This window comes from Equus quagga, chromosome 15, assembly GCF_021613505.1.
Source record: "Equus quagga isolate Etosha38 chromosome 15, UCLA_HA_Equagga_1.0, whole genome shotgun sequence".
NCBI lineage: Eukaryota > Metazoa > Chordata > Mammalia > Perissodactyla > Equidae > Equus > Equus quagga.
The window spans coordinates 92,087,026-92,374,755 of NC_060281.1; the positions used below are offsets into that span (position 1 = coordinate 92,087,026).

Genomic DNA, 287,730 nt, shown 5'->3' on the forward strand with positions numbered 1-287,730 from the left:
ACCAAACATGAACTAAAAGCCCCTTTCTGATACAAAATTCAGTCTCACAGAACGTCTTTCTCTCCTTTGCCAAATACTTGCTCTGAGCAGGGACACACAAGAAACTTAAGCAGCTACTGACCTTGGGTTACTTGGAAAGGACCAGAAACACAGAGGATAGAAGGTAAGTAATGTTACAAAAGTGCCAAATGACCAGTGAGAGGAACAGGTCTACATCAAGTTCAAAGGAGGCAGAGGTTACTCTGGATGAGGCGAGGTCAAAGAAAATCCCGGGGAGCAGCTTGAACCACGTCTTGTGTATTAGTTATCTACTGCTGCGTGACAAACCACCCCACTTTGCGTATTGATTGTCTATTGCTGCATAACAAATTACCTCAAAACTTAGTGGCTTAAAACAGTAAACATTTAAGATCCCACCGCTTCTATAGGTCAAGAATCTGGGTGCAGTTTAGCTGGATGCCTCTGGCTCAAAGTCTCTCATGAGGTTGCAGTCAAGCTCCCAACCTAAAGGCCCAGTGGGGAGAAGAGGGGACTCCAATTTAATAAGCTCACTGAAGTGGTCCTTGTCAGGCCTCAGTCCCTCATGACACACACCTCTCCACAGGGCTGCTTCAAGACTTGGTGCTGGCTTCCCCCAGAGTGAGAGATTCAAGAGAGAGGAGAGTGACTAAAATGGAAGCCACAGTCCTTTTGTAACCTAATCTCAGAAGTGATATCCCATCACTTCTGCTGATTCTTTTCATGAGAAGCACGTCACTAGGTTCTGCCCACATACAAGGGTGTGAGTACCAAGAGGCAGAGGTCACTGGGGACCATCTTAGGGGCCACCTACCATACCTTGCTGGAGTGATGGGATTTAAATAAGGTATAGAAAGCCTTCCAGGTAAGGAATAAGAGTGAAGGCACAGAGGGCAGAAAAGTTGACTGGGATGATTTGGGTGGGGCGGGGCATTTGAGTCGGAGTGTAGAAGGAAACTGGAGAGGTTGACTGGGCTCAGGTTGAACAGGACTTTCAAACGCCAAGCCAAAGGGTTTTATTTTTATCCTCAGGCTCTTGCCTATATTCCCCCACTCAACTGTAAGCTCTCTAAGTACAGGAACTATGTCTATTTTATTCTTCTTATATCTCTATGACTTATAGTAGAAGTTGGCATATAGTAGGTGATCAAGAAAATTTGTTGAATGAATAACCTATGAAGTTAATGTGTAAGGAGTAGTGCAGAGTTGCCAGAGTTGTCTTTTTAATTTTGACAGAATTCAACCCCAAAAGAAGCCCACATAGTTACTTTTGGAGCTCCCAACCAAGATTTCGATATTGTCCTCTATTTCTAAGGTATCATTATTCAAATCACCCAGCACCTAACAAAGAGGAAAGCTGAGCTTTAATCATGAGCCCACATCCTTCCCTTGGGCTAAAAGCTCTTTAAACACCTTATCTTTCTATCGAGCCTCAGAATCTTGGTAGACAGGCAAATAAAAGACCAACTTGGTATCCAAGAGCAGACAAAACTGGTTTCCACTCACTCGGCAATTCAGGAGCGTAGCCCACAATAGACCAGGCACGCTCCTAACACCTGGTCCTGACCATTGGCCACCGCCTCTTCCCTTTGCCGGCTGGCCAGAATGCCTCCCAAACCATCCATGTGCATTACCCTTCCGGATGGAGGGAGAATCTGTGCCGGGGAAAGGAGCAAAGGAGGCAAAACTGTCAGGTGGGTATATCAGTGTGATTGAGCTGCCGTGATAAAAGACCACACGCTGGGGGCCTTAAACAACAGAAATGTATTTCTCACAGTTCTGGAGGCCAACAGCAAAGAGCCAGCAGGTGTGGTTTCTCCTGAGGCCTCTCTCCTTGACTTGCAGGTGGCCCTCATTTTGCTGTGTCCTCCCATGGCCTTTTCTCTGTGTGTCACATCCCCGGGGTCTCTTCCTCATAAGGACACCAGTCCTGTTGGATTAGGGCTCCACCCTTAGGACCTCATTTAACCTTAGTCACCTCTTTAAAGGCCCTATCTCCAAATACAGTCACATTGAGGGTTAGGGCCCCATCATAAGAATTTGGGGGCGGGGGGACAATTCAGTCCATAACAGTGGGCAAGGTTTATCATACATGTGCTTCTTGTCCCCTCAGCCATGCTCTTCTAAAGGAATGATAATCTCCCATTTGTAGAGATGGCGATTGATAATTCTTAAAAATTCCTCACATCCACCATCTCACATGACATCACAGTAGCCTCTAAATTAGCAGAGGTGGTGTTGCTATCTCTCGTCTACGGATGAGGAAGCCAACCAGGAGGGTTCACAGGCTCTCCCAGCCACAAAGTCTGGTTTCTGGCTCCTGGGCCAGCCCTCTCTGTGCTCTGCTTTGGCGTTATCTGCTCTTGACCATTCAGGACCAGCCCCTGCGGCGCCCCCACCTAGATTCTAACTGCCCACTTCTTCCTCCTGCCCTCCTCCATCAAAACTTAGCTACCCTTTAAGGTCCTTCCTTTTGATTTTCAAAGTGACGACAATCTGGCTGAAAAAACTGTCAATAATCCACGTTGATTTGTTAGTGAGTCGGAGATTACTCAGGAGGGATCCCGGCCAGATTAACAATCTATGATATTTTATAGCTTGCAAAATATTTTCTTCACCTTCCACATCTAACTGACTTTCATGCAAACAAAAAAATCTGTGAAGTGGATGCTATTATTATCCCTGCTTTTTAGAAAAAGAAAGAGACTCAGAGATGAGATGGTCCCGAATCACCTAGGTAAGTGGCAGAGGTGGGACTCGAACCCAATACTGTGTGCTCTTTTTACTGTACCTTGCTCCACCGCCAAACTTTACCAGTTAGTTCAGAATAGCATTTTGTTACACTGACGTTTGCCTCTAAATGTTCAAAGACGTGGCCCCTCCGCGTCCCAGTCCAGTCTGTCCTGACCCGCCCTCTGTTGAGCTCCCACAGGGATGGAACTTGAATCCCAGCTCCTTTCCTGCTCACCTGGGGGGACCACAAACACAGTTCTTCCTCCTTGCTAGGCTTTTGTTTCTTCATCTGTGATTAATTACATTGACTGGGGTCATTTTCCCGCTTTAAGAGTCTGGTAAACTGATTGTCTTTATCTTCCATTTCATTCATTCAACAAACAGTTATTGAACACCTGCTATGGGCCAGGCACTGTGCTAGCTACTTCTTTTTTCATTTCTTTTTAATACAAACTTGGATGTTTGGGTGTGTCCTGCTAACATAAAACAACAAAACAGAAGAGAAAACCCAAAAGAATGAAAAATAAGAGAGAAAGAAGGAAAAAAACTCCTGCAATAGCTTCTCCCTCCCCCTCACCATGTGAATTTGCACACCAGGGGACCACTGCAGCATTACAGAATGCAATATACAATCCACAAGGGACAAGACAGACGTGGTTCCTGCCCTTGGGGAGTTTGCTTTCTCACAGGCCAGGAATGGCCCCGTGAAAGCAAGTCTTTTACAGAAGAGAAAAGTGAGCCATGAGGGTGAGTGACTTACCCAGGGTCACAAAGCAAGAAGTGTCAGAAAGGGGATTTGGGAAGCTGGGTCTTTTCATTCCTAATTCGGGGTGTTTTTCTTGCGCATTCTACCTTATATTGTGAATTCTCCTGAAACATGGTTTGCCTCAGCTTGCTGATTAAACTGTGGCCTCTCCATGAGTGTCTACGCCCGAGATCTGGCTCCGTGCTGTGCTGCTGCTGCTGATGGTAGCTGACGCTAGGACTCACGCTCAGAAACCATCCTCTTGGAGTCTCCATTTCAACATCTTGAAGCAGAAACTCTCTAGTTTCCACTGAAATTTAAGATGCAAGAGTACAAGGATAAAAATCTTACACTCGGTGTGAGCCAACCCATAAGCAGCTGTGCTCTGCTAAGCAGGACCTCCTTGTTTTTTTCATGCTGCCAGGGCCAGAGTCGGCTGCTATCAGATCGCATGTTTTTCTGTTCCACTCACTACGTTTCTACTCCTTGCTCTTCTCCAAATTAGGACCTGAAGCAGCTAGCTATGGACATAGGCCCTCCCCACTCGGTATTCTATAGACATTTGCTCACAAAACTGTCACCACTTCTTTTTTTTTTCTGCTTTATCTCCCCAAACCCCCCCGTACACAGCTGTGTATCTTAGTTGCTGGTCCTTCTAGTTGTGGGATGTCACCACTTTTTGAGTCTGGTTTCTCAAGGTGAGACGCTAAGACTTAGGCTAAGTAACTTACAGAGGTGGCAGTAAGCGCAGGTGTGGTTACTTCCCAAATGGAAGCGCCTTCATACGTGTGTTTTGCATGACCCGCAGCAGTTCAGAAAACCCGGCCCCACCAGGTTAGCGCCTGTATGTGCAACTGCACCGTAGGCCCTCAATAAATGTTAATTTCATCACCCCTTTACCACACATTTTTTTTTATCATTATTTTACATTTTATCAAAGTTACACAGGCACATAATTTAAAAGTCAGCTAGTTTGGGGCTGGCCCCGCAGCCGAGTGGTTAAGTTTGCGTGCTGTGCTTTGGCAGCCCAGGGTTTCACTGGTTGGAATCCTGGGCGTGGACCTAGCACCACTCATCAAGCCTTGCTGAGGCGGCGTGCCACGTGCCACAACTAGAAGGACCCACAACTAAAAATATACAACTGTACTGAGCAACTTTAGGGAGAAGAAGGAAAAATAAATAAAATGAATAAAATCTTAAAAAAAAAGTCAGCTAGTTCTACAAGGTTTATTAAGACAAAGAGCAGGCCTCAGCCTCCTTCCACCCACTCCCCCCACTTCCCCTTCTCTAGAGGGACCATTTTCAACGTGTTCAACCAATTCTTTTACCTGTCTATAAATAACATGTTTGTATTCCTACTTCCTGATTTTTCAATCCAGGCATTATCTGTTGCTTCTGACCATGGGAGATGAGGATTCAGCTCCCTTTCCTCCACTCGTCCCTCAGCACACATACACACTTCCCATGCCCCCTCTTCCCAACAGAGTCATAGTGTAATTTTTGGCAGATCTAAAATTAGTGTGCTTGTTATTGTGACAATTTAAACGCCACTCACAGCTAACCCGTATAGTCAACTATGATTGCTTTTCCTTTCCAACATATCTTTTTGTTTTGATTATCTTGTTTTCTCATACACTTAAGTTTCTAAGATCTTATCCCTAATTAACCATAAACTCTATCAATTATCTAGATCTCCTCCCAATATGTTGGCACCTTCTCGCCTGCTCTGGGGGCACCGCCACACAGCTGCCACCCTGGAACCTCCCTTTACCATGATCCGGGGAATTCCCTTGCCTCTTTCCTGTGTCTTCTCATTTCTTGCTTTCTTCCCTGTTTTTGATGACATACATTCTCCAGGAGCTTCCCGAGAGTTCATGAGAGGGAAATATTTTGAAAGCTTGCATGTCTGAAAATGTCCAACCCTTGATTGATGAAGTGTGGAATTCTAGATAAGAAGTCACTTTGTCTCAGAACTTTGATAGCGTGGCTCCATTGTCTTCAAGCTTCCAGGGCTGCTGTTAAGGCCAAAGCCTTCTTTGTGTGTGACCTTGTAGGATTCCTTTGTCCCCAGTGTTAAGAAGTTTCACAGTGATATACCTATTGTGTTGGTCCCTTGGTGCCCCTTTCAATCTGAAACTCATGCCCTTTGATTCTGGAGTGTTTTCTTGAATATTTTATATTCTTTGTGTGTTTCTAAAACCCCTGAGATTCAGCGATTGGGGTGAATTTCTCATCTGTTCTTTCCTAGTCTCTATCTTTGTCTTTCTACTTTCTGGGAAATTTCCTCAATCTATCTTCCAATACTTCCATTAAGTTTTTCATATCTAATGTCATATTTTTTTCTTTCCAAGAGCTCCCATTGTAGACTTTGCCTTTGGAAAAAAAATCCCTTTGAGTGGAGTTTTAGATATAGTGAAGTTTGATGCACGTGTTTAATCTACTATTTTTATCCAGTATCTCTGTATACACTGGTTATTTAATAATTCCTACCTTATGTTTGTGTCAAATCCTTTAAGTTTTCATAACGGTTTCCTATCAGTTAACATATTTGACCCCTACAACCTAGACTGTGATATCTGGCTAGGACCTCGGGATCATCTAGCTCATCCCTATCAATGTACAGAGAGAAAACCCAATTCTCAGAGAGGTGACGTGTCATCTCAGAAAACAAAGACGTGTGAGATGCATTATTTGGCAAGCACACAGTACCCATGTAGTATTTTTTTTAAACTCTCTTCCAAAAGTGTTAGTGAGGTGTAACTGACATACAATAAATAAACTGCACGTATTTAAAGTGTATGATTTGATAAGTTTTGACGTATACATATGTTTCTGAAACTATCATCATAATCAAGACATTGACCACCCCCTAAATTTCCCCATGCCCCTTTTTTACTCCTCCCTCTGCCAACCCTGCCTAGGCAGCCACTGATCTCTTTTTGTCTCGAGAGATTAGTTGGCACTTGCTATATATGAATGGAATCATGGAGTGTGATCCTTGTTTTCGTCTGGCTTGTTTTACCTGCGGTTTTTCTGGTACTTTGGAGGCCATACCTAACTGGCCAGGTGGAAAGGCTTCACCAGCTCTACCTCCCTCTACATCCTTCCTCTTCTCCATGCTTCCCATCTTCCCTCCTCCTGCCCCCGGGGCTGCCGCCTGCACTGTTCTACTCTTGCCTCTCCAGCTGAGCCTGCCCTCAGGAAAGGACTGCAGTGACTGACATGATTTTACATGTGTGATTTGTGCGATTGTACCGAAGCGAAGGCATAACTCACGTTCGGCTAGTGCCAAAGAAATAAAGCCTAATGATGGATTTCCAAGCATGAGCAAATAAGTTTGGAGACCTGGACAAGGGCTTCCCCTAAACCTCTGAAAGTACACCCTGAGGAACAGAGTCCTCATGTCAGGATGACCGTGCCTGCAGACAGGCAGCGTGGACTGAGTCCCCTCCCGTCCCATTCAGAATTTTGATTTCCGGAAATGTCAGCCATTTAGGGGCTAAGAAAAGAACTTATGTCTTGCTGGCCTTCCTTTCTTTTGATCTGTTTGACAGAGAAAACAACCCGGTGTGGATACAACGTCACTCAGGAGGGCAGGGCCTCCCATGTTTAGTCTTTACGTCGCTGGTCCGGGTGAGAGGAGGACCACCAGAGGTGGCCTTGGGCAGTCTTACCCACGTCCAAGCTGGCAGTGGCTCGAGGATCGCAGGCAGGAGCACCCAGACTACCAGCCTGGCTCCAGAGATGTCACGCCTGTCTCACTTTTCTTACTCATTCTCACATTTAATCTTTAATTCTTCATTAATTAGTTCATATTTCATTCTTAACAGCACTGTGAAGCAAGAGAACAGGAAATAGTTCTCCTGCTCAACTTCAACGCCTTTCTCAGCGAGAGCCCTATCCGTCGGCCACCTGGCCGCCCAGACCAGGGTGCACCGCGGTAGGAAAGCTCCGGGCTGCAGCAGAGGAGTCAGGGCAGGGAGCAGAGTCCCCTGTGCAAACACTACACCCTTGCAGCCGCCGTTGTTCCTCCCTTCACAGTCTTATGTGACCATCCCTGGGTTTACCATCACTCCCCAGGGGCCCGTTTGAAAATGTGCAGAGGCTGGGAGGGGAGGGCAAAGGCAATGTTCCCCAACAGTCTGTGGGAAGGGACCCAGCAGACATTTTCCTTGTGAGCAGGGGGCTGAGCTCAGCTCAAAGCTCTGGTTAAGGAGGAAGACATGCAGGCAGTCCCTTTGGCTCGGTTCAGCATTTGTGGAGTACGGAGTCTCTGCCAAGATGGGCCCAGGCACAGTTTCCAACCTCGGGGTCCTCGTAGGTCTCAAATAGCAGGAAACCTAACAGTGGTTGGTAGAGGGGGAGGAGGTTGTATAGAACCCCCCCTCAGTAACCCAGGAAAGACGTAGTGAAAGCTAAACCAGGAGAAGGGACACGGAAGAGATTTTGAAGACCAAGTTGACGAGCTTCAATATTTTGTCAGGGCTGGCGAGCCCTGCCTCCAGGGCCCGCAGACTGCCTGCTAGTCCTCGGCGCGAGAGAACTCAGTGGCACAGAGGCTACCAGCAGGAGGAGGCAGCAGAAGGGAGCAGAGCTTCCAGAGTCCTGCTTCTGGTGTTCGCCAGCAGCCCCCACTCCACCACTGTGCTTCATTCATCTTCAATAACAAAACTCTCCACATCAAATTTCTTTACGGGGGCCGGCCCCGTGGCCAAGTGGTTAAGTTTGCCCGCTCTTCTGTGGCAGCCCAGGTTTCGCTGGTTCAGATCCTGGACGTGGACCTACACACCGCTCATCAAGCCATGCCGTGACAGCATCCCATGCAGAAGAACTAGAATGACTAGAATGACCTACAACTAGGATATGCAACTATGCACTGGGGCTTTGGGGAGAAAAAAAAGAGAGAGGAAGATGAGCAACAGATGTTAGCTCAGGGCCAATCTTCCTCACCAAAAAGCATACCGTTAAAAAACAAATTTTCTTTACAAATTGGACATCTATGATCCTTTTAGCAAGAGGGCAGGCACTTCTGCATCCTAAGAATAATAAAAAGTTAATAGTTTCTCATTTATTTCACATATTTATAGTTTTTTTATCCTTTATTTCACTTGATTTTATTAAGGAGCTCATGCGATAGCCAGGCAGAGATTGTTGGCATCTAACAGATGAGAAAACTGAAGTGCAGAGAGTCTGGCTTACTGGGTCACCCAGAGATTTCATGGCAAAGCCAGATCTAAACACTTCCCCAGCTAGAAGGGGTTGTAGCAGCTGAGAGCAGAGCTATCCAGCAATGTCTGAGGGACAAAGTGCCCCAGGCTGGGAGGTGGGGTAAATTCTGTATTTAGCATTCTCTGAGATGATCTGCAGCCTTGCCTGGTACAAGGAGTCAGAAGCCAGGGTTCCAGTTCCAGTTCTGTCACTCCTCTGCCACGTGAACTTAGCACACCTCAACCTTTTGGGTGTTGGTTTTCACATCTATAATGTCAGAATTAAAAGGACCCTGGGATGTTTTAAAAGGAAGCTGCGTTTAAATTCTATCATTAAGATTTGTTGGGCTAAAAGTGAGGGGAAGGTATCAGCCATGAGCACTGACAGACAAGGTAGAAGAAATTTAAGGCTTAGTCTGGAAATACTAGAGAAATTTAACTTGGAGTACCGAATAAGTGTTGGTATATCAAGTTCATTCATTTTGCCTTCTGTATGATAGCTCCTGAGGAAGCAAACCACAGTTTAGACATCCATTCCACCTCTGAGAGTTACTTCAGCTTTTTAGTATTATAGTGACACAATGAACATCCACGTGCACGGTTGGTATATACAGTCATGCCCCACATAACGTTTCGATCAGTGATGGACTGCACGTACAATGATGGTCCCATAAGATTAGTGCCATGTAGCCGGGTGTGTAGTAGGCTATACCATGTAGGATGGTGTGAGTGCACTCTATGATGTTCGCACAATGACAAAGTCTCCTAATGATGCATTCTCAGAATGTATCCCTGTCGTTCAGTGACGCATGACTGTATGTGTCTTTATTGAAGATTGATGCCTAGAAATGGAAAATGCCAGGTCATAGGATATTCACATCTTCAACTGTACTAGGTATTGCATATTTCTGTCTCTCCACATCCCCACCAACACTTTTTTTTTAACTTACAATTACAGTTTTATTATAACAAAAAAGAACACAAATCAGGACCAGCCAAAAGAAGAGATACATAGAGCGAGGTCTGGGAGGGTCCCAGACTCAAAGCCTCTGTGTCATCTCCCCATGGGGTCAGGATGCATCACCCTTCCAGCACAGAGTATTGTTAGCCAGGAAAGCTCACCCGAGCTTTGGTGTCCGGAGTTTTGTTTTTCTTGGGCTTTCATTACGTAGGCATAATCAATTGACTCGCTGACTGTGATGCTGAATTCAATCTCCAGACCCCTTCCCCTCCCTTAAGGTCGAGCGTGAAGCCCCAATCCTCTAATCAAATCATTATTGGTCCCCACCAACACTTTTAAGTTGTTGCCAATTGGCTGACTGTGAATAGCTGTGAAATATATTTTAATTTGTATTTCCCTCATTACCAGGGAGATTGAACTTATTTGCACATGTTTATCAATCAACTAGCTTTCTTCTTCTAAATTGTCTGATCATAACCTCACCCATTTATCTAATAGGTTGTTTATTTTCATAAGACTTGTATATTATGGACATTAATCCTTTATTGATTGTTGATTATATGCCTTGCTGATACCTTCTTCCAGTCTGGCTTTCCTTTCACCTTTCTTTATGTTGTTCTTTGTTGAAAAAGTTTTAAAAAATTTGCGTTAGTCATTTCAGCAGCATTTTCTTTTATGGTTTTTGCTTTTCTGCTTTGAGAAATCCATCTCTGCCCAGACATCATAAAGATACTTTCCTGTATTTGCTTTCAAAAGTGTTAAATTTTTTTTCCACTTCTATTTTGTTCATTTCATAACACTCTGTCCTTTTTCAGTGATTTCTAAGTGTGACCTTTACCCTATAACACGTTCCCATACACAGACAAATTTGCGTCTAACCTTTATATCCCACTCACTTTCTCTATTTGCTCTTCCTGCCTCACACTACTGTAGTGACTTTAGCTTTATACTTTAGGTATCTATCTAAATTTACGTTTGCATACAACTATAAGGAAAGTGTGAGAAAGGGAAATTGGGGGGGCAAATCACGACCTCCTTCAAAAGGAAGAAAATTATTGTGGCTCTCCCTGACCCTTTTTCTTTTCACATGATTTTTAGCATCCAGATTGTCAAATTCAACGAAAAACCCTATTGGGGATTTTAAGAGAATAACACTTGATTTTAAGTTGATTTGGGGATGACTGCCAGTTCTACAATATGGACTCTTCCCATCCATGAACATGGCACATCTCTTCATTGATTTGAGTCTTCTTTTTTGTACATATATGTGAGATTTATTCCTAGGTACCTTCTAGTTTCTTTTGCTATTGTAAACTATATATTTTTAAATTACTTCTTATAATAATTCTTGCTGGCACATAGGAATGCTATTGATTTTTTAAATTGATCTTACATCCAGCAACCTTGGGGAACTCTCATTCATTCCAATAATACTCCCAAAGAAATTTTTTGGATTTTTCTATATAGACAATTCAACTGCAAATAATGTCACTTTATTTCCTTTCCCAGTCTTGTATCTTTTCTTTTTCATGTCTTACTGTGATCTCTAGGACCTTTAGTATGATATTGAATAGAACAGTGGGGGTTGATCTTTACTAGAAGGAGAAGGCTTCTAATATTTCACCATTGAGTATGATGTTTGCTGTAGGTTTTTGAAAAATATCCTTTATTGGATTAAGAAAATACCTTTATATTTCTAGTTTGCTAAGAGTTTTTACTATGAATCGGTGTTGAATTTTTTAATCAAATTCATTTTCTGCATCTAATGAGATACTCCTATAATGTTCTTTAATTTATTAATATGAATAACACTGATTAGCTAATGTTAAACCATCCTTGCATTCCTGGGATGAACCCCAATGGGTCATAGTTTATATTAGTTTTTATACATTGCTGGATATGGTTTGCTAACACTGAGTATTTTATATCTATATTCATGAATAATATTGGCCTCCAATTTCCCTTTCTCACATTTTCCTTATGGTTGTATGCAAATATAAATATACTATTTTTATAAGGATTAGAGTCATTAGAATTAGAGGGGAATTTAAAGAGTATCTGGTTTGACCTCACCACCTTACAGTGGAAAAAACTGGAATTCAGAAAAAGGAAACAGCCTTTCTAAAATCATACAGAGTTAGAAACGGAGTTGAGACAAAAGTGCTTTGCAGAGCACTTGTAAATTTCAAATTACTTTCCCATTCGTGATCTCATTTTACCTCCACCACAGCCCTGGAGAGAGGGTGTTGCTTATTGCCCCGCATTTTCTGGATCGGCTAACTGAGGTCCAGAGAGATCAAATCATGAATTATGTGACCCAGCAGAGATGGGACCAGAGGCCAGGCTTCCAACTCCTAGACCAGAGCTCCCTCCCAAATGTCTTCTGTTGTATGCCCAACCCCACTGACAGATCCACCTATTAGACTGAAACGTAGGGAACCCTGAGACCTGCATCCAAAATTATTATTTTACAGGAGTCCAGCAGTTTTCACAGGCATGTCAAACAGATGGCCCATCTGCAGATAACCATCAAGGGCAGGGATGAGGGCATCGTGGTCCCTAAGGGCCATCTCGGTGGAGGGACACCCTCGAGGCCAGAATAAGTCAATGGTCTCTAAGAATGTTCCCTAATGCAGAAATGGGCCCAAGGCCCCTACATGGAATCTTTGTTGCAGGGTCGGGGTGCAAGGTCCCTAAAGGACTGCTCAACATCCCCACAGAATGGGGGCTCCAGTTTCCCTTCGGTCCCCTCCTCCACTCTCTCGCCACCACCACCCCTCCCCCATATCTCTCAGCAAGCTGCTTCCTGCACTAGCGCCCTTGTTTTGCTTGTGCTATTTGTGTCTGCTTCTAACAGCTGGCCGCAGTCTGGCAGCCCCTAGCTCTGAGGATTATCCAATTATCCCATTAGCCAGCATGTCCTTCCTCCAGAGCTATTAGCTCCCCATCTCCCTCTCTCTCTCCCTCCAAGGGCTGGTCCATAGTCTCCCTTGCTCCTTCCTAGCACAGCCTAGTCGTAGAGACTCAGAGGATGGGAGAGCTAGAAAGCACATTTTTTGTTCGTCCATCTGCTTCATCATTTGCAGGGAAGGAAACTTGGCCGCCATACCCAAGTCACGGGACTCATTCATGACAGCAGAGAACTAACACCCAGCCCTCTCGACTTCATGGCCACACTCTTTCTCACCACATCTGGTCAGCACGCCTTAGCAAGTGCTCACTACGCTTAGCCCTGGGATGGAGGAGATACCGTTCCCACTCCACTCTCTGGGAATCTATGGTTGAGATTAGAACTTAGGGTCTGGGTAGGGAGATAGAGCACACACTCGTGAAAACCTGCATGCTACCCAGGAGCTAAGTCAAACCTTAGCAGAAGAGGCGGTGTTACCAGAAGTAGGTGACAAACTTCCGGTGCAGAGGACAGGCACTGAGAGCCACAGGAACTCAGAAGAGGGGGAAGAAGCTTTCAGCAGAGGACATGGCTCTTCGGGTGGTCTCTGAAGCATGAGAAATGTTTCAAGTAGGGGAGATTCGGAGGAACAGCATTCCAGGCAGAGTCCTCTCTGAAAGGGAAAGGCAGGGAATGGGTTAAGGGGATGGTAGCTGCTCAGTTTGGCTCAGTCAGGGCAGGCGGGCAAGGGGAGTGGGTGGGCGGGGGCAGGCTGGAGAGCAAAGCTGTGGCCCTGAATGACACACCAAAGGTGAGGCTTCATCTGGTACACATGTAGAGCCCACTAAATGTTCTAGAGCAAGGGAGGAACAGGATGGAGGCATGCTGTGGGCAGTGTGGGAAGATGGCAGCGCTGAATGGATTGTGGTCGAAAGAAACGAAGGCAGAGAGGTCGGCTTGGCGCTTATCCAGGTGGGTGAGCGATGATGAGGCCTCAGCTAACACCATGACTTTTGGGGGTCACTGGGAAGAAGAACAGCAGGGACAGATTCAGAAGATGTTTGGCAAGAAGAATTAACAGGATGCTGTAGACTGGATTTTGGAAGACAAGGAAAGGAGCTCCCATGGAAAGGTTTGGAGAAGTTAGGAGTGGCAGTGGGAAGGATGGGGTAGAAAGAAGGTGGGTGAGGACCCTCCCCTCTTCTGCCCTCTGTCCCTCATTGGGTGAGAGCATTTTGTAAAGATGGCAAAGTTTGCTTAACCCTGTGCTGCATGAAACCTTATTTCTGCTATGTCCGAGCCTCTCAGGCTTGTCCACCAGAGGTCCACATGCTGACCCAGTAAATCACATGCCACCCCCGACAGATGGCCATGCACTTCAGCAGGTGGTTCTGTGGGCGGAGTTTCAGGCCTTGGGTGTATTCCATTGATACACAGAGGCACTGGGCCTCTTTGATTCCTTTCAGTCCGCACCAGGCATTGGCCTCTCACCTACAGGCATACACTCAATTCAGGTGGTTTCCTTCTTTTTTATACTTTGTCATCCCCTCCTCCCAATCACCTGTCTTATCCCCCGTACCTGCTCTGGACTTCCAGGATCCTAAGACTGACAATTGTGGCCAAGAAACACGAGCCATTCTTATCTGGCCTTGTGCCTGGTGGTTCAGGGGAGGCTGCTCAAGGGCCTACGAGGGTGCCCAGACCCCTTCTAGGCCACTGAGCGTCTGAGTGCCCTTGGAGGGCACCGAAGACCCAGCTGGGAAATTTTTTCAGCCTGGTGGCCTCAGACATGAACTAGTTATTCCACCAGAGCCCTGCGAGCCCCGGAACTCCTACAGGCTGTCCTTCCAAGGCTAGTGTGTCCTCCGGAACAGCACACGGCAAGCGGGTTCCCTCTCCGGTCTGCTCACCTGCTGCCACAGTGCTCCCTGAGGCGTCTCCGACCTCACTTTCTCCGATCATTTTCAGTTTCCGTGTCCAGACCCTCCCTGTCTTGATCGCCTTTCTTCGGCCACTTGTTAGTTCTGCTGGGTGTAATTGAGGCCACCATCTCACGGCTGGCACTTTCACATGTGGTGCTTGAGTTTGTCAATGATCGTCTGTGGTGCTGCGAACCAAGCACGAGTCTCCTGCCTTGAGCCAGACCGTGAGCTCCTCCAGCCTGGGGCTCCTATTAACTGTGATGGGGTGCAGCTTGAGGCTGCAGTTGCTTCTTTTTCTGGCATTTCCTACGGAGTTAGCCAAGGCTGAAGTTAGCCACTGAAATGTCATGTCGTTTTGACATGGACTGATGTCTTCTCCCTGCACGTTTGTTTTTTCAAACTCAGCACAGGACTCCACCCTGGTCTTTGCTTAGTTTGTCTGTCTGGCCCCCTGAGGTCATTTTGAATCCTGATTCTCTCAGCCCCCTTCTCTGTTCACCTCTTTGATAATCCCCAACTGCTCTGGATTTGAGACTTTAATAAATATATAGGACAGGATGGGGCTGAAGACAACAAATGATCCATAGTCAATGCCCCTTGCCTAAGTCTGCCGGTTTCCACACTCGCCTCCCGGCCCCACAGCCCCCAGAGCCTTCCAGGTGCCTGGTTTAAATTCATACTCACCATGCTTCTCTCCCTGGCGATGGCCGGCGGGGCCATGTCAGAGCACAGAATATAGGAACCAGGGGAGCAGCCCTCTTTTCCCCTCCATCTTTCTTCCCTTCCAGCCTCCTTTCCACTCTCTGATGGCAGGAAGCCCAGAGCTCTGATCGCTTGCCCTCTTGTGTGCTCTGAAGGGAGAATGGCTTTGTCATTGCACTAATGATGATCCTGGGCATTTATGTTACAAAAGCTTCCAAAGCACCTTCACATTTACTACCCCGTTTTATGTAAAAGCACGATGGCAGCTCAGAGGGTGACTTGCCCATAGTCAGAGAAGAAGTCCGTGGCAAGGCCAGGGCTGGAACGTGGTGCCAACTCGCCGTTCAGAGCTCAGGGGAGCAGGGCGGTGGCTGGAAGGGGCGAGCGGTGGCATTCTTTGGCATCTCTGGACCAGGCAGAAAAGAGAATCAAGCTGAAACCCAACAGACAGTCTGGAGATGACTACAGAGCGCCTGGCCAGTCTCTGAAAGTTCTGCAGACCATTGTGACATTGGCCTTTGGGCCTGAATTTTCCTAGGAGAAAACTAGAAAATTTTTTAAAATCCCATCTAACTTTAACAATTTCAAAAATCTCTGAATCTAAACCAGGCTCTATCCCCCTCACTCTCCTTTCCAACTTAACTAGAAAATGTGGGTGGATTGAGAAGGAAAAGAAAAGAAAGATCAAAACTGTGACAACCCTCTGACAACATTTTAAGTTGAAAATTGCCTGCAAGAGGATGGCATAATTCTGTGTAGGCAGATGCAAATCGGGTGCACATTTACTCAGCTCCTGCTCGCTCGTGTCTCCTCACAAACACCCTGAAGGGACGGCCCCGCGGCTGACCGCTGGCCTGTGAAAGGCTGATGCGACTTCACCCCCCAGTTGTCTGAGAGCTGCTCCTCCTCTGCCCTCCCAGAGCCTGCATCCCGCTCACGGCCCTCACCTCCCATTGCCCCCAAGACAGGCTGCATCCGGCTGAATTTCCTTGGTTGGTTGTTGGCGCCCTGTGGCCCCTGCCCCCTGAGGCTCAGTGTTCATGAGCAGGTGCTCAGTGAGTGGCTAAGAGAAGACGGAGAGTCAGGAGAAGGGGCTCAAGTTCCAGCCTGCTCCGTCCAGACCGAGTCCTCTCTGAGAGCTTACAGGTTGTGAGGGGCCAGTCCAGATGGCTGAGCCTGCAAAATGACACACACACACACACAAATGCTTTCCCGGGCAAGGTGAAGAGATGTGAATGGTTCCATGCAAAGCCTTTCCCACTGGTAAGGGAAAATCCCTCCCTTAGAGGACACTGGGTCAGCCACACCTGTCACCTGCCCAGCTTTGTGCTGCAGATGCTCCGGCCTGGCCTCTCCCCATGCCAAACCCCTCTCCAAGCCTGACTCGGGGGAGAACCGGGGTCTGGTCAGAAGCTCTGCTGAGCTGCTCTTTTCTCCTCTGGCAAAAGAGACGGTCAGGGCCGAGCACGAGAAAGCTGCCTTCCACACCCAGGCTCTGTGATCTATGTCCATCCCTCTCTTTCGAGGCTGTGGAGTTATCTGACATTCTCCTGCCCCCCACCGGCTCTGCAGCCTGACGGGCTGTCCCCACAGTGAGAGTTACCCCTAATGATGAGTGCGGGGCGCCTCAGGACAGAGGAGGCGTAGGTGTGGGGAGGACGGAGAGGTGGTGATCTGACACTCTTAGAGAGCATTCTCCACTTTTCAGAGACGATAAGGGCCTGGGAGGGAGTGACTTGCCTCACAGCAGACCCCAGGTCTCCCTGAGTTCTTTCCCCTGTGAGGTAACCTCCCCCATCAGCCAAGGGGTGTCACCCGCCACACTCAGGCAGCACTTGGGCCCAGCACAGGAGCTCAGGGGGAGAGTGTGCACCATGGCGAGAATCCACAGGAGTGGTCATGCCAGGGGACTGCATGGCATGGCAGGATAGGAGAGTTCCAGGCACAGGGTGCCATCCTGACACGCCTTTCCAGCCCCAGAAGTGGTGGCAGGCTGCACACAGCCATTCCCATTCCCCGAGCAGTCGGCTTCCGTGAGCCCCCAGGTTCCTGTTTCCCCAGCACAGCTGAAAAGCAGGCCAGCGTTCCAGCTCTGGGATGCTGAGTCCCAGCCCCCAGATCCGGAGGCGTCAGCCTCTTGTTTCCTGTGACTCCCCAGGCTGCCCCTCATTCCTGCCCTGCCATGTTCGTCTCCAGAGTTTATCCCCTGGTCAGCGGGCATAGAACTGAGGCTGTACCTGCTCCCTGGGCAGGCTCCTGGGAGCCAGGGCATTTTGCGTGAGGCCTCGCAGAGGAAAGGGCTGTAATACAAATGGGTTTGTATTTACACCCATGTTTGTACAAGTAGGGTTTCAAGAGAGCCGGTGAGTGGAGGAGGAGGAAGGGAGCCTTCCAGAAGGCCTGTCTCTCCTGGCGGCTAGTGATGAGCCAGGACCCAGCCTGAGCCAGGCCTCTGCTCACAGGCCTCCCTGGGGCCTGGCTACCTGCCATGGAGAGGGGCTGGGGCCACTACCAGGATAGGTTCTGTGATGGGACCTTCATGCTCAGGACAGGCCTGAATGAGGCATGCCATCCACCCCCAGGCTTTGGGGACGAGCAAGGAGAGGGCAGAGGGGCCCTTGGACAGAGCTGTAGGTCTCGGGGCGGCCCTGGTGGTGTCCCCCGCAGCTTGGCCCAGGGCAGACACGTGTCTGCACCTCACAGGGCTGGGCCAGTCTTCACATCTCCCTGATGCTGCTTCTGTGGGCACCTCCTCCTACTGAGGTGGGCTTTGCCCCTTAAAGTTGGGGAGCGACACTGCGCCGTCCCTGTCTGTGCAGGTGGCTCACACTCGAGGCCTGGCTCACAGTGGGAGCCCTCAGGTGGTGGAGTGGAGATGGGACACCACAGTCACGTCGGCCTGTGCTCCAGAGCCGGCCCAGGGGCTGGCCTTGAGAGGGGTCAGGGCTCTGTTGTACCTGAAGCCTTTCCTGAGCCCCCGGCCCTGTCCCTCCCCCGTCCCAAAGCCTGGCCCCACGCAGCCCAGCACCCAAAGCTGGGCTCCCAAGAGGCCTCAGAAAAGGCTGGAGGACGATGCTTCTTCCTTCTCTACCTTTGAGGTTCTCTTTCTGGCCTCTCCCCACCCACTGGTCGTGAGCCCCGACAGCATTTGTGCTCCTGGCCTCCTCAGCACAACCCAGGCCATCATTCTGCCCTCGGCCCACAGCCAGCACTGCCCAGAGCGAGCAGGAGGGAGGAGGAAGCTGGTGCAGACACGGGGGCCGTGCATTTATTTCAGTGGTTCTCCGCCCTGGCCGTCCGGTACCCTGGGGGACTACTGCTGCCTGGGCCCACCCAGGGTCCCTGGAGCACAGGCACAGGCTTTGGGGCTTCCCAAAGCATCCTGGGTGTCTCTTCCATACAGCAGTCTGCAGGCCCGTGGCTGATGTAACAGGAAAATACAGCTGAAACAGCCCTGTGTCGGTCTGGGGACACTCACGTATGCATCTATGCAGTAAAAGTATAAAGACTTGTTGTGGAGCAAAATGAAGTCCAGGAAAGCACTCGTTTCCAGGTGCCGGGAGCAGGATGACAACATGGGGAGGGGTCAGAGACGTCCGCTGTGGTTGTAATGTTTCATTTCTTGGGCAGAGTAGTGGGAACATGGTATCGTTCTATACTTTTCGGTTTAGTTGAATTAGTTCATCATAAGGTAATGGGAAAAAAAGATCATGGATTTTGCAGTCAGACAGACCTGGGTTTTAAGTTCACCTCCGCCACTTACTAGCTGTGTGACCTGGGCCAAGTATTTAACCTCTCTGTTCAAGAGAGGTTATTTAGTCTCTCTGTTGTTCAGTCATCTGTACAATGGAGCTCATGAAGCTCTAACACCCCTGCCCCAGCCCCGCCTGAGTGTGCCTGTGAGACTCGAGACCAGATTGGCCCTCAGACTGGGGCAGGGTGCTGACTTCCCCCTGGGCCTCAAACTCCTCCATCACAGAAAGATGGCAGCACCTGTCAGGCAGGGGCCCAGGGGCAGGCATCAGAGGAGGAAACTCCCTTCCTCGCAGGTTTCTTGTTGGGAGTAGGAGGTGAGTGACTCCGGGGAAAGGCAGTTTAGCCACCCCCCCCCATCTGTTTCTAGATCCTTCTGTGGTTTCTCCACCCTAGGGGTGGAGCAGGCTGGTGGGAGGGTGGGGCGCAGCTCTGAGAAAGTAACAGACAAAGAGATCTTCCTCAGAGGACATTGGAAGGTCATGAGGGAGGGAGGAGCCTGGTCCCCAGGCCGAGGGAATGTCCGAGCTGCAGGGGTCAGGGCCTCTGGAGGGAGGCTGGCTGGGAGAGGGCCCACTCCTCCCATAGCCCCTTCGCACAGGGACGCAGGTCTGGGGCTCTGCCTGGGTATCTGGATTCTGGTGCAAGCAGGCGGCCTGTGCCCTTGGAGGATGGGAAGCGGGGGAGGCCCCGCTCCCTGGGCAGGCAGGGTGTCTGTCTGCCTGCACATGTGCACACGCTTTCTCACACATGCCACACACACTTATATATGTGTGCCAGGCCTGGCTACGGCGTAGGGAAAGGAATTCAGACACCACTCTCGCTGGACAAGCTTAAAACACAATGTGGCTCATTTTTATTGTATCTCAGAAAAAAACATTCCCCTCAGAAGGAAAGGCAGTCAGCTAGAGCCTCCACTTGGGCAGCTCTGAGCCGCCCAGGCACACCCCATGCCAGCCAGCCCCAACCTGCTCCCTGAGCCCGCACTCTGGCACCGCTCCATTACAACTTCCTGTCACCAAGCCCAGCTTTGTCACCCCAAGAGGTGGCCTCAGGACTGACGGATGAGAAGCACATGGCAGCTCACGGCAGCCGGAGAGGGCTGCCTGGGACTCCCTGGCCACTCCTGGTGCCAGGTTAGCAGCAGGACTGACAACAGACCCAGCAGCCAGGGAGGGAAGATAATACAATAAAAAGGATTTCCTCGCGCTTACATTTTCTCCTGGTCAAAAATAGTCAAATGCCACCTCTGGACACAGCAGCTCCCGAACCTGGGAAAGTCTGGGGAGGGTGGTGCGTGTGTGGCGGGGGGCCTTCGGGGCCGCTCCCCAGCCTCAGGGCCAGCCAGCCTGCTCCGCCACGGCTGCTCTGCAGAGACCAGGGGGCACTTCTACGTGCTGCTGGAGTCGGGGACTGGGCCTACCCAGCCAAGATGCCCTGGTGCCGCGGCCCTGGCCTCGTGCAGGCCCTCCCAGCATGATGCGTCCACCTCCTTGGATGCCAGACCTTCCTGCTGGACCTCATGCTGCTCCAGCCGGGGCTCCCTTCTCTCAGTCCGTGGCAGGAACTGGCCTCGAGAAGAGTCTCCCAGCACATGCACTCATCTCCCAACGTGAGCGGTTCCTCCAACCAGAAAGAGAAAGGCCCCCTTCCCTTAGGAAGGGGCAAACACGGGGAGTCATCAGGACACTCCCGCTCTGTCTTGGGCCAGGGGCCCCTCGAGGCCAGGGGACTCTGGGCTCGCCCCATGGAGCTCGTGGCTGAGGAGTTCCACATCTGGGAGGCCTGTGTCTCCAGGGGACTCGCGGGCACTCGCCCGACTCACCAGCCCCAGGGCATAGCCATTGGGCCGCCGCTCAGGATGGGGGGCGCTGCCATTGGGGCACACCCCAGAAGGGTGGCCGTTGAGGCGGAGGCTGACCTGCTCTGCATCGCTGCCATGAGCTGCCAAGGCCCGGGCACTGGTGCCCCCTGCCTTGAAGGGCTCCTGCCGCCTCAGGATGTGACTGCGAATGATCTTGTGGAAGGTGTGGCGGAACTCGCGGATGCGGTAGGCGTAGATGAAGGGGTTCACGACGGAATTGAAGTGGGAGAGGATGATGGCCGGGTACATGAGCCAGAGCGGGGCGTGCGGGCACTCGGGGCAGAAGAAGGTGAAGCAGTTGATGATGTGCAGGGGCAGCCAGCAGAGGGCGAAGAGCCCCACAATGATGGCCAGCGACTTGGCGGCGTGGACCTCCTTCTGCAGCGTGGACCGAGCCCGCTCCCCCGGCAGAGGCTGGGTCTCCATCTGCTTCAGCTGTCGCCGGGCCGCCAGGAAGATCCGCAAGTAGACGCCCAGCATGAGCAGCAGGGGCACCAGAACGCAAGCAAAGAAGTTGTAATACACCATGTAGTTCATGGGGACCACGTCCTCAAAGAGGCAGGCCACCTGGCCCTCGCCGCAGCCCTGCGACTGGTTCTTGCCCTCCCCCCCGTGATGGCAGTTGTTCCAGCCCAGCATGGGCGTCAGGCCGATGGCAAACGACAGCACCCAGCAGACTGCAATGACGCCCTTGGCCCTCGTGCCGGTCACCAAGCCATTGTATCTGGGGAGAGGAGACCAGCGTCAGAGGCCTGAGAAACCAGGGCCAGGCAGGGCCCAGAGTAAGAAACCCAGCGTGGCACTCCGGCCCCGGGTGACTGGGGCTAAGGGCCTGGACCAGTCACTCCCTACCTCCCAGCCTCAGCATCCTCTCTGTTCAGTGCACATCCCAGCCTCGCCTTTTCTCACAGGAGGTGACAGGAGAGCAGGCACCCTGGAGAAGGCAACCACTGCACAGACATTCAGACGATTAATGCTAGTATTACCAATAGTCCTGGAACTTAATTAGTTTGGTTTGAGGGAATTAATGAGTGATTTTCTTTCGGGGTAAGTTATCACCTCCGTGTTGCTCTTAGCTGATGCTGGAACAGGCTCCCCTTCAGAGGGGGACTGGGTCGGGGGACGGAACCAGCCAGATCAGACCTGTCGGTGGTTCTCGTGTCTTGTGCTCCACGCTCTTCCTTCCCCACTGGACCTGGGTCCCGGGGCAGGGCTTTCCTGCATCCCTCTCTGCCCTGAGGCATGGACACACAGTGGATGCCAAGAAAAAACATGCTTTACTTAATTCCAGAATTGGAAGCACCCATAGAAACGATCTAGTCCGTGGGTGACAAACCCAGGGGCCTACAGCTGGCAAACGTGCAAGGCAGGCTGGCAGAGCGCCTCCTCTGTGCGGGGCCCGCTGGCGCCCTCAGCCCCTGGCCTCCGGGCAAGACGTGCGCCTGGCGCTGCTGGGCTCCAGCAGGGGCTGGGGAGCGGATCTTCTCCATAAAATCTCCCCTGGTTTCAGTGTTGCCGACTAATTCAAATAAAGAAAACAACAACAAACTTGTGGCCTCTGACCCCTTATCTAGTCTAACCCCCTCATTTTATAGGTGGGGAAACTGAGGCCCAAAGACAGGAAGAGACTTGCTGTAGATGTTCCAGGAGCCCAGAGGCAACTCGGGCCAAGTAGGTCTGTCAGTTCCGAATCTCCATCGACCCTGAATCCCAACAGCGACGGGCAGGCCCTTCCCAGGAGCTCCGTGTGCGCTCCGTGGTGCGGGCGCCTGCAGCAGCGCTGGCAGGAAGCGGGTCCTGCACTCACCCGTCTCTGCCAGGCCGCAGGCACGCCCGTCTGCCTATCCTGGAGCCCCAAACGCCAAGGCACAGGCTTTGGGTTTTTTCCCCATTTACTACTTACATGGCGCTGGCTCTGCACAGGCACTGTTTCTAGTGCTTTACGTGTAGTGATTTATGTAATCTCATTGAACGGGAGGCTATTTCAATGTTGATATTTTTCCTGAGAAAAGTATATCCCTGCCTGGGTTCTAGGGCTGGTCTATTCCTGTTTAGCCATATTCTGTCACTCTGCCTCTCTGAGCCCCAGTTTCCTCATTTGCAAAATGGGACTAAGACTCCAGGACCTGTGAGCACTGCTCCACGAGGGCAGAACGTAGAATCCGTGGGTGGGAACAACAGGGAGGCAGACTGTGGCTCAGGGTAAGAAAGAGTTTCTCAGCTGAGCTGTTCACAGCACAAATGGGCTGCCACAGGTAGTGGTGAGCTTCCCGTCATTTGAGGCAATCAAGCAGAAGCAAGCAGTTATAGGCAGTGTATATATCCAGTGTGTAGAGGACACTGGAGGCCACCTGCTTTGGGGCTTTTCAAATTGTTCTCCAGCAGCAGCCCCTCCCACCTGCATTCCCAGGCAATCAGGGGAGTGGCAGTGTGGGGAAGAGACGGGCTCAGTGATATGCACTGAATGAACAAGGTGGTGGGGACGTCAGGGCTTGGCCTGAGGGCTTCTGGGGACACGGTCTGAAAATCCCTGGCCTGTCCAATTGTCTGCTTTTACAGACACGGAAACCCAGGAGGGAGAGGCTGCCACTGCATTCTGAAAAGACAGCCCCTTGTGGAGACAGAAACAAACACACATTAAGAGCTCTGGCCTGTGTGTGCAAAGAACCTCTCTGGAAGGATTCCCAACACCGCCCTTCAGCAAGGGAGCTGGAGGTGGGGCAGGCGGGAACGGGGACAATTCTTCACCGTATACCCTTTTGTTCTTTTTTGATGTTTTAGTATGTACAGGCATTACTTATTAAAAAAAAAAAAAAAAAAGATTACTTTTGTTATTCAGGAGAAAACCCTGTGGGCTGAGGGCCCTGGACCCAGGCCCCTGGGGGGCTGGAACAGCATTAGGGCCCAAATGGAACCACAGCCGAGCCGCAGCCTGGCCCAGCAGCATCCCCGAGGCTGCCTCGGCGACTCAGCCAGCCATATCTTGGCCTCCTGGGCCCCAGACGCAGGCTGTCCGGTGGAAGGGTGCTGAGGCTGCCCAGCACGGCTCCGCCATTCCAGGGAGCCCAGAGGCGTCAGAGGAAGCGACTGCCACATCTGGAAGTGCCTCTGCACACCTGTGTCCTCCGCTCACAGACTCGGGCTGCCCCTTCCTGGGGGCTCCCCTGTACCCATGTTGGGGGCTCGTCCTATGATCCAAGAATACCCCCCACGATTCCAGGTGGGGCTTCCTGTGCATCTCCTCCTACACCGACGAGAAGGCGGAGCTTTCTGAGCTGTCCAAAGGAGCCATGACCCAAGAATTAGAGAGCCACTGACCCGCGACTGAAACCCAAACTCCCAGGCACGGGCAGGCCTGAGCCAGCCTCACACCCTGCCTCCTACCTGTCCGTCCCTCTCTGTCCCCTCTCCCTGGCCCAGAGCCCACATGCTTTTCCATGAGGCCTTTGCCCAGGCTTGGTCCTTTCCTCTTACACCCGCCTCCAAGCACACACATCCTGTAAGACCCACCCGGCGTCACCTCCTCCAGGGAGCCCTCTCTCCGCATCCTGCCCTCCTTAGAAGCCTGGGCACTCAGGTTTCGTCCCCACGGAGCGATTCACCATGTATGACTTTAGGCCTTTGCACCAACTGCTGCCTGCTACTCGGCCTGTTTCCCAGGGAGAGAGAGCACCCACCAGGGGCTAACGTGAGAGACAGGAGACCATGGTACACAAGTCCCCCCGGAAAAGAAAGCCTTATTTCTCGCCCTGGGTTTGCCCTCCTCTGGGGACACCAAGAGCTCCCATCTCTGCCTCTGGCCAGGCTTCTTTCTCACCAACTTCCTGACTAGGCCCTGCCCTAACTACCAAGGTCCCTGCACTTGTGAAGGAGAACATAGATTTTTCTGAAACTGAATTCATTCATTCTTTTTTTGTGTGTGAGGAAGATTGGCCCTGAGCTAATGTCTGTTGCCAATCTTCCTCTTTTTGTTTGAGGAAGTCTGTTGCTGAGCGAACATCTGTGCCAGTCTTCCTCCATTTTATGTGGGACGCCGCCACAACATGGCTTGATGAGCGGTGCTAGCTCCACAATGGGGAGAACCCTGGACTGCCGAAGCGGAGCGCATGAACTTAACCACTACGCCACTGGGCCAGCTCTGAAACGGAATTCTTCAAAAAAAAAAGAAATGAATGGTGAGCGGTGCAGGCTTGGGGCTAGGTGGCCAGGGCATTGGTCAGAGCCTAGACCTTGGAGTAGCCAGATAGAGCTCCTGAGTGGAGCGGACAGGGCAGTAGAGGAGGCGGGACCCCCACTGGCAGGGCAGGGGGCCTGGAGGAGGGGCAGGGGCCAAGAGCCGCCAGTTCTGGCTTCTCATCAGCCTCCTCCAGTGCCCCTCGCGCGCAGCTTGCTGTCAGGAGCTCCCACATGGACACCTTCATGCACCTTGCCCTCCCCGGCCCTCGCTGGTCCAGGGCCCTTAAGGAATAGGACACCGGGGGTACGAAGGGGGTCTGGAGCAGCGTGCAGGGTCCCCGAGTCCATCACATCAGATGGCACTTCTCCTTCCTGCTCTGGCCTCCCCAGGAGTAACGTGAAGGCCAGCCCAGCCACCCAGGCCACAGGGCCGGGCAGGCCGTTAGGATCAAAGGAGATGCTGCCCCCACGTCCTCTGGCAACTGGGATGCCCTCTGCCCGAGTGAGACGAGGAGCATTGTCACCGTGCTCCCTGTCAGCCCCCAGATCCAAGAGCTCCAGCTGAGCCTCCCACAGTCTCAGCAAGCAGAGCACCAACGGCTACACTCTGGGGGGACCTAGGCCCCTCTGGGAGATCGTGGGGGTTTGGGCTACAGGTGAGGGGGCGGGAGCCATCAAGGGGCCTGGCTCTGAACCTCCAGCCACTCAAGAAAGAGCTGAATCCCCACCGGTCCCGTGCTGTCAGCCCTCCTGAGGGCCCTGTCTCTCCCCTTCACTCGCCAGACCCTCCCACCACCTCTGTGAGCTCAGAGGGTCTATCCTCTTTTATAGAAAAGGAAATGGGCCCAGAGAGGGGGAGCTGACTTTCTGTGGTCACACAGCATGTCCCATCCACCTATATGAGGGAGTCATTCTTTTGACTCTCAGAAAACAGAGACAAGAAAAAGAAGCCAAGGCCCTTTCTTCTGAGACCAGCTGCCTGCTCTCTCCTTAGGATGCTGTCGCCCTTTGAATCATGGAAGAAAGTGAAAGCAAGGCCTCTGTCTCCCTCTGTGTGATCCCGCCAGGGCCAGCCTGGCTCAGCCCATGCTCAGCTGGGCCCCGGAGGTGGATGCCAATCCTTTGCTCTCCAGCCCACTGGGGAGCCCACAGACAGGCTTCTGTGTGCTGAGCTGGTCCTCAGCGAGCCTGGACTCTAGACTCTGCTCTGCCCACTTCAGCTGATCCTCTGTTAGGGCCAGCCAGGGTCCCCTTCTCTTTTGACAAGAGTCCTAGGCCCTCCGAAGATGCAGAGCCTCCTGTAGGGCTCCTCTCCTCCATTTGAGCAGAATGATGAGGGTGCCCACCTCCCCCTAGAGCCTAGGAACAGGTCTGGGAGACAGGGGCCACCCTGCAACCCAGCTCTGCAAAGTCACAGTGGGTGGCAGGCCACGTTTCTTCCCAGGCCCAGGCCCACTCGTCGTGTAGCCCTGAAGGCTGGCTCCCTTCTCTGAGCCTCATTTTTCCATCCGGAAGATGAGAGGAAATGACCTTGAAGGGCCCCCTCGGGTCTGACACTCAGTTTCCATCGGCTCATGGAGCCTGCTCCTCCCCTGCTGGGGCGCCTCAGCCTGCGTGCGGCGCTGGGGCCTGCTCTGCAGGTAGGCACCCCACCTGTCTGGGAGACTCGCCATGGGATGCGGCTGCCCAGTCCTCTGAGACTCCCCTCAGGGCCTGCAGCCGCCCAGGATGTGGGACCCAGCTCTGAGACGGTGGGGAAAGGAGGCCCCCAGGGCCCCCAGCAGACAAAGGCACCTCCTAGGGTGGGTGGAGGGCAAGCTAAGTAAACTCAGCCTCAGGGAAAGTTCTCATTTACACAATACACGGCTTCATGAAGTCACTTCACAAAGGATTCACCGTGAAAACCCCCTCCACCAGCCATCCCGGAGTGCACAGGCTGTCTCCAAGACTATGAGGCCTTGGTGACCTTAGGAGCACAGAATTTGCATGTAAGTCCAAGTGACTCACTGTGGCATTTGGCCAAGTCACTTCCCCTCTCTGGGTCATTTTCCTAATGTGCAAACTGTGAGGCCAGCCCGGAGGAGCTGGAGGAAGGCGGCAGGCGGGCTTCTCGCTCTGAGGTCCTGTGGTTTCCCGTGATGCTCTGCCCCACCCCAGCATCGTGCTGTGTAAAGAACAGCCCAGATGCAACTGCCCAGGCCCAGGCCACACATATCTGTCAACAGCCAAAGCACAGCAGGCTCAGTCTCCCGGGGGGTGGGGCCCGGGAGGGCCACAGTACCCTGTGCCCATGGGGATCAGCTAGATTGGCATGCTTGCTGGCCACGTGCCAAGCCCTGGGCAGCCCCAGACTGAGCCCGGTGGCCCTGTCCTCAGCTGCACATGCTGACACCACAGACCCACCACAGACACCACCCTGGCCCCAGGCTCACCCTGACCCCGGGTTTACCCTGACCCCGGGCACAGATCAGACCGTGGCACAGCAGCCGTTTCAGAGATGTAAGCGCAGCACGAGGCGTGCCGGGGGAGAGGATGTGGGGCAGCCCCGCCCTGCCCACCGGCTCACCGGAGTGGGATGCGGATGGCGATGTAGCGGTCAATGGCGATGGCCAGGAGGCTGAAGATGGAGCTCTGCGTGAGGACCAGCACGAAGCAGGCGATGAAGAGGCAGCCGTGGCAGGCGGCACAGAACCCTGTGCTGATGGTGATGGCGAAGGGGATGGCAAGGACCCCCACAGCGATGTCGGCCGCTGCCAGTGACACCACAAAGTAGTTGGTGACGTTCTGCAGGTTGCTGTTCAGCCACACGGCCCAGCACACCAGCATGTTGCCCAGGATGGCCAGCAGAGCGATGGCCAGCTCCACCATGATGTACACCAAGGAGTCCACGGTGGGCATGGCTGCAGACGGGCAGGGTCAGCAAGGACGCGGGCCAGGCCAGCTCACGGTCCATAGCTGCAGCGCAGCCGGCCCTGCCCAGGCCCCGGAGCCCCCTTCTCACAGGAGCCAAGAGCGTCCGTGCCAGGGGGTGGGGGGCTCCCCAAGGGTTTTTTCACAGCCAACTCCGAGTCTCCAGAAACCAGGCCCTCTCTAGCAGCTCCCGCGGCATCTTGGCTCAGCTCAGCGTCAGCACCCGGGGCACCTGCCAAGGGAGAAGCCTCGTGAGGAGCTGGACCACTGGCAGAGGGGCCCAGCGGAGGCTCCCAGCCCTCCGCCAGCTCCCTTCGCCCTCCCCACAGGCCAGGCGCCAGCCTGAGGACAACCCGCCGGACCGCCTCCCCGCCCTGGACTCAGAGGACCAGGGACCAGGCCCAGTCTCTGTTTTTTTTCTGGGGAGCTTCCAAAGTTCAGTCACTCTCGTCAGTCCCCCATGCTCAGCTTCTCAAGCCTTCTGTGACAGCCCTGCCAGTCTCCTGGGTCCCTGAGCTCACGGCCGCCCCCACGACCCTCCTAGAAAGGCCTGCTCACCTCTCAAGCTCGCCCAGGCCCACCTACCCTCTCTCAGCCTCAGTCTGCTGCATCCCCGAGAGCTCTCCTCGAGAACTACCAGCACCTACCTACGCTGCCCAGTTAAGGCACAGGCCAAGACCCCCAGAGCTCCGATCTGGAAGAACCTGGGGGCTGCCTGGTCCTGTCGCCCAGTGCTGGCAGGTAAGCCCCTTGCCCTTTCTGGTGGGGCTGCACTGGGTGGCGGAGCAGGCACAAAGGGAGCCCGGCCCCTGGCAGCCCCGCCAGCTGACTGTGCTTCTGGGCGGGGCGGCCCCCCTCCCCTCCTCCTCCCACAGCTCCCCAGCCTGCTCTTCTGCCTGCCTGATGCCGGGACAGACTGAATTCAGTTGCTGCTGGGCATAAAGCAGGGGGCTCCGCCAGGACTTGCTGAGGGACTGCAGGCACTGGGCCTCAGTTTCCCCATTGATACAGTGAGGAGGCTGGAACCCAGAGAGCCTCTGGGGGTCATTTCAGCTCTCACCCATGATTCTACAAGAAGGAAATAAACAGATTTGAAAGGGCTTCCCCAGAGTCAAAATGCCATAGAAATGTAAGGAATTATTGACCCCTGCAGAAGCAGAAGCAGGAGCAGAGGTCTTGGTCTCCCCCAAACCCCCAGTGTTCCCCCTTGAGCTTGTGAAATGGTCTCCATGCCCCCTGCCAGCCAGGGCCTTTCCCCATCACCTCGGCCCCTACCTTGTCATGCTCACGTGCGCTGCCCAGGCTGGCCCCACGCCAAGTCCACCCCCCTCCAGGCCCAGGTGCTCGTGGGGCCCCAGGCGTGCGTGGCAGCGGCTGCCGCCCGCCCAGGGACCAGAGGCCCCACACTGCCTTTCAGCCACCGCATGTGGGCTCAGGGCCTGCGTCCCCCCTCTCTCCTCCAGGACACGAGAGATCCAGCGGGACTGGCATCGCTGGGAGGAGGTTGCTCGGGGTCCCTGGCCGTGTTCAAAGGGTTGGGTTCCCTCACCCTGTCCAGACGGTGATGGAGGGCTGCAAAGTGAACCCCAAGTTTCCTTCTAACTCCAATGTGCCTCAGTGGCTGGAGCTAGGCGGGCGTGGGCTGCAGCCACACCCAAGGGGCGTGTTCTGTGCCCACCAGGAGGCTCAGAGTCTAGCGCCAACACCAGGGAGCAGGGGGAGAGAGAAGAGGAGGCCAAGCCCCTGAGAAGCAAAGGGGTTTCCGCGGCCAGTGGCAGGGGCGGCGGGCTTCTGCCAGTTCCGGCAGGGGCCCAGCACCAAGAGCCGTGAACAGGTCCCACCCAGCCCCTGTCACACATGGGGCACCTGCCAGCTGCTCACAAAGCATGTCACTGGCAGAGGCAGGCCAGACCAAGTCTCCGAGTGCCATCCCTGGCCACACAGAGTGTCCCTCTGTGCTCCCAGCCTGCAGCCCAGAGCACAGCTCACCAGGGGCCCCCCAACTGCAGAGGCTGTGTGTCCAGGGTCCTGTCCCCATTCTACAGAAGGGAAATGACAGGCCCAGGCCTGCCTCCACCCTGGGGGCCTCCTAGGCCCAGCAGCAGCAGCAGACCACTGTCCAGTCAGGCCTGGCCAGGCCCAGCGAGCCCCAGGGACCCGCCCTGCCTCCCACCACCAGAGAGCAGCCCACCTTCCTCCTCATGCCTGCTGTCCTTCATGCCCCGGCGACGGCCTCAACAGGGGAATCTGCACCAAGAAGCACCGCAGCCTCTGCCAGGCTGACCAGCCCAGGCGAGAAGCCTGACTCCACCCCAGAGCATCGTCTGGGGTCAGAGGGCCCTGCCCGGGAGTGGACATGTGGAACCACCAAAGATCCTCCTGACCCGCTGCCCAGAGCCCTGCTGATGGGTCACACTCCAGCACCCGCCTGGGAAGCGGGCTGAGTCCACGAGAGCCGGATGCCAGCGTGGAAGGGCCTTCGAGGGCCTAACCCAGCCCTGCGTTCAGTGCGGCTCTCCCGGCATCCCCAGCGCCTGCCTGTGCACCCCGGTCCGCAGGGTCCCCCCGCCTCCTTCTGTGCTGTGGGCTCCCCTGTCACCCGGTACCAGCGCCCCTCCTGACTAAACCGAAGTCGCCTTTGCTGTCCACCAGGCCTGGGCCCTCCCCGTGTCGCTGGATGCAGTGGAGCCCCTGCCCAGGTCGGCCCTGCAAGGAGCTCAGCGCCTAAAAGCTGCCTCCCTACCTGTCGGCTCCCCGCTGCCCTTCCAGCAGTGCTCCTGCAGGCTCCCCCAGTCGCCAGCGTGCCCCGGGGCGAGGCTCCCTGGCCCCACAGGCAACCTGGGCACCTGGCAAACCAGACTCTCCCAGCCTGGAGCAGAGCAGGCAGTGGAGTGGGCGGCACCTTGGGGCCGGCCCGGCAGGGACGACAGGGCGCTGCCTCCCACCCGGCTCCTCTGCCAGAAGGTTGGGGGCTTCCCAGCCGCAGGCCAGCAAATCGGCCCAGGGGTGGGGCGCCACGACTCATGGCCTTTGCCGGAGTGTAAAAGCTCCCGTTATGGCTGATTTCAAGCTACTAATGTGTCACTGACAGGAACTGGGAGTCAAAGCACACAGTCAGCTCACAAGAGCCCGTGCCACTGGGCTCCAGCCACCACGGAGCCACCAGACACTTCGCTCTCCAGGAGCTCTCTGCCCGGATGCCAGCACCCTACTCCAGGCCCTCAAATAGCTGTGCGGCCTGCTTGGGAGCTCGAGAAATGAGGGCGCTGGGGCGCCGGGGGTCAGCTGTAGCCCCAAGAACCCCATTTTACAGCTGAGGAAGCCAAGGCCCAAAGAGGTTAATGACCTCTGTCAGCCTTACCGTGAGCATCAAGGGCGGACCAGAGCAGGGGGAGATGCCCATGCAACCACAGCCACAGGAAGATTTCCTGGGGCCTCCCAGCCCCTCTCCGCTTCTCTCCCTTCAGAGGCCTCCAAGAGCCACAGGAAGGTAGAGGCCCAGGGGGAGGGGGCCAGGGGCGGGGCTGGGATCTGGCAATTTCCTATCCCTCTCCGTCGGCTGTGTCTATCTAATTAATCCTTTAGTCATCTGTTGCTAGCCAGGGAGGGAAATTAAATATTAATAATGTAATACTTCCCTGTGATTGTCCCTTGTTGGGGACAGGGCAGAGGGCAGAAGCTGGCCCATACAAACTAGGGACACAGCTGGGGAACAAGCATGGTGAGTCTTGAAAGGACAACCCCATAGGATTTCCCGCACTCAGACCCAAAACTGCCACTTCTTCTTGCCTTCCTCCTCACCTGCACCAGCCAGACCACTTTAATTAAAACTCTACTTAATCAAAACCCGTGTATTTCCTGGCCCACCTCTGGCTCCTTGTACGTCAGACTAGCGAGGCTTTCTATGCACACGCCCAGATGGCGGCCGTACCGCCCGGAGCCTGCTGGACAGAGGGGCCCGCCAGCTCCCAGACAGGACCCGGCACACCTGCTCCTGGGTGTGGCCGAGGGCCAGGCTCCGAGCCCGTGTAGGGACTTAGACCTGCCGCAGCCGGGGCTTCCAGAACGCTGGCCTGAGAATCCTCCACTACGTTCTCGTAGCACTTGTTTCCCGAACACCTACTCTGTGCCAGGCAGCATCCCAACTGCTGGACCACGGGGAGCTCTGTAAGCAATCGCATCCAAAATATGGAGATTAACTCACTCCAGAACAGGTGAAGGTAATAATCTAAAGATGATTTTCAAAGACATTTAGGATCTTGAAAGAGATAAAGAAAGGAACTGCATCCATAAACAAGAATGAGAACTTAGGGATCAGCTGGCAGAAACAAAATAAGAACAGGCAAATATGGACAAGAAATAATATAGAATCCTGGAAATGGAAAAGAGAGGGGTTGAGAGAGAGAACACAGTCGATGTGGTGCGCTTGAGGTGTGCACACAGTCGAAGCGACAGTCGGGGACCTGAAGACAGCAGGAGGAATTCTCACAGAAACCTCACAGAGACAAGTCTCTGAGGAGATGGTTGAGAGCCACGGAGGGGAGATGGAGACATCAGGCTCGTGGGAGCTCAGTCAGAGAGGAGAGGGCAACAAGCAAAGATGAAACAGCTGGCCAGGCAGCTCGGCTCCTGCGCCCACCACAAGCCCTCCACCGGCTCTGCACGACCGGCTTGTGGAGGGGCCCAGGCCTGGGCACGAGCCTCCCTGACCCCGGGTCCCACCAAGCCCCTCTCCAAACCCATCCCTCGGAGCAGGGCAGGTGTCTGCTAGTGCTGCCCCGCAGCGAGCCACCACCGAGCACTGGCGCCTCTTCCCTCCCTCCCTGCAGGGTGCCAGCGGCTCCCACTTCAGGAACTTGCTGCAGGTTGGGCCCTCCGTACCCAGTGGTGTCCCCTCCCCCACTGCCCCCTCAGGTGTGCAGCTGCCGCTCTCAGCTCCTTGGGGCAGGATGTGGGCAGGGCGGCGCAGAGAGCCAGCTCCTACACTGAGCCTGGCCCCGGAGGGGCCGCCACATCACCAGACCCCCAGGCTCCCAGGGCCTGCCTCCGTTCCCTTCTCCCACAGGGCCCAGAATCCCCCTCCCATCCCCACGTGTCCGGGCCAGATGCCAGAGAGGCTGCAGGCCAACCCCCCCAGCCTGAGGTGGCCACTCACCCCCTCACTGGCCACCACAGCCGACACCCCCTCCAAGGGGCCACTCCTCACACAAAGGTGCTGGCTGCCCACTCTGTGGTGGAAGGAGCCCAGACGGGGTCCCACTCCTGCTCCATCCCACTGTCCCTGAGACCCGGAGCAAGAGGCTTCCCGTCCACACCGCGGTTCCGCAAGTGCACTGCTGGCAGTGGTGAGATGCGTGCTGGGCACCCGCGCCTCCCTCAAGAGAGCCCTCCAATAAGGGGATGACAGGCACTGTGGTGCCTGAAGACGGGAATGCGGGAGCTTCTAGATGGCCCTGAGAACACAGACCTTAGCGGGGCTGGGCTGAGACCCTGGCAGAAGGCTGGCCTGTTGAAGGGGCAGTGCCAGGTCCATGGCCCCAGGGGCGCCCCAGAGGGTGACTATACTGAGGACAGGAAGGAGGTGGGCCTGCTTCTGCGGTCTCTGGGATGAAGGTGTGATGATGCATCCCTGAAGGCTGAAGAGACGGGGCAGGAGGGTGACCAGACTGACTCGGGCACAGCCTATGGGCTGGGCCAGGGGCCACACGGCCATGCCACTGCTCCTCGGCCCCTCAGTGGCCCCTTGCGCACGGCTCATGATTTGCAGAGGCCACTGAGGGGCCGGAGGTGAATGCCTGTACGATGGATGGGCAGACAGACACCAGCCCTGGGGGCCTCTGGGCAGGGACCACAGCCCAGCCACCAGGGGAGGCACCAGAGTGGCGCTGCCCGCCTCTCCATGGCGCACTGAGACAGCCTTTCCTCTAGGTGACAGCTGGCCTGGTGGGAGCAGCAGCAGCAGCAGAAGTGGGAGCCACAGAGAGAGTGCGCCAGCCCCTGCCCAGCAACTTCTAAAACAGGCCTGTCCTGCACAAGGGGGTGTGGGCCCAGAGGAATCTGGAAGGCTTCTCAGAGAAGGGGCCATTGGGCCGGACTTGGAGGATGAGGAGGTGAGGGGAGAGATGGGAAGAGATGCCAGGCAAAGACAACAGCCTGTGCAAGGCTCAGAGGCACGTCAGAGAAGGTCTGAGGGGGCCCTGGAAAGCTGGAGCATCTTGCCTTCCCTGGGCATCCCCCTCGCTGGGCTGGAGCGAGGGGCAGCTGCTCTTCCCCTCCATCCAGACCCTTCTGGCCCTGGCAGGATCCCATGGCTTCCACAGCGCAGGGCCCCTCTGCCACTAAGCTGCCCCTTGCCACCACCCAGAGCCCCCAGGCTCTGTTCAGCCGAGCAGTCTCCTGGGGCGTCTCTCTGCATCCCAGCTCTGAGCTCCTGCCCATTCCCCAATTCCCCTCCTCCATCTGGCCCCGTGCAGACCTTCAGGGTCCCACCCTCAGGCACCGCAACCCCACTGCTCCCTCCAACCTCCAGAACACCGGGCAACCCTCCCTTCCGTGGCTGCCAATGCTTTCCTGGGCCCAGACCCCTTCCCTGGGGGCTGGGACTCGCCGTCCCTTTTGTCAACTCAGCACCTGAGTCTGGCAGTCTTCTCAGCATCCCTTGACACACACCCCAAAAGCCCTTCTCAGCCCAGCCTGCACGCCTTTGCCATCCGTCTGGTCATCCTTCCCTCGGTTCTCCCGTGTGCACATCTTCCAGGGCCCATCTGAGTTGTGGCAGACAAGACAGACCCCACAAGATGGTGCGATGGCAGGTGCAGCTCCTCCAGGGTAAGGTGGCTTGGAAATGAGGCAGGTGACACGGTAGCAGGAGCTACTGCGGGATCTCAGGTCAGCGCTGAGAGCCAGCAGGGGCTGTGGCCCGACGCCGCAGGCACCGCCCAGGGGCACCCAGAGGCCCTGACTTTTGCAGGGTGTGATGCCCTGAAGCCAAGTGCGTGCTCCCAGCCCGACTCTAGTCCACGTGTCCCTCTGCGACAGTGATCCCTTGTGGTGTCCTCCGACCCCACAAATCTAACAGCCTCCCTCCAAGGTTCCCCAGCTCAAGCACTGACCCTGACTTGTCCTCTGGTCTGCCTCCCCCGCAGCCCCCCAACCAAGGCCTGCCTTTCATTTACTCTCCACCACAACCCCGGATGTGAAGCATTGCTTTTCTCATCATGCTGGTTTCACAGATGAGAAGGCAGATTCGCCGGGGCAGTGACTCGCCCAAGGCCGACTAGGGAGTGAGTCAAGACCAGAACCCAGGTTTGGGCATTGAAATATCTAGTCCATTAGGTTGCCCTTGAAGCCAACCATTGCCCTCTTAGGCTGTGGGCTCCCAGGGGGCAGGATCAGGGTGTGGTCGGGACCTGAACTTCACAGCCCAACATGAGGGAGGCAACATGCAAGCCCCGAAAGGCCAGCCAGAACCAGCCTGGCCCAAAGCCTGGCCCTTGCCAGCCATGTCTGGCCACCCTCAGCCTCCCTGAGGCTGTGAACAGGGAAGTTGGCTTAGCCCAGAAACTGATCTGCACTGAGGGGATGGGGATGGAGGGGCAGTGACCCAAGGGACACGAGGACCTGGGAGAGCCAGGAAGACCCCACAGGGCAAGGGCAGAGCAAGGAGGTGTTGACACCACTGCCAGCGGACAAGCCGCAGTGAGGAGCTCCTGCCATGGACCTGCTGAGACCCCGAGATGGGAGTCTGGTGCACAGGGCAGGGGCTCTCCAGCCCACCCAAGGCCTCCAGAACCAGCCACAGCAGGAGGAACGAGCCTCAGCAGCCCCTGAGCCCACAAGGTCCTCCCTGGCCCACTGCGCTCCAAGAGCTCTCCCTCAAGGGCCCCAGGGCCAGGACATCCAGGGGCAGCCCCGCTGGACATGGAAGTGACATGGTGAGTCTCCGGGAGGGTGCAGAGGCTGGGAACCCATCGGAGCTGGACAGCAGAGGCCCAGGGGAGGGCGGGCTGAGCTCCAAACCAGAGGGGCGCACAGGCCTGTGGGTGGAAACGGGCCTGGGTGCTGCCAGCGATGGGGAGGGAGAACCGGCTAAAGGGGGCGGCCTAATGGTCCCTAGATGCCAGCCGCAAGCCCGTCCTGGGGAAGGCCGGGAGGGACACCCACCCTCCCGCTTCTCGCTTCTCCCGCCGCAGAGCCCTCGGCCACCCCCTCCTCCCATTGTACAGTCGGGGGCATTAAAGTCTAAAGCGGGATGGCAGTGCCCGGAACGCAGAGCTCTCTGCTCCTCTGGCCGGTGGCCCCCTCCTTCATCCCTCTGGGCCGTCCTGCGCCAAATCCCTCGAGGGCCGCCACCATTCCCGCCATTCCTACCTCAGTCTCGGGGAGCCCGGCAGGCGGCCAGGGCCGGTCCGAATCGCGCACCCACCCGCCCGGCCTCGGGCCCCTCCTGCGGTGCTTGGTCCGGCTCCCGCCACCACCGTCCGCAGCACGCGCCGGCGGGCAGACTCCCCTTTCTGGCCGCGCCCGGCGCTGGGGCTGCCGCGGTCCGCGCGCCCCCGGAATGCCGGTTCCGCGGCGGCTCCACCTGTGGGGCCCCGTCCCCGGCTCCCACCCGCCGGGCTGCGCCTCTGCGCCCCCAGCCCAGCCCCGCCGGGCGCGCCCGGAAGGTCGCCGAGTACCCCGGGGCCAGCCGTGCGCCCAGACGCACCGACCGACGGTGCCCGCCCGTTACCTGCGGGTCCGGGCGCCGGCTCCGCGCCCCGCCGCTGGGCCGCCGCTCCCGCGCCCCTTCCCCTCCCGCAAGCCCCGCGCGCCTTCCAGCCGGGCCCGGGGCGGCCAGAGCGTCCGCACGCGGCCCCCGACCGGCTTAGGACGTGCGCCCGCGCCCGGGCCCGCCCTGGCAGCCCCGCCGCCCGCAGGGCTCGGACCCCGGCCCGTGAACTCCTCCCGGGAGGCGGGAAGACGATCTCAGCGGCGGGGCGCCCCGAAGGGAGGGGACCGAGCCGCCCCTCCCGCCCGGCCCGCAGCCTCCGACGGCCCCCCGGCGCCCGGCCGCCCGCCCGGGACCCTCGGGACCCGCGAGCGGGACCCCGGCTGACCTGCCGCTCGCGCGCCGGCTCCCGCTGTCTCGGCGGCCGCTCGCGCTCCGCTCCGGCCGCTCCGCTCACGGGCGCCCCCTGCAGGCGGCTTCGAGACCCGCGCTGTCCCCGCCCCGCCCCGCCGCGCGGGGAAACCGAGGCCCCGAGGTCGCCAGGGAGGCCGGCGGGGACGCGAGCAGCTGGCCTGCGAGCCTGCCGATACCCACGACGGGGCGAGGCCGCGACAGGCCCGGGCCGCGCCGCCTTCCCCGCCCGCGGCCCCCCAGCGTGCTCTCCGCGAGGCTCGCTCAGTCGAGCCACCTCCGCCAGCGCCACACCCCCCTCCCTTCGAGGAGCGCCCGTCCCGCCTGGTGAAGCCTTCCGGCCACGGGCCCGCGCTCTCTCCCCTCCAAGAAGCCCCCAGGGCTGCCCCTGCTGCTCTGTCCTCTGAAGCTCTGCTGTCCCTCATCACCGCAGCTGGGCTGGGTCCGTACCCCTGTGCCATCTCCTCCCCAATGTCCAGTTGTGACGTAGGAAGTCCCCAGTGCCCGTTCCTCCTCTAATCTCTCCATGGCTCCCCAGTTCTTGAAGGATGAAGTCCAGCCTCCTTACCATGGCATTCAAAGCCCTCAGGGACTCCGCTGCCTGTCCCCAGCCTTGCCCTCCCTTCCTGAGTCTTGCCCCAGGCTGGTGGAGGGAGACGTGGAACCTCAGCTCAACCGGCACCTCTAAGAAGTGGGCCCAATTTCCAGTGACCCCTCTGCCTTCCCCGCCCTGACTCTGGGCCAAGGCCCCTCTTATTCTTACCACCTCTAGTGCCATCAGGCCCTGTCCCCCTCCCCTACTTCTCTGAGCATAGGGAGGGGGAGTCGCCTTCTGTACCACAGACTAACCTGGAGTCTCAGCCCCTTGGGCTGGGAGCCTGTCCGGCTCCTGCCTCCCCAGGCCCATGTTCTGGAGACTTCAAATTGGGAACAACCTAACATCCGGCCCCAGCCCAGCCATACAATTGAATCTGGACGGACTAGGAGTAACGGCAATTCCACACACAGCAGGATGAGCGCGTCAGCCAGCCATGGTGGCCAAGGTCTTGCGGGAACCGCCGCATGCTTGAACTTCCCAGGGCCGGCGGGGTCGCGGTGAGAGGCCCAAGGCAGAGGGGCTCGCCCAGGGCCAGGCTGGCCCTGAGGGCTGAAGCCAGGGTGGGAGCATGTCTCCCACAGCAGCTCTGCATGCCGGGTGGGCAGGAGGTGAGGGCAGGGCCAAGGGGAGCACAGGCGCTTGGCCAGCACGGATGGCCGTCCTGCTGAGAGCAAGAGCCCACCACCTGCCCGGACTCAGCCTCGGTCGCCTGGCAGCCTCCCGGGCTCCTTCCTGAGCCAAAGCCTGGGAGCCCATCCCCATTTGGCCAGCTCAGCTCCCCAGCCCCTTCCTCCTAATGTCCAGTGGGGCCCCCGAGGCCAAAGGAGGCAGAGGAGGGCCAGCTGGGAGGGGTTAGGACCCCAACTCAAGAAAAACCTGCAACATCATGGAGAAAGGTATGCATGAGACTATTCAAATTGGGACCATCCCTCTGTCCCCGGATGCCTTTCCCATCTTCAATCTGGCCCTGTCTCCCCCTTAACCCCCCATCCCCAGGCCAGGCCTTTGTTGCGCCTCAGCTGGCTTGCTGTCCTCCCCCTTACTCACCTCCATTGAGGGGGGATGGGGGACCAAAGGAGCCCGCCTCATCCTCCCACGGCCCCTGCTCTCTTAGTGAAGGAGCTCCCTGGCCAGGTGGGGACATTGCCCCCGGGACTGCCGGCTGAGGTCACCCTGGTGCTGTGGCTTCCTGCAGGCTTTGAGGGACCCATTGCCTACCTGTAAAATGGTACCATCTTGTTTCTGCCCTGCCACCTCCTGAATCAGACAAGAGGTATGGGGTGGGGGCGCTGCCTGGCCAGGGAACCCTCCCCCCAGGCCCTTGGCTTCCCACCCGTGCTTCTGGGCCATCTCGGAGCAAACTCCTCCTACAGCAGGGACAAACGCTCCTGCCCACACCTGTTGGGCCCATATTCATTCAAGTCCTCACCCAACAAACATGCAAGGAACAGCTTGTCTTGAGAGTCACCTGGGGCCCGAAGTGATTATGGGGTTCATGGGGCAGAGATCAACACTCAGCCAATCCCGGGGGTCACTATTGTCCCCTAACCCCTAGCCCCCCCTAATTCTCTCCCCTGCCAATTCCATTCTGGGGCCCAGCACCCTTCCCACTCAGACCTCCCCTCATGTGGCCTGGCTGGCACACACCTGTCCCCACATAGGCTGGGCCCCACAGCTGGGACTGAAGGCTTCATTTCTGCAGCTGGTCCTCAGGGCCAGAGTGCCAGCGCCCTCAGAGTTCACCCCTGGGGCTCAGTGTGGGGGCCCCAGGCCTGGGGTAGCTGTGTCCTCAAGCCAGCGGTGGTCAGGCAGGGCCCTGGAACCCACCCGCCCTCGAGGCAGTGCCAGGTCCCGAGTCCTCCCCTCCTGCCTGTGAGAGCTGCTGCATTGGTCCCGTGTCATCCTGTTCCTTTGTCCAGGTCTCCAGGGAAGCCATTGCCCAGAGACAGTACACGCTGGGGACCCTCTAGTTCAGCAATGACAGGAAGCAGGCACAGGGGAGAGCTGTTCACAAACTCTGCCTCTGCCACGGAGCGGACGTGCTCACGGGTGACCCACACTGCTCCTCCAGGCCCCCCTGGGGGACCCTCTGCTGCTGCGCCCCACATGAGGGGCCTGTGCTCCCCCTGCACCCCACCTCACTCCTCAAGCGTCAGGCCACGGGCGGGGGAGGCCCCTGTCCAGGTCCCTGCACCTGGGAGCCCTGCAGGCCCAAGGCTGGGCACAGGCCCACTGCTCCTCAGCAGGCACAGGGACGGCCCTGGCACCCCCCCCTTCTACCTCTGGGCCTCGGTTTCCCTGCAGCCCCAGGCAGGCTTTGAAGGCTATGGCACCCACCCTTCCTTCCGTCCAGGCCCAGGCTCCTCAGGCCAGGCAGCGAGGCCAGCTGGGCTCGCTCCTGCTCCAGACTCTGCTCTCAGACTCCCCACCCCGCCCCGCCCCGCCGGCTTTGTTCCTGTCCAGGATGCACCTGGGTGGCCTCTGGCCCCTGACTGTTTGCTCTGGGGCCAGCTGGGCCACATCAGGGAGAAAGAAATGTCAGACCTAGGACAAAGCACGTGGAACCAAGCAGGGCACCCCGAGGTACTCGCCGGCTTCTCCTCCAAAGGGGAGGGGCACCGTACACTTTGGGGCTCTGAACTGAGGAAGTGGGGGGGCCCTCACAGGGCTCCAGTTTATGCTCAGAATAAGGCAGGCCCTGAGCAGCAGAATCACGCCAGAGGAAGTCCCCCGAGCCGCCCACAGCCACGGCAGCTGCAGGAGCAGACCCCACCCCTCTGCCAGCCCAGTCCCCAGAAGATGCTTCAGCCCACGCCAGCTCCTGGGTGTCAAACAGCAACCCTCCTAGGAACCCCGTGCCTCTGAGCTGATCTGGGCATATCGGGTAGATGTGGAAACTGACGCCTAGACAGGGTGGGGACTTGTCCTGGGCTCCACAGTGGGCAGAGACAGCCCTTTGCATGCCAGGGCCTGTCACTCATCACCCTAAGAATGGCCAGATGCCCAGCCACCAGCATGTAGCATCTGCCAGAATATCAAACTGGCCACCCCCTCCCCACTGTCCCTGTGCCCCCAGCCTCATGCCCCCCTCCCCCAGGCACCCCTCTACCCGACCTGACAGAGAGCAGAACGCCTGGTAACCAGCTCCAGGAGGGGCCCTTCTTGGTGTCACCATTTTGCAAAAGTGGAACAGCCCCAGCCCATCACAAGTGCTGGCAGACCTGAGGGGGCCCTGGGTGTCTCGACTGCCCGCCCACAACCTGCTGGCAGGTGCTGGTGACGTGCCGTCCTGTGCTCTTCCCGGGCCCTCTGGCTCTGCCTCTTCCTAGGCCTGCAGGCCCCCTCTCGGAACCCGAAATCACACACACTCGGTAATGGAGACGTCCTCCAGGGGCGGCTGGGCCTTCCCTTGCTCAGGCTGTGCCTGCTCACTCTCCACCCGACCCCCCAAGCCCCCAGCTCCTGGCCCTTCCCCACACAGCTTGCTCCCCCGCATGCTCACAGCCCGAGGGGGGCCAGCTGGGCCCAGGGGGCCTGGAGCCTTGTCCTCCTGGCCCCAGCCTGCTTCCTGCACAGATGACCAGCTGTGGCCCAGCAGAGTCCTGACCTGCCAGGGTCAGAGCTCCGGCCAGCACTTTCTCAGCAACTCGGGGCCCTGACTAGAATCCACTCCCTCACCCACCTGGCACAGACCACGGTGCCTGCAAGCCCTAGACCCCATATGTCTGCCCTGTCCTCCACGTAAGAGACAACCTCAAACAGAACCCAGGCCAACCTAAGGCTGCAGGAAGTGCAGCCCTGTGAGGCAGGGGCCAGAGAGCTGGCCACTGTGCCACCAGGACACAGCCACCTGGGCCCAGGACCCCAGTCCCAGAAGGCTGTGGATGGAGGGGTGTGGCATCCATTCTGGATCTCTCCTCTCTCCTAGGAAACTCTGTTTTCTTGCTTCCACCCATCAAAGCCACCCCCCAAAGAGGTTCTAGAACCTTCCCTAAGTCAAGGTGGAAGTGATTCCCTTCTCAGAGGTGCTGCCCTGGGACAGGCAGAGCAAGTGCCAAGTTGAGAGAAGCAGCGCCCTTGGGCTGGCCAGGTGTCCCCAGTCGCCGAAGGCCCAGCGGGGCAGAAGAGCCTCGTGGGCCCCACAGGCGCTGAGCAGGTTAGGAAGTGGGGCTGCCATGACCGGCAGGAGAGATTGCTTTGGGGAGGGCACCCCCACACCTGAGAGGCAGAGGTAGAGAGGGCTAGTGTCGCCCCCACTGCTCCTGTGGCTCCAGAGTCCCAGGTGGAGTCACCCCCCGTCACTGTGATCAGTGTCCACTAAGCACAGGGCCCCATGTGCCTGTTATAGCGGCCTTGCGCTGCCCACAGCAGAGCAACTCCAGATCCTACAGCGGAGGATACGAGCTGTGTCCAGTGACAGACCAGGCCCCACTGCTGCTGAATGGGGAGTGAGAGCCATGCCTGGTCCTGGCACAGCCCTGCCCATGCCCAGGCAGGAGACCCAAGGGTGCGGGTGCTGTGCCCTGGAAGCCAGGCCACAGCCGATGGCCTTGGCTGTCGGCACTATTTAGGGGGCCTGCGAGCACTCACAGGACACACACCTCACCTCAGGCCAGTGGGCTTCCGGGCCACCCCGGGAACGAGTCAGTTACTGGATGGACCCCTGACCCTGGGGATGGGGTCTGGGGCTGGGGAGCGTGCCCAGGGTCACCCAATATGAAGTAGCAGGCAGCCCCACGGACCCTTCTGCATGTGACACGTGCAACGTGACAAGCTGCAGTGTTGTTCTGGGCTGTGCTCCATGGATTCATAATCATTCCACACGAGATGCACAGGAAAAAAGGCTTGACTGGTTGGTTGCCTTTGAGTGGTATAATTATCGATTTTTTTTCTTTCTCTATAGTTTTATATATTCTGAAAATTATCTCCAAGAAGATACATTTCTAAAAAAACCAAAAAACCTCAAAGCGCGCCCCCTCCCCCAGAACAGCACGTGTCTGGGCTACGGCTGGGGAACGCCCGGGCTTCCATCCTTGCAGGGCAACTCACACAGTGCTTCTGGGGTCTCGGCACCTGTCACAGAACCTCTGGGCTCCCTTGGGCTGTCCCCCATCTCAGGCCCAGGCAGCTGGCCGAGGCCGGAGCTCTGTGCTGCAGGCTAGGGCGGGACCCCTTCTGACCCCCAGTCAGGTCCTTCCCCTACACAGTTCCTGGCCGGTGAGCTACAGGGAGGGGCAGCCAGGGGGACGGAGGCTGGGCCAGGTGTCGCCAGTCCGAGGAGGCGGCGAGGATCCCATTACGGGATGTCAGAGGGGCAGCGGGGAGTGCCGAGCTACAAAAGCCAAGCCTGATGTGTTTCAGCAATTTTAATACATTCAAGAATATTTCATAGAACAAAATGAAAAGTATCATCAGTCCGCAGAAGCCTGTGGTCGAGAAACAGAAGCGTAACTGGCCCTTTTGCAGTGAGGCTTGTGCTTGAAGGGAGAAGAGGCAAATGGCTTCCTGGAGGCTCCACGTCAAGTGTCACTGGACTACAGCACCTGAGAGCATCACTTTTGGGTAGCTATGACCGTCTGTGACCATCCCATAAAGCCAGCAGTGTTATAAGAATTCTGTTAGAAAAAGCAGAAAGTCATGCTTCTGGAATCTTCTCATCTGTGGTCCCACGTGCAAATGTGGGCAGCCTGGCCGGGTACCCCTGCATGGATTGTTGTCAGCGAGGCAAAGGTGGGTCCCTAGACAGGCTGGGCCCGAGCCAGGCCCTCCCCGTGGCCACTCTCTGCCCAGCCACCGACTCCACGACACAATGCTGGGCAATGCCAGCCCTGTGGGCACAGCCCATCATCAGTGGCCGCCTTCCAAAACCGTCCTCCAAAAGACACTGGTGACCCCGCGAAAGCACAAGCTGCCAGGGCTGGCTCACTTGGATAGGAAGGGATGAACGTGTGACCTGCAGACCCAGGAAAGTCTTCTCCTTCAAAAGACAACACAGCTTCCCCCGCAACATAATAAATAAACACACACATGGCCGCAGATCTGACACACTGGGCCCCCGCCAGGGCGAACGAGAGCACAAGCGGGACTCAGGAAAACCAAGCGGAGAGACATTCAAAACCACTGATTCTCCCCCCAACAGTCCCTCAGCTGACAGCACAGCACAACTGTGCACAGAGCAGCAGAGACAAGACAGACTGGGTCAGGGAGGACGGGCAGAGGCGTCGCCAGGGTCTTCTGCTGTGCTCCGGAGCTGGGCTCTGCTCCCCGGGCCTCTCCTTCCTTAGCACGAGATGGGCAGTCCACGAAGAACCTCCAGTCGGGCAGCAGCCGGAGCTGCCAGGCTAGGACATCCGGGCAGGGTGGACGGCGTTTATCAGCCACCTGGTACCTGCAGGCCGCATGCACACGCGGCCCATTTCGTAATAACCTCATTCTTTTCTAGGCTACAGACATGTCAAACTCCTAGTCAAGAACATCAAGCAGACCCTCAGCCCACGTGCTGCAAGGCCTTCAGCAAGTCCCCTGCCTGCATCCTGGGTTGGGCAGTGACCTTGCTTCCACTGGTGGCAGCTCTTCTCATGTGACTTTGCAGGTGCAAACACCGTTGTATTAGGAAGCAACAGGTCTTGACATTGTTCAAACTGGTAGTGTAGCTACCGTGTTAGGCACACACGAGACCGGGTTCCCTGTCCCCAAGAAGGGCCGAGTCGCCGCCTGGGAGTCTTCTCAAGAGAACGCCTTGCGTAAGGCTTCTGTTCAAACTGTGCTGAAGGGGCTGTGGTGCCTGTCATTCACGACCTGGAGCAGGCGGCACGGCAGGGGACCACTCCATCCCTGGGCTGCAGTGCCGCGAGCCCACTGACATCCTACCGTGGCCGTGGAGGCAGTGGCCTCGGAGACCCTCTGTATGGTGGCTACCCTCATGAGGAGAATTAAGGCACTTTCTTCGATTCTTGCCCAGGAAGATAACGCCCAAGCGACCCAGAAGTGCCTTCACGTCACACTGCCTGGGCTCCCTCAAGTTGTTCAGCTTTTTCTCCTGCTACTTCCGACTTCACGCCAAGCCGCGCCCACACTCATGTGCAGATTTTGTGTTTTGTCTCTATGCTTACTAAAACAATTTAAGTTTGGCACTAACAGAACAAGAGCTATTTTCCTCCAACATTGCTCATAAGAAAACAATATTCTTTGAACTAGAGAGTTCCTTATGACCAATCTTTTGTCCGGAAAGCTAAAGTCAGAGCTAGGCTTCCAAGCCCCTCCAGGCTGCAGGACGCGGGCAGAGCATCGCGCAGGCCCCAGCCTGTCTCCTCTCGATGGAGGCCCAGCCGCCTGACCGTCAAGAGGAGCAGACCCTGAGCTGGGAGCGCGAGTGTCGCACACACCTAAACTGCACTGGCTAGGACAGCCCTGTCACAGGGAAGGGGTGGCTGTCCTACTGCTGACGCACTCCAAGGAACTCCTGGAGGCCGATGTAGAGGGCCGAGGCCCACCTGCCCGGCACCAGGAAGCAGGAGCCCCTGACAGGCCCCACTGTCCCTTGGCTCTCAGGGTGACGGAACCTGCACGGCAAGCAGTTGGGAAGTGCTGTGCTAAAGCTGTCGGTCACCCCGTGTGAGCTGTCCGCATCATTAATCCCCTTCCCCGAGTTTAGCTGGGCCACGAGCCCTTTTTGTACACCCCGCAGCACTCATGTAGTTCAATATTCTCCTCAGAAGGAAAACTCTGGCCGCCGATCAGTGTCATGTGTGTGCAGTCCACGCTGACCCGACTGGCAGGTCATGTGGGAGGAGCCGGGTCTGAGCCGTGGGCCACACAGGCCCAAGTTCTCCCAACTTGGAGGCCCCAGGCTGAAGGCTCACACACTGTGGGGCAACCCAGAGTCACTGAAAGCTTTACAGGGCGCGTAGCTAATGACGTTGGTGTCGCTTGATAACTGTGCAGGGTGTTCTGGTGTGCTCAGGTTTCAAAGTACTTGTAGATCGCCGTCACGTACAGCATCACGTTTTGCCAATCGGGCCGTTCAGTCCGCACCATTTCATTAATGTCCTGATAGAGAAAGAAGAGGCCTGGTGAGAATTCTAGGTCACCTCCTGGCCTGTCCCAACAGGCTCCTGGCCACAGCAATACAGGCTCTTGGGGTTGGGGGGGCCTTGAAGGACCTTGATCACACACATCAAAGGCCTGGCCAAGATGCCTGCTCCACCTCCCCCAGGTGCCCCTGGGAAGCGCCTCTGCCCTGGGTGTCAGCACTGTGCCCCAGCCACCCACCCTGCTCGAGCCCTGCCCCAGAGCCCCACACCAGGGTCAGCCCTGCTCCCCGCTGCAGTCCTCCAAGGCCGGAAGGCTTTCATCTCTGGGGATGCTCTCCATCGCTGGCCTTTCTTCTTAAACCTCTCCTGTGCTCATTTCTGACAGCCCTTCTCACCCAGGCATCATCCTGGGAGCACCTGTGTGGGCAGGGGCTCCTAGAACTCAACCTTTGAATGCCCTTAACCATGAAATCCTGGAAGATCCTGTTCTCTAGGTCCAGTGACCTGCGAGACATTCACTGATGGAGGGAAAGGAAGGTGGGAAACCCTGGACTTTGACATGTGGCCAGGAGGCCTCCCAGAGGGACCCACTGTTGCTGAGTAACATCTATGACTTTCTGAGCGAGCCAGTCTGAAGGGCACGGCTCTGAGTGGTCCCAGAGGTGAGGGACACAGAACGTGCTGCCAGAGCCAGCAGGACAGAGCGGGCCACCTGTTGGTGAGTTGGTATGGAAAAAGCAAAGATGTTTATTCAATCTAAGAATCTCAACTAAGGTCAAGGACTTAGGGTGGGGAAACTGCCCACTTTTTATATATTAGAACTTCACATGTGATGTAAAATATCCAGATAATGGAAAATATTTCAATAACTGTAACTTCTCTCTCTCTATGCAATTGAACAGACGCCACCTTAAAAAAGAATATTTCTATGAATTCATGAACGCTCATATAGTGTAAATATGAGTGCAAATCCTTCTTCAAAGCTATCCAGCTGTTACAAGTCAGGGTGATGGTACCCTTGGGGTGGGAAGGTGGCACTGGGGGGCCCCAAGGGAGATCCCGGGGTCCGTGAGTTGGCCCCATGGGGTTCTTCCTCTGGGAGGTCCCCGAGCTGTGCACTGACGCGCCGCGAGTGTCCCTGTGCCACAACCCTCAGTACAGTTTATTTGACCCAAGTGTCTCTGGGCGTGGAAGGACTGGCTTGGCATTTGGGTGCAGTATTTTCTCCCAGAAAGTGAGGCTTGGTAACGAGGCAAGAGCCCTGGCAGGATCACGTCTGTCGTGAGCTACTGCAGGTGCTGAGCAGAGGCCCAAAGGGGACCCTGAAACCTGCGGGTTTCCTAGGACTCATTTCTTGCACCATGAGCACCAGCTTCCTGTGGCCCTTTGAAGTGTGGGGACCGCCTGTCCAGCCTCTGAAGCCACCTTCCTCGACTCAGCACTCATCCTACCCTCTCCCTCTAGTTTGAAAAAAGGCAGACAGACCTTCTAGAATGTGCCGTTGACACTGACACTTACAAACTTGAAGCCAAGGATTCAGTTAAGGAAGAAGGCGACTCTAAGGAAGAACCTGGCTCGAGGTTGCAGGAACTGCGGTCAAGACCACCCGCCGACTGGGGGTACTTCCTTGGGACGCTTCATGTAAGGCCTAAGACGCCCCCCAGGCAGGGGTGAAGTCCCCATCTGCACCCACACAACAGGAGGCTGGCTCACTGGCGCAGGGCCACATGGAGCCGTGCCCACCCAGTAGCCTCCTTACTATCAGGCCCCACCCCACCCAGGGATGTCCCTGAACAAGCAGGAGCCCCTTCCTAACAAAAGGAGGGGCGCTGCCAGTGATGCAGGGGAGACAGGCTCACCAGAGTGGATTTGATGCCGACGCTCTCCGCTGCCTGGAAGGCCAGGGTGAAGTTCCTTCGCTGTAAAAGAAACCATGTGACTGGAGTGCACGACCAGGCCAGGAGGAGGGCGACCTGGACTACACACGCTGCTGGGAAACATGGACACCTGGCCTCACGTGGTCAAAACAGTCCCACACAGGGGCCCTCACACTTCCCAGCCAACACCACGTGTCCTGGTTCCATGCTTTCTGCCCCTCACAGGCCCTGCCTGCTCCTCACCAAACACTTGTTCTCTCCTTACTACAAAATGGCCACCTCTGACACACCGGCCCTGAGCTGCCTGGGCATGCACCCCAAAAGCTAGCAAGAAACACCTGTCAAATGAGTTTCTGCCTCATGGGGACCTTCAAGGTTGTCTGAAGGATGGGAGGGGCCGATGTGGGGGTACAGCAGAGGAGGGCTTGGGCCTGGGTCCTCTCTCAGTGCCCATCTGGGCCGGGGCTGTCCCTTGACCCTGTCCCTGAGGAACACCCTGAACGGGACGCCTCAGATCACAGCCTGGACTGCAGAGTTGGGCTGTTAGCCAGTCCTGGGCCCGGGGGTGGCAGGAGGCTGACCTGCTGTCATTGGCGCTGCCCAGACCACCCACGGCTGGAGGAGCTCTCCTTGGCCAGTTCTTGGTGAAGCCCTTGATCCTAAATGTCACCACCCAGGAAGGACTGATGGCTCCCACTGGGAATGTCATCACTTGGGAACCTGCCAACTGTCCCACACGAAGTTGTCAGGGACCGGCTGGCTCAGCACAAATAACCCAATCCCAGAGTAAGACCCAAGCAGGAGGGGGCCGTCAGGAGCCAGCGACGTGGTCTGTGAACACACACAGATGGACGGCTCAGCCTGTTTCTCACCCCCCACCTTGTGAAGAGACGCCTGGAGCCAGTCCTTCCGCAGCCTGCCTTACCTTGTCTTGGCTGTTCAGTTCTTGATATGGAATGTGGGCTGGAAGGTATGTATGCAGGAGAGCACAGAAGGCCAGCCCATCGTTCCAGCTGCTGCTGAAGTTCGTAATGTCAATATTCTGAAGGAAAAAGAAAATCACGTAAGCAACAGACACTGTGACCTTCTCAGGACACCCAAGGAGGATGCAGGAGGCCTCAAATGCCACAAGGCCTCCAAACCCCGGGCAGGGTGAGCCTGGAGAAAGCATGGTGTGCTGGGGCTGTGTCCTGGCGGGTGTCTGTGACTGGCTCTTCCATCGGTTCTCCACCCCATCCCACCCACCAGCTGCAGATCACCGCCCAGCAGCGGCAAAAGCGTGAGCCTGCAGCCCTGCCTGGAGAACCGGCGGCCCGGGGAGCTGGCCCTGCAGTGCCGCAGCCTCCAGGACCCTGGGGAATAGCAGCTCTGCGTTAAGAAGAGATGATTCAGCCCAACCTCCCTTATCAGAGACTCTGGGCAAGATGTACAGACATCAGAAACCTCTGTATTCAGAAGACAGCAGCAGCCGCCCTGGTGCATTAGGAGGATCAGGAGCCGACAGGGCCGGGGCAGCGCCCAGAACACTGCCCTCCAGGGGCCTCTCCTCAAACACGAGCCTTCTGAAGGGAGCAGCTCTGTGGCCACTGGTCCAGAGGTCATTCCCCCTCAGTAACCTTGTCATCTGCGGCTGCCAGTCTCTGATCTGGCCCGGAGGCACGACTCATAAACTGCTGTGAGGAAAGTGACCAGGCGAAGGCACACAGAGAGGCAAACCTGCCGAGAGTCACAGGGAAAGGCTGCAGCAAGCTTGTAGTGGCCAGCGTGCTGCCATCAGAGTGCCCCCACCACTGTCCAGTGACACCAGCCCTCCCCCAAACGACTGGGCCGGGCAGACCCTCCCCGCCCCGGTGCTGCGGGCCTTACTCTTCCTGGCCATGAGGACACAGTCCAAACAGGCACCTGCTACACCCCCGCGGGCCCGGGTTGCCCTCCGAGGGGCCTGTGCTCTGGTGGACGGTAACAGTCATCACCTCCCATGAAGGCGTCGCGCCACGAGTGGGGTTTGGCAGTGCCGGCCCCTTAGTGCTGGAGCTGGCAGCCCCCGTTCATCTCTCATCTCTGGAAGCGGCCCCAGGGGCGTGAGCTCCATCTGCGAGGAAACCAGAACCAGGGAGGCGAGTGACCTGTCCAAGGTGCTGGCTGGCAGCAGGGAGGACAGGGACAGGTATCCTTGTCCCAGGCATCCTCTGGGCCGTCCGTCATTTTATTTCTTACAATCACCCAGGAGCGTTTTTAAGTAAGGAGGTTGGGGTTCAGGGAGGCCCAGGTCACGCAGCTGGTCCCTGCACGTAGCTGGTCCGTGCAGTTGTTCAGCCTCAGGGCTCAGTCCCAAGCCTGTCTGTGCTCCTCCTAGGAGCCCGACTACTCCTTGCGACCAAGTGCCTGACGAAAGAGCCAAGGACACTGGCCATCATGGCATGGACAACAGGGCAAGAAATGTTTTAGTGACGTGTCCAAGCTCCTGTGTGAGGCCAGTGGCAGCATATGACTGCTGAGAACTCTGACCCTTGCCCCCAGAGGTCACATTCACTTCTGGAGGAAAACAAATCTCCACTTCCTGCCGCACAGCCCCTTCTCCAGCTCCCTGAAAGGCAGGCGGCTCTGGCAGTCGCCTACGTGCCTGGCCTCACTGTGCCTCGCAGCAAAGGCTCCTGCACCAGAGGAAATGGCTGCGCCCCAGCTCCCCAGCTGTGGGAACCCCAGCCTTTCCCAGCTTCCTCACGACAAACCCAGCCCCAAACCTGGAACCTCCAGTCACAGCAGCAACTTCGTTTACAAAACATGCCAAAGCGATTTAAACAACCAAGAAACAATGGCTCCTTGAGTTCCTGGGTAGGGGGAGTTAACTTTTAAGTACCTGACAATCAAACTCTCAAACAACTTCCAAAGAGCTAAAGCCCAAACCAAGGCAGGCTGGCCGGGGTCACCGCCTCCCTTACCCAGGCTGGCCGGGGTCACCGCCTCCCTTACCCCTCAGGAGCTGGAGGGGATCCAGCCCGGCACCCCATCCGGCAGAGGACAGCACGGCCGACAGCCACCAAACCCAAGTGAGGCCTCTGAGTTGCCCCCTTGCCCCTCTAACCCCTAACCCTGCCCAGAGAGACCTCGGGCGCAAATGAGCCAGGCTCTGAAATAGGGGAACTTCAAAGGAGCGGGCAGAGAGCAGGCCCCAGGCAAGGCTCCCTCTGGGTGGTGCGGCCTCACCTCTGCTCCCCACCTCACCGTTTACTGAATTGCTTTTAATGTTCAGGGCTGAAAAATCAAACTAGGAAATAACGCAGACTGAATATAGAAAAGTCTGTAAACAACAAAGCTGGCTCTCTGAGGCTGACACACACGATGCTACAAAATCTTGGGAAGACGGGAAAGTTCCCCCAGCTTCCTCTCTGCAGCTCTCAATTTCATGGTTACCATAGCCCATTACTACAATGACAGGATTAACAGGAATAAGTGCACAGAGAGGTACAAAACTGTATTAAACCGCCAGAGAGATGGCTGTTCCCACAGGAGCCAGCTCCCTTCCCACTCAGTGAAGAGCACACGTCCAAAGCCACGACCAGTGCGCAGCGGGGCCCCTGCTGGCACCCTGCCCTCAAGCACTGCCGCGCTCACATAGAGCCGCAGGAGGCCAGCTGGGCCCAGCCAGGACCACAAGTGGGCTCCAGGCTTCCAGGAAAGAGCAGCGATGGGAGGAAGACCCTGGGGCCCTAACTGGGTTTACTTGGTGATGGAAATCAGAAGGCAGCTGCGTCTGCAGGCTGCCACCAGCCTCCACCTCTCGCCTCCTGCCCCCTTCGCTCCTCGGCTGCCCGCCCGGAGCCTGCAGAAAGGCCTGCGCGAATCTGGGGTTAGCCTCTCCATTGCTGCTTTTTGAGGAAGGTGGCAAGAGGTGCAGCTCAGTCTGTCTGTTGCTTCGTGGTCCATACAATGCATCATCTCTTTACCTGCCCGCAAGGGCCAGGTGAACAGTGCAGACACTGGATTTTCTTGGCAATTGAGCGAAAAAGCTCAAGTTTTTGTGCCTTGGATAGAAACAACAAAACACCACCAGTATAAAGCTTTCGGGCCGGGGTCTGAGCCAGGCCCGACACTGGCCGCCAGCCCCCAGCAAGCAGCTCCTCTCCTGTAAAGTGGATATATAAACCCCAGCCTGCGCAAAATGACGGAAAAGCTGTTAACACACTCCGAAACCATGAGGTGTCCTACACGTAAAGGATTTTTATGGTCTTGTTTACTTACTATAGAGGAGACAGAAAGGTAGTCTGTCGGAGATGGCAGCAATCCCATCCAGGACACCAAGAGGCAATAGCGTCACCAAGAATGTCCCCAGGCCGCTCTTCCCTCTCTGAAGCTCCTGCTCCTGGCCACATGGGCACAGTTCCGCTGACCCTTCCAGCACTTACATAACTTGCAAACTTCCACCTGCCACTCAATGGGGCCTTCACACAAAAACGTGAAGCAAGCCCCCCGTGGTGTGTGGTGTGTGGCCCCTTCTCTCTCTCTGAGTGAGGTGTGAACGAGGAACTCAGATAACGAGCTACCTCAAAATCCAGACTCCTAAGTACCTATTCAAAACAGACCAGAGGGAACTTGCTCTATAACCTCTTGTTTCAATTCAGGTGTCATGAGGCTGGGGTGTCCCAGTGCGAGCCATCTTCCACAGGCCTGTAATGAAAGCAGAGCCAAGTGCCGAGGCTGTGTTCTCCCACTAGTGGCAGAGGAGCCCTTCACCTTGGACAGCAGGAGCCAGGGCGCTGAAGCCGCCAGTGCACTGAAGCCCCCAGGGCGACACCCTCGGGTCTGCAGCTGAGCCTGCGAGGGGAGGCCCTGGGAATGGACTGCTCGTCTGAGGGTTCATGCACCTGTTCAGTGAGTCCTCACTGGAGACCAGGCCCCAGATTGGGCCTTCCCTGGAGTGGGCTGTCTTGTAGGACAGAGCCCGACAGGTGGACCTGCTGTGGACCCGGGCCCAGGGCAGGCTTCAAGGGGAAGTGTGGTTGAATTGGGAGCAGGGCCATTAGGGGCCACAGTGTAGGAACTGGAGAGGCCCATGTGAGAGGTGGCAGGCATGGAAAGTGAGGGCTACAGAGATATTCTGAGCAAAAGCAACCTGGATGCAGTGACAGACAATGTCAAGACGGGGGGAATGTGCAGTGCCAAGGATGACTGTGCTTTCTGCTGGCAGAACTGGATGCCAGTGGGGACCCTCACGGAGGCAGAGCTCAAGGAGGGTGGAGACGCACTTCTGATGGGTTACGTTTGCAGTGCTCACAGGGAGGTGCCTGGTGGCACCGATTCGAGGGTCTGGAGCTCAGGAGAGGCGGTGTAGGGGGATACAAACGTGCAAGGAAGGTGACTGGAGCAGCGTCCCAGGTGGGATCACCTAGGCATGGCTGGAGGGGACAGTGAAAAGGAAGGAGGCCTCAGACCAAGCCCCCGGAACTCCCACGTGTATGGGCCATGCAGAGGAGAACTGCTTCAATGGGACACAGGGGAAGGCCAGAGGGCGGGAGAAAGGCCAGAAGCCAAAGGAAGGGAGTGTCGGAACAGGAGAGCGAGGTCAACAGCATTAGTGCTGCTGAGAGGACGAGAAGAGTTGAAAAATCTCCTAAATTTAGTTAACATTTGGATTGCCACAAATATTAAGGGAACAGCACTCACAAATTACGTTGTAAGAAGCCACATCACAAAGTTCAGTTATTTGTAATAGGCTTATAACTCACACATGTACTTTTTTACAACACGTTTATTTCACACAGGCTGTCTAGAAACTGAATTTCTGTTTTTAAAAGGTGGCATTTTCAGTGCGGAAGGCAAGTCCTTGACTGTAAAACCCATTTCCCTCCGGGCAGGAGGGCCGTCTGCGCTCTACAGGGGAAGAGAGGGCTGCAGGGCTGACGGCCTCCCACATCGACAGCTTCTGCAGCGGGCCAGCCACCCCTTTAAAGCCAAAACTGCGTGTTTCGAGGGGAAGCCGTACACTGATGGAAAAACTCTCTACCAGTCACTACTCACAGGCAAAAGTGGCAAGCTCTCTAAGAAGGAAACAACTTTCTTTCAAAGAGAGACACAGAAAACATACTAGCAATTATAATGCAAGTTCCTAAATAACAAATTCAGATCCTGCACTTAGTTTTCAGGTTACCTCAGGGCTTCTTTACTCTACAAGAGAAGCCTATGTTTGCATGAGGGTGGACAGAAACTAGAGGGTTATGATACGTGTCAGAACAAAGTTCAAAAAAGCCTTGAGCACAGACTCAAAGATGCGCTTTGCCCGTTTCCTCCTGAAGGCGCACATCCCTCCTTCCAGGAAATGCCGACTGAGCTATGTGACAGGGCAGACAGACGTGTTTCAAAGGGCCATCTGCTGTCCTTCTCACTCTAACAGGAACTCACACTTAGACGTCTAAGATTGCCCAACACCCTTCACCCCTGCGAGGGTGCAGCAGGGCCTTTCCCAGCTCCCCACTTCTGCAGCTGAGAGAGAAGCCGTCTCCTGATCCTAGGACTCAGACACGATGCTCTCTCTGTCTGTGGGCTTCATATGCACTGAGAGTTGAGGGGTAGGGTATGAGAGCCCAGAAATTACACAAATCTCCACACAAAAAGATTAAAAAATACGTCACAAAACATCTTAAAATGTTTTAATTTGTCTGAAGCTTAATTAAGGCCACAAAATATACCCCCAAATACCGCGTGTTCTTTAAATAGTTACTAAAGTTCTGATCTATTTAAGGAAATGCCACTTTCACGGGCACGGGGCAAGAAGCCAAAGCCATGATTCATCTCTCAGCTAACAGACGCGAGCACCAATTTCCTTATGCCTGTCTCAACTGTCAAGAGCGGTGTCCACAGGTCCAAACACCGGCAGAGGCAGGGTCCTTCCCGTGACTGATGCACTGGGAATGACACCTGCTGGGGGTCACAGCCCAGCCTTCAGGAGGTAGGGTTTATTACAAACAAAACCCCTGCCTCAGCCGCCTCAGCCCCAGGCCGTGCGGCAAGGTCTGGAGGGTGTCTGGGATCTGAGTGAGGCAGGTGGGGATGTCTTTTTCGGTGTGGTATGGTGTGTGTGGGGGGGTGTAACGTCTGAAAGAGAGGGAAAAACCATCAAGAGATGGTTATTACTGTTCCTGGCAGTGACTGTTCAACACGGAAGGCCCCAGACGGCCCTGGGAGTAACAAGCAGAAGCCTGCTTGGTGCCCAGGGTTGCTGCGGTGTAAACCGGCAGGCCCACTGGCCCGCTCTGGCTGCAGATCTAAGGGTGCTATGTCCTTTTTAAACTTTAGCCAAACTCTGCTCTAGGTCAAAGGAGGGGGAAGGAAGGAGAAGGAGGGGAAGAGAGAGGAGGCGGAAGTGTCAGGGAGAGTCTGAGGCTTGCTCATCATAAAGTCTAGGTGTTGGGACTTATGTGGTAAAGAGGGAGGAAGGAAGGAAGCCAGGGCAGGCAGCCCAGAGTAAGCTAGGGACCCTGAAGACAAGGCCCTGCATCTTGTGCCCCTTGTGGGGGGAGGGGGTTCCAATAAGGACCCTCAATCCTCATCAGGCATCAGAATCACCTGTAAAACCTTTCAAAGTGACATATGCTTAGTTCTACCCCCAGAGAGGTTGATCCAGCTGTCTGGGCATCATTTCTTTCAAGGATCCCAGTTCACCTGAGTCTGCAGCCAAGAGATGGGACCGCCAATTTAAAAACTAAAGGTGGGCACCAGCCCTGATGGTCTAACAGTTAAAGCTCCGCACACTCTGCTTCAGTGGCCCAGGTTTGGTTCCCAGGCAGGGAATCACACCTTTCATCTGTTGGTAGCCATGCTATGGCAGCAGCTCACAGAGAAGAACTGGAAGAACTTACAATCATACCCAACTATGTACTGGGGCTTGGGGCGAGGGGTGGGGGGTGCAGAGAGGAGAATAAAAAGGACGAGGGAGATTGGCAACAGATGTTAGCTTATGGCAACTCTTCCCCTGCAGAAACAAAAATCAAAAAACTGAAGGTGGGTGGAAGTACAGTGGACGGGAACATCTCAAAGGCTAAATCTGTGAGCTCATGATGGTGTTCACAGAAGCACACCCAGGCCAGCCTGGGAACCACTCATGATGCTGAGTGCTGGGACATCAAGGGAGAGGACCAAGCACTGGATGGAACTTTCCTGATCGAACAGCCGACGAAGGAGTTTCTCTGCAAAGAGGAATTCTAACGAAGGAAGGAGGAGTGACGGCCAGAATCAGAAGGGCGCCATCTGGCAGTAATGATTATCAGTGGCCACTGACATTACAGAACGAGAGCCAGTCCTACTCTACACGACAGACGACAGACACAACTCCACAGCTGAGGGATTTCTGCCAAAAATGTGGACTGGAGTCAGAGCTAACCTGTAGCTCTATCTTCCAGTGTACACCAGGGACAACACTCCAGGGATGGAGTCGGCAAAACCCGAAGGCAGAAGCTCTACTTCTGCTTCCTTCAAAAAGACAAAGTGAGAGGGGAAAAAAAAGGAGGAGGGAAATTTTAAGATTAAAATAGACTTAAAGAGGAATATTATCCAAATATATGTGTGAGCCTTATTAAGATCTTAATTCAAGTAAAATTAACCATGAAACTATGATCCAATCGGGAAGTTGGAACTCTAAGTATAATGACATTACATGGCCGGGATTTGCTTCAGAATCATCCAGGTGGGAGTGGGAGAGTGAGCAGACCTCGTGCTGACGGCCTGTGGCTGTGGGATCTGTATATGAGGGTCGTTTCACTAGTCTAATTACTTTAGCGCTATCTTAAAATTTCCATTAAAGACAAGCCAACCTACAACTCAACAGAAAGACAAACAACCCAACTGACCACATGTGAAAATGGGCAAAGGACCTGAACAGACATTTCTCCAAAGACAGACAAACGGCCTACAGCACATGAAAAGATGCTCACCTCCATTAGTCTTTAGGGAAATGCAAATCAAAACTATAATGAGTTACCACTTCAGACCCACTAGGGTATTATTTTAAAAAATAGAAATAACAAGTGTTGGTGAGGATGTAGAGAAATCAGAACCCTGGTACACTGCTGGTAGGAATGTAAAATGATCTGCCGCTGCAGAAAAGTTCAGAGGTTTCTCAATAAGTTAAACACAGAATGACCATAGGATCTAGCAATTCCACTCCTGGGTATACACCTAAAAGAACTGAAAACAGGTGTTGAGACAAATACCTGCACAGGAATGCTCACAGCAGCACTATCCACAATAGCCAAAAGGTGGAAACAACTCAAATGTCCACCAACGGAAAATGGATCAACTAAAGGTGGACCATTCACATAAAGGAGTATTTCTGAGCCACAAAAAGGAATGAAGTACCCACACATGCTACAATGTGGATGAATCTGGAAACATTATGCTAAGTGAAAGCTAGTCACAAAAGGCCACACACTGTACGATTACACTTATATGAAATACTCAGAATAGTGAAATCCAGAGACAGACAGCAGATTAGTGGCTATCAGGGGCTGGGGGACTAGGGAGTGACTGCTAATGGGTCTGGGGGTTTCCATTTGGAATGATAAAAAGTTCTGGAATTAGACAGTGGTGATGGATGTACAATACTGGGAATGCACTTACATGCCACTGAATTGTAGACTTAAAAATGGCTTAAACGGTCAATTTCAGAAAGTTCTGTCTATTTTACCACAATAATAAAAATTGGCAGACGTCTTGAAGTAACTTACACTCAGTAACTCCATGCACCAGGGACATCTCATAAGCAGCAAGCTTGCCCTAGAGTGTCTCCCAAGAAGTTCCACTGCTGAAATCAATGATTCATGAGTCAGTTTCATGGGACTTACTATGGTCCCGCTTTACATTTTTGTTAAATTTCTTACAACAAACAAGCACGGAGCTAAGGGTAGGAGGCAGGATATCAATTAGCTTCCTCCACCACTAGGAGACCCGAGAAGCCCCATTAACTCAAAAGGAAACTCACCCCAAGTCAAGAAAGGGAGGCTGCCCGAGATTCGAGAGAGAAGCTGCCCCATCTGAGCACAGCGATGCCGGCCAGTATGCTCCAAGCAGCCAGCGCACTTCTAGGACACAGATCCAACTACACTGAAGCTTCAAAAACCAAAGTCTAAGGTGGAATAATACGTTTGGGGTTTAACATGCTATGACTTTTTTAGTCAAATGAACTTATTTTGAGGGCACAGTTCAGAGTTAACTCAGCAAATGTCTTCCTAAAAGATGGGATCAACATCCCCAAGTTTCTCATAAACCCCTCCAAAGGGAGACTTTTTGTGGAGGAATACACAGGAACCATGATGTCCGCTCTGAAAATTCAGGAAACTGCCACCAGGAAGAGATGGTAGGCAAGAAGCGCTGGCTAGGTCACAGCTGGTTCATGAACCCTGAGCGTGTTGTGAGCAGTTTTATTAGCAGCTTAAGAATTGGTTCTGCCTTTTCTACATTTAGTTTAGCTTTCGCAAGAGTTATTACTCACTAAAATGCAATTTCAACTAAAGGAGACACTCACAGTATTCCTCAAGCAACACTCCCCCCGGGGTGCGCTTTGGGGAAGGGCTCGGGAAACGGAGGAAGAGGGGGCAGCTGTGTCTCCTCATCCGAAGCCCCAGTGCCTTCGAGGGGAAGAAAATGAGGCATTTCAGAACGTCCACGGGACGGCCTCCTTTAGTTTATCCTTACAACAAAGGTCACCAATTTTGTACTCAGGCTCTGAAACAGACGGAGGCAGTACAGTCTGGGGCCTTGCCGTCAGGCAGGCCTTGAAGGTCGCCCAATGTAAGCAGCCACAACTCACACAGAAACCCTGTTCAAATGCCTTCTCTGAGAAAAGGCTCTCCAGACTACACTAGAACTTTCTGGAGACAGGAAGGAAGTCTTTATCTCACAAGGCTGACCGGTCCTCCATTTTAAGCCTTAGGAAATTCTTTATTCTGATTTGAAAGCCACCTCTCTGCAGGTCATCATTTGAAAAGCAGAGGGTGTGGCAGAGGTACCACGGGTTTTAGAGTCTCATGGACCTGGAATTTAATGTTGGGGCCACTTGTTACTAGCTACAGGACTGTGGGCATACAGTTTAACTTAGAAGAGTCTCATCTTTCTCATATGCAAAATGAGGGAAATGCCCAATTATAAGGATTTAATGAGACAGCGTCTGTGAGGTACATGGAACAGATCCTTTGGCTGGAGCTCAGCATATCCTGTCCCCTTCTCCCACTTCCCTCGAGACTGTTGATTCCACCTTCTAAACCACAAACAAGCATGAGACAGGAGACTGCTCCTCTTGCCCCAGGAAGCCAGCCACGCTGGTTCCCAGTCCCTCACCTCGAGTAATACCCCAGAATTCAGGATACCTGCCATTCGGCCAGAGATGAAGACCTGATGGATCTGTGAACCGCCAGAGAGACTACCACGGCTCTCCACTGCGCCACCTGCAATGAACAGCACTTATCTGACTTGTTCCTTTCTCTCAGGCTACAGCTCCTCAAGGACAGGCTTGCCCTTCACCAAGCACCGAACCACAACCCGGCACACTCTTCAGGCACTCGATAATGGTATGCTGAGTAACATGCTGGTTTAAGAAAACTCGGAGAGGAAAGTAGAGAAAATCCAGGAAAAAAGTTCAGAGGATCTGAAAGCCTCAGTATAGAGAGAGGCTTTGAACAAATAAAACAAAAAAAAGAATGCCTCAGCTTCTAAACTGAGGGCTGCTAGCAGATAAGACAACACTTTATAAAGAATAAAGGATAGACACAGAGTATATCTGGACTTGTTTAAATATCTTACACTTGAAAAATATGATTCATGCAAAAAAAGATATTACCACACAGAGACTACAGTATACCGTTCATTCAATACAAAGACAGAGCCGCCGCCCTGGAAGATGCCTGTGTGATGCAGCCTTATTTGTTCAGTACTCACACTTCAGGGGAAAACCACCCGCCCCTCAGAACACCTTCCAATGCATACTGAGACAGAATGTGAGCCTGGAAGGACTGGTCCTCCCGCATGGCACTTCCCATTTCTGAAATCGCAGACAGTGTATCTGGTCTGACCCAGGACACGCAAGTACAGCCTGAACGTGAAAACGTGAAGTGGCCCTCGGTCTTGCAGCAGCTCGGGAAGGAAATGATCTTAGGAAAGAGATGCTCAATATAGCGTGCTCACCTTAAGATGAACTGTCTTCATTGCTTACAGCAGGAACTGAAGTGTTCTTTCAAATCTGTCAGTGTATTAGTCTCTACACCTACAAGGTACCATTTTGGCAGAGGGAAAATGGCAAAACACCTAAAAAAGGTAACACACCTGTGGTACCACCCTCTTGTACTTCTCTCCAGAGCCCCACACTCAATGGTTTACTTACCTTTCCTTTAGTGCAATAAATGATTGAGGGAAGTGGTACAACACTACTGTAGGATATAACCAGATACCACCAGTGGAAGAATATGACAGCATTGTCACTGGGCCCCAGTGGGAAGCCCGCACTACATGGGGCTCTGCAAGTGGCACTTTACTCCTGACCCCATACTTACTTTGCTGGTTTATTTTACATACGAGTTGGTTACAAGTTCTTTTTCTTGGTTTCCTGGTAGAAAACACATTAGGATGTGGCCAGAGAGAGGGGGTTGAGGGCCATAAGGAGGGCTAACCGGCAGAAGAAGTATAAAGGCCACTCAAAACTGGACTCTACGAAGCACCGTAATGACTGCTTGTGATTACAAATCCGAGTCATGAAAAGGTTCAATATGCCCAGGAAAAGACATCATTTTAAAAGGCCCGGAAATATTATGTTGCAGAAGTAATTCTGAAAGTTCCTAGATTGCAAAGGTCGCGCTCCAAACTGCATTATACCTTTCCTTATATTTAATGACCTCTCTGGTTGTGCACAGACACTTCACTAAAGAAAAAAATACAGATGGCAAATAAGCACGTGGAAAGATGCTCAACAGCACAGTTCATTGGCAATTGCAAATTCAAACCATGATGAGGCATCACTACATGCCTATTAGAATGGCCAGAGGCCGACGGGACCAAGTCTTGGTGAGGATGTGAAGGAACTAGCACTCTTACACGCTGCTAGTGAGAACGTAAAATGGTTCCAGCCACTCTGAAGACGGTTTGGAAACTTCTCAAAAAGTGACACCTGTACCTACCACCACATGACCCAGCCAATCCACTTTTCAGATGTCTATACAAACACCTGCACACGAATGTTCACAGGAGCTTCACTTACAATAAGCAACAACTGGAAACAACCCAATTGTCCATCACCAGCTGAACGAGTAAACAAATGGTGATGTATCCACAAAATGGACTACTCCTCAGGAAAAAAAGGGAATGCATTACTGACACACACAGCAATAGGAATGAATCTCAAAACAATTATGCCAAGTGAAAGAAGCCAGACTCCTCCCCAAATTGTACATGCTATGAATTCCATTTATACAAAATTATAAAAAAGGCAACACCACACAGTGACAGCACATCAGTAGCTGCCTGGGGAAGGTGGTGGCGGCTGGGACAGGCAGGACAAAGGGAGCACAAAGGTGCACAAGGAAACTTTGGTGGAGAGCAGTATGTTCATCATATGGGAGCAGTTTCCAGGCAGATATATGTCAAAAGTCATCGAATTCTAAACTTTAAATGTGTGTAGTTTATTGTATGTCAATTCTATCTCAATACAGCTGTTTAAAAAAAGAAAAAAGGAATCCCAGGGCCACAAACACATTTAGGTAACACATAGGTGCTCTCAGTTTTTAAGCATTTTTCTTAGTCCCAGTATTTCAGAGTTTGTAACTGAACGCAGTACAGCATTAAACCACGGTGGGACCAGATGCAGGCAGATCCAGACCAAGTGACTCTGACGGAACGGTGCTGTCTGATGGAAGATACCCCTGGGTGGGCTCCAAAAGGCAGACGTTCAGGTTCGGAGTGCTCCAGGACACACGCTATACCTAGGCGATTCGCTACCTGGACCTGCAAACACAGCTAGCTTACTTAATTCTTCACCAGATGGTCACTGCTCTACCCAGGTTCCCTCTCATCTATGAGGCAATGTTTTTTTAAAAATCATTCTAAGGTTCTGCTAGCTTAGTGTCATGTTATTAGCTTCTCTATTTACTTAAATAAGAGACAACAGTCTCTGTGGCAGACTGCATTTTTCAAAGATGGCCATAGCAATATTTCTGGCCCTACCTCCTCTTCAGAACCTTGTGCCCCATCAAGAAGTGGCATCCATTTCCCTTCCCCTTGTAACTGGGCATGCCTTTGTGACTGCCTTGACAAACAGAATGTGGCAGAAGAGATACTCATGACTTCCAAGACTAGGTCAAAAAGGGGGAGGGGACTTTCGCCTGTCTCTCCTTCTTGGGACATTTGCCCTGGAACACAGCCATTCCGTGAGGAAGCTGAGGCCACATGGAGAAGCGACATATAGACTTCCAGTCATGGCCCAGTGAAAATCTCAGCCAAGAGCCACCACCAACTACCAGGCAGTTGAGGACAGGAGCTTCAGATGGTTCCAGCCCCTCAGGGCCTTGGATGAGATGCATGGAATAGAGAGGAGCTGTCCCCACTAAGCCCCACTGAAACCGTACATTTATGAGCTAAATAAATGTCATCATTATTTTAAGCCATTAACTTTTGGGGTGGTGTTTGTCATGTAGCAGTAGATAACCAGACCAGCCTCCTTTCTCCTGGATCTAAAGAGCCCATTCGGGAAGGAAACCAGTTTCTCTTTCCTCCTCCCCTACAGTATCTAATGGTTAATTACCCTTTCCATAATTATATGTCATGAAACAGCAATAGAGCATCTTTACAAATAACCTGCTTCCACAAACGGAGAGGTCATCCTAAATTTCCTGAATGACCTCAGGCTAAACTCATTTGCGAGAAGCCAGAGCATCATGTATATAATGAAATTAACCTGTCAAATTTCAACTCCTCTGTAGACTTCACATTGTTATGTTAGCATCCCATCCAAAGTGCATGAAGCAGAAGGAAAAAAAGATTTCCCATGATGTAAGGAAATAAAGGACTATGAACGCTATTTGAGATGATATATAAAGATTATTTGACCCAGACAATTTCATGACTCTGCTTTTAGCAAGAAAATTACGCAGCTCTTGAAAATGTTACTTATCTGATTTCACTTCCATTTCTCAGTATTACTCATAATGAAAATACCTATTTACTGGAAACTTCCTGAAGAGTCTGGAGCACTGCTGGGGAGGCAGGATGGCTCAGTAGAAAGAGCCTGGGGCTGGGCACATGGAGACCCTCTTGTAGGACCTCAGGCAGCACGTCATCTTTCTGATCTGTAGTTTCCTACCTGCACCTGCATGATTTCTAGGGGTTGTCTCAAGTCTGACTTTCTCCAACTTCTGAGAATGGAGTTTGGGGTGCTGATTCAGATGAAGCACTTCAAATTTTATCGAAGCAAATGAGCTTCTGAGACAAGTGTCTCAAAGCTAACTGAGAGCACTGGCAATCACACCACTCTACTACATTCACCAGGTTTTCTCTACATATCAGTGGGAGTCAAATGGGGAAAGAAGGGAGGCAAGAGGAACAGAACCCTAAGTTCAGGAGAACAACAAGCCTCCAGGGCCTGTCAAAACTCCTCAGGTCCCTCCCACCCCCAGCACTTTCACGGGCTCATTCTGTTGATGAAATGGAGAGACTGCTATTGCTGTGTGCAGCCCATGCCTCCACCAGGGAGCTGCGTCACCATTACTGAATATCTTTCCAAATTTATGGGCCCTGAGTGCAGCTCTGAAAGATGCTCACAGTGAGAAAAGTGAGGCATCAGCATTTAAGAAGTGGTGCTGTATGTAATTCCTCCACTCTTTCACCCGTATAGAAATATCTAATTGGTGTGAGCCAGTGGAAAAAAAAACTTGACTGAGCAGTGTTAACTCTCGCACACTAAAACACTGATCAAACTAACTTATAGTAATGGCACTAAACAATTAATTTAAAAAATTACAGCCCTGACATTTCTGGAAATAAATGTTAATAGTTGCTGTCAAATCATGTTTAAACAGAACACAAGAAATACATTGTGATTCTGGGAAAACTTTGTTTCCCAGCTGCTATGTTTGGCACTAAAAGGATCCCCCGAAAATAGGAAACAGTTCTTTCCCTCCACTGTGACCATGAGGCAATCGTCTGACCTCCGCTGTGTGGAACAGAGGACACAGGCCCAGGAAGAAGAGCCCAGCAATGTGAGTTCTATTCCCTGGTGGCTCCTTGTAGATATGTGAACTTCTTGCCCAGCCGCTGAGAGCTTTCTGGATGAAGACATCGTGTCATCAGGACAAAGAATGATTAGACTGTGGCGGTTCTGACCCTTTGCTGTAGAGAACTTCTGACTATATGCAAGCCCATAAAGAATGGGTGTGACTACAAATCTGGCCATTCTTTTCCCCTTTGTTCAAGTATTTTTAACCCCTGGAACACAGTGATATTTATGAACAATAAGATCTTTCTGTATGGAAACAGCTTCCACACAAAGTGACAATGCAAAATAAAAAAATTCAGACTTTCAACCTACATCAGATTCAGGTCAAAACCCTTATCTACTGCCTGCACCTTTTTTATTTTTTAACTCTGGCAAGCCAATCCTATGAACTAAGATTCCAGTTATAGAAGAGGAAATTAAGCCAACTCAACTTTGCTGTGACTATCAGGAATTTCGAATGCGTTATTTTAGCTGCACTGTCTCCTGGCAGGACTCCCAGCTTTCCTAACTTTTCCCATTTCACCCTCCCTTATCCTAGTCCTAACTTGAATCACAAGAGGATGCTAGGAAGGTGGAAAGGGAAGAAAGAAAAGAAAGGATCGGAGGAAAGTGGCACTCTGTAATGTTTTCCTGAGAGAGAGTGAAGACCTCCTTAGTGGGGAGGAGTATTAATAGAAATAACATTCCACCCTCAACGTTGGACAGATGAGAAGAGGAGTCACGTGTGCAGAGGATGCTCCTCTATCCCGCAGCTCCTCCCAGCATGCGGTGACCAAGAAAATCACAGGACTCCTGAGCTTTGGGGGTCAATCTCTTCAGGTGAAGAAATCTATCTTCATGCAGGAAATTCACTCACTCTACAAGCTTCAAAATGCTCGGAAGGAGTAATGGCCCAGGGGGGTGTGGTAACACCAAGAGCCTGCGTTACCAAGGTAGACATTAGCAAGTATCATGTGAACACTTCAAACAACTTATTAAGAGAACTTCCTTTTCTCCTATTTGTCTACAGATAGCCTAACATTTCAAAGGAAGCTGTGAAGAACTGAGCTATTTTTATCTGTCCATCAGTTCTTACTCTACTGACTCTCTTCAATCCATGGGGACACGCGATTCTGGGAGAATAAAGGATAAGTGCTCCTTTGTTCTTGCTTAGTGAAAGAGGGTTGGGAAAACAAAAAAGAACCCCAAAAGGAAGCATGCTAGGAAACTACTGGCTGTACTGGAGCAGAGGTCGACAAATCCTCTCCCTAAAGAGCAAATATAAAACTGGACAAAATTGTCAAAAATAATCATTTCAGGGCTCGGGAAATCATTCAAAGGCAAATACATTGAGAAGCATTATTCATGAAAACGATCTAAAACTTCAGGCAAGAAGAGTGGGAGGCTGTGGTCCTCTTGCCTGAAGCTGTTCTCATCACTTTTCTTCTTTTAATTTTTGAAAAAACACAATACTGTATAAAGCAATAATTATAACACTGTACTATTGGGTTTATAACACAAATAAATCTAATATATTTGACAATAATAACACAAAGGAAGAGGGAGGAAATGGACCTACACTGGAGCAAAGTTGCTATATGTTACCGAGTTAAGTCAGAAAAACCTTAAACTGTGATAAGATGTATATTGTAACCCCAAGTGTAATCATTAGGAAAATAACCTTAAAAAAATAGCAATATGGTGATACGCAACTACACGCTACCTACAAGAAATGCACTAGAAAAAGATATAGCATGCTAAGTGTAATCATAAGAAAGCCAGAGTGGGTATATTAATATCAGACAAAGGAGACTTCAGAGCAAAGAATATTACTGGGGTTAAAGAAGGTCACTTCATAATGACAGAGGTAAATTTCTCGAGAGGACATAATCCTTAACATTTGTGTATCTAATAACAGTTTCAAAATATGCAAAGCAAAAACTATTAGAACAGCAAGGAGAAATAGAGAAATTCACAACTATAGTCAAGAGATTCCAATATCCCTTGCTAAACAATTGACAGAGTAAGTAGACAGAAAATAGTTAACAATACAGAAATGCACTCTCAACCAATGAACTATTCTCCGACAAGAGCAGAAGAGCATTTTTTACAACTATATACCATATTCTGGGTCAAAAAAGAGTCTCAATAAATTTAAAAGGGACTCAAGTCATAGAGAGTATGTTTTCTTGCCACAATTAGAAATCAAAACAGAAAGATCTCTGCAAAATCCTCAAGCATTTGGAAACTAAATAATATACTTCTAAATAATCCATAGATCAAAGAAGAAATCTAAAGGGAAATTAAATTAGTAAGTATTTTAAATTGAATAAAAATTAACACACTATATCAAGATTTGTGGGTACTAAAGTGGTACTTAAGGCACATTTCTAGCAATAAATCTCTATGGTGGAAAAAAGAAAAGCTTCAAATTAAGACAATTTCTACCTTAAGAAACTAAAGATGAGCAAATAAAACCCAAAGTAAGCAGAAGAAAGGAAATAATAAAGACCAGAGTATAAGGGAAGAGAGCAAGAGAGGAGGGAACAGAGAAGAACTACAAAAACATCCAGAAAACAAGTAACAAAATGGCGATAAGTACATACCTATCAATAATTACTGTAGATGTAAAGGGACCTAATGCTCCCATTGAAAGACACAGGGTGGCTGAATGGATAAAGAAACAAGACCCATATATATGCTGCTTATATGAGACACACTTCAGATAAAAAGATGCTCACAGCCTGAAAGTAAAAGATGGAAAAACATATTCCATGCAAATAGAAATGAAAAGAAAGCTCGGGAGGAAATAATTATGTCAGACAAAATAGGCTCTAAAACAAAAACTCTAACAAGAAACAAAAAAGGGTATTACATAATGATAAAGGGAACAATCCAACAAGAGGATGTAACACTTGCAAATATCGATGTGCCCAACACAGGAGTACATAAATACATAAAGCAAATATTAGTAAACATAAAAGGAGAAACTGACAGTAACATAATAGTAGAAGACTTTTAACACTCCACTTACATCAATGGATAAACCATCCAGATTGAAGATCAATAAGGAAACACTGGCCTTAAAGACACATTAGACCAGACAGACTTAAGACATTCCATCTAAAACAGCAGAATACACATTCTTTTTGGTAACATATGGAACATTCTCCAGGATAGATAACATGTTAGGCCACAAAACAAGTCTCAATAAATTTAAGAAAACTGAAATCGTATCAGGCATCTTTTCTGATCACAACAGTATGATACTAGAAATCAATTACAAGAAGAAAACTGGAAAAAACACAGACACTCAGAGACGCTAAACAACATGCTACTAAACAACCAATGGGTCAACGAAGAAATCAAAGAAAAATAAAAAAAATACCTTGAGACAAATGAAAACAAAAACACAACAGTGCAAAATCTATGAAATGCAGCAAAAGTAGTTATAAGAGGGAAGTTTATAACGACACAGGCCTATCTCAAGAAATAAGAGAAATCTCAAATAACAATCTAACTTTATATCTAAAGGAATTAGAAAAAGAAAATAAACAAAGCCCAAAGTTAGTAGAAGAAAGGAAATAATAAAGATCAAAAGGGGAATAAATGAATGAAAAGACTAAAAAAAACCAGGAAAATAATCAATGAAACTAGAAGCTGGTTCTTTGAAAAGATAAACAAAATGGACAAATCATTAGCCAGAATCATCAAGAAAAAAAGAGAGAGGGCTCAAACAAATAAAACCAGAAATGAAAGACGAGAAGAAGTTACAACCAACACCAGAGAAATACAAAAGATCATGAGAGATCATTACGAACAATTATATGTCAACAAATTGGACAACCTAGAAGAAATGTATAAATTCCTAGAATCATACAATTTTCCAAGACTGAATGAGAAAGAAATAGAAAATCTGAACACTAGTAATTACTAGTTTCATTACTAGTAATGAAATTGAATCAGTAATCAACAAACTCCCAACAAACAAAAGTTCAGGACCAGATGGCTTCACAGGTGAATTCTACCAAGCATTGAAAGAACAGTTAATACCTATCCTGCTCAAACTACTCCAAAAAAAATGAAGAGGAAGGATCACTCCCAAACTCATTCTACAAGGCCAGCATTATCCTGATACCAAAACCAGACAAAGACGTCACAAAAAAGGACCACTACAGGCCAATAGCCCTGATGAACTAGACGAAAAAATCCTCAGCAAAATATTAGCAAACCAAATTCAAAAACACATCAAAAGGATCATACACCATGATCAAGTGCAATTTATTCCAGGGATGCAAGGATGGTTCAATATCTGCAAATAAATCAATGTGATACATCAGATTAAAGAATCATATGATCATCTCAATAGATGCAGAAAAAGCAGATGACAAAATTCAAGATCCATTTATGATAAAAACCCTCAAGAAAGTGGGTAGAGAGGGAACACACCTCAAAATAATAAAGGCCATATAGGATAAACCAAAGCTAACATCATAGTCAATGGTGAAAAGCTTTGAAAGCTTTTCTTCTAAGATCACGAACAAGACAAGGATGCCCACTCTTGCCACTCTTATTCAACAGTGTTGGAAGTCCTAGACAGAGCAATAAGACAAGAAAATAAATAAATAAAAGACATCCAGATTGGAAAGGAAGAAGTAAAATTGTCACTATTTGCAGATGACATGATATTATATAGAAAACCCTAAAGACCCCACCAAAAAACTAATAGAATAAATGAATTCAGTAAAACTGCATGAGACAAAACAAACATACAGAAATCAGTTGCATTTCTATATACTAACAATGAACTATCAGAAAGAGAAATTAAGAAAATCCCATTTACAGTTATGTTGAAAAGAATAAAATACTCGGAAATAAATTCAACCAAAAAGGTGAAAGACCTGTACACTGAAAACTTTACAACACTGACGAAAGAAATTAAAGATGACACAAATAAATGAAAATATATAACATGCCTGTGGATTGGAAGAATTAACATTGTTTAAATGTCCATACTACCCAAAGCAATCTACAGATTCAATGCAATCTCTATTAAAACACCAATGGCATTTTTCACAGAACTAGAAAAAATAATCCTAAACTTTGTATGGAACCACAAAAGATTCTGAATAGCCAAAGCAATCTTAAGACAGAAGGACAAAGCTGGAGGTATCACGCTCCTTGATTTCGAACTGTACTATAAAACTATAGTAAACAAAATAGTACAGTAGTGGCAGAAAAACAGGCACACAGATCAACAGAACAGAATAAGAAGCCCAGAAATAAACCCACACCTATATGTGCGATTAATTTATAACAAAGGAGGCAAGAATATAAAATGGGGAAAAGGCAGTCTCTTCAATAAATGGTGTTGGGAAAATCGGACAGATATATGCAAAGGAATTAAACTGGACCACTTTCTTATACCATATACAAAAACAAACTCCAAATGGATTAAAGACTTCAATGTAAGACCTGAAACCATAAAACTCCTAGAAGAAAACATACGTAGTAAACTCTGTGACATCAGTCTTAGCAATATATTTTTTACTCTATCTCCTCAGGCAATGGCAACAAAACCAAAAATAAACAAATGGGACTACATCAAACTAAAAAGCTTCTGCACAGCGAAGTTAATCATCAACAAAACAAAAAGACAACTACTGAATAGGAGAATATATTTGCAAATGATATATCTGTTAAGGGATTAATATCCCCAAAATATGGAAAACTCAATATCAAAAAACCAAACAATCCAATTAAAAAAAGGAGCAAGGGCCAGCCCGGTGGCACAGCAGTTAAGTGCACATGTTCCGCTTCGGCAGCCTGGGGTTCGCCGGTTCAGATCCTGGGTGCGGACATGGCACCGGGTGGTAAGCCATGCTGTGGTAGGCATTCCACATATAAAGTAGAGGAAGATGGGCACAGCTGTTAGCTCAGGGCCAGTCTTCCTCACTGAAAAAAGGAGGATTGGCAGCAGTTAGCTCAGGGCTAACCTTCCTCAAAAAAAAAAGGAGCAGAGGACCTGAATAGACACTTTTCCAAAGACATACAGATGGCCAATATGTATTAAAAGATGGCTCAACATCACTAATCATCAGGGAAATGCAAATCAAAACCATAATGAGATATCATTTCACACCTTTCAGAATGGCTATTATCAAAAAGACAACAAATGACAAGTGTTGGCAAGCATGTGGAAAAAAGGGAACCCTAGTGCACTGTTGATGGGAATATAAATTGGTACAACCACTACAGAAAACAGTATGGAAGTTCCTCAAAAAATTAAAAATAGAACTACCATACAATCCAGGAACACCACTTCTGGGTATTTATCTGAAGAAAACAAAAACACTAGTTAGAAAAGATATATGCATCCCCACGTTCACTGCAGCATTATTTACAACAGCCAAGAAACGGAAGCAACCTAAGTGTCTATCAATAGATGAACAGATAAAGAAGATGTGATATGCATGGGAACATTACTCAGCCATAAAAAAAGAATGTAATCTTCCCATTTGTGATAACATGGATGGATCTAGAGGGTATTATCCTAAGTGAAATAAGCCAGACAGAGAAATAAGAATACCATATGATTTCACTTATATTTGGAATCTAAAAAGAACCAAAACAAATGAACAAACCAAACAGAAACAGAAACAGACTCACAGATACAGAGAACAAACTGGTGGTTGCCAGAGAGGAGGGGGTGGGCGGAAGGGCAAAAGAGGTGGAGATAAGAGGTACAAAATTCCAGTCAGAAAATAAATAAGTCACAAAGATGTAATGTCTAGCACAGGGAATATAGTCAACAATATTGTAATAACTTTGTATGACAACAAATGGTTACCAGTCTTATCAGGGTGATTATTTTGTAATGTAAATAAATGGTGAGTCACTGTGTTGTACACCTGAAACTAATACAATATTGTATGTCAACTATACTTCAATAAAAACAAAATCAGTCTCTTAAAAATAAATAAAATAAAGACCAGAATACAGATCTGAAAATAGAATGAAATGGAGAAATGAAAACAATAAATAAAGAAACTAAAAAAACTGGTTCACTGAGAAGATAAATTTAATAAACTTTTAGCCAGATTAATCAGGCAAAAAGAGACACTACAAATTGCAATATCAGGAATGAGAGCAAAGGCAACACTTCAGATTCTACAAATATCTAAAGGAAAATAAAGGAGTATTATGAACAACTTTATGCCAATAAATTCAACTTGGGTGAAATGGAGAGATTCCTTGAAAGACACAAACAACCAAATCTCACTCAAGAAGCATCTATTAAAAAAATTGAATTTGTAGTTAAAAACTTTTTCACAAACAAAACTCCAGGCCCAGATGACATCACTGGGGAATTCTACCAAATGTTTAAGGAAAGAAATAATATCAATTGTCTGTAAAGTTTTCCAGAAGACTAAAGAAGAGAATTCTTACCAACTCATTCTATGAGGTCAACATTACTCCGATAACAAATCCTGGTAAAGACATTATAAACAAAGAAAATTTTAGACCAATATTCCTCATAAACACAGAGGCAAAAAGTCTAAACAAAATTTTAACACACTGAATCCAGCAATATAGAAAAAGGATAATACATCATAACCAAGTGGAGTTTGTCCCAGGAATGCAAAGTTGGTTTCACATTCAAAAATAAATCATCTTAAACAACCAACAGAATCAAAGAAGAAATCACAAGGAAAATTAGAAAATAATTAGAGACAAAATGAAAATTAAAACACAACATAAAACTTATGTGGCACAGCAAAAGCAACATTAAAGGAGAAATTTATAGCTATAAACTCTTACACATTAAGAAATAAGAAAGATCTCAAATCAACAAACTAACTTTATATCTTAAGGAGCTAGAAAAAGAACAAATTAAACTTAAAGCTAGCAAAAAGAATGAAATAATAAAGATTAGAACAGAGATAAAATAGAGAACAGAAAAACAAAGAAAAATCAATGAAACCAAAAGTTGGTTCTTTGAAAAGATCAACAAACTTGACAAATTTATAGCTAGAGACTAAGAAAGAGAGAGAGAACACTCAAATTACTAAAAATCAGAAATGAAAGTGAGGACATTACTACCGATTCTACAAAAATGAAAAGGGTTATGAGAGAGAACTATAAACAATTGTTTACCAACAAATTGGATAACCTAAATGAAATGGACAAATTCCTAGAAACACAAAACCTACCAAGACTGAATTATAAAGAAATAGAAAATCTGAACAGACCTTCACCTAGTAAAGACATTAAATCTGTAATCAAAAGCCTCCTGACAAAGAAAAGCTCAGGACCTGAACGGCTTCACTGGTGAATTCTACTAAACATTTAAAGAAGAAATAACACCAATCCTTCTCAAACTTTTTCCAAAAACCCATGAGAAGCGAATACATCCTAACTCATTCTACGAAGCCAACAGTACCCTCATACAAAAAAGTCAGACAAAGACAACAAGAAAACAAAACATTCCTTATGAATACTGATGCAAAAATCCTCAACAGAATACTAGCAAACCAAATTCAGCAGCGTATTAAAAGGATCATTCACCATGACCAAGTGGGATTTATTCTTGGAATGTAAGGATGGTTCAAGATATGAAAATCAATTAATGTATAATATACCACATTAATAGAATGAAGGGGAAAAAAACACATGAGCACTCAACTGATGCAGAAAAAGCAGTGGACAAAATTCAACACCCTTTCATGATAAAAACACTCAACAAACTAGGAATAGAAGGAAACTATCTCAATGTAATAAAAGCCATATCTGAAAACCACCCCCAGCAAACAACATACTCAGTGGTAAAAGACTGAAAGCTTTTACTCTAAGATTAGGAACAAATCAAGGACGTCCACTTTCATCACTTCTATTCAAAACAGTACTGGAAGTTCTAGCCAGAGCAATTAGGCAAGAAAGAGAAATAAAAGGCATTCAAAAATGGAAAGGAAGAAGTAAAATGATCTCTGCAGATCATATGATCTTATATGCAAAAAACTCTAAAAATTCCACAAAAAAACTGTTAAAGCTAATAAATGAATTCAGCAAAGCAGGAGGACACAAAATCAACACAGAAAATCAGTTGCATTTCTATACACTAACAATAAACAATCTGAAAAGGAAATTACAAAACAATTCCATTTACAACAGCATCAAAAAAACCCCTAAAAACTTAGGAATCAATTTAACCCAGGAGGTGAAAGATTTCTACAATAAGAAATACAAAACACTGCAGAAAGAAATTAAAGAAAATACAAATAAATGGAAAGACATCCCATGTTCATGGATTGGAAGACTCAATATTGTTAATGTAATATTACCTACAGCAATCTACATATTCAACTCAACCTAACTATCAAAATTCCAATGAAATTTTTTGTAGAAATAGAAAAACTCATCCTAAAATTCATATGGAATCTCAAGGGACCCCAAATAGCCAAAACAATCTCAAAAAAGAACAAAGCTGGAGGACTCACACTTCCTGATTTCAGAACTTACTACATAGCTACTGTAATCAAAACAGTGTGGTAATGGTATAAGGACAGACATACATACCAATGGAATAGAATAGAGAGACTGGAAATAAATGATGAGGTTATTTATTTATTTAAAAATAAATAAATGTAGGGGCCGGCTCTGTGGCCGAGTGGTTAAGTTCGCGTGCTCTGCTGCAGTGGCCCAGGGTTCAGATCCTGGGTGCGGACATGGCACTACTCATCAGGCCACGTTGAGGTGGCGTCCCACATCCCACAACTAGAAGGACCTGCAACTAAGATATACAACTATGTACAGGGGGGGTTTGGGGAGATAAAGCAGAAAAAAAAAAAGAATAAAATAAAAATAAATAAATGTAAATGGTTTTTGACAAGGGTGGCAAGACTATTCAATGGGGAAAGGACAGTCTTTTCAACAAAATGGTGCTGGGAAAACTGGATATGCATTGGCAGAAAATTAAGTTGGACCCTTACCTTACATCATATACAAAAATTAACTCAAAATAGATCAAGGATAGGGGCTGGCCCTGGAGCCAAGTGGTTAAGTTCTCACGCTCCACTTCAGTGGCCCAGGGTTTTGCTGGTTTGGATCCTGGGCACAGACATCGCACCGCTCGTCAGGTCATGCTGAGGTGGCGTCCCACATGCCACAACTAGAAAGACCCATAATTAAAATATACAGCTATATACTGGGGGGGTTTGGGGAGAAAAAGCAGAAAAAAACAAAGAAACAAAAAAGAAGATTGGTAACAGTTGTTAGCTCAGGTGCCAACCTTAAAAAAAAAAAAAAAAAAAGGATCAAGACCTAAACATAAAACCTAAAATTATAACACTCTTAGAAAAAAAACATAGGGCAAAAGTTGTAGAACATTAGATTTGGCAATGATTTCTTGGATATGACACCAAAAGCACAAGCAATAAATGAAAAAATAGACAAACTGGACTTTGCAAGAGTAACTCACAGAATGGAAGAAAATAATTGCAAATCATATATCTGATAAGGGATTAATATCGAGAATATATAGAGAACTTCCACAACTTAACAACAAAAAATCATACAACTCTAATCAAAAACTTCAGGCAAAGGACTTGAATTGACGTTTCTCCAAAGAAGATATACCAACGGCCACTAGCACATGAAAAGATGCTCAACATCACTAATCACTAGGAAAATGCAAATCGAAACTACAATGAGATACCACTGAAGTGCACACTTAGAAATGGTTAAGATGGTAAATTTTATGTTATGTGTATTTTACCACAATAAAAATATTTTTAAAAGTAAATAAATGAATGTAATTCTCCATATTAACAAGCCAAAAAAGAAAAACCATATGAACATCTCAACAGATGCAGAAAAAGCATTTGAAACAATCTGGCATCTATTCCTGATAAAAGCTCTCAGCAATCTAGGAATAGAAGGGAAATTTCTCAGCCTGATTAAAGCCATTGACAAAACCTACAGCTAACAGTATGCTTACGACTGAATGCTTCCCCTCTAAGAAAGGGGTCAGAAAATGACGGCCCGCCTGCCAATTTTGATTGAAACGCAGCCACGCTGATTCATTTGCATATTACCTATGGCTAATTTCGAGGTACAACAGCAGAGTTGAACAGTTGCAATAGAGACTTGTGACCCACAAAGTCTAAAATATTTACTGTTTGGTCACTTAAGAAAAAAATTTGCTGACCCCTGCCCTAAGATCAGAAATAAGACAAGGATATCTGCTCCCATGACTTCTATTCAACATTGTACTGCAGTTGCCAGCCAGTACAATAAGTCAAGAAAAAGGAATAAAAAGTATCTAGATTGTAAAGGAAGAATTAAAACTGTCTTCGTTATAGATGGCCAAATTGTCAATGTAGAAAATGTGATGAAACATATTTTTTCCATTTTTCGTATTCAGGAGTACTAGCTACCTAGTACTTACAACCCAAGAAGCCTCCCTTGGCCCTTCTAAAACTAACCACTATTCTGAGTAACCTCTGCTGTAACCACCACCAGATTAATAGACCAATCCTGCCACTTTAGGGGCTTCAATTAAGTTGCATCGCACAGCTTGTACTCTCAATCTGGCTGCTTCTGCTCAGTATTCTGTTTGTGAGATTCATCCATGCTGCAGTAGTTTGCTCTTTTGTGTTTCAATACAGTACGCTAGACATCACAGGCTATCTATCCATTCACCCCTTGATGAATATTTGGGTTGCCTTCAGTTTTTGACTCTTACCAAGACCGTAAATGATCTCATACGTGTCATTTGGTGAACACATGTATGTACTTCTGCTGCGTTTACACCTGGGAGTGAAACTGCTTGCTCCTCTGATACGTGAATATCCCGCTTCAACAGCTACCTCTAAACAATGTTCCAAAGTGCTCGAACGCTCCACAATCCATCAGTAACGTCTACTGTTCCTATTGTTCTACTTCCTTCTCAACGCTAGGTATTATCAGCTTTAAAATGACGCATTTTCTGTGCATCTAATCTGCTGTAGTATTATCTCATTGTGGTTTTAATATGTATTTCCTTGATGATTAACGATTTGAGCACTTTTTCAGCTGTTTATTGGCCACTGGATATCCTTTTTCAATGAAGTGCCTGTGAAGTCTTCTTAGCAGACAGTGTAAGTCCTCCAACTTTGTTTTCCAAGACTGCCTGGGCCATCTGGCCATGTGGATTTCCATAAAAACGTTTTAATCAGCTTGTCAGTTTCCATTAAAAAAAAAGAAAGAAAACCGTGCTGGCATTCTGACTGGGATTACATTTACTTTATAGATTATCTGCTCCTCCAATCAATGAATTTGGCATATCATGCCATTTACTTAGGTCTTCTTTAATTTCTGACAATTATATTTTATGTTTTTCTCTCTTCTATACTTCTCTCAGATTTATTTTATGTTCTTGATTTTTAAATGTTAATAAAAATTAGATGTTTAATTTTTTTCAATTATTTGTCATTAATTCTAGTATTTTATTTGCAGCTTTGTTAGGATTTTCGACATCATAATTACATTTATGAATAAAGAGTTTTATTTTTTTCTTTCCAGTCATTACACCTTTTATTTCTCTTTCTGTCTTACTGCCTTGGCTAGGACTTTCAATACAATGCTGAAGAGAAGCGGGGGGGGACCAGACAGTCTTGTTGCTTTCCTCCTCTCCTGAAGAAAGCTTTCAATGTTACCATTAAGCTTGATGTCTACTATAGATTTTTTTCTTGATACCCTTTATTAGACTAAGGAAAGTTCCCTCTATCCCTGGTTTGTTAGAAATTTCTTCCTTTGTTTTTTTTAAATAATGAACAGTTGCTGAATTTTATCAAATGCTTTTACTACACCTATTGAGATCAGATCATATTTATCCTTTCATTTTGAGAACTTACTCTGAAAGATTTTAATTCTTTGAAATTATCTGAGACTTGTTATAAGGCTCAGCATACGGCCAATTTTGATAAACATCCTGTGGCCAGTTGAAAGAAATGTGCGGTCTGCAGTTGTCTGGTGCAGCATTTTACAGCTGTCAGGACAAACTAGTTAAGAGTGTCACTCAAATCTTCTACAGCTCTACTGAAATTTCCTGTTTGCTTTTTATTAGTTACTGAAAGAGGTGTGTTCAAATCTCTAAGTCTGACTGAGGGCCTGTCTCTGTCTCCTCTTAGGTCTGTCGGTTTTCGCTTTATGTTCTTTGGGGCTATGTTAGACGCACACAACCTCAGGATGCCCTGCGTGCCCGTGAAGTCTCTTAGTGGGCAGTGTAAGTCTGCCAACTTTGTTTCCTGAGACTGACTTGACTGTTGTAGTTGTTCCGATTCTTCCATCATAATGAAATGCCCCCTGCATCTTCAGTAACATATCTTGCTGCGACGTGCACTTTGTCTGAAGTTAGTATAGCTCTCCCAGCTTTGCATTAGTGTTTGCATATTATGTATCTTTTTCGATTCTTTTATCTTCAGTCTTTCCATTTAAAGTGTGTCTTTTGTATGCAAAACATGGTTGGGTTTGCTGCTTATAACCCAAAACTCTTTATCCTTTAATGGAATATTCAGTCTATTTACATATAGTGCAATTGTAATATATTTGGGTTTAAATTTACTACTGTATTTTTAGTGCTTTGTTCCTTTTCTCTCCTTTCTTGCCTTCTTTTGGATTAATCGAGTATTTGTCATTATCTCATTTCCCCCTTCTATTAGCATCTTAATTTTCTATTTTTTTACTGTTTTAGTTGTCATCATATATAATTTTAAAATTTCCAGCAGCCACATAAAAAGACACATAATATTAATATCTTATTTAACCTAATATATTAAAACATGATCATTTCAATATGCATCCATTTTTTTAAAATGGGATATTTTACATCATTTTTTCATACTATCTTCAAAATCTGGTGTATATTTTACAATTAGAGCACATCTCAATTCAGACTAGCCATATTTTTTCTGTTGTTTTGTTTTTGCTGAGGAAGATCTGTTCTGAGCTAACATCTGCTGCCAATCTTCCTCTTTTTCTATGTGAGAGCCACCACAGCATGGCCACCGACAGATGAGTGGTGTAGGTCTGTGCCTAGGAAATGAACCCAGGCCACCAAAGTGGAGCGCGCCAAATTTAACCATGAGGCCACTGGGGCTGGCCCCAGACTCGCCACATTTTAAGTTCTCAACAATCACATGCAGTCAATGGCCACTGTATCATGACAGTGCAGCCCTAGAGATTTATAGCATGTGACCCTTATTAACACACACCATAAATTAAGAATTTTATAACTTTCTGGACAATACAAGGACCTTACAACATGTTAATTACATTTACTGACCCACCAACCTCTTGAGACATTTTGTCTTATATTTTTAACCTAAATATATCCTTAAACAGGACATTTTTATTATACCACGCAGTCAATATTCATTTATACTTATTCATATACTTATTCTTTCCATTGCTTTTTATTCCTTCCCGCAATTTTGTTTCCCTGTGGGATTATTTTCTTTCTGCTCAAAAAATTTCCCTTTTTTTGTTCAGAGTGGGCCTGCTGGTGACAAATTCTGATTTTGCTGATCTATGGAGAAGTCAGCTGCCAATCTTATCACTACTTCACTGAAGCTAATCTCTTTTTTTCTCTGTTTTATGATTTTTCTCACTGACTTTGCTTTCAGCAGTTTTACTATGACACTTCCATCCTTCCCTCTCCTGGGATTCCAATTACACATATGTTAAACCTTCTATTGTGCTACATGTGTCTGTATGGTCTTACGTATTTTTATCCTTTCATCTTTTAGTGCTTCATTATGGACATTTTTAGCTAATCAATCCTCCAATTCACAAATCTTTATTGTGTCTAGTGTGCTGTTAAATACATGTATTGGAGTTCCTAATTTCAGCTATTATTTTTTTTTGTTTTAAAATTTCCATTTGATTCTATTTTATAGATTCCAGTTCTCTGGTAAAATTCTCTCCATCCATTTTGGTTTTTGGGTTTTTTCTTCATCTATTTTCTTGAACACATTAATCAGTTATTCTAAAGGCCTGAGAGTTCCAGTATCTGGATCACCTGAAGTTCTTGCTATTGTTATTTCCCTTGATTTTCAGTCATTTGATCATATTTATTGGCATGCCGGTATTTCCGATGGAATGCAAGACTGTGTATCAGAGTGTAAGGGGCTGAATGATGTCATCTCCTTCCAGAGGTTTTAAGTTTCTTCTGGCAGCCACCTAAAGTTAGGGCTGATCACCTTGAGCCAATCAGTGAAAGCTCTGAAGCTGAATTTCAAGCTGATCCCTTCCAGCCAACCCTTACTTGTAAGGCATACTTCTTTAGAGGTCTCTACTCAAATCCTGGCTGTTTGCCAGGATCACTCCTCTGTGGCTGGCCTTGATCTCTAATTTTGTCTCCCTAGTACTGTGAGAACAAAACCTGTGCTTAAGTTTTTATCCTCCTGGCAGCAGCTTTCTAATAAATCTCTAAATTTCTCTAAATCTACCTCCACACGGCTCAGAATGTGACAAATACCCTGAGAGCAAAAGCTCAGTCAATTGTAGACTTCCCAACTCTGAGACTGTCTTTTCCCCGGGATTTGGGATGCTCAAATTCTGGCTGCCTTAGTAGCTCTGAGTTCAGATTTCAGCCTCCCAACTCGGTGATTCTGAAACAAACTCTGAACCACTGCTTTCTGTGTGGTCTCTGCCCCATGCCAGGAGTTGGCAAAGGCTCCAGGGGTTTAAGAGAGCAGGAGTAGATATGGGGCTCAACGCAACGCGTTTTCTTTCTCCCTGCGCTGCTGGGTCCTGCCAGATTTGTCCTGGCTGCCTTGGTGAGTCCCCAGAGCCTTCAAAGATTCTTTTTTTTTTGTATTTTAAACAACTTTTATAGTAGTTCTCAGCAGAGTTTGGTTTGATATTCTATCATAACCATAAACAGAAGCCCAGATTGAGTTTTAATTGCTGATGTGTATTTTACTGACTAGTCCACAAACTTCCTCAGAACAGGAGCTACCTTTTTATATCCTGATTTCTGCTTAACACCCAGCACACTATCTGGCACAGCTTAGGATGTATTTGGTAACTTAATTTTTCTATTAGGAAAAATTGCTAGAATGCAAATAAAGCATAGTAGGTAAAAATACCACTTCTAAATCATTCAAGTCCATCAATTCTTCTGATTCCACTAATTTCTACTAAGAAAGGTACAACCTTTTCTTCTTCGGCCCAAGCACTAATGAGCAAATCCGCCAATAAAACTGCATTCTTAATGCTTATTTGAGATTAAATTACCGCAGGCAGTACTAAAAGGTTTTGTTCATTTATTAAACTATTCTGTACTAGATTAAGTGATTTCATTATCCTTTGGACTAACTAATCCATTTCTAGGTCTGGCATTTTATCAGAAAACAATGAGATTTTTCATCCAAAGAAAAGCTCTCTTAAATTAACCTCAGAGCCTCCTTGATTACATTCAGTTGGGTTTTTCCAGAACAAGAAAACAATGGAACAACGGAAGCTATTAAATGTAAAATTTAGAACCAAAGAAAAATTTACTGAAAGTATAAACTCTTTTCCCTTTCACCTGGTTACTCCTGTATTATCAATCTGGTACTGTCAATCTCTAAAGTAACAGATGAAAGAATTGAAAGTAGCTGCCTCCGGGAAGAAGAAATCACAGAGGTGATGGAACAGGGCAGCAGATCATCAGTTCTCTCTATAAGCACTTAAGAATTATTAGAGTTAACTGTATACTTAAATTTAAATTTAAAAATGTAATTGTGTAGAAACTGAGGCACCGATTTAAAAAAAAAAAAAGCAGAGTTAATCCTTAAGGCAATAGTTCCAAAGGTTGTTTATGTAATGCCATGGACTCACGATGTAGCTGTGAGGTAGTCACTTATCTTTGTGGGGGGTTTCAGTCCCACATTTGTTTTTTCATTTTTTTTGTTTTTGTTTTTTTGAGGAAGATTAGCCCTGAGCTAACATTCGCCGCCAATCCTCCTCTTTTTGCTGAGGAAGACTGGCCCTGAGCTAACGTCTGTGCACACCTTCCTCTATTTTTTTTATATGTAGGACGCCTGCCACAGCCTGGCTTCATGAGCTGTGAGTAGGCCCGCACCAGGAATCCCAACTGGCAAACCCTAGGCCACCGAAGCAGAGCATGTGAACTTAGGTGCTATGCCACCAGGCCACATTTGTAAACCTGAACGTCAGGAAATCAGAACGTCAAGGTCCTTTCAACTGTAATACTCTAGTATTCTAAAACTTCAATGAACAGTGAGTGACAGGGCACAATTTAAAAGAGAAAAATCTATTTGTTAGATAAAAGCAAACTCACAGGGCTTGTTTTGTAATGGAGGGTTAATCAAATTACAACGATTAGCACAATTATCTTAGGATGACTCTTAAGAGAGCCAGAGGAAGATGATACGGTATTAGGGAATCCATCTCTGTTGATGAGACAGCTCCAACGACATAAAGCACGCGCGGTCGGGGCAGTGATGATGCATGTGGGGCCTGAGAGAGCAGTATGTGCTAAGTGTCACGTAACAGCTCCTGCTCTAGTGAGCTAGTCAAATGTCACAAACTGCCTCACCCTGCAGACTGTGAGTAGTCAGAGACCAAATGATTGGTCCCAAACTGCTGGCTCCAAAGGATGGGTATGCTCATTTACAGCTAGATAAGGAAAAGGCTCTGGCACTTCTTATATGGCTCTTGACAAATTGAGAGCTCTATCAGATACATCTTTCAGTTTAAAAAGATGATGCATTTCAGACTGTCCAATTTTAACTCCCAGACCTTGAAATAAAAGAACCAGCATCCTATCTACTTTTAAATAGCAAAAACAGACATCTGTCTCACAGGAAACAGAAACCAGACAAACAAAAAAGCCATACATACACATCATTATAGAAGCATCCGTAGGAAGTAAGGGGGAAACTGGGTTTGTAGCACAAGTCTGTCGAGTGTACAAAAACTTTTCTTTATGGATGTTAAATTTACTGTTTTGCATTATATTTCCTCCTGCATTCTAAGCACCCAGTAAATGAAAAAAAATTTAAATTAAGTTCTTAAGTAATTGATTTGTGTATTTTTTTTTTTTTGAGGAAGATTAGCCCTGAGCTAACTAGTGCCAATCCTCCTCTTTTTGCTGAGGAACACTGGCCCTGAGCTAACATCCACACCCATCTTCCTCTACTTTATATGTGGGACGCCTACCACACCATGGCTTTTGCCAAGCAGTGCCATGTCTGCACTCGGGATCTGAACCGGCGAACCCCGGGCCACCAAGAAGCGGAACGTGCGCACTTAACCACTGTGCCACTGGGCCGGCCCCTGTGTATATTTTTTTTAACCTAACACAATTTACCTTAAAATCACAGAATCAGACAATTTAAGTGGGAAGGAACGAAGAGACATTTAGTTAAATCACTGATATAATGCCTAAACTACCCCAATAACTTGATTATTTAATTATTCAATCCACTTGATGCTTGGCAAAGTTCCATAATTAAGGGGGAGGTACTATACAATTATCTAAAATTACTCAATTTAAGTAGTAGTCAAGGAACATTTAAAGCTTATGTTACAAGAGGACATCCAATAACATAGAAGAAAATAATAATTTAAAAATCTATTAGGGGCCAGCCTGGTGGCATAGTGGTTAAGTGTGTGCACTCCGCTTCGGCGGCCTGGGGTTCACGGGTTTGATCCCGGGTGCAGACCTACACACTGCTCATCAAGCCATGCTGTGGTGGCATCCCACATACAGAATAGAGGAAGACTGGCACAGATGTTAGCTCAGGGCCCATCTTCCTCATCAAAAAAAAAAATCTATTAGACATGTAGTATAAGCGAGGAAATGTGCATGACTGCCTCAGTTACTTTTCCATTTTACAGAAGAGGAAACTGAGGCTCAAAGAGGCTAAGTAATTTGCATAAGGCCACAAAATTAAGGGGCAGAGCTGACATTCAAACCTTACCTGACACTCAAGTCCAAGGTCTTAATCACTACTCTATGTATGATTCTCAGTGTGGTCTATGGATTACTTGCAGTGCTGTAAAAATGGAGATTCCAGGGTCTCACTTTATACCTCTTGAACCACAAATCTTTAGGAGTGGTTCTCAGAACAGGCACTTTTCCCATGATCTTCACAAGTTTTTACATACAAATTTGAGAACCACTGTTCTAAAGATGACCCTCCAACGTATTCCATTATGTTCAATATACAGGTTCATACAGTTACTCAGCTCTGCCATGTGCTGAGCCTTATTCTAGTTGCTGAGGAGGCAAAGACAGGCCCTTCTAAGGGGCTACACTCTAGAAAGCAAGACAGACAAGCCAACTGACAACTCTGATACCCTTATGATATATCCTTTGTGATTTGGGAAAAGAGGGAAAATGAATTACAGATGCAAAGACCCCCAAAGAAAATGCTCTGAAATACAGAAAACATTCTGTTCTGGACTGAGTTCCAGTCAAGGAAGAACTGTGCTCCATGGGCTCTGTGAGGAGGGAGTCGGGAGGAGCGGCGCGTGCACGGGATGAACCCTTGCAGAGATGGAGCAGGGCAGAAACAATCTTGCATAGACGCCAACTTCTGAGCTGACAGAGCAGAGACTCCTCAGGTGGAAAGGTGGAATGAAACGATGGTGGGCATTTAGGGCCAAGGTGAGACTGAGGATTTCCTAAGAAGCAGGAGGAGTCAATAAGGCTACATAGGGGCCAGATCAATCATAAGAGGCCTTGTTCCCCTTGGACTTTAACTGAATGGCAAAAGGGAAGCAGCTTAAAGAGATATAAGAAGATCATAATTTCAAGCTATTTTGGAAGCAGAATAGAAGATGGACAGGAAGATGAGAAAATTACTTATGTCCATGTAAAAACTTGAATACCACATTCACAGCAGCATTATATGTAACAGCCAAAACAACCGTAATGGCCATCAACAGATGAATGGATAACAAAATGCGGTATATATCCATACAATGGAATATTATTTGGTCATAAAAAGGAGTATTCACAGCATGGACGAACTTTGAAAATATTACACTAAATGAAAGAAGCCAGTCACAAAGAGCCACACATTGTACAACTCCATTTATAGGAAGTGTCTAGAACAGGCAACTCTATAGGGCTAGAATGAAGATCAGGGGTTGCCTACAGCTAATGAGGAGTGATTGCTAATGGGTACAGGATTTCTTTTTGGATTGATGAAAATACTCTAAAATTGATTTTGATGATGGTTGCACAACTCTTTGAATACACTAAAAACCACTAAAATGTACATTTTAAATGGGTGAATTGTACCTTATGTGAAGTAGATTTCAATAAAAAAATGCTCTAAAAGAAAAAAAATTAAGAGATTACACAATATCAATTTATGCCTGAGACTTCAGTCCCAGATTAAACTTGTAGCCACCGGCATTGACGTTCCAGCCACTAAGCAAAGCTGAGAGTATCGGTTTCATACCTGCTTTCACGTCTGGAGTATCAAAGTCCTTCAGGCTGGAGTTTTGTGTTGGGCTTCTTTCACCTGGCATATTTTCAAGGTTCACCCATATTGTAGCACGTGTCAAAACTTCCAATCCATGGACAAGGGATGTCTTTCCATTTACTTAGATTTTCTTTCAGTAATGTTTCATAGTTTTCAGTGTACGAGCCTTGTGCCCCCTTAGTTAAACCTATTTCTAAGTATTTTATTTTTTTTGATGCTATTATAAACAGAAGTGTCGTCAATTTCATTTTTTAGAATTTTCATGCAAAGTGATTTGTAAATTGACATTGTATCCTGCAGCTTTGCTGAATGTTTATTACATCTAACAGTTTTTATGTGAATTCTTTAAGGTATCAATCATGTCATCTGCAGACAAAAATAGTTTTACTTACTTTTCAATGCCTTTTATGTCTTTCTCTTGCCCAACTGCCCTCACTAGAACTTCCAGTTAAAATGTTGAATTTTAAATAGTGAGAGTGAACATTCTTTCCTGTTTCTGATCTTAAGGGGAAAGCATCGAGTCTTTCACAATTAAGTATGATTTTAGCTGTGAGTTTTCCTTGTGGGCCCTTGAACAGGTTGAGAAAGTTCTCTTCTATCTCTATCTAGTTTAAGTGTTTTTATCATGAATGGGTTTTGAATTTTGTCAAATCTGCATCTACTGAGATGATTTTGTGTTTTTTCCCTCTATTCTATTGATATGGTGTATTACACATTGATTAAGTTTCATATGTTGAACCAACTTTGCATTCTTGGAATAAATCTCACTTCGTCATGGTGTATAATTCTTTTTATTTGCAGCTGGATTTTGTTTGTCAGTATTTTGTTTAGGATTTTTGCATAAGGAATATTGGTCGGTAGTTTTCTTTCACCTGTGATGTCTTTTTCTGACTTTGTTATCAGAGTAATTTTGGCCTCACAGGATGAGTTAGGAAGTGTTCTCTCTTCTATTTTTGGAAGAGTTTGAGAAAGACTGGTGTTAACTCTTCTTTTAAATGTTTGGTAGAATTCACCAGTGAAGCCATCTGGTCCTGGGCTTCTCTTTGTTGGAAGTGTTTGATTACTAACTCAATCTCTTTAGTTGTTATGTCTATTCAGATTTTCTTTCTTCTTGAGTCAATTTTGATAGTTTGTGTATTTCTAGGAATTTGTCCATTTCATCTAGGTTATCCAATTTGTTGGCATATATAATTGTTCATAGCATTCCTTTTTATTTCTATGAGATCATTAGTAATGTCTCTTTTATTCCTGATTTTAGTAATTTTAGTTTTCTCTTTTCTTCCCTTTGTCAACCTAGCTAAAGGTTTATCAGTTTGTTGATCTTTTCAAAGAACTAACTTTTGGTTTCATTTGATCTTCTCTACTATTTTTCTATTTCCTTTACCTCTGCTCTAAACTTTATTATTTCCCTCCCTATGATTGCTTTGGGTTTAGTCTGCTCTTCTTTTTTTACTTTCTTAAGGTGAAAAATTAGGTTATTGATTTGAGATTTTTCTTCTTTTTAAAGATAGGTGTTTACAGATATAAATTTCCCTCTGAGCGCTGCTTTCAATACTTCCCATAAGTTTTGGCATGTTGTGAATTTTCCTTCTGTTACTAATTTCTAATTTCATTCCATTGTGATCAGAAAAGGTACTCCGCATAATTGCAATCTCTTAAAATTTATTGGGACTGGTTTTATGATTTAACACATAGCCTATCCTAGACTGTTTTATGTGCACCTGAGAAGAATGTGTATTCTGCTGCTGTCAGGTAGAGCGTTCTATAGATTATCTTATAGGTCTAGTTAGTATGTAGTTCATATATACAGTATATAGTTCAAGTCTTGTATGTCCTTGCTGATTTTCTATTTAGTTGTATCCCAATCATTTACTTTTTTTTCTAAGTAATTTTTTTTTACTATGGTAAAACATACATAAAATTTATCATTTTAACCATATTTAAGTGTACAGCTCAGTGGCACTAACTATATTCACAGTGTTGTGCAACCATTACCACCATCCATCTCCAGAACTTTTTTCTTTTTGAGGAAGATTAGCCCTGAGCTACATCTGCTGCCAATCCTCCTCTTTTTGCTGAGGAAGACTGGCCCTGAGCTAACATCCTTGCCCATCTTCCTCTACTTTATATGGGGGACGCCTGCCACAGCATGGCTTGCCAAGAGGTGCCAGGTCCACACCCAGGATCCAAACCAGCAAACCCCAGGCCACCGAAGCGGAACGGGTGAACTTAACCGCTGCACCAGCAGGCCAGCCCCTTTTTCATCTTGCATAATGGAAACTCTGTACTCTTTACCCCCCACCATTAGCCCCTGACCCAGCCCTTGGCAACCACCATTCTACTTTCTGTCTCTATTAATCGGACTACTCACATAAGTGGGCTCATAAAATATTTGTCCTTTTGTGTATGGCTTGTTTCATTTAGCATAATGTCTTTAAGGTTCATTCATGTTGCAGCATGTGTTAGAATTTCTTTCCTTTTTTAAGGCTGAATAATAGCCCACTGTATGGGTATACTACATTTTGTTTATCCATCCATCTGTCGATGGACACTTGGGTTGCTTCCACCTTTTGGCTATTCTGACTAGTGCCGCTATGAACACAGGTGTACAAACATCTGACCAAGTTCAGGTTTTTCATTATTTTGGAAAGGTATACACACACGAGGAGCAGAATTGCCGGATCATAGGGTCAGTCTGTGTTTAATATCTCGGTAACCTGCACACTTTCTTCCACAGCAGCAGCACTGTTTCACATTGCCATCGCCAGTGCACAGCGGTTCCGGCTGCTTTACATCCCCATCAACGCTAGCAGTCTCCTGTGTATCAAATGCAAGCTGGAGACACGCAGACGCTTATCAAATCCTCGTTGACTATTTGACTTTCTAAGAACTGAAAGTCGATTGCAATACACTTGGCTCTTTTATCCTAAATGAGCTGAGGATCACTGCTGAAATGATGTACTAATTTGTCCAAAAGGGATTTATTGATGGCAGATCTTCTCAACCTGCTTCTCCACTACCTTATTACCTCTTTTACACAAAAATTGTTGGAAAATGTTATTGCTTAGTTCTTTTATGTCATTTTGGTGAGATGAGGGCTGAGGTGATGAGACAAGAATAGAGAACTCTAATTCCCTTCTCATGTTGTACTTCAGTGCAGCTGCACCAAAATAGGAAATGGCAATCGAGAACACTGGCTGCAGGCTGCGAAGAGTCTCTGTAACTAAAATCCTAAGTGAGGACACTGGGAATCTAAATTGTACTTTTCAGCAACCTAATGGAAATATTTTAGAGGTTTCCATTTTGTGTAGAATTAGGTCTGTCTCTCCAAATGCCACATTTAACATTACTTAAAACTGGAATAAAAAATTGAAAGAAAAAAAGAGAGAGAGAAAGAGACTGACAGAAAGACAACAGACAGGGGCGGAAAGGGCAGGCTATCAAAATAGTTCAGATGTGAAATGATGAGGGCACAAAGACAGCACAGTGGGGAGACGGAAATGCTATGAAAAACAACTGAGCCAAAAGAAAACTTCAATAATTACAATATTAATGGAAAGTAAAACATATTTTCACTCTTGGCTCAGATGAGACCTCAACAAAAGCATTTAACCAGGACTTGAATAAAACAGTGCTATAACAGCTGAATAAAAATATTGCAAAGATTAGCTACTCTGGAAAGGTAAGAAACTTATTTCATTCAAGTGATACTCAGCCAAGTTCGGGGTAAACTTTGTGTTCCTGAAGCTTGGGATAGGACTCACCACTTTTGACGTGACATATGTAGCGAGCTATGACACTCCAGCACTTGGTTTGGCTATTGCTCATGTGGGATAAAGGAACCATATGGTTACCTGATAGCCTTCTGTTTTCTTCTGACACCACTTCAGCAAGGCGTTCCTTTTCGATCCTCCATATTCCCTTGCCAATGCTGAGAGAGGGTCCTTCCTTTCTTCCCTGATAAGTGAAAATAAGGAAGGTAAAGTTGAAATAGCTTTTATTTGAGCACCATCATAAACCAGAAATCCAAAAAACAGAAGAGAACAGTGCTGCTTTGCCTTCTTGATCAAGACACATGCACACAGTGGGCATCCATTAGCAAGATGTATCTTTTCATTCATTTGATTTTACTTACCAATTTTTACAGGGTCCCCACAGACCCACCATTATCAGGGGTTTCTGCTATCTGAAGGGAGGGATTCTACTTGTTATCCTCATGGAAACTGGCAAAGAGTCAGTACAGCATGCATTCACAATTAATGGAATGCATTCCAGGATACTCAGAAAGGGGAAAACAACCCGATACTGGCAGCATCTGAAACTTGTCATGGCTGCCTTTCATTCAATATCTTACCCTTCCATAATCTTTATGCTTTGGTTTTATTTTACTCATTTTTGTTTCCAACCTTTTATATCATCAATCATTTCATCTTTAAAAAAAATCACTTATTGTAAATACAAAGGACAAGGTTATATAAGGTGAAGAATTATAAGGCATAGTTCCTGCCATCCAGGTGCTTAAAACCAGGGGAAGCAGATAAGACAACAGATGGCAATAAACATTTAAAACATCCCAAAAATGTCTCAAATGTGTTTACTGCTAAGCTGTACACTCTTTACTGACTGTAGGTAATTAGAATTTTACATTGCATAGAAAATGGGACTTTTCTGTAAACTCATGCACTCATTCAATGCCTCCTCCTTATGGAGCACTGTGTTGGGCAATGTGCAAGTGTTGGGGAATGAACAGGGAACCACACAGGGGCTCTGCACCCTCAAGGAACTTCAGAGTTTATTACAGAATGGACATAGTATAGAAGCTTGAAAAAAAAAACAATGGCTATATAAAACTGATTTCTTAAAATTATATAGGAAACTTTAGGGCACTGCCAATTGCTTTGGAGGCAGAAGAAATATCCTGCCCCAGACCAGACAATGAATGAAAAAACAGTTGTCACCACCCTCAGGACGGAGTAGGGGAGGCATCCAACCCTTCTCAATCAGTACCAAATTCTTCCTTCTGGCAGCTACTTTAGAAGTAAACCAGAGCACTAAGGACTACCTGGAAACAGAGAGAGTGCTTGGTAGAATAACCTGCCCCTTGACAAGTAACATACTCTTAAAAGCTTGGTCTGTTTTTTGTGAGTACTTTATAAGTAAAGTGGAGACTCTAGCCCCATACTCCATACACTTGGCCCAAAAATGTCCTACAGGTTATTATGTCACAAGCAGCTTGGTATTCTTCAGCACATCGATTTTGTCTGTATTTACCCTTCAAAGTGTGCTAGGAAATCAAAGAGTACACATTTAGAACTGAAGCTTTTCTAATTGAGAGGTGCAGTGAAATAGCACCAATTTTTATTTATCTTAGAACCCAAAGTAAAATACAAAAATATTTCAACATGCAGTTAGACTGCTGCCTTGAAGAAATATACTTTTATGTTTTATGTCAGCCCACCGGATTCCTGCTTTGGTTTAAAGGGTTCAAAGAAATTTGTTATAACACCACTGAACACAGGAAAAGAGAATGATAAAGTTAAGATATATGAATGAACACCAAAACGCAAGCCAAAAAGAAATCTCCATCATGCTCAAAATAAAAGTAAGTACTACAATCAATGTATGCGAAAGGTTTACTCTGGCTCACACCGGGCCCATTTTGTCATTGAAACAGCTTAAAAGGCATCAAAGAAGAGTAAACTCTACGGACGCAATGAGAAGCTGCAGAGAAGAGCCTCCTAGAGCTGGAGGGTCCTCTCTTCTAACTTCTTCATTGTAAGATGAGGAAACGAAGGCCAGGAGATGCCTTCTTGAAGATTACAGCTTGTGAGTGGGGGACCCAGGAAGAGCGGCGCCCCTCCCACAGGCACCTGCAGGCAGCCCACTGCCTAGGACACAAAGACAAGCACAGACAGTGCTCTCCCCCACACCAGCAAGGGCAGAGCGTGAGCTGGCCTCATCACGGCACCCTCTACTTGCTCTGAGGGCACCCTGGCTTATGGGACCACTATTCTAAGAGGTTGGTTCCCTAGAGGCAGGGCTGTAAAAGTATAGTCATACATCACTAGGCGATTTCGTCACTGTGCAAACAGAGTGCACTTAGGCAAACCTAGACCATGCAGCCTACTACAGACCTCGGCTACACGATTCCAATCTCACAGGACCCCTGCCACACACATGCCGTCTGCCGTTGACCGAAACACGCTTATATGCTGTCTGACTGTATATAATTGAATTTAAGAGGCTGAATATTCCATTTTATCTTCAAACCTTTAAGTCAGTATATGGCTAAAGTTCTGAAACCCATTCGTATCCCTCCTGCAATTCTTCTTAATATGTCTCAACAGTTTTTTGTCATTCCTATAAACAATGTACGCTAAATTTTTGACATCTATTTTTTTCTTCTAAATTATAAATACTTCTTAGTCCCAAATGGCTTGTGATGTAAGAGAAATATGAATGAAATATTACATTTTCATGTACTGTTTATCGATTATTAATGCAGCATCATGTTCTCAGCTCCCAGTTGAAATAATTAGGGCCACCTTTGGTAGCTCTCATTCGTTCATTCCTTTTCTAAAAATCTGTTACCAAAATTAATCATCTTTCCCTTTGAAAACTCTCAGTCCAACGCTCCCTTCATCATTTCCACTGTTATCACCCTGGTCCAAATTGATGACCGTCCTAGAAATATTAAACTATCCTTTTAGTAGCTTTTCCCCGACTTTTGTCCAGAAATAGAATAATCCTTGAATCATCTTCTCACACTAATTTATTTAACCCACTTTATACTTGCTACTACATCAAAGTGACTCAATTTGGCTTTAAAGAGGGTCCACTGCCTGGCCACACCCCATCTAGTCCATGTTTTCCCTACTGCCCCAGATACGGTAGGTGCACACCTTCCTCTGGTCTTCTGTGCCTGTCATCTCTGCAGGTGCAGCACCACTTCCTCAGTTGGGAGCTCCCCCAACTCCTCGCTTATTCACCCTTTTTGTACAATCACCCAAGTCATCGACCTTGCCAGTAACGGCCACCCTCCTCACCGTCCACCACCCTCAAGGCCCCACTCTGATACTTCCCTACTTCCATCCACACCCAGGAGTCAAATTTCACAAGACTTACGTTTGGACTCAACTGTTCTCCAATTTAAAAAAAACCCAAAACCCCAGCTGCTTGGGGAAAGGAACTCTCCCTTTTACTTTTTACTTCTAAGCTATCTTATCTAATACTGGGCATAGAAGAAGAGACCAGAAAACACTTCATAACATACAAAGAAAAAAATCAAAACTCGAATCCATTATTTTACAACCTGATCACTTCCCCTCACAAGGCAAGGAAAGGCACACATGAACCAGATCACTGTCAACTGTTCTCTACCTTATCCGGCTTCGGGTGGTGGGGGTCACAGAGGCCGTGGGAGAGGAGGAGAGGGAGAGCTGTGGTGACGTGGTTCCCATCGCCATCAGAGAGGCTGGTGAGGCTCCCTCAGGTGCAGAGATGTCTCGTTTCATCTCTTCACTACTTCGTCGAGACACTGATTGTGAGAAATGGTCATTATGCACTTTATAGCAAAAACATTTTAAACTGAGTTCTTGAGACATTTTCTTCAGCAGATTCCAAAAAGAGCAGAAATTACCATACAAGAGGAAAAACTAAAATTTTCATCTTACTGATAACTTGAAAGGATTCTTTTTATTCAAAAGGTACAGTAATTGAAATGTGCACTGAACCCCACATTCCCTGAAGGCAAGGAGCGTGTCTTATCCACCCCTGTAACACTCACAGACCTACCCAGCACACTCTATAAAGGTTTCTTTAATCACAAATACAGCTCAAAACCAAAGGCTAATTAAAGCAGTACCTGACAACTACTCATGCTCAACTGAAATCAACCAAAGCTTTCTGAACTTAGCCAAAAACACTGTTAAAGGGAAAGGAAAGAGATATTCATGATAGGGCTACACTTAATTCTGAGTCAGGCCATATTTTTAAAAAAACATAAATCAATGAGTCAGACAGAAAACCAAAAGGTAACAAGTCAATTACTGAGAAATAAGAACAATCAGAAAAGTCCTATTTTGAAACTCTGGCATAGTAAGACATTGTGCCTTGTCGGAATTACAGAAAATTTTGAGAAGTGTTAAGTGGAAGCAGTCACTTCAGCCGTTGATAACAGAGCCACAACAAAAGCAGCTTTCTAGCAAGGATGCGCCGAGCACGAGCGGTGCTCATGACGCTGGGCTGAGCACAGTAAGAAGCGAGATATGAGACGAAGTTCCTGACCTCAGACAAACTCTCTCTCACCTCAGAAGATGCTGGACATGCAGGAGCCATTAGCTGTAGCACCTCTGGGCTGGCTGCAATGCAATCAGTGTCACACACCACTAATTCTTCCCCGAGACTGAAGCTGCCCCCTTTTACTGGCTAAATTTTTCTTGATGATTTCAGGATAACCACAAGCAGACTATAACTCTGCATTAGTAAAATGATGTCTTTAAAGATCCAGAGGAGACAGATGCTTTCTCCTATTACATGATCTTATTAGAATGATGCATTTACATATCTCTGATATAATTTTATAATTATTCTTGTTTTTCCTTTCAATGTCAGATCTCTGTATGCCCTAAATCAGCAGTTTCTTTTAAGTGGTGTGCTAGGAAATTGGATGAGAATATCTTTCATAATTTTATATATTTTAGAGGAAACAGACTGAGAAGGAATCAGAAGAACTGTTAAAGGAAAAGGCTTTGGGCTGATAATTTTGGCTGGGCTTCTCACTGATTTAAACACCCAGCCATGATGTATACAAAGTGTACTAACTTAAATCCATGTACAAGTGGGGCATTAATTCTATGAGGCAGGGTTATAAGACTTTCTCCTTTCCCGGTCCATTTTCCAGTAGAGGAATTAAAGGTAAGAAAAGGCCACAAAGGGAAAACAACGAGAACTGATAAACTGAACAGTTAGCTCCAGGAGACTAAGAGAGCAGCTCTCCAAATGCATCGTTACAGGATGGCTTTATCATACTGGAACAACCTGGTTTCCAGAGAATTTTTAGTGTGCTCTGAAATAACTCTTCAAAAACAGTCATGACATGCCTTGGGATAAATATTCTAGTGTTTCACAACTATATCAACTTTGTATGAAGTTGTATTTTCAGCACATCATCTAACCCACTCTTGGCACTAAATAAATACTTGTTACATGAATGGTACTATCTAGCTTTTGTTTTCTGTTTTTTAAAATCAGTGCCATGAAATGTGATTTCTATAGAATCTGGAAGATACAACAGTCTGGGAAATTCAGAGTGAAAAAAACCAACTCAAGAGCTAAAGAAGTAAGTAAAGTTAAATAAGTCTAAAGAGGAAGTATTCAGTATCATTAATAAAACTTGTGGACAAGTCTTTTTTATGGAAATTCCAGATAAAAGTCATTACCTGAGATGCTCTTGGCACTTTCCATGGCAGGTACTCTCGGCAGAGAAGCAGGTCGGCTGGTTGAAGATGTTCTTAATAAATGCTCTGCACAAAGTGGAAAAGGTCACAGTAAAGAAACCTGACCCCTGGGGGCTGGCCCAGTGGTGCAGTGGTTAAGTTTGCAGGTTCTGCTTGGCCAGTCCAGGGTTTACCAGTTCGGATCCAGGGCATGGACCTACACATCGCACCACTTGTCAAGCCATGCTGTGGCAGGCATCCCACATTTAAAGTAGAGGAAGATGGGCATGAATGTTAGCTCAGCGCCAGTCTTCTTCAGCAAAAAGAGGAGGACTGGCAGCAGATGTTAGCTCAGGGCTAATCTTCAGCAATAAATAAATAAATAAATAAATAAAGGAGGACTGTCATAGATGTTAGCTCAGGGCCAATCTTTCTCAGCAAAAAAAAAGAAGGAGGAGGAAGAGGAAGAAAAAAGAAAAGAAAAAACAAACTGACCCTGAACTGTGAAGTAACACAAGGAGCAGGAAGGTGAGTTTTACTCTCTCGCCCTAGAGGCTCCTCCTCTCTCAATCCAGGGTGCTTCAATTCCCCATAGAACGAACTTACACAAAACGACTTTCAGAGCCAAGTAACATGGGAAAACGTTTCATCCAATGTTTTATTTCTAGGGATGAGATATCTGACACAGACGAATGTTTCTAAATCATCGACTGCTACTTACCTCTTTGATGCAATTCAACCAAAATTCAAAGATCCCCTGCTGTATCTAGGTGTAAAGGTTCAAACTAAATAAAAGCCTTGCCCTTACATGCCTACAGTTAGTGGGGGAGCCAAACACACATAGAACCGCAGACAAGTCAGGATGGATAGTCAGAACAACAGAATGATCGAGTGCCATCAAACCAGAGAGAGAGCAGTCGTGCACTTGGATTTCAGGCAGCAGGAAGCCCTCAACAATAGAATGACATTCAGCTGGGCTCTACTAGTAGCGAAGAGGGGTGGCAAATGCTATTTCAGCCAGACAAGAATCAGAGCAAAGGTCAAAGGACATTCAAGTCACAGAATAATAAAACCCCAGTGTGGCTAAAACTTGGGCATATGGAAAACAGAGAGAGCAGCAGAAAAAGGGGCTGTAATGGGAGGATGAGGCTGACTGACGAGAGCCTTCATTACCTGCTACGTGGACTTTAGTCTGATGGCAACAAGGAAGCCCCAGACTCTTCTGAGCATTCAGGAAAGGACACAGTCAGACTGCCTCCACTGTCTACATTTGTAGCCTCACCTTGTTCTACTCCTCCCTTACTTTCCAAACACAAGCTGTCTTGGAGTTTCTTGAGTTCCTTGAACACTGGTACAAGCTGTTCCCTCGCCTTCCATACTCCTCCTCCATTCCCTCCTTAGCCTGGCTACCTTTATCATCCTTCGGGTCCAGCTTCAACACTGTTTCCTCAGGACCTGCACGCCCATAGTGGGAGCCCCAAACACAGATCAGCACACTTCTTACTAGGGCTACAAGTCCGACAAGACTGTCATCAGGCCAGGATGACAAGTACAAGGACAGACTGGATGTGTTCACCTGCTCAGGGTATGTCAGCGATGTGTGCTGAGGAAGAGGGAAAATGCCACCCCTTATATTTAATGAAGACTATTAGTCTCATTGTCCAAGATGTCCCCATAGCAAACATATTTTGACAAGGGGAAAGGCAAAATTTACTGTACACTAGTCAAACAGGTCATGCAACACTTCTTTCTAAGAAGTGACAATTTTTAAAAAACTCCCTCTCAAAATATCATGATGTCCAAAGTAATGGCATATGACCTTATCTTTCAAGGACAGCACACTTTCATTCCAAAACGCATTTTCTAAGCATGTGAGGAACATCTGGTTGTGACTACACGCTACTCTGGAGGGGAAGGGAGCGGGAAGGACAGACCCACTTTCCTAATGAAGACAGGACTTACACAGCTCAGGTCAGTACATCCTTCTTATCTGGAACAAAGATCACCTCTGTGCAAAGAGCCTACAAGCAGGCATCAATCAGAATTTTGAACCCTGTCGGCAGCTGGCATTCCTCTTCACAGGAAGGGCACATCATGCAGAAAGTCGGACAGACAAAACAAAGTTGGTAGAACACAGAAATAGTAGAATACAGAAATCATCGTTTTGAATCTAATCAAATTTTCCATTTTACAATTATGAAACTGGTCATTGCCCTAAAATCTTACTCTCCCCAAGAACAAATGAAGAAAGTGAAAACAAAAGTTACAAAGACAAATGATTCAAAACAAGGAGTGGAGCCACTAAGGCAGAAGCGCCTGTCATTCCCTACATGGAGAGCGTTTCTAAGTTGCCTTATTTCATTCCCTCTTACACTGCACACACTAGGCACACAGTTGAAACAAAGGTCACGAAATTTACTGCTGATTCATTTGCCCAGCACCTGGCTAAGTCTTGTTCTTACAGCATGTCTAAGGATCCAAGTGCGTCTCAACATGGCAGACAGTTCCTACCAAAGACCAACACTTACTTCCTGAAAACGTACAAAATGGCACTGAAAGCCCAAATAGGTTATTCTTTTCAAATTATTTGTAGTAATTTTCAACAGGCAACACAGTCTGCTGCCTTTTCATGAAGTATTTTCATGGTGAGAATCAAGCTTGCTCAGAGGCTCTTGTCACAGTGAGAACACATGTCCAGCCACTACTGCCTAAGCGGGCTGGGTTCCATCTTCATGTCCAACTGTCAGTTTATCCCTCTTCAGGAAATAAGCTTAGCATATTATAGTTGAGTGTGGTGGGCAGGAGAGACTATATTGTATAGCAATAGAGTCTATTCTATTACCATATGGAGCTATTACTGTCTTTAATTCATTCATTACACAGAAATCATTTGGGTGCCCACTACTTGCCAGGCACTGGGCTTGGTGCAAAGGTCAGAGAAAGGAAGAAAAGAGGCAGGAAACATGCTCTCATGGAACGGAGTCTAGAGCAGAAGTCAGACATTTAAAAAGTCATTTCAAGTAAGGGACGCTAGGAAAGAACAAGTACAAGGGGCTCTGGGAACACAGCAGGGGACGTGACCTGCTCTTGAAAGGAGGTCCGGAAAGGCTTCTCAGGAAACAACATCTCAGTTAAGACTAGAAGGATAATTAATAGCTTCTATACAGGCAAACGAGACCTTGGAGGGGAGTGTTCTCAGCTGAATGCTCAGCATACACCAAAAGAAATCCAGGACAGCAATGTTCAGAGGACGGGGCAAAGAGGAGCAGGTGAGGCTGCAAAGGCAGGGCGGGAGAGCCAGGCCAGGCAAGAGCAAAGCATGCAGACAACGCTGGCCAAGTTAACCAGTTTGAACTTTACCCTGTTGGCAATGAGCAGCCAGTGAAGGTTTGATTAGGTGAGCAGCCTTCTGGCTGCAGTGGATTGGAGCAGTAACAGTACACACAGGCTGATGAGTTAGACTGTACAGAGAAGAGATAAGAATGGTTTGTACTTGGGTGGTACCAGGGGAGATGGAGAGAAGTAAATAGACTCAAGGACTCTTCAATGAGGAAGAATCAACAGACTTGCTGACCCACTGGATATGGAGGCAGGAAGGAAGGAGGTTCCACATCCAGAGATAAGAAAGGAGAAGAGTATTATGGGAGAGAAATAGATGAGAACTCTAGGAGATACCCAGGGAAAGATGTGGAGCAGACAGTCAGAGAGGGAGTTGAGAAGAAAAGTCAGAGTGAATATATAATTTTGGAAATTACCAGCATATAGCTGATGGAGTGAACTTGGTGACATGGAGGTTATGGTAAGCTTGGTCAGAACAATTTCATACATTGGTGGGGACAAAACTAAGGTAAGAATGTGTTGAGGAATCAGTGGGAGATGGGAAGGAGACAAGCCTTACCTTGCAAGGGTAAGAGAGAGAGTATAGCAGCTGGAGGAGGTGGGGAGAGAGGGAGGATGTCTTTCTTAACATAGGAGAGATGTGAGTATTTTTAAAAGATGATGGACAGGAGCCAGCAGAGAGGGTCAAGTTGAAGACACAGGAGAAGGAGATAGCGTGAGGTTAACAGCATCTGTGAAAGCTCAAGAGGATGAGACCCAGGGCTCAGATAAAGGGGATAAACCTGCACAGAGATATTCTGTTCACTCCTGACACACAGGTAGCAATAATATGAGCATACTAGGTCTGCTACTTAATTCTCTCTTATTTTAGAAATCACAGAAATAAATAGGTACAGGCAGTTGTTCCTCTATTGTTTCTGAAACCAAATTTATAGGCAAAGTAGTGGGCTTAAAAATAGGAGCCTAAATATCCAATTTCTGTTCATAGAGAGTAGTTCCAAATGGACCAACGCTTTTGCCGAAAACAACTATAAAAATCCTGAAAAAATATGAAAATCAACTACTTAAAGGTACTGAAGAGAAACCAAAAGCAGGCAGAAAATGAAAGGAGGCTAACACTTGGAAGAAGGAAACAGCATTGGGTGAGTTTCCCAGTTTTATGGCTGTAGGCATGAGTGTAGGCCCCAGCTGAGGCCACGCAGAGCAGCTAAAATTTGGTAGAAAGCCCACAGCCTTACTGCCTTGAAGCAGGGGACAGATCTTGGGACAACCAAAGCTGCTGGAAAGCGAGGGTTTAGGCAGAATACCAGAAAGGAAAAGGCCTCCAGTTCTGCATATAAACTCTGCCCAAATCTCTCACTGACCTCTGAAATCCACAAACACTCAGATTCCAAGGAGCTGAATTAAGGACAAAATAACTGAACAGGTATTTCAACTGAAGGTGAGAGGCTGGAGTTGGAGGTGAGCCAAGTTAACTGCTTGCTAACAAAACCCAATTTTCTGCAAAGGAACAAAATAGAATCCAGAATCTCTACAATGTGTGATTCACACTGCCAAGGATATAATTCAAAATTACTAGACATACAAAGCAAAAGGAAAAAGTGACCCATACTCAAAAGAAATGGAAACCTACTCAAAGATGGCCTATGTGTTGGAATTAGTAGAAAAGAATTTTAAAAGAGCTATGACAAATATGCTCACCATTTTAAAGGAAAAGACGTTCTCAAGAAATGAACAAACAGGAAATCTCAGCTGAAAGTTATGAGAGTATGAGACAGGCCCTCTCTGAGATGCCAATGCCAATGACAGCCTCAAGCTGAAATTGGAGCAGACACTGAGGAAATCCTCTGGAACACCAGCCCCACTCTAAACACAAAACATTACTAGAGCAACTGGAAGCCTACTGTGCACTGAGGACATCACAGCAACACCAAATCTCAAACTCAGCCCAGCTCCTGAGTAGATTAACTCAAACCCCCACATTGAACACCGAGCAGAGGGAAAGAGGTACCCGTGTAAAGGTATAAAACTAATCCACTATCCTATATAAGATGGCCAGCTTTCAAAAAAGAAGAATAAAATATACAAAAAGCAAGAAAAAAACAATACACCCAGCTCAAGACACAAAATAACCAATAAAACCAGACTCAGATATGACACAGATGTTGGAACCATCTGACAGGGCGATTAAAGTAACTATGATTAATACGTTAAAGCCTCTGATGGAAACAGACAACACGTAAGATCAGCAAGAATTTCCTATTTGATTTAAGAAGATGGAAACATAAAGTTTCCACCTCTCTGCTGAAATTAGACAAATAAACTGTGAGAACCATGTCTCAAGTTCTCAACTGGTGGCAATTTTGCCAATAGGTCAATGTCTTGAGGTATTTTTGGTTGTCACAACTGGGGAGGTGGGGGTGCTACTGGTACCCTAGGAGGCGTTTTCTGTCTAAGGGATAGAGCCCAGGGATGCTGCTAAACATCCTATAATGCACAGAACAGAGTGAATTGACCGTATATAATTTTTGTTGTTGAGGAAGATTCAGCCTGAGCTAACATCTGTACCAGTCTTCCTCTGTGTTGTATGTGGGTCACCACCACAGCATGGCTGACAAGTGGTGTTGGTCCGCGCCCAGAATCCGAACCCTCAAACCCAGGCAGCCAAAGAGGAACATGCCAAACTTAACACCATGAGGTCGGCCCCTATAATTTTTTTTGATCAACTGGCATGGGGGAAGGGCGTGGTGAATGGAATGCAGCCTGTGACAAAATTAATGTAACTGTATTACAGAACCATAACATAACACTGAAGGGAGTGGAGAGAAAAGGAGCTGATCTAAGTAACTTTGGGGAAACAGGTGTTTTGACTGGATACTCTAAGGCTAAATACAAAGAACTGTACACAAACACTGCACTCTAATTGGTAAATTTGCTTCTCACGGGGTTATGATTTAGCAATCTTGAAACTACTGCATATGTATACTAGGACTGAACAATTAAGCATATATATTGTAGATAATGAGAGCCAGGTTTCTCACTATCAGGAGAAAGAAGTTACAAATAAAGAAAGGGAAAAGGCAAGAAGGCACCCTTTGGTGCTGGCTTGGAGTCAGAGGCATCAGTATAAGCACATGGTTTTTGACAGACAGATATAGAAATAATAGGTACATGTGTGTATGCCTGGGTTGGTATCCATACAATTTCCTAGCTCTATCCAGAGAAGGACTAGAGGCAGTGAAACCTCAGTAGGAATGAGCACAGCTAGCACCCAGATCTTATTTTCTAAATACTATTCTCTAATAAAAGTAACCAGGGCTCCTTGGTAAAATGGTTGATACCAGAGCTGGTACAGGAAAAAAACAAGTCTGGAGCATCTTGTGGGGCCTGAAAGTAAGAAAGTGCTTTGTGAGGGTGCACCAAAAGAGCAAGGGGTCAGTGTAAAAGGGCTCCCAATGGCCGAAGTTGGAATAACTTGAGCAAAAAAATAATCAACCCAAAGAATAAGATAAATATCCATGAGTCTACACTAATATAAATAAACGCTATAACAAGTATAATAATATAAATAATTCCTTCAGAAGAAATGAGGAAATAGAAAATCACCACTAGAACACCACAGTGATGACTGCTGCAGGCAAAATGCACAAACAGATGCTAAAATTAGTGAGAGAAAGTTTAAGCAGAAATGGGATTTATTAATTTCTGGCAGACAACCACCTTACCCAAGGGATAAGGTCAACATCACCAGTAATAAGACATACTGACATCATGTGCCCCCAGATATGAATCACTTAGAGGGCACACCACTTCTGTGGTATCCTTTCCAATGATACACAACATCAACCTAATGAGGAGAAAATATCAGAGAAACTCATACCAAGAAACATTGTAAAAATTAACAGGCTAGTATGCTTCAGAAGTCTCAAGGTCACGAAGGACCGGGAAAGACTGAGAAGTGTTGCCAACTGGCAGAGACTTAAGACAACTGAATGCAAAGTGGGATCCTATATTTGACCCTGGAATAGACAAAGAATATCAGTGGAAAAATCCCAATAAAATGAAATCCAAATAAAGTCTGCGGTTTTGTTAATAATAATTTACTGCTATTAATTTCTCACTTTTGTAACTGTTCTGTGGTTACAGAGAATGTTCACATATGGGAAGCTGAGCAAAGGGTATAAGAGAACTCTGATATTTTTGCAACTCTTCCATCTGTCTAAACTTATCACAAAAGAGTTTAAAGATAGAGCGAACACCTTAAACAAATATTATTATGTGTGTTGAAGTATACTGATTGCAAATTACCTTGAAAAGCATTAAAAAAAAAGAGGGACTGAAGAAAAGATAGAGGGATGGATAAATATGTGAATATGTGATAAAGTGAATATAGCAAAATGCTGTAGAATCTAGGTCGTGAGTGTGGATATTCACTACACAATTTCTTTCAACTTTTCTGTATGTTTGAAAATTTTCATAATACTATGTTGGAAAAAAATAGGAGCCTAGATACTTTGGTTTATCAAGGCAAACACCAAGAACCACAAAAGGAGAAGGAAAAAGGGGGAGAAAAAAACCTTTAGAAGTGAACAGATCTCCATTAGACTGTACCCACAGGTGGGTGGGGCAGCTAACGGAATTCTGGGAATTTCCCCGTTAGGGTTGCATACAGAGCTGAGCCAGAATCTGGATGGAGAATGAAAATTGATGTGAAACCTTTTTAATAGAAGATTCTTCTTCTTTTCTTTATTTTAACTTAAAAGAGATAACTTTTAACAAAGGTTTGGCTTTTAGTAAAACCTCTTAACTTTGTACACCTTTATTACATGTACCCTTATCATAAATCAATTTTTTCAAAATATTGTTTTAAAAAATTTTACATGTCTAGCCTCAAGTAATACAATTTAGACAGACAATAAGTATGAATTCCTTGACAGAACATGACTACACTTGGACTAATCAACTTTCTCAGATACCTATGTCTGAGCTGACCACACAGACGTGACATTCACAAGGTCACACTGATACCGGGCAACCCCAGGCTCCCCAACCATCTGCACCATCCAGCCAAGGTCTTTGCTTAGCACTCCGGACTTTCTAAGATCACTGTGCAAGTGGGGACACTGAAGACCTTTCAACTACCTGTATCCATGTACCTGGTAGGAGATCTATCCTGTCCCGCTTAAGCCACAAATACTAATTCACATCCTAACTACAAAGATTCACTGAGGCGGCACCAGTCAAGACCCTAGCCATTTCACTCAACTGCCAACAACACCAACAAAAGAGCATTGATTAGTCCATTTACAATAAGATTACTCTAGTCTGAAACATTTTCCTGCAACTGACATATAAGCATGATGGTAAAATAGAACAAAAAACCGAACCTAATAAAATGCTTAACTGCAAAAAACACAAATTCTCTAAGTTAAGCATAGTAGAACTAGCAGCAGCACCTTCTTAAATTTCAGTAATGAAGCCACCAAAACTTTCAAAATGAAAATTATAGACTGTGTTTCTTGATTTATGCCAAGATAAAAGAGACAATCAAGGAAGAAAATCAGTTCAAAACAGAGCTCAAAAAATACTACTCTCTTACCATAGGCTGGATAACCACAGCGGCTTTTTATGACCAAGAATCATGGTTGTTCTTAGTTTTCTAAGTAGTTTCTTTCTCTAGTGACTTTAAAATAAAAGGTCACACTATCAACAAATTCTCAGATAAAAATTCACCTAAGTGTGTTTCCCTCTCCCTCTTGTGTTTGCACTCTTTGAACTAAGCCCCATTAAGGCATAACAACAGAGTGAAGTGGAGAATGAGAGCAGCGTTAACACAGACTGACCGCACACACCCCAAGCCCAAGAGCATTATCATCTGATACATCACCAGATAATAAAATGAGGAGAGCCAGGAAAAGGTTTAATTCAGCAGAGCCCTAAAGACACAACACATTTAGTCTATGTCTTCAACAACCTTGGCCCAGGGCCCTTCCCCACCCCATTCCCCACCCACAAAAGCCAAATTAATAGGAAAAATTAAACGGTATTCTTTGCCCAGCTTCCCATATTTGTTCTTTCCTAAGAATCACTAGGAGTGCTTGTGAAAATGAGGATTCCACACTCCCTTTCCTGGAGAGTCCATGTCAACAGATCTGAGGTGAGGTCCAGGATTCCATATTTAACCAACTGACTCAGATAAATCTTACCAACAGGTAAGTGTGAGAAACACTGCTGGTGTTGCCTTTCCCCAATAAACCTTGCCCCACCGTGACCCGATCAAGAAGAGTCTAGAAGGTAGCCATCACAAGGGGAGAAGGCCCCAAGGGTCGGCCTCAGGAGGCTTGGAAAGGCCCAGGGTCATTTCTCACTGGAGCATCCCCACCCTCCTCGAGGCTAACTGGGGCCTGAGGACTCGGTATTCTCTGGTATCCCAGGATCACCTCAGTGCTCTCTAGATGGGAGCCTCCCCCAGAGGGCTGTCCCAAGTCCAGGGTTACACATACTCCCAAAGACTGTGGTGTCCTGGCTCCTGGCTCCGACTGCAGGTCAAAAGGCTGACTATTGACAGAACTGGGGCGCACACAACAGGCAGCGAAGTGAGTGCTCCTGAACCTTTGGCTTCCATCTTTGCCCTCAATACATGTGGCTTTTTAAGTGCCCGGAACATAACATGTATTGATGCTTTCTCACAGCTACTTATTGGCAGCTAAGCAAAATCCTGCAGACTTTGGTTGCCTTGCAATGAATTAAAATCTTTTACTCATAAACAATAAAGAACCATCCTTTTCAGCCACTTGTGCTACTAAGAAAAAATCCACACGTAACAGCAATAAAATCTAACAATGAGCATTTACTATGGGCTAAAATTTTTGCTAGCACTTTACATGCTTTAACTCATTTTATTCACTCATCTCACAATTTTTTTATCTAGAGCCCAATAGAGGCATATCTTGTTTTATTGCACTTCGCCTTGTTGAGCCTCACAGATACTGCGTTTTTTTTTACAAATTAAAGGTTTACAGCAAGTCTATCGGTGCCATTTTTCCAACAGCATTTGCTCACTTCCTGACTCTGCGTGACATTTTGTTAAGGTACATACATTGGGTTTTTTAGACATAAGGCTATTGCACACTTAACAGACTACAGTATAGTGTAAATGTAACCTACATGCACTGGGAAACCAAAAAATACTCGTGACTTCCTTTATTGTGATATTTGCTTTATTGCAGTGGTCTGGAACTGAACCCACAATATTTCCGAGGTGTGTGCCTGTACTAGTAGAGGTGCTGAAGACGCCTCAGTGAACAAGACACAAATCCCTGGCCTCACGGACCTCACAATCTAGGGAGGCAGACAATAAAAGTCACAGATAAGTAAACTATATAGTATGGCAGAAGGGAAAAGCACTAAACCTAAAAAAACTTTTTTAGGGGCTGTCTCCATGCCCAAGTGGTTAAAGTTCCACACACTCGGCTTCAGTGCCTCAGGATTCGCGGGTTGGGATCCCAAGTACAGACCTACTCCACTCGTCAGCCATGCTATGGAGGTACCCCACATACAAAATAGAGGAAGATTAGCACTGATATTAGCTCAGAGCTAATCTTCCTCAAGCAAAAAAGCAAAAAAAAAAGAGAAGGATTGGCAACGACGTTACAAATCTTCCTCACCACAAAAAATATATATATATATTTTTTTTTAAAGGGAGAGAAATCAGGGAAAGGAGCGTATAGAGGAGAGAGTGGTTTATAATTTTAAGTATGGTGCTCAGGGCTAAGGTGAGATTTGAGCAAAGCCTTGAAAGAGAGCAGGAGTGAGACACCTGGACACCTGGGCAGAGTGTTCCAGCAGAGAAAGAGCTAGTGCAAGGTTCCTGAGTCAGGAGTGTGCCTGAGTGCTCAGAGGACAAGAAAGCCTGTGCGGCTTGGCAAGGGGACCAAGAAAGAAAAGTGGTGAAGCCAGAGAGATAAGTGAGGCCAGGCTGGGAGGTCTGGAGGCCACTAAGACAACTCAAGATTTTCTTCTGAAAGAAATGAAGAGCTAATGGAGAGTTCTGGGTAAAATGACATGTCCCAATTTACATTCTTCAAGACTACATGGACTGTAGGGTTAAGAATAGGTTACGAGGGGGATTAGGACTCTTTTGCCAGAATCCAGGTGAGAGATGATGGTGGCTTAGTCCAAGGAGGTGGTAGTAGAGGGAAGAGCAAGGCTCTGATTCTGAATGCATCCTGAAAGTAGACCCAATGGGGTTCCCTAAAGAACTGAACAGGTCTCTGATATGGGGTCTAAGATAAAGAAAGGAGTTAGGGATGACTCTAAGTGTTCTGGAGAATGAAACTGACAATAACTGAGATGGAGAAGACAAATTACAACAACAACAAGTTTGGGGAATGTGGGAATCTGGTCCTGGACACACTCAGTCTGAGAGTATTCAATATCAAAATGGAGACGTCAAGTAGGCAATTGGATATACAAGTCTGGAGTCCAGAGGAGAGGAATAGGTTGGAGACGTCAGTGTGACAAAGAGCAGTTAAAGCCATGAGACAGATTCAATCACAGAGTGAGTACACACAGAAGAAGAGAGGCCGAGACTGAACTCTGGGGCACACCACCACTTACAGGTCAGGGAGGGGAAACAAGCACAGTAGACAGAGGAGCGGCCAGGGAGGGAGGAGGAGACACAAGAGTGTGGGTCATGGAAACCAAAAAGAATATCCTGGAATAAGGAGTGCTCAACAGGGCCAAATGCTGCCAACAGTCACATGAGACTAGGACTGAGAGCTGACTGGTGTGTCACCTACAACCTCAAGGAAAGCAACTGTGGTGGAACGGGAGGGTGAAAGCCTGACTGCAGAGCCTGGAAGGGAGGCTTTAGGAATCCCGTGAGCTGGGTATTCAAGACTATTCCCAACTCACAGACAAGGAAACTGCGCCACAAGAGGCCAAAGCCAGGACACATGAGTCCAGTGATCTGTACCACATACACATACCTAGCCCCTGATGGATCCACCTGGGAGGGGAAAGTGGGAACATGGTAAAGATGTAAAGAGAGACTTTAAAGCTTCCACTATTTGTTCCCTTAGCGAGAGAATCTTCTGAGGGGGGAGAAGACCTCAGGTCACGATTGACGAATAAACCAGAAGCCAAGAAGCAGAGGTAAAAGGCAAGTCTTTGTGCAGGGAAGGTAGCAGCAGCACCATCTTGTGCTCCACTGTCCCTAAATGTGTGCACAACCAGCTTATCTGAACATCCAAGACTGGCAGGTACGGGGCCAGACAGTTCAACTGCCACAGTGAAATCTTCCCGCACAGGTGCTACATGGAGCCCATGGAGCCAGCTCCCTAGGTTCTTTAAGGGAGTAATTCTCACAAATCTGCTTACTTCCTCCCCACATCTGTTGAATCCTTGTAGTCTCACCCACAGAGCCTAACTTCCATAACCGAGAGAACACACAGAGGAATGCCTGGAGGAGACTGGCCTGCATCAGCTAAGTGAGCCCTAGGCTGCCACAAAGAGCCGTGTGAAAATGGGCAAAACCTTTACAAATGCACAGCATTGCTGGACCTCATCTTTCAGAGTCTCAGTTTCCTCTTATAAACAATACAGAGCACAGAGATTAAAAGAATGGGCTTTGGAGTCAGGCTGCCCCTGTCTACTGTTCATTAACTGTGTTAACCTGCATTAAGTTACTTGACTTTTTGAAACCTCATTTTTAGTATCTATAAAATAGGGATAACAACACCTACCCTATGAAGAACTAGGAAATACAGTGCCTAGCAATGGGGTGCACTCTCTACCACCCACGCTAATGCTGTGAGAGTTGTCTTCCAAGATGCATTTATTAATAACTCATCTCCCCGTTTGTAACTAAGACATATTATTAGTAAACTTCCAATAAAGATATATACCAGATTGGCTGAAATAATGTCTAGAACAAAGAAAATAATTTACTTAGCCCAAAATGTCACAAGAACCAAAAAATTAATAACAAAAGTGAAATACTGCAACAGATGAGACGCACCTTGAACAGGGATTTCTCCATAGTTTGGTCTCTTATCTGACAGGGCTGTCAGGGGTTTGGATGTAGAGATTGGTCCACTTATGGAATGTCTCTGAAATCAGAAGATAACCGGTGTCAAAGTCAGGTTAAATTTAGAGCTGGGCCTCACAAAGAAAGCAAATGTTGCAGAGAGTAAACATTTAGTTATGGATTTGCATAACTCCTTCCATACTGTTACAGTAAGGCCAACACACGCACACACACTCTCTGTCTCTCATAGGCATATAATGTGATCAAAATACTATTGAAAAAATTAATACAGAAAGATCCCATGTGCCCCTTACTCAGTTTTCCCCAATGGTAACATCTATAGTATAATATCACAACCAGTATATTGACACTGATACCGTCAAGATACGGAACATTTCCATCACCCTAAGCATCCCTCCCGTGGCCCTTTTACAGTCACACCTCCCTCCCCTTCCCTGACCCCATAGCACTGACCCCCGGCACCACTGGTATTCTTTCGTTTAAAGAGAATTCTTAAATATCACATACCAATTGGTGAAACACGAATGTGCTCCTATCGTACTTTTACTGGCCAACCACGCACTGGTTCCAAGTAGATCTCAATTCTGTCACTACTCACTCCCTTTCCTACTACAACTGCACCCATACAACTAGTCATCTTAATTCAGCACGACAACTTTGTCATCGGCTTCCTCATCTCCAGCCTTATACATACATCCCTCTACATGCAGCCAGAAGTATCCACCAAATACCTAAAACCTCTCAGTTCTTCTGCTTCACCGCCTGCCACCTCTAGGTAATGCTCAAACCACCAAACTACTACTCTCCACACACACTGTGCTGTTTCCTGTATGTTTTTTCTCCTGCTTATTTTCTCAGCTTTCCCTAGTGCTTTATTATCTAGCTAACTTCTATCTACTCCTGTCATGTTCCCAGTAGAAACCCACATCCTTACCAACACCTGATATCGTCTTTTAATTTGAGCCATCCTAAAGGGTATGTGCTGGGATCTCATTGTGGATTATTTGATTTCTGTCTCCCCGGTGACTAATGATGTTGGCCATCTTTTCATGTGTTTATTGGCCATTTATGTAACTTCTCTTGAGAAGGGACTTTTAAAATTTTTTGTCCGTTATTTATTGGGATGAAGCCAAGTCTTCTTTGAATAGAAGTCTTTTGACAGATAAATGTATTGTAAAAATATTCTTCCCAGTGTGTAAGTTGTCTTTTCATTTTCTTAATGTCTTTCAGAGAAGTTTTAAATTTTGTGCCCAATTTATCAATTTTCTTTTATGGTTCATTCTTTTTCTTTTGGTGAGGAAGACTGGCCATGAGCTAAAACCTGTTGCCAATCTTCCTCTTCTTCTTGAGGAAGAGTGGCCCTGAGCTAACACCTGTGCCCACCTTCCTCTATTTTGTATGTGAGATGCTGCCACAGCATGGCTTGACGAGTGGTGTGTAGGTCCGTGCCAGGAATCCAAACCTGCAAACCCCAGGCCACCAATGGGCTGCCAAAGCAGAGCACACGAACTTAATCACTACACCACTGGGCAGTCTCCTATAGTTCATTCTTTTTTGTGTCACAAAAAAAGAAATCTTTGCCTTCTTGAAGGTCATGAAGGTTTTCTCTAATGGTTTCATCCAGAAGTTTTGTAGTTTTAGCTTTTACATTTAGATCTATGGCCAATTTCAATTTTTATAAATGCCATGAGGTAAGACTTGTGGCTGTTTTTCTCCCCCTATGGATATCAGGTTGTCCCAGAATCCTTTGTTGAAAAGGCTATTCTTCTCCCATTGAATTACCTTGGCACCTTTGTGGAAAATCAATTGACCTATTTCTGGACTCTCTATTCTACTGATCTCACGTCTACATTTAAACTTATGTCAGTGACACACTGTCTGGATTACGCTACGTGCTAAAATCAGGCAGTGTGAGTCCTCCAAACTTGTTCTTTCTTTCCCCAGATGCTTTGGATATTCAGTCTTTTGAATTTCCACATAAATTTAAAATTATATTATCAATTTCTAAAAAATAGCATGCTGAGTCTGTAATTGGGATTGTGTTGAATCTACAGATCAATGTGAGGGAGCACTGCAAGATATTAACAATATTGAGTCTTCTAATCCATGAATATGATGTGTCTTTCCATTTATTACTTCTTTAATTTCTCTCAGCAATATTTTATAGTTTTCATTGTACAGGTCTTACACAGTATTTTATTAAATTTATTGCTAAATATTTCAATTTCTGACTGTTCATGGGAGTGACTGGATCTAAGCGAGAGCAAGCTAAGTACTCAAGCCAGAAGTTATCTCGTTATAACCTTATCTTGTAAGTGACATCCCAGCACTGCTGCCACATTCCATTCATCAGAAGTTAGTCAGGAAGACCAGCCAGCCCTCAGGAGGGGCAGACTACACAGACCAGGACTACCAGGAGGTGCGGATCACTGGGAAGCATTTCAGAGGCTGCCTTTCCCCGGGACTTATGGATCTCCTTGGCCGTCTTGAGGCTTATTTTTAAGGTCATTTAGGGCAGGTCTAGAAGAGAGTTCACTCTAGGGCTATTTAGTTTTACTTTACGGTGTGGCCCTTGGAGGTGTCTAATGAATGCTCAAATATTCAAAGAGGTTCTGTCACAGTGGCCAGTGGGAACTCAAATGATCCCTGCCCTGGGGAAACTATGGTTTGTCCGACAGCTCCCTGGTAACTGTCCTTTCCTGGTAAATTGTTCTCGCTCAGCCTTGTAAAGGTTCACCCTGTGCATGTGCAGACTGGCATTCAGGCCAAGACTCAAAGGGACGTCTCTGCAAAGTTCTAGACCCCCTTTTCTGCATAGACTCCCCCCTCCCAGGTACTCAGCCCCGTAAATTCTAGCACTCTCATTCTCCTTGAACACTGATCTGTGTCTCCTCAGGTCCAACTGGTTTCCCCTTCCGTGCTCCATCTGGGTTCACCCTCTCTGCACCACCATCTGGAAACTGCCTACAGGAAAAGTGTGGGCCAAAGTAGGACTTACCTCATTTCTTAACTTTTATTTATGGATCACAGTCATGCACTGCCTGTGTACAATATCTGAATAGAATTTTGTCCTATATTTTGTCCAGCTTTCTAGTAGCTTACGCTGGCAGAATAATCCAGCCCGTTACTCCCTCATAGCCAGAAGTGAAATTCCCACAGGGAGTTTTGAAAAATTAACAATCCCAGTCTTGGGCCATATTTCCCAGAGATTCTTGTTCACTGGGATGAAGGCTGGGAATCTATTTGTTTAAAAACTCTCCCACGATTTTTATGTACAATTAGGTTTGAGAAACACTGTGCTAACTAATCAAGTACTAAAAAGCTACTGATTGTGGCTTGTAATTATTAGTTTTTTTCCAAGTTAGAAAGAGGAGATTTTTCCCCTCTTACCTTTACAAAGTTTACAAAGTGATGCCTTGTATATTAAACTTCAACTGACAAACACTACTTAGAGAAACTCCACCTTATCTGAAGTTTATTTTTGCACACTTACTTTGTTTTTATTTACATCTTCAGGTCTTTAGAAAAAGTGTGATTAATAGAGCATATAAAAAGCTCATTACAGATCGAATATGGAATTCCCCTTGCCTTCCTTTTAAATTAAGAGTATAACATAAATATAAATGCAAATTCTACATAAACGTAAACGCAAAGCCACTAATTTGCAACATTACAAATGAGGAGGGAGCACAGTTTTACCCTAAACTTTACAAAGGATAAAGTTAAAAAGTTCACTCACAAAATACATGACCAGTAACTCACACAGCACAAGTCTCCATTCAAAGAAAATGCTCCCAAGCCCTATTTTTTAGGGAAGAGGTGCAGCCAAGGCTACCCTAAATCCCAGGGAACTAGGTTTTATGCTATTTTTCCTTTGGCTACTATCAATCACGTGGAAAAACTCCACCTCAGCTACTCTTTCCACAAGTTGGCTTACTAGCAAGGGCACGAGGAGAGGGCCTCTCAAGCACTACAGAGGAACAGAGGAACAACCATCTGCCCTGCTTCTGGTCTGCACTTCCACAGCAGCAAGGAAGGGCACCTTCTGAAACTTGTTTCTCATGCATCAGCAATGCCCTTGCGCTAGACCGCTACAAAATGGCCCACAACGAACCGTGCTTCTCTGACTTCATGCCTTGCGCAGACCCCTCCCACTCTGAATCCAGGTTGGCCTTACGATTTGCTTGGACCAAAAGAACGGGATAGAAGAGACCTCGTCAAAGTTCCAAGCCCAGGTCCTAAGAGGCTTTGTTAACTCCATTTTCACTCCCTTGGAGCTTGAGACTCCCTGCCACAAAGAAGCCTGAGAGGAGAGAGCACGCAGAGAGAGCAGCCCAGTGCTCTCCATGGATGCCTGCTGAGCGCAGGTGCCAGCCCACCCGCCAGCTAAGTGCAGCTGCAGGCGGAGCCCAGGCAAAGGCAGCAAACGACCGCCTAGTCAACCCAGAGAAATGTGAAAAATAATAAAATTGCTGTTTTAAACCACTTAAGTTTTGAAGTGATTTGCTATGCAACAAAGGCTGAAACATGCCAACTACATATTCTATTTAGAGAGGTATCTTAGTGCAATGGTTAAAAGCATGGTTTCCGAAGCCACACTGCCCAGGTTTAAATCTCAGCTCTACCACTTCTTAATTGTATCACCCTCGACAAGTTGCTTAACCCTCCTGGGCCTCAGTTTCCACATGTGAAAACTAGGGATAAAATAGGACCAATATCCAACAGAGCTGCTGTGATGATTACATGAGTTAACATCAAAAAGCATTTAGAGGCCTGGCCTGGTAGCATAGTGGTTAAGTTCATGCACTCCACTTCAGCAGCCCAGGGTTCATGGGTTCGGATTCCAGGCGTGGACCTACTCACCACTCATCAAGCCATGCTATGGCGGCATCCCACATACAAAAGAGGGGAAGATTGACATAGATATTAGCTAAGTGACAATCTTCCTCAAGCAAAAGAGGAAGATTGGCAACAGATGTTAGCTCAGAGCCACTCTTCCTCACCAAAAACAAAAAGCATTTGGAACAGTGTATAACATATAGCAAGTGTTCAGAAAGTGTTCAGTAGGTGTTAGCTATCACTATTACTAGAGATTTTCACAACAATAGCACAATTAATATTTACATAATTTATCTCAATTAAGGATATTCACAGTATCTTAGGGAAAAAAATCCTAACTATATCCCTCATAAGGTAGTCATCTGCCCCGACATAAATGTAAATGATTTTGAAGAGGACTATCTTTTAGATGTGAGGCCCCCGGGTCCCCCACGGGCACAGGCACTGACCTGCATAGGGGAGACAGCTGCCGCAGGGGGTGTTTTCATAGGACTTGGACTCAGAGGCGTTCGAGGAATTGCAGCTGCAGCAGGGTTTGGAACTAGAGGAACAACAAACAAGGAAATGATGAATGCATCAGGTACAGTGGAAGCTTTCCTAACTGGTCCTTGAAGGGATCACCAGATGAACCAATGCTCGCAGCTCCCCTGGAAACCGTCCTGACTGGTGCATGACCTCCACCGAACACTCACACCTGTGCCCGGCAGTCGGCGCTCGTCCAGCCACTGCGTGGGTGGTTTCCTCCCTAGAGTAGTTGTGTTTATTTCCAACCCTGGTTATGCCAGTCACTTCTTTTTCGTTATTTAATTAACTTATGTGGTTAAAGTGCTCCATAAACCAAGGAAATTCAAGTACAAAAAACCCAAGAAGAGGATTTCTGTAACTGCATCAGGTAAGAAGCATGACACATAGTGGATGTTCTCGAACTGTATTAAACAAAGGAAAGTGGGCCCCTGTTCATCTTTTCTCACCTCCTCCCACAGAGCTCATCACTTCATGTCAGATGCATTTTCTGGTTTGCACTTAACCCATGGATGTGTGATTACTTGCATGCATGTCAGTCTCCCTGTTTAGACTGAACTGTTCAAAAGTAGGACCCATAATTTATTCACTTCTAGATACTTGGGCTTAGCATAGATTCTGGTAGAGGGCACATAAAAATGGTTATCTATCTGAAGCCAAGTTAAAATCAAAATGGGACACACAGATGAACTCAGGCACATCACACAGTGGGGCAAGGTGAAGAGGGAGATCACTGGAGACCTTCTGATGCAGCCAAGTACTTATATTCAAAACTGTGTAGATGTATTTTTTTAGAGATAAAATTCACATAATAGAAAGTTAACCATTTTTAAATGTACGGTTCAATGGCATTTAGTACATTCACAAATCTGTACAACTATCATCGCCTCTACCTAGTTCCACATCTTCATCACCCCAAAGGAACCCCAGTACCCATTAAGCGGCCACTCCCATCTACCCTTCCCTCCAGCCCCTGGCAACCCCAAACTGCTCTGTGTCTCTCTGGATTTGCCTATCCTGCATATTTCATATAAATGGCATCTTACAACATGTGGCTTTTGTGTCTGGCTTCTTTCACTTAGCATGTTTTCAAGGTTTATCCACACGGCAGCATGTATCAGTACTTCATTCCTTCTCATGGCTGAATAACACTCCATTGTGTGGATATACTACATTCTGTTTATCCAGTCATCAGCTGACGGACATTTGGCTCGTTTCTACGTTTTGGCTATTGTCAATAGTGTTGTTATGAACATTCATGTACAAGTATTTGTCTGAATGTTCGTGTTCACTTCTTTTGCATATATAACTAGGAGTGGAATTGCTGGGTCATTTAGATGTATTTTACTAGAAAATATTGGTTTTTTTTAAAGTTTAGTATAGAAGTAGATTATCTTTTTGCACTAAAGCCCATTTTATTACTATTTTGAATAACTGCACCATTTTAATTTAGTCTAGACATCCTAGTATCATTTTATTTTAGAAGCATATATTTTTTTAAAGTCCTCCTTTCACCTTACCCCGTATGACCTAGAGGTAGCCTCTAACAACAGTTCCAAGTGCATCCTTCTTGCACTTTCAATGCAAGTATCTATGTACTTTAAAAAACAAAATGAGATCACACTATATAATACTGGTCTGCAACTTACTAAGGACCCCAGACATATTTTAACATCAGTACTTCGAGATCTGCCTCATCCTTATTAAAAGATGCGTAATATTCTACTGTGTTAATGGGTCATGACTGACAACCCTTTTAATGGGCATTAATGCAATTTCTAAGTTTTCCATTTTTTCAAACAACACTATACTGAAAACTGTGTGTGTGTGTATATAGATAGATAGATAGATAGGTAGGTAGACAGACAGATATCTTTATATACTTGTGCCAGTATCACGTATAGGAACTTTGGGGTCTGTGAAGACAGCATTTTCAATGGGAAGATACTGCCTAACTGCCCTCTAAAAGGTCTGGATCAACAGTGTGTGTGAGTATACAAGTGACTTTTCTCTGATTTTAACTCAAAGGAAACTGATTTGTGTATAATCACAGACTACAGATTCCAGAAGCTCTACTTTTATTAGAGTGAATTAGAATAAAGCTATCATGAAGTTTAAAGAATTTCTAGATGAAAATTGAAGCTTTAGGACACATCACAATTAGTTGTTGTAAACAGCTACATCCCCTTCCCTTTCCTAGAGCTACGGAGATTAGAGAGAGGACAAAGAGTCAGTCACCTGAAGGGGAGGAGGGCGAGCTTCCAGGCAGAAAAGAGCATGTGTGCTACAGAGCCTGCCCCGTTTCAGGACCCGAAGTGCAGTGTAGCTGGAGTGCAGAGGGCAGAGTGGTTCAAAGGAGGTAAGAGGAAGGCAGGGTGAACCATGCAGGTGTCTGAGGATCTGAATCTCATTCTAACCACAGCAAAGCAAACAAAGACTTTTAGTCAGGAAAAGATCTTTCTGTCATGAAAGGAAATGAGGAGACTAATTAGGAGGTTACTGAAATGCACAGCTAATGGTGGTTTAAACTAGTAGTTTGACTGTGCCACTAGAGATGGAGAGAAGCAGAGAGAGCAAAGATGTGCATGTCGGAAGCTGGATCAAGAGGACTTGCTAATGGATTAGAGGTGGAGGTGAGGAAGAAGAAGGATTTAAGGAAGAAGGAGGATTCCTAGATTTCAGGCTTAAGTAACTTGGTGGAACGGTGCTGCCATTTACACAAGGGAAAGACTGAAGACTGAAGGGAAAGACTGATTTGGTTTTGGACATAATAAGTTGTCTAGGAGACACCTGAGTGTCAACCTTAAGCAGATGTTTGAATATACAGGCCTGAAGGAGTTCAGAGGAAGGGAAAGGGCTGACATGACACACCTGGATGTTCTTCAGCATACAGAAGATACTCAAAGTCTCAGGCCTGTGTGAAGATACCCCTCTGCATGAGGTAAGGCACAAGTCCGAGACGAAGATCCCTGAAGCTGAACAGATCCCAGGTCTCCTGTTACAATTCACCTTATAGTAAGACTAATTCATTAACAGTAGACGAAATTTGATGAGACTCTAGAGAGCAAGATGGCAATGACTATCAAACTAGGCCAGAGAATACACGGTAAGTGAATACAACTGCCTGCCCTCGGCAGAGTGTATGAGAAATTACCTTGAGATGCACTGTCGAAGGACTTGATGAGGGTTTTCACCGTAGGGGTTGGCTCAGAGGAAGTTGAAGACCTTCTACTCAGCCCCATCCCTTGCCTCAAGGCTGCCAAATCTCTCTCAACAGCATTCATGTAGTTGTACACCCGGCCTCGCTCCTCCTCTTGCCTGAAAACAATATTGAAACCAGGGCATTTTTACGCATATACTAGAAAATACACATTTCCCCTCCCAACTGAAAAGCATTAAAAAGTAGCAGTTAAAAAAATAGAATCAGTTGAGCTGAGTAAATTACCTGGTCTAATATTCTCATTTGCTTGGTAAATTCCAGGAAATGATATTAAAATTGTTATATCAGGTTATCCTAAGTAGGTTAGGTAACCATCAGATTCTATTTTGATTTGAGTAAGTGTAAGGTGAAGACATCAGTAATCCATTAGCAGTGAAACGGAAGGCAGACTGGCCAAAGGTCCTGACTCAGAGCTGGGGATCTCGAGGCTCTGTGCTGCAGAGAGGGCGCGGCCCTTTGCAGGAGAAGCTGGGAACTCACCAGTACATGTGGATAACCTATGCTGGTTCTATCTAATGCACCGTGCATGGACATGGAAATACAAAGACATGAAACCAAAGCCCATACTCTTAAAACTTAAAAAACCCGCTACAGTCACCAAATAGAATTTCTACCAAGGAAAGAAAAGCCTGGGCCCACATTAGTAACATCAGTCTCCCAGATGCTCAGGGTGACGGATCATGAGTCATCTAAAAAATCAATTCCACATTATTTCTGGCCAGCTCTAATTCACTGAGCTGACTAACACAAAAGTTCTCATCTGGAAGGAGATGTCAGCTGCAGAGTTTGTACATGTCATACAACGAACAAGTAAGTTTACAGGTGGACAAAAATTAAGCCAGTCCTTAGGAAAATTTGTCTTCGGTGGCCATTTGGCACTTCTGACCGAGTTTTTCACCTCAAGATGTACCAGAGGGTGTCATGTTCAACAGTTTTAATAAAGAATTGACAACAGCAGGATTAACAACAGGATCAATAGTTATCATATTGTATATGTTAATAAGCCTTAGGTTTAGTTTTATTTTTAGGTGAATTAAATCTTTTAAATATTTTTTAGTTTTAATTTATAATTTGGTGAATGTCAATGGATGTAACCCACATAAACAAAAGCTTTATGGAATCCCCAGTAATTTTTAAGAGTGGAAAGGGGTGGGGCCAGCCTGGGGGCGCAGTGCTTAAGTTTGTTTGCTCCACTTCACTGGGCTGGGGTTTGTGGGTTTGGATCCCGGGCATGGACCTATGCACTGCTTATCTAGCCATGCTGTGGTGGCGTCTCACATACAAAACAGAGGAAGATTGGCACAAATGTTAGCTCAGCCACAATCTTCCTCAGCAAAAAGAGGAAGATTGGCAACAGATGTTAGCTCAGGGCCAATCTCCCTCACCCCCCCACAAAAAAAAAAGAGTGGAAAGGGGCTCTTGGACCAAAAAGTTTGATAACTATTGATCCTGTTGTTAATTATGCTGTTGTCAATTCTTACTTGTTCGTTGTATGACATGTACAAACTCTGCAGCTGGCATCTCCTTCCAGATGAGAACTTTTGTGTTAGTCAGCTCAGTGAATTAACTTATTTTTTAATAAAAAATGACTATATTTTCCAAAACCAAAAAGAAATAAGAACAGCAGTGTTTTTACATTTTTGCAAATCTCATTAATGTCTGGCTTAAGAGAAGACTGCTAGAGTCTCATTTCTTCTGTATTCAATCTATTGCAATATGAAAAAAAGCAGACCTAATACAGCTAGGTAGTTGAAAAAAGGAAGAATATTTTAACGATATTCAAATAGATAATTGTGGCTTGTTAGATAACTGTGGCTTCTGTTCCTTGATACTACACCAAAACGCATTAAGTGGTAGTTACTTAAAAGTTAGTTGCAATGTGGAATCTGAAACCATATGAATGAACTTTTCCTATCCTGTCCATTAAAACCCTCTGGTCTGTTTTATACTTTGAACAGATCTTTTACCCATACACGATTGTGTAACATCATGCATTGGTCAGACAGAAAATAGTGGTTCACTGAGTTACACGGATTTTCCGAATACTTTCTGTCGTCATACAATTTCTTTCTTTCTTTCTTTCTTTTTTTTTGTGGAAGATTAGCCCTGAGCTAACATCTGCTGCCAATCCTCCTCTTTTTGCTGAGGGAGTCTGGCCCTGAGCTCACATCCGTGACCATCTTCCTCTACTTTATATGTGGGACGCCTACCACAGCAGGGCTTGCCAAGTGGTGCCATGTCCGCACCTGAGATCCGAACGGGTGAACCCTGGGCTGCCAAAGTGGAACGTGCATACTTAACCACTGCGCCATCGGGCTAGCCCCACAATTTATTTCTTAAAAGTCACATTTATTAATATCACCAATGATCTCATTAGAAAACTCTTTTAAGTATGGGAAACTGCCAAGCTCATAACAACAGATTCAAGTTTTCCAAAATCCTACCATTGACCTGAAAGCCCATATTCTATCCTTGGCACCAAATACTGTCGGTTGTTTTCCTTGAAGTGACAGACTCTCTTAATCATTTTCAAGAAATATCCATCACATACTAAAGTCTGAACATCCAGGGCTCGCCCGTGGCCGAGTGGTTAAGTTCGCACGCTCCGCTTTGGCGGCCGAGGGTCAGATCCTGGGCGCGGACACGGCACGGCTCATTAGGCCATGCCGAGGCGGCCTCCCACACGCCACAACCAGAAGGATCCACAACTAAAATATACAACTATGTATTGGGGGATTTGGGGGAGAAAAAAAAAAGCAGGGGAAAAAAGTCTGAATATCCATAGTTTGTCTGTCAGTCATTCTCAAGTAAAAATGGGGTTTCATGAAAAAAGAAAACAGCTCAAACTAAAACAATCACACAGTGCTTTCCTCCAGACAACCTCATACTTGGATACGAGTACTTCCCATTTCGTCACATAGAATGTTAGAAAGAATATACTCGAGGACCGAGATTTAGTAAAATAATTTACTGCTTCACCAAGGACATCTTTAAGTAAAAACCACATTGTTCAAAACGTGTGTGTGTGATGGTGAAGAGTACAACAACTACAAGTATAATGTGGTGTCAAGGCCTCAATTCGTCAACAGTTTACATTTGCTTTTCCCTATCAGTGCAGACGTCAACACCACGAAAAGGGCAAACAACATGTCAGTAGCATTATGAAAACAGTCTGACCTCGCAGACCCCCTGAAGGGTGCTGGGGGGCTCCCTGGGGGTCTGCAGACCTCAGTTTGGGAACAGCTGCTCTACAAAATGCTACTTCTTTCAGGAGGCACTTCCTTTAAATGTATGTCTCAAAGAATAACGAGCTTTCAGGATCCAATGGAATGATTCTTTAAGAGGAGAATTTCAGTCACTCAGGTTCACTTCAGCATGGAGCATTTCTGATACACTATTCATTTTATGGTATACAGAAAAAAAGGTAATGTAATATAAGTTCTATAGCAGTGGAGAAACAATAATCTTCCACCTCATGTTCTGCTTAAGGGAGCCAAAGAAAAATGGTTTGGCAATACTTTCCACTGGGCCATACACTAGACCTAAGCAACAACAAAGTACAATAGCTTTTCAAAGATATCCTGGTTAAAGATTTTTCTAAATTTTTTCCTCTGTCTACTAAAGAATTACTCAAAGTAATGAATAATAAAAAATTCATAATAATAAACCTCAACACAAAACTACTCTCCCTCTCTCACAGATAGAGCATACCATAAACGTCATCTCATGAAATACTTTCAATGGGCTTCCAATGATCTCTATGTTAGATGGGGAAAAAAATACTACTGTGGAGATTCATGTGGTTATAAGTATAAAACAAGTGAAAACTCCTCAAGTGAGCAATGGAGAGAAATTCACTTTGCATTTTTTACTTGGGTCTCTAATACTACCAGCTAAAGTATACTCGTCACGGCCCTGAGCACTGTGCAGGCATATCTCATGTACGCTTCACAACAACACTGTAAAGCAAGCAGCACCATCGCCACTTTAAAGATGAAGAGACCAAGGGCCATGGCAAGACCACACAGCTAGGAAGAGGCAGAGCTGGACGGCAGCCAAGTCTGTCTGCCTCCAGAGCCCACATCCTGAATCACCAGGTTATAATCTAAAGACAAGTGACAGGGTTGGAATGTGGGGACAGAGGAAAGGAGAGAACCAGAATGTACCCTTGTGCCAGGGACCACTGTGACCCCTCAAGATTTGGTAGTTATGGACACTGACAGCAACTCCGAAAGATCCGTACAGACTGTGCTATTTTACAGGTGTCATACGATGAGGCCAGAAAAATTGAGTAACTTCCATGAGATCCAAACACTAGATCACACCAGTGTCAAACCCCACATTCTTCCCATCATACCACATCACAAAATGGGGATTTAAGCGTTCTCTACTGGAACATAAGTACACAACTGGTTTCTCAAAACATACTTGCGTGACTTTATTTCCTCCAATTCCTTTGTGAGTTTCTCATTTTTTTCTTGAGCCTCATGCAACCGGCGCTTCAGATCACCAATCTCCTCTTGGGCTTCAGATTTAATGTCATTTGCAATGACCACTGCGGTCTGGAGATCAGCTTGAAACTGCCGCCATTCCGCAGATTCCTCCTATATTAAAAGACTAAATTTTTATTTCCAAAAGAGAGCAATAAAGACATTTAAAAACAACAAAATGTGTTTATGGTTAGATTGCTGCACTGCACTGCCCCAAATGATGACTAATTTCTCTTAAATCCCAGAGAATGGCTATTACCTATTTCCAAGAGGTAATGCAATTATTATTAGTGAACTTGTTCTTAATGAGGAAGAGATTTTCTAGCTGACCTGTGTACCAAGGCATCAAGCACTCAAAGAGTGCTCAATAAATATTCATGATGATAACGCCAAGCCTCCCTTCCTCAGGCAAGTTTCAAAGTAAGTCTTACGAAAATAAACACATCGTCCAAAACTTACAGTGCTTTACCTTTGAAAAGCTCAAGACAGTAGATAAATGGTGTGTGAACCATACTGAAAGATTTTACAGTGAAAAACTATAAATATCCTGACATCAAAAACTAAAAGGAACAAAAAAAATCAAAAGTAAAGGAAAAGGAAGAGGAAGCCAGAAGAAAAACATTAAACTTAATCTAGGCAGACAAAAACCATACAAAGAGAGGAGCAAAGGAACTGTATGGTCCACTGCTTCCCACAGCCACGGGGATGCGGGTGTGGCTGGGTGTGGAAGCCTCCCCAGGGCGTCAGCAACACCAGGGCCACAGATGCCCACTCCCAGGCCCAGCGCCGGCCAGCCCAAAGCAATGATCTGACACCATGAAGGCAGCCAGAGCCGCTGAGGCATGACCCAAACTATGAGATTAGCTTCCCCTCACCCTCTGCATCTGAGCAGCACTGCTACTGGCAAGCTGATCAAATCCACAGAAGACAGAAAACTTGTAAGAAAACAGCTTAGTTGGGACACTTTAAGAGCAAACTTTCTTTCCAAAATATAACACTTGCTTCCTAAGTCCATCTTTCTAAAACTACCACGCATAAAATACATTCTTCTATCCAGAATCTAGCACCAGTCCTAAACTGAAAGGCTGGCATTTGCTTTCTGCCCATAGCCCAGTGGGATATCAACAGCACAACTGCATCTGAAGCTTAAGATGAATGACAACACGCTCAAAAAAGTACTCAACTTTCAAACAACCGTGCTTTTTAATGAGACAATATGTGAAGATTTATCCTACCCGAAGTCTCCTGTGGAGTGTCTTGATTTCTCTTTCCATGTCATGTTTTTGGTCCTGGAGTTTTTTAACCGTATCTAAAAAGACCACAAAAGTTTAAATATTTATTCTTACAGCTGTGTTCAAAAGTAATAATATAAAGGGAGGAGGTATTTAAATATGACATTTAAAAAAGTCATCTTGCCCAAAGATTTTTTATTTTTAATACAAAACTTTAAAAGAAAAAAGAAATGCTCAATCCACAGGGTTCGCCAATATTACTTTCTAAGGAAAATATCAAGTTTAAATTACAATTTCTGGATTACTTCCTTCCTCAGTGTCTTAATTCTGAAATAAAAAGTTAAGTAAAATCAATTATTAGAAACACACACACTGTTAGCTCACAACCAATCAAAACAACACTGACTGCTATTAAAACGTGAACTTTAATCAAAAGGGTTATTAATCTGAAGTATTTATGAAACATAACTTACTTTACACACTGGAATAAATTCCAGAAAAATGGTGAATTAGTAAAATTTTTACAAACAATTATATAATACCCTGGGGAGCTGCCATTTAATTCTTTGGAAAGTCTTTTTACAAAATAAAGGAAATATTTATCAAGTAACTCAATACTCAAATTATTTCTTGCATAATAAGAATTTTCTTCAAACAATTTCACTCACTGTAAATATTTAATGAGCACCACCAACAGGCAAAGTACCATTCTAGATAGAGTTGAGATGCAAAGATGAAGGCACAGCCAAGGCCAGTCCCCTTAGAACCAGAAACATAAAGAGAAGTCACATTCTATTTGGAGGTTCTGCTAGAAAATTCTTGCTTCAGGGGAGATGCCTTAGGAGGGCGCCAGGCTGCCTGACTGCCACTCAGTACATCCATCACAGCTGGTTACTTCGACAGCTCAGGGACCCACCACTTCCTCTTCGGTCAAGCACCAGAAAAGGCACCCAAGTCTGATGACAAATACTTTGACTTTACCTACTGCCTCCCCGCTCCAGGAGAACCCTATCCTTTTTGTGTTCCAACTCTGACTTACACAGCCTTGTAACTGTTGCTCTCAATATTACTCCATTTCTTTACACATGGGTCTCTACCACTAGACTGAAAACACTTCAATGGCAGGAGCCACGTGGTGACTCACAGCCGCAGCACCTGGTAGGCCTGTAAAATGGAATCAACGTATAAATGCAGAAGCTAATGGAAGCAGCAAGAGAAAGCAATGCTACTAAAATCATTACCTAGGATTGTTTTTTAAAGTATTACATTGACGGAACTTAACCATTTATTGTCAGGGACATCCTAACTACAGGCATCGGTGTTTCTGAGTAAAAGTCCCTCCTACTCCTTAGACTTAGCAGCAGGAACCCAGGCACAGCGAACACCTGCATGCAATGACATGTAATCAAAAAGATCTTCCTAAAGCAAACAAATTATTAGCTTTTAATCAAGACCCTAGAGGATGAGCATGCTGATGTTTTTCCTTAGACTGGTTACTGTCTTCCTCGTCCCAGTTCCATGAGGAACCTGCTCTGCTGAAGCCTCTGTGATGCAATACCTTTAATTCAATGTCGATACATTTGTGTTCTCATATTTTTAAACAGCATGAATTCTCTTTAGTAAAAACATAAAGCCTAGAATATTTATAACAACTATATGTGTAATAATTATTATAAATAAATAATGATATATTTCCTAAAGCTGGATAAAAAATAAATGAGATAAAATGGGGGGAAAAACTGGACAATTTTGGCAGCCAGTAGTTAAGTTCCTCCCATTTATCACCCCAAAACTACTGAACAAAGTTAAACTCTACGAAATAAAAAGGGTTCAAAATTTACTCATTAATTCAACAAACATCTCAAGTACCCACTTTGTACCAGGCTTTTTTCTAGGTGCTTAAGACGTAAGGAAACAGGGGGAAAAAAATATACAGTCCTTATCCTCTTAGAGACAGAAAAGAGGCGGTTTCATATACAAAGGATTAAACTTTAAAAGTCTATCTCTATACAAGCTGCTTCAGACCTCATTTAATCTGGAGACTAAGGGTCAAATGGGCCATCCAATTTGCTTAACGGCAAAGTGGACACCAAGCTGAGTGAGTGAGTCCCACACCCTGATGGCAATCTCCAGAGGCAAGGAAGACTCTGGAACCAGCATGATGGATTCTCAGGGAAATTTTAAGCCACACGGCCATCTTAGACTAATCATAAAACCCCAAATTTCATCCATTTCTTTTGTTCTTATCCTTTCCTCTTTACCAACCTCTACATCATGGCTACAGAATTCACATAATCACTCTTCTTAAGAGGACATTCTTCTACACCCAGGGCTACAAATTTATTATTGTCACATCTTCTTACTACTCCTTTTAAACAGACGGAAAGCTGGCAGCCAGTGGACATATCTAGGCCGAACAAAGTGCACTGAAAGTGTCTCTGGGAATTTGAATGAAACTTTACAAGTCCTGTTTTTGCACTTCGTACCATAAAGCAGTAAAAATGAGAAGAGGCCTTCCTCCTTGGATACGAAGGAGGAAACCTGTGCTTAGGTTGTTTTGAAGATTGCCATCTAGTCCACTTAACGCCACACAGAAGGGCAGGGTCAGCCTTCAACTGGAGCCTCTCAAGGTGGTTTCCTTCTTCTTCAAAGTCTTTCTAGAGGGACGGACACTGCCATCTACTGTCTTCAACTCAAAAGCAACATTAAATTCTATCGAAGAACTATTATCATCTCATTTTTAAATTACAAATTATAACAATTTTACAATGTTATTTTTATTCTAGAAATCAGGTAAATTGCTATTCTTATTGTTATTAGACCAACTTTGCTCTGAACAATTCCCGGCACTGCCCTGCCCATTTAGTAATGGGGTTCGTAATCTCTTCACCACTGAGACCTACCATCCCTGACAAATCAAGACCAGCTATCCTCCACTCTGGCCCCAGTTATACACCTATCACTCATGTGGATGTTACGAGGCATCTACCATGGGCACAGGATCAACCTATACCCTTGGGGGTGTAAAATAATGAAAGTTCACAAGCAACCTTTCTTGTTCTCCAAATCCGAGAAAACCTTCAGGTTACTGATACCCTAGTGCTCAATCAGACTCTTGCTTCTGGTCAAGCGCCTCCAAGTGACATCAGGTGCAATTTTTAAAAGAAGGAAAGCACAAAAGCAACCAACAAGTTAAAATACCATCCCTCAGGGACAGGGAGAGAAGCAGGCAGTACATTCAGCCACCAGGCCACAGCTTTATCCCCAAACCAGAATTCCTGATGCACGAAGGGGACACAGATGAGTTTCGAATGAACCATTTACTACTTATATTTTTCTTTTTTCATTTTACTCATTTTTACTTTTTCCCTCAAAAAGTAGATATAACTTTTTTCCCTTGATTCTAAAAGTAATAATATGCTCACGATAAAAAGTCTGGAAAACAGAGACAGGCCCTGTGGCCAAGTGGTTGAGTTCGTGCGCTCCGCTTCGGCAGCGCAGGATTTTGCCAGTTCGGATCCTGGGCACGGACATGGCACCACTTGCTAGACCATGCTGAGGTGGGGTCCCACATGCCACAACTAAAAATACACAACTACGTACCGGGGGCTTTGGGGAGAAAAAGCAGGAAAAAAAAAAGTCTGGAAAACAGAAAAGGGTAACAAAAATAAGATTACCCATTATTTGTTATTTGGCACATATCCTTCCAGATTTCACGTGAGTATATTTTTTTAAGAAAAACAGGATTATGCTATTTATACTGCTTCAAAAGCCTTGAAAAATGACTCATTTTAGCAACCTCCTATTAACCTATTAAGGAACAGCTAGAATGGTTCAAATTTTTATCAACAAGAGTGTCTTTATACAATTCTTCAGATATGACTTGAAGATACCTTTCTAGAAGTGGAAGAAATGATGAAGGACAACTTGAAACTATCGACAGGACCCAAGTTAATCGATTAGAAGGCTCTAACTCAAGAAGGTAGATTTTTTTTTTTTTTTGAGAAATCACGCAGTTACAGAATGTATTGTGTCTAACACAGTGAAATCAGTATTTCTTCAGGAACACCATTATGCCTGGTTACTACTTCAGTGTAATGTTATATAAATCTTTTACGGTTTTTAACTACAGAAGTAATACACACAACTCATACTCTATTGTCCTAAGACTTGCTCTATTTCACCTATGGCTTATTTCTGTGCCTGTGCACAGACCTGCCTCATTTATCCTCGCTGGTGACATGGCAGCCGTAGTAGGGACACACTGTGTACGTGGGTTATTAACTAAATCTCAACTGTTGAAAATATAGGAAGTTTCTAAGTTTGTGTGGTAATCAGCCATTCTGCAATAAGCATCCATATCTATGCATACATTTGCAAACTTGCAAGAATATTTCTGAAGAGCAGATTTCTGGAAGTGGATCGCTAAATCACCGTTGCACTTTGGAAATTTGATCAATACTCCAAAAAGGCTGCAGCAATCCATATTCCTTCCAATAGTGTATGAGAGGACCCTCTTCTCCTTACACATTAGCAATCTTTCTAATTTTTCACATCTGCTAAGTGAAAACTGGCATCTTGTTTTACTGAGTTTCTTTGCTTCTTAAGTGAAGTCAAGCATCTTTGCATCTTTTTCTGACATCTGACATCTATTCAAACACTTGATTGAGCTAATGGATTAGCCTAGTCTTACTGATGCACAGAATCTCTTTATATATTCCATATGTGTTACAAATATTTCTCCCAATGTCATTTATTTATGGTACTTCTGCTGAATTGAAAATTTCAATTACATATAGTCTAATAAGAGATGTTTTTCCTTTATGACTTCCCTGTGTCTGCCTTTAAGGCTTTTCCCACCACAGAATTACACAACCCTCCTCTATTTCCTTCTGCTACTTCTCTAGTCTCAAGCCACCCTTGCTCAGCACTGGTGCTAGTGTTCCACGTAAAAGGGCAAGACCTGTGTTAGATGTTAGGCCCTAGCCCCCATCTCAGGAACTAGAGGGCAGGAAAGGTGCTGCACTTAACTGCAAGCATGCACAGAGCATTACCATGCAAATACAAGCGGTTGATAAAATCGTGACTGACGGATACATCTCCTGAGCCAGACCTGAGATCTCGCTGGTCCCCCCATTCTCAACAGCAAGCAGCTTTGGTTTGGGGAATGGTGGTGAGATTATTAACTTTACTTCTTTGGGCTCAGTTAGGATGCTTCTTTCTGCTGTTTCTCTTTTAAGCTCCTTTAAGATATTAAGATGTCTAATACGTCCCGGTTGGGCTTTCTTACTTATAAACGACAAGAATGATTAATCCTAGTGACTTCTGCATATTTCTCAACAACTGTGGGAGTCGGTGTTCTACCCTCAGGCCTCTCCCCTCAATATCACAACTGGCTAAAGGCTCTCCTGATGACACATGCCTATAGGAGGCTTCCCTCTAAACATGCAACAGGGGAATGGGCAGCTTCAACCGAGGCAACAGGTGTGTGCGTGTATGCATGCGTGTGCGTGTGTCTGTTTCACTGCTGGGCCAAACTGCCTTTCCCTTTGTGTGGTTTTCTCTTCAAGATGGAGGCCCCCCCCCCCCCTGCCCACGCCCCCCGCTGCACCTTTCCCCACCTTATTTAGAAAAGGGCTCAAGCCCAGGGGCAGCCTGGGGGCAAACACCAGAGCCAGCACTCTAGAGGTGAGAGTGGAAGAAGGCTTCTGAGAATCCTTTACACCACGGCCTGAACCTGCTGCTGGGCCCAGTCCTTACGATCCCTGAGCTGAAGGTTTTAGTCCCTCCATCCCCAAAGTTTTACTGGGAACATCATTACTCAGAGCTTTGGGTGTTCTCCTGGACTGTACGTTTTTCTATCCTATTTCATTCTCCATATCCCTAATTCCATCTGCTTTATACATTCCAGAAATTACTCAAAGTTGTTGATCTACCGACAGGACCCTTTCCCTGTTTTCTATCTTGCTTTAGGTTCACTGTAATTTTTCTATTTCTCCTGCCGTGTCACTAGGACCACGGGAGAGAGAGGAAGTACACGTGTGGCCTCAGGCCACCGTCTTCAACCGGACGTCTTAACAGTATTTACTGAGTCTTTCCATGAGATCTTTCTAGCTCAGATGCTACAGCCCAGCCAGGGCTAAGCAACATGGCACTGAGGCTCTCTGGGAGGCCGTCTGGGACTCCAACCGCACGGTGCACCTTGTGATACTGTCCCACACATCACTGAGGCGCTAGTCATTTTTTCCAATCTTTTGTCTCTCTGATAATGTCTACTGATTGATCTTCGAGTTCGCTGGCTCTTCCATATCTCTGATTTGCTGTTTAATAATCTGGTGAACTTTTTATATTAGCTGTCACATTTTTCAGTTCTAGAATGCCCCTAAGTTATTTTTTATTTCTCTGCTGAGATTTGGTATTTCACTCATTATGAGCATAGTTTCCTCTACGTCCTAAGTACAGTTACAATAGCTGTTTTAAAATCCTGTCCACTGATCCCAAAGTCAGGATTACTTTGGGGTAAATGAGGAATGACTCATAATGGGTACAGGTTTTCTTTTGGGGCTGATGAAAATGTTCTAAAATTGCCTATGGTGATGATTGCTAAACCATTCCACAGAAGAAAATATCAATTTCCCAATGGACAGTATCCCCTGTCATCAAGTCCCCTACATAAAGTGCTGACTTAGCATCCAGCCCAATGCCAGAATCCTCTAGGGAAAAAAAAAACAAAAAACTCCTATCAGACTATGGAGATCTAACAACTGAATGCAATGCATGAAATTTGTTTGGATCCTGGTTCCCATAAAAAAACTATAATAGACATTTTGGGGACAGCTGGGAAAATCTGATTATGGGCAATAATTAGATGACACTACGGAATGATGACTAATTTTACTAGATGTGATAACAATATGGTGGTTATAAGAAGAATGTTTAGCAGTTGCATGCTGAAATATTTAGTTGTCGTCATGAGGTCTACAACTTACCGTCAACTGGTTCAGTTAAACACATACACACAGAAGGTACATACTGCAAAACGTTAACAACTGTCAAATCTAGGTAACGGGTGCTATCTATAATAGTCTTGCAGTGTTTCTGTATATTTGAACTTTTCATTTCAAAATATGGGGAGAGAAGCTACATCGCGAAAAAAATTTTTATTCAGGATTTTCAGCCATTTTATAAACAAAATCGACATAACGTTAACGTAATTTTTATTTTGGCAATGATTTGTAAAATTGCACCCCAGGAATCCTTATCATCTAACAATTTTCTAGCTATTACCCCAATTACCACAAGGTGTCACTCTTTCCACATTAAAATCAAAAGTCTTGCAACAGAAAAGGCTATTATCATCAGTATTAAATGGAAAATGTACTGAACTTCCACGTTAATCTGAAAAACTTCAGAACCTCTTACATTCAGGAAGTAAAATTAGATAAATCCTCTTGGTTCAGAGACAATGAAATACAAACTAGATATAAATGTTAAACTAAAAGTTTTTAAAACTTTAGATGAGAAAATTCATCTCTATGACCATCACCGTCTCCAAGAGATACAGTCCCACAGTCACCTACTTCAGAATTCAGATGCCTCCGAATGTTCCGAATAACCCTGGGGTCAATCTACAGGTGCTGGGTCAACTAGCCAGTCAGAACGGCCTTATGACACATTCAGGGCTCCTGCAAATGACCCACTATTTTCTGGAAGCAGTTCAAACCTTCCCATCTCCCCACCTCTGCACCCATAGCACAGGGGATCCAGCTCAATGCCTACTAATCATCTGTCAAGGAGTAATAAACTGTTAGATCTCAAAGGAACAGTATCATGAATCAAAAGTTTAAAAAGCTTTCACCAATGCATCCAAAAGGGTTACTCCCATTCTCCTGTCGTCATCTGGATATCATTAAAGTATACTACAACTTAAAATTTGTTAACATTTAAGGAATCTGGATGAAGAATACATAAGAATTTTTTTAATGTATTATTTGGAAATAATTTCAAACTTACAAAAAGGTGCAAAAAATAGTATAAGGAACACTCAATAACTTTTTCTCAGATCTGCCTACTGTTAACAGCTTTCCCATCTGTTTGATCATTTGCTATCTTCTATCCCTATCCCTGTCTGTTTTCCTGCCCCTCTCTCTCCTTAATTTTTTCCTGAACCCTTTAAGGATATACATCATGGTCCTTCACCCCTAAATATTCAGTGTGTGGCTCCTAAGAATAGGGACATTCTCTTATACAAACACAGTACAGTTATCAACTTCATAAACGTATACTGATATGTTTATCGAACCTACCATCCACACTCCAACTTTGTCTACCATCCTCTAGAGCACGTCCGCCTACAGTGCTGGACCTAGTCTACGCACGGCTGTCACATTTAATTGTCATGTCTCCTTAGGCTCTTTTAATCAGGAACTTCTCCATAGCCTTTATCCTTTATGACTGGCATTGTTGAGGAATAGAGCACCACTCACTCCTGTGTTTTTAGTAAAACATTTCTCATTTTTTGTCTATTTAACGTTTATGATTAATTGAAGTTATGCCACCGCCAGAATACAGTCTAGCTGACACTGTGTCCAATGTGACCTCTGTCACTTACATGATCACCCGGTCAAAATGTTGCCCAGTGTTTCCACTGTATAATTTCTGGTTGTTTCTTTTTCCTCACTTGCAACATAATAAACAGTCTGTGGGAAGACATTTTAAGATCATGCAAATTCCTGTTCCTCATCAAATATTTTACATAGAAATGCTTTGTACTATTTTTGCAACTTCTTAATGTCTGAAATAATTACAAAATAGTTTTAAAAAATATTTTATTTTATAAAGCAAACAAAGCAACTTAAAATCTGAGTTTCAATTCTACCAGATCATAAAGTCTCCATGGTAGGGAGGAAAATCAGACAAATAAACAAATAAAAACCTGTGCCTTAGGCATAAGATTATGAAGGGTCAAGATTTTTTTTGTTTCAGTATACTTGCAATCACTACAGGTAGATAATAAATGGCTTTTCCTAGGATCTCGAAAATAATAACCGTATTAGCTTTTCACTTAATGATTTTCCATAATTAACCACAGTTTTAAAGTAATGCTTCCACTTAACAGTTCACCTTCAGGACCACAACACTGCAGCCCGAAGACTACCCTCCAGCATGTGAAGCACAGTGCCACGTGCACATTTCTGCTGGCCACTGTGCACTGCCTTTGAACTACTGCATCAGCCAAAATTACTAATTTTTATTTTGTCACTGAAGGACAACTACTCCCACATGTTCAAATGGATAGGATAAAAAGGAATGAAAAGTTCCCCAGCGCTTACTCTCTAAATCAGAGATAATGAGGTTGTCATGAAGTTTCACGGCTCGATGCTGTTCTACTTCGTCTTCAAGTTCAAAGATGGTTTCTTTCATGTCACTCCTTTCGGTCTCTTTTTCTTCCAGCTCTGACCTTAATTTTTCTAATGTCATATTCAAATCTTCTATTTGTTTCTTGGCTTCTTCTTGGAAGGCTCGGTATTCATCTTCTACCTATATAAAATCGTGCAGATTAAAAAAGTAAGAATTGTTCTAAGAAATTCTAGAACAGAGGTATACACCGTTTCAAATGGAAGCTAAGTGTGAGCTGCCATGCGTGAACTAAAACGATCTGTGTAATAACCATTTAAAAGTATGAAAAAGCACTCTACAATAACAGAGGACTTTACGTATTTTGCTAACGCTTAATTTGTTGCCACATCACTGACTGAAAGTATATTGACATGTTATTGAACTTAACTAGATTATTTATGAGGAAATTTTGGAAATTTTCCCCTCTCCAAAGTTTGGACTGAAGGCAAGCATGAGATTAATGATTAACATGCTCTCCCACAAAAACAAAGTGATTTGTGACAGTTTTAATTTTTAAAATTAAAAATGGAAACAAAAAAACCTCTCAAATATTGTCACTGCAAAAGTATTAGTTCATAGCACTCCCTAATATATATGCCCCAACAAATAACACAACTCCTAAATTCTATCTCTAAAAGTCATCACTAAAAAAATTAAGATCTAAATTACTCCAATTTTAGGCCAAAGATATACTAATGTTTCTTACTTTAAAAATCACTGCACTAAAATGGGAAATAAAATGTAAGACAGAATAATCAGACTGCTCATGCAAATAAACATGACATCAGCAATCACGTGAGGCACAGAGCCCTGGCCAGAGTGCCAGCAACCCTGGGCTGCAGTTCTGACTGAGCCCTCACTATTATGCTGCATGTAAAACAAGGGAGCTGGAACAATGACCTGTAAGGTCTCCGTCAGCAACAAATCATAGGCCTCTAAGAAACAGGAGCCTCCACACTCCAAAACATTTTAACTCAGAACAGAACTCTATTTGAAAACTCCAACCACAACAGGATAAGTAGCAGACACTGCTAATCCCACAGACTGGAAGACAGGCTCTCCATCTTTCTTACACCAAAATGCATTAGACATGACGATGTAAAATTGCATGACAAGCTCCTTGGGTGTACCCAGAACTAGAGACAAACTCTGTTGTTAGTTTTAACTCTAGCCCTATCCTCTCACAGGCAGGATGACAGTAACAAAATGCAAGTAAGTGAAAGTGACATTATTATAACACTTTTCACATTACGCTAATAAAAGAAAAACATTCTCAAGTTTTAAAAAATATCAGCTTAAGAACAAGCTAATGACCAAAAAGAAAAAGCTAACGACACACCACACAAGTGATGCTGGCTTTCAGTAAGCATGTTGTTTACTGCATCTGTGTAACGCTAATCCAGAACGTTTTATCTACTTAAACAGTACCTTCGCAATGGCGTCCTGCAATCGATTGGCATCATTTCGGGTGTGAGCCAGATCTTCCTGTAGGCTACTAGCCAAAGTCTCTGCTTTTTCTTTGTCCAGCCTGACACTCTCCAAGAGATCCTGAATATCAGATTTGTCTCCAGAGTTATGGATGGAATACAGCTCCGCCACTTTCTGCTTTTCATTCTCCAACTGGGCCTTCAGGCGATTCATCTCTATCTGGTCACTGGCCACTGTGGCTTTGAACTCCTCTAATGTGCCTGCCAAGGCTGCTTTGCCCTTCTGTTCAGACTCAATAATTCGTTCCATATGGTGATTTCGTTCTTTGAGTGCCCCTATCATTTCTTGAGCTTCCTTGTTGTCCTGTTCTGCCATCTTCAAAGTATTGCTTAAATGCTGCTGGACACCTAGGAGCTGCTCCCGTTCAAAACGGGCATTCTCAGCTAGATCCATGTAACGCTGTTCCAGCTCCATATAGCGTCCACTTTTCACATCTTCATCTATGACGTAAGAAATGTGATGTTCATCTAGAAGGGAGCGGAAATATTCAATCTGTCGGCTAAAGTGTTCCAGCTTATCACTCTGCTGACATAAAGACTCCATGAGAATAACCTTCTCCTCTCCGAGCCTTTCATTTTCGCTGTTCAGCTCCTGGGTAATCTGCTGTAAATCAGCCAGCTCTTGCAGAGTTGCCTGAAGTTCCTCACTCGTACTGTGTTGGTTCTCTTCCATCTGGTGGATCCGCTCAGTCAAGCAAGCAACAGACACTTCACTAGCGTTCCCGCTGCTCCCCTTCCGAGAGCGCTCTATGCTCGGGATGCCTTCCGACTCTGAGGATGAGGGTGCGTCTAGGGCATCATCACTCGATGTGAGGGGCTGGTACACCTCACTGCACTCGCTGTCTAGATTGTCCATAGAGTTACTGTGCTGATGGTCCATGAGGGTGTTTTCATCCTGACTCAAGAGATCCTCCACTGACCCAGGGGCAGAGCCTTCCACCGAAGAAGTCAGAGTCCCTCCTCCATCACTCTGGTTACCAGGGGTGATTTCTGGGCTCAGGGACTGATAGCCAAACAGTTTTTCAGAATTGTCCAGCCTCTGCTCCAGGGAAAAGCCCAATGCATTCAACCTGTCCTTTAACATTCTGTTTTCATTTTTCAGCTGGTTGAGCTCTTCACGGATGGCAGTATTCTGTTCCTGTAACTGCAGTAAAGTGGACTCAACGTCAGTCGGCTGGTGAGCAATAATGGCTTCCTTCTCAGATTTCTCATCACCCTCAGAATGATCCTCATTAATGCCCAGCTGAGCACGCATGTCTCGGAGTTCATTTCTCAAATGCAAAATTTCCACGTCTTTGGTTTTTGCCAGTGTGAGAAGCTCTTTCACTTTGGCTTCCAGAGCAGCTTTGTCACTGATCTGATTGTCCGATTTAGACTTGCTCATGCGAACATCACATTCTGTGGCAGTGCGACTGCGGGAACGTTTGGCCAGTGCCACGTCATTAGCTCCCTGACCTGCAGAAGGTAGTTTTTTGCTCTGGTTTAGTCGGGTACGTTCACGCAATCTTTCTCTAGTAGAACTGGATTCTTTATTACCTGTGGAAGTGCTCCGCTTGGCTGAAGAACTTGTGCCTACATGTTTAAAACAAAGAATTTAAGGCAAAAATATTCACAATAAAAAGGCACACAGTTTTATGCCCCAGGTCTAATGAGATGAAACCTAGGGATCTACACACTGACCATGACCTATATTAATCTTGCCTTACAGTCTCGTTACTGTAAAATTCAGTTTCCTCAAAACCAGAAGATCATTCATCTTTTAATTATCAATGAAAAGAACATATACAGTGAATTGTACACTTTAAAAGGGTGAATTCTATGGAATGTGAATTTTATCTCAATAAAGCTGTTATATTAAAAAAAACTTACACACATTAACTTGAATTCTAAACCATAGCTTTCAACAGGCGGCCAGGGGCTTAATATTCTAGAGCAAGCTAGATGAAGATGACTCTAGGATAAGCCAGTCAGGCAGCAAACTAACTGTAGAAACAGATGATAAAAGAAAATGACAAACGAGCAAGAAGGGAAATACAGCCTCCAGATAAACCAAAAATCTAAGCTACCTACAATAAACACAAAAAACATGGCCAAAGTAAATGCAAAAAGTTTTCACCCCACAGAATGCCACATAAATAGTACCAATAACAATAATTATAACAACAGCTAACATGTACTTAGCACTTACTACACAGACACACACACACATTAACACTTCCTTATACAAGCCTCATTATTATCATCCTGTTTTACAGATGAAGAAACTCACGCAGAGATGTTAAATAATTTGCCAACATCCCACAGGTAATAAATGAATGAGCCAAGATTCAAACGCAGGCAGGCAGTCTGGCTCCAGAATCTGCAACTTAACCTGTAAACTATACTGCCTCTTTAAATGTTAGAAAACAATGACGCAGTAATGCTAAATAATGAGGGCACATTAATCAAACAAGCTGCATGAATCACACTATTACTTAACTGCTACAATTTTAAGCCTGAAAAGAACTGATATGATCACATTTAATATAAAAAGAAGAGGAATATGTTTAAAGAATTATAAACACAAGAAATAACTGCAATACTTTTTACTTTGAAAAATAAGATCTAGACCTAATCGGTAAGTATTTTTAAAGAACCTACTGGTTCTTCATGTGGCAGGCATCAGGCTGCAGAGCTAACAGGGAGCAAAAGGTCTAAGTGAGGTCGGCAGACAACGACTAATTCTTCCAGGGATCAGGTGTGAAGCAGGGCAAGGAATTCTGGCGCCACAAGACAGGCAAAGATGAGGAAGCAGAAGTGAGGATGGCACCCAGAAAGGAAAAGCAAGGCCACACAAGTTAATGGAAGCAGCAGGGGAAAGTTTCCACGGGGCCCTGAACGCCAGAGCGAATTCAGCGAGTCACAGCGATAAATGTTCAATAAATGTTCTTGAGCAGGGGAGAAACATAAGGAAAGAGCATTTTTATGGAAACCGATCTAGAGGATACTAAGTGAAACATGAGGAAGAAGATGAGTGAAAGAGGAATGAGGGCAGGCAGAGCAGTAAAAGGACAGTACTGGGAGTAAGTCCTAGATTTCCACAGGAACAGACAGGGTAACAATCTGGAACAGGTTTCAAAGGCAGAAGTAACAAGATCAGGCGAAACAACTGCAAATGGAGGCCAAAAGAGGAAAAAGATGGTATAACGTTTTCCTGCAATATTAATTCTCTTCCCCATTTCTGTAAAGGGTACCACCATCCTTCTTATCTAAACCAAAAAGGTCTGTGCGTGTCTGAAAGATAAAAGGAGCCAGTAATGACGAAGGGATGGAAAATGCCCCAAAAGGAAAGGAGAGGTAAGGAAACAAGAAGAAAGAAGAGACAGAATATGAAGAAAAGCTCCCTTTCTAGGATTATTGTGACAAGTGTGCAGACAGCAGAATCTGAGGTACAGACAATGGAACTGGTCTTAGGGAAGTCACCGGGAGTAAGTAAGGTAGAGCAGATGAAATGAAGAATTAAAGATGTCGTCATGGGCTGACTTGTGTCCCTCAAATCCATATGTCGAAGCCCTAAACCCCAGCACCCTCAGAATGTGACAGTATTTGGAGATAGAGTAATTAACTTAAAGACATAATTAAGCTAAAATGGGGTTGTTATGGTGGGCCCCAATCCAATATGACTGGTGTCCTTAGAGAAGAGATTAGGACACAGACACAGATAGAGGGACAACCACGTGAGGACACAATGAGAAGGCAGCCATCTACAAGGCAAGGAGAGAGGCCTCAGGAGAAACCAAACCTACTAACATTTTGATCTCAGATTTCCAGCCTCCAGAATACCACCATGTGTCGCTTAACCATGGGGATACATTCTGAGAAATTCATCATTGGGTGATTTTGTCGTTGCGTGAACATCACAGAGTGTACTGACACAAACCTAGATGGTACAGCCTACTACACACCTAGACTATATGGTACTAATCTTACGGGACCACTGTCACATATGCGGTCCATCACTGATGGAAACATCATTATGTGGCTCATGACTGTAGTGAGAAACTAAATTTCCGTTGCTTAAGCCACTCAGTTACGGTATTTTGTTATGGCAGTCCCAGCAAATGAACACAGCTGCACAGAGTTGGACTGGGACAACCGATCCAGGGAGGTGATAACTGAATTCAGACTTGAGAAGGCAGGTGGCATTGGTCAGCAGAGAACCACATATGCAAACACATGGGATCTCTCCCAGCAAATGCTAAAGGCTGGAAACAGGAAGAGATACACATGATATGAGAGTATTTCACTTCCTTCTAACCACACAAGCTGCCGTGTTAACGGTGGTGACAACCTCTGGCTTGAGAGTAAAAGACCTAAGGTTCAGTCCTTGCTCCACCACCAGCTTTGTGGCCTGGTACAAAATGGGCACCCAATAAACATTTACTGGGAAATGAATGCATGGCCTTGGGCAAGATACTCAAGCTTTCTAAGTGTAGCTTTCTCATCTCTAAAATGAGGATAATAATAGCCTCAACCTCATAGGGTACAGAAAGGATAAAACGGAATAATGCCTATAAAGCACAAAGTAAGGACTTACGTGTTTCCTCCTGGAGATCATACCACACTGCTATTATAACTAACAGTGGGGCATGATCCGGGACGGAAGGAAGAATCCACAGAAGGCCAAAGCAGGAGAGAGGAGAGTAGGTAAACCTGAGCTAGGAAAAAGTCTAATACACACAAGAGGGGCTGATAGCCTAAATAAAGACGACAAAAGAAGGTCTGTAATAATTTTTGCCAATTTGCTTCCATAAGCCTCATTACAAACACATGATCTTACGTTTACTAGAAGTTTTAAAGTTCTTTTCTATAAGTGTGAGAAGTAACATACGATAGCATTACTCCCCAGACTATAGGATGAGTTAGTTTATGGACTTCATCAAATCTAAAGACAAACTGCTGCCAATGAATGAAGAAGAAGGGCAGAATGGGAATGAAGAGATGTAGGATGGTCATCAAAGGCTGCCAACATCATGGAAAGAGAGACACCCAGAAATAACGTGCCTCCTGATGGATGGATAACTACCACCTAGGAAGGAACCCCGAAAAAAAGGAAACCTGAACCTGTCCCATCACGGCTCTAGACCCAATGACATTCACAGTAAACAGAGAAGAAAGGAACACGGTCAAGGACATCATGGGGATGTAATATCAAAATCCATATCATGGGAAGCTCTCCAGGTCAAAGAACTAGTTCCACAAAAATTAAATTCCAAGAGGGTCCAGCCCTGTGGCCGAGTGGCTAAGGTGGCCCAGGATTCGTGGGTTCGGATCCTGGGTACGGACCTACTCCACTCATCAGCCATGCTGTGGAGGCATCTCACGGACAAAGTAGGGGAAGACTGGCACAGATGTTAGCTCAGGGCTAATCTTGCTCACACAGAAGAGAAAAAAACTAAATTGCAAGAAAAAAGGGAGGGTAAACCCATACATTTAAAAAAGAAGGGGTTTAGCCTTATATATGTTATATATATATTAAATGTGTATAATACATTATATTATTACATATCAATATTAATTATATCTCACAATATACATTTATTATATTGCAATATTACACTGTCCTTACATACACATGCATGTGTGCGTGCACACACATACACCCTTCCTACGCCACCCTTCCCATTTTTCTCTCCTCCCTGGCTCCTTCCTCTCTCCTCCTTTCTCATTCTATTATGTCCCATTTATTCTCCTGTCTTCTCTCCAGAGCCTCCCTCCTTCCTACACCCGACATCTCAGAGGCTCCTCTCCCCAAATCTCACAGTTGGAGACTGAGTTCCACAGTCAGCCTGGGGGTTCACACGTGTGGATCCCAGGCGCAGACCTACACACCACTCATCAAGCCATGCTGTGGTGGTGTCCCACATACAAAATAGAGGACGACTGGCAAAGACGTGAGCTCAGGGACAATCCTCCTCAGCAAAAAGAGGAAGTTTGGCAATAGATGTTAGCTCAGAGCCAATGTTCCTCACCAAAACAAATAAAATTAAAAAGTTTTTAAAAATACTTAAAAGACACATCAGCAATGATTATACATGGACCTTACATGAATCCTGATCTAAACAAACATATAGTAAATATACACGTAATATTTATGAGACAGTTGGAAATTTAAATACTCAATAATTTATGACTTGAGGAATGATTATTATTTTCAAGACTGATAATAGTATTGTGATTATATTTTTAAAAGAGTCCTTATCTTTCAAAGATAAGTAAATATTTGTGGATGATTTTATGACATCTGGAATTTGCTTCAAAAAATTAAGGGGGAAGGTGGGCGTCAAGGAGTTAAGATTGGCCATCAGTTGAGATGGGTAATGAGGACATGCGGCTGAAATACCAAATACTCTTGTACATGTTTGAAATTTCTACAATTAGATGGACTCCCCTCAATACCACTGTCCTCTGCCTATGCAAACAAACAGGCAGTTTACCTCTTACGCAGAGTGCCACTCATACCTGTGCTAGTCTTGGATTTGCTCTCCACGGTGGTCATGGCAGGGGCAGATGCTAAAGATGCTGTGGAAGGGCAGGTGCTCTTCTTTCCTTTAACACCATTAGTCACTGTCACCCCTCCAGCCATTCCAGCTAAAAGGTCATCACTGCTCTTGGTCTAAAAGCAACAGAAAATAACAAATTGTCTAGATGAAGCAACATTAAATAACATTTTGAGACTACACAAAGCTCTTGACTTTTACATTGAGTTCTAGAGCTCTACAAAGACCTTCTGACAGTTACCAAGCAGGACATCACACTGTGCTACAGAAACAGAATCTCTTACTGGTTTATGAGCAATCACATACTTCTTTTTAAAATATGAAAATCATGGGGCTGGCCCCGTGGCCGAGTGGTTAAGTTCGCGCGCTCCGCTGCAGGCGGCCCAGTGTTTCGTCGGTTCGAATCCTGGGCACGGACATGGCACTGCTCGTCAGACCACGCTGAGGCAGCGTCCCACATGCCACAACTAGAGGAACCCACAACGAAGAACACAAAACTATGTACCGGGGGGCTTTGGGGAGAAAAAGGAAAAAATAAAATCTTTTTTAATAAATAAATAAATAAATAAATAAATAAATAAAATATGAAAATCATATACGTCATTTACAATTTTATGGAAGCCACTGTTTGCCCACATGTGCCAGATTTAGTGAGGGATGGGAAGTAGTGAAGACAGCCTCCTCGTTACTCTTCCATCTAGGATGTGGCTTATGAATAGGGATCATCTGAACAATATCACATGGGCTATCTCAGGAAAGTTCTATAATGCCACAGGAAATGCCATCTTGCAATTTCTAAAGAAAAATATCACTGGGAACCAGCCCAGTGGCATAGTGGTTAAGTTCACGCACTCTGCTCCAGTGGCCCCCGGTTCGTGGGTTCGGATCCTGGGCACAGATCTACACACCACTCATCAAGCCATGCTGTGGCAGCATCACACATACAAAACAGAGGAGGATTGGCACAGATGTTAGCTCAGGGACAATCTTCCTCAAGTAAAAAGAGGAAGATTGGAACAGATGTTAACTCAGGGCCAATCTTCTTCACCAAAAAAAAAAAGAAAAAATATCACTAGGAGTCAGAAATAATCTTCACTGCTCTGAAGTGATTCAATGATGGAGCCAATATCTACAAGAAATTATTCTGAAATTTATTTTCTTACTTTATCTATTTTTTAGTAGTTTAATTTAAGCCAAAATGGAAAGGAGACTTTTTTAAGGCCTAATAAATAAAAAACTAGAGATTTTATGGTTAGGGAGAGAGTTAGCCTAAATGATCACACTGCTTGAGAAAGATCATTTGTAATATTTATTTATATTTTATAAATATGACTGAAAAAATATGAGCTTTTAAAAAAAAACAAGCATTCTGGATAATTCAATTGGGTATAAAATTATTACTTAAGAAAAATATTGAAGAAATCTGTTTTTCACTTCTCCTAGAAATGAGAAAGAACACAAAGGAGTTAAAGATCTGTGGGGAAAAAAGCCCTACTTTTTAATAAAAGAATCAAAAAGTTTTGTCCTGTTAAGGTGAAGACATAAGTTAACCAACTGACTTACACCGCTTTCTATCTGGAGCCATGCTCAGATAATCATGATAAATTCATTTCTACAAACTAAAATGGTTCATAAATAACTAAGCTCTAAAGATTCTTCCAGTTCTAAATGTCAGTGACTCGAAATGGAGGAGATTGTTCTCGTCACTCAATTATGAAAGTTAAAATATACTATTGTATAATTAAGTTAAAATGTACCATTAGGTAGGTCGATCTGTCTTACTAAAAAAGAGGCAGGAAAATGATTAATGTTTTAAATAACTTAAACAGAATTAAGCTTTGTTAATTCAGAGTTGTTACATTACGAAAAATCTAGGTTATATACCAAGGAAGGGGGATACTGCATTCATCATTAAGGACTGTTCGTTCATATTCTTTAAAACTAGATTCTGTTAATGAAATTGGTCATCAACTGTGATTCAAAAAAATTGTAAATCAAGTTACATCTCCTTCCTGTCAATTTGTACCTTATCCAGCAATGAAAAGTAAACTCAACACACTCTTACATTTTCAAATCATCTTTTATATTCTGTTAATAAAAACTAAAATTATCTTTGAACTAATTTTTCTTCCTCCATAAGGTATTCTTTCCTTTCACAATAACTACATATGAAAACCACGCTACACAGTCATGTGATAAGTGGCTTAACTGTCACACTTTTCTGTTCACAGTCAACCTTTGGGTAATGGCAAAGTTAAACATACATCAGAGCATCAAATCAAGAACTCTGCAGTTACTATAATTACTATGATAGTACAGCACTGGCACATGAATAAACCAGTGGAATAGAACAGAATCCAGAAAGAAACTGCATGTATCAACGCTTGATCGATTACCAAAGAAGCAGTGCAGAAAAAATCAGTTTTTCAAAAAATGATGCTAGGTTAATTATATATTCATAAAGGGGAAAAAAATGAATGAGCCTTATTTCACATCATAACAAAAATCATTTCCACGGCTTTCTAACTATGATTCAAAATCCTGAATGATAAAACAAAGAATTAATAAATTTGACTACATAAAAATTAAAACCTTAAAAATTTTTCTAAAAACTTTTGTATGGCCAAAAAAATCATCATAAGCAAAATAAGAAAAAAAAAACCATGAGAAACTGGGAGGATGTATTCGCAATATCTCATAGATAAAGGGGTAATATTCCTAATACACAAAGAACTCTTCAAAACTAGGGGGAAAAGGCAAAAAACCACACAGAAAAGTGAGCAAAACGAACAATCACATACAATCAATTCACACACACACAAAACAAGATGCTCAGTCAAGTTCACAGTAGGAGAAATGAAAATCCAACAACAGAGACCCCACTTCACACTACCCAACTGGCAAAAATGAAAAGGCAGGAGACATTCTGCTGGGAAGGACGTGGGGAAACAGGCACTCTCGCAGGAGTTCCTCAGAATGCACCCTGATAAAGTCTTACGGAAGAATCAGACAACACCTAACAAGCTACACACGCAATTACCTTTTGCCCAGAAGTCCCACTTCTAGGAATTAAAGTCTCACTTCTAGGAATTAAGCTGAAGACACACCTCCAATCATACAAAGATACATATGCAGAAGGTTATTCATTACAGCATTTTTAATTGCAAAATACTGGAAACACCTTAAATGCCCATACATGGGAAAGTAGCTGAATAAACTATAGTACATCCATGCAATGAAATATTAAACAGGATGAGAAAGATTGCTACAAATTGGTATGGAGAGATTTCTAGAGTACCTTAAGTAAGATAAAGCAACGTGCAAAAGTATATCTAATTATGCCAACTTCTAGAAAGAGGAAATAAAAAATATCCATGCTCATTTATGCAAAAAGAAACACAGGAAGCATAAACAAAAACCACACTAGACTGTTTACCTCCAAGGGGTGGGTGGGACAGAGTAAGGAGGAACGGGGGAGGGGAGCGGCACTTCTCAGCACATGTTCTCACACAGTTCTGACTTACAGAACCACGGCAGTGATTCACACGCTCACAATACACAAATGAATAAAATAAACACTGCTGCGGGAAACCTAAAATGGAACACAGTAGGAACAAAGGGGCCCAAATGTATTTCAAATGAACAACATATCCACACGGGGTGGGAATGGGGGGGCAATCCAAATATCTTTGGAACACAGTGTTTTCTCAAGACAAAGACAAAAAAGTGTAAATTTTGACCTCCAACTAATAGATTTGTTTTTTGCAGTGGTATGGGTGAGCAATTCTCTAACCATTTTCTATAGATTCTAGGATTGAGAAAATAAGTAAATATATTATAGGTAATGAAACCAGGTTTCTCACTGCTGGAGAAAGGATCACAATTACGGAAAGTGGAAAGGGTCCTATGAACCTTGTACATCAACTGGAACTGGAAGTCTCAGTGTGAACTTATAGGTTTTAATACGTATGAAGAGAAAGAAACACAGAAATTGATACAGATATGTACGTATGCATGTGTGTGTGTGTGTGTGTCTGTATTTTCTATCTCTGACCACTGAGAGGGCTTAGAAACAACAGACTCAAAAGCAATGAGCACACTGGCTTCCAGACGGTTTAAGTTCCATCCTCCACTAAAAGGAACAAGGCCTCCTTGAAGAAAAGGCTGATTCTAGGGCAGGGCTGGAAAAGTACAAAACTTATCAGGACAGAAATTAAGGAATTGCTCAAAACATAATAAGAACATGTCAAAAAGATACGGGAGCCAGTTTGAAGGGGCTCCCACTGGACAAATAGGGGACAATCTGAGCATCAAAATAAAGATGCTAAAAATTTATAGCTCACTGAATAAGAATCCATGAATCCACACTAATATAAGTGACTATATAAATGGAGAAAAAGTAAAAACTGTTCCTTATAGTAGAATGCCAACTAATGAATGTAGAAGGAATGATGGAATTAAAAAATTACCATTTGGAAAAATCATAGTAGTAATTGATCCTGGAAAGAATTATCAAAAATTGTTAAAACTAGGGCAAAAGTTTGATGAAAAAGAAGATATTTACAAAGTCTCAAAGTATTGTTGACAAGATAATTATTAATTACAAAAGGAAACAGTAATCTGACAGTGGAGGAACTTAGCAGACATCACCTTAACCAAATTAAGTTAACATCACTAGGAATGGAGTAGATTGATATTATGTGCCTTCAAAAACGCAGCGCCAAGGACACGTGGCTTCTGTGGGACTACTGCCAAAAACATATAACCCCAACCTAATGACAAGGAAACACTGACAAACCCAAATTTGGATGACAGTCTACCAAATAAACTGGCCTACACTCTTCAGTAATGTCAAGGTCATAAAAGACCAAGAGTGAGGAACTATTCCAAATTTAAGAGAATGAAAAGTGTAACAACCAAAGGGAATTCATGATCCTAGATTTAATCCGGACCAGAAAAAAATTTTCTTTTTTGCTAAAATGTACAGTGGGACAACTGGTAAAATTTAATTGATGTCTGTAGATTAGATACTAGCATTCTATCAATGTCATTTCTAGATTTTGTAACAGTACTACGGTTATAAAAGAGTATGTCCTTGTTCTTTAGGAAATGCTGAAATAGTCACTGAAATATTCAGCAGTAAACCAGCATTATCTCTACAATTTACACTAAACAGTTCCAGAAAAAAATTCGATCTGTTACATATGTCTATAGTGAAAATGACGAGCCATGAGAAAAGGGTAACACGTAGGGAATCTTAGCAAAGAGTATACTGGCATTCTTTGTACTAGTCCTTCAACTTTTAAGTTTAAAAATTTTTCAAAATAAAAACCTTTCTTTCTTTTTTTAGCTGTGACTAAAGTCTACAGTATTTTTTTTTTAAGATTTTTTTTATTTTTTCCTTTTTCTCTCCAAAGCCCCCCAGTACATAGTTGTATATTCTTCGTTGTGGGTGCTTCTAGTTGTGGCATGTGGGATGGTGCCTCAGTGTGGTTTGATGAGCAGTGCCATGTCTGCGCCCAGGATTCGAACCAACGAAACACTGGGCCGCCTGCAGCGGAGCGTGCGAACTTAACCACTCGGCCACGGGGCCAGCCCCAATAAAAACCTTTTAAAAAATTAATTACAGGGGGCCAGCCCCATGGCTGAATGGTTAAGCTTGTGCACTCCGCTTTGTTTGCCCAGGGCTTTGCCAGTTCAAATTCTGGGCGCAGACATGGCACTGCTCATCAGGCCATGCTGAGGCGGCATCCCACATGGCACAACCAGAAGGACCCACAACTAGAATATACAACTATGTACTGGGCAGCTTTGGGGGAAAAAGAAAAAAATTAATTACAGATAGATTAAGAATAACGCTCCTAGAAAAAAGCATAGGAGACTATCTTCTTGACCCTGGGATGGGTAAAAATTTTACAAGCAAAACACACACACACAAAAACTAACATAAAGAAAAGATTAACAAACTGGACTTTATTAAAATTAAGAACTTCCATTCATCAAAAGATACCATTAAAGAAACAAAAAGAGAAGACACAGAGTGGGAGAATATATGTGCAACATGTATAAACGACATAAGGTTCAACATCTAGAATAAAGAACTACAAATCAGTACCAAAAAAGGCACTGCACACCTCATACCCTTTGGGAAGACTACCATCAAAAAAATGGGGCCGGCACGGTCGCATAGTGGTTAAGTGCGCACGTTCCACTCCGGCGGCCCGGGGCTTGCCAGTTCGGATCCTGGGTGCGAACATAGGACCGCTTGGCAAGCCATGCTGTGGTAGGAGTCCCATGTATAAAGTGGAGGAAGGTGGGTACAGATGTTAGCTCAGGGCCAGTCTTCCTCAGCAAAAAGAGGAGGATTGACAGCAGACGTTAGCTCAGGGCTAATCTTTCTCAAAAAAAAAAAAAAAAACAGAAAAAATAAGTGCTGGTGAAGAAGTGGAGAAATTGGAACCCTTGTGCACTGTTGGCAGGAATATAAAATGGTGCAGCTGCTGTGGAAAACAGTATGGTGGTTCCTCAAAAAATTAAAAACACAATTACCATATGACCCAAAAGAAGTGAAAGCAGGGTCTCTAAGAAATACCTGAACACCCATGTTCACATCTATTATTCACAATAGCCAAAAGGTGGAAGCAACCTAAATGTCCATCGATGGAAGAATGAATAGGCAAAATGCAGTGTGTACATACAATGGAATATTACTCAGCCTTAAAATGGAAGGAAATTCTGACACATGCTACACTGCAGATGAACTTTTTTTTTTTTTTTGAGGAATATCAGCCCTGAGCTAACATCTGCCAATCCTCTTTTTGCTGAGGAAGACTGGCCCTGAGCTAATATCCATGCCCATCTTCCTCTACTTTATATGTAGGACGTCTGCCACAGCGTGGCTTGACAAGCAGTGCCATGTCCACACCTGGGATCTGAAGGGGCGAACCCCGGGCCACCGAAGCAGAACATGCGCACTTAACCAGTGCACCACTGGGCCAGCCCTGTAGATGAACTTTAAGCACATTATGCTGAGTGAAATAAGCCAGTCACAACAAGACAAATACCATATGATTCTATTCATATGAGGTACTCAGAGTAGTGGGACTTAGAGACAGGAAGTGGAACAGTGGTTGCCAGGGACTGGAGGGAGTGAGGGAATGGAGAGTTGTTGTTTATTGGGTGCAGAGTTTCAGTTTGCAAGATGAAAACGTTCTGGAGACACATGATGGTGATGGTTGCTCAACAATGTAAGTGTACTTAATGCTACTGAACATAAAAATGTTTAAGATGGTAAATGTTACGTGTATGTTACCACAAAAAAAATGTTGGGAAAAAAAAAAACACATTAGAAAAATGGGCAAGTGATTTGAACAGGCACTTCACAAAGATATCTAAATGTCCACCAAAAAATAAGATGAAAACATGCTTAATCTCATCAATAATAATGTAAATGCAAATTAAAACCACTTCAGATTCCCTCCACACACACCTGAATGGTGAAAATGAAAATGTGGAGAAATCAAGAGTGTAAACTAGTAACCACTTTGAAAAAGTATTTGGCCTTATGTCTATTAAAGCTGAACAGTGCATACCCCATGACCCAGTAATTTCACTCCTAGTTATAGAGCCAACAGAAATGGTACACATGTATACTAAAAGACACGTATAAAAGTGATTATAACACTCTCCCTCTCTCCTTTTCTTTTCTGAAGAAGATTCACCCTGAGCTAACATCTGTTGCCAACATTCCTCTATTTTGTATGCGGGTTGCCGCCACAGCATGGCTGATGAGTGGTATAGGTCCATGCTCAGGATCTGAACCCACAAGCCCGGGCCACTAAAGCAGAGCATGCTGAACTTAACCACTATACCACGGGGCTAGCCCCAACAACATTATTCTTAATAGTCACCAAATGGAGACTCCAGATGTCCATCAACAGCAGAAGAGGTGAAGGACTTGTAGTCATCCCATGGATTAGTGATCAGCAACAAAGAAGCCACTACTATAGGAACAATATGGACGGGTGTCATGACCACATCACTCACTGAGCTGAGGAGATCAGACACGGAGAAAAAGAACATGGTGTATGATTACATCTATATAAAGGTCAAAAACTGGCAAAACTAATCTCTCGTGCTAGAAGTCAGGACGGTAGGTGCTTGTGAAGAGGATGGAAGGGCAGCGACTAAGAGGGGGACGCTCAGGGAGCCGCTGAGGTCCAAGAGGGCTCTGTTTCTCGACCTGGGTGGTGGCCGCGGGGAATGTTCACTTTGTGGCGATTCACTAAGTTCAACACAGACCCTCTGCGAAGCTCTCTGGATGTGCGCTATACGGCAACAGAGTAAAAGGAAAACAGAAAACAACTCTGCACTCTCCAACTTGCTGCTCTTTTACACGAGGCTACTTGCAGGCTCTCTGCAATTTTTCCATTTCTTTTCATTTTTGTTACACAATTCTGTTAATATATTTGCATTCCCACAGGCCAACATCCCCCATGAGCAACAGTCCAAACTGAAATTGATGAAAGAATAGATTTCTCGCCTACTTTTTAACAACAGAGGCAAAACACAAATCGTTTAGTACAATCTCCATACAAATAATGAAACACTAGAACCAAAGTACCTATGCTTCTCAAGGTAAAGTCCACGTTTCACAGTCTGCATCTTCATCTCAAATTTAAGATCAGTTTTCAAGTTTTACCTTTTAAGTTTCAGAGATGGATTCCTCCATCATACTGTTAACTAACTTTGACACTGAAAAGGTATGATCACAAAGTCACCGAGAGTCAATTATTTTGAGAGATTCTAACTTTAGTAACTGAAGCTTATTAATTCCCATCTGTCAATTTTTAGAAAAAAAGTCTTCTCAGTACAAGGAAAAAGTGTATTACTTCTACCAGGATTAAGCATGACCACTCGAGCAGTGTGTGAAACCCGGAAAGCACAGGCAGGTAGGAGACCACCTCCACATGGAAAACAATCCTCTCTACTGGCTGTGTCACAGGAGAATTAAGCACACAAAGGCCCCAAGCCAGATGTCACAGCTACTGACAAGAGGGGAACCACTGCCCCAAAAAGTCACTGTGAACAGCAGCAGTGCTTCACTTCATATTGACAAAAGCTCCAACCAGCCGTGAGGTGCTCTGGGTCAAAAGGGTCCTTTCCTCTGCCTGTCAACCAGACCTAGCCTCAAATACTAATTAACACGAGAGAGGTAAAGACAGGCACATCCCCATACCCTGCCACTGTAAGGAAAGAGTCATGAGAATACTGCGCGGTGACAGACACACACATGTGGCTGTCCACACGAATGGATGAGTACGTGGCGTGGTGTCCAAATGATTAAGAGCCGAACGCTTCATTCATCTGGTTAATCATCACTGCTCCATCACAGTTACAGAATTCAAGTTGTGGGAGCTGTCTATATGCTAGAGAAGCATAGTGAAATATGAGAACTTAGAAAAAGAAAGTAACACTGAAGTTTGTGGGGTCCCGAAACTTTTTTAATTTTTCTGTTCATTTTCACTGTTTTCTTCTTTCCTTCTGTGTCTTCTTATTTCAATTTCTATTCAAGACTTTTCTATTCTAAGACTTTTTTCTTCTCCTCCCTTAAGTAAAAGCAGTTGCTCCAGTCCAGGTAAAGTGTTGCCAAATAGCTTCCCCTCTTCCATGACCGTCCCCACTCCTCACCGACGTACAGAACTACTTAAGCAAACCAGCCAACACAGCAGAGCCAAAGCTATGGACAGCCGGCATGTGCTGGCACACAGCAGATACACAGCTCTGCTTCACAATGAGAAAGTACTTACTGTGCAAGACCAAACTAGCAGAACTCTGGATCCAAGCTTCCGAAGATGTGACACGCCTGCTCAGTGCACACTCCATAGTAAACCTTCAAAGACACTGTCTGCCACTGACAAGGAGGCAACAGAAGGAAGACAGTAGTGCACATCCAATGCCAACGTTTCGACCTGTTCTTCCAGTCACGTAAATAACAGGTCACCCAGTCACACAGGCACTCTACTCTGAAGACAGCACCAGCAACTGAGTAACCAGTTAGGGCAGAAAATGCCAGCTCTCTTACACGAAAGAGGAACAGCACTGCCGCCAAGGAAATAAGTCAGGGTGTTGATTCAGACTAACAGAAGTAGGACAAAGGTCTACTCCTGGTACCATCCTCCAGGCCACAGAATGACACCTAGCAGCTCATCAGGACTGTAGCAAGGAGGAAATCTGGGAGCACCTCCAAGCCCATGGAGTAAGTCTGGGTTCAGTTTTGACAACTCTAGAATAGAAAAACCAGCATTTCCTGCTAGATCTTTCAACACAAAAAAGGAAGTCCCTCACCAGCTGTTCCTGTGAGATGCTTCTTAAAATAATTAAGCCAGGATCTACCAAAGCCCTGAATGGACAAAAGGCTTTAGAATGGATCATGTTTCAGGAAGTGCTTGGTTTCTCCCTATCAGACTAACAAAAACCCTCTCCAGGTTTTCTCCATAAAATCAAAGTTTCTACCCAAAACACCACAGCCCTAGAACAAACAAGCAAAGAACAAATAAATGAATTCCGGACTGAGAAAGTCTAGAAGAGGGGGCCGCCCCCTGGCTGAGTGGTTCAGTTCTTGCGCTCTGCTTTGGCGGCCCAGGGTTTCACTGGTTCAGATCCTGGGCGCAGACATGGCACCGCTCATCAGGCCACGCTGAAGCAGCGTCCCACATAGTACAGCCAGAGGCACTCGCAACTAGAATATACAGCTATGTACTGGGGGGCTTTGAGGAGAAGAAAAAGAAGAACAAAGAAAAGAAGATTGGCAACAGATGTTAGCTCTGGTGCCAACCTTCAAAAATAAAAAGAAAGAAAGAAAGTCTAGAAGACAATGACTGAGTGAGTCTCTGTGCAATGACATCTAAGACTTGACCAGCAGAAAAATGGCCTGGAGCCATCTTGTCCCTTGGATGGTCGAAACCAACAGACACTGAGAATACCCTTGCGAAGACTGTTACTTTCAGGAGTCAATCTTGGGCTGGGGAAAAGTTTCTAGAGCCAACCAATAAAAATGCTGCTACCTATCATTTACTAAGCACTTGCTAAGTGCCAGGCCCTGTGCTAACCACTTTTCCATATTCCCCCATTTCATACTGACCACAGCCCTATGAAGCCCAGGTCTGTCTGCTCCTGAAGCCCATGATCTAATGAATCGCTATCCCATACTAACAAGAGCAAAGCTGGCCTCTAAAGGAGTGTAAAGAAAACTAGTTATGCTCTTACTAAATCAATATCACCCAATTTTAACTAGGATTAACACTGATCAGTTGTCAGAAAAAGAATAAGAGTTTATGGTGTGTAAGGGGGTGAGTGACAATAAAAACCCCTGTCTAGGGGTTTCAGGAATGTTATTGTCGGTCATCCTTTAACACCAAGTACACATGTTCTTTGCATAAAACCTCCCCAGGCTGGAAACAGTATTTCCTACTTGAAACTGCTTACACTGCTTTCCTGCTCTCCAGGGTCATCTGACTTTTTTCGAGTATCTTGGTTATCTGTGTGTGTGACTCACCTCTATCCGTTACTCCACAAGCTCCTGGAAGGCAGACTCTACCTCCAGCTCACACCGGCACAGAGCCGTGCACGAGGCAGGTGCACAATGATTTGTTTCACGTATAGACCTACTATTTGGTTTTGTTCATAAAGACAGACCAAGCACACCAACTAACTCCACCATACCGTGAACTCTCCAAAGGCTGTGTGTTCCCAGCACCAGAAGAGGGCAAACCCCAAATAACGTTTATTTAACAAATCAAACATAGTAAGATTCACTCCTCCTACAATCCATCGTGTATTCAAACGCTGCCATGTTAATACCTTTGACAATGATGCTGCTGTTCCAGGCTTTAGGGGTTTGCCTCCTGCAGATGCTGAAGAGCTGTTTTCCGGTTTAGTTTTTTCTACTGTTTGCGTTTTGCTTATCCCAGACACTTTAGGCACTGAGCCAACACTCCTGCTTGTTTTCTTCATTCTGGGATGCCTCTTTGTGATGCATTTACAAGCAAATCTGTGGAAAGAAATGGCATTATACTGAGAACAAAATTGTAAGAAAGCTATTTAGAAATTTGTTTTTGAAAAATTTTACCATGTGATAAATAAAAATGAAAGCCAGATGTTGCCAAAGAAAATAAAAGTTGAAAAATTCTTGCTAATCAGAATGCACCCTATTCAAGGCTTCCTTCTTGAATATTACTAATTTGAAATTATTTTGTGCCCTCTAGTTCAATCAGTAAAAAGAATATCCTAGATCTCTAAAGGAACTGCCTCAACAGAACACACTGTACATTATCTTTAGCATTCAAGGAAGCAATAAGCACCCTAGCCCTTGAGAATTAGCCATTTTGCAGGTACTATGGGTGAATATACTTTCCAAATTATCCAGCATAGTCCTAATTTCAAATATTTGTTCTGATATCCCCACATAAACCAGCAGAATATCCCAGAAACTCCAACAGTCAGAATCTCAATATATTTCCCAGCATCTCTCTTTCATCAAGAGCAGCATCAAAATTCCTTATCAGAACATGAGCCTCGATTTTTGGTTCAGAAAATAAGGGCACTCTACACACGTGCAAGGACGATGACAAGTCTTCCACCTCAGTGGCACACACCTGATTTCATAGCTTAGCGGACCTGGAATAACGCTGGCAGCAAACACAGCTGCAGCCACTTAGACCCTTAAATGCACCATTATTAACTGAGCTAGCAAAGCAGTCTCTGCAGCAACACTGAGTCTGGAAAGACACACTGGCCTAGTTTGGGCAGAGTAGCACAACTAGCAAAAACCAAGGCCTATTGGGAATGTCATGAAGTTTATGTATGATGACTCCGAGAGACTAGACTACACAAAAAAGAGGTTGGTCTATTTTATCAAGATTTCTACACACTAATAAAAATAAAGAGAAACTTACAGAATAACTTTTTGGAAAAGAAAAGGTTCATTCCAATAGCTTTAATAAATATTTTACCTAGACTGTGCTCGAACACTCCAGATTTAACTTGCCTTGACGTAACACAAACTGTACAAACTGGTTTGGCGGCATGAACAGTGAGACAGGGCACGAAGGGGGCTCCGCTCCACCCTCAACGTGATAAGGCCTGGGAGCAAACAGAACGCTGTTATTAACATCAACCGAAACACAGTGAGACCTCAGGCTCTTCCCTCCGGCCTTCCCCCAACTTCCTGGTTTCTCCTTACAGAAAATGCTCCGTTCAGTAATGATCAAGTTTCCTGCCTGCTCTTAGCGCTTCTGCTTTCTACTTTCCTGTTCCACTTGAGCAATCTGCCCAGAGGAAGTGTTCCTTCTAGTTCAGCTTTACCACCCATTCCCTACACCTTCCCAGAGGATACTGAAAATGAACACGACAGATTCAAGTAGCTTCCCAGGAGAGGTTCAATGCAGTCATGCTGATCCCTGACAACCAGCAATGCTGTGCTTTCTCATCTATAAAACGAAGGAATTCGAATGGATCTGTCACTAACTCAAGATACTGCAGAAAAATCAAGTTCCTAAGAACCTTTTCTTCAACTATTCCCTTTCCCTTTTTTATCTTTTCTTTTCTAAGTCTCATATCTTGTAAATGGCTCCCCAAAGTTTCTCTCTTCTCTTCCCCAAATTCCATGCCTCCACTCCTTTCTACAGCACCACTTAGACTCCCTACCATTTTCTGCCTACTCCTCTAGCCACTGTCAAACTAACTTTTTCTAGACTAGCCTTATCCAGTAGAACTTACTGCAAGGATGAAAATGTTCTACATATATATGTGTATGCTGTCCAGTATGGGGCCACTAGCCACTTGCGGCTATTGAGCACTTGAAATGTTGCTAGTCTGACTGAGGAACTGAATTTTCCATTTTATTCAATCTATTGAAAGTTGCGTGGTAGCTACCATACTGGACAACGTAACAGACTGTCCCTTTCCTGCTGCTGCCTCTGTCACAGAGTCAAAACCTAATGATCTACCCCATCCACCCACTAGGATGGCCACAATCAAAAAGACAGTAACAAATGTTAGAGAGACTGTGGCATAATTGGAACCCTCACAACACCGCTGGTAGGAATGTAAAATGGTTCAGTCACTTTGGAAAACAGGCTGGCAGCTCCTCAAATGGTTAAACACAGAGTTACCACCTGATCCAGCAATTCCACTCCTGGATATCTGGATATATACCCAAGAGAAATGAAAACACTCATCCACACAAAAACTTACTCACAAAAGTCCACAGAAGCATTATTCATGATAGCCAAAAACTGGAAACAACCCAACCTCAAAAAGTTCTCCCAATTAAACTATGACGGAATTCGTTGTTAGCATTTAAATTATTTTTGACTTATGAGCATGTATTTGTTACTTATTGGATATATATTATTATCATATCTCATTATTAAATGATTTCTGCATACAAAATAACTTTTTGTTTCAATTCCAAATGTCCAGCAACTGATGAATAAACAAAATGTAGTATATCCATCCAATGCAATAACATTTGGGCATGAAGAAGGAATGAAGCACTGATGCACGGGGCAACAGATGAACCTTGAAAACACTATACCAGATAAAAGAAGCCAGACACAAAGGACCACGTATTGTATGATTCCATTTACAGAAATTGTTCAGAATAGGCAAATCCAGAGAGACAGAAAGTAGAACAGAGGGTAGGGAACATGGATACTAACTGCTAATGGAACCAGGGTTTTTTGGGGGGATGAAACATTCTAAAATTAGATTGTGATGATGGTTGTACAACCCTGTGAATATACTAAAAGCCACTGAATCTTATACTTTAAATGGGTGAATTGTGCGGCATACGAATTATATCTCAATAAAGCTGTTATTAAGGATAATGATCCTCAACAGATTACAACTCACCAGTAGGTCTGGGCCCCCCGCCTGGTTAAGGAGGAGAAATAGCTGGCCAGACCCAGCACAGTTCATCAAATTCTCACAAGAGCCCACGTGGGCACTGAAAGATAAAGGAACCGGGGCTCAGAGAGTATACGTAACTCTCCCTGAGTCAACCATTCTTAAGTGACAGTCGTCTGATTCCAAACCCTACACCCTGCCGGCCGCTCCAAATGGCCTCCAAAGCAACCACACAGAAGAGCTTCCTCAGGAATATGCAGTTTTGATCTCAATTTCACAAGATATGAACAAAATGTAACAACACTAAAACCATACTGTTCAATCTGCCCCTTTTAGATTTATCTACTTGTCCGATGGGTCAGTGCTGTATTCTTGACCAAAATTTTTTCATTTTGAAGGTACTAATTATCATGTTATTTAATATAAAATCTTTTTCAGAGGAGAAAATGTATTACCAGGTCTAAATCAGTATGTATTAGGTTACAGTTGTAAAAGTAAAATTCTTCGCTATAATCATATTAATTTATAGATACCTGCTACTTTATTTAAAATAATTGTTAGGTATGAGCAGAGGCACACCACTCTCGTTTACAGAAATAAGCCTGCACTTAGAAGGCTGCAGTCGGGGTGGCGGAACTCTCCCCAGGATGCCCCAGTAGTGGGGCTCCTCAGGACAGGATTTACAGCTCCAGGAGCCCCGCCTACAGCTAATTACAGCCACAGCCACACAGGAAGCTCCCGTTTCCTTCACATGGATGAGGAGACCGTATAATTAAAACCTACTGAGGGAAACAAATAAAGGGCCATCTCTTACCTTCCACATATGGTAGATAAAATAGTATTTAAAAATCAAACCACAGACTCTTAAAAAAACGGAAAATACCTTTGAGGTCATTTATAGAAAATCCCACATGCAGTATCACTGACAAAGAACCTTCTAGTTAGAAGCATCTACTGTTGGAGGATACTGAGTACTAAAAAGTTATGAAGCAAATCATTATTTACTCAACATTCACTGAACACTTATTTTGTGCCATAGCAAGCCAAACGAGAATTCTCTGGGAAGCTAGTCAGCAAGGCATAAATACACAGACAAATAAAAACGTTTAAGACAAAAATATCGTTCAAGGAGCTCACAGTCTAGTGGAAGAAACAAGATACATAAATGAATAGTGAAAAAGTCCCCATCCTTTATAAATTCTACTGAAAAACAAGGTAAGTATATGTACAAGTACAGTGGGAGTAGAAAGATCTAGTCCCCCGTTCTGCCTGTAGGAAACAGGGTGGGAGGTACACCTCACAGAGGTGTGAGAAATCATGGGCTCACCTGAAGACCTCCAAGGACTTGGGTCCAGTGAGAATAGGGAAACGTCAAAATGGGGATTGTGGGGGGACGGCAGGGGAAGGGCCTAGCAGGCCAGTCAAGCCCTGGCTTTCGTCTGAGACTGGACAGCAAACCACAGACTGGATAAAGGCAGTGCAGCCCTAAATCAGACTCGTAGTTCCTAAAAATGAAGCTGGTGCTGCTGTGGAGGAGGGAGTGCAGGGGCAGAGAACGGGGGATCAGGGACGAGCACATCGGAACCGCAGCATACACTCAAAACAAAGTACCACTCTCAGCCCGCAGGTCTCCCAGATCTGAAACCACGATGGCGCTCCTGTAAGTCTGCCTTCTCCCACGTCAGCCCCACAACGCCCCAGCCACTCCTCCAGACGCGACACCATCCCTGTCCATCAGCATCATGGTGTGTGGCCCCTCGGAACTAGGCAGAGGTACTAGACAGATCTGGTGTGGCAAGCACACAGTTCAGCCTTACTATTACTTCTCTCTATCCAGACATTGAGCTACTCTAACTTAATCTAAGAAAAAACGCTGCTTTTCTAGGGGCTACCAGAAACTCATCATACTGAGTTCACACTTACCTAATACTTGCAAGTTTTTTTACACAAACTGCTGCTAAGCTGCCTTTCTCTGTTTGCCCCTAACATTACGAAAATTTTCAAACACCACAGAAATGTTGAAGAAATTGTACCGTAAACATTCCACTTTTCTCCTTTTCATAGCTGTGCAATTTAAATTCTGAAAAAAATTTACATCCGTATCTGTTAAAATTTTCCTTTGGTCAGATTCAGCTCAAGGTCCCAGCCTCTGGGATATTTTTAAATTCTGACTTTGACTTGAAACCCATCAGTTCTCCCTCTAACAAACACTCTCTTGTTGTCCACTCAGGATCCTCATCTACAAAAAAGGAGGTTGGATTCTAAGGAATCTCGAAGGTACCTTCTGACTTCAAAAACCTTCTAATTTAACATAACTCACGTACCTGATAGCAATATTAAGTATATAAGACAAAGCGAAAGAAGGGTCTGTGATGTACCACTAGACCCTCCCTCTGGGCCTGGCAATCAGTAGCGGAGTGCTGAACTGAAGGGCAGGACAGCCGGTTCCAGGTCCAGCCTTGCCATAGGAACTGTGTGACCACGGGCAAATCACTCACATCACTTCATCACCTTATACCTTTGTATCTCTGTCTCCTCTCCTACAAAGAGGAGTTGACAAAACCTAACTTACAGAGTTCTTGTACAAAATAACATGTACAGAACAAGAAAAAGAACAAAAATCCTGACCTACTCATTCCAGAAGTTATTTCACCAGGGCCCAAAGGTCAGAAGAATGGTTCAACAACCCAAGATGAGGGATGGCGATTCATTCCAGTGATTCAGAAACTCCACCCTCCCCAACCATCCACCTAGGAAAAACGCGGCAATCGGGTTTCAGAAATAACGCCCAAGAGACCTTAGGAATTCATCTTAACTGTCATTATACTACATCTAGAAGGATCCGCCCTGAGTCAAGGAGAACACAGATCGGCCTGGAAACCACAATGGAGCTCTGAAGGCATCCCTCACTGAGCAGCATCTCCCGCCCTGATACAGCATGGGACAAGAACCTTGGTGGCCACTACAGGGGCAGACCCCATCCCCTCCCTCCTGTTATCACCTCCTGGTGTTAACACCAGGATCTTGATCCTGCCACGACTTTTTCCTTTGAACTTCTCCTATTCACCTCCAATTAGAACCATTTTTTCCCTCTGTTATACAAAATGTATTGCTATTTAAAACTATTTAAATGTAATAGTTATTTAATTGATTTTTTAAATCCACTGTGCTTATTTAAAAAGCCAGCAACCAGGAGACTGCCCCACCATGTCCGATCAAACCTGTATCCAAATCTGTATCCGTGGGCAAGTTACTTAACCTCCCTGAAATCTCAGTTTCCTCACACACAAAATGGGCTGGTAATACTACTACTGACCTTACAAGGATGTTGAGAGGATTCAATGAAATAATGAACCTGAAATGCTTAGCAGGGTGGCAGCCCACAGTAAGGATGGGATAAATGTAAGCTATCATAATTTACAGAAAACACACTGCGTGCCCCAAGTATGACTAATGCCTTATTAAAATAAAAGCAGCAACTCAAAAGACACTTTGTAAGAGAAACCCTTTATAAGGAATGACTACAGATTTCTACTTATTACTTACAATAAATTACATACTATGGTGCGCAGATGTCAACAAACAACACTTGCTTCTGATTCTTTCCCACTGAAAATTATATACGAGTAAATCTTGAAAATACAGGGTAGGGAGTTCACTGGAACAATAAGCAAGGGCCTGGATTGTGGCTGGAGGCCTGACACGTCTGCATGACCTTGAGCACATCATGCTGTGAGCCTTGCTTATAAAAAGGCAAGGAGAGTGGATTAGGATCTTTCTTTCAGAAATTCAAGAAATGCATTTCAGGATTTGTACCCTCACAATCAGGAATCAAAACTTTTTTTAAAAAGGAAATTGTTTATTAGTTATGATTTTTTATGCCTATCAGTATCCCACTAAAAATCCAAAAAGGGTTTCGACCCAAGCAATCTAAGTACATTTCTCTCTCTTCTTTCAACAGACTCCGTATTTGAAATGTCAGGATATTAAAATTGTAACTTAAGAAGAGACTTGAAACACTGAGAAGGAATCACGAAGACAAGGGAAAACCGAAATTTAGCAAACTAGCCACACTGCAGTCAGCAAGTAAATGCTGCTAAATGAATTAAAACCAACCACCAAACTGATAGAAGCATGTGTACTACAAAAACCAAACTTTCAAAAGAAATTCAATAAGAAATGTTTAATTAAATAAATCATAATGCAATAGACTGAACCTATACTGAATTCTTCAACATATTCATGTTTTTAACCTTTCTTATTGTGAATTATAACACACAATAAGAAAAGCGCATTTAAATGTATACCTTTTAAAAACAGACTTGGACTGATACTCCACCGAAAATGTCAAGGCTTACTCAGAGGAAAAGCCTCAGCCTTGTCATGGCAAAAACCTGCACACGTGCAAGCGGGTGTGTACTCAAGGTGCATGAAACAGAGACAGGAAGGAGAGAGAAGCCACGGTGAGAGGCTTTCGGGCATGTGATTCTCTGTTTAGTCTGGATCCACAGACAGAAGTCGATTACTGCTCAGAATGCTTCAATGCTTACTAAGGAGCTTACTGACAATTTTAATGCTTACTGACAATTTTAAAATGCTTACTTTTATTATAAATGATATTTTCTGATTTTTAAGACATTTTATAAAATTAAGGTGGATTATCAACTAATGTGCACATTTAATATGGTAGTTCTACCTGTTTCCAGAAATCAATGATGCACATTATGACTTGCTGAGGAAACATGGCATTTAGATCTACAAGTCCTTCACTTCCACCTCCTGGCCCGTGGAGGAAGGAACTTTCAACCCAGTGTCCTCTCCTTAGCCCAGGTGGGCACCCCCCTTAAACCTTCTCATGGTCACAGAAGAAGAGAAAAGCAGCTCCTCTCCAATTTCCACCCCCTTCCTCTCACAGCTACCTCCCTTCTGTCTGGCAACAGTCTGTGAAGGGAGCCTGGAGGTGAATCACCAGGAGAAAGGCCGCACTGACTGAAGTTGGCCATAAGGAGGTGATGGTGAGCAGGGCCAGCACAGCTCCGAGGGGAAGGACAGGCACAAAGTCAGACTGCAGTGGAATGGGAGAAAAAGTTGAGTAGGAGACGAAGGATAATAAACTTTTTAAAAATTTGACTTTGTGAAGAGAGTCAGAGAGTAATGAGGAGGTTGAGACACTTTGTTGACGTTACTATTGTTGTTTAAATACCAGAGCAAGCTGCCTGGAGACTGCCAGCCGGCCGCTGTGGAAGGCCCGCTGCGGCCCGCACTCGGCCAGCACATTTGATTCTCATCATCGCCCCACGTGGCTGGGGAGGAGGAAGGACCGAGGTTACAGAGGTCAGCAGCTTGCCCAAAGTCTGAGCTCTTTCCACCAAATCACAATTACTAATAGACAGGATGCTAGAAAAAAGGAGTTAATTATCAGCCACAAGAATTCAGAAGCACAACTCTATTTCCACTTGTTTTGGCCACAGAAAAGCCCACTCATACTAATTTATGATTTCTATTATTCTACAAGATTTAACACAAGGAAAGACTTAGAAACAACTGGATGCTCCCTGGATTTTTCAAACTTAGAACCATAAATCTTCTCCTTCTTACTGTTTTCCAAAGAATAATAAAAAACCTAATCTTATATCAAGACCTCTTCAGATTCATTTCTGGAGATCTTCTCTCTTTTTAATACAAGCTTCTGAAAGGCCGTTAAACTACTGACAATACTTAACATTCCAGACAAGTGACAAGGCTGGAAGAGGACAGCCTAAAAGAATTTTTGGCTACAGTACACAAATTATTTTTCCAGATTTAGTCCAAAACAAGTTGTTTCCCAAAATTCAAACTCCCAGAATGCAAGAAATTTTGAGTCTCCTCTGGCCACTCCCTCCCCAGCCAAGGTTTCTGAATATTTACAGAAAGAAAACGTTTATTCAGGACCCCTTCAAACCATGACTTTATGCTCAGATTTTCGGCAGGGAGTTACAAACTTGCACAATATCATACTCATAAAATTAACTGTCAGCCATATTTTTAATTTAAAATATCAATTTGATATATTTGTACATTTATAACAAACTGATCTGAAATACCAGATGAAACTTTTTTTGTATTTCACTAATTGCCGAAAAGTAATAATGTAAAAAAATCCTTTAAAGATAAGCTTAAAATTTTAGATTTGAGAATTGTTTTCCTAATGACACACAGGAAGTCTTTCTAAACTAAACAAGTTAAAATAGATCAAAATTTAAATTCAGTTTAATAAAAACTAAATCTTTTTTCAACATGCATTTCACTGGTTAGGTAAAAAGAAAATCAGTAAAAAATACTAAGGAGTACTTTTCCCTCGTGTCTACCGAGTATAAAGTAGCGGTCTCAAAAGTGGGCAATTATGCCCCTTAGGGGGCATTTGGCACTATCTGTACACATTTTTGACTGTCACAACTTGGGGGGAACTGTTACTGGCATCAAGTGAGTAGAGGCCAGGGATATGGATAAACATCATACAACACACAGGACAGCCCCCACAACAAAGAACCATACAGCCCAAAATATCAATAGTGCCAAGGCTGAGAACCTGGGCATAACGGGATTGGTCTACACCTGGGGGGAAGGAGGGATGTTCATCTTTCTGTACCATACCATAAACAGGGTCTCATCTGTGTAGACATTCTTTTGAGTTCAGAAAGCCAACTCAACAGCATTGGCTGAAAGAGAAGAGAAAGGCTATGTCACAGAGCCTGTTACTCCCTTAGATTTCCATCCACATTTCCTGGGAAAGGACACAGCTCAAAGAAGGGCTCCCTCTGAACTCTCAGAATGAACTGGGACCCACAGGGGCTCCCTGCTTACCCCTACGTCCTTCTGCAGTCCCCTAGCTGCCTGGCACAGACTGACAACCCCAAACAGATGGTCAAAACCCACTGCTCTCCAGTCCCTCTGAAATCTCACTGGCAATAGGGAAAGCAGGGAACTAAACCTGAGGACCCACTATCCGCCAGGTGGTGTGCCGTGCTGGGGATTTCACACCCATCATTTCATTCGCTTCTCCTTCATCTGAGGAGGTGGGTGCGATTATCAGGTCCACTGTATAAAGGATAACCCGAGCCTTCCACAGCTGACAAAACCTACTGAGGGGTCTGGGTAAGTCAGACCCCAAATCCCACGCCATTCCACCACAGCCTGGTAAGTGCCTGGGCTGTCTTTATCTCAAAGGATGACCTGTGCGTGAGACTACAGAGGGTCTATGGGGTACTCTATCTTCAGAGACATTTAAAAATGATGGAGATGCATCTTGGCAAGTAAAAGGTCTTCAGCTTACAGCATGCCCTCCCTCTGGCCCCAGCACCCCTGCCAGGCCCGCTGCAGCCTCTTTCTGTGTCAGGGAAGTGCAGCTGGACAACTACCAGAGCCTCCGGCCGCTTCCCTGCCTTCAACGCTCCCGCCCCACAAGCGCCCCTCCACACTCTAGCACGGAGCCCACCCTGTCACTCCCCTGCCGGGCACTGCCTTGCTGCCTGCTCAGATCAAACGCCCAAGGGCCAACACCAGCCCCCCAGAGCCCAGCTCCCACCCACCTCTCCCACCTCGTTTCCTGTTGTACACACAGGCATAGCCACCCTCCTTCAAAGAGCCACACTTCTGCTCCTCCCTGTCCCTGAGGGACAGCTTACCATCTTCTGGCCTGAGAAGTAACTACTCACATGTCGCCTCAAGATTCTGCTCAAATATCATTTCCTTAGTCCCTGGCTCTTCTAGAAGGCCCTACCCCTCCTCTCTGGCACTTCTACCACCGCAATCACCTCACTGCATTTAACCAGGGAACATCTGGGGCATACTTAGAGTAGAAACATGTTTGCCGTTTGTGTGAAATTCAAATGGAATTGGGCGTCCTGTATTTTATCTGGCAACCCTAGGCCTGGCACACCGACCCGCAACTAGCGTGGAAAGCGAAGGCACCAGTACAGAACACAAGGAATAATACACACAGTGAACCAGGAAAAAAAGATGGGAAGAAGTCTTGTGCCCTAACCAGCAAGAATACTGAGCCTGAATCCCTCTGCTTGACAGTCAGTCCTCCACAGAACAGCCTGACCTAAATCTCCAAAACCACTCTCCTCCAAACAGCCTAAGTTTAGAGCAGCAGGTCTGCTTCTCTTTGAGGGAACTGCCTCCCTGTGCGGTCACACAGCTCCCTCCAACTGGTGTGCTATTCCCCCAACTCCAGCATCCATTCACTGAAAGCTGCCTCCTCCTTCCCAGCCAATCTCAAAGGACAAACAGACTTCAAGTCTCCTCAAAGCCCAGCTCAGAGGACCTACAGCCCCCAACGCCCACAATCACCCCTGGTCTCCCCCTCCTTGTGAAGCCCTCAGCACTTGAACTCTAACTCTTCTGGCACTTACCAACACACCCTCAGACGGCAGTTGTGTGTGGACTTCTCCCACTGGACTCACTTAGAATGCAAATGCCATAAATATGAGGCAAGGCAGGGTAAGTGCCTTAAAGATATCATTCAATAATTACATAGACGGGCCGGCCTGGTGGCGCAGCAGTTAAGGGTGCACGTTCCGCTTCAGGGGCCCGGGGTTCGCCGGTTCGGATCCCGGGTGTGGACATGGCACCACTTGGCACACCATGCTGTGGAAGGCATCCCACATATAAAGTATAAGAAGATGGGCACGGACATTAGCTCAGGGCCAGTTTTCCTCACCAAAAACAGGAGGATTGGCAGCAGGATTGGCAGCAGATATTAGTTCAGGGCTAATCTTCCTCAAAAAAAAAAAAAATTACATAGAGAATGGAACCCAACACTCAAAAAAAGACAAAATCAAATCTATGATGTGAATAGCCCGAATCACTGCTAAAAAGGACACGCATGTCAGAAGTAAACCCTAGTAAACTCTTTCTAGACAGGTAAGTTAATCACCTAAATTGCCCAGTTTAAAGCCCACTGTTCTAAGACAGTTGTAACTATAACCTGTAACTGAGTGTAGAACTTCTACTCACTTATTAGTGGTAGGATGAGGATGTAAGGGGGAAAAAGAGGAAAACAATGCAAAGCACTTTCTTCCGAGTTCAAAATGTCATGGTCCACGCTTCCTTGTTAAAATGCTGAGACACACCATACACTTCAATTACACTCACTCTGCTGTTACCATTTAGGATCAGACTGCTTGTCTTTACTGCATGAGTAATGTATTGCAAGTTCAAACAATAAAGCTCAATTACATGTCGGAATTTCAATATAACATAACCAATTAGGCATTAAGAAAACAGAACATGTAAAATAAATGTTTCTAATGCTTCGTTCTAATTTTTAAAAAGTAAAATTTCAGAACAGTATTACTGTTAGCAAACTTTGAATTTCAGTCAGAGGTTCCCAGAAGCAGATGCTAAGAACGCTAGACTAGCATTCACACGTCACAGCAGCTTCACCCCAACTCAGCAGATGGGAGTGTTCCAATCTAAGCCCTCAAAACTATCCTCCACGTCAGAAACATTACCAAAGTCCTGCACACAGATACACACCTCTGAGAATGCCGCCTGTCTAACCTGCCTTACTGAATAAATGAGTAATTTGACTACTTTAGTTTAAAAAACAGCCATCTCTTCTAAGGACTTCAAAACACAAGATCACTAGATTAACAAAAGAGACGAGCAGCACTGCTCTAGGCCATAACACTAAACACAGCACAGATACCCGATGGCAGATCTTTCCACAGCACCTGGCATACCTGCTGGCGTATACTCATGAGTTCACGTATCTAGTGAAAAGAAATGATTATTCGGGTAGAACATGGGTTCAAAGGCTAGCTCCACCACTTACTAGTTATGTGGCTCTGGGCATATCACTCATTTCCAAACTTCAGTTTTCTCATCTGTAAGTGGAGAGATGAAGAACCACACAGGACGGCTACGAGAACCACATCAAGCGCATATAAACTAACGAGGACAGCGCTCAGCACAAAGGAATACAGTAAGGGTTAGTCTCCTGGCTTCCTCACCACAACCAGAAACGCAAATTTCCCTTTATCCTAAACGTCTCACATCTTCTCTCTCTCCCCACAGTACTAGAAGAACTATAAGACACTCTCTTCCCGTTACAACCCCCAGGGCTTCCACCCCCAGACAAGCGGAGAAGCTTCAGGGATTCTTTCAAGCAACTCAAAACTTCACTGTTGGCACTGCCTCCCAATCCTAACCACCACTGCTTCCGCGACTGCTGGCGTCTAATTCAACAACACTTTCCTTGACCCTCCTCATTCGGTCTGCGACAAACGTACACCTCCCTTCCACTGTCGCTAGTGCCCATCCTTCTCTCTTCTCATTCACTCCCTGTGCCCTGCTTCAGTCACTCCACTGACCGCTTCGGCGGTCCAGGGTTCGCCAGTTCGGATCCCAGGTGCAGACATGGCACCACTTGGCAAGCCACGCTGTGGTAGGCGTCCCACATATAAAGTAGGGGAAGATGGGCATGGATGTTAGCTCAGGGCCAGTCTTCCTCAGCAAAAAGAGGAGGATTGGCAAGTAGTTAGCTCAGGAATAATCTTCCTCAAAAAAAAAGCTACTAGAATAAGTGAGCACAGCAAGATCTCAGAATACAAGACAGGAGCCAGCCCTGATGGCCTAGTGGTTAAAGTTCGGCACGCTCTGCCCAGGTTTGGTTCCCAGGCATGTAACCACATCGCCCGTCTGTCAGTAACCATGTTGTGGCAGCAGTTCACAAAGAAGAACTAGAAGGACATACAACCAGAATATACAACTATGTACTGGGGTTTTGGGGAGGGGGAAAAAAAAAAGAGAAAGATTGGCAACAGAAAAAAAAAAACAAGTTGACTATAAAATTCACATGGAAATGCAAAAGGCCTAGAACTGGTCATTGTAGGAGCTAGATGATGACTACATCGCCACTGGTGATGCATTATATTACTCTTTACATTGTACATGTTTGAAATTTTCCATAGTGAAGAAGTGTTTTGTTTTGTTTTGTTTTAATAAAGACTGAGATGCTTTCACACACACACATAAACACAAATTATCGTTCCTTTAAAATTTTCATTTTATCACAAAAATGGTTTTCTTCTTCATCCCACCTTCCATCTACCCCCCGGCCTGCTTTCCCAGGCCCTGTAACTTGTCCTCTCTGCTTCCTGTTTCTCTACAACAGGGGTCAGCAAACAGTCCATGGGCCAAATCCGGCCCATCACTTGTTTTTGTATAGTTCACTAACTAAGAATATTTTTGCATTTTTAAATGGTTGGGAAAAAATCAAAAGGATATTTCACGACATCAAAAACTAAAAATTTGGGGTCAGCCCTGTGTCTGAGTGGTTAAGTTTGCACGCTCCACTTTGGTGGCCCGGGGTTTCACTGGTGCAGATCCTTGGTGTGGACATGGCACCACTCGTCAGGCCATGCTGAGGCAGCATCCTGCATGCCACAACTAGAAGGACCCACAACTAAAAATATGCAACTATGTAATGGGGGTATTTGGGGAGGAAAAAAGCAGGGGGGAAAAAAAGATTGGCAACAGTTGTTAGCTCAGGTGCCAATCTAAAAATAAAAAAACCTAAAAATTCAAATTTCAATGTCCACAAGGAAAATTTTATTGAAACACAGTTACATTCATTCATTCAGTGTTTCTGTGGCTCCTTTTGTGCTGCAATGACAGAGCTGACCAGTTGCAACAGAGATCACAAGGCTTGCAAAGTCTAAAATGTTTACTATCTGGCCCTTTACAGAAAAAGTGTGTCAACATCTACTCAACAAAACCCCTCCTCAACGATCAAATCCCTCACCTCAGGAATGCTCATTACTGCCTCTCCTTTGCTCAAGCCCCAGCTACTCATCAAAACCCAAATCCTCTTTTTCCCCTTTTCCAAATCCTAACCATCATCAGCAGCCTATGTGGAAGCAGGTAAGCAAAACGTTACTTGTTACCAAGAAATTGAGGCCTTGGAGACGCTGTCCCCGTGTGTAGAAGGGGTAGCTGGTGACCCCCTATTCATTTCCAACCTTTCAAAGCAGGCTGACAGGCCAGCAGCTAGGAAGGATGCAGCACATGACATAGGGCACCGAGAAAATTGTTCAACTAACCCATCTGAGCAATGTGTCAGTCCCCCTGCCTAAAATGTCCTCATTTATCACATGTCACCAGTACAGGTGAAAGAATGCCTCTCCAGATACCAACTCAAGACAGCATAATTCCAAAAAGAAATTAGGAAGAAAAAGCTGATAAGGGGCAGAACAGAACAGAAAGAGAAGAAACCCTGTCACTCCAACAACTCAGAGACTCAAAAACTGCAGTTAATGGAAAGCCGTGGAGACACTAGCAAGTAAAGAGGCAGTCACCGCTTCACCGGGGGTGTGCCAAAGCCGCCTACGAAGGAGGGCCAAAGGAGAGCTTCCGCTGGAACACCTCAGCCCATCCGGTGTCCTCACTTCCTGGAGTTGGCATACTAAATAAGGTGGCAAACCTGCTGGGCCTCAACCCAGCGATCACCACGATCCTTGCATGCCATCTGGAAACAAATAAGAAATCTAGAATGTATCTCTGTGACTACAGTCCCAGATAGGAAACCGTGACCTTTTGAAGACATGATGTTTTCATTTCCAACTTCTTTTCAGCTTTACTGAGATATAACTGACAAATAAAACTGTAAGATATTTAAAGAGTACATCGTGGTCACTGACATACGTATACACTGCGAAAGAATTCCTACCACCTAGTTAATTCACACATCCATCATCTGACATACTGATCTTTTTTTTTTTTTTTTTTTTTTTGGTGAGAATCATCTCCAATTTAAAGTGGCAACTGATGGGACCAGCCCGGTGGCACAGCAGTTAAGTGCGTATGTGCTGCTTCGGTGGCCTGGGGTTCGCCAGTTCAGATCCCGTGTGTGGACATGGCACTGCTTGGCAGGCAATGCTGTGGTAGGCGTCCCACATATAAAGTAGAGGAAGATGGGCACGGATGTTAGCCCAGGGCCAGGCTTCCTCAGCAAAAAAGGGGAGGACTGGCAGTAGTTAGCTCAGGGCTAATCTTCCTCAAAAAAAATTTTAAAATTTCAAAAAATAAAATAAATAAAATAAAACAAAGTGGCATCTGAAAAGAGGTATATTTTGGAAGGTCACGGGTGCTGTCAAAAGTCAGGATTGGATCTTATTATGCACAAGTTCCCAGGAAGAGGAAGACAGAGAAAGACCGACTCTAGAAGACCTGCTTCTGGGAAGCAGTGCAGGAGGTTTGGCTGCGCATAAGGTTACTGTGTCCCCACAGCGCAGGAGGGCCGCTCCAAGGACACTGACACAGTCCTGGGCTGAAAGGAATCATTTCATTGACACTGTCTTGATCTGGGAGACAGGGGTCCCAGCACACTCTGTGCTCCTCAGAGGACCTGCAGGTTACTGTGTGCAGTTCCAAAACAAACAAGACTTTAAGGAGAGACTCCAATAACCAGCCTGTCTCCAGTCCAGAGGGCTCTGGAAACAACTCAAAGAAGAGAGACTTTTGACTCAGTAAGTAAAAACAGCTGTCTTCAAATGTGAACACATCCAGAAGGCAGGACTAGGACTAGTATGTGAAAGTTATCAAGAGACAGATTCCAGGGCAGCTAATAACCAGAGACGTCCCTACCCCAATGAGCTACCTTACAAGTAGCTGGGTCCTCCTCACTGACCGAGAGCATACCAGTGGGGCTGGGAGGACCACTGCATCCTTAGACATCAGCTGAAATGTGAACTTCTTGCACTAACCTTAGTCAGCTACACACTCAGATATTCACAATAGTTCTTTTTTGTTTTTTTGAGGAAGATCAGCCCTGAGCTAACATGTGCTGCCAATCTTCCTCTTTTTGCTGAGAAAGACTGGCCCTGAGCTAACATCCATGCCGATCTTCCTCCACTTTATATGTGGGACGCCTACCACAGCATGGTGTGCCAAGCAGTGCCATGTCCACACCCGGGATTCAAACCAGCGAACCCGGGGCTGCCGAAGCAGAACATGCAAACTTAACTGCTGTGCCACCGGGCCAGCTCCTCACAATGGTTCATTTCTAAAGGCTCTGAACAACAGTAACATAACTCCAATTATTTTTAAAAGCATTATATTGTACTTAAGAGGGGAGAATTCTCCTAGCTTACTTTCTCACTTGCCTGCTCCCTGAGGTAACCTCTCTTTCAGTTCAGCCACCCCCATTATCTGAAACCTCCCAAGCTCACTTCTGACAGCATGGCACAGAGATTTGACCACTGAACAAATATCTAAGCTCCTGGCTTCTAAGGATTAATTAAAAAAAAAAAAAGTATGTAGACAAAAGACAAAGAAACTAGTAACTGCTGTGCAAAAATTCATCAGCTGTTTGAGAGATAACGGGTCTTTTTCTTCTTGATCTCACTACTCTCTGAAAATTCACTTTCAAAGGTGTTCGATGCGGGGCCGGCTCCGTGGCCGAGCGGTTAAGTTCACACACTCTGCTGCGGCGGCCCAGGGTTTGGATCCTGGGCGCAGACATGGCACCGCTGGTCAGGCCACGTTGAGGCGGCATCCCACATGCCACAACTGGAAGGACCCACAACTAGGATATACAACTATGTACGGGGGGGTGGGGGGGGTGGGGAGATAAGGCAGGAAAAAAAAAAAAAGGATTGGCAACAGTTGTTAGCTCAGGTGCCAATCTTTAAAAAAAAAAAAAGATGTTCGATGATACGAATTCTAATGGACCTTTCTCAGAAGTCACTCTCTGACATCAATACAGAACTTGCCACTGATGACCACCCATTTGCAGTAAGTATATGGCTCCTTTGGCCAGGCAAATGCAGCACCTACGTAGCTTTTCCTATACAATATTTTGCACAACCACATGCAACTAGGAACGAAACAGGATAAGAACCTTGGTTGGTTATCTCTGAGGATAATACACCTTGGGTGAGAAAGTAAATACTGCATTGGTCTTTCAGCAGAGAATTGAATGTAATAAATCCTCGCCTCAGCCTACCATCACAGTATACTCTTCAATTTTTATTTCCAGTTAAAATAAATCCCTTTAGGAACAGTACTAGAAAAAATTATAAGTTCCAAATTCATACTTTCCTGTCACTTTCTTTAAAATAATATGGAAGGAATGTGGATACATTTCAAATGTGAGAAAAATAAACCAAACAAAATTATCATTAAATATTATCAAGAGACTGTCCCATATTTAAAACTTGCCTCTGAGTGGCTTAAGGGAGAAGAGGCAGAAATTAGGAACGAGAAGAGGAGGCCCAGCCAAGCACTCAGGCTCTAAGAGAGGGTGCAGAGGGAGGAGGCGAAGAAGAGTGAAAGAGGGAAGCAGACTTCGGCAAGACAAGGCAGGCATCGCTTCCGTCCCCACCCACCTTCCAACGACCCCCCCAAGGCCTCTGCTGCTAGGTGGGAACTTGCGAGGGCAGCCCCTCCAATTCTTGCACAGTTTTTCATATGTGGAACCAAAGGTCGGCGCAACTGTAACTACCATTTACCAGAGCACCTGCCAAAGCGACACAAAATAAATCCATCCCTCTTTCCACGTGAATGCTCTTCAAATATTTCAATTACAAGAGAAACAATGCCCTGCCTAAGTCTTCTGTGTTCCAGGCTAAAAAGCACTGCAGTTCCTTAAACCACACAACAAATGCATGCTAGATGAAAGGCAGTATATTACAATGAAAGGAACATAGGACTTCTAGTCAGAAACCTGGGCTCAAATCCAAGCTTGGCCACTGTTAACTCTGCATTCTTAACCTCTTTGCCTTATTTATAAAATTAAGGAAAATAACAGTTGTGCTAACTGCCTCAAGATGTGCTGTGAGAGGACCACATTTAAGGAAAGGTACACATGAAATGTAGGCTTTTTTTTTTTTGAGGAAGATTAGCCCTGAGCTAACATCTGCTGCCAATCCTCCTCTTTTTGCTGAAGAAGACTGGCCCTGAGCTAACATCCATGCCCATCTTCCTCTACTTTATATGTGGGACGCCTACCACAGCATGGCTTGCCAAGCAGTGTCATGTCAGCACCTGGCATCCAAACCCGCGAACCCCGTGCCGCCAAAGCAGAACGTGCGAACTTAACTGCTGCGCCACCAGGCCAGCTCCAAAATGTAGGCTTTTCCAACTTCAACTATGCTGCTGTGGATGCTCATTAGATTCCACAGTACTATTAACATAAACTTCATGAACCTTATGAATGAAATTAACTTTATAAACAAACTTTTGGAACCCAAACCAACTAAGCATATCTGTGGCAGGGGAAGGAGAGGCAGAGGCAGAGGCAGGAGAGGAGGTGATTAAGAATCCCAGTACAGGGCCGGCCCAGTGGCATAGTGGTTAAGTTCACATGTGCTGCTTCAGCAGAGCCAGGGTTCACGGGTTCGGATCCTGGGCACAGACCTACACATTGCTCGTCAAGCCACTCTGTGGTGGCATCCCACATACAAAATAGCAGAACACTGGCAGAGATGTTAGCTCAGGATCAATCTTCCTCACAAAAAAAAATAAGAATCCTAGCACAGCTAGATAGCATCCTGGTTGACAGTTATATTCTACACTAGACCTACAAAAATACTACTTTAACATAAACTTGCAGGTTGCATTTCTTTTTAATTTAAAAACAAGGAAAGTTACTAAGTGAAATACCAAGAAACTTCTTTTGCAAAATAGTATTTCAGGGGGTGGCCCCGTGGCCGAGTGGTTAGGTTCACATGCTCTGCTTCAGCAGGCCAGGGTTTTGCTGGTTCGAATCCTGGGCGTGGACATGGCACTGCTCATTGGGCCATGCTGATGTGGCGTTCCACATGCTCAACTCAAATGACCCACAACTAAAACAAAATATACAACTATGTACCAGGGGGGCTTTGGGGAGAAAAAGGAAAAATTTTTTTTTTAAATCTTTAAAAAAAAATAGTATTTTATTCATTAAAGTGAAATTCTGATTCTTCACAAATGATTTGCATTCTATCATGACTGAGCTGGGTCTGGCTGAGCAAACTTTTGACTTGGATGGGTAACAGGAAGGCTGAGTAAATGTGCGTCTAAAGTGTGCTTTTTTTTTTTTTAAGATTTTATTTTTTCTTCTTCTCCTAAAGCCCCCCAGTACATAGTTGTATATTTTTAGTTGCGGGTCCTTCTAGTTGTAGCCTATGGGACGCCACCCCAGCCAAGGCCCGACAAGCAGTGCCATGTCCATGCCCAGGATCCGGAACCGGAGAAACCCCGGGCCACTGAAGCAGAGCGTGTGAACCCAACCACTCCGCCACGGGGCCGGCCCCCTAAAGTGTGAGTTTCTAACTTTATTTCAAAATCAAATATCAGAAAAAAAATCAGAGGAGAAATGTTTATTTTAACTGCATTACTTCTAGGGCCAACAAAGAGGTTAGCACAGGCCCAAGCAGGCTGCATATCAATATAAATCCACCCTTGTGGGAGGACATCATTTTTGCCTCCAGGCCTAACCACTCTAGATGACCCAGATTATTCTCCCAAAGCATCCACATGAATAATTTAAAGTAGGCTGTAGTGTAAGGACAATCTCAATAATTCATAGGGCCATATAATAAATACATAAAAGTTCAGGAACAAAACAAGACTCCTGAATGGGCCTGAAAGTTTTGCCACGTCCCCCAAAAGTCCTCTCGGCTGCAACCATCAGAAACTTCCAACACATACACCTTACCTGGCTTTTGGTGAAGGGTGTCCATTACTTATCCCCAGAGTAAGAGGATTTGGATACAATTTATAAATGTGCAAACTTTGCTACGAAGGACTTACACACTCATTTTTCAGGCTCATCAGTTTATCGCTCAGAAAAATTCATATTCATATTAACCAGTTGTGGGTTTTTTCCTATTCTTTATTTTATGAAAATGTTTCCACTTTCACCTGCAAGGTAATTTTAACATTTTTAATCTTTTTTTGCAAGGTGGTTAATACTAATACTGCCTTACAGTAACACGTAACAACACTTGGGATAATCTAGCCTTTGATACTTCATATACACTGATGAGGATCAAGGCTGCCCCAGGGAGAGAAGCCCAAGGTGTCCTGCCCTACATACTGATCTATATCATCCTGGGGTGGGGAGGAGCACGTCCTGATCTGATCTGAGCTGATCTCTTATCTAAAGTTATAGGACCACCAGATAACCAGACCCTACCTACACTGCTACCATTTTAACCATTTTTTTCATGATCTTTCCTTTGTCTTGTGGAGAAATAACTCACATACCTATGCCTTATAAATTTAGCTCTAACCCTCAACGCACTGCAGCTCTTACTGCCCATGGGCCCTGTCCCCACGCCTGCAGCTCTTACTGCCCATGGGCCCTGTCCCCATGCCTGCAGCTCTTACTGCCCATGGGCCCTGTCACCACGTTATTCTCTGAATAAAAGAGCACTACTGCCAGACCTTGAGAGTCCAAGAAATCTTTCTTTCAACTCCTCGGCTCGCCGAGCCCACATCACACCCTACTCAGAAAGCTGCCACAGACCCAGACTGCGCTGGTAAAACTCCATGCTGTGTTACTTCTTTACTTTCTGCGGGGCTTTTGCTGGCTTTGTTCAATGCTGTTGCCCCAGAGCCTAGAACAGTAGTTAGCACATGACAGCCACTTAACATCTGCTGAACTGAATTAATAAATGGTATATTTATACTATGGAATATTACTATGAAGCCATTCATCATAATGAGTCAGAGTGATACCAGCTGATTTAATGGAATTTCCAGAAGTATTAAGAGAAGAAAACAAACAGCAAAAACATCCCATTTTTTAAAAAGTATATCCCAAAAACCCATACATTGATGAGGAAGTGGAGGCCCTGGAACCCTCATACGCTGCTGGTGGGAATCTAAAACGCTGCAGCCACTTTGGAAAACAGTTTCGTGGTTCCTCAAAAAGTTTAACGTGGCTACCGTATGACCCATTGATTCCACTCTTAGGTACACACCTAAGAGAACTGAAAACAAGTGTCCACACAAAAACGTGTACATGAATGTTTATAGCATTATTCCTAGCAGCCAAAAAATGGGGAGGGAAAAAAAAAACAAATGTCAATCAACTAATGAATAAAGTATGGACTATATTTGGCCATAAAAGGAATGAAGTACTAATAAATGCTACAACATAATCTTTGAAAACATTATGCTAAATGAAAGAAGCCAGACACAAGGCCACAAACTGCATGATTCCATTTACATGAAATATCCAGAACAGGCAAATTCAGAGACAGAAAGTAGACTAGTGATTGTCAGGGGCTAGGGGAGCGGAGAATGGGGAGTAACGGGTATCAGCTTTCTTTCTAAGGTAATGAAGTGTTCGGGAATCAGACAATGGACCAATGCATAACTTCGTGAATACACTAAAAACCACTTAAGCGTACACTTCAAAAAGAGTGAACTTTATAGTATTTGAACTATATCTAATAAAGCTGTTATTTAAAAAAAAACTATACATGTTCGCAAATGAATACATAAATGATGAAGAATGGTATGAAAGGTTGACAATCCTGGTAATAGAGAATGGAGGGGAAAGGGAGACAAGGGTTGAGGCAAGAAGGAGGAGCTAAACAAAAACTAAACAACCCCAAGGCTGGAGGCCTTCAGTGGCGGATTGAGCAAGGGTGAGTAAGTGTGAATGAGGTGAGTGTAAAGAATAAAAATGAGGGCACTAGGACTAAAAATCCAGCAGGTAATTCATAAAGGGGGAAAGGAAGCAAAGCTGAGTAACTGTAATGATTCAATGGAGTTTGCAGAAAATGCAGACGGCCAGAAAGGGAGAAGAACGAGAACACGGGACAGAAGATTTAAGACTGGCCCAAACCCACCAAAGTTAAAAAAAAAAAGTATGCAAGAAGAAAATTCACTAGCTCCTGCTCAAGAATTCCTGCGCCTGGCGGGGTAGAACCAATCCATAACAAGGAGACGCTTCCAGGAAAAGAAGGGAGTGCTATTCAGGATGGTGGTGTCTCCTAAGTGGGAGAAAAGAGGCATCTCTTTGGAGAAAGTGTTCACTGTGACTGTTCTGGGGAAAAAACAGCCCCGACAGACGGCCTTGGGAATTCCCAATGGAAGAGGCGCCACTGAAAACGGCTGAGTCGGGATCTTTCCCAAGAACTTGAGAAGGGAAAGAGGAAGAAAAGAACAACTTTAATTTTTAACAGATATTTCTTAACAAACCTTAACACTGCTGCCAGTTTCTGTGCATGCCTCTTTCCTAAGTTAACCAGGTTCTTTTTTTCTCCTTTTATATAAGCACAGTTCTTTTAAAAAGAAGTGTACAGGGGCCAGCCCCGTGGCCGAGTGGTTAAGTTCGCGCACTCTGCTTCGGCGGCCCAGGGTTTCGCCAGTTCAAATCCTGGGCGCGGACATGGCACCATTCATCAAGCCATGCTGAGGCAGCATCCCACATGCCACAACTAGAAGGACCCACAACTAAAAATACACAACTATGTACTGGGGGGCTTTGGGACAAAAAGGAAAATAAAATCCTAAAAAAAAAAAAAAAAAGAAGTGTAATATAGGGCTTTATTTTTTTTTTTAAAGAGACAAAGCATTTTTCCCCTTTAACTTTTCTGTTTTCCCTAGGCTATATGCACAATAGACAAACTTGACATTTAATATCTTAATCTCTTAAACCTTTACTGTCCAAACACATCAAATAAAAAGGAAAAAAATACCCAAGGTGGAAGGTACGCAAGGGGAAAAAGGGAAGCAATATGCACTGAATGCATATTCCTTCCAGAGGGAGGAACAGAGACGATGCCCCCTGGTTTCTGGATGATAAAACAGACATTAGAGTCTCCTCCTTCAAGAAATAAGATTTGAATTAGACACTAAGATACAACTGAATGGACTTTGCAAGTTGGTGTGCATGACTAGGAGGTGTCACACGGCTGGCGAGGTCAAGTGCACCTGGGGTGGAAGGCTCCGTAAAGGCAGGGACTAAGTGACACACTGCCTCAGTGGCGCTGACGTGCCTAGCACATTAACGCACCTCGCAGATGCAACAACTTTCCATCAAGCCGCACACTCTGCCATGCACTGTGGTGTCACCAGGTAGTAGGGGGAGCAGACAAAAACACAGGGTGCCAAACCCTAACTGGACAGGGTGCTGGACAAGTCCACAGGAGACAGGATAACCCTGAGCTGAGTTTTGAAGGTGATAACTGGACGAAGTGAGAGAAGAACATTCCAGCAGAGGGAGACAGGGAGAGCGCAGAGAGAGTTCAAGGAACCACAGGTTGTTCAGCAAAGCTCAATGAAGCACATAGAAAGAGGAGAGTAGAGGCCAGAGCCCAGGGATGCAGGGTCCTTGATACCAAGCTAGGGACCAGTAGATCTGATTAGGAAGACAGTGGAAGTCGTCGAAGGATTTTAAATTGTGGGGGGTTGGGGGAGCTGGTGACCATGAACAGATTAACATTTTGAAAAGACAGAGGCAGGAGCAAACCTCTGGATTTAACCAAAAAATAAAGAAAAGAACTACAGCAAAGAGGTGGGAAAAGGTCAGGAAAAACATTGTTAACAGATCTACACTCTCTTCCCTCTCTCATGGACAAGTTTTCTTCATGGGGTTACCAAATTATCTTTTGAAAACAGAAGTCAGAGGTAGCTGAGAGCAGTTAGTCCTCTGAATGCTGAAATGAGTTTTATGAAGAATTAAGAGATCGCATTATTAATTTTAACTCAAAAGACATAAAACGCATGTTTGACAGATTTTGATATATTGTAGTTTTGTGAGTACAAAAAAAAAAAAGGATCTACAATAACTCTAAATCTTATCTGCTATCAGCAGAGCAGGATGAATTTCAAAGACTTCACAGACACAAAGATCATCTGTTCACTTCAGAACAGACCACAGCCACTTCTCGCCCTCAGCATATCTGAAATAAAATCTGTGAGCCTAATTTCTTGATGCTCATGACTCAGGCCACAGTATGAAATGATTTCTGAACTGACAGAGAACCCCACGGGGGTTCTTTACCTCCACAGCCAGTCTATTCAGTACTAACAGTTCCAACCACCAGGAGGAATTCCCCTGCCTAGGCTTATTTTGTTGGCACAAGCACATACAAAAAAAAATCCTGACATTTTCTATCCAGTAGGAAAGGATGATCAGAACAGGAACATTTTTAACACCAAGCAAATTTAACAGAGCTTTCTCAAGTGCCTGTGGATTTTGACAAATGACCACAAAGTATCAGACTTGCTATTTTTTAAAAAAATCTCTATTTTAATCTTCTTAAAAGCAAAAGTCCCAGGAACTTTTTCCTAAACTCCCGGACAACAACAACAAAACAAGAGATTCTAATTATGACTTCAATAAAGTAATCGGAAAAAAAAGACTAATTGATTCTAGGCTCTCTTTACTTCTAAAAATACCTTATTGTGATAAGATAACCAACCTTGGGGGCCGGCCCTGTGGCCAAGTGGTTAAGGTTGCACACTTTGCTTCGGCAGCCCAGAGTTTGGCACGGTTCATCAAGCCATGCTGAGATGACATCCCACACATTAGAACTAGAAGGACCTACAACTAAAATATACAACTATGTACTTGGGGGCTTTGGGGGGAAGAAGAAGAAAAAAAAGATTGGCAACAGATGTTAGCTCAGGTGCCAATCTTTAAAAAAATAAGATAACCAACCTTGCAAAATTTGCAATTTACAATCACCAAATACCACCATTTACTATCATCATCAAATACCACCATTTACTATCATCAAATATCACCATTCACTATCAACATCAAATATCACTATTTACTATCAACACACCAAGAAAAAGTCACTTTTCCTGGAAAGGACAGTCCTTTAACTGAATAAATTTAGTTTTATGAAAAACTCCCCACATTGTCCTTGTTTTTCTCAATACGCTAAGGCCCACTCAACGCTCCATTTCGGGGGCCTGACCAAGAGTCTCCAAGATTTGTTTTCACCAACTTTATGATGCCCCCGCTCCCCATCTTTGAGGAGGGACCACAAACAATATCATGGAACTGGTGAGAACACCCAGTTCTACCCAGGGCTGAAGAAGCCTCTGTAGGCAAGAATCCATTAAACGTTAAAACTCAAGCTCCTTTGTCCATCTCCTCACCCCACTCCCTCATTTTACAAATGGGAAAATGAAGGTCCAGAAAGGAAAACTGACTTGCCAAAGCCATAAAGCCAAGAGAATTTCTCTAGCCTACTGACACTGTGTCACCGTTCCTCTACTGAGCTGGACAGTTGTGTAATACTATGTACCACTTAGCCACGTGATTTAAATATGTATATGGTTATACTGCAAGTCTTAGGTATTATGAAAACCCAACCCTGATAGTAATTTTGAGTCGAAGCAACACTATCGCCCGAGTCATCTGAAATATGATGTACTGTGTCTAGTCAGTTACAAAGAGAACCTCTGCTACAGAGAAATGCATCTCAAGATGACCCATTGCAGATACACATCCTAAAAGTTCAAGTTTAAAATACAACTTTGATATAAACTTCACCTGAACCACAACTACTATAACTACTTTCCGCTCACTATGACACTGTACTTGACACTCAGGTGTTTGGCCTGTTACCAAGGCGCACAGTGATAAAGCTTTTCTATGGCACAATATTCACTTTCTTACTAAAAATCAACATCAAGAAAATCCCTACACATCTAGAGTACACACAGGCCACCAAGAAGCATTCTCCAGCTCCCTGAAGTTGCTGAGTCTTTAAAGACTCGGCTTGGTGTACGCTAAATCAAAGAGACAAAGGAGACATTTAAAAGAGAACAAAATTACTGGATCAGCTATTTCTTTATAGAAAACATTTTACCCAGATCAATACCCTACTTCTCCTCACACCATACGCCCTTTGTACTGCTGTGGCTATTTTAAAACCTAGATGTATTATGCTGCCGTCTCCTGATATCGACCAAGCCCACAGCTCTGATTTCATCTCAAGATGCATCCTCCTGGGTGACAGCAAACGCTGTTGGGCTCCGCAATATTTTTTAGTTTCTTAAGTCTGCTGTAACGCGGGAAACATTATCAGTGGTTTGAGACGCTCTTTTTACAACACACCTTTCCCCGGAATCGATACCGGCGGCGAATTTATGGGAATTTTTCCTGGGCCCTCCCGTACTTGCCAGCAAATTATCAAAGGCATCAACAAATCAAGGTTCTCTGCATTTGAATGGTCAAGGAATTCTTACTTGGTCTTATAAATAGGCTGAAACTACGTGGAAACTGATTTCTTTTCATTTCCAGGGGAGCTGCCCAAGAATGAACTATGATGTCTTCAACTTAACCACTTAAGCCAGACTGCGGGAAATGAAAATTTTCCTCAACAAAACACCGGATCATTCATTCCCAACGTGATGCAATTCACAAGGTCTCAAGAAAGAAGGACATTCCGCCTGCTTGGGGCCGACCTCGAAGCGGGGCGGGACGGGGATGGGTGCGCGGCCCGGGCAGAAGTAGAGCCCACAGGGGCCGGGGGTCCGCCACCCGCGGTCCTGCTCCTGGAGCCGCGTCCTCGAAGCCCCGCAGCAGCGCTGTCCTCGCCGGGGGCAGGGGACCAGGGCTATGGGGCGTCGGCCCGGCCTCTCCTGGGGCGCGGGCAAAGCAAAGCGCGAGGGTCGCACACGGCCCCTCGGCTCGGAGGGGACCGGCGAGCGGGGGGCCCGCAACCAACCGGGCCCGAACACCAGCCAGCGTCGGCCCGGCGGCCGGGGGTCGGCGGCCGGCCCGGGAGCACGGGAAAGGGACGGCGCAGGCGCGGGACGGGCTGGGGGCCCGGGAGGGGGACGGCGCAGGCGCGGGCCCGCCGGGGTCTGCGGGGCCGCCTGGGCCTGGCCGCGCGGGCGGCGCTGAGGAGAGAGACCGGCCCGCGGGCGCCCGCTGAGAGGACCAAACCCCGGCTCTTACCGCGCGGCGCCGCCTCGCTCGCTCGCTGGCTCCGGGTTGGGGCCGGGAGGCGAGCTCACCCGGTGGCGCGGCCCGAATCCGTTGAGTCCAGCCTCAGGGCAACAGCCAACCCCGCGGCGCCGTTCGCCCGGCCCGCCCCGCCTCCATCGTGGCCCCCGCCCCCGGCCCGCCCCTTCCCCGCCCCGCACGGCCGCCGCCGCCTGCGCCGGCGCCGTGCAGGCCCCGCCTACATCCCGCCACCGCGCAGACGCCTACTGCCCCGCCCACTCCCTCGCGTGCCTCCGGGCTCTGGCTCGCGCAGGCGCTCTACCTACCGGCCGGTCACAAAGGGCCCAGGCAGCCAGTGCGCACGCGTCAGGCTTTGTGCTGGCGCTCCTGGCTGTGGATCCTGCTGGCTGTGGGGGATGATGCGCCTAGGGCACCCTAGTCCCAAAGGCTTTCCTGAGCCCAAAGGTCCACCATTCATGCAGCATTATTTACAGTGTGCCAAGGAAAGGACGGTGCTGGGCATGAGCTAGACAGTGGTGAGAAAAACCCACCCCCTGCGCTCCTGGCTCTCCCAGTGCAGCAGGGAGCACAGACAGTAAACAAGAGAGCAACCAAAAATGAGGCCAAGTATCCTTTATCGAGTTAAGGAAGTTCTATCAGGTCACAATTATCAAACGGGCTTTTTCCTTTGATAGTTTGAACTACGTTCATAGATTTTTATTACATCATCTTCATTTCCTAGGAAAAAGACAACTTGGTATATTTTTAATACATTGCTGGCCTATTTGCTAGTATTTTATATAGCATTTTTGCATATATGTTCGTAAGTGACATTGGCCTGTACTTTTGCTTTCTCATACTGTCCATGTCTGGTTTGAAATTAAGCTCTAATAAATTCACAATGAGTTAAGACTTCCGTTTCTTCTTTATCTGGGAGATTATAAGGATTTTTGTTCTTTTCCATGTTTGCTGAACTTACCTATAAAATCATCCGGGCCTGGTGTTTTTCTTTGGTTTTGTTTGTTGTGAGATTTTTTGAGTTGGGATGCAGATTTAAAAACTAAGCGTTTCATTTCTTTAATGGTTCTAAGTCTAGATGGAATTTCTATTTCGTCCTATTGTTTACTGTTATATGTTTGCAGGAAAGTGTATGTTTTGTTGATATTTTCATAATCATTGGTGTGAAGTTGTTCATTTAATTCCCTCGTGGTTCTTATTTTAATCTTATTTGGTTTTTTGTTTCTGAATACATTTCTAAAACGTTTACATATCTCAGAATTCAGAAAGCACCATCTCAACAGCATCTCCGAAGCGGTGGCTCCGAAGTGGATGCAACTAAATGTGTTCAGTTTCTTGATATCTTTCCAAAGATTTTATGAATAAAAACAAATATCCAAAATAAACAGATATGTACTTTTGCTTCTTTTTTACACAATTGGTACTCTACTATCCATAATGATCTGGATCTTTCTTTTTAAAACCAGAATAGCCATGGTGTTTTAATGCTGTAGAGATAATCGTTCAGCACTAGCGTAGGACTAAGGTCATGGTCCTCGTAACCAGACAGCCTGGACTCAAATCCGAGCTCCATCACTTACTAGCTGTCTGTCAGTGTTTTCATCTACAAAATGGGTGCTGTTATGGGTTGTGGGGATTAAGTGGGATCATACAGGAAGGGGACTTAGCCTGAAGCCCAGCACGCAGCAAATGCCTGGACAATGGGAGGGGCATTCATGTTGCATCTGTAGGCATTTACACTTCAAACAGGACTCACTATCATTTAGATCCTCACACCAGCCCCGTAAACTGTATGGAAGACAAAACTGAGGCTCAAAGAGGCTATTTCACTTGCCAAAGCCACTCAGCTAGCAAATGGCAGAAACAGAACAAAACTGTCTGGCCCCAGGCACCTGCCCTCACCCCACAGCTACTGACAAGCCATGCACACTGTTAAAAGGTACTTTTTTATATTAAAATGCACAAAATGAATGTATCACTCAATGAAATACCAAAAAGTGAAGATCAAGAAAAAGAACTTTAGCAGTTTTCCCAGTACCATCCCCCAACGCTACACCCTCCCCAAAGGTAACCACCGTTCTGACATCTAACTCTGGATTAACGTGGCCTGATTTTGAACTTTAAATAAATAGAATCGTATTGCATTGGTTTCCTAGGGCTGCTGTAACAAATTACCAAAACCTTCGTGGCTTAAAACCACGGAAACGCATGTCTCACAGTTCTGGGGCCTGGAACTCCGACATCCAGGTGTCGGGGTCTCGAGGTGTCGGCAGCTCTGAGTTTCCTCAAAAGTCTCTGGGGGAGAATCCATTCCTTGCTTCCTCTGCCCTCGGCCAACGGCCTGCATTCCTTGACGTTCCTTTGCTTGTGGCTGCATCATTCCAATCTCTGCCTCAGACTGTGTATGTGTGAAATCTCCCTTTGATTCTGATATAAGGACACTTTTGATAGCATTTAGGGCCCACTCAGATAAGCCAGGATAATCCCCCATCACAAGATCCTTAATTTATCTCACATCTGCAAAGACTTTTTTCCAAATAAGGTGACATGTACAGGTTCCAGGGGCAGGGCCCTGCCCCGACGTCTTTGAGGCCCTTTATTCAGCCTACTACAAGAACGTAACCTTTTGTGTCTGCCTTCTTTCTCTCAACATTAGGTCTGTGAGATTTATCCGTCTTGTTGCATGTATCCGTGGCGTGCAAAATGAATATCATTTTGGTTGCTGTGTAGTATTCCGTTGTGTGAATTTACCGTACCACGGTTCATCCTCTCTTCTACTGATGGACACTTGCATTGTCTCCAGTTGTGAGCTATTCGTAGAAGGAAAATTGGATTAAGCGAAAAAGATTCCTGGGGTCTCCAATGGAAAGCTAGGCATCCTTGGAACACACTCTTCTAGGCTATCTGATTCTGATTTTCTCGGGGTTCTGGGCCTTTTACTGCCTTTGAACTCTTCACAACTCTGTAAATTGTAGAAAACTGATGGGATGCAAATAATTGTTGTCTAGGGACTTGCAAATGATTCGTACCTAAGGACAACCTTCCCCCACAGCGGGAAAGCCAGTTTTGCCTCCATTTGCAAGTTTATTTCAGTATTTCTGATCTATAAATGTGTCTGACCTTTGAATTCTCCCTTGAACTGGTGGTAACATCTTACCTGTTCCTTCATTTAATTAATGAGTTAAGTAAACCTTTTAATACACGTTTATTTTATACTCTTATTTGTTTGAGTCATGATTTTACTTCTTTTTTTAACTACTTTTAACATTAGGAATAAAGTTCCTGTAAACATTGTTTTTTCTTTCTGAGGACGATTGTCCCTGAGGTAACATCCGCTGCCAATCTTCCTCTTTTTGCTTGAGGAAGATTGTGGCTGAGCTAACATCTGTGCCAATCTTCCTCTGTTTTATGTGGGACGCCACCATAGCGTGGTTTGACGAGCGGTGCTAGGTCGGCTCCCGGGATCAGAACCTGAGAACCCTGGGCTGCTGAAGTGGAGCACATGAATTTAACCACTACACACCAGGCTGGGCCCCCATGAACATTCTTGTACACAGCAAAGTACTTCTAATGAGTCAAAACTACTAAACTAGATTTTCTGCCATTGAAATTCCAGAGGGGAAGCAGGGGGCCCAAGGTGGCAGAAAGGGTCCAGGTGCACATATGTGTGGTGACAGATAAAAATTAGACTATTGGTGGTGAGCACAATGCAGTCTATACAGAAACTGATGTATAATAATGTACACCTGAAATTACACAATGTTGTAAACCAATATGTCCTCAATAAAATAAATGAAAATATATATATATATATATAAAGGAATGCAAAATAAATGCCACAAGGAACAAAATATCAACATTTTAAATAAAGACAGGCTGCACCCCGCCCCCCAGATTCCAAAGCAAAAGAGCCACTTTCCATCAAGCAGGAGGCTGCTGACATTCCCTGAGCAGCGACCAGGCCTGTGGAACTGGACCCTGTCCCTGGGGCTGGGAAGGGGGCAGAGATGGCTTTGACAAGGTCCCCAGCCTCCAGGAGCCTCTCTGGCTGGGGCAGTGTGACCTGGTGCTAAATCAAGTGAGATGCTGCTAAGGTGTCCTGGAGGAATCAGCAGGATTCTGGGAGGAGGTGGCCTTTGAGCAGAGTTTATATAAGAAAAGGGCACATCGGGGACAGTGAATGGCAGGAGAAAGAGCAAGGAAGGGAAGGCAAACAGCATCCTCAGGGAGCAGAGACCGGGGCACAGGCAGAGCAGGGAGTGTGGCTGTGCACATGGCAGCGGGGTTGGGGGGGAGCGGGCACGGAAGAGAGAGAGCCTCCCACACCAGGCCTCGGAACTTGGGTTCTATGGTGTGGATGGGAGCTGGTCACTGCAGCTTTGGGACAGGGGAGAGATAGGCAGCAAGATCTTCTTTAGGAAAACTGGCCTCATGGCATGCACAGGATAGGGAGGGTGACCCAAGCAGTCAAGGGACTTATTCACGATCCTGGGGTGGCTGGGAGGTCTGGGATGGCGATGGGGCAGAGGGGAGGAGACAGATCTAAGGATGGGGCAGAGAGAACCTCCTGGACTTCACACCAGTCTGTGGCTGGGCGTTGGTCGTGACATCTGAGTGGTCCCATCAGCCTCACCCACACCTTGTCCCCTGTCCTTGCTCATCCTCCTCGGCTCCCCAGAACTGGAGTGGCAGAAAGAGCAGGCAAGTGGGGCACCTACTGGCCTGGAGCAAGAGGGGACCTGGGGAAGCAGGTGGCCGACTACCTGTGCAGGAGCCTACCTATTAGTGTGTGAGCCGCTCCCAGGGCCCAGCCTTCACCCCAAGTGGCAGGGTTTGGATGCCACGATGACCTCCATTCTTGGGCTAAGAGTGCCCCTCTGGTCAGGCCTTGCTGGCCCCGTGCTGGGGTCTTGTCACCACTGAGATGGGCTGAGCTCCGCAGCCCAGAACTCCCTTGAGCTCAGCGCCTCTGTTTTCTCGCTGCTCCGCTCAGCTCACCCTGATGCCCACTGGTCACTGACCGCCCCACTCGGGCCCAGCTGCTCAGTCTGCGCCACAGCTGGAAGAGCTAAACAGGCAGCGGCCGCAGGCCAAGTTTTAATCTGAAAACAACTGTTCTCAACAGTTAGCAAGCCATCAGCTCTGAGTGCCAGGACATCGAGTTTGGGATTCTTGACATGCCTCCCTTGGGGTCAGGGGAGCTCTAGGTCCCGGGAAATGTGCAACTGTCAGCTGAGCAATGATGTGTCTACAAGCAGAGATGGGCTGTTTGCCTTCCGCAGCCACCGCTGCCCATGCCAGGAGGGAACCATGTACGCGGCAACCACGGCCTGAAGCCCTGGAAGCCCCTTGGGACTCTGGCCTGCAGGTGGCCCAGAAGAGATACAGGATGGAGACCAACTCTGGACAAGGCGTCCATCCTCCCTCCTGGCCTAGAGAGATCAGACATCATCAGACCCTCTTATATCACAGTCAGGGAAACTGAGGCCAGTGAGAAGGGAATGGTGAGTCAGTGCGTCCCACGTGCCAGATCTGCAAGTCCCCAGATTTGAGCTCAAAGCCTGGTTCAGACAGCCATCAGCTGAGTGACCTCAAGTATATTCCTCAGCTTCTCTGTGCCTCCAGTTCTTCTGTGAACAATGGCAGTACTCTCACATCGGTCAGAGGTGTTAGGGGACTAAATAAGAAGTCCTACGCTATTCTCTGTTCCTGGCATACCACACTTCTCCTCAAAGCCCTTGGCACAGGGCAATCACGTGGCTAATAAACAGCAACGCTGCCCTTAGTGTCTGCAGACCTGGAGACTGTAAGCGTCTGGAGGGCAGGGCCTGGCATGTAAGGACTCAGGACATGGTTCCCCTTATCTCTCAGTGTCCAAGTCCCCATCCACAGGAAGCAAGAAGCCTTGTCCAGGCTCCTGATTTGAGTCCATCCAACTGGGGGACCTCGGGAAACAACTATACATCATGGTGGGGACACAGGGAGATCAGGGATGAGCCAAACAAAGGGACCCCAACACAACCTGCCTAAGGCTTAACTAATCTCTATCGGCCTGTGTGGGGCACTTCCCAGCGTCAGAGTATCTAATGGAGTCCTTATTTTACAGCTGAGGAAAGTGAGGCCCAGAGAGCTGAGCTAGTGGTCCAAGGCTTGGCCTCTGCCTCCTGGGTCCACGCCCCAGCTGGTGTTGCCTCCACCTTGCAAACAAGCCTCCTGGACTTCTGCACGCATCCCGAGGCTCTGAACATGCCCACGTCTCCTCTTGGAGAATCATGCTCAGGATTCACATCCCTTTTAGAAAAATCTTCCCTTTGAGGAATCTTTTGTTATAGGGAAATTTTTTTAAAACTTTTTATTGAGATTATGATAGTTTACAACCTTGTGAAATTTCAGTTGTACATTATTGTTTGTCAGTCGTGTTGTAGGCGCACCCCTTCACCCTTTGTGCCCACCCCCACCCTCCTCTCCCCTGGCAGCCACTAATCTGTTCTCTTTGTCTACATGTTTAACTTCCACATGTGAGTGGAGTCATACAGAGTTTGTCTTTCTCCATCTGGCTTATTTCACTTAACATAATACCCTCAAGGTCCATCCATGTTGTTGTGAATGGGATGATTTTGTCTTTTTTATGGCTGAGTAGTATTCCATTGTATATATGTACCACATCTTCTTTATCCATTCGTCTGTTGATGGGCACTTAGGTTGCTTCCACGTCTTGGCTATTGTGAATAATGCTGCAATGAACATTGGGGTGCATGGGACTTTTGGGATTGCTGACTTCAAGCTCTTTGGATAGATACCCAGTAGTGGGATGGCTGGATCGTATGCTATTTCTATTTTTAATTTTTTGAGGAATCTCCATACTGTTTTCCATAGTGGCTCCACCAGTTTGCATTCCCACCAGCAGTGCATGAGGGTTCCTTTTTCTTGTTGTGAGGAAATTTTAAGCAAATGGGTAAAAAGAGACAGAGATAACAGTGCATCATTAAGCTGTTTGGAACTCAAAGCATGCCTGTAAGTAAATGCTGCTTTTGCAGGAAAACCTGAAGGCAGTTCAGAGAAGTTCTAGAAAGATCTGGAGGAAAGACAAGCCCGTTGATAAAACATAAAACTGCCCTGAGGAACTAATTTAAAACTGGTCAGCAGGCCACGCCTGCCACAGCAGCCAGGGGAGGAGAGGGGACCAGAGGGAGGGACAGGTAGCTGTGTCAGGGGCAGGCTGGGCCGGGAGTGGCTGTCAGCTTGGCCACGTGGGGCCCTGGGCTTCCAGCCAGAGGCAGGCTGACCTGAGCACAAAGGAAATGGGTGGCGGAGGTGAGAGCTGGTGGCCCTTCCCAGGATCTTGGGGGAGAAGGAGAAGGAAGGGCCAGAGCTGGGGGCGCAGGAGGGACGGATCTACATGTGTTCCAAGCAGGAATGCGTTTGGAAGTGGGAGAACAGGAGAGGGGGTTGGAGAGCCAGGATCTGGGCACAGTGTTTTGACTCACTAGCGGGGTGACTGTATTATTTCCCAAGGCTGCCGTAACAAATGACCATAAACTGAGTGGCTCAAAACAGCAAGAATGGGTTCTCTCCCAGTTCTGGAGGCTGAGGTCCAAAATCCAGGTGTCGGCAGGGTTGGCTCCTTCTGGAGCCTCTGAAGGAGAATCTGCTTCAGGCGTCTCCTGGCTTCTGGGGCCTTCCAGCAATCCTTGGCCATCCTTGGCTGGTGGACACATCACTCCAATCTCAGCCTGCGTCTTCACACGGCATCCTCCCTGTGTATCCCTGTGTCTTCTCCTTTCCTGTCTCTTATTAGGACACTCATCATTGGCTTTACAGCCCATCCTAATGCAGGGTCATCTCATCTTGAGATCCTTACCTTAATGATATCTGCAAAGACCCTTATTCCAAACGTGGTCACATTTTGAGGTTCCAGGTGGACAGATCTTGGCGGGGGGAGATTCACCCATGACAGCGACGTGGAAGAGCCACTTCCCCTTTCAAAGGCCTCACAGTGTCTGAACATGGAGATGCTCTCACAAGGAGAATCAGAGGAACGATGGCCATGAGTGGGCTTAGGGACCACATAGTCCCATTGGGACAGGCATGTGACTTCAGCCCCAAGCATCTTGAGAGCAGTTGTCATGCACCACCGGAGCCAAAGGTCGCAGCCCACGCCTCCTGGCAGCACACGCGGGTCAGCCTGGCAGTCGGCCTCCTTTCCCAGTTAGAAGTTGCTCCATTGTGGGTCCACTGAGAAATCCTCAGCGCCCCAGGACCTCCTGCCCTGGCCCCATTTTGGGATCAGCGTTGCCCAGCTTCTCAGGCTCTACTGCTCCTCATGCCCTCAGCTGGGGATGTGCAGGCCAAGATCCCAAGTTAGGCCCTCAGAACTCTTGCGGAGGCAGTCTGGAGACTGAGTAGCTGAGGAGGTGGCCAGGAAGGAGCGAGGGGAGGCATGGGTGATGCCAGTCGGGTGGAAGAGGGATTTGCTAGCTCCCGACGCTCCAGCCTGGCATCTCTAGGAGGCAGGTTTAGTATGAAGTGGCCTGAGTGGGCTGAGACTCAGAAGCCAGAGGCCAGCCTGAGGGGTGGACAGGGCTCCCGCAGCTGCCGCCCACCGACCGGGAGCCTCAGGCATCTTTTCCTGGCTGCCACCAGACGAAAAGGCCCTGCCTGGGAAATGCATCTCAGGAGTGTTTATCTAACGGAGAACACAGAGGTCACAGATGCCTTAGCTTATTCCAAAGAACTTCTGATCACCTCTGCCCAACATTCTAAATATTGTTTTCAGAAAGTAGAAGAAATAGCCACTATTCCCCTCTCTCCATTGTTTTTCTCTCCTTCTGGCCCCATTTCCCCCTGGAGCCCGGAGGCGGGGGGGAGGTGAGGTGCACTGGGGGCTGGGCAGCCAGAGACGGGAGTCAAGTCAGCGCCAGCCACCCCAGCAAGGCAGTGCTCGTCAGGGAATTAAATCGTAGCTAGATTGAAATGGGCCCCTGCAGCGTCTGCCTCTGTCTTGATGGGTCTGGATTTCCCATGCTGGCCTCTGGGGCCGAGTCACTGGTTTGGGAGGTCACTGGCCCATGGTCACTGAAGCCCTCGAGCCCCTGCCATGTCCCCGAGGCCGGGGTGGCCACCATCCTGTTGTTCCTTGCCTGATGGCTGCTCAGCCGGCAGCTGCTGGGGACCTGGGCTTGTTCAGGCCCCACCATTCGGGCCCCCTCTTTGACCAGAATCACATCTAAACCCCCACATGCCCAACTGCCAGCTCAAGTTTCAACCAAGTGACTGAAAACCGACAAGGAGACTTTCTGGTCAGGCCTGCCCAGTTCCGCTCACAGGAGGGGAACCGAGAAGTAGTTGGTGTGTGGACTGAGCCCTCACCGTTCTGGCTGAACTGGCCAGAGAAGCCTCGAGAAGGCCTTTCTGGGGACACATGGCTGCGTGCTGTCCAGTGGGGCTGCCTGGTCCAGGGTACTCGGTGGATCTTGTTCGGGAGCTTACAGACGAGCAGCCTCGGCCCCCAAGGCAGCTGGTTTCCCTTCCAATCTGAGAAGCAACAGGGCCCTGTCTTCCACGAAACTGTTTACTCGGGTGCCTGTTGGTCACGGCCCCGGCTGGCCTTTCTGTACTGCGAGAATTGGGGTGACCCATCGCTCTCCCCGACTCAGTTACACTGTCTGAGCTCCAACACCCCTTCCCCCGGGTCTGACAGTCCCCCTCCCATCCGGGGTGACCCTAAGCCCCGGTGCTGCCTGCTGACCTGTGGTGGCTGCTCCCAGACGCCATTTGGGCCTCTTCAAGAGCTGGTGTGTCTGTCGCCCCCTCACTTTTTCTTTTTCTTTTTTTTTTCTTTTTCTCCCCAAAGCCCCCCAGTACATAGTTGTGTATGTTTTTTTAGTTGCAGGTCCTTTTAGTTGTGGCATGTGCGGCACCTCCCCAGCATGGCCTGACGAGTGGTGCCATGTCCGTGCCCAGGATCCAAAGTGGCGAAACCCTGGGCCGCTGAAGCAGAGCACGCGAACTTAACCACTCGGCCACGGGGCCGGCCCCATCACTTTTTCTATTTATCTTTCCGGAGCTCTTTATGATAGCCCATCGTTAGTCCATGGACGCGCTTCCTTTTAAGGCAATGGGGGCATTCTTTTGCGGGGTGGATATAGGAGTTCTTCTGAGATTTCTATACAAAATCCTGCCCTCCCTTTATTTGCACAGGGCATGTGTGTGTGGGATGCCAGGAGGCCGCGGCCCGGTACCCGCCCCAGCACAGTCCGTCAAGGCCAGGGCTGGCGGTCGGCGTCTGGCTGCATCTAGTGCCAGCTTGGGGGCCATCAGGACACCGAGACCCGGTCTCTGCTCATCGACTGGCTCTGGGATGCCAGGGTGGGGGCTTTGTGTGCCTGGGTTTCCTTATCCATCAAGAAAAGGGATTGGACTAAGAAGCCTCTGAGGGTTGTTTGAGGTGTAAAATTTCAGATTTAGGGCAGCAGCGAACAGTCCTAACGGAGATGCAATAGCATTTTTGTTTGTTTTTTTTTTAGTAAAGATTTCGAATAGGACCAGGAAGGTAGGGCTAGAGAGCTAACTGTAGCCTTCCAGAGGCCAAATACTCAGAGAAGGGCCAGTGGCAGCCTGTTCCTCGTCAGCAGAGGTCAGAGTGAACAGACAGCATGGGGTGCACGAAGCTTTCCCAATGTGGGCAAGAGCCAGCGTCAACCCTTGTGCCCTGTGGGACGGGGACGCTGCGAAGGGGTGCTTAGGCTTTCGGGGCCTCTGAGGGTGGAGATGCATCCCCAGAGCATCTTTTTTTAAGAAACTATTTTATTGAGGTCATATTGGTTTAAAACCTTGTGTAATTCCAGGTGAACATTATTATATACCAGTTTCTGTATAGAATGCATCATGCCCACCACCTATAGTCTAATTTTATCTGTCACCATACATATATGCCCTTTACCCCTTTAGCTCTCCCCCACACCCCTCCCCTCTGGTAACCACTAATCTGTTCTCCTTATTCATTAACGTCACACTCTCAAGGTCCATCCACGTTGTTGCAAATGGGATGATTTTGTCTTTTTTATGGCTGAGTAGCATTCCATTGTGTATATACACCACATCTTCTTTATCTATTCATCAGTCGATGGACACTTGGGTTGCTTCTATGTCTTGGCTATTGTGAATAATGCTGCAGTGAACATAGGGGTGCAGAAGTCTCTCTGAATTGTTGATTTCATGTTCTTTGGATAAATACCCAGTAGTGGGATGGCTGGATCATATGGTATTCATATTTCTAATTTTTTGAGAAATCTCCATACTGTTTTCCATAGTGGCTGCACCAGTTTGCATTCCCACCAGCAGTGTATGAGGGTTCCCCAGGGCCTCTTGTCACACCCTTGGTGTGACCTCCCCCTGGTCTCCTCCGGCCAGTGAAGGGCTGCACTGAGCTCAGGGCTGCTGCCATCTGGTCCTGTTTCTCCCCAGGACACACCATGTTGTCTACTCAGAGAAATGGCCATGGTGACACTCTATAGGCAGCAGTGTTGGAGGCCAGCTGGAGCGAGGATCACAGCCGAGGCAGGCGACCACCTCCCACACTGCCCATGCCCCAGACAGCTGACCATGCAGCTGATGAGGAGACCCTTCTCCTGGGGGGGGTCCAAGGAAGACCCTGAGCTCACTGCCCTCTGCCTACTTCACTGGTCACTTGCAGTCTGTTAGAGAAGCCTCGGGGCAACTGCTGACACAGGCACTGCCGATAGCAATGAGGGGCTGAGCGGGTGTGGCCCCACCTTCTACCAAGCTGCGCTGAGCACAGAGCCCACATCACAGGCACATCTCCACCCAAACACAGCTTCCCTGCAAGCTGGATGGGCTTTTTCTTTTTTTTTGCTGGGAAAGAGTTGCTCTGAGCTAACATCTGTTGCCAGTGTTCCTCTCTCTTTTTTTCCCCTCTCCAAAGCCCCAGTACATTGCTGTATATTCTAGTTGCAGGTCTTAGTTCTTCTATGTGAGCTGCCACCACAGCATGGCTACTGGCAGACGAGCAGCGTGGTTCTGCGCCCGGGAACCGAACCCAGGCCGCCAAAGCAGAGTGTGCAGAACTTTAACCACTAGGCCATCAGGGCTAGCTCTGGATGGGTTTTTTCTGAGGGCAAGGCTGGTAGCGGATAAGAGTGACCCATGCCTGCAGGCAACAAAAAGGCTGGACCTGGCAACACCATCAAAACTTCGGTCCCAGAAGAAACCATTGAGACCGAGGGGCTGGTGCAGGGCCAGGCTGTGTGTGGCTGGGGCCCTCCCTGACCCCGGGCTTGGCATGGCACCGCACAGGAGTGCCAGGCCGGTGTCCCCTCTGCCTTCTGTCCTAAAATAGACAGCCCCATGCTCACACTCGTCAGAGCAGCTGCTGCTGCTCCGTGTGTCCTATCACTGCCTGGTGGTGCCTGCCTGTGGGCACGCAGACCCGGCTGGGCCTGGCTGCTCCACAGTGTGGGCACACCACCCTCCCGGAGGGCTGCCCAGGCCCTGCACTCCACTGGCACGTCTTCCAGCTTTGCTGCCCACCCCCAACCCCCATTCCAGAGGCACCGATCATGGTTTCCTTTTCATGTAACAATCACCACTGAGGCCAAGTTGTCTCAGGTAACTTTAATGAAGTGTCAGCAGTCCTTTCCCCCAGGTGGCATATAGATGGTTGAGCCCAAAAGCAGGAATGCAGCCCTGAGAGACCAGCCACCCACCAACGGAAGGCTGGGCTGCTGTCTGAGGGAGCCAAGCTCACTGCTGCAGACCCAGGACCCAGGGCAGGAAAGCATCATTTCTTGTGGCAGAGTCCAGCAGCTGAGCTGCACGGAAGGTCATCTCTGGGCTCCAGGCCTTCACTCGCCTCATGCTGGCTTTGCCAACCCACAGGCCTGTGTGTGAGATGGGACGACAGAGGCAGCCGGGGATCCAAGTGACGGCCACCACTGTGGCCCAGCAAAGGGCGCTTTTACAGCTACACAAGGAAGAGTGGTCATTCCATCATGAAACAGCACACATTCTATATAAATAAAAAGTAAAAATGGGAGGGGTGTGGGAGGGAACAAAAATTGGCACAGACATTGATATATTGCTTTCCAGTTTCAATGCAACAGACGCAAATCTTGAGACACCAGGGGAAACAGAAATGAGGCTGGGCTTAGCTTTTCTAAGCAAAGTGGTTCCCTCTGCAGGGCGGGAGGGTTGCTAAGATGGACAGGGATGGGAAGCTAGGCCGGAGGAGGCCCGGAGCTAGAGGCCCGAGAAACCCACTGAATCCAGAAATGTACAGTGGGCAGAGGACGCTGCTCCCTGCCCTCGGCCCCCAGGAGAGCGGCTTTGCTTTTAAAAGGGTGGGTCTGCTCTCCTTGCAACAAAAAGTACAGCTAAATAAATACAGTATGCAGACGTAAAATCTTCAACTGACTTCGCTTTCTGTCGCCTGCCTCAGCAGGTCCACAAGCAAAGGGGAGGAGCTGTCATTGACACACCGGGCAAGCCCTCCCACCCCCTACTGCCCCAGAGATGTGGGAAGGATCATGGCACCAGGCCACCGGCTACTGGTATAATCCCAAGACAAGCAAACACCTTTTCCTGAGTCACGCCATCACTCCCTCCTCCATTAGCAACATCCTCTCTTCCTGCAAGCCCAACATGGAAACTTTGGCCCTCTCAGTTTACTTTTTCTTTTCTCCTCGCCCCAACTCCTCTTTTTAAAAAAAGTGATGCAATTGTTTAGATTTGTTTCTTCAAAATACTTAGTGGCCTCCCCAGTTCTCTTTCCTCTAAGTCGGACAGTCAGGACGGTTACCAAGAACGTCCTGGCTTCTGCACGGGCACATGGAGAGCAGGGACGGCAGGCGGGTCTGTCCTCCCACCTGCTCCGGGATGGGCGCCCCCACCCTCAGCCTGGCCTGGGGAGCAGCCCCTGTTCCTAACTGCCCACACTGCCAATGCTCCGGAGGCTTCAGAGAGGGCTCCCGAAGAAAGCAGCGCCGGCGCTTGGAGGAAGACAAATGCTGCTGGGACGCAGACTGTCCCCAGAGTACATTCTATTATCTTATTAGGTATCTGAATCTGTTAGGAAAAAAATTAGAAACTATGTATAAAACTTAAAAATATTCAAGTATCAAAAGGCTATTCTGATCAAAGTTTAAAACAAGCCGTCAGCAAGCTGCCGCCGAGAGGAAACTTTTACAAAAGTTTTCTGAGTCTGTTCAGCAGAGAGCAAGGGAATAAAGCAATCTTGTCTCCGGGACGAGAAGGGGCAGGGAGAGTGTGGGCAGCGAGGGCGGCAGGCTGGAGGAAGACAGAGATCAAGGCCTTTCTTTTTAAGCCAAAGAGGAGAGCGTGTGCCCGGCGGTTGGTCGGGAAGGTGGACTGGGTCACTCTCCCAGAGAACAAGCCATAAAGTGCGCAGCCTGGGCCTCCCTCCCCCTGGGGTGTGGTATAGGAAGTTACACCGCTCCCTGGGGAGCTGTCTTCCCAGGGGCACGTGAACAGCAAAAACAAAGCAACAGGACAGAAAAGAAGACGACCCATTTCTACACAGAGATCCTTTTAGAAAAAAAAGAGAAGAAAGGAGGTGAAAGGGGTCAAACGCTACACAGTGCTGACTTAGCTTCCCAAACCCCGTTACAAACAGGAGTCGAATTTCTAAGTCAGGGAAATGGAAATGCCCCCACCCACACAGGGACGGGGCGTGGCCCCTATGGTATGAAGCAGCAGCAGTGTTTATTCAAGACACAACAGTGAGGGAATTTGGTCGTGTTCCCGTCTCCCTGGAAAGGGTGTATCTTGATGAGTGATCCAGTAGAAATCTTTTAAACTCTGATAAGTTAAGTTCGTAACAACCACTCCCTCCGCCTGGCCCAGGCCAGGCTTGCGCTCTCAGACGTGCTGGCTTGGGGCGCCCTCTGGTGGCAGCATGGAAAACCAGTCTGAGGCCAGCTGGGAGCTCACCGGCTGGGGGGCCCAGAACCGCCCAGGCCACTCGGCCTTCCGCCAGGGGTGGCTGTCTCGTGGCAGACGGCCTGGCCCTTGGGGGTGGCCCAGTTACTCCTTAAGAAGATTCGGTTCCCACTCTTCGGATGGCCCGTTTCACCAGGAGGTTTCCAGGCTGTTCCGCCGGCCTCTCGGAGATGGAGTTGGACCTCTAGACTTCAGTGGAGAATAGGATGCTCTGTCTCTTGCTGTCTGGGGCAGGGATGGCCTCCAGTTGCAGAAAATACAGCAACACCTGGACCTGTCGGAGCAGAGCAGGAGGAAGGGGGCTCAGAGAGGTGCTCATGGGGGAGGCGGGAGGTCTTCCTGGCCAGAGCCCAGGGCCTGGCGACTGAGGCCACCCTCATGCTGAGGGTGCTGGTGACAGGAGCCCCTCACAGCCAGAGGTCTGGGTGCACCTGGATGAACACCTGGTGGGATGGGCCCTGAGACGCCCAGCAAGGTGCAGAGGAAGGAGCCCTCCCTGCCCCTCCCAGCCACATGGCTCAGAACCTTGGCCACCTCTCTTGCTCAGTTTGGGTGACAATGACTGGCAGAACCCAGGTGGGGCAGGCAGAGGTCACCTCTGTGAGGCCAGGCGGTGTGGCTGGAGCCTGTCTCCTCGTACCTGGGACATGACCTCCAGGGACCAGCTGTCGGTCATGGAGATGGGCTGGCTGGGGTTGGCCGGGAGCTTGCTTTCCTTCTCCGAGGGCCGGAGGAGCGTGGGGCCAAAGACCGTGGCGAGGTTGTGCAGGGACATCTTGTTCACCGTCTCCTTTTCAGCCACCCTGCGGAGGGCCGAAGCAGAGGGTGCTGTTGGGACAGTGCCTCCAGGACAGAGGTGAGGTGGAGGGCCGGGGCCACCTGGAGTCCTTGGGCATGTGGTGGAGGGCACCACCCCTTTCTGCCTTGGGCTGGCTCCACACACAGCCACCCTACCCGGGTTCTTCTGGGTCTGAGGAGTACTTGAGACTGGTAGGTGGCTGGGCCACCTCTGAGCCATGACCTGGGAGAGAGGAAGCCCGAGCACACGGACGGCTGGGGCTGAACCGCCTCGCTCTTCACTTAGGCCCATGGTGCAGAGGGGAAGGGCGGCGAAGAGGGAGCAGGGCGGCAACGCCTCTAGTATCCAGCGGGGGAGTCACTGCAGACAGGGGAGGGGAGAGATGCCCCAGGTGCTGGGGAGTCCCACAGGAGCCAGCAGAGCATGGGTGGATCACCCTTGCTGCCTGGGGGTCCTGGAGCCCTGAGCCCCCGGAGAAGAGCTGGGGTTACCTTTTTAGGTGGTCTAGAAGGAAGAGGAAGGTCAGCAGGTTGGCCTCGGGGAGTGACAGCAGCAAGTTAAGCATGCAGCTCTCCTTTGCAACCGGGTCTGAAAGAGCTGCAGAAGGAGGGGAGCAACTCTTACTTCTTGTGGTCACAACCACGAGCTGGAGGCCTCTCCAAGAGTGGTCAGATGGAGCTCCCAGGCCTGTGTCTGAGGGCACAGGATGGTCCAGGCCAGTCAATGTCTCAGCCCACACAGCACTGGCCCCCAGGCAGCACCCGGTGATGGGTGCCTGTATCGGGGCGGGCCACCAGGAAAACCCTTTCTACATCTCAAAGAGGTCAAAGGAAACATGGGGACCACTGGCAGGTGGCGCCAGGCACAGTTGCCCTCCCGGCTGACTCGGCCATTCCTGCCTCCTGCTCAGAAGAGCCTGAGGCATGAGAGGATGGCACAGGAGGAAGTGGGAGTAAGGGGCAGGAGGGTGGCAAGGCCCCGGCAGCTCCCCCGTCACTCTGCGCACCCTGGGGGCCAGCCCCATGCTGAATGGCCCCGGGGAAGACGGGCGCCGAGGCTGCAGCTGCCCCATACACCAGCGCTCCCACATTGGACATCAGCCTTCAGGTTGACTTAGGGTCAGGCCGGCCAGGGAGCCACACTTGACGGGCTTGGGGCAGCAAGGCAGGTATTCCAGGGAGGAGGACTGTGGCCACTTCACCCTCTTGGGCCACCTGGATGGACCGGGGCAGTGGACAGCCCCCGGAGGACGGGCAGAGCCCTCCCAGCACAGGCTTGGTTCTCGGTCCCCCGCCACTCGCAGAGTTTGGGTTGAAAGGCAGATGGTGGCAGAGGGCGCACAGCTCGGGTTCCCTCATCTCACCGCTGACACCCCCAAGGGCACCAGAGGACAAGAGGGAGGTGGGAGACGCCTCCGTGCTCACCGATTCCCTCGGCAAAGTTGGGGTAGAACTCGTCGGTGAAGAGGGGCTCGGGCAGCTCGCGGAAGTAGAGCTTCAGTGTCCCGGCGATGGCGTTGACATCCATCTCGCTCATCATCACCGACACGTCCTTGTTATCTGGACAGAGCACAGAGATGGAGTGCGGCCTGCTCGTGGATCCCTCCTCAGGTCCACTCTTCCGGCCTCAGCTGAGCACAGCTTACACTGACCACTTTTCGGGCTCCTCCCCTTGGGCAGCTCATCCAACTGTCCTCACAACTCCCCTGCTAGCCAAGGGGCGACCGCCACGAGGAAGCTGCGAGGCCAGAGGGACAGGCGTGGTGCCCGGGCCGGAATCGGGCGGCTCTGCCCCACAGCCACCACCCGGCCGCCAGTGTCCTCTGATAACAGGAAGACACTGGGATTACTGGTTCCATTTTAGTGTTTAAAGTGGTCTCCCCTTTGGGCTCAGGAGGCCGCTTGTCCTCCTAGCCAGAGGCCATGTCCACTCTGGTGGCCCAGAGGGAGCAAGAACGACGACAGGGCCCACCCAGGGAGCTCAGCCTTCCAGGGCTCCGGGCCAGGGAGGGCAGAGTACGCAGGGACCGAGTCCTGGCTCTGCCACCTTCCACTGAGGATCCTCTGGGGTCTCAGTGACCTCGTCTGTCAACTGGGGCAGTTGCACCGACTTCTTGGCGTGTGAGGGTGAGGAAGACTGAGATGCCACAGCACTGTGAGGAGCTGGGTCACCTCAGAGCCCTTTGCACTGCTTCACTGGCAGTCAGACCTCTTAGCCACCCCCAGGGCAAGCAGGCCGAGACCCAGTGGGAGGCAGGGCCACTCCACGGGGAAGCCCCCAGTCCAACCCTGCACAACTCATGCATGCACGGTTAGGACGGGCTAAGAAATGGCTTCTGCAGAACCTCCTCCCACAACTCCTTTTTGCTCTGATTTTTAAAATAATAGGCCACTACGTGAAGCAAAGGTGCAGAGCATGAGACAACAAGCACGGGCTCCAGAGGCGCCCTGCAAGTCTCTGCACCACGCCCGCACCTCCGACCCATGGCCCAGGCCGACACTCACTGACGTCAAAGGCCGCCTTCAGCGCCTGGATGTCCGTGGCCACTCCGGACACGCGGTAGATGCCCACCTCCTCCATGCCCCGGCGCTCGATCTCCTCCACGCACTGGCGCACAATGTAGGGCACCTTGGACCTCTCCCTCCTGCCGAGGAGGGAAACACGCTCAGCGCCAGCAGCCCTGCTAGGGCTGTCGGCGCACCTGCAGGTGAGGCGCTGAGGAGCTCAGGTTCGGGCTGCGCACACAGCCTCAGCTGCTCTGCGAGCTCACGACCGTCGCTGCTTATGTCCTGTCAGGGCCTGGGATCTTTGGGGGAAGGCCAGTGGGCTTTTCTAAGCGAAGTTGGCCCTGGGAAGTCCAGTGAAAAGACCGCAGGCTTTGGGTTAACGGATGGCAGCACAGCATCCTTAGAAAGCAGTCTGGCCTCTGAGTCGGGAGATGGGACCCGGTCTTGGCCCTGCCACCCACTTGCTGCCCGTGAGGTGAATCCTGCCCCTCCAGCCTCAGCGTGAGGTGAGCCCTGCACATGGCTGCTCAACCCCCGCCTGCCGTGGGGACGGCGCCCCCGGGCTGCCCGACGCCAGTGCTTGGAAGCCTGTGGCTCTCAACACTTTTCTCTTCCAAGTCTTAGCAATGGACAGTTCCGGCCTCTCCGTGCAGGACGCTGGGGTAAGAATACTTCAGAAACGGCAGCTGGCGCCGACTGGAGGCCTGGCTTCAGCAGCTAGTCTAGTTTAGCCACTGGACTCAGGAGCCAGAGCTCTTTCCCAAGCTGCCCTCACTCACGGGCTTATTTGCGGTGGCTGCTGATGAGTCCTCCCTGCTCACGCCCGGAGCCCTTCAGAGGCGGGGCGGGGATCAGCGTTTCGACACAATTCGGTGTGGGGGACTCCTGATGCAGGCCCCGGACTGGATGACCGGCGAGGTCAGCGGCCTGGCTGGATTCCATCCCAGAAGCAAATGGCTTCTGGGAGGAAGCGGCCTGTGTCCCCGAGAATGGCCCTCAATCCAATAACAGGCTTCTGACAACTGACCCGTCACAAAGGGGCAGGGATTCTCGTCACTCTACGGGAACCCTGATCATGACAAATTCCAAGTGAGGGACGAAAACCCCACCCTTGCACAGCTCCGGGAGTCGTGTGGGAGGCAGCCCATCCACACAGGAAGAGGGCAAGGACATTCCGGAGCTGATGGGACAAGTTTCACAGTAAACACGGGAGGCAGCTAAGCGCACAGTGTCCCACGGGCTTGGGAGGCGTCTTGTGCAGCGACCGTGCCACACACAGAGAGGGGAGACCCACACCCGCTCTTTCCTCCAGAAACACCTGGGTAGGGAGGTAGGCCATGGGGACAAGAGACGTGTGAGCCCAAGCCCCTTGCCACTCACTTGGTGACCACGGCAATCTTGACTCCAAAGACCCCTGTCTGTTTTCGGGAGGGCATTCTCTTCAAGCTGAACTCCCTGCTGGTGAACTTGACTGAGAGTTTCACTTCGATCTGCACGGGAAGAAGGGACGTGGTCGCCTCAGCATTCTCGTCCTCACGGCCTGAGTCCCCAGGGGCCCCGAGGTCCTTCTACCCCCTGGGCAAGCGGGCCAACTGGGGGCAGCCCCCTGGCCAACTCAGCAAGAGCCAGGAACAGTTACGGTGACTAAAGGACCGGCTTCTGTAGAACGGCCCCCAACAATCCCCACTGTGCTCTTCCTTTCTTAATCATAATAAAAAAATAACTAGAGAAAAAGTATAGAAACTACTGTAACAAAAAGCCACGAATCACCTACCAAAAGCTAACATTCTGTCACATATGCCGGGACCTTTTTTTGTGTGCGGTAGTGTCTTTCTTAAGATTAAACCCTTCTGGGGCACTGAAAGCTAATCAGGGCCCTTAGTTTCTAGGGGCAGATCCCAGGGTGGGGGCCCTGTCTGTCCTGGTGGTGCCACTGCATCACTGTTCAAGGAGGATGCTCAGCACCTGGTGGGTGACTGCACTCCAGACCCCAAACTGACCCCTTCCTGTGCAGCAGTCCTGACCTGCAGGGCTTCCCCCTCCCCCAGCCATACTCTCCCTCAGGTACCAGCCCAGCTCAGCCTCCTCTTGACTGTTTTGGAAGGCACTGGGGCCACCCTAACCTTCTGGGGGAAGTGGGCACCAACAGCCCCGTGGGTACATACCCCGTTCATGGCGATGACGGTCCGCTGCCAGTCTCTGTCCTGCAGGGCCTGGGGGTCCAGCTGAAAGCAAGGAGTCACGATTATCAGATGCCCTGCCGGGCAGCAGCCCAAACCTGCTACTTCTCCACTCCTGAGCTGAATCAGAGCTGGAATGCGGCCGGCACCTCTACCAGACACCAAGAAGGGTCCAGAGAGAGGAGAGAACCTGCTGGAAACCCCTGAAACCTTAGGGCCCTCGGCTTTCAGACCTTTGCTGCCTGGGGCTCAGGCTCACCCCAGGTATGAGCTGGCAACAGTTCGGGGCCCTGCACTCTGCCCTCCTTCCGTTCCTTCCAGATGGGAGCTGAAGTCCACGCTGGCAGCCCAGGAGCTGGGAGCCACGCCATCCACCATCACTACCTGCAGCTTAGTAGAGGCTGAGCCATCGGTTTCAGTGACATTTCAGGAACCCCATTTTCAATAGCAACTTCCCTGGGGGCATGCCATCCCAGCATTCGAGACTGCTTTCTCCCTTAATGCCTGTGAGGCCTGGAGGGGCCTCCAGCCCAGGCCAGTCCTGTGGCTTAAGGTCAGGCCCAGAAGGACCCAGAGCCCAGCCCCAGATCACACAGCTAGTGAGGGGGGCTGGAGGAAGCCCCTCTAACTTCCACTCCCGCAGAGCATAGTCTAAGCTCCAGTCTGCAGGACCATGCTGTTTAACACCACCTAACAACTTGTGTGCTGTAGGATACATTGAGCTTTGTGGGCAGGCCACGTGCCCCCCATCCACAGGGGCTCCATTCCCCCTTTTGGGAAGCACTCACTACCCACAAGCGGGCTGGGCCAGGTGACGAAGCACCTGGGGAGATCTTGTTAAAAGAATACCTCCCCAGGCTCCACCTGCGGAGCTGGACTAGTGGCTCCAGGTGGGATCTGGGGTTGACATAAGGGAAACCCACCAGGAGGTCCTGGTGTGAAGCCAGGTCAGCAGCCACTGTCCGACACCATATAACCTGGCATTCCTTGTACAGGGCCTTGTGGTCTCATCACTTGCTTTGAGCCACAGTTCATTTCTGCCACTAGGCTAGCTGGTTAAGAGCAGGGACCACGCCTCACGATTTCTGCACATAAATGCGTGTACACACACACACACAACAGTACTAAGCATAGTGCCAGGTCTAGAGGGGCGCTCAGAACAGGCATCACACGTTTACTCACTACAAGGGACCCGAAAGGCGACAGCCACCTGGGCCTTCTGCAGGTGAGGCAGCTGGAAAACAAGGTCCAGAGGCCTCTCCCTCGCAGGTGTGTGCCCCTGGGCCTGTCCCCCTGCACCTGCTCAGCACGGAGGCGCATCACAGGCACTCCTGGGGGTGGGCCCTCCTCATCTCCCCTTCCAGGTCCTATGGGTTAACATTCCCAAGGATCCGAAGTGTACAGCTGGATCGACACAGAAAAACAAAAGGTGGCAGGGTGTCTCCCTCCTGGGGCTGTGTGGTCACAGGTTCTTGTTCTGCATCTGTCCCAGGAGGTTCTTAGGGGCCACAACTCCCGGGCTACAGGGACTCTGCCCGAGGGGCAGGGTCTGTGAGCAGGGACCTGTTGCTTAGAAAGCACTCAGAGAAGGAAACCTCCCAGCGGCGCATCTCTGCTAGAATGAATCCCAGGCTTCAGGCAGGGCCCGGGGCTAAGTCGGTCTCCAGCAGGGGAGGCAGGAGGAGGATGACACCAGGACCCTTCCACGCTCTGGGACCAGCAGAACTCCTGGCTTTCTACCAGACTCCATCACCTCCAACTCGCGTGTCCTGGCCGCCCAGGAAGGAAGGGGCAGGTGCCGTTCCTCCCCCTCCCAAGGGAAGGGAGAGGTTAACACCATCGCTGGGAGTTTTACAAAAGGGAAACAGGGCTGACCCGTGGCCTAGTGGTCAAGTGCAGCACGTTGTGCATTAGTGGCCCAGGTTTGGTCCCTGGGCATGGACCTACACCACTCAGGGGCAGCCGTGCTGTGGCGGCGTCCCACATACAAACTAGAGGACAACTGGCACAGATGTTAGCTCAGGGAGAATGTTCCTTAGCAAAAAAAAAAAAAGAAAAAAAAGGGAAACAGAAGCAGGTGTGGCAGGAGACACCCCTGTCTTTCCCTCAAAGAATGGTAACCACTGAGCCCCTCTCCCCTCGAGAACTGATGATCACAGCCGACAAGCAGCCTGGAGACTGGGCAGGCAGAGGGACAGGGAAAGGAGGCAACTGAGACATCGAGATGGCAGAGACCCTGCCGTAGCACAGCCTGCCCGGCCCACCTGGCCCACCTGGCCCACCTTGCCCTTGCTCACGAGGTTTCGGATGCAGGTCCACAGGTCAGTGCCCCGAGCACACAGGTACTTTTCGGCAGAGGCTACCCGGCTCCGGCCCCCCCAGCGGGGGTGGAAGCACCGCAGAAGGCCCTGCATAGTGGCGGGGGCAGACAGCATCTCTCGCATCCTCGGCCCTGCTGCTCCGAGAGGCCTGTGCGGCCGGATAGGAGTGCTGCTCGACAGGAGCACGGAGAGCTCCCGGCCTCGGATGCCTTTTGAGGCGGCTTTGCGGGAAGCCACGCCCCCACAGCCTGGCTCATTAAGATCAAGGCTTCCGACCACCCCTGGGCTCTACTTTTTTGATCTCTGTGTGGAAAATCATTCCCGTCCCCCACCAGGAGCCTATTGGTTACGGGAACACCAATGCGTCATGGTTTTCTCTAAAGCCCAGAAAAGCCAGGCTTCCTTCTCAAGTGGCTGGTTTCCTGTGGGGGCATTTGGAGACGCTGAATAACACGTGTCTGGCTGGCCAGTCTGCCTCACGTCTGGAGGTGCCCTGAGGAACCCTCAGGGTCTGTACCACCCCAGCTAGTGACCCCAATAACAGCATGCACTGCCTTGGACTGAGGGTGGGGGACATCCCGTGGCTGCCGCCCCTGAGAGCACAGCCGGCCTGGTGATGAGTGGGGCTTGTTCCCATTGTCCACCCCCAGCAGTGACATCCAGCCCTGTGGCCCCCTGGCCCCACAGGCTGTGGCACAAGCCAGCCTCCAGAGCAGACCTGGGCCATGGTTCTGCAGGCAGCTCCTCCTTGGGCCCCCAGCCCTCGAGGTGGCCCCAGACAGGGACCCTGGATCTCTTCCAGTGGGAAAGGCCATCCCCAGCCTGGCTGAGCTCCAGAGACCAGAGCATGTTGAGCAGAGCGGAAGCAGCATGAATAACACAAAGTGAGACCGGCGGCTGGCTCGACTCAGTCCGGCCCCAAACAACATTCTCATGCGGCTATTTAAAGCACCAGAGAAGTAAACAAGCGGGGGACCAGGTTTGGAAAAACAGATGACCGAAGGGAGAGGACCAGGAAATGGCGGTTGAGGGAAAAACCCAAGAGCACTCCAGATGCCCATGAGGGCCCCTCAGGGTCTCAGGGTCAAGTTGAGGAATGTACCTGCTGCTGCGATGGGGACTGGGGAGGCGGGAGACGGGGTGGGGGGTCCTGCTCACACCTGGCGCTCAGGAGGACATCTGCATCCCCGCTTGTCTCCCCTGGGGTTGGACAAGGTGGGGGCCTCAAAGGAACGACTGTTGGGGGTGGGCCTGGTGGACAGTCGCCCCGAGGTCTGCCTAGAAAACTACCCCATGCATCTATGCCAGGGAGGCGGGGGGGCGGGGGAAGCCCAGGTGGGGCAGGGGAGTGGGGGCGGCCCAGGTTGGACAGGTCTGAGTGCTGCCCTGAGCGGCTCAGCAGAGAACCGGGGCTACTCCAGCTACTGTTTGTAGGCATGGCCAGTCGGGCAACCGATGGACATCCACAGGGTCCTCGCACTCACCTTGGCCTCAGGGCGGCAAGGACTAAACTGTCCAAAGGAGGAAATGCCCGTTCCTTCCTCACTTGCCTCCTTGTAGATGGTGGTTTCCTCTGTGCCCACTGTCAGCGCCCAGCACAGTCCAGCAGGCCCTCCCCAGCGCTCCTGACTGAGCTCCACATGTTTGCACCGTAACTGACTCCCTGGGGAGGGTCTTCTCAGAGAAGACCAGAGCACCTCCATGGGAGAGAAACGGGGTCTCCAGATCCTCTTATTACTACAACCTGTTCTCCAAGCTCTCTCGCCTACATTTTTACCTCTTTGCTGCCCTTCTCTGATCCCAAGCAGGCTCCAGCATCACTTAAAAAGATAAAGCAAGGCCCCCTGGATAGCTACAATAAAAAAGACAGGTGGTAAAAGTGTTGGCGAGGATGTGGGCAAACAGGAACCCTCTCACACTGCCACTAGGGATGTGCAGTGCTTCTGCCACTCTGGAAAAGCAGGGCAGGGCCTCACAAAGTTCAACGTGGCTGCCCGACCCAGCCTTCCACTCCCAGTGTCCACAAAGACTTGTGTGTTCGTGCTCACGGCAGCTGGAAACAACCCAAGTGTACGTCATTTGGTGAATGGGCAAACACAACACGGGACATAAACACACACAACGGACTCTGATTCAGCCATAAAAAGGAATGAAGTGCTGATACTTGTGATGACGTGGATGACCCTCAGAAACGTCATGCTAAGCGGAAGAAGCGAGTCACGAAAGACCACATAATACAGCATCATGCTATTTACATGAAACGCACAGAATGGGCGAATCTATACAAAAAGGAGATCAGCCTGAGTCTGGGGGTGGGAACAGGGAATGACTGTGAGAGGGTAAGAGGACACCATTTTGGGGTGACACAAATATTCTAAAACTGGATTGTGGTGATAGTTGTACCACTGCAAATCACTAAAAATGGTTGAATTATACACTAAAAATGGATGCGCTGTCTGGTGTGCCAGTTAAAGATAAAAAGATAGAGGGTCCCAAACTGGACCTCAACAGAGCAAGGGGGGCCCGGGTCCCATCACCACGCTCTCTCCACAGTGGCAGTGGTGCACTTCCTCAGGACAAATCCCAGGGAATCTGTACAAGGACCTACTCCAGTGGTTTTATATGTTAACAACTTTTACAGCCTAAAACCTTCCTCAAGCGCTTGTTGAAAACAATGACTACCCATTTTATGTTCTCGGCGGGAGAGACCCTGGGACCCGCCCCTCCAAGTCGGTGGTTAAGAGGCGATGTCAGTTTCTCTCATGCTCGTGTCCCTGCCACCTGGGCCAAGCCTCATCCATCTCTGAACGCCCCCAAGGCACCCAGGAAGGCACCCCCCAGGCACACGGAGGCCCCGGCACACGTGGATGGCATGAGCATGGCTGTGACACCATCCCCCATGACAGCAGCCAGCCCTGACATCCCGACTGAAAACCACGTGCCCCAGCCCATCTCCTTCCTGCCTGACGCGTCCCGTGGCTCTTGTCTTTATTTTGGTTGATGTTTGCCTCCCTGGCAAGAACGTAAACTCCCTGAGGACAGGGCTTTTGTCTGTTTCATTCACTGCGGTATCTCCGTGCCTAAACATATATGTATATAATATATAATATAAATATGTTTAATGTATATACAATATAGTAAAATATTTATTTGGCAGAGTGAGCATTCGCCACGTGCACCGGGGGCCCCTGAGAGCCAGGCGCCCGCCCTCTCACAGGTGATGGTGCTGGGGCCCCAGGGGTGGCTGGGAGAGGGGAGGCTGTGAGCGGGGGTTCTCCACCAGGCTATACCGAGCAGGGGCCAACTGCGCCCATTGATGGTGGGGGATTTCATGGAGGGGGCAATTCGCTGAATCTGTACTTCCATGACCACCCCTGCACCCTGTGGGCATTTTAACTCTTTAAAAAATGGTGATAAAATATGCATACCATAAAATTTACCATTTTAACCATATTTAAGTGCATAATTCAGTGGCATTAAGTGCATCCACAATGTTGCGCAACCACCACCACCATCCATCTCCAGAACTTTTTCATCATCCCAAACAGAAACTCTGTACCCATTAAGCAATAACTCCCCGTTCCCACCCTCCTCTCAGCCCCTGGTAACCTCCATTCCACCTTCTGTCTCTAGGAATTTGCTGATCCCAGGTACTTCATACAAGCGGAATCATACAGTATTTGTCCGTTTTGTGTCTAGCTTATTTCTCTTAGCATAATGTCCTTGAGGTTCATCTATGTTTTAACATGTGTCAGAATTTTCTTCCTTTTTCATGGCTGCATAATATTCCACTGCACGGATGTGCCACCTTTTGTTTATCTACTCACCAGCTGATGGACACTTGGGTACTTTCCAATTTGGGGCTGTCATGGTTAGTGCTGCTGTGAACAAGTGTGTACAAGTCTTGATGGCATCTCCACATTCACACAGCTGTTCCCAGGCACTTCAGTGGGCTCTTGGGGCCAAGTGCCACAGAACTGGCGGTCGAATGGGGAGACTGCCTGAGAGCAGGAAGTCCTCACAGTTTGGTGAGGGCTGGAGTGCAGGTGCCAGGGCAACGCTGGAAGGGGCGTAGTCAGACTTGCCAGCCTGTCTCCGGCCAAGTTTCCAGGCATGAGGCAAGCAACCCAGGCACAGAAGTTTGGGAAACCGCATACAGCCAGTCTCAAGTGCCAGGCTTGAATAAAGCAAAGGGTCAAGCCAGAGACCTGAGGCCCCAATCTCATTTGAGACTTACATAAAATATTTTAAAAAATCAAGTCTGATGTCCCCACTGGAACGTGAGTTGTGAGTCTAGCTAGACACACAAAAGATGAGGAAGAATGGGAGAGGACAGAATTCTAGGACTTGATATAAAGTCACTTGCTCAGGAGAGGAAACAGGGCCGAGGGGATTGAGCAACAGAGAAAATTCGCAAAAGGCGAAGAGAGAAGGGAAAGACTGAAGGAAGAAATTCCTGACAGTGGCAGGGCTCCAGCTTCCCTGGGCTCCACCGACCCTGGCGACTGCCCCTGGATGCTCCCAGGCACCGGGCCCCCCGGGCAGTGCCTTCGGGCCCCCATCCTGCCCCAACAGCATCCGGCCAGTCACTGACTGGACTCCTTCGGCCGGCCCTCCAGCTACTGTGACCAGCGCCTCCCCATGAATCCCGTGCTCCTGCTGTGCTACGAGCTGGGACATCAACATCTCCACTTTGGAAAATCCCTCCCTTGAAACTCCAGACTCACTGATCCCAACCCTCCCCTCCCCCCAAAATAACCGCACCATCCAAGCCACCTGGTGGCCCCGGGGCAGGGCCTGCGCTGGCTCTCTGCTTATCGGCAGTGTCCTCCCTTCCCAGCCTCTCTGCTACCGACTGTGAACCTGGGGGCCTGGGGGGCAGATATCTTCCTGTTCTTGGGATCCCCGGGGCCTGGCCTGCAGGAGGCCCTCAGTCACTAGGGTGGCATGGTGGGCTCTTGGTGTCTGAGGATGGACCAGGATGGCCTTGCCTCCTCAGATGGGTTGCTGAGGCTCAGCGCTAGCTTGGAAAGGACCCCCGCCAGGGCCCCCCACACCTGTCTGTACTCGAGGGCTCGGATTCGCATGCCTTGCCTCTTTCCTGGATAGTCAGCACCCCGGGGCTGTGTCCCTCCACACAGGGTCCCCTTCCGCCTGCTGGCCTGAAGCTCTGAACAAACGAGCTCACCCACCCCGTGTTCTGGAGGGGGAGCCCTCCACCGCCCTCTCACAGAGCCTCCATCTTTCGAGAGGGGAAGTGGGCGCCTGGCAACGCATGCAGGACAGCACCCTGAAGAGCAAGGGCTGAAACCTGAGCCCGGGGCCAGTGGTTCCTGAACCCTGAGCTCATCAGCACCATGTAGGGGAGTAAAGGCAGACTGGTCAGGAGCCCAGCCCCAGAAGAGTGGGACCGAGCTCCCCAGGTGATTCTGACACCTCCTGCCCAGACAGCTGTGAGCAGCTTTGCTGGAGACTTGGTTCCCTGGCCTCTTCGGGGGTTCCCTGGGTGCCTGCCTGGCCTCTGCCCTCCTGGCTGACTCTGGACTTCTCCCTGGTCCCCCCACCCAACACTCCCAGGGCGCTGCCCTTCCCCATTTCTCCGGAAGGGCTCTCCACTCAACTTACGAGTCAAGGTGCCTATGGGGGGCACCAGCCATCCCCGCCCCACATGTCATGCTCAGCAGGTGCCTGGTGTTACTGAGAAAGCCCTGTCTCAGTCTGGGCCCCCAGAGGCACGGACGCCCTCCTGCAGGTGTACTCCACACAGAAAACAGTGTGGGTGGGCGGGAGAAGGGGAAGGGGCCTGGCTGGGGTGGCAGGGTGTCATCACTGCTCCTCCTCTGACTTCCTTCCTTCTTCCTTCTGGGGATCTTGGTTCATAAACAAGCCCCGCTGGGAAGACGGTCGCTGGGGGCTGGGCCAGCTGCCACTACTCAGCATGACTCACAAAGGCCCCTCGAGCCACACTGGGATTCCTTCCCGGCTAATGACCGCTCAGGCGCCAGGTTTCCCACTCATTCGTCCCAGTGAAGCAGACGGACGAGGGGGTGGAGCCAGAGTCTACCTTTGCCACGAACGATGACAGTAACAGCAGCAGCTGACACCGAAGGCCCCCGGACACGGCTCTATGGCCCTCCACACCAATCTACACGAGGAAACAAGTTTGCGTGGGCAGAGTGATGACTCGTCCCAGGTCACAGGAGGCATGGTGGAACCGGGGAGTTGACAGTCTCTCCTTGACCAAGCTCTAGCGGGCTCCGCTGAGCCCTGTTTTCCAACTAGGCCTTGTCCCTGGGCATGTCCTCAAGAGCCCAAGTTTAGCAAGAATCCTGCTAAGTCAGTTTGGCAAGAATCCCCCATCCTCGATATCTAATCCCCCTGGGCATCTCACCAAATTCCTCATCCTCCCACCCCTGCCCCGGGGGATGTCCGGTGCCTGGCCTGCCTTCAGCAAGAATCCCATTAGGTGGGTGTAACCAGAATCCCCCTCACCCCTGACAGTTTCCTCTTAGGAATTTTCCATCTGCTGACCCCTCCCCCCGGCTCATTGGCTGTAAATCCCCCCTTTTCCTTGTTGTATTGAGAGTTGAGCCTCATCTCTCTCCCCACTGCAGTGGGGCCTATACCTATCTCGACAGTCCCTGGGTCTGGGGGTGGGAACAGGGAGTGACTGTAAATGGGAATGGGGAAACTGTTTTGGGTGATGTTCTAAATTTGGGCAAATGTTCTAAAACTGAACTGCTGATGATAAATAAAATCTATCTTTAAAGTCTGCTTTGCCCTTTCAACGAGTGCCACGAGTAATTTTTTTTAGCAGGGTCCCCATCCCCCACCCCCTCCAGTCTCCCGTCTGGGTCCTCCTAGAAGGACCGGCAGGGAGCGCTCTCAGGAGGACCCCTCACAGCACAACCGCATAAAAGCAGAAAGGATCTGAGAACAGCCAGGACGTGGGGGACGCCCCTTGCTGCTTACGCCCCCACCACCTTACTGCTCTCTTCTTCCCCAAGATGGGGCAGGTGCTCGCCTGGCACCCCCAGACCGTCTGCGAGCACAGGTTGTGTGCATAAGGAAACACTGTGTTTGCATCCAGTAATACTGCCGCCAAAGGTTTCCAAAGACGGCTTGATTCAATAAGAGGAAGAGTACCTTCTCCCTTTCCCTTTCTCTTCCCCACCGAGACCCCTGTTACCCAATGACAGTGCTCACAGACCCTGGCTCTAATCCTGCCATCCTCGGGACTCTAGTGGTGGAGCATCCGGGTCACTTGAGTCAAAGGTTGGTGGAATTTGAACCGAAAATAAAGAGCCGGGCACCCAGCCCATCGGCATCCTCGGCTCTCCGTGGGGCTCTGCAAGATTCGGGTCAGGGCCCGGGAGTGGTGTGGGTGCCCGGGCTGGGAGCAGAGGGAGAACGGCAGTTGCCCAGTAGATAGAGGGTGAAGACTGAATAGGCCTGAACATCGTCAACCAGGAGGTGCCAAGCCACATCAGTTCTCAAAGGAGTCGGGCACCAGGGTGCTCACGGAATAGCAACATCTGGAAACCGCTTCAGAGTCCGTCAAGAGCAGAATGGCCCATCCATGTGGTTGACTCACTCCACAGGATTCCCCGTAAAGCCAAGAGGGTGAACAAGATCTATGTAGCAATGTGGGGCTGGATCTCAAGGATGCCATGGAGAGTCAGCACGTGAGTTGTACAGCGGCACTGCATCTTGCGTGTGAGCCACCCGGGTGCAATGCCCCATGTGTCAAGGTGGGACTCACCCCAAGCTCACACGGGGTAACCCTGGTGGACGCGGGCACCTGGCTGGTCATAGATTCTGGTCAGGATCCCAGAAGTGGGATGACTGATAAACACTGGCTTGCACTTCTGCTTCTTCTATCCAGAAGCCCTGCTCTGCCAAGGCCCTCCAACTGGCCAGATGGAATGTGCGCCTGGTTGGGAGCAAGGAGGAACCAACCCCTCCTCCCCCAAGAGCTAAGTCACAGGAAGGATGCAGCTCTAGGACATCTCCTGAGTGGCCTTGGACCAGGAGTGGCCTTCACAGACCATCCTCATCTGAGGGGGGTCGAGGATCCTGCCTTCCTTGTGCCAGGAAAGGCTGCCGCCCTGCTCCCCAACATGTACCCCAAACCTTAGTGGACTCGCTGGAGCATCGCCCTAGGCTGGTCTCCCTTACTCCTTGGATCCCCCTTACCTCACGGGCCCAGCCCTAGGTTCCGTCTGTGGGGTCAGCAGAGGCCTTGGGCCTGCTCCCCTAGGAAGGTAATTGCTGTGGAAGATTTCATCGGCTTCCTCTCCCTGTGTCTTTGTAAGGCCGGGAGGGCACTCCCGAGGTGGTGTCTGCTGGTGGTGGGTCTCGGGGCAGGAATAGGGCAGTCACAAGAGCATTTCTGCTTTCAGACCTGGTCTCAAGGTATGGGCGGGGCGTAGTCCCGGAGGCCCTGAGCCACTGAGTTCCCTAATAAGCTTCCAAGGTGGGAAACCAGCAGCATGCATCTCCCGAGAGCCTGCTGGACCAGAGCAGGGCATGGAGCCGCCGCTAACTGGGTACTTGCTGGTCTGAATGACAAGCACGTGGGCCCTCAGCCACAAAGACAATGAATTAGTCAGGAGCCAGTCATCCTCTCTCTCCATCATTTCTCAGTTCAGTATTTCACCACGAAAGGATTTTTACTTTGTGCCCTTAGGGAAAGGAGGTGGGGCTTCTTAGAGAGCCCTGTCCTCCCACAGCCATGTGGAACAGCTGACCCACGCCCCCTGGAGGCCTCATCCAAGGGTCCAAGGGTACCAAGGAGGGGGGCAGTGCCCACCTCCAGGGGAGGGCAGGGAGGAACTGCTTAGCTGGGTCTGGTAAGATCCCTGCAAGGAAAGCAAATAGGTACTAGGGCTTTCTCCCATCGGGGAGCAGATCTGTGCAGGTGAGGCCACAAGAAACACCACAGGTGGCGCAGCTCCTGTCTGCCAAGAAGTGCAAAAGCTGGTGGTGGGCTTCCAGGGGCTGGGTAAGCTTCTGAAGGACCGAGGGCCCGGATGAGGATCTGGGGACCCCTCGCTGCTCCTGTATGGGCACTTACTCTTGGCCCATCGGGGGCTTTCATGCCAACTTTTGGGAGGACTTGTGCCCACCCCATTTAGGGACACAGCTGTGCCCCTTGGAACCTGGGTCTAGAAGCCAGAGAGGGGACAAGACAGGGGTAGACTCTGAGACTCCTGCACTTTTCCAAGAAGAGGTGGCCTCATAACCACCTCCCCGTTTTGCCTTTGGGTTCTCCTAAGGCCAAGGAGGAACTGAGGCCCAGGCTGGAAAAACAAGTTGAACTGAAACTCCTTTGGGAGCAAGATGGGGCATAACAGACACTCAGACAGACAGACAGACAGAGGGGGCAGGAAAGGACCCGTGAAGGCACCAGCCCAGGCTTCCCACGGCGGATGTTTCAGAGCTGGGCCTGCCTCACTCTGCAAGTCCAGGCACACCCCACCTGAAGCCGGGCCATGTCAGTGCCCCCGAGTGTCGAACGGGGAAAGGACATGGAGCATTTGGAGGTGGGGTGTGAGCGGGTCCAGAGGCAGGTAGACGATGACCAGGGGTGGGGTGTGAGCGGGTCCAGAGGCAGGTAGACGATGACCAGGGGTGGGGTGTGAGCGGGTCCAGAGGCAGGTAGACGATGACCAGGGGTGGGGTGTGAGCGGGTCCAGAGGCAGGTAGACGATGACCAGGGGTGGGGTGGGGCAGGACAGCGGCAGCCTCACCTGGACCTGGCCCTTGCCCATGATCCTGTCTGTGGTCTCGCCGTCCTCCTTGGCAATCTTCGTTTTGTTGTAACACTTTTCGTAGCACAGTATCCTCAAGGTCTGGGAGCCTTCCAGCTCGATCTCAAACTCCTGCAGCCCCCAAAAGAAGGAAAGTCCCCAGATAACAGACAGGTCCAAGCATGTGGCGTCAGTGCTACGGGCCGAAGGGGCCCTCTGAACCACAGCTCCTCAACAAACAGCTTCCTCGCTGCCCCAGGAGGACCGTCCTCACTTTAGTCCTGGGACGCAGACCCCCAGAGCACCACACCATGGCCCAGCCTGGATGCTTCCAGAGCTCTGAATGCCTCTCAAACCTAAACTCCTTAAGCCAGCATCTCAAAGGGTAGTCCCCACGCCAAGCGCATCAGAATTTAGGGGTGCTGGCTACAAATGCAGCTATTCTATGGACTTCGGGTGATAACGATGTGTCCACGTAGGTTCCCTGATCGTGACAAATGTCCCACTCTGGTGTGTTGATGGTGGAGGAGGCTGTGGCAGGGGTGGGGTGGGTATATGGGAAATCTCTGTCCTTTCTGCTCAATTTTGCTGTGGACTTAAAGCTACTCTACAAATAAAGTCTACTTGAAAGGAAAAATAATCGATCCTGGGAGGTGATACAGGAGAGAGGGGCCCTCGGAGGAGAGCACTGCTGCAGCAGGCGTTCAAGGTGCCCGCTGTGGGGTGTGTGAACTCTCTCCTCCATCTCCCGAAGGCGGCTTCAGGAAGTTCTCCATTTCCCATCAATGCTTCTGCCGGCATGGGTTCTTGGTGGGGAAATGGAGGAGGGTGGAGGGGGGAAAAAAGCAGATATTTCTGAGCCTGAATGAGGGTGGGGAGGGTACGTGTGCCAGGAACACGTAAGACCCCCTGGATAACCCCTAGGTACAGCGAGGGTGGCTGCCAAGCGACCCACTGCTCTGGAATCCTCCACACCTCGGTTTCTGGAGCCTCCACTGCTGGCTCACATCTGAACCCTTTGTGTGCTGTCTAGAACCCTCTCTCATTGCCTCTGTGGAGTCACACCCCCTCGCTCTCTGCAAAGCCTTCTTCCGTGGCTCTACCTGGCTCTGATCCCTCCTTGTCACAGCAGCCATTAGCCCCTTCTGCAGAGACGCCCAGGCTGGACAATGAGGTAATTCTATCGGCTCCCATGTCCCAGTCCTCCTGAGGCAGCAAGTCTAACGATGAGAGTGGCAGATGCCAAGAAAGGAGACGCAGGGGCACCAGGCAGCCCTGTGGGTCGTAGCTTCCTCCTCTGCAGGGGAGCAGGCAGGTGGCAGCTCTCTGAAGCCTGGCTACCTCCACCCACATCCTTAAGCATGAGGCCTTTGAGGGCTGCAGCTGCTCCAGATGCTGAGAGATGGCATCCTCTCGGATCTGGGGGCTTCATCAGGACCGGCTGCTCTACAGTCATTCCCCTGATCCCAAAGGCTCAAGGCAAGAGGTAAGCAGGTCACACAGAGCTCTCCAAGGTGGAGCAAGAGAGCAGCAGACTCCACAGACCCAACACCCCGGGACAAACCAAAGGACCCTCGGCCCAGTGAGACCCAGGGAGCCAGCCTGCGGCCCTACCCAGGCCCCGCTTCCAGAGAAGTGGGAGAGCCCCAGGCTTCCAGAAACAGAGAGTGCCAGGTCATTCCAGCTTTGGAAAAAACGCTAAGGAAATCTACTAAGTAAACACCAAGTTTCTTTGTGAGGGGGAGGGAGGGGACAGGCTTCTCAGGAACTCGGAGATAAAATCTCTCAGATGGCTCCGCCTCCCCCAGGAGATTCCCGGAATGCTGGGGGTATTGCCTCCAGGGGAAGCAGTGGGGGGGGGGTGGGGGGGTGGCGGCAGACTATCTGTGGACAAGTGGACAACGTCCTGGCCAGACTCTCGGGAAGCAGGGCCTCACCTCGTTCCAGTTTGGCTCAGCTGTGTCCCTGTAGACGCGTGTCTTGGCTTTATTCACGAAATACCCAAAGGAATCCACCTCCAGGGTGCAGTACAGGTCTGCGGAGGGCGACAGGAGAGCGTGACCCTGCTTTCCACATTACCCGAATTTTCTACAGGAGCAGGCGTTATTTTCAATATCAGAAAAAAGGGCATTAGTTTTCTTTTTTAAATAAGACAGCAAACGAGGCCAGCAAGAGCACCAGCCCTCACACAGCAAGCCGGCTCAGGAGTGCAGCTGGGAGCTGGCGTCTCTCAGAGCGTTCGCTCCCTGGGTCCCAGGCGAAACCTGCCTAACGCCCTTATGTGAGCAGGCCCCTGTGGCTGGCGGGCTGGGCAGAGGGGAATGGGCCATCACCACCAGGGGGACAAGCACCCCAGAGAAAAGCTGGGGGTTGCGCAGGGGAGGAACCTACAAGCTGTGCAGACATCGGTAAGAGTTTTACAGGTAAAGAGTTGGGGCAAAGGGGCTGCAGGCCAGAGCAGGGAACTGAAGGCAGTTCAGTGCTGGGAGAGTCGTGGGCACAGAGGGAGAGAGGGGGGCCGAGGCTGGCAGGAGGGACCAGGGAGGGGGCCACCACCAGGGGTGGACAGAGGGCGTGGCAGGTGGCCAGAGATGATAAACTCCATGGACAGAGAAAGGCATCTCACTGACAGGAAGAGCAGTTTCTAGCCTGGCCACCGGGTGGAGGGTGGCGCCCTTCCCTGGGACAGGACGTAAAATAAGAGGAATAAATTTGGGGGCCACAAGTGACAGGTTTAGGTTCAGTTTGGGGATGTGGAGCTTAGAGTGTGATGTTGAGACAAATGGAGAGGTAAGAGAGGGAGGCCAGGAGACAGAAGTGGGGATTAAGAGGCAGTTCCAGCGTCATCTGCGTTGTTGATGGAAGGGCCCCCGGGAATAGGAAGGCGGGAGCTTACGCAGCAAGGGAGGAAGGCCCAGATGGAACCCCGGAAACACAAGCATGGACAGGGCAGCCCGAGAGACAGGGGCCCAGCAGAACAATTACACATGTGCTACAGCCTTATGGAGGTATAATTTGCATACCATACAATCCATCCATGGCAACTTTGAGGCCTTTCAGTAAATTTAAACACTTGTGCCAGCAGCCCCACCATTGTTGCAGGACACTGTGCTCACCCCAAAAAGTCCTCTTGGGGTCACTTGCAGTCAAGCCTCCTCCCATCAGAATCCCAGACAACCACCAACAGGCTTTCTGTCTCCGTATTTTGCCTTTTCTAGAAATTTCACACACGTGGAAATACAGTATGTAGTCTTTCGCATCTGGCGTCTTTTGCTCAGCATAATTTTTCGAGGTTCATCCATGTTGTTGCCTGTATCGGGAGCTCACTTTTCTTTAAGGCCGAACAGTGTTCCACTGCATGGATGAACCGTTTTGTTTATTGTTCGTTCCAAGTCTTCTGTGGACATATTTTTCATTTCTCTTGAGTAAATACTTATGAGTGGGGTTGCTAGGTCATACGGGAGGGGTGTTTAACTTTTTTTTTTTTGAGGAAGATTAGCCCTGAGCTAACATCTGCCATCAATCCTGCTCTTTTTGCTGAAGAAGACTGGCCCTGAGCTAACATCCATGCCCATCTTCCTCTACTTTATATGTGGGATGCCTGCCACAGCATGGCTTGCTGAGGGGTGCCATGTCTGCACCCAGGATCCGAACCAATGAACCCTGGGCCACCAAAGCAGATCGTGGGCACTTAACCGTTGCACCACTGGGCCGACCCCAGTGTTTAACTTTTGAAGAAACTGTGAAACTCTCTCAGGGTGGCTGCACCGCTTTACATTTCCACCAGCCATGTCTGAGGGTTCCAGTTTCTTCACATCCTGGCCAACATTCGTCACTGAGCACTTTTTGATTATCACCGTCCCAGTGTGTATGATATGAAGTGGTATCTCACTGTGCTTTTCATTTACGTCTCCCTACGAAGACGAACAGCGTTTCGTGTGCTCATGAGCGATCTGTATTTCTTTGGTGAAGTGTCTCCCCAAATCTTTTGCTCATTATTTATTTGGGTTGTCTTCGTACTGAGGTGTAAGAGTTCTCTATATATCCTGGATACGAGTTTCTCAACATATACATGGTTTGTAAGTATCTTCTCCTATTCTGTGGCCTGCTGGGGATTTCTTGTTTTGTAGTAACAGTGGGAAAGGTCAGCAGGACGGGGCCTGCCCCATGTCCTCCCACGAGGGACCCTGAGAGCTTGTGTGTGCTGCACCTGGACTGAAATTCGACCAGCCCTCACAGCTCTGACAGTAGGGGCCCCCTCAGAGGGGAGAGAGGAAAAGGGTATCCATTGAGCTCATCAGAGCAGCCAAATCTACTGTGCTGATTGGGGTCAAGGTGCTGCTGCCCACGGCCCTCCGGGCTTGGAACCCAGGCTGCCTGTTCTGCCGGTAGCAAACTCCAGCCCCTGCGATTATCGGACCCGCCTGCAGAGGGCAGCTCACCAGCTCAAAGGACTGAGACCGGCATGGGAAAGGGCAGGATGCACTCCAGGAAAACAACTCCATATCCCGTGGGTGGCAGGCATCAACCAATACAGGCACCTTACAGAGGTCCAGGGTCAAAGGCTCCTGATGGTAATTTGAGCCGGCCCTGGTTCCCCACACCCTCCAGCTCAGTGTCCTGACACCTTCCTCTCCAAACCAGCCACTTACTTGAACTCTGCTTAAAGCCGGTGGCGGAGTGGACGATAACATTCAGGAAGCCGCAGAGCCCCGGAGATTCGTCATCTGTGCAAGAGACCAGAGAGCTGAGCGTCTGTCCTCCTGGGAGATGGAGGCAGCAGACAGGCCTGCTTCAAAATCAACACTCAAGAGGCACCGCACGGCTGCTATTTGCTCAGCAGGGGGCAAGATGTCACAAGCCAGAAACACATTCACGGTGGCCTCTGTCTCGGGGACCTTAGGATGGAGCTGGGCTCATGACACAGGCAGACCAGTGACCAAGAGGACACGTGATAGGGTTCCCAGGACAGGAGAGGGGTCAGGGTAGCACATGACATGGATGGTGTGTGCATGAGCGTGCACAAGAACATACCTGTGTGACTGAGTGTGCATGAGTGTGTGCAAAAGTGAATAAAAATGCAGCACAACCAAAGGTGTGGGCGGGAAGCACCGGACTGAGGGGAGGGCTGAGCACAGGGGGCTGGACCTGACTCAGAGCACAGGGTGTTTGAGGAGTGTCTCGTGACCAGGGACAGAACTTAGCATCTTCTCAACCACTCAGCGGAGGCAACCCAGGAGAGGCCACCCCTAACCCATCCCATCGATTCCCAGGAGAGGCCACCCCTGACCCGATCCGTCCACTCCCGGGAGAGGCCACCCCTGACCCGACCCATCCACTCCCAGGAGTGGCCAACCCTGACCTATGCCATCCACTCCTGGGAGAGGCCACCCCTGACCCGTCCTGTCCACTCCTGGGAGAGGCCAGCAGGCCCTAAGCAGCACACACATTCCTTTGGAATGAAAAGCCACTGGTTCCAAGGACAGTGGTAACAGCAGAAAGGGACAGTGGTCCCCTGGAGGACAGCCCACCTTCTTTGTTGATGGTCAGCGGAATGCAGTGGACAGTCTGAAGTTTGACACACGAGTTGGTTAGCATCTGCAGCTCCACGGATGTCAGGGAGAAGCTTTTGAAACCTGAAAGGGTGGAACACAGGGGCACCAACCGGCCAGTCTGCACGGCTCCTCAGACCTAGGACACCCAGGGGGCATTCTCTGACCCACCGGGCCCTCATCACACCTTGGTGAGAAGGCACAGCAGGGGCGGTGGTGGCTCAGGATGGGGCAATCTGCTCCCAGGGGAGAAGCTGGTAATCCGAAGAGCAAGGCATGGCCCCAAAGGGGCCAGGCTGGGCTCAGAGGGAGGGAGGAATCTTAGCATTGCTCTTATAAACACAGGAGTCGACCTGCCACCTCGGCAGAGCCACAAGGCAGTTCTGAGGGCGACCCGGAGCATGTTCCTGTGGGGTCCCCCCAGCAGACCCCTAGCACAGCTCTGCCCCCTATTCTGCTAACACAGGCCCCTATGTCTCCACCAGGTGAGGAAAAGGGGCTTATTTCTGGAACAACACTGAGCAGGGAACAGATGCTGCTATGCTGCAAATGGCTGGGTCCCTTGGTCATAACAGGAGACCCTGGGACGTGGGCAGAGCCACAGGTACTGCCATCAGAGCTGCCAGGAGTGCCTCGTCCCCCGGATGCAGGGGCACTTTGGCTGAAGATGTGGCCCAACACAGGCATGAATGACAAGCCCCGTGGGATGGGACCTCAGGACAGGACAGAGGCAGTGGAGCCCCCGACCCACTTGGGACACAGTGCTTAGCCCGGCGCCCCCTGCAAGAGGAACAGGGCACACAGGGCGCCTGTGGGGACCTCTCAGCAAGGGTGGCTCAGGAAGCCCAAACCACACAGCTGAGGGGCAGAGGAGGGCACCAGGCAGCTGCAGGCCCAGGACTTGGGGTTCCCACCCCTGAAGGCCACTAGGCAGGACAGGGGCAGCGCTGAGCTGAGGAGAAGGAAAGAACTGCGAACAGAGGGAGGTGGCCAGAGAAGGGCTGTCCCAGAGCGGAGTGAGTGTGGTGTCCCGAGAGTGGGAGGGCCGGTCACTTATATAGGGGAGTGGGGCCAGCACAGTGTGGCTGCCTAGCCGAGGGTCCCCTTGGATCAGCACCTGCTGGTGTGTGAGGAAGGCCTGGGGGCAGGGTGGGGGGGGAGGGCTATGTGTGTGGCAGGCCCAAGGGGTGCAGGGGGCCCCAGGGGCAGGCAGAGGTCAGGGTAGGGAGGTTCAAGAGGCAGGCGAGGAATTCAGGGAAGGCTGGGGGGAGGAGAGAGGTTCACAGGGGAGGTCAAAGGGCACGTCCCCCAGATGCGGGGGACAGCAGAGGGCATGGGGCTCTACCAGGACGGCTCCTCTCCAATTTATTTTCTAAATTAGAGCTCCAGATAACATCTTACTTGGATAAAAGAGTCCCACAGCCCAGCCCCTTGGAAGAGGAAAGTCTGAAACCATAGGAATTGATGACACTCCAGCCCTGATGCTCCCAAGCCGAGTCCTCTCCATGCAGAGGCCACTTACACTTCTTCTGCTGCTCCCGGATGTTCTCCCTCCACTCGGCGCGCTCGTAGTCGGATGAAATCAGGAATGTGTAACTCTGGGGAGCGGGGAGAACACACCCCAGTTATCTCCGGCCCAGCCAACTTGGCGTCCAGCAGGCCCAGGGCGCTGTTCCTCGTCTGTCCCCGTGCAGTCCTGCGGCGCACCCCTCCAAGGCAGAACACCTCTGTGCTGCCAGCAGCAGCCTCCTGGCCAGGTATGTTCACAGCACGGCTTGTTCCTGCTGGCACTCTCTGCCCTTCCTGCCAGCTGGGCTTCGGGCCACAGCTCCTATGCCCTGTGCAGGCTGGCCTCGGGCACAAGTCCCCTACCTGGATGGCCTGGGTCAGGGCATGATGTGTCAGGGCTTAGGGCCATGGAGGAAGTTACCAGGTGGGACCTGCACAGGTGAGGGCTGACGCCTCCAGACCACCTGCGTCCAACCCACACGCCCTGAGCCGTGACCCAGAGCCGAGGGTCCTGCAGAGCCCAGCAGCACGGTGACACACATACACAGGCTGTGTGATGCCCATGGCATGGGCATGGGACAGGCCCAGGCTACAGATGGCAGCAGGAGCCAGACTCAGGAGAGGTCCCCGGAGAGCAAGCCCTTACCAAGGGCCAGGGCTGCACAAACCCGCGAGTTTCCCTGCTGGCCCTACTTAGACACCGTGTAGTCTCTGCCACCCACTAGCTGTGGGGCAGAGCCAGCTGCCACTCAACCTGGCGGCTACACAGCCTGAAGAACCAGGCAGAGAGGCCCGTGTGCCTGTGTGCCACGCTGGACGAGCCTCTCTCAGTGCAGAATGCCCTCCAGAGGACGCGGGCTGCCACTGCAAAGGCCACACAATAGTTGGGGACCACAGCCACCACATGGGCAGGCTGGCAGGTCTTGGCTGTAGCACAGAGGGATTCCAGACGGATAGGAGCCAGGAGGGTCTGCCTCGGGGAGTAGAGAGAGGGCCGGTGGAGTAGAGCAAGGGCACTCACCTTGCCGTTACGGCTGTGCACCCTGAAGGCCATGCTGGGAGACATGAGCAGGAGCAGTGACTCCTGCTCCGACAGCTTCTTCTTCAGCCTCTCGATGGCCTTGCTGCCCTTGTTCGCTCTCTGCGGAGAGAGGCCGCAAGGTCGCGTTTCCACTCTAGGGCCCAGCGCTACCTGTTCCCACTCAGCCCGTCCCCACAGCCCTGGATGCACAGCCTGCAGAGGGCAGGAACCCTGGCTGGTGCTCAGCATGGAGCAGGGCCTCGGTCAGCCACGCTGGCTACAGGGTCAGGCCCAGCGCAGGCTGCTGGACGTGCTCGGTCATCCTTTCTTGAAGCAATTACGTCCTTCCTCTCACGGGGGCAGACAGGAGAGTCCTTTATAAACCTCCCTTCTTTTAATTTCTCCAAACTTGGACACTGTCCAGGGGGCCTTTGTGACTGTGAGGACCCCCCCGTCCTGGATCTGACCACATTTTAGCATCAACCTCCAGAAGTGTTTGTCAGGGTCTTGATGGAGGGCCTGATGCATCCCCAGGGGCTGCCCTGTGCTGTGTGCCTCCCCGTCGCAGCCCTCTACCCCGGGAAGGAGACGGCACCGCCTGCCGCTAGAGGAAGGCACGACGGGGATGAGTGCAGTGACAGCCCCGCTTCCCCTCTGCCTCGGGACACTCTGCCATGGAGCCCACAGGCCTGTCCAGACAGACCTAAGAAAAACAACCTGGAGTTTGCGTGGTCTTGGAGCTCCCCGCACTCTCCTCGACTGCTGGTGTGCGGTGCAGCAGGCCGCGCAGGTGGGTGAGGGCTGAGGAGGGGCCCTGTCCTGCCGAGGCCCAATTTTCTAAGGACCCAATTTTCTAAGGATCTGTGGTCTCCAGATTGCACCTGCTCTGGCCTGGGCTGACCCTACAGGTGAGGGGCTCATCCTCACCGTTTCTAGTCTTCTAAACCTCTCCAGAAACAACCAGGGGCCTGTCTGGGGCAGTCCAGAACACCTGCAGGGGCTGCTCCCCCACCTGGGACTTGGTCCCCATCAGGGCAACCCCACCCCATCTCCTGGCTCCAAGTCTGACAGGGATGCCCAGTACTCTGAAGGCTCACAGGGATCCCCGAAGAGGGGCCAGACACTCGGCAGAGCTTGTCCACCAGCCTGTGTGCGAGGCGTGCTGCCCACTCACTGCAGAGCCCGGCCTCACTTACACGGAGCCGGCCCCACCTTCTCTCTCTGGATGTCACTCTTGATCTGCGAGATCTTGATCTTCATGGCCTCCAGCTCCTCATCCAGCACCAGCGGGATGTTGGGCGCTGCCTCCGACTCGTCCACCGTCTGGAAACTGAGATCCGTGAGCGGGATGTACCACTTGCAGTCGTACTGCTGGGTTTTGCTGGGGGGAGAAGGAGCACACTGATACATCGACTGCCTTCCTTTGCTGACCTCACTGCTTTCAAAAGCCAGAGAACCCTAAGTTTGTGGCCATGCACAGTTTACCTGGCCTTAAAACCCAGCTCATGGTCCATGTGACAGGCTGGCATGAGGCCACCGGCAGACACTGGCGACCCAGCCTCAGTGACCCCTGGGAACAAGCACTCCACACACATGACTCAGGCCAAAGGGGTCTGACAAGCCCTGATCCACACTATCCTGTGCTGACCATGGCGGCGGCTCACAGGCTTCTGATATGGGAGCACATGGAGACTGCCAGTGACAGTCAGGACGTGACTGCGGTCACCCCCGGGACTGCAGATGGGACCAGTGTAATCCCCTGCCTTGACAGAAGAGAAACCGAGGCTCTAGTCTGAGTTGACTGATTAAACTTGCTCAGCACGGCAATGGCAGAATGGGGGAAGAGCCCGGGCCTGGTTCTTCCCAGTGTGACCTTCTTTTCTGCACTCCAGCCTGTGCAATCTGGGTGGTCTGATCACTGGGAGGAGGGAGTGTTGGGGGGGCCTGCAGGCCTATGCTGAGAATAACTTAGAAGCTATCACCAGGCTTGGGGAAACAAAGTTCGGTGCTCATCTTGTGATGTCTGCCATGGGCAAGGGAGGGGTGGCCGCCCTCTATCTATCCTCCCCACCAAACCCCCTGAATTGCGCCAGACCCTGTAGCCCTGGACCTGTCTCTCGCTCTTCCTGGACAGGTCACCACATGAGAGTCCTCCAATAGTTCATCAAGTCATAGGTTTCCCCTTCACTGTAGGAGTTAACAGCTGGGTCACTAACCCTGACCCAGGATGTCTCCAGGTTGTTAATGATGACCTCTGACCTTGAGCCTGGCATCATGTCCAGCTGGAAACAATGTAGCTTAAAGAGAGTGACCTGGCCAGAGTTATTGTTGGCTGAAATCGAAAGGAATAAAAACCTAGGCTTCCTCCATATATGAAACTGACCCTGTGTCCCTCAGAGAAACCGTCCCCTCCTGGCAGGACGAGGTCCGCGTGGTCACTCACCCTCCGCTCTGCTTCTTGAGCTTGGTGCAGAGAAGCAGGTCGGTGAACAGGAAGACGTGGCGCAGCTTGCGGGCCCCCTCCACCAGCTCCACCATGAAGCTGTCCTTCAGCAGCTGCCGGTGCTGCGGGCGGGCGGAACAGGGCTCTCGTCAGGGCTCGGTCCAGATCAGGCCTGTGGGCCTTGGCTCCCCACTCCGACCCTCAGACCCACTGTCCAAGCGTTCCCTCCATCTCCTCAGCCTGCAAACACGCACGCCACACACATTCCTCTGTGTTTCCTCCTGTGTGCTCGGCCTGTGAAGAGCGCGAGCGGACGGGGTACTGGCTACCGGGCTGGAGGCCGGGGAGGGTGTGTTACAGCCAAATCAGTGGTCTGCTGTGAAAATGACGGTGCGAGAACCCCCCTAAGCAGGGCCCATGCCTCCCCAGGACAAGCACTGGAGACCCAGAATGGGCAAGAGGCCAGCCATGTAAAAGGAGGGGACAGTCACACTCAGGCCCGCGGCAACCGTGGCGAGGAGAGCTTGGTGTTCTGGGCATGGACTGGGCAGTGACTGTAGAGGAGGTGGGCCTGGAGCACTCCGAGAAGGGGGCAGCCTGGCGGTCATGGTGAGGTCAGGGCTTGGTTCGGGGGGCAGAGGGAAGCCAGGCGGGGGGCCCATAGCTGGGACCCTGCATTCTAGTGCTCCTGAGTCCAGTGCCCACCGATGGGCAGGGTTCCACAAGGGGTTACACCTCTGATGCCCACTCAGACACCTGCACCCTGAGGTAGGCAGCTTGAGCCAAGGAACAGACTCCAAGGCAGCCTTCCCCGGGCCCACCAGACCCAGACTGAGCAGGGGAACGGGAGGCACTAGCCCCAAGCTAGCCCTGTGCCTCTGCACTTGGGTGCTTCATCTGAAAGCCAAGGGACGGTCCCGCTGGCTCCAGGGGTTGCTGAATGGGCACATGGAAGCAAGTTGTAATTCATCTGACAAACAGGCCTGGCATCTTATCCGAGTCAGTGCCGTGCTATGACAAGGACACAGGGACAGAATGAGAGGCTGACATGGTGAGCCTCCCCATGCACGGTCTTGGCGTGCCGCACAAGCACATGGCCTGACCATCTGATGTAATCCCCACAACACCTTGCAGGCCAGTCCACATGCCCATTTCACAGACGAGAAACCTGAGCCTCAGAGAGGTCCATGAGCTGTCCCACGCAACACAGTGAATGAGCAGGCAGTGATGCTCAGCGGTCTGCCCTCAGAGCTCACAAGCCCAGGGGAGAGAGACCAAGTGCTTAGCGGGCACCCGGCAAGCCTGCCCTCAGGGAAGGCCCCCCGGAGAGGGTGACTCCCTGCCCCTCACTGTGATGGCCAGGGAAGGGTCCGAGGCTCAGGTACATACACCAGAGTGGGCAAAGAGCCACAGCATCTCCCCAGTAGGAGGCACGCTCGTCCCCATTTCCTCAAGCCCTCGGCAGGTCTGTGTACCCGGCTCTGCCACCAACTGCAGCCTGAGAGTCTTCTCGGGGAACCCCGGCCGCCCTGAACGCTCTCATACTCTGCAGTAGCTGGGGGCAGCAGGGCCCCTCAGAAGCAAGTGCAGCCTGAGCTGGGCCCCTTAGCACTCCTGGGCGCCAAGGCTGCACGTCACTGTCATACACAGCTTGGTGCACAATGGCCAGCCAGCCCCTGGCTCAGGGGAGCTGATGACTTAAGAGCAGCTGGTGTCTACAAGACCATAAGTGGAAGGGCTGGAAGGCTGCCGGTGTGCCAAGGCCCTGACTCATCGTCACTCACCCTCAGCCAGCCTGCCCTGGGCAGATGGCCTGCTTGGCACTGGCACCCAGAGGAAGCAAGAAAGTACGTGCACCTGGAAATACACGGCTGGAGACCTCGGGGCAGGCCTGACTGTGTGGGGAGAAGGTCAGGGAAGGGTCCTGAGACACTGAGGTCCTCGAGGAATGAATGGATGGATGCGTCCTCAGCAGGCACATAGCTGAGGGTCTTCCAGCCCAGGAGGCGGAGACCAAGAGATGTCTGTGAGAGCTGGAAACATGGGGAGACGGCCCTCCTTTCTCCAAAGAGGCTGAGCTTCTGGCCATGACCAGCAGAGGGCCCCCTCCGCCCAGCTCAGAAGTGGACTCATCCCTCTGCTGGCAGGTCAGAAATGCCCAGACAGAGACCCAAGCACTGAACATCCCCTAGTCCCCAGCTGGCCCACCCTCTGTCCCTGTCAGGTCCTGCCCCTCACAGGCTCATCTGAAGTCCTACCACCTTCATCTCCACGAGGTCACCAAGCGTTACCCTGGCACTTGTGGTAGCCCACACACCTGCCCTGCCACGGTGAGAGGACACAGGGCCCCCCGGGACTGGGACTGCAGCCCTGGGAGGCTCTGACGGCAGACTCAGTCACCTGGCTCCTCCCCACGCACCCCTGCCTGTGCAGACCCTCATCTTTCTTAGAGATGTCCCAAAGCTGTGAGCGCCCTGACACTTTCTAGCCAGTGTCACCACCCCTGCTGTGTCCCAGTCACACGAGGAACGTGAGAGTCAGTGCATGTCACTGCCAGCTCCTTGCAGTGCAGGTGGTGGACAGCAGTGGCTGTCCTCTGAGTGTAAGGCTCTTTCACCACGAGCTCTCCCATTGTGTCACAGTTGCCCTCCCTCCCGAGGAGGAGCTGGGTTTGCTGCTGAACCCCAAGTCCACCCTGGGGTCTTGCAGGACGCCCAAACACAAAACATCCAGCAAGTGGGCAGGAGGGGCCTCCCAGCCCCAGGTAAACAGGGCCCCCAACCGCAACACTGGCAAATCCATGAGGGAGCCTGGACCCTGGCAGGGTGTGTCTATCCACACCCCCAGCCCTCCAGGCCTGGGGCACAGATTCTCAAGGCTGGTGGTCCCACCCTGACCCACAGTCTTGGCCCCGACCCCTGGGCACAGGCTTCCTTCGTGGCTCAGGAGGTTGGCTGGCCGGGGCCTGGGGTCAGCCCTGCTCAGAGCCCAGACTGAAGCCCAGGAGGAGGAAGGATCCTGCTGCTGAAACAGCACCTAGTGAAAACCAGCAACAAATCCATCTCTGCACAGACACCGTTTCAGGAAAGAGGAGAGCGGCTAAGGGTAGATGATCCAGAGGAGGACAGACAGACGAAAAGAAGAGGCAGTGAATGGAGGTCCAAGAGCGAGTCTGCGCAAGGCCTCGTGAGGGGCTGCCCTCCCAGTGAGTGAGGTATCTGGAGAGGCTGCCGGACCCTGACGCCCGGGCAACAGCACCCCTGCCACAGGTAGAGCCCATCCAGAGCCTCCCCAGGAAGAGTCACATCGTTACGGGCTGACTGCCTGTGTCCCCCCAAGTTCCGATGTTGAAGCCCACTCTCAGCCCTGACGCTATCTGCACGCAGGCCCTTCTGGCGATTAGGTTTAGATGAGGTCATGAGGGTGGAACCCCGTGATGGGACTGGTGCCCCTAGAAGAAGAGGAAGCCACAGACCTCTCTCTCCGCACGCAGGCAGCGAGGAGAGGCCACATGAGCACAGGGTGAGAAGACGGTCATCTGCAGCCAGGAGGCAGGCCCTTGGCAGAACCTGAGCACGCGGCACCCTGGTCTCCAAGTTCCGCCCTCCAGAACCAGGAGACATGAACGGCTGCTGTTTAAGCCCCTCAACCAGTGGCATTTTACAGCAGCCCAAACAGACTAAGACACGCACACAAAGACCCCAGAAACTGTGGTTCCACGGTGGGTGCTGAAAAGCTTCCTCAGGCACAGACACTGGAGTGTGATGATAAACAAATCAGCAGGGCCTTGCCAGGTGAGACCAGGAAGTCACGAAGGATGGCTCAGGTTGAGGCTGAGAGAAGAAGGAAGGTGGCTGAGGCCAAGACCAAGGTGGAGGCATCAGCTGCCGGTCACGGGTGGGCCCTGGCTTTGCTCTAAGCATGGGCTAGATTCGGCACCATCTAGCCCTGGAGGAGGCCAGCAGCCCCAGCCCCCACTCCCCTGCCCCCAGAGCAAGGCCTGCACCCCAGGAGAGCTGGCCGAGAGTGGTGGCCTGGCTGATGCTCCCACTGGAGCAGTCCTGGGTGTGAGGTGACTTGGTGGGTTCTGGAGGTTCAGAGGTGGAAGAATGAGGGTCCCCAACCAGGCCCCACATACCTGCAGCCAAGCATGATGCTGAGGGTCTTGCCCGTCCCTCCCTCCCTCCCTCTTGCCTGTTCTCAAGCTCTCAGCACCTGGCTACTTGGCCTCCTGGCAGAGCAAACTTCCACTCCCTGGTTCCCAAGAAAGTCTCTCGTTTCCCATGCCTTGGAGAGACACATCACAAGACAACACATCAGGGAGAGGCAGTTAAAGAGCATGAGGTGGCCCAGAAGGGACCTGCAGGGTGCAGGATGGGGTGGGCCTGGGAAGCACACTGCCAATTCACAGCAGTAACATTCACTGAGCCCTTTCTAGGCGCTGGGCCCCGTGCGGAGAGGGCGTTACACGAAACATCTCATCTTACTGGGCAGAACCGTCACCGGCAGGAGGATCCCACTCCACGGAGAAGGAAAGGCTGAGAGAAGTGAGAATCTGGAAGAATCAGAACCTGGGCCCAGAGAGGTCGAGAAGCCAAGCTCCACCTGCAAATATTTACGAAGGGCCAAGAAAAAGCCTAGATGCGGGGCACTGGCCACCCTCATGGCTTCAGTCTTTCTGACTTCCACCTGCCAAGGCTTCCTTCAGCGTCTTACTGGGGACTCAGAAGGTAGACCTAATGGACCCCAGATGGTGGACATCTTTGAAACAGTGAACATCACATGCTCTAGGCCCACCCCCATCCCACAGTTGAGCAAGCTGGTATCTGGTGAGGCTGGGGACCCCAGTCCCTGCCCTGTCTTCACTCCCACCAGAGTCTGGACCCTGCAATGCTAATCCTCAAACCGAAAGGCCGCCTGTCTCCTCCACGTGAACCTCACCACCTCTCAGCCTCAGCCTGGCAGCAGTGACACTTCTCAGCAGTTTCTGTTCAGTCTGTCTGCCTGCCTTCTTCTTCTATGAGGGGCCTCCAGAATCGCCAGCAAAGAATGGCTCCCAGATATGGCTGGCTCTTGGGAAACAAAATATACAAACAGGATTATCCTGTTCGCCTCCGAGCCTGAGCTGGGGATTCTATGCAGCACAAAGCACACAGCTTGGAGCAGACAGACAGGAAGCCACGTGGGGAACTCGCCCAGCAGTGGGGATCTGGGCATCTAACTGCAAAGTCAATTCAGCTAAATGAACGAGCACCCACCCACAAGCCCACAGGACCCAGGCCTGGCAGGAAAATGTGCCTGCAGGATTCCTTGAGAGGTTCCTGAGAGGCTGAGGAGGGTGTCCTCATGGGCAGCACGTGCTGCTCACAGCCCACAGAGGAGCCAGGGCCAGGATGCTGCCGGTCACAGTTCAGTGTCAGGGAGCCACCTGTAACACTGTCCAAAGCCACTCTTCTGGAGCTGTGGGAATTGGCTGCAGAGGATGATGAAATTATAGGAGCCACAGTGGGGGGTGGGGGTCGGGGGCTGTTGGCCCTGCCCAGGGCCCACACCCGGGCCTCTCCACAACACCCTAACCCAGGGTGAGCAGGTGGGGACGTGCCACCTCCCAGGAGGCCAGCAGCGACTGTGGAACGCCTACAAATGCCCAGGCCAATGGAGGCGCCCGTCCTCTCCCTATCAAACTGCCAGGGGAGCTAGAAACGGAGCCCCCCTCCTCTGCCCCCCAGTTCTCCCAGGAGGAGAAGCAGGGTATGTGGCTCCACCCAATGCCTAAGACTTGGGTAGTGTGCCCAGGCAAAAGGAGCACATCCTGCTCCTACAACCACCTACCTCCAGGCAGCTCTCTATGCAGAGACAAGAGGAGGGGTGGACAGTCCTGTCAGATGGTGGGGGGTGAGAGGGACCCAAATCATAACATACCTGGGAGTACACGCAAGTGTCAGGAGACACCTGGCCTCACATCTTGGTTTAGCTACTTAGTGGCTATGTGACCATGGGCAAGTCACTCAAACAACCTGAGCCATGGTCTCCTCACCCGTGAAATGGGAACATCTCTGAACTCACGGAGTTGTCAGGAGAACTCAGAAGCACAGATCCTCTCTCCCTTTGGAAATTTGATATTCAATGTTAGACACCAAATTTAGAGATGGGCACATGGAAAAAATAGGTATCTTCCAAGTCAGCCCCTCCGCAGCTGTAAACTGTAAGAGGAAGCAGCCTACAGCTCACACCCTTCTGGAGACCTGTACATTCTCTCCCGGCTGCTGATGCAGAAGGCGCTCTGGCCACCTCCAACACAGATAGTGTCCACACGGGGGAGTCATCGCCCCTCGCTTTCATACAGTCCCTCCCAGCTCGTAAACCTTTTCAGCCTCACAACGACCCGGTGGAGAGGCCCCATGCCCTGAGTCACTGCTCTCAGAGAGTATGGACACCCTGCAAAGAAAAAGGGTGTCACCAAATCAATACTGCTGGTAAGCAGTGGGTAGGACGGAACCTGGGTTGGGGACTACCCGTCTGGCATCCTTTATATTGCATCAGGGACTGCAAATCAGCTTGGGCAGCCTGGAAGGGTATGCTGAGGAGGAAGCTCAGGCTGTCAGTGCCTGATTGATCAGTGACGTCTGCCCCTGGAACAGCCAGCAGGTGGGGACACAAGTGCGGGTATCCGTCTGTCATCCTGGTCTAGCCGCCACCTCCCTTACCCTGTACCAGATGGACAAGTCTGAATGAAGGCTTGTGCAAGTCACGCTCACGACCTTTCAGAGGTCAACGGCCCTCCTCCCCCACTACAGCTGAGGTACCCGTCATCCCTCTCCCTGAGCAAATATCACTGAGGCCAAGAAGGCCAGATGCTGGCGGGAGGTGGGCTGGGCACAGATAAAAGCGCCTGCCCTTGTGAAGCGCCTAGCCCCTACACGCTTCCTGCTCGGTCGCCCTGAGACCCCGACTGTGGGGCCGCACGGAAGGAGGCCTGTGATGACAGACATAGGGACAAGGGCCAGGCTGCCAACTCCTAGGCAACATCTGATTTTCCTCCATTCCCTAAGGCAGCTGCCTCCAACGATCGGAAGATCAAGAAGGCGTCTCTCTCCAGGGATCCTAAACGGCAGTCGGAGACATACCATAGGAAAAGCCAAGGGGAAAAGAACTCACAATTTGCTTCCCAGGAGGTCAGCGCTCTCGTTACAGAACAGCCGGCAAAAGAGAAAGAGCAGGCATCCCAGGAGGAAGGGTGAGTTGGGTACGAACCCACTGGGTATAAAGAGTCTTGGCAGAAGCAAACCTCACATCCGGTTAGGTCTGGGTGAACTGCCGACAAGGAGGCCAAAGCTTTGCTCTCCTTCAGTGTCCCTGAGCCAGGGGTGGGGTGGGCCAGGGCCCTGTGGCTGCTCCAGGAATCGAGATCTGAACCCCATCTCTCGCAGGTTCCAGCCATCAGACAACCGGGTGTGGAGCCCCTGGAGGTGCTGGGAGCCCACTCCTGTCTTCAGCGAGCTCAGAGACTGCTGAGGAGCTAACACAGACGGCCAGGACTGCTCCTGTTTGCCAGCCGGTGGGGTTCTTTCCACAAATTGTGCCCCTTTGGGTGCCCTGGCACTCAGTGTGGTGGGGCCGCATTCCCACCCTGCTGTAGAGATGAAGAACAGGCCAGGGAGGAGAAGCAGTGTGGTCCAGGCTGCCTGCTGTGTGAGCCTACAGTGATGCTGTGGTCTGATCACGGAGTCGGCCTGGCTCTAGGGCCTGGACAAACCCAGAGAGCCGAGTGGAGGCGACAGCTCCCTCCTACACAGCCCCTCCTGAGCCAGCCCAGCAGAAGAAACTTGACCAAACCTCTCACACACGGTCAAGCCTGACAAGACTCTGGGCACGTGGGAGCTTCCCACTCAGCACTCAGGGTACCACTTCCCGAAGAGGTGTACAGAGGACGGGGCCGGAAGCGGCCTGCCTGCCAGCCCAGGGGGGGAGAGAAACAAACCCCGATGCTGGGCAGATCCGCCCTCAGTGCAGAGCACCTGGCAAACGAACTGGAAGAAAGAGGAGGAAGCGGCTCTCAGGGGCAGCTCCAGTCAGGTTCACTACCAGCCCGTGTCCTGCCCAGTCATTCAGCTTGGCCCCTGCATGAGACCCCAGAGGCCGCCTGCCAGCACCCGTCGCCTTGGTGCTGCTTCCGACAAGAGATGTTTATGCTAGATGCCGGCTCCCCTACTGGGACACCTCTGCTGTCTCACTACATGCTGCCTGGCACCACGGCACCTGCTGGCTCCACGCTGGGCCCCTCCCAGGCAGAGTCAGAGGCCACCGGGCCGGGTCAGCGTGTTCTGAGCCCCTTTGTTCTGCACTCTTTAATCAATGACATACAGGGAGATGAAGCCCAGGGATGGCTGTCAGTGAGGTGGCAGGGGAGGTGGGGGAGGAGAACCTTCCTGGCTGAAGACACTGAGCCCACGTTCGAGCCCTCCTCCTGGCACAAATACAAGCCACACACACCTCCCCTTCTTTCCCCTTTTAAATCCTTAAATCTAGTGACAACGGTCTTTTTAAAAAAATTTTTTTTTGAGGAAGATTAGCCCTGAGCTAACATCCGCTGCCAATCCTCCTGTTTTGCTGAGGAAGACTGGCCCTGAGCTAACATCTGTGCCCATCTTCCTCTACTTTATATGTGGGACACCTGCCACAGCGTGGCTTGACAAATAGGGTGCAGATCTGAGGCCGGGACCCGAACCGGCGAACCCTGGGCCACCGAAGCAGAACGTGTGAAAGTAACCACTGTGCCCCTGGGCTGGCCCTCGACAACTGTCTTTTAATGCAAGAACCCTCAGAAGGAACTAAGTGCTTCCAGGCAGACAAAATGCCATTCTCCTCACTGGGGACCTCGCACTGGCAAGGGTTTGGGAACAAAAGGGGTGCCCTGGACATAACCCACCATGATGGAAAGAAGTGGCTAAGTGAGGCACACACCCCGGGAACTCCAGCCTGATGCCCTACACACAGGACTGGGTTTCACCCAGCCAGGATCAAGGACCCCAAAAGGGAACGTGTTTCCTGTGTTACTGTCCAGGGACAGTCTGCTAAGGACCACAGAGGGGCCCTGAGTCCCATGGTGCAGACAGACTGCGCAAACCCAGACCACCCCTGGCCACACTCACCTCTCCCTTCTTCACCGTCATGGACTGCCGGCGGGGTGTGATCTCCTCGTTGATGCTGGACAGGAAGTTCTGCGAGATGCGGAGGGCATCTTGCAGCAGCGGGTGGTCGGGGTGGCTGCAAGGAGTGTGCTTCAGCAGGTCCTGCCCAGGAGAAAGGACTGGAGTTAGATGGAGCAGGCCCTGGGATCCACCACAGTGTGCGAACCGCAGACACACACTGGGCGTAACCCAGGGCCACCAGCTCCCCAAGTGTCACCACCACCTCTCGCGACCACCTGCGCTTGGGGCTTTTCAGACAGTGCTTATACAAGTGCCATTCTGGAAGCAGGTCCTAATGGCACTCCAACAAGCCCATGCTCATTGCACACTGCAGAAGCGGCTCCCGTTCCAAGGCTCTAGGGCAGGCTTTCTCCACCTCAGCACCGGCGACATTCTGGGCTGGATAATTCTTTGAGGGGCGGGCTGTCCTGTGCACTCTGGGATGTTTAGCACCATCCCGGCCTCTACCCACTAGATGCCAGTAGCACCTCCTCGTCTGCAGTTGTGACCATCAAAACTGTCTCCAGACATTGCAGCATGTCCCCTAGGGGGCAGTATGGGTCTCAGTCCAGGACCAGGGGTCCATGCAAGAACAGGGGAAAGCCCTGGGCCTTCCTGGCTCCCCCTCCTTTAGATAAGAGTCTGAGCCTCTTTGGAATGGAGATGGGAATACTGACTCTGTCTCTACTAGGAACGCATGTAATTCGTGCTCAAGGTCAATAGCTCCCTGGTTCAGAGAAACAAAATCCCCTTAGCTCCCGAATCCTATCTACAGAGAATCTGGAGAGACAAAACAAGTGCAGAAGAAGGCTCTTGTGTTGGGCGTCACAGGTCAGCCCCCCGCAACTGCTCCTGGGCAGCTCAGGCTTCTCTCTGCCAGGATGCTCGGGTATGCAGGCCTGGGCTAATCACGGTGAGGGGACAGGATAGAGGGTCTGTGGGACTCCAATGGGTCACCCACAAGAGCCTTCCAAACCGCAAATTCCACCTCATCTCCCTCCATCCAATAACTCTTAATTGGAGGATGGTAAGAAATTATGAAACATCCATTCGATGGAATGCTATGCAGCTTAAAAAAGAACAAGGCAGAGCTGTTTGGGCCAAAGTGGGACAATCTCTGTGGTATGATGTTAAGGGGAAAAAAGGCAAGGTGTGGAATGATATGTACATCATGACACCTTCTGTGTGCTAAAAAAGATGTTCACGTGTGCGGCACGCGCATAAAGAATCCTTGTGGTGGCGGCTCCTTTGTGGGGAGGAAGCAGGAAAGGAAACGAAAACTTCACACACTTCTGCGACTTGGTTGTAAATTAAGAAACAATATGCATGTACAACCTGCTCTAAATACATATGAACAGAGCCACCTGGGCATGAAGATTTTTGGGGCCATTTTTGTTTTCTGGTTTTGCTTCTCAGTATGAAGCCAAGCCCTTCAGTGACTCCTCACTGCCTTCAGGGGCAGCCCCACCGAGGCAGGGCCTCCCCATGCGCCCTTTCCCCAGGCTGGGAGGCAGTGGTCACTCCTTTGGGCTGGAAGGCACCTGCTGTCCATGTCCCCAGCTTGATAGTGAGGCCCTTTCCATGTGGGATGCCATGCTCTCTCCCTGTGCCCACCCCTACAAGAGCACCCAGGACAACTGGAGAGGCTGCTCTGTTCCCCTCTCCATCATCCGTGAGCCCCTGGGTGGCAGAGGCACCCAATTCTGCATCCTTAATAAAGGTGTGTGGCAGAAAAGGGAGCAGGTGGGCAAAACTGACAGACACCAGCGTCAGCCCTAGTACAGCAGAAGCCAAGAACCCCAGGGTGAGAAGGTCAGGGTGGAGCGACTCACATGCAGGACCAGTGTGCTGCGCGTCACCCGGTCCACAGGCTTGTAGAGCAGGGCTGTGGAGAGATGGGCAGTGAGAGATGGCCCCGCATGGAATAAGCACTCAGACCATCCGCCTGCCCTCCATCACTGCAAGTGCTGGGGCGGAGGGAGCAGCCCCAACCTCCACATCCCCTGGGAACTCCCACCTCTTCAATGACAAGGGCAGACACAGGGCACCCGGAAGGCCGAGCTGCTGGTCAGAACCCAAGCCTGCTGACTCAGTGACAACTGCTGAGGGCTAAGCCCCTCTTCTTGGGGTTGGGGAGCCTGCCAGCACTCCAGTGAGGACAGGCTGGCGAGGGTCCCAACCCTGGCAGGAGACCTGCTCTCTGGCCCAGAGGGTCCCCCAAGAGTAGACTAGCACACTGCTCTCTATGTCCATCTCTGCATCATTTAAAGGCCTGATTCTGAGAACGGCAGGGACCGACTCAGGTACTGACACAGCCCTCAGATTTACAAGTGTTTGTGGACACCTGCACTCCAGTGACACAGGAGCCCCAGCCAGCCTTGGCCGCCCCACTTCTCTGTGACGATGGTGAGCTGGGCCCATGAGGGGCACAGACGCTTAGATGTGTTGACACAGGACAGGTGCATTTCCTCAAGTGACGCCCAGGACTAGTGCAGGGCGTGCACTGTTACCCCATTCTACAGACAGGGAAACTGAGGCTGAGTGCATGGTGAAGCTCTGGGCACTGGAGCCATGTCTGCCATTCTCTGGGAGTATAACTGTTCACACTACCTAACAGCCGGAAGTGAGAAGGGACCTATCATCCCGGGTCCCACTGTCTGCCTCGAGGGAGGAGGGTGAGCAGCAGGCCCGGGAGCCTGACAACTCCAGCTTCCCCCTTGCCTGGACACTTAGGACCTGTGTTCTATGCGGGTTACCTATGCTCTAAACCCGATTTGTCATCTGAAGAAAAGGGAAAATAAAATCTTCCTTACAGGGTCGTTGAGGACAAAGCGATGACATTTTAGATGCCCGGAGTGGCTGGTCTGTGGGTGTTTGCTAGCCCTTACCATTCTTCCTGGTTGCCACTGTTGGTGGCAGGCTGGTGCTGACTGCATCTGTCCCCACCCACCATGCCCGGCGCTGCACCTTCCTCGTCCCTGCTCTCACTACGGGACGTCTACAGCGGCAAAGCCACCAGAGGGTGACCCGACTGGGCACCGTGTTTGCTTTTCCACCAAATGCCCCAACTGCTCGCAGCAGCCTCCCCTACATGGGGCACGAAATGGCCTTGGCATGGAGAACTCACTTTCTAAAGAGTTCTTGGTCGTCTGGTCCTTGGCATCCTTGTTGCTTCTGGCTCTCAAGTTCTGCAAACGAAAAAGCACATTTTCATCCGGGATGACTGAACCAGCTTTGAAGTGGCAGGAAGTTTCACGGTCAGGAACCTTCAACAGAAATCTCACCCTTCTCTCACCACAAAGAACTCCAGATGTGGCAAACCTCAGGGGCGAGTCCTGGATGCTACATGTGGTTCACTCAGGACAGTTTCTCAACCTCAGCACCGTTGACATTTGGGGCTGGAAATTCTGATTGTGGGGGCCTGTCTTGTGCACCATAGCATGATGAGCAGCATCTCTGGCCTCTACCTACAGGTGTGGCAGCACCCCCGCCTCCTGCTGTGACAATCAAAAATCCCCAGGCGTTGCTAAGTGTCTCTTGGGGACAAAAATCATCCCTGGTTGAGAGCTTCTGACATAGATAGTCCTGCAAACCGAGGCAAACCACAGTGCCCTTCACAAATGCACAGAACTGCTTTCTTGGAGCAGTTAAACAGCGTGCAGGCAGCTGGTGGGTTGGAAGAGCATCGCCTTTGGAGATGGCCAGGGGAGGGCGGACACCACTGAGACCCACAATCCAATTCCACCTTCACCCCACCCTCTCCCAACTTTGCAAATGTACTTGCTAACAAATGAGGTGCTAAGATTCCTGGGAGAACAGCAGAGTTTTTTAGTGGGTAGGTCCTGTTTCGACACAACTGCCCCCGAAGGCCTCACTGATGTGGTCCAAGGTACCAGGAGAAACAAGGATAAAAGATCCCTGTGTGCCTGAAATCGTCTCTGGAAAGAAGCTGGGGTTCATCCCAGGCTTCTGAACAAGAACAGCACTGGGATGGGAAGGGGTTCAGAGCTCACTGAAAAAGACTGTTTTAAGCTCACTGGGGCCAAACCCCACAATGCACTTTGGTACCTTCCCTGAGTTCAACGCCCCTCACGATGATTATTCCTCCATACGTCTGCCCCAGCAGTGCCAGAACAGTGTGAGGGGGTGTGAGGGGGTGTGGGGGCTAAACAGGAGGCCATGTAAAAATCAGATGCCATGCTCTCATGAGCCTGGGAAATAGCCAAGGGCCCTGGACAGTGCAGTGTACACAAGCATCTCGGAGCTCAGGGAAGTCCTGCCTCAAGAAAACTTACAAATTTGCTTTAACCCCACGTTTCTCAAACCCAGCCTGACTCCAGAAGCCCTTTCCAAAAAAGTCCTCTTATCTATCCTCTGGGAGCTAATGTCCCAAGGAACCCAGCTCAGGCAACTGTGGTCTAACAGCGTGCTGCCACACACCCATTTCTCAGGACTGGTCCAGGAGAAGATGACCAACCACCCCCCCACCCTCCCTGTCCTTGGAGGCAATCATCCAGGCCCCATGCCTGAGCTCTGACCCCCCAGAATGCAACCCCCAACACCTCTACACGGCCTGTTGCTTCTGTTTCTTTTGGCTTCATTTTGCTTTGTCTAGGTGGCTCCAATTTCTCTGGGTCTTTTTTGAAACGTGGATGGAGAATCAAAGTGGAAACCGCCTGACGGTACAAGCTTCACAGAGGACCAGCTTCTGTCGGGCCCCAGACGCCATCCCACTCCCTCCATCCTGGCCATGGCTCAGATTCCCACTTGCGCGTGGTCAGTGGGACCATGTGACCCGAGTGGCGTCCTACCATTGCTTTCTCCCTCCTCTGTAGAAACCTGTCCAGTTAGACTTGAACTTGACCCCATTTAACCATAACCTGCTCCTAAAGGATTAGGTCTCCAATTTGTCAAGGTCACTCAGGATTCTGGGCCAACATTCCAGCTGTTAGGGGTCTGGGGTTTGCTAACTGAATGAGCTAAATAAAGGAATGGATTGAATGCTCCAGGCGAAGCAGGGCAGCTGGGAGGGAAGTCTGGAGCCAGCCCGGAGCTGTGGGTGCATGTAGCCTGTTACCAGCAGGCAGGGAGTGGGGCGCCCCACTGGCTCTGGAGGAACAGCGTGGCACATGTTACCACCACGGGAGACAATCACCGCCAGGCCCCACAATGCCCTGGTTCCCATGCTAAATTACAAAATGGCATAATGCCCTGGGAACAAAGCCAGGTATGACAGTTGGGGTGTGACTCTCTCCTAGCAAGAGGGACCCGACTCACTCCCTATTTCTACTTTGCATTTCTCTTGCTAATGCTGATTTCTCACACGAAGTCCTGCCACCCAGAATCCTTGCTTGGTAGGGGAAGACAAGTCAGAACTCCCAGGGGCCAGAGATATCAAAAGTGACTACAGGCCCAGAAAGAGAAAAATGTCACCCATTGCCATGGGGGGCAGAAACAGGATGGGGAAGGGCAGGGAGAACTCCCATCTGGAGCCTGGGGTGGGTGCTGCAGGTTCCCTCCCCAGCATGGCCACCAGCCCCCTGCAACGGCCGGCTTATCCTCTCTGTATCTGAGGGGCTCTTTCGAGAGCCCCCAGACTAACTCTCCAGAGCTTCTGGTTTTGGACCTCCCTAGGGCCTGGTGTGTTACCAGCCTGGAGCTTTCCTCCCATATGGGTCTACAAAGTGCAGCAACAGCAGCCCTGCTCCCCCTGTGCCAGCTGCTCAGCTTCCCTAGCTCTCAAGGTGGCTGGCAGGCTAAAGAGGAACAGGGCATGATGCCCCCCACCTGCTCTCAAGCGACAAGGTGCAAAGTCAGCCTTGGGACTCTCGTGTCAAGACCTCTGTTAACAGGGCGGAACTATGACACTCCCTACGGCACACAGATGTCGCAAGTGAGCCCCAGAATTGGGCCCTGGACCCTGGTGAGGCAGGACGACCTCAGGCTGCTCCTTCTGTCTGCTCACAACAGTGTCCCCACCACGGGGCTCACAGGGCCAACCCAGAGGCATCTGGAAACAGAGCTGAGGTTTACCATCAGACCTCAGTTTGGTGCATCCGGTTCTCCCAGGTCACAGCGTACCAACGACCAGCCCACAGCCCACCTGTAGGAGGTGAGGGGGGAACACCTGTCTGAATAGCACCACGCGTACCTCAGAGATTTCTGCAAACTGAGCGTTGGCCTGACAGCACTTCTCAGCCGTTTCCATGGCAACTCCATAGTTGTCCACAAAGGCCCGGTACACACCCAGCTGGCTGGCCTGCAGGGAAAAAGGAAGAGTGTGGGACAGGTGTGGGGCAGGTGTGGGACAGGTGTCACTGCTCTCCATCTTTCTGAGAAATGGGCCTCTGTGCACAGCCCTGGTAAAACCCCAGCGCAGCAGCCAGTGCAGAGCTGCAGGAAGCTCTGTTCCCCCGTGCTGTTGCCTCCCACCTGCTTCCCCTCCCCACGCACTGAGCACGCTACCCTCTCCCAAAGTGACGTGTTGAGAAGTGACTCACAGCCCCAGGCAGGTAACGCTTCCTACCACAGCTGCTTATTCCTCCCACCCCAACAGTCTAAACGGTGCCACCAACAGCAACTGAAGTGCAAGGCTGTCAGTCAATACGGACAAGCTTCTCTATGCAGGTGGCATGGAGTAGCCTCTTCTCATTTTGGCTGCAGGAGACCACAGTGAACAAGGAGGGTGGCCCCGCTCCATGAGGCTGCAGTGCTCCGCTCATGTCCCATCTCTTCAGACACGTATGGAACATGCAGTCTAGCTGCCCTTGGAGAAGAGAGGCTCCCGTTGCCCAGACATGAGGCTGGCTCAGACCTGATGAGGGGGCCCAGGTGTCACAGTGCACACCTGGCAGATGGGAGACCTCTGGCTGCCAGCTGCCAGGAGAGAGGCATTCTGTTTGTCCTTTGTCAAAACAAAGGCATTAATAGGGGGTCTCCTGACTTAGCCTCCTGCTCAGACACTCAAGTGAGTGACAACTTCCGGTGTGGGGGGTGTGCAGCTACGACCATCTCTGGGCCCCAGACCACCTTAGAGGCAGCCAGGGGCAAACCAGCCTTCATCTCGCACCAGCAAACCCAGGCCTGAGGCAAGGAAGGGCGGACCCTGGGGACCCACTGCCACCAACCAGGAGCTAAGAGCTCAAGGCTTTTGCTGACCCTGACATTTGTTCTGTGTTGAACCTAAATTTTATTTCTACACGCATTTGCATTTATATTGAATTTTATGTTTCTTCAGATGACAAACCCAGATGCTGGGTAAGCCAGGCGCCCTTGGCACTGTCCGGTCTCTGGTCCCGCTCCCTGTGGAGACTGCATGGAGGCCCTGGGGACACAGGAGGAAGGGCAGCAGCTGCAACAGGCCCCGCCCGGCCCCTACTGCGCTGATCACCCGGATGAGTCACTGCCTCCCCGACCGCCAGGTTCTTCGTCAAACGGTCAGATCCAGGGCGCTTCCTCCCCTCCCTCCTCTGCGGGTCGCTGAGCATTTCTCACCAAAATGAAGGCCCTGCCTTAGGCACTGCCAGCAGAGTGTGAATTAAGCAGCCAGAAGGAGAGACACAAGAAAGATAAGTACACAAACAGAGAACACATCGGATGGCTGAGAGCAGAGCAGGGGTGAGAGCAACGGGGTTGCTCTAGATGATGCGGGCGATGGCCTCTCTGAAGAGGTGGCAGCTGAGTCCCGAGGGCATGTTACTGCTGAACTGTGTCCCCTCAAAATTCCTATGCTGAAGCCCTAACCCCCAGGACCTCAGGATGGGACTGTACTTGGAGACAGGGCCTAAAGAGGTGATCAGGTTAAAATGAGGCCGTTAGGGCAGGTCCTAATCCAACATGACTGATGTCCATAGAAGAGGAGATGAGGATAGAGACAGGGAGGGATGACCACACGGAGATGACGGACGGCCACCTACTCGCCAGGGAGAGTGGTCTCAGGAGAAACCAACCCTGCCGACACCTGGATCTTGGACTTCTAGCCTCCAGAACTGTGAGGAAATGGAGCTCGCATCTTCCACGTGGCTTTTCAAAAGTTCCAAGCAATCCATTCCCACATTTTTAGCAAGCTGAAAACGAAACCGATAACGGGCCCAGTGGAGATCACGTGCCTCCCGAAACAAGGCACTGAGGAGGACACATCATCACTGCTGGGGTGGTTCTTTACACCACAAACAGAACCCAAATCTATTCCTAAGGAAACCGCAGACAGACCCAAACCAGTCTGTACCCTTCAAAAAAATGTCAAGGCCACAAAAGACAAGCAAAGGCCAAGGAACGGGTACCGATCAAAGGGAACTAAAGAGATATGACAATGAAGGACATCAGGTGACCTGGACTGGATCCCAAATCCGAGAACGAAAATGGCCATAAAGCATGCATGAGGGCTGCTCACGTAAGAGAAATCTGCTGATGGATGGCGTGCTAAGTAACAGTCTCACAGCAATGAGAAATTACCTCAATTTCATAACTGCGCTGTGGGCTACGGAAGAGCACATCCTTGTTCTTGACAAATACACACTGAAGTATTCAGGGGTAAAAGAGCAGATATCTGCAATTTATAACTATTCAGAGTGTGTGTGTACGTGTGTGTGCACACGTACAAAAAAGAAAGATAAAGCAAATGTGGCAAAATGTTACAATTGGTATATCTGACACGTGGGAGTTCTTCTTACTATTTTTGCATCTCTTCTGGAAGTTTGAAATAATTAGAAAAACAGAAAACTGAGCTGATAAAATTTCAGCCGGAAACAAAACCCTGATCGGTGGCAGCTCACCCGTGTGGCCCCACAGGAAGGGGACAGACACAGTCTGGATCAGGCTTTCCAGCTATCAGATGTGGCTCCCGGGTTCCTGGGCGGCAGGGTGCCGTAGCTGGGGGAGGGCACTGAGGGCCCTGTGGTCTTAAGATTCTGCCAGCTGGGCAGCCTGACAGAGCACCGCTGCGCCCACCCTACTGGACCGATCTGAAAGGGGGGCAGGACCATGTCTGTGTGTCTTTGGGAAGACCCGAGCACCCAGCCCAGTGGCACACATGTGAACACACGGCACGCGGTTCCCAGGGCCAGACTTCCTACGAGGCCCCGCCTCCCTCCCCAGTCTCCTACCACAAGATCTGACGCACAGAGGTGGCTCCAGGACACCAGGGAAACCAGAGGAAACTTCTGAATTCCAGTGTTCATCAGAGTATTAGAACTTATTTTAAGTTTCCAAGTAATTTCGGAACGTTATTTGGGGAAGAGTGCCAGTTTCGGTTTCTTCCCAGCAACACGTTTCTTCAAAGATGGGAGCACCTGCATCATAATACGGCCTCCTGCTCTCTGACCACAGGGGAAAGGGGTCCTGGGGGTGAGTATCAACAAAACAGGCGCCTCCTGTGTTCCAGCGTCTCTGCTCCAGTGTGTCTGCAGCCCAGGGCGGTGGAGGGCAGGGACCGCCAACAGGAAAGCCACGCCTTGGAACGGAATGCTGGTGCTCCAGCCCAGGCTCGAGCCAAGGTGAGGCCAGGGTTGGGGCCAGCTGGACGTCTGGGCCGCCCCAAGGCTTACTTTTCAGTAACTGCCATGCTCTGCGCACTTAGAGGGGCCTGGTGATCCCAGGCCGCCCCTACCCCTAGAGGACTGATTTCCCCCAGAGAGAGAACACTCCAGGGGAAGCACATGTGCACAGGAGGCCCGGGGAACCCTGGCATCAGGACTAGGGGGCCTCAGAGGTGGAACTGCTGTCACACAGGCCTGCCTGGCACGAGACTTCAAGTGACTCTCCCAGGTCGGGGCTCCCAGTGCTAGGGGGTGACCTCTTTGCTGGGCAGCTCCAACAGCTGCCAGGCTCTTCTATCCCGACCTCCCACAGCCTCCACCTAAAGAGACTGACTGGTTTCCCTCTTTAGACCCACAGAGAGGGGGGATCTTCTTCTCTCACACAAACCTCTCATGCTGGAAGACAAATGTCCATCTGGCAGCTCCCATCTGAAAGGTTTCTCCTTCGTCCCAGGTCCCTTAACTGTTTCTTCCTTTTGGACAAGTTCCGCCTTATAAACGTCTCAGTTAAGTATGCACCCCGAACCTCTCCCTGTCCTGGGTGTGGCCCGGCCTGCCAACCGCTTCATCTGGTTGCCAGATTTTACTGATCCTGTGGACTTTTTAAAGCTGCATCCGTGGCTCCTCTTGGGTCCTGTGGTCAGCGAGGGCCAGAGAGGCCTCTGACCTGCCTTCCTGGTGGGCCTCCCTTGTCCCGTTAGGGGGCTCCACCTCTGGGACCTGAATCCAGACCCACGGTCACCTCTGCCAAATAGATTCCTGGCCAGTTTTGGCCCACTGAGTCTTTTCAGAAGCCCTTTTGCTGTCATCCACCACAACCCGCCCTCCAGGCTTATGGCTCCTGAAGGTAGGGAAAGCACTCATCTTGGAGACAGACAAACCTGGGCTGGTGTCCAAGCAAGTGACCCACCATTCCTCAGCCTCCACCTGCCTAAGGGGCAGCCTCAGCTCAGGCGAGACGGGCCCCCTGGACCACCCTGCGCCCCGATCAGAGCTGAGCCCTGCTACTCAGGAACCTGACCGCCCCATGTGGCGAGGCTGTCCCTTGGTCCTCGCTCCCAGTCACCAGTGGACCCCTCCTGCGTTTCTCCAGCCTGTCCACAAGGGCCAGTCCTGATCCCTGCAGGTCACAGGGCGTCGCTGTTGACGTCACCATCGCTGTCGACGTCGCCAGCATTAAATACCTGTTCTGAAAACAGCTGCTGGTGGAGGCGAAGGCCACCTCGATGGCCTGTTTTCCCCACGTCTTTCTGCCAGGGCCCTCCTTGGGACCCAAGGGCATGTTTCTTTCCCACTACCTTGCTTTCTATTGAACAAGTCTCCGCCCCCCTACTTTTTAAAAAAAAATTCTCCAAGTGACTCAAGAGCCTTGAATTGATATAACTGCAAAAATTAAATAAAGGATAATAAACCTCTGCTCTGTTCCAACCTGAGCTTGCCCCTCCAGGCTCCCCCGACCCCCACCCAGTCTCCTCGGCCCCATGTCCGAGTCCTGCTCTCCTGGTCAGCAGCATCTTTTTGGTCCAAAGAGGCCCTCAAAAGGCAGCTGGACCAGTCTGTAGACCGGGAGCCTTGAGTTAAACTGAACAGACCCAGAGAGGACCCAGCGATGTAAACAGGGGCGGGTCTCGTGCCACAGCCAGTGGGAGGTGTTTCGGTGGAGCCCCCTCCTCGCAACCTGCCCTTTGGCATCCGAAGTAGTGAGACATACCCCAGACTCTTACTTGCCACTGTTATCTCAGTGTCCTGAGAGCCCTGGATGAACCCGCCGTAGGTGGGGGGAGGCCTGAGCCCCGCCCAGCCGCAGGCTGTGGGCGGCTGCCGTGCACCTGTGCCAACTCACTCACCAGCTTCTGGAAGAGGTCGCCCACCCGCTGCTGGTGGCTCCACTGCTGCACGCGCGGGAAGAGCCCGTCGTAGAACTCCTTGTGGATCTCATAGAGCTCAGGCACTTTGAAGAAGATGGTCTCGATCTGCTGGCTCGTCAGCACCGGCTGAGAGGTGGTGGCAGCGGCCTTCAAAGGCTTCATGGGCTGGAAGAGGGAAGAGGTGACGGGTGAGGAGGCACAGGTGAGAAGGCCCACCATGTGTCAGGTGCATGGTATGACCACAGAAAATCATCGTCACGTGACGTATGCGTCTTTATTTTTAAATTCCATTAAAAATAAAAAATTAAAGCCAGTTTGGTCTGGCACCTGTCTTACGCTGGCGGCCACCACACCTTGGGGAGGTCCAGCTTCTACAGAGGTGGAATGTTCTGACCCTTCCAGGTGTCTAAATGACTCCAGGGAGGGTGGGCTGCCCGCAGGCTCTGAGAGCTGACCTGGGATGTATGAGCAGAGAGCTCTCCATGCTCCCAGCCCTTCCTGCTCAGCCCCCTACATCCTCCTCACCAGCAGCAGTGCCTCCAGGTGGCTCAGGTAAGTCTCCTCGCTAGCCAGGATTCCAGACAGGACCCATTTCCTCATCTCCAAGCCCTTTTCCAAGTCCAGCTCACCCTGCAAGAGAAACAGACAAAAGTCAGACCTGGCGGATGACGCCCAAGGTGGCCCCTCTTGGAGGAAGTCCTGCTTGCCAACTTGAGGACAAGCCTCTGGAGAAAGCTCCAGTGGAAATAAAGGGAGGCACGGGAGCCTTGGCATGTCAGCCTCCAGCTCGTGGTCACTGCAAATTCTAGAGGGTCACCCAGGAGAGCCAAGGGCCACCCTTGGTCTTGGCACTGGGAAATGGGCAGTTTGGAGCTGAGCAGGCCCGGCAAGGCCTCCCTCCACACCTGCCACCTGCGACTGAGGAGTGGCTGCTTCAGAAGGGGCTGAGCAGGGGGCGTTGGGGACACCACACAGCCACCGTGACTCCCTCTGCTGCACCCCACTCCTTGCCTGGTACCTGCCTTGCCTGGATTTTCTGCAACCTCCACCTGATCCTTGGACTGACTGGGCCCAGCAGCACCGCCTCCCTTTACACACCCTCCCTCTGGCCACAGGCATGGAGCTGGGGCTGCTGCCACCTCCTCAAGGGGAACCCCGTCCCTCGGGCTCGTGCCTTCGTCTGTTCTTCTGACTCTGTTGGCAGAGACTCTCTTACGGGTGGGCTGGGCTATGGCAAGGTCCACTCTCCCATCAATGCCCCTATTAAAAGTCGGTGAAGCTCTGCTGCCTTTGCCTCCAAAAGATAGAGCTGACGTCACTGGATGTTGATGCAGGCGGTAGAGTTCATGCAGTTGGAAGACAGGGTTCCAGTCCCAGTGGTGATAATGTGCAATGTGGCCCCTGGTGCCTCAGAATGTGACTGTATTTGGAGATGGGGTCTTTACAGAAGTAAAGAAGTTAAAATGAGGTCATTAGGGTGGGCCCTAATCCAACATGACTGGAGTTCTTATAAGAAGACAAGATTAGGGGTCAGCCCTGTGGCCAGGTGGTTAAGCTCCCACGTTCCACTTCGGCAGCCCAGGGTTTTGCCGGTTCGAATCCTGGGCATGGACATGGTACCACTCACTGGGCATGCTGAGGCGGTGTCCCACATGCCACAACTAGAGGGACTCACAAGTAAAAATACACAATTACGTATCAGGGGGCTTTGGGGAGAAAAAGGAAAAATAAAAATAAAATCTTAAAAAAAAAAAGACAAGATTAGGTAGTCAAAAGGGACAAACTTCCAGTTAGACAAGTCCCATGGACGTAAGGTACAGCATGGTGACTACAGTAAACAACACTGTATTGTATACTTGAAAGTTGCTAAGAGAGTAGATCCTAAAAGTTCTCATCACAAGAAAAAGAAAATTGTAACTGTGTGGTGATGGATGTTAACCAGACTTAGTGTGGTGATCATTTTGCAATATACAGAAATATCAAGTGCTATACACCTGAAACTAATATAATCTTATATATCAATTATATCTTGATATAAAGAAGGAAGAGGAGGAAATTAGGACACTGACACACACAGGGAGACACAGGGAGAGGACGGCCATCGCTTAGGCAGGGAGAGAGGCCTCAGGAGAAGCAAACTGCTGACACCTCGCTCTCGGACTTCCAGCTCTGGAATAAGAGAAACAATTCCCTGTTGTTCAAGCCCCTTAGTCTATGCCACTTTGTTACAGCTGCCCGGGGAACTAACACAGATGATGATGCCAAAGGCCAGGAAAATTGCCGTGTGACTTCCTGGCCAATCCCCTGACCTTTTCCCTGACCACCAGCTGGCGAGGCATCATGTCAGAGGTTGGCGGTGCCCATGGCCTGCCTGTGCTTCACCAGACTGAGGCTGTGCAGTCTCTGCCCATCCCTGTGCCCACCGGCCCCACTGCAGTCCAAGGGAGGTGCCAGGCCCCCGAGGAGGGCTCCATGTTCACAGAAGGTGACGTAACAGTGCTGCCCTTTCCACCACTTGGTCTCCCAGCCCATGGGTGAGTGTGAGACGACCCCACGGTGGCAGCCCTCAGGTTTGGAACCGGAGCTCTGTCCCTTCAGTCACGCACTTTCCCAAACCTCTCATGGAGACCACTGATGGGGGACAGGCTCCTGGCCCTCGGCACCGCTGACATCTGGGGCTGGAGGATTCTCTGTTGGGTACAGGGGGCTGTCCTGTGCCTTGCAGGGTGTTGAGCATCATTTCTGGCCTCTACCCACCAGATTCCTGTAACAACACCTCCCCATCCTGGGTTGTGACGGTCACAAATGTCTGCAGATGTTGTCACACATCCCCCAGAGCCCCCAGGTGCCAATCTCTTGGTCTGAGGAAGGACCTGACTGGAATCAGGACCCCCACTGTGGCCTCTTTGTGCCCCCAACCCTGATGTCCCTTTCTACTTCCCTGGCCTGGTGGGTGGGAGGCGCTTCATGGTACAGATGACAGGCCTGGGAGGAAGTTCCCAGGCCCAGGAGTCGTGGGACAGGGCCACAGAGCCAGGCCTACCCAATGAGTCCCACCATCTCAGGCAACTGCCCTCTTGCCCTGAGCCTTGCTGCCTAGGTATAAGCTGGGGAAGGTGGGCCCAATGTCCATGTCCAACCTCCATCTGCTTTCTGTGTCCCTGGGGCTCGTAGCACACCCTTGCTGCCCACTGGGAACATCCCAAGAGCCTTCCTGGACCACCACTTTGCTGTAAGAATCTTCTAAGTGAGCACGAGCTGGGTGCAACATATGTGTGCATATGTGTGAGCATGCATGTATATGCATTTGTGCACGTGCACATGTGTAGGGGGAGCATTAAGATCTTGGCTGAGAGCCACTCCAGGGAAAGGACACTGAGGTCTATACCACACAGCCCTCCTCTGGGCAGCGGCTCCACAGGTGGGACTCTGGGATACCCTGAGCCTGACTGAAACTTCCTGCGCCCAGCACAGTGCCTGGAACACACAAGTGCTCCACGACGATTCACCAGATAAACCAACCAATGAATGGATCTAGAACTCCTGCCCGCACCCTGGTTTGGCCACATCTGTACGAAGCTCTGCAGGTTCCTTCAGGGAACCCTTATCTGTGAGACAGGCGGGTCCTGGGATCCAGGACTATCGCTGCAGCCTGCTCTGGGGCCCGGAAGTGCTGTTGCAGGCAGCAAGTCCACTGCGCACGGTGCACAGAGGTGCAGGGTGGGGAGCCCTGTTGCCTCCTCTCATTTCAGTTCACCGAGGCCACACCATGAATGGAGGCACCTCGGGGAAGCAGCTCTCAGCTGAACCCGCACATGCCTCCCACCCTGGAGGGGCACCATTCTCACCTCAAGCAAGGGAAGAGGTGAAGAGGAAGGGCACGGCAGGCCCTTCCAGCAGAGGCTGCCACCCACCCAGCCCTGCTCCTGTCCTGAGGACGACCCTGCTACTGTGAGCGCTGGACGGCCAGCGGAGCGCCCCAGCACGAGATGCTGGTGCTCACACAGGTGGCAGTGCCACGTCTCGTTCCCACCCACAGGCTTGGAAAGCCTGGAGGAAAAAGCGCGCAGGCAGGACGGTGCTGAGTCCAGCTCTCCCTGTTCCAAAGGGTGCAGTCAGCTCTGGGGAACGTCCGGCCTGGAATGTGCTGGGCCGGGAGAAGGCACAGCAGGGACCCCTCCTTAGACTGAGAATCTGCTCCTGAGCCCTGAACCAAACAGTGCTGGTGGCATCAGACAGGGATGGCTTGGTCACCAGCCAATTCCATCTTGGAGGAGAGACAGTGGGAAGGAAAGCGCAGAGAGAGCAAAAGGCAGGCCCGGGTCCTGGGTTATTTATGACCCTGCCTTTTGCATGTGCCAGTTCTGGAAAGGGCATGTGAATCCAGTCAGATCCATGACGGTGGGGAGACCACAGTGAGGAGGGAGGTAGCTGGGGAAAATAGCAACTGGAAAAGAAGGCAGAAAGGCAGAAGGCAGGCCCTGGAGGGGGCAGGGGGCTGGGGAGGGAGCAAGCAACACAAATCCTGAGGCTAGAAAAATGGATAAAAATGACCTGGGCAGGGCTGGCCCTGTGTCCAAGTGGCTAAGTTTGTGTGCTCTGCTTCGGCGGCCTGGGGTTCACAGGTTCGGATCCTAAGTGTGGACCTACACATCGCTCATCAAGCCATGCTGTGTCAGCATCCCACATAGAAGAACTAGAATGACCTACAATTAGGATATATAACTATGTACTGGGGCTTTGAGGAGAGAGAAAAAAAAAAAGAAGAGGAAGATTGGCAATAGATGTTAGCTCAGGGCCAATCTTCCTCACCAAAAAGCATACTGAAAAAAAAATGACCTGGGCATGACAACAAGGTAAGAAAAGCTGACCGAGGGACAGAGGAAAACAAAATTGCCACCTGTCAGCCAGGCCATAAGGTGAGCCGAGGGCCAGAGCTGGAACTGAGCTGCAGGAATGTGAACAGAGGGGCAGAAGTCAAGGAGCACCTCTCCCCTCAACCCTAATGAGGGGTGGGGTGATCAGGGTATAAAACCTAGGCCCTGAAGGGGTGGGCTGCTCCTGGCTGGGAGCTGGCAGCCAGCACAGCTGCTGGACGAAGGACCCTCTCTTCCGCTCTGGGCAGGGGCCATGCCTTCATTTGCAACAGGGCTGGAGACAGTCCTGGAGCCCAACCAGCAGAGGGCAGGGGCCAGGAGGCTCCTACAGGCCCGTGCTCCAAATAGACAGACAGCAGCCACAGAGGACCAGTGGTGTGATCCCTGTGTCCAACATGGCAGGCTCTCGGGGAGAAGAGAACAGGCGAGGCAGGCACCAAATGTCTAGTTTCCCTGACTTTGCAGGACAGATGAGGGCAGCTATTATAAGTCAGGACCCTGGAGCTTGGTAACGTGGGAGCACTGAGCCACAGGGGCACAGGCGACGTTTATCCTGCTGTGCCTGGTGCAGGACCTCCCCGGGGCGTTTGAATAATCCAAGTGTCCATAACAAGTGAATCATAAAAGCGAATGAACTTGTGGCTGCTCAGATAAAAACACGAGTCAGGAGTCACAATTTCTGTCCCATGGACACAACTATTGACCAGATGTCCTAAGTGCGGGATGGCCAGTGGCAAAGCTATAAAGCAGGCCTGTTTGTCTTCAAACACTCCGGAGCCGGCTTTCAGTTCCCTTGTAAAAATGCAAAATTGACTTCTGAGCAGGAGTCATCAATTGAATATACACACTTACTTTGGCTTCCTCCTGGAAAAACATAAAACAAAAACAACCCAAAGCGTCCACAGGCCCTGCTGGCCACCTGCCGAGGAGGCAAGAGCAGCAGCTCAACACAGGTGGGCACAGGCTTTCCGGACCTTACGAGCCCACAGGAGGCTCCTGGCTGGAGGGCTGGCCCAGCTCCTCCTCTTGCTGAAGGGCCCTGAATGTGAGAAGGTGGGGGCTGCGGTCGTGTCGGCCATGTCTCTGGGCCTGCCCCTTGCTGGCATCTTGGGGACAGGGTCCTTGTGGAGAGCAGAGAAAGTTACAGAGCATGTCACACAGCGTGGAGCCCGGTGAGCAGGGGCCGCTCGACAATGTCCATTCCCCTCTCTGTGCCTCGATGTCCCCCATGAACAAACAGGTGGGAAGTTGCCAGGACCCTCGAGGACCCCAGGAAAGACTGACCATATTGAGCCGGGAGATCGCAAGCCCCACCTCCCCTGACCCCAGGATGGTAGCTGAGGATGAGGCCCAGACCCTTACCCTGCTCCCTGACACTGCTGAGGGAAGGTCACTCACTAGCCAGCAGCTCCGGCCCCAGCCTCCCAGGAGCATCCAGGACACCGCCTTGCTTCCTTTGGGCCAGCGGTGCCAACTCTGCCCTCCCAGGGGAGAGGGGCAGTGGTCATGCTCAGAGCCTGCTCTTCTTCCCGGTGCCTCCAAGGGGCCTGCTAACGCGCCTCCTCATCCTGCATTGCAGAGATGGAGGATGTGTGCCCTGGGGGCAGCCTGCCTTCTCCTGGGGCTTCTGTCCCTGTCTGGGTCTCCACAGTCATTGTTCAAGAGGGAAATGCAGACAGCTTGGTCAAGATGGGCAGGAACCTCTGAGAAGGCCCAGGGATGGAGAATGCCATGGACTCTCAGGGTGGGGAGGGAGCATCGGGCACCAGGATCCACCCCGTGTGGCTGCCTGAGTCCTTCCCACAGCGCCCCAGGCAAGAGGGTACCGGCCTCTGCTGACCCCCTACCCACTCCTGGGGGCGGGTGTTCCCAGAGCAGACCTGCAACCCAGGAGTCCACTGAGCCCCAGCACTGCTGTGGAGTTCCTCCCAATAGCCTCACGGCCCAAAGGGCTCAAGCTTGGCACCAGAGCATGAGCCCCCTAGGGTGGCAGGGAAAGGAGGGGGATAAGCAGGGACCCCCTCCCCTAACTGGCTGGGATCAGGCACCTCTGGCCTCAAGACCACCATGTTCCCTCTGGGCGCAATAAAGTGACAGCCGCGTCTTCTTCAAACCAGAAATCAAAAAGGAAGGAAGATGGTCTCAGTGCACAGCTGGCACGGAAGCCGGAGAGTCGGAGCTGTGCCGTGTCTGGGGCAGTGGGGGTGCCCGCCCTGCAGCTCCAGGCACCCAGCCAGAGGGCAGCTAGCCCTGCTCCGATCAAATTCCTATCTTTCCATCTCCTCTCCACCGGGATGGCTACCATCAAAAAAGCAGAAGACAACAAGTGCTGGTGAGGAGGTGGAGGACCTGGAACCCTGTGCACTAACTGGTGGGGATGTCAGATGGTGCAGCTGCTGTGGAAGACAGTAGAGGTTCCTCAAAGCATTAAAAATAGAACTACCACATGACCCAGCGTTTCTACTTCTGGGCATACACCCCAAAGAACTGAAAGCAGGGTCTCAAAGCGATATTTGTGCACCCACGTTCACAGCAGCACTATTCACAATGGCTACAAGGTGGAAGCAACGCCAGTGTCCATCGGTCAGTGAAAGGATTGCCAAGATGCGGTCTAAACACACAATGGAATAACAGTCAGCCTTAAAAAGGAAGGAAATTCTGCAATATGCTAGAACATGGATGAATCTGGAGGACATGCTCAGTGAAAGAAGCCAGTCACAAAAAGACAAATACAAACCTGAGGTACTGAGAGCAGCCAAAATCAGGGAGAGAAAGCAGAATTATGGGTGCCAGGGACTGGGCGGGGGAGAATGGAGAGTCAGTGTTTAATAAGTGCAGAGTTTCAGATTTACGAGATGAAAAGAGTTATGGGGATGGACGGTGGTGACGGCTGCACAACAAGGTGAATGTATTTAATGCCACTGAACTGTACACTTAAAAGTGGTAAATGTTATCTTATGTGTACTTTAACACAATAAAAAAAGGAAAAGAAAAATTCCCAGCTCACTCAGAGGCCTCCTGACACCTGTTCTGGGCCAGGTGGCCCGCCCGGTGTTGGAGACCCCAGCCCAGGAAGTACACATGTGCAGACTCTTGCTGTGCGTGTAACATGAGAAATGTCTACGGGCTCCCACGGGGGCTGAAGGAGGGAGCGGGGACCAGGATCTGGACAGGCGCCACAGCAGACGAACCCCTGGTCTGGGGGCTAAAAGACGAGGGCAGAACTCCAAGTCAGTGTAGATGAGGGTCTGAGGGCAGGAGCCGGGTGGGGCTGGGGGCACAGAAGGGCAGATCAGCCTCCTCGACGGGCCTGAAGGTGGAGCAAGATGGTGCCAGGTGAAGATAGCCCTCAGAGATGACGGATGGACAGAAACGAGCTGTCCTAAGTTCAGGATTCAGCCTACTTATTCAAAGCCGTAAGGACCCTTGCCTGCACTAAACCACACTAGGGAAGCAAGAAGTGAGGAGGTGCACCAAGAAAGGCAAGGTAGTGAGGGAAGGAGTGTCAGCTGAGGAATCCAGAAGGCTTCAAATGTGGTAGCTGTGTAGCCTCGAGCAAGTTACTTCGCCTGTCTGAACTTCCACTCCCCAATCTGTAAAACAGTGAAACTGGACACTGGGTAAGAAGCCACACAAGGCAGGTATGTGTCACATACTGGCTTCCCCTCCCATCCTCCTGTTACAGAACGAGAAGACTGCCCAGCCCCAGGGTCTTTAGAAATCACAAAAGCATAAATAAAGCATAAAATCCTCAGCTCAGGCGCCAGCCCAGTGGAGAAGCAACCACAGCAAAAAGATAGCACTTCCTACAGCCACAGGGAAAAGCAGGTTCCTCTCTCGTTTTTTGTTGTTGTTGTTGTTGTTGTTTTTGGGTTATTTTTGAGGAAGATTAGTCCTGAGCTAACATCCACTGATCCTCCTCTTTTTGCTGAGGAAGACTGGCCCTGAGCTAACATCCGTGCCCGTCGTCCTCCACTTTATATGTGGGACGCCTACCACAGCATGGCTTGCCAAGAGGTGCCATGTCCACACCCGGGATCCAAGCCGGCGAACCCCAGGCTGCTGAAGCGGAACGTGCTAACGTAACCGCTGCGCCATCAGGCCAGCCTCCCCCCTCTTATTTTTAAAACCAGGGTGGAAATCACCAGAAACAAGCTACGCAGAAGAGGGAAGGTATATGTCATCGGGAAAAAAGGACCAGAAAGACAGAGGTATCCCAGGGACAGTGATCTTCGCAGCCCAAGAAGGTAGGAACCTGAGAGGCCAAGGGGATGCCCTTGTCCCAACTGCAGGGGCTTCATGTCTGGGCCCCTCCCAAGCCATGGGACGGCTGAGAGCAGTGAGGTCGCCGTGCCAGGCTGCGCTGGCATGCCAGCCCTGCCACAACCCAGGGCTACCTGCCCATGAGAGAGGGGCCAAACCCGGGGCTTCTCCGAGGGTGCAGCAGGGCGTCTGTGGAATGTGCCACAACACACTGACCATGTGACCTGGGGGCCTCGGTTGCATATCTGCAAAGTGGAGGCAACAGAAGGATCATTAATGACAATGAGACCTCGAGGGAAAGGCCCTGGTCAAATGGATGGTCGTCGTCAGCACACCGTTTGGTAAAAGGGAGCAAGCACACGGCATGGGGCATAGGGCCAGGAGCCGGGGCACCACCCGGCTCGCAACACTGCTGGAGCGCCCACCGCAGGTCCCGCTGGGTCAGACGGTGGCTTTCAGCTCGCACTGCCTGATTCCTCCACGCTCAGCTGGCAGAGTTCCACCATCTCCCGGCTCAACGCACATGGCAGGTGGTCTCCAGACCAGCAGGTGCCCCAGGTGGAGGGACAAGGAAGGTGGTTTTAGTGACTCCACCTTCCAACCATTGGCTGCTCCACTGCCTACTTGCTCCCTGCCCCTGAGCATTCCAGCGGCTATGCTTCAGAGAGCCTCTGGGACGAGGAGGTGGCTCCGAGCTGAGCCCAGCCCCGTCTCACACCCGGCCCACCTGCCCGCCCGCGTGCTGACTCACTGCTTTGGTGGACTCCAGGGCTCCTGAGGCCAGCGCATCCCGGCTGCCCCTGCCCTTGCTGCTGAGGTGGGGCGAGGAGGAAGGCGAGTCATCGATGTACGGCAGCCCCTCCTGGTGCCGGCGCTGCTCCTCGGCCCGGTCCGCCGCGCAGCCGTACCCGGGGGACGTTCCGAATGACGCATCTGTGTGTGCAGAGAAGCAGCCAGTGTTAGAGATGGGGAGGCAGGCTGGAGGGCCGTCTGCCCAGGAGCGTCCATGCCCCACCTGTCCCAGCTGAGCTGTCACCTGTAGGCATTGAACAAGGACCTCAGGTATGCCAGCCTCACCTTCACCACCGACTGACAAAAGACCACAGGGCGAGGATGGGACAAAACAGCGGCTCACCCCCCAGACAATGTGAGGTGGGCTTTGAATGCTGTCTGGGGTACGTCTGCCCTTGTCCCAGGAGTGCGCCTAAGCTGGTGTCCTGCTGTCAGGGACAGTCTTTCTTTGTGTGCCTGTCTGTGGGGATCTGATGGGCCAGGAGCCTGAGCCAGCACGCTGGTCCAGGTGCAACCGTGGCCACCGTGAGCAGCGCCCCAGGTCTGCCAGGCCCACTCCAGGGAACGGGTGCTGCAGCCCCTCCCCTCGCCCCTCCACTGACTCTCAGCTCACCTCCCAGCTGCTCTGGCAAAACCCCAGACCACCTTTACCCCAGTCTGAGTGTCCCTGTGAGGACAGAGTGGCTTAACCTACAACAGGCTCCCTGCAGCTCAGGACTTTCTAGTGACAGAGAGTACCTCCATCCTAAAGGCACCTGAAGACAGTCACTGTCTTCCCGCCTGGCTAAACTGCAAAGCCCACAGCCCTCGGCCTCTCTGTAGCTCTGTTCTCAGAATTACTCTAATCCAACGGACCCCTCACCAGGAAAGCAACCCACAAGGGCCCAGCCTGCTCTGAGCCTCACGGGAGGTCACTTTTGACCCCTTCCAAAGGGCGCTGCACGGCCCTCGGGATTTCCCAGAGGTCATCCCGACTGAGTTACATCAATTGGATTACGTCACTTTCACCACGACTCACCTGCAAGCAGCCCTGCCCAAACACCACCACCGCAGGTGGCCTCTACAGAGCGCACTTGTGGTTCACAACAACTTCCGCCACCAAGCACACTCATGCTGGGCTCAGGTTCCGGGTGCTGGTGGCACCCAGACCACATAGGTCAGGTGGGCACAGGGCCACCCTTGAGCTTCCAGAGCCAACCCAGCAATCCTGGAGGGGGACTTTTTCAGTTCTTTGCACATGGCAGCCGAGAAGAGCTGCAGTTGGAGTGACTGGGCATGGACCACAGGCTACGACCGGCCGCTAGTGCGGGTACAACTCTTCTGCCACACTGCGGGAGCCCACAGATGGCCAAGGTCCCAGCTTCCTCGCATAATTCTGCCTCTCCCAGCTTCTCCACTTCTGTCCCAACAGGTCATATGCTCTCTAACAAGTGTCCTTAGCCCTGGCTACAAGTCAGCATCACTTGCAGAGCTTCAAAAACATATTGTAGCTGGGCCCAACACAGACCAACCAAATCAGATGCTCAGAGAGTCCTGGGCCCTGGTGGCTGAAAAGGCTGCCGGGGGGTTCCAGCAGGTAGCCAGGGCTGAGACCCGCTGTGCTACCCTGACCGGGCATGAGGTCCTGTGCTCGCTGCCATGCTGACCCACACTGTGTCCCCGGTGTCTGCACACAAAGGCCAGGCTGGGTCCTGCCTGTGTGTGTGTCCACAGGAGGGTCCCAGTACAGGTTAGTGGTGGGTTGAGAGTAGGAAACAGGGTGGGAGGACCCCGAGAAATGGGTGGGCTCCTACTGAGTCCCCCAACAAGCTGTACAGAGATGCCCTGGTCTCAACCCAAAGGACATTGAGGGGGTTCCAGGTACCAAGATCACTGTGCTGGTTATCAACGCTCAGTCCCCAAGCATTTGGGTTTGGGTTTGAGCAACTGGCCTCTGGGTTTTGCACCGTCCTTGCAGGACAGACAGAGGCCAGGGTCACGCTGCCTCCTCCTCCCGAGGTCTTGCAAAGGCACTAAATTAGCCCTTGCCCAGCATCCCTGAGGATGGCTGGGGAAGGTGCAAATGCATCAAAAACACAAAACCCTGTTCACACAGAACCCCAACCTGCACCCCACCCCCAAAACAGGTCTGACTTCAGCTTCCACTTCCTTTCAGTGAATCACAGATTTTTTTTTTAACAAAATAAACACAGAGGGTTTCTTGTCCAGTCAGCACCCACAATATGAACCCCACGTCACAGCAGCCCCAACTGGTAACCTGCCCACCACGGGAGCTGCTTCCAAAGGCAGAGGGCCCCTCCCTCCCCTGACACCACCTCTTTCACCAGCTCCCTGACTCTGCTCCCCACTCCTCCTCTGGGCCCAGCTTTTACATTAGCTCAGAATTATCAGTGTCCATATGTCCCTTTAATAACCTTTAAACTGTTTGTTTTTAAATAACAATCTTCTACAAAGTGAACGTATTCTTCATCACCTGGAAGTGTGCCCTTTATCCGAGCACTGCCACCTGATTTCCAGGCCCGCGACTACACTGAGCTCACCTCCAAGGTCAAATCGACGCCGAATGACTCCTCAGTAAGAACTTCAGGGTGAGATCAGGCCGGGCTCACTCCAGAGGAAATGCAAGATTTCACGTTTGCGGAACAACATCCTGCTAAAAGCCGGTGCAAAATCAGTGCCCAATGAGGATCCGCCAGCCAGTGTCAAGTGGGGCCACTGACTCTGATGGAGACACTTCACCTCTACCAGGTGAAACTGAGGACCAGGACGCAGCCAGATGCCACAGTAATTACAAATGGCCAGACAAGTGGAAATGCAGCCACTTCCCACTCTGCATACATCTCCCCACACTGATGTCTGAATAACTGATGCTTTTAAATCTGGCGTCCAGATGGCCGGTCACCCCTGCTGCATTCCACCTGAGGGCTTCAGCCCACGGTCCCAGCTAATCCAGATGCGGTACCTCTCATTTCGCTGAATCCCCCAGCCTGCTCCAATGCAAATGCGATGGGGGGCAGGGAGGAAAGCCCTCGATTTCCTTATCTCCCATTCTAACCAGCACACAGGGACCTACCTTCCTCTCACTCTGCGGTTCTTTGCACCTGAGCTCCCCACACCACACAAAGGCCCCCTCCGAGTCAGCATAAAGCACATTATTTGGGAATTTTGAAAGCCGTCATCTTCCAGGAACCAGAGCAAAGTGAGAGAAAGGCCTTACTCTCCCCTCCTCTACCAGGAACATCCAGTGGAAAAACCTTTCTGGTCCTCATCACCTGGGGCAGGACTGGGGACCTGGTGGCTGCAGCAGCTGGGCACTTCCTGCAAAGCTCCACCCAAAGCTGAAACCAAAACACTGGAAGGCAGAGGGTGTGGGCCTGGGATCCCAGGGCTAATAGGAGGCTCAGGAGGGAGGGCAGATGAAGTGAACAGCTAACCAGAGGGAGGGAGTGGAGAGGGAGGAGGAGAGAAAGGCCCAGTCAGCTCGCGCGGGGATCCTGAGCTGGGCCATGAGCTCAGGATCCCCGAGCCATCAGCGGCGGCTTAGTGTGGAACAGGGAAGTGCACAGTGAAATTGGGAACGTCCTCCTCTCCAGGCAAGTCGGCTTAGCCGCCCCAATGCCAGCACTCTGCAAGTCTAAAATGTGCTCTTTGATGCAAGAAAAAAAAAAAGCAGGAGGACTAAGTCCCAGGAGGGGGTCCTAGTCAGTGTCCAGGTCACGTCCCCTTCTTACACCTCAAGGACAACACTGGTTTAAAAAAAATCCTTAAAAAAAAATCAAACACAGCTCAACAACAAAAAATCAAACAACCCGATCAAAAAATGGGCATGGGACATGAACATACACTTCTCCAAAGAAGATATACGGATGGCCAATAGGCACATGAAAATACGCTCATCATCACTGATCATCAGAGAAATGCAAATCAAAACTACACTAAGATATCACCTTACACCTGTTAGAATGGCAAAAATGACCGAAACAAAGCGACAAATGTTGGAGAGGTTGTGGAGAAAAAGGAACCTTCATACACTGTTGGTGGGAATGCAAACTGGTGCAGCCAGTATGGAAAACAGTATGGAGATTCCTCAAAAAATTAAAAATAGAAACACCTTATGACCCAGCCATCCCACTACTGGGTATCTATCCAGAGAACTTGAAATCAGCAATTCCAAAAGTCCCATGCACCCCAATGTTCATTGCAGCATTATTCACAATAGCCAAGACGTGGAAGCAACCTAAGTGCCCATCAACTGATGATTGGATAAAGAAGATGTGGTATATATATATATATGTATATATATATACAATGGAATATTAGCCATAAAAAAGGATAAAATCGTCCCATTCACAACAACATGGATGGACCTTGAAGGTATTATGTTAAGTGAAATAAGCCAGATAGAGAAAGATGAACTCTGTATGACTCCACTATAGGTGCAAGTTAAACATATAGACAAAGAGAACTGATTGGTGGTTACCAGGGGAAAGGGGGAGGAGGTAGGGGGAGGACACAAAGGGTGAAGTGGTGCACCTACAACATGACTGACAATAATGTACAACTGAAATTTCACAAGGTTGTAAACTATCACAATCTTAACAAAAAGTTAAAAAAAAAAGTGAAATCTATAATAAAAAAAATCTAACACAGAATTACTATATGATCCAGCAAGTCCACTTCTGGGTACACACTCAAAAAAGAATTGAAAGCAGGGACTTGAACAGGTATTTGCACACCCGTGTTCACAGCAGCACTATTCACAATGTCTACAAGGTGGAAGCAACCCAAGTGTCCATCCATGGATGACTGGATAAACAAAATGTGGTAGAGACATACAATGGAGCATTACTCAGCCTTAAAAAGGGAAGAAATCCTGACATATGCTACAACGTGGATGAACCTTGAAGGCATAATGCTCAGTGAAATACACCAGCCACAAAAAGACAAATTGACTGTGTAAGTCCACTTATAAGAGGTCCCTAGAGTCACATGATTCATAGAGACAAGACAATAGAATGGTGGGTACCAGGGGCTGGGGGAAGGGGAACAGGGAGTTATTGTTTAATGGGGACAGGGTTTCAGTTTGGGAAGATAAAAAGTTCTGAAGAGGGATGGTGGTGATGGTTGCACAAAATGTGAATGTACTTAACACCACTGAACTGTACGCTTAAAAATGATTAAAACAGTCCATTTTATGTTAGGCTCACTGAACCATACACGCAAATTCCTAAGGAACCTCCCAGCCAGTAGCAGCGCTTGGGTGACTGTAATGGGGGGGTTTGAGGGGGGCTTTCCTTAATCACCCGCAGCCCCCTGCAACCACATCCAAAATAAACACGAAATAAGCATAGAATTGAAACTCCCAGGTGGTGTGCTGCCAGAGTTGATGAGAATGGGCTGGGTGATGGGTCCCTGGGCTTCATTATATTCTTCTACCTGTGTATTTGTTTAATAAAAAGAACAATAAAGGAAAGCCTTGCGCGTCTGTAAACGTAGCCTCAAGAGGCACCCCTGGCGTCACACTGCCCGAATGACCAGTCAAACTGGCACAGCCACTGTTTCCAGCACCACACACCGGGTTCTGAGCCATCCCTCTTTTCTTACAGACTGTACACATCCCCCTTTCCGGGCCACTTCCCTACCCACCCACATTATCCCTATCCAGGCTGTATGAGATTCCTGCCAGCCGATTTTCTGAGGTTCAGAGGGGAATCTGGTCAATCACAGATCACACGCAGTTCTCAAGCAGGACCCGCCACCCTCAGTGATAAGTGCGCAGCGCATGCCTGCAGCCACTGTAGCCCCTGTGCTCAGGGAGCCTGTCAGATCCCATCTGCCCTCAGACCAGCCTCAGTCCTGACAGCCTCTCAAGGGGCTCCCAGCAACTTCAACACTCTCCTCCCCATTTTCACTTCTGCAAGCCAGGGAGCGAGAGTCTCCGTCCGAGGCCCCTCCCGGCCCTGCTGGGACCCCTGCTGCAGGGGCTCTCCTCCTGGACCCGCTGTGCCTGGAGGGTCCCCTGCTCCTGCCTTCGGCTGCTGTGCTGCCACCAGAGGTGTGGGGCTCCAGGATCCCAGCTCTTGTCCACCCTCGGGCCAACGTGCCCCAGGGTGACCCTGGAGCAGGCCATCAGGAGGAACAAAGGTTATGCCCTCAGCCCTCCCTGCTCAGAAGAGACAAGGGGACAGCTGGAACTGAACAGGGGAGTGAGTCGCTGGTAAACGCGTACCAGGGTCGAGAGGAATGGAGAAGGGACAGAGGGAACCGGGGTGGGGTGGCAGGAACTCGATCACGCGGAAAGACCACAGGCAGGTGGTCTCCTATCCCTGTTTACACTGTCAGCCAGTGGCTGGGCTGCATTTATTTACAAAGGTAAAAGCAGATCAAACGCCATCTTCCTTCCGGTGGCTCGGCCAGCTGCAGTGGGAGGTCCCTGCGGCCTCGGGCATGGAGCCCCCACCCATCATATCTGCAGAGCCCTCCCTCCCTCTTCTCCCAGCCCTGCGCCCTCTCCTGGGTGGCAGGCAGGTAGCACAGCGGTGGTGCTGTGCAGTGCTCATGTCCTTGGGGGGAGTCCTGCCAGGGAGGCCTGGCCCCTCCGGGAGAGGCTCACAAAACTGAGGCTGGGACTCAGAGGTCCAGGTCTCAGCAAAGAGCCCACAGGTTCCACAGGTCATAGGGGGCTCTGGACCCCACGCTCATCCACAGCCTCGAGCCTTCCTCCCGCCACGCTGTGCACTGAGAGTGGAGTGTAGCCATAGGATGGGCTGAGGGTCCTGAGGCTCGCTGTTCAAGGCTGGCTCCTTTACTTTGTAGCAGAACCCCGAGTACAGTCAGGGTACCTGCGGTGCTTCAGGGAAATAAGTTTCCCAAACAGTGGAAAAGCCTCAAATCTTTGATATGTATTTAACAAAAGACCCCCCAAAATACCCACTACCCTTTGCTGGGCACTTCCTCTGGGCTGTGCACCCACACACGTCATCTCCTCGAATCCTTCCTGCTCCCTTAGTGGGCAGGAACTTCTAGATGCCCATTTTTCAGAGAGGGAAACTGAGTCTCTGAGAGAAACAGGTGGAGCCTGACTATGCCCAGGTCCACCTGTGTCACCTGCCGACTCGCTCACTTTCCAAACACATTCCAAAGAGAAGACATTTCTAAAAGGCTGAGCTGGTAACCATATGACCCAGCAATTCCTTACCTAGGTATACAACCAAAAAAAGTGAAAACAGGTGTTCAAATCAAAATGCACTGGAATGTTCAAGCAGCATTATTCACAAGAGCCAAAAGGTAAAACCACCCAGCTGTCCATCAACTGACAAGTAGATTAAGAAGTTGTGGTATATCCATACAACGGTTTATTATTCAGCCTTAAAAAGGAATGAAGTACCAATACATCCTACACATGGATGAACCTCCAAAACATGATGCCAAGTAGAGAAGGCAGTCACAAAAGACCAGGTATTGTCTGATTCCATTTATTTGAAATGTCCAGAATAGGCACATCCACAGAGACAGACAGTAGATACTTAATGAGGACGGGGTTTCCTCGTGAGGTGACAAAAATATTTTAGAACTAAATTGAGGTGGTAGTTGTACAACACTGTGAACATGCTAAACGCTGCTGAGCTGTTCACTTTAAAATGTTTAGTTTTATGTTATGTAATTTCACCTTTAAAACAAAAAAACCCCCACCGACCTGTTTTTCTCTCTTAAACACGGAGCCCAGAACATAACCCAGCTGCTTCCTGAAGACCAAGGGCATCATTCCGGACAGACGTCAGTACCGCCTGGCCCCAGAGCCCAGGGCCACCGTGGGCAGTGAGAGGCTGCCGCACTTTCTGAGACAGCTGGTTGGTTTGGGTGGGTTGTCTGCATTCTCCTCCAGCATCAGGCTGGCAGCTGCCCCTTCTGGCATCTACATCAAGTGGGTCAAAGTTCTTTGTAAATGGGATGTCCCCCATGCAGTTAGCCACTGCACCTGGGCAAGAGGCCTGCCGTCACAGCCCTTGTGAGAGAAGCAGGGGCAGACAGAGCACCCCAGGACCCGGGACCTCTCAGCCCTCTGGCTGCCACCCTGACAATGACATCACCAGGCCAGCACGGAAAGCCCCAGCTGTCTGGGCAGGGGGAGGTCACGGTCCAGACCAGTGTGTGCCGCACAGAAAGCCCCAAGGCTAGTCATGTTCCCTGACAGGCTATAAAATGCCAGTTGGGAAGGGCCTGAGCCTGCCCTGCTAATGCCCTGACGCCTCAGCTCTCCAGGCAGCCCCAGGGGCCCTCACGAGGCTGCGCCCTATTGGAAGAGACAGGCCGAGCGATACAACAGCTCTCACAGGTCTTCCCACTTGGGGTCTGGGTTCCAGCCGGCTGAAGCCTGAATCACCAGGAGGCCAGCTTTGCCAGTGACTGTTAGCACTAAAGACTGTGTGTCCCTAGTATGGGCAGATGAGGACCCACGACCAGCATAAAGGACCTTCTTCTGTCTCCAAGGACCCACCTGTGCCTAAAGCTCTTAGATCCTGGAGGAGGGAAAGATAATTTATGGTCTGGGCCTGGGCCCAGCTGTTGCCAGGGCGGGGCAGGCAGAGGCTGGAACACCAGCTGGGAAGAGCTGCAGCCCTTGGCCATGGGATGATGTAATTCTTGTTCTTCAGCACCACCATGACTCTGCAACAACAGGGTTCAGAAAGATTTCCTGGAGGCAGTTTGATTCCAGACAATCCAACTAATGTATTTACTGAGCACCCAATATTCAGCCAAGATGCACAGCACCCCTAATACATGCGGAACATCGTGCTGGGTACAGGATGGCGAGCACCACAGACCCAGCCCCTGCCCTTGGCAACTGGCAGAATCCCAGGAGGCACATGATGTGTGCATCACAGCAAGGCCACAACGAAGGACAGCCGCACCCTCAGGCAAGAGAGCCGAGACTGTCTCCCCAAGGCAGTGACCACAAAGCCAGGGCCTAACGGAGCGAGAGAGGCAGACAATGGCACCCTCTGGAACACAAAGGTGAGGACGCCGTAGTGGGCTGAATGGTGGCCCTAAAAAGATATGCCCACATCCTAACCCTTGGAACCGGGAATGGGACCTAATTTGGAAAAAGGGTCGTTGCAGACGTAATTAAGCAAAGACTTGAGGGGCCAGCCCCATGGCCGAGTGGTTAAGTTCGCGCGCTCCGCTTCAGCGGCCTGGGGTTTCGCCGGTTCGGATCCTAGGCACAGACAGAGCACCGCTCGTCAGGCCATGCTGAGGCGGCATCCCACATAGCGCCACTAGAAGGATCCACAACTAAAAATATACAACTATGTACCAGGAGGCTTTGGGGAGAAAAGGGAAAAATAAAATCTTTAAAAAAAAAAAAGACCTTGAGACGAGCTCACCCTGGATTATCCAAAGGACCCTAAATTGAAGGACAAGTGTCCTTATATGAGACAGAAGAGGAGAAGACACAGAGAGAAGAGGACAAAGCTGTGTGAAGATGGAGGCAGAGACTGCAATGATGCGGCCACAAGCCAAGGAAGGCATGAGGCCACCAGGAGCTGGAAGCGGCAAGGAAGGATTTTCCCCTGGAGCCCCCGGAGAGAGGGGGGCCCTGCCCACCCCTTGACTTTGGACTTTTGCCTCCAGAACTGTGAGAGAATATGTTTCTGTTGCTTTAAGTCACTGAGTGCACGGTCATTTGTTACGGCAGCCACTGGAGAGCGACACAGACGCTGCCCGTGGCCTGGAAGTGCTGCCACAGAGTCAGAGGAGAGATAGCTTGGCCCTGGGCACAACCCGGAACGGTTCATGGGGCTGAGGTCTGTGTGAGACAGAAAAGAGCCTTCGACCAGCAGACGGGCTGCAGGGCCGCCCCGCAGGGGGAGTCAGGTCAAGTCAACTGCAGGACCCCCCTGGGGTTTTCAAACGCAGAAAGGCTGGGAAAGGCGATATGCTGGGAATAAGACGAGAGGCGGAAGGAGTAATTCTGTGGAGAGCCTTGGGCTGCAGGCCAAGGACTGGGGCTTGATTTAGGGGGTACTGGGGGCCACAGAGGTCTGGAACAAGAGGAGGGCCTGGGGTACACAGGGGCAGGTGACTCTCTGGGGGTGGTGCTGCAGGTGGGACTGCGCCAGAGGCTTCTGGGATGGTTACTCCACAAGAACGGGTAGGAGGCCCAGCCTGGGTGGGGACAGTGGGAATGGACACGGGGACAATGAACATACAATGAATATGGCCAGACGGAGGGGACGCAGATGGAGAGAAGAGGAAGTGCAAAGGTGAGGCTGCGTTCCCAGCACCTGAGGTCAAGACCTGGCAGCAGGGAACTGGCCAGCAGACTTGGCCGGAGGGGGCAAGGCGGTGAAGGTGGGCAGTGCCTTCAAGAGAGGATGGCACCAAGGGCAGGACTGTGGCATGGGAAGTGAGGCAGGAAAGTGATCGCAGAGTCCCTCAATGCCAGCAAAGGCACTTGCCAGGATCTGGGCTGTGGTCACCGCACAGTTGCAGGTCCTCCCCTCTCTCTCCATCCCCACTCCAAAGAGGAGGGTAAGGAAGAAAAGATGGTGGGAGGGAAGGGCTCCCCCAATCTGGCAGTCATCATAGTGCCATGGGCAGGGGCTCAGCGGGTGAGCCTGGGAGGGCAAGAGGAACACCCACGTTCCCCACCTCTGTCCTGGCACTGACCCTCCTGAAGGAAGCCTGGGGAGGGTTAGGAAAGGGGTGCAAGCCCACCCACGTTCACAGCAGCTTGCTCATAATGGCCGAAAGGTGGAAGCAACCCAAGTGTCCATCAGTGGATGAGTGAATAAAAAAATATGGTATATACATTAAATGGAATATTACTCAGTCTTAAAGAAGGAAGTTCTGCACCATGCAATGCCATTGACGAACCTTGAGGACAGTATGCTAAGTGAAATAAGCCAGTCACAAAAGGACAAATACTGTACGCTTCCATTTACAGGAATGGTTAGTTTGCTAGGGCTGCTGTAACAAAATATCATAGACTGAGTGGCTCTAGCAACAGCTTATTTTCTCACTGTTCTGGAAGCTGGAAGTCTGAGGTCAGAGTGTCAGCATGGCCAGGTTCTGGTGAGAGCTTTCTTTCCGGCTTGCACATGCCTTCTTGCTGTGTGCTCATATGGCCTTGCCTTGGTGGGTGTTTGTGGGGAGAGAGCAAGCGAGAGAGAGTGTGAGTAAGTGCGTGTGAATGTGCATGTATGTGCCCAAGGGCACGAGCCCCTGATGTCTCCTCTTGTAAGGGCACTCACCCAATCAGGAAGGCCCACCCTTATGACTTCATCTAACCACAGCTGCTTCCCAAAGGCCCCATCTATAAATATCCCATTCGGAGTTGGGGCTTCAACCTGTGCATTTCAGGGGGGCACAAACCTTCAGTCCATGACCTACGAGGTGCCTAGGATAGGTAAGTTCAGAGACAGAAAGTAGAACGGTGGTCACCAGGGGCTGTAGGAGGAAGGATGGGGAGTTACTGCTTAATGGGTAGGGAGTTTCTGTTTGGGAAGATGAAAAAGTTCCAAAGACGGCTAGCGGTGATAGCTGTAAAATAACGTGAATGTGTTCAACACCACGGAACTGAACAGTGAAGAAGGTTAAGATGGTAAATTTTATGTTATGTATATTTTACCACAATTAAAAAAATAATGATCAGACAGGTTTGGAAATTAAAAAAGAAAGAAAGAAAAGAAGTGCAGTTATGGGCTGAATTGTGCCCCCCGTCACCAAGTTCACGTGTTGCAGTCCTAACCCCCAGCACGTCAAAATGGAGCCTCACTTGGAGACAGGGTCTTTATCAAGTTAAAATGAGGTCACTAGATTGGGACCTAACCCAAGATGACTGTGTCCGTATAAAAAGGGGAAATTTGGAAGGCAGGCTGGCGCACGGGGAGAAGGCCATCAGAACACGAAGACAGCCATCTAAAAACCAAGGAGGGCAGCCGGGAACACATTCTCCCTCGGAGCTCTCAGAAGGAACCGACCCTGCCAAGACCTTGATCTTGCACTTCTCCCCTCCCCAACTGTGAGGCAATAAATGTCTATTGTTTGAGCTACACACTTAGTGGTTCTTTGTTACGCAGCCCTAGCAAACAAATACGTATAGTAATTGTGTGGATCAAACACCAGCGCTGAGGAGCTGCTGCCCACCCAATGTCTCAACCATCAATGATTCACCCACCCGTGGAAATGGGACTCTGGCTGGCCAGTCGGCTGTGGCCGCCCGGGGCTGTCCATGCTCAGCAGCACGCCCACAGCACCTCCACATTCCAGATTCAGACAGCAAAGAGAGGAGAGAAGGGCAGCCACTGAGCCCCACATGGTCAGAGGGCAACAGGCCAGCTCCGGGCCTTGTACTTGCAGCCACCCAACCTATCTGTCTCCTCCTGGGCTCTCCTTTATTAGTGCTGCTCTGGCCCAGAAGCTAAGTCATTGCAGATGTGCCCCAGGCTCCTACTCAAGAACGGACTGGAACCACCTGGCTATCTTACAACTGTGCAAGTCAGAAATTATGGAAATGGAACCACATTCTGAATCCCCTGCACAATACATTCAGCCGACTGCCCCTCCCTCAAGGGCAGAGTGGGACGGGTAAGGGGCTCCCTCCTGAGTGAAGCCCCTGAACTTTCAGATTCTTCTTCCCCAAACACAGGGCTGGAGAAGGGGGCTCACTTCACTCCCTTTGTCCTGCTCTGAAAGGGGGTAATGGAGACATATGGAAACTGAAGGTAGCAAAGTGACGAGCTCAGCAGCACCCAGAAGTCAGAGACCAATGTGCAGAGGACAGACTGATGTCGTGCCCGTGAGCACACTATGGGCTGAATGTCTGTCCCCCAAAATTCATATGTTGAAGCCCTGACCTCCAACGCGATGGTATTTGGAGATGGGGCCTTTGGGAGGTTTAGATGAGGTCACGAGAGTAGGGCCCCCACGATGGGATCAGAGGTCTCAGAAGAGGAAGAGATACCAGCGCGCGCTCTCTCTCTCTCTGGTATGTGAGCACACAATGAGAAGGAGAATGGCCTGAGGCCAGGAAGGAGGCCCTCACCAGGAACCAAATCGGTTGGTACACTCATCTTGGACTTCTCAGCTTCCAGAACTGTGAGAAATAAATGTTGTTTAATCCACCATCTATGGTGTTTTATTATGGGGACAGAGTCCCTCTCTGTCCTTGGTGGATTCCACGGCTCAGGTCCTTTCTGTTGGAGGCATGAACTAGGAGATGGGCCAGGGGCGAGCTGGAGACTCCCCACCAGGAGAGGGAAGCTCCTGCTTGCCCGAATTCCTGCCCTGGAGAGGCGGAGCTCTGGGTCAGTCCTGGGGGCTAGTCTACAAATCTCGCCTGCGCCCTGGTCCTGGGTCACCCCAATCTACGGTGCTCCTGGGTGGTTCACTGGCTTCTAGATGCACAGAAGGGATAGCAACCGGATGCCAGCCTGAGTCAGGGGCTCTGAGACACCCAGGGGACAGCACACAGCAGTGGCAACAGATACCAGCCAGGTGCACTGCCTGGAATCCTCGCAGCTCTGCAAGGGTACCTTGTTTTACAGATGGAGGCTACAGGTTGGGAAGTGAAAGTAACACGTCCTGAGGCCCACAGCTAGCCAGTTGGGTTGCAAAGCAGGGATCCACTCAGGAAGGTCTGTCTGTCTGAGACCACCTCCGGGAGCCTCAGAGGGTTTAGCCATACCCTGAGCTGGATCCCTAACTTCAGGCATCCTGAGGCTGAACTTGGGGTGGGCTGGGGCAAGGGGATGAAATTTTGTGTTTTGGACCAGAATTTGAGATGTACCAGATGTGAGCAGATGTCAAAAGCCAAGGAACAGACCAGAAGGGGGGTCTCAAAGTCTAGACCAAAATGGATTTTCCCCTGAAAACTCTCTGTGCACATGAATCAAGTAGCCAGGAACTCTCCCATCCTTGCCTTACATTTGGAAGAGGAAATCTAATTTCTCTGTTCCCAGCCTCCCCCCACCCAACCTCTGGGGCCTTCCTCAATCATCCCCACAAAAAAGAGAGATGACAAACAAGTCAGGATTACCGCGGCCCCAAGGAGACCCGTTTCATCTCTCGGCGTTCCCACCAGTGAAATGGGATAATGACACTCCACCCACACACCCTGAGGGGGGTGACAGCAGGCCCTGTTTCCCTGCTGCAGGGAGGAAGCGTCCAGAAGCACAAGCATCATTTATCCTAATTATCGCAAGCCTCGGCCGGTCACGTGGTCCAACCTGGGCTAGTTGTTGGCACCATGTCGCTCCTTTCCAGAAAACTGCCGGACTTCCTCCTGCCTGACTTCTCCTGGTGTACATGTCATGGTTCTCTACTTCTGCGTGAGGCTGAGGGCTCCACGTCAGGAAATGTGGCAGGGCCCACGTGCTTGGGGCTATCGGGAAGGTTCTTCCCAAGCCTGGGAGCTGCGTGTCAGCAGGGCCCGTGGCACCCGTGGGGCTGTTGTGGGTCAGAGGGTGACCTGGCACAGTGATTCTGTCCATCCGGCCCACTGCAAAGCCCAATAGGGCTCCAAACGCCAGGCACCCCCAGCCCCACTCCGCAGTCCAGAGGTGGTCCGCCAGCAACCTCCATCGTCTCAGATGCACGGCATTTCCACGGTTCTCTTCTGCAGCAAGAATCAGCAGGAGCAGAGCTTTCCCCACGCCCCGGGGCCCACAGAGTCTGCAGGCCACAGGGACTTTGAGGAGCAGAGGGACGCCAAAACAGCTGAGGAAACGGCTGGGAAACAAGCCTGCGAGGATCTCCGGCCAGATGTAAGAGGAGACAAAGGACTAGCCTCAGCTCTTGACCTGAAACTTGAAACTGTCATGTGGGAATTACCACCTAGGGCGATAATCCCAGTTGTCATCGGGTGTGACAGCCCGCTCCAGGCCCCACGGCTCACTTCCCAGTTGGCCAGGCTCCCATCCTGCCTCCCCCAGCCTGTGGAAGCAGATCAGACTCACACACTCAAGATGCGTCCAAGGGACACAGCTGCCAGATGCCCCCCAGGGCTCCAACCTGGCCACCTGCTGACCCAGCCAGGAGAGCAGGTCCCTGTGAGGGTCTGGGGTATGTCTGGTTCCAAAAGCACCTTCTGGGAAAGGCGGGTCCTCCAGAGAAAGATTCAATCCACAGACAGGGCAGTGTGGACCAACACACTGCAGAAGGCTCCGGGCCCGGCAGGTGTAGACACACTAGGAAGAGGCCCTTCTCTCAAGAATTGTGTAACTCCCAAGGGAGACAAAGTATTTGGAAAAGCTCCCAGAGGTGTCCAACACCAGCTCTGACCTGGCGCTTCTCCCAGAAATACCCCACGTGGTAAATAACAGCTTGGCTCAACCAGGTCACCATGCCCAGCACTCACGCCATAAGGCTGGCGCCTCACTGGAGTTCCGTCAAAGGCACAGAATTTGATCTCGGACTTCCCGGGGAGGGCTGGCGAGAACAAGGCCGATTCCTGTTCCTCACAACCTGGATCCAAGCCCACTGCCTAAGGTCGCCGTCCCAGAGTCTGTTCACCCACAGAGCAGATACTGCCATCCTCTCTGCAGAGGACAGCAGTGGAGATTCAGTCAGATCACACACTCACGGCAGCGTCTGGCACACAGCAGCCTCTCAGTCCTCGCGAAGGGAACCCCGACCACTTATGCCCAGGGCTCTTCACTCTGCCCATGTGGATCCTTCCCATTCTAAATGCTTTTTGTCTTCTTTTATTTTTGCTGAGGAAGACTACCCCTGAGCTAACATCTGTTGCTAATCTTCCTCTTTTTTTTTTTTTTTTTTGCTTGAGAAGATTAGCCCTGAGCTAACATCTGTGCCTGTGCCAATCTTCCTCCACTTTGCATGTGGGTTGCCACCACAGCACAGCTGATGAGTGGTGTAGGTCCATGCCTGGGATCCAAACTGGCGAACCCAGGCTACCCAAGTAGAATGTGCTGAACTTAACCACTATGCCATGGGGCCGGCCCCTTTCTGTCTTCTTAAAATCAGCTGTGTAGGTGTGTTTCCCTGTTCTCTCCTGAGGTGCCCTCTGCTCCTGGCCAGAGGGCAGGGAATGTCATTTGGAAAGCTGGGGCAATCAAAAGGTTAAGCTGGTCTATTTGGGCATCTGGACCCAGACCACCTTAGAGCCACCAGCTTCCTCCCACCTTTCCACAGAGGCTGCATGAGTCAGCGACGCAGCGGCAGTGCAGACAAACATCCCCTGCTCCCTACGCTGCTCAGCATGGGGCACCCTGGGGTTGAGGTGGGAGACAAGGGGGAGGAGACAGCCACAGGATGCTCGGAGCCACTTGGAACTGGACACTGGAGAGCACTGGGGCTGGCTAGGGCCTAGAACAATGGCAGGTGGAAGGCCTCAGAACTGGGCTGACAAGCTGGAGTGCTAAGCCAGACCTCTAGCCACCATTCCCACTGACCCAGTGCAGTGCCTCAGCCCTCTGACACACACACCCACATTCCAAGTTTCCAGAAAGACTCATGACTCACTCACGACATCAACATATCCCTTCCTTTCTACAGCCCCCTGTTAAGCCTTAGAACACATGGGCCTGGATACCTACCTCCTCACTACTGCGTGCGGAGGTTCCCTTCATCAGCAGCACTTACGCGAGGCTGGCACCCAGCCCTCCCTCCCACAGGGCAGGGCAGCGGCAGAGGCACCTTCAGGGCGTTCGGAGCTGGGAGGAGGTCCACAAGGAGGTCACTGTGGCTGAGAACCAAGAGCGGCAGGGAAAGGCACCATGGACCTTTGCCACCTCTCCCTGCCGAGCAGTGGTCAGGCTGTGTCCACACAACCATCTCCCCTGCACTCCCTACGCCATTCTCACAGACTTTGGGGTGCCCTGGGTGCCTGGCCCCTGCAGCCTGCCCAGCCCCGGCTCGGCCTGGTCCCAGCACCCAGGCGCACACAGGCCCGTCAGGGCTCAGGGGTGGAGAGCCCAGCACCCACGCTCCGGCCCTTGTCCTCCTCCTGCCTCGCTGCCTTAGCCCCTGCAGCCCCCTCCCGGACCCTGTGGCCGGACCAGTCCCAGCCCCCTCAAGGCTCCATTCTGAGCCTTGGTTCACGCCCTCCATCCAGATGGTCTCCTTGGGCCTCCAAATTCTTGCAATTCTTCACAGCCTGCCACTCCAACCACCCCTTCCCCATGTGACTCAACCTGATACCCACCCCCTCCGCCAGTGGCATACTCTCCTAGGTTCTTTCTCCCACTCGCCATGTGCAAGAGCCTCTTCAACTTTCCACCTACTTTATAACCCACATCCAGATGCCAGAACCTGCCTCAACTACTCATAAGCTCCTTGGGCTGGCCCTGAGTCCCGTCCCTGCTCAGGCCCCTGACCACCCAGGAACCAGGGACCATTTGTGGAGCCATCTGCACCACACACTTATTCAACGCATGGTGCCACCCAGGGCCCAGACCAAAATAAACCACCGCTGACACACAGGAGTGCCGGGAAACACAAGATCAGAGGCAACCCCCTCCTTTATAAGCCCTTAAGACACGTGGTCAAATTTCTGTTCTTGGTCTCTATAAAACACTCACAGACACCCCACAGCTGACAGCCATTCTCAGGACTCAGCCCGGGTCTAGAACATCTGAGGGGCATATGGGTTGAGCTCATTTCTGAGTCATAAAAACCGAAAACGATTTTTTGGGTCAATGACAACAGGAGAGCCTCCAGCATCTGCCCAGTGACCCCAGGTGTCTGTGGCCAAACGACCGATTTTCCATGGGCCCCTGGCGGCGCACCTCCTGCAGCAGGCAAGGTCACCGTGTTCTTCTGAGGATGGCGGGGGAGCTCGGATGAGAGGGGGCAGGATGCTAAGGGCCAGGTGCCCGCTACGTACACACGTGGAGCAGACCTTTACAGGCATCATTCCTGAGCCTCGTGTTTTGGGAAAGGAAAAAAAAAGTCAGTAATGGTGTCTCTTCTGTTTCCAAACAAAAAGAGCCTGCCACCACTGGTAGAGAGTCGCCACAGGCTGCCTCTGGCAGGAGCAGGACCAGTGAGAGCAGCGTGGAGATGCTGCCAGAGCCCAGAGCCTGCACAGGCCGCTCGGAAACACGTTTCAGGAACTGGCCATCCGAGCGGGGAGACGGAGCCGCAGGCAGGCACGTGGGCCCCCGGGAGGCTCCAACACAGATGCTCTGCTCTGCTGGGAGACATCAGGGGGTCTCAGGGGACCACAGAGGGTGCAGAGGAGCCCCAGATGGGAGATTTTCCCACTAGATCCCAATAGTCCAGAAAGATTCTTCTCTCTGAGGCTCTGGACCCAAGTCCAGGCTGAAACCATCTGAGTGGATTTCCGTCCCTCGACTTTCTCCTCCTTCCTGTAGAGAAGTGTCTCTGTGTGTGGATGTGTGTGCATGTGGGTGTGCGCTGTGGCATGTGTATATGTATGCAAAGCAGGCGTGAGCGTGCATGCAGCATGTCATATGTGTGGCATATGTGCTGCATGCATGTGCCCGTGTGTGCGTGTGCACCCAGCAAAGGGAGCCTAACCCAGCTTCTCAGGCTGGCAGCTCCCACTCGTTTTCACCAAACGGATGCACAACAGCAGCTCCTCAGCCGGGCCTTGTTAATAAGGCTCCCTACATCCTGTGACACAGCAGCACTTGAGTCTGTCTCATCAGCCATCTCACCACAAGGCTGAGGCAGGACAGGGGCACATGTGCCCACAGGCACATCAGGTGAGCGCACTGACCAGGCACAGGGACACAGAGCTGGTGAGTGGCCAAACTGGCTGGAACCTGGATCCCAGTTAGGCCCCGTCTGCTCCTAGGTCTGCCCCTCCAGGTGGCAGGGCCGGGCACCCCCTCTGGCAGGCCCACAGCTACCCCCATGCTGGCTGCACCTGAGCTGCTGGCTTGGGGCAGAACTCATGCTGGGCACCGCAGACCTTGGCTCAAACCCAGCCCCACCAGTGCCCAGCTGGGTGACCTTGGCAAGTCACTTCCTCTCTTTGGGCCCCAGGCTTCTCATCAATAAAAAGAGGATTCAGCCAGCTGGTCAGAATGCCCCACGGAGGAAGTGCCTGGCACTGTGCTTAGCACAGGATGGCATCTGCCCAGAGACACCCGGGGTCCTGGATGCTATCACCCCAGCTGGGCCAGGAGCTCTGACCAGCAGGCCCTGTCCTTGGCTGAGCACTGGGTCTTGAGGATTCCATCTGCCAGGGAGCTGAGAAAGCAACAAAAAATTAGGAAATAATGCTAAGATCTGAGTTAATAAGTCCACAGAGAGTCCCCAGACTAGGAGGCTAGAGAAAACAAGACAGCTCCGTGTCTACAGGATGAGGAGCCTTCAGACAGGCTGAGGGCGCCCTGGGGAGCAGGCAAGCAAGGCAGGGCCACAGAGGGACCCAGACGGGCTGAGAGAGAGGACAGGAAGACCCCAAAGACTCACTTACTCATCTGGGACTTCCCTCCCCTACTTGCAGCTCTAGCCAGGGGTCAGATTCTCCCTCAGAAAATGGGGCCCATATGGGAGTGGGCATGGGTGGGGACATCACTCATGGGCCCATGTGCTCCATGAGTCCAGCCAGATGGTGCAGGTGGCCCAAGCATCCTGGGAAGAATGCGCAGTGCATTCCTGCTGGATTCCATGCCTGCTCTGCACAGCAGCGGGCAGGGGGCGGGGAACACAGCCAGCACTGCCTCCACATGAGGCAACCTGCAGCCACGGGCCTCTCACCACCATAGCCCCATCCAGCTCTGCTGCTGGCGCCCTGCAGAAGCACGGCAGGGATCTGGTCTCAAACGACATCCCTCCATCCCTGCTCCTGAGTACCCACAAGGGGCCAGGCTGTTACGAACCTTACTGCCAATCTCAACACAGCCCCATGAATTCCTAGAATCACTTCCACTTAACAAATGGGAAAACGGACACAGAGGAATGATAACTCGCCTGATGCCATCTGACCTGTCAAATGGTTCTGGACGCTGTGCTCCCCACTCCACCGCAGCCCCCACCAGAGAAGCAGGAACCCCATACACGGTGGGGCACATTCCACGGAAGAACGCTATGTGTCAATGACAACTGCATGGGGTGGGCACTCTAGGCAATGACAGCTGGATGTGGGGCTGGGGAGCGGGCTGCTGCTAAGGCAGGCCTGGCATGCAGGACAGGCCAGACAGGAGGCAATTTCTGGGATCCTCTGGCCAGGAATGCTCAATGTTGCCAAAAGTCTCCACGCATTTGTGGCCTGAAGTCTTTCTCCCCTGAGAAATGTGGGTGTGAACCTGTATGTGCAGATGGCTGTACCTACGCTGCAAGGACCAGAGTCAGGCCATGGAAGTCAATAGGAGGGCCTGCAGCAGAGCGGGGATGGGGCAAACCTGGGTGTGCTGCTGCAGAAAGCAGCGGGAGGCAGAGAGAGGTGCTTTGCAGCATTGCGCGCGGACAAGGTCAGGAGGGCCCCAGAGAGCTGGGCCTGAATCTGCACTGCAAACATTGGCTGAGCCAGGCCCGTGGGTTTCGGGAGGGGCTGCAGGGAGTCACTGGGGTGACCAGCACGGGCCACAACCCTCAGCATGATGCCTAAGGTCAGTGGTCAGTCTCAGGGCGCATCACCACCCAGGAAGAAGGAAGTTCAAAGGCAGAAGCTGAATTCTCAGTTCCAGGCGAGACGGAGAGAGCTCATTGCGCCCTTTCCCACTCGCTGCAACTAAAATTTCTGCACAAAGCACGTGGAACAGTATCAAGGGATCTGAAAGGCGGAGAGGAGAGGAGGACTGGCTAGGAATCTCAGGACTTGAGGGCCACCCTGGCAGGGACTTCTCTGTTTTTTGAGGGTTTTTTTTTTTTTTTATTAACTTTATTTCTTTTAGAGCAGTTTTAGGTTCCCAGCAAAACTGTGAGGAAGGTTCAGAGTCTCCCATATGCCCTCTGTCCCACATGCAGCCTCCTCCATTGTTAACATCCCCCACAGGAGTGGTACATTTGTTACAATCAATGAACCTACACTGATACGTCATTATCACCCAAAATCCACAGTTTGCATTAGGGTTCACTCTTGGTGTTGCACATTCGAAGAGTTTGGACAAATGTATAAGGACACGTATCTACCATATAGTATCACAGAGAACAGTTTGGGTGTTTTGCCTCCTATCTACGTCAGTCTGGGCATGACAGCAGCCCCAAACTGCCAATAGGCACAGACAGAAAGGAAAAACAAACAGAAAAGCCTGCTCTGTAGCCAAAGGACCAGGAAAGCGGGTTTAAGGTCTTTTGATCTTACCCGCCTTGCTCCAGGTGAAAACAGTAAAAATGAGGCAGCCATTCCCCTCCCCACAGACATGGCAGCAGCGGCCCCTGTGGGGTGGAGCACTGTGGACTCCAGTCTACACTAGGCGAGTGCCACCAAAGAAGTGGAGCCCCCGCCTTCAGCGGCACAGTGGCGGTAGACCCTCAGGGTGGAACTCAGGTGACAGCACAGGGAAGCTGGAGCCGCAGCTTTATAGTCTGAACCTGAGGAAGCAGGCAGGATGGGGAAGATCACGATAAGGAGGGAGCTGGAGAAAGGATGCTTTAAGTCTGCGCATGAAGCCCTGAGCTCACCTCCAAGCTGCAGGTGTGTGAAACCACTGGGAACCAGCACAGCAGTTTTGGGAACTGAACTGCACTGCTGAGACGGAGCCCACTACCCAGCTTTCAGACTGACCCCTGGGTGGTGAACAGCAGAGTGGATGGTGGAACCACAGGCCACAGAAAGCGGGCCAGGATGTGCGTTCTGAACCTAAGCAGGTTAACTGCCTGCTTAAACAACTCAATCAACACCTCCAGAATGTTTCAACAGAATCCAGTCTCATAACATAATACTCAAAATGTCCAAGATACAATCCAAAATTATTTGACAAAGAACCTGGAAACCCAAACCACTGTCAAGGGAAAAGTCAGCCAACAAACCAACCCTGAGATGACCCAAATGTTGGAAGTACCAGAATAAGGCTTTAAAGCAGCTATGATAACCACGCTCCAAGAAGTAAGGGCAAAGACTCGAAACAAATGGAAAGACAGGAGTTCCCAGCAAGGATATAAAACTATAAAAAAGAGCCAAACAGAAATTTTAGAACCAAAAAATAACAAGTATAACAGCTTCCCTGGAGGGTTCCATAGCAGAATGGAGATGACAGTAGAGTCAGTGAACTTAAGACAGAGCAATGGAAAGTAACCATTCTAAACAAGAGAGAGAAAAAAGAGGGGGGAAAACACGGAAGAGAACCTCAAGGATCTGTGGGACAACAACAAAAGGTCTAACATTCATGTTGCAGGAGTCCAGAAAGAGAATGGAGCAGAAAAAATATTTGCAGAAATCATAGCTTACTAATTCCCAAATTTGGTGAAGGTCATAAATTTAAAGATCCAAAAAATGAGGAGAACCCCAAACAGGATAAACAAAGAAAACCACAACCAGACACACCATAAAGTGCTAAAAACCAAAAATAAAGAAAAAGTCTTGAAAGAAGCCAGAGAAAAACAACATATTACATACAGGGGAACAAGGACTCAAACAATTGTAGATTTCGCATCAGAAACTACAGAGGCTGGAAGAGGATAAAAAAAACATTCTAACGTGTTAAAAGAATAGAACTGTCAAGCCAGAATGCTATATCCCGTGAAAATATCCTTCAGGAATGAAGGCAAAATAAAAACCATCTCAGATGAAGGAAAACTACGACAGTTCTGTAAGACCCATTTTGAACTTCTGACCTCCAGAGCTGTAAGATTCCTTTAAGCCACTAAATTTGTGGTAATTTGTTATAGCGGAATAGGAAATGGATACATGTGTTCTCAACTATACCAGAACTAAATTAAAAATGAAGAACAGAATGGCATCTGGAAAAATCTCCAAATGTCTGAAAATTAAACAAGACACTACTAACTGATCCAGAGGTCAAAAAGGAAGTCTCGAGGAAAATTAGAAAATGGTTTGAACTGAATTAAAATAAGAATACAACATATCAAAATTTATAAGATGCAGCTAAAATAGGACTGAGAGGTAAATTTACAGCATCCAATGCTTATACTAGAAAAGAAGAAAGACCACAAGTCAATAATTTAAATTTCTATATTAAGAAACTAAAAAAAGAAAGAAAGAAAGAAAAAAGGCAAAAAAAAACCTGAAGAAAGGAAATAATAAAAATAAGGGTAGAAAATAATAATTAAAAAGAGAGAAAGAAAAATCATTGAAAACAAAAGCTGATTCTTTGGCGGGGGGGAGAATCAATCAAACTGATAAATCTCTAGCCAGAGTGACCAAGAAAAAAAAAGACATCAAATAGCAAAATCAGGAATGAAAGAGGAGATATCACTCTTGATCTCACAGATTTTTTTTTTGAGGAAGATTAGCCCTGAGCTAACTGCTGCCAATCCTCCTCTTTTCACTGAGGAAGACTGGCCCTGGGCTAACATCCATACCCATCTTCTTCTACTTTATATGTGGGACGCCTACCACAGCATGGCGCGCCAAGCGGTGCCATGTCTGCACCCGGGATCCGAACCGGCGAACCCTGGGCCGCTGAAGCAGAACATGCGCACTTAACCACTGCACCACTGGGCCAGCCCCGATCCCACAGATGTTGAATGGAAATAATACAAACAATTCTATACACATAAATTTAACAACTTAGGTGAAATGCACCAATTCCTTAAAAGACACAAATTAACAAAACTCACTCAAGAAGAAACAGGTAACCTGAACAGTCCCATATCTATTAAAGACATCAAATTTGCTGTTAAAAAAACTTTAAACAAACAAAAAACTCTGGACAAAAACAGTTTCACTACCAAACATTTAAAAATGAAACAATACCAATTCTTCACAATCTTTTCTATGAAATAGAGGAGGGGGGAATACTTCCAAACTCACTTTATGAGGCCAGTATTACTCTCATACTGAAACCAGACAATGATAATATAAGAAAAAACAATAGGGCAATATCTGTCACAAATCCAGATGCAAAAACGCTCAACAAGATACTAGCAAATAAAATGCAGCAAAACTCACACATATGGAATAATAGATCACAAACAAGTAGAGCTTATGCCCTGGAATGCAAGGCTGGTTCAACATTCAAAGCTCACTTGAAATTCCCCATATTAACAGACTAAACAAGAAAAACCATGTGACACAACAGATGCAGAGAAAGCATCTGACCCCACAGATGCCCAGGGGATCAGTACCGGCTATGGCTGCCGCTTCCAGCAGTCCCCCTGTGCAGTCCGGGCAGAAGACAAGAAGTACAGATGACACTTCCTGAGCTGTTTGCTTGTTTCTCACAGAGGCTCTTTCCAAGACTCCGATGTGAATTCTTGACGAGGGTAAACTCCTTTGCCAACTGCACGGTTGGAGGACTCACTCAGACCTCCACACAATCGGGGGGAGGGCTCCTGGCCTGATGCCAGCAGACTGGTGAAGCCTGCCCTCACCAAAGCAAACTCCGCCCTGCCTCTACCCGACCACCCTCCCCACCGGGCTGTGACCAGGCTCCAAGCCTGTTGCCGGAGGAGACGCCTCAGACAAACCCAGGGAGCCACTGCTCAGTCCACTAGGACAGGAAATGGCATCTTCCCTGGAGGAAAGGAAAGCCTCAACCCATTCACTCTCTCTGGGAAACTGCCTGCAACTTCCAAGTCTGGTTTCCTCTCGACAGAACCTGCTGAGGACCCACTAGCCCTGACCCCCCATGCCCCTAACCATTCACAGGACTGACAAGGGCTGCAAGAAAAGGCCCTGAGACTTACAGCAACCTGAGCCAGACAGACGATCAGCATATGGGCACAAGGACCTCATGAGATGGTCCAGCCTTATACAAGATTTCTTTGGTCCAAGAACCACCCCAAAAACCAAATCTCTAATAACTCACAGCACTGGAAGTTCTAAAGGGGCTCAGTGCTGTTGTGACCTGTAAACAGTTTGCTACGAGGAGGGGGAGAAAACAGCTGAATCGGAAAGGTCAAAGGTTGTCGTCCAGGGGCCATCAAAGCCAATGCATTCTCTGTCACCAAGCAGCTAAAAACCCAACCATTGAAATATAGTTAAGAATGGTTTACCCTTCCCCAACCTCTCCCCAGATGGGCACTTCTCACACTCCCGACAGCTCATCCCAGGGTTTAACCATGCTTACAGTCAAGATGCTCTTCCTTCTGTCCTTCAGGGCAGCCACGATGCTGGCTAATTCCCCATTCTCTGTGTTAGGTTAGACCACAGGGCAGCATGCTTGCGACAGCTCCCTCGCTGATGCTGAGCTGGGGGATGTCATGCAAGGGACACACCCTCTGCTGGCAGGGGAAACCAGGAGCTACGTGGCAGGGCTATTTTGAGGTTGAACACGATGATGAAGCGTTTGCCTACTGCAGGGCCTGGCACACAGTAGGTGCAGAAAGTGGTGGCTACCAATAGCAAGTGGCACTCGTTAGCCGTGTCTCCAGGCTATAAAAATTTGCATCTTCAAACATTTTCTGGAAGGCTCTATTTTCCATCCTTCCCATCACTCAGCTTGTTCAAGCAGCTCAGTGTTCACATGGATTTTGGCTTTGAGGGAATTTTTTTGAAGCTCAAAGTAAAGCTGCGTTCACAGCAGACAGCTCACCTGTTCTAAAGGACCTTGTCACAGAAGCACATACACGGCCACCTCCAGATCGCCACCTGCTTGATCCTGGGCCTGGCCTCCGACCCAGGTCGAACTTCAGTCTCCCCTCAAACCCAAATCCCAGGACCCCGGTCCTTCTGGCCCCTTTCAGATGGAACTGAGGGGACTCGTGTTATCCATATTAAACCTAATTTAAAAGATAAAGTAAAACTGCTGAAAGGCGGAGACTCTCTAGGTAGGACTACTATTCTGGGGTCTTTCTACCTCTGTGTTTTATCCTAAACCAGAGGTCACCAAACTTTCTTCGCAAAGAGCTGATATTTTCAGCTTTGCAAGCCATGTCACATGACACCTGTCACAATTACTCAACTTTGCCATTACAGCATGAAAGCAGCTGTACATCATGCATAGACCAATGAGGATGCAGTGTTCCAACAAAACTTTATTTACAAAAGCAGGTAGCGGGCCAGACTGAGCCAGAGTTTGCCTGGATGACAGGGAGAGGCCCCAACCACCTTCCTCTCCTCAGTTTCAGAACTTGGCTCTTTCTTGCAGTCACCATAGACCTAGAAATTTGTTCTGCAGCCTAGGAACCTTTCTCTTCCTTTCTGCCCAGGCATTTAAATGCTGCCAAGAACCCACCAACACAGGCAACACACTGTAAGACAAAAGAATGTCTTCCTTAGCTCCCTTCATGTGCAGTATCCGATAACAACAGGCACACACTCTTAGTACCAGTAAGTGTAAAAGAATGACTTTGGGCCCCATGGGAAGAATATTTCTAAAGGGAAAGCTCATATCAGTCGCAGCAGAAAATATGAGCCAGGATCTTGAATCATACATAACAGAGATTCTGCTGGAAAACAACATAGGGCGCTTGAAGGAAATGAATCATTTATGGAGCCCAAGGAGGAGGAGGTTTGCATGGTTTCTTAGGCAACACCCCACCCCACCCTGCCCCACCCCGAGGAGGGACCCCCACTTCAGCAGGGCCTCCAGGTCCTGAGGAAGGAGACCAGGATGTGGCAAGAGAGCGTGCCAGGCTGGGTGGGGAGGTTGTTTGTGTAGGTTTTTATCTACCTATTTCCAAGAGGATCCGAGAAGGCCTCAAGAAAGTAAACAGTGTGAAAATAAGTCCATTGGGAAGAAAACAAAAACGAGGGCCCAAAGAACATTTTAGGTCCCTGGGATGCATTAACCATGCCAACCGAACACCGAATTTGGCCCCCAAGCTTCCTGATAGCAAAGGCCAGAAAAGGGGACGAGTCCTGCATAAGTGCTGCCACTGGATGGAAGAGCTGGGATGCAGGACGACACGTGGATTCCTTAGGTCTGCAATTCTACCCCATACCCCAGTTGGCTGGAGCACACTGCAAACAGATGATGGCGAGAGTGGGATATAAGCTAGACAGAAAGGGCGAGAAAGAAGCCCTGGGTCATCTTGGCCACTTTCAGACCCACAGGGATTTCCCCAAAATTATCGGCTTGAACAGCTGCCAGCACAGACTGGGCAAGAGGGAGCTCAGGCCACGCCCTCTGAGTCCCCAGGCGTGAGAGCCTGGAGCACAGCCTGCAGTCCAGTCTCCCGCCAGTGGTCTTGGCTTTGGCAGAGCCCACGCCCTGCACCTGGCCTGGCCAGCCTCTGCCAGCGGGGTCTGAGAAGCAGGGTGGGGCCCACCGAGTGAGCGGGCTCAGAGGTGCACACAGAGGAAGTCCCAAAATAATCACAATGTGCTACTCGGGGCTCAGATGACGTCTTTGGTCCAGGCTCCTCGGGGTCGGTGTTCTCTGTATTTAAATGGAAGAGGGGAAGCAAGCACAGAAAAAGCACAATAGTAAACTCTTTCTTTCATTAAACGGGACGCACATGTCTCAGAGCGGAGCTGATCTCAGTGCCGCTCCAGGCAGGCTGGGCCACCTCCTGCTCGGGCACGCCCTCCCTGCGGCAGCCCGGCCAACTGCCTCTGATGCCTGTTTGCCTGCAAGGTCCCCAAGGCTGTCCCTGTGCTTGACGGTCAAGAGGACCAGAGACATTTACGTGAACACTTGGCTCCAGCCCCACATGCTCTGGGCTCGTTGAGGGCTACGCTGTCCCGTTTGGGAGGGAGTCCTCCTCCTCTGTTGAAGGACGAGTCTCCAGGCAGACTGAGGCATCACAGTGGGTGGGCGGGTGGCAGCGGGCTCTCCTCCCTGCCTCTGCCCTCCCCTGGGAGAATGTGGCTCACACACTGACAGGGCGGCTCACAGTGAGGGGACGCCGGACCCTCCCGGAGGTGGAGGTAGAAGCCGAGCTTTAGAAGAAACAGCATCCACCCCGTGGCACTGCCCAGGCTGCCAGGGAAGAGGCAGGAGCCACATCCACCCTGACCTGGTGCCACAGGCCGGTCACCCCCAGTATCCCCCAGACAGTCTACAAAGAGCTCCAAGAATAGTTAAAAGAGTCAAAATTATAAATGCCAGTTTGGAAAACTACCTCTGAGGCAGCCATCCAGACAGGAGAGCCCTAGGGACCAGAGAGGTGGCCCCAGGGCAGCAGGAGTGACCAGTGCATGGCGGCTGCAGTCCATGCCCAGCATCCCACGCCCACTCCGGTCTTCCTGTTGTGGAGCCGGCCCCTGCTTGCCGTTTCAGCACCAGCTTCCTTTAGACCGTGTGGAAAGGAGAGATAAACTGGCCCTCCAGGCCTGCCCCCGAGATAAGGGTGCTCCTGTCACTGCCCTTGAGCAGCACGTGGCGTCCCAGGCACAGGGCCTGTGCCCTCGGGAAAGGCAGGAAGAGGCACCGGGCTGGGCCTCGGTCAGGGCTCACTCGGGGCAAGGGAACGAAGAGGTGAGGGGGGTGCTGGAGCCACAGGGAGAAAGGGAATTAGAGGCCTGTGAGGGAGGCCGGGCAAGGGTCAGCTGCATCGGGGCCTAGCAACAAACCCCACAACCTCATTGTGTTGCCCCATCGTGTGCCGGGAGGATGACTTGCCCAGCCCCTTGCCAGCTGGTGTCTGGGGGTTCGCAGACCCCACTCACCTGCCCTCTCCTGAAGCTGACCAAGGCCCAGTAAGTCAGGAGGGCTGATGCTCTGGGGAGCCCTGCATCTGTGTGCACGTGCGTCGGGGGCCTATCCCCGACACTCACCATCATGTGCAGGACTGCACGGGCTCTCATTTCACTTTCTCACAGGCACCCGAGGAGGGAGTTGACATCCTCATCTGAGAGCCGAGGGTCAGAGACACCAAGAAATGTGCAGACAGCCCAAAGCCCAGCCCCAGCACACGCATGCACACACACACGCTTACTCACGTGTGTACACTCACAGATGTGTGCACATGTATACACAGACGCTCACATGTGCTCACACTCACACCCTTGTGCACACGCTCCAAGACTCCCTTGGTTGAGCCCTTGTCACACTGGTGACACCCCTTCACCTGCTCCATGGAGAGGTGCCGCCCTGAGACCCAGACCGACAGAGGTGGGGACAGGAATTCCGCCCAGGCACCGGCCTCAAGGTCTTGACTACCCAAGGGAAACACTAAGGCTTTTGAACCCAGCGTTACCACAGGCCCCAGTGAGCTGGTTCTGGTGTTTCTGGTCTGTTCACAAGCACGGCGCTGGTCAGAGCCCCCAGACCTGCTGGGTCTGCAGCCGTCCTCCTCAACCAGACCACGTCTTCCTGTGCCCTTTATCCTCCAAATCCCACCCTTCTCAGTCTTCTCCACAAACCTCCCCCTCACCCCCGACTCTGGAACACTTCTTCCCGCTCTGAACTTTCAGCATTTAGCATTTGTGTAATTTATTTGACAATCACAGCACCCTTTTCCACTAGTGTATTGTGCACTATCAATCACTTTACTTCTCACATATTTGTGTTCCACCTTCCCACTCAGGCTGGAAACTCTGCCCGTATCAAACTTCTGTCTATGCCTCATGGTGCTGAGAAAGGAGCCCAGGACGGGACCGGCAGGCGTGTCATCTCTTCCCTCTGTATGTTGCATACCCAGTGATGCTCTAGGCACTGGGGACGCAGGAGTGAATACAGGACGCAGTGACGGTGGGCCTGGGGGTCTGGCTCTGGAGGCAGACCAACAGGTAAGGACAGGTATGGGAACATCTGATGAGTGTCACTTTTCATAACAAAGATGACTCCCCCTGACAAAACTGTCCGTTGAAGAAATGGAGTATAGGCAGAAAATCCAGTGAACCCAACCAGGAAAACAAAAATTACATTTGCCACCAATTGGGTATCTGGCCCGAGTCCTGAGAAATACATAGTTTCCTTCATCCTAGAAGTGAGACCTCCCCCTAAAGAGCTGATCAGAGCCAGGAGCTTTCCTTGAGAAGCACTGAGTAAGATGGGTGCCCCTATCTGGCCTCAGCATCCAGCACAGAGCTGGGTGAAAGGGGCTCCCTGCTCCCCTCCCCCTAGGTCCTAGTGAATACTCCAGCCCATTGCTCCGAACCCATCATCTGGGACCCCTCCTAATGCAGACATCTCCCATCCGCCCTGGTCCTGGGAGAGGCGGCCCAGAAACGGGAGAACCCCCACCTACACTGCTGCCGAAGGGAAACTGGGGTGAAGGTTGGGGCCAGCCAGGCCCCCACAGCTCCCCTGTGAAGCAAAGGTGCCTCCGCCCTCCCTGGGGAGGGTCGTCCTCGGATGTGAGCATCAGAAGCCGGAAGTCTCCATCTGGGGTATGAACAGGTCATTTTACATCTGCAGTCCAACTCTGCAGTTTGTAAAAGAGGGAAAATAATGGATATGAATTACATGCCACCCGAAGCAGTTCTGGTTCACTGTCAAGGAGGCGGGAACCAGGATGTAACTATAAGGATCTGTGAGCCCATTAGAGTGAGACACTCAAGGCATGGAAGCCATCATCTGTGCGGATCCTGCCTGCCATCAACAGAAGGTTCTGACAGGCTTCAAAGATGCCAAGAGGCTTCCAGGTGACAAAGACTTCCTGGGGTCCCCAGGGACAGTCTGAGAAAGAGTGAGCAAGTCTGATGCCCTATCCAAAACGAATGATATAATGATGTAACCACAGAATGATATAAATCTCCTTGGAAGTCCACAGCACATTCTGGCTCCTCTCCTCTGACGCTCAAACAAGCCTAGGGAGCAGTTTGAGTGTGTGGTCACTACTCCCATCTTCCAGATGGGAACACCGAGGCCCAGAGAGGATCGCCATCTAGTCTGATGTCTCAGACACAGCACCTCTGACATCAATACCCACAGCTGATTTTCACAACATCTCAGAAGCTTATTGCAGAGAGTGTGAATAAAGTACCAAATAAAGAGCAACAGGAAGGGAGCTGAGCTTTCCAGTGGGTGGGGAGGGAAAAGCTCCCTAGGCAGCCTCGGCCTCAGATCAGGGATTCCCAGGTTCTCAGCACTTCAGGCCCAGAAGCAAATGTTGCCCCGGTGACAGCTGAAGCCACTGAGCCAAAACGACCCAAGTAGGGTGGCAGTCTGGGCCGGCAGACACTGAGGCCATTCTCCCCAACCTGGTGTCGCCTGTACTCGCTTCTCCAAGGAGGTCACCCCCCAGCACAGCCCAACTGGAACCTGACACAGCCATCAGCACACCGTAGGCAAAACCTCAAGGTAACCCTCCTCCTTTCAGAAGCACATTCAACAGAGGGAGGGAGGACCCCACACGAGGGATGGAAGTGCTTTGTGGACCTACAAGGGTGGCGGGCACAGCAGGACTCCTGGATGCTCTGGGGGACCTGGAGCTCACCAGGGAGCCTGTGCCCAGACAGCCTCAAAGTGCAAGTGGCAGGTGAGCCCCCCTGCTCAGTGCAGCAGCCACAAGTGACATTGGTCAGCCACACGTGACAGTGGTCAGCCCCAGGAGGCCGAGTCCTTGGAGGGAAAAGTGGCAAGAACAAGACGGCTCCACACTCCAGGAGGCGAGGTGGTCCAGGCACAAGTACCAAAGGGACCCTGGACATTGAATAAAGGAGACACAAATGAGGGGCCAGAGAGGTCAGAGGAGGGAGACAAGTCTAGGGAGAGAGAGGGACGTGGAGGGTCATGAAGAAAGCGGCATTGGAGCTGGACCCTGAAGGACACATGGATCTGGGCAGGTGGAGACACACGGGGGGCATGCCAGGGGAAGAGAGGGTGCAGGAAGCACAAAGGAGTAAGATCTCGGAACTCATGGGGAGGAGAGAGTTATTCTGCTGCCATCAGTGCCCGAGCAGGATGGAAAAGCAGAGCGTAGGCCATCCTCAGGCCTGGCTTCCTGGGAAGCACGGCTCGAACCCCAGGCCAAGTGCAGCTCGGGGGTTTCTGAGTAGGGAGAGACGACTGGAGCCCTGTGAAGACACATCTGGTGCACACCCTGGCTGACCTGGTAAGGGGTCAGGGGGAGCCCAAGGGCAGGACAGGGTCACAGTCAAGGTCAGGGAGTCAGAGGGGACGGTTTTGGAGGTGTGATGGGGAGAGGCCAGAGGCAGGACGCTTCCTGCTGAAACATCATCTAACATCAGGGACAGACCTGGAAGACGCCCACAGCCCACTCGAGCATCTTCGGCGAGTGAGCTCCACTTCTCACCGACTCCCTGGTATTTCCAGCTCTGAGAAGCCCCAGCCACGCAGGAAGACGCTCCCTGATGAGGGCCATCTGTTGGTTTACACTCTTTGCTTCTTCACTTTCTCCCCTCTCCCTGGATTATTTTTAAAAGATTAGGTTTCCTGTTTTCACTCTCTGGCCCACTCGGCCCTCTGTCCATCCATCCGTCATCACGGCCACTAGGGCAGTGGCAGGACAGGAACGGGCTGGCACACTGCAGGGCTCCCGGATCTGGAATGAGGGATTAGCCACCTCCTCACCCTGCACCAGCTGGCCGCTCTGTAAACACCACTTCCTCCCTCACAGGGCCGGGCTGCGACCTCTCCCACGGGCAAGGGGCCTCTTAATGAAACAAGTAAATAGGCAATTCATCCTAGCTGCTGACAGTCACTCACCCCTGGAGCTGGCTCATTCCAGGACAGAAAAAACAGCCCTTTATAGCAGCTGTTATCCACCCCCGCTCCCGTCCCCCAGCAGTGGGGCCTGGACCACAGCACAGCTGCCCAGGGCTAGGAGTGAAGGGTTTCGGCAGTGAGGACCAAGGTCCGCCATGCCTGTCCAGGCACTTGTGGCTTGAGCAGTGAGCGAAGGCCAGCATGCTGCCAGGCTGGTTCCCAGGCTGAGGCCAGCCCCCAGACAAGTCGCAGGGATGACGATCAGTCACCCGGCCCCACCTACGCACCATGCTGCTAAGACAACCAGACCCCTCCTCACTGTCATCTCCGAGACAGGAGGGCCTAAGGCAGCGCTTTCTCAGCTCTCTGGACCCCATAGCAGCCCCCGAGGTGGAGGCTGAGCTGGGACAATGTAGGGGAGAGGGAAGCATCAACCAGTTTTATCTGCCTTATATCCTGGGGGTCCCACGAATTCTGGCTAAGAGTTCTGCAGTTGTTAAGGAAAAAGTTGAAACCCAGTGGGTCAGGAAAAGACACTGAGTTTCTGGGCGATTCTGGGCATGTCCCTGGTCACCTCCCAGATCCTTACATGGCCTCGGGGGGGATGAGAGAGGGGTGAGGGGACAGAAGCTCCGAGGATGACCAGCAGCAGGAGCAGACGTGGACGCTCACTCAGCTCTGAGGGCTCCCCACTGCCTCCAATCCACCTGGGGAGACAGGGCACTGACAGGGCCTAAAGATCAGGTCAGAGCACAAACCCCATGCCCAGGGGACCAGAGGGGCTGGCCAACAGGGTCCTGAAGGCTTGAGAGTCCAGGAGGAAGAGAAGGGCAGGACTGTCGAGAGGAGGCAGGTCCCGGTGCAACAGGGGAGGAATTTCCCTGATCAGGGGAGGGCTGTTCCCTGGCCAGCAGCTTCCCCTGGAGTGAGGCCCATTTGCTTAGGGCAGGTTCAAACTCCTTTCCTGCTCTCCAGCCCCGCCGTGCAAGACTCAGCTCTTCTCCACAAGGCGATTCAGGAAGCTGGGCCACGGCTCTCCCTCCAGCAGGATCTGGGCATCGAGGGCTCTCCTGTCCCAGCAGATGGCCCCACTCACAGCCGGGCCAGCGGCAGTAGCTGGAGCCCACCACCCACCTGCGCAACCCAGAGCCCCAGCCGGCACGGGAACACCCTTCCTCTAGTCCTCACAACCATCCCACGCGCTGGCCGAGCACAGTTTCCTGTGTATTTATTTAACTTTTTATTTTGAAGCACTTTCAAACTCACTGAAAAGTTGCAAGAAGAGGACAACCCATTTGTTTAGGACAGCAGGGAACGTGGAAGTAGACAAATATACCTTGTGTCCCCAACTCGAATCACCTAGACAGTACTGTCTTTGGACATGAGGGTCCCCATGAACCCCTCATCCTATATAAGGACCGTCAGCTCACGCTGGCTGGGCCATGCCTGCCTTACGGAGGTGGTCAAGCAACACCTCCAAAGGCCTGGGTCCATCTGTGCTTCACCCAAGGCCCGTCCACCCTCCGTCTAGTTGACAAGGTAGACGGCACCAGGGAGCTGGAAGGCACCCCACAGTGCCAGTCACTATCTCTAGACATCTTCTTCCTGAAGTTTAGGCTGCGGATGTCTGGCACCAGCCAAGCCTGAAGTCTACAGGACCTAAAGCAAGAAATTGCTCACAGCCTCAGCTCCCTGACCAGTCACCTAGGTTCCTTTTCCCTCAAAGCCTTGCAGTCCCTGTCCTGTGACTACACAACTGAAACCTCACAGTGGGCGGCATAACCAGGGCACTAGGAATCACACCTGCTGTGTCCATGCTTCACGGCAATGTGAGGCTGCTGCTCCTCCATCAAGAGGCAGAGTCCGGTTCTAGTCTAGTCTAGTTTCAAACCACTTTGACCAATATGGGAGAAGTGATGCGGTATGAGTTCCATGGCCCAGACCTCAAGCCACCTTGTAGCTTCCACTTTGGCACTTAGAACCAGTGGCCACATGAGGACGCTCAGGCCAGACCACAGAACTATGGCAGATCACCAGGAGAGCGAGCTTCCAGCCTTCCAGCGTCCCCACCAGGTGACAGCAACAGAAGAACCACTCGCCAATCCACAGAGTCACACGAGATTAAATCATGTTTGAAGCCATCATATTTGGGGATGGCTTGTTACACAGCAAGACATGACAGATACAAATCCTAACACTACGACTCCATATGTCACTCTTCCCACTCTGGGTATGTTCCACAGTGCTGTGTCATTTTCATCATTACTATTTGATGATGACATAATCATCCACCAAGCTATAATGGAACCCCTTTTCTCTCACGGGACACTTAGTTTGTTTCCAGTTTTCCACTGTTATGAATACAATGAATAGCTTTATATAATAATACCAAAAAGGAAAAGGGAAAAAAAAAGTCCTATTTCCTTAGGAAAATACTCTAGGGTGGGATTACTGGGTCTGAGCTTATAAACATGTTAATAACTCTTGAACAATGTGGACACTAGAATTCAAAGAGAAATACACCCTTGAAGCATGATGAAAAGGGGCTAGGAGTAAACTAGGCTTTGCCAAGTTTGGAAGGTTCTGCCAGGTTTCTCGTATTCTGAGGCCCAGGCCTCACTCAGATCGCAACTGGGGCTGCTGACACCTATCAAGGCCCCCAGCCCCAGTTAGAGGAAAGAGCCTGGAGCGCCTGCCCATAAAATGCACCACAGCTTCCTTCCAGACACTCCAGGGAAACAGAAGGTGACACGCAAGATGTTTCTCAGTTAGACGTTCTACCTACCAGTTCAGCCAGATTTCTCAAACATGGCAAAATTCAAGGGAATGTGGTTATTCCAGAAAATGACCCAGATTTCCAGGAATGCTATAATTCCTGGAGTCTTTGTCACCACCTAACTTCTTGCTTGACTCACTGGTCCCATATCCCTCCTTATAGCTCCCAGTCTCCTGAAGGCAGGCTCCAACCCCGATTCCTGAA

At 49.3% G+C, this 287,730-nt stretch overlaps 4 protein-coding genes across 18 annotated transcripts in view; 1 reads left to right on the forward strand and 3 right to left on the reverse strand.

Annotated features, from left to right (window-relative positions):
* Nucleotides 1–19,779: 19,779 nt before the first annotated feature.
* Nucleotides 19,780–40,972, reverse strand: ADORA2A (adenosine A2a receptor). Of its 5 annotated transcripts, none has more exons than XM_046639043.1 (3): nucleotides 40,861–40,972; nucleotides 27,538–28,113; nucleotides 19,780–21,519 (listed from the first exon to the last, which is right to left on the reverse strand). In XM_046639043.1, the coding sequence occupies exons 2-3, from the start codon at nucleotides 27,867–27,869 to the stop codon at nucleotides 20,613–20,615; spliced, it is 1,239 nt and encodes a 412-aa protein (XP_046494999.1). In that variant the 5' UTR covers nucleotides 27,870–28,113; nucleotides 40,861–40,972; the 3' UTR covers nucleotides 19,780–20,612. The 5 variants fall into 5 exon arrangements, with proteins under 5 accessions (XP_046494999.1, XP_046494996.1, XP_046494998.1 ...); XM_046639040.1 differs by lacking the exon at nucleotides 40,861–40,972 and adding an exon at nucleotides 36,980–37,082; XM_046639042.1 differs by lacking the exon at nucleotides 40,861–40,972 and adding an exon at nucleotides 36,613–36,648.
* Nucleotides 36,133–36,978, forward strand: LOC124227225 (proline-rich protein 2-like). Its single transcript, XM_046641070.1, has one exon. The coding sequence runs from the start codon at nucleotides 36,133–36,135 to the stop codon at nucleotides 36,976–36,978; it is 846 nt and encodes a 281-aa protein (XP_046497026.1).
* Nucleotides 40,973–42,951: 1,979 nt separating the features above from the next.
* SPECC1L (sperm antigen with calponin homology and coiled-coil domains 1 like) lies at nucleotides 42,952–178,725 on the reverse strand. 7 transcript variants are annotated; one of them, XM_046639737.1, is made up of 18 exons: nucleotides 178,597–178,722; nucleotides 151,790–151,919; nucleotides 150,639–150,828; nucleotides 138,739–138,892; nucleotides 133,774–133,809; nucleotides 132,179–133,692; nucleotides 130,684–130,891; nucleotides 121,355–121,428; nucleotides 120,058–120,233; nucleotides 115,564–115,727; nucleotides 112,337–112,428; nucleotides 107,019–107,109; nucleotides 93,662–93,745; nucleotides 91,602–91,758; nucleotides 88,076–88,178; nucleotides 48,436–48,552; nucleotides 47,493–47,552; nucleotides 42,952–45,649 (listed from the first exon to the last, which is right to left on the reverse strand). In XM_046639737.1, the coding sequence occupies exons 3-18, from the start codon at nucleotides 150,789–150,791 to the stop codon at nucleotides 45,560–45,562; spliced, it is 3,273 nt and encodes a 1,090-aa protein (XP_046495693.1). In that variant the 5' UTR covers nucleotides 150,792–150,828; nucleotides 151,790–151,919; nucleotides 178,597–178,722; the 3' UTR covers nucleotides 42,952–45,559. The 7 variants fall into 7 exon arrangements, with proteins under 7 accessions (XP_046495693.1, XP_046495691.1, XP_046495690.1 ...); XM_046639735.1 differs by adding an exon at nucleotides 160,320–160,384 and having other exon boundaries at nucleotides 132,179–133,809; nucleotides 151,825–151,919; nucleotides 178,597–178,708; XM_046639734.1 differs by adding an exon at nucleotides 160,320–160,384 and having other exon boundaries at nucleotides 132,179–133,809; nucleotides 178,597–178,708.
* Nucleotides 178,726–191,215: 12,490 nt separating this feature from the next.
* The window catches only part of BCR (BCR activator of RhoGEF and GTPase), a 123,418-nt gene continuing 26,903 nt past the window's right edge, over nucleotides 191,216–287,730 (reverse strand). Inside the window, exons 2-23 of one of the 5 annotated variants that reach the window (XM_046638906.1) lie at nucleotides 252,149–252,330; nucleotides 242,783–242,887; nucleotides 242,237–242,422; nucleotides 237,005–237,112; nucleotides 233,981–234,041; nucleotides 232,686–232,738; nucleotides 230,815–230,955; nucleotides 221,663–221,784; nucleotides 220,432–220,600; nucleotides 219,220–219,339; nucleotides 218,212–218,287; nucleotides 216,669–216,773; nucleotides 215,790–215,864; nucleotides 213,075–213,172; nucleotides 211,138–211,269; nucleotides 199,050–199,109; nucleotides 198,265–198,374; nucleotides 196,882–197,021; nucleotides 195,802–195,936; nucleotides 194,869–194,974; nucleotides 194,219–194,381; nucleotides 191,216–193,852 (exon numbers count right to left, since the gene is read on the reverse strand). In XM_046638906.1, coding sequence (XP_046494862.1) covers nucleotides 193,763–193,852; nucleotides 194,219–194,381; nucleotides 194,869–194,974; nucleotides 195,802–195,936; nucleotides 196,882–197,021; nucleotides 198,265–198,374; nucleotides 199,050–199,109; nucleotides 211,138–211,269; nucleotides 213,075–213,172; nucleotides 215,790–215,864; nucleotides 216,669–216,773; nucleotides 218,212–218,287; nucleotides 219,220–219,339; nucleotides 220,432–220,600; nucleotides 221,663–221,784; nucleotides 230,815–230,955; nucleotides 232,686–232,738; nucleotides 233,981–234,041; nucleotides 237,005–237,112; nucleotides 242,237–242,422; nucleotides 242,783–242,887; nucleotides 252,149–252,330 — 2,537 coding nt within the window. In that variant the 3' untranslated portion in view covers nucleotides 191,216–193,762. Of the gene's footprint in view, nucleotides 193,853–194,218; nucleotides 194,382–194,868; nucleotides 195,071–195,801; nucleotides 195,937–196,881; nucleotides 197,022–198,264; nucleotides 198,375–199,049; nucleotides 199,110–211,137; nucleotides 211,270–213,074; nucleotides 213,173–215,789; nucleotides 215,865–216,668; nucleotides 216,774–218,211; nucleotides 218,288–219,219; nucleotides 219,340–220,431; nucleotides 220,601–221,662; nucleotides 221,785–230,814; nucleotides 230,956–232,685; nucleotides 232,739–233,980; nucleotides 234,042–237,004; nucleotides 237,113–242,236; nucleotides 242,423–242,782; nucleotides 242,888–252,148; nucleotides 252,331–287,730 lie in introns of those variants that run through there. The other 4 variants (XM_046638905.1, XM_046638908.1, XM_046638907.1 and 1 more) reach the window with 4 other exon arrangements.

Coding starts and splice junctions, on each gene's coding strand:
- SPECC1L (XM_046639739.1), bottom strand. CDS start 150,791: ATGAAGAAAACAAGCAGGAGTGTTGGCTCAGTGCCTAAAGTGTCTGGG. Junction 93,746..107,018: donor TGGAGAAATCCCTGTTCAAG/GTGCGTCTCATC, acceptor CACTTTGTGCAG/AGCATTTATTAAGAACATCT. Junction 88,179..91,601: donor ACCACCCGAAGCCGGATAAG/GTAGAGAACAGT, acceptor TTCACTTATCAG/GGAAGAAAGGAAGGACCCTC.
- ADORA2A (XM_046639043.1), bottom strand. CDS start 27,869: ATGCCCACCGTGGACTCCTTGGTGTACATCATGGTGGAGCTGGCCATC. Junction 21,520..27,537: donor GCCATCCGCATCCCACTCCG/GTGAGCCGGTGG, acceptor TCCTCTCCCCAG/ATACAATGGCTTGGTGACCG.
- LOC124227225 (XM_046641070.1), top strand. CDS start 36,133: ATGGCAGTGCCCGGAACGCAGAGCTCTCTGCTCCTCTGGCCGGTGGCC.